The sequence below is a fragment of the Geotrypetes seraphini genome, chromosome 11, assembly GCF_902459505.1.
Source record: "Geotrypetes seraphini chromosome 11, aGeoSer1.1, whole genome shotgun sequence".
In the NCBI taxonomy this organism is placed as follows: Eukaryota; Metazoa; Chordata; class Amphibia; order Gymnophiona; family Dermophiidae; genus Geotrypetes; species Geotrypetes seraphini.
The window spans coordinates 19,685,256-19,947,644 of record NC_047094.1 but is presented as its reverse complement, the minus strand read 5'-3'; the positions used below and the strand labels follow the sequence as shown (position 1 = coordinate 19,947,644).

At 44.4% G+C, this 262,389-nt stretch overlaps 4 protein-coding genes across 25 annotated transcripts; 1 reads left to right on the top strand and 3 right to left on the bottom strand.

The window, feature by feature from the left end:
- Positions 1–29,299: 29,299 nt before the first annotated feature.
- On the bottom strand, positions 29,300–120,268 carry IL21R (interleukin 21 receptor). 12 transcript variants are annotated; one of them, XM_033915025.1, is made up of 12 exons: positions 95,784–96,018; positions 90,717–90,782; positions 83,658–83,714; positions 71,902–71,981; positions 60,690–60,775; positions 57,859–57,973; positions 48,892–49,091; positions 47,715–47,860; positions 43,821–43,992; positions 38,932–39,037; positions 34,970–35,054; positions 29,300–30,649 (listed from the first exon to the last, which is right to left on the bottom strand). In XM_033915025.1, exons 5-12 carry the CDS (start codon positions 60,754–60,756, stop codon positions 29,741–29,743), a joined length of 1,800 nt encoding a protein of 599 aa, XP_033770916.1. In that variant the 5' UTR covers positions 60,757–60,775; positions 71,902–71,981; positions 83,658–83,714; positions 90,717–90,782; positions 95,784–96,018; the 3' UTR covers positions 29,300–29,740. The 12 variants fall into 12 exon arrangements, with proteins under 12 accessions (XP_033770916.1, XP_033770915.1, XP_033770913.1 ...); XM_033915024.1 differs by lacking the exons at positions 83,658–83,714; positions 95,784–96,018 and adding an exon at positions 115,807–116,158; XM_033915022.1 differs by lacking the exon at positions 83,658–83,714.
- A 47-nt stretch (positions 120,269–120,315) lies between these two features.
- Positions 120,316–234,339, top strand: NSMCE1 (NSE1 homolog, SMC5-SMC6 complex component). Of its 10 annotated transcripts, none has more exons than XM_033914930.1 (8): positions 120,316–120,371; positions 196,947–197,087; positions 208,302–208,423; positions 212,115–212,192; positions 214,380–214,526; positions 218,393–218,509; positions 228,325–228,445; positions 233,608–234,339. In XM_033914930.1, the coding sequence occupies exons 1-8, from the start codon at positions 120,335–120,337 to the stop codon at positions 233,727–233,729; spliced, it is 885 nt and encodes a 294-aa protein (XP_033770821.1). In that variant the 5' UTR covers positions 120,316–120,334; the 3' UTR covers positions 233,730–234,339. The 10 variants fall into 10 exon arrangements, with proteins under 10 accessions (XP_033770821.1, XP_033770827.1, XP_033770822.1 ...); XM_033914936.1 differs by lacking the exon at positions 120,316–120,371 and adding an exon at positions 123,464–123,717; XM_033914931.1 differs by lacking the exon at positions 120,316–120,371 and adding an exon at positions 191,481–191,577.
- On the bottom strand, positions 133,257–190,064 carry IL4R (interleukin 4 receptor). The gene is made up of 12 exons (XM_033914928.1): positions 189,892–190,064; positions 186,629–186,689; positions 183,979–184,309; positions 175,223–175,344; positions 166,191–166,335; positions 159,764–159,933; positions 157,744–157,895; positions 154,080–154,233; positions 146,337–146,436; positions 142,770–142,845; positions 136,149–136,234; positions 133,257–135,711 (listed from the first exon to the last, which is right to left on the bottom strand). Exons 4-12 carry the CDS (start codon positions 175,266–175,268, stop codon positions 133,935–133,937), a joined length of 2,706 nt encoding a protein of 901 aa, XP_033770819.1. The 5' UTR covers positions 175,269–175,344; positions 183,979–184,309; positions 186,629–186,689; positions 189,892–190,064; the 3' UTR covers positions 133,257–133,934.
- Positions 233,946–257,896, bottom strand: ZFAND2A (zinc finger AN1-type containing 2A). Of its 2 annotated transcripts, XM_033914940.1 has the most exons (8): positions 257,716–257,879; positions 256,399–256,493; positions 248,392–248,523; positions 244,868–245,019; positions 243,224–243,328; positions 243,074–243,140; positions 239,117–239,191; positions 233,946–234,938 (listed from the first exon to the last, which is right to left on the bottom strand). In XM_033914940.1, the coding sequence occupies exons 1-8, from the start codon at positions 257,768–257,770 to the stop codon at positions 234,891–234,893; spliced, it is 729 nt and encodes a 242-aa protein (XP_033770831.1). In that variant the 5' UTR covers positions 257,771–257,879; the 3' UTR covers positions 233,946–234,890. The 2 variants fall into 2 exon arrangements, with proteins under 2 accessions (XP_033770831.1, XP_033770832.1); XM_033914941.1 differs by lacking the exon at positions 248,392–248,523 and having other exon boundaries at positions 257,716–257,896.
- Between the last annotated feature and the right edge of the window lie 4,493 nt (positions 257,897–262,389).

Below are 262,389 nucleotides of genomic sequence, written 5' to 3'. Positions count from 1 at the left end.
GTTGCTACATTTAGGTTTCGGCCAGGTACTAGTGACCTGGATTGGCCACCTTGAGAACGGGTTACTGGGCTTGATGGACCATTGGTCTGACCCAGTATGGCTATTCTAATATTCATACGTGAACCAAGTATAGGGCAATCAAGCCACTATAACATCACTGATGAGGTTGGCTCTGAGGCACTGTGGAATGAGGCATTATGACATCACAATCTCAGCTCTGGAATGTTGCTCTCAATGGAGTTCCGGAATTTTGCTATTCTTTGAGATGCTGGAATGTTGCTACTCTTTGGGTTTTAGCGAGGTACTAGTGACCTGGATTGGCCACCGTGAGAACAGGTTACTGGGATTGATGGACCATTGGTCTGACCCAGTAGGGCTATTCTTATGTTCGGTTCATAGACAATTGCGCGCAAGACAATCGCGCGCGGACAAAATCGCGCAAACAACCGAGCGCGAGACAATTCAGCGCAAGACAACTCAGCGCAAGACAACTCAGCGCCAGCTTTTGACCTGTCACCCTTATGTTCTTATAGCTTTTCTGGCAAGAACAATATATTTTTGGATTTCTTGCCTGCTGCTTGTTTCATTATTATTGACCCAAGCAGGTTGAAATTGTCTACTATTTTGATTGTTTGCTTATCCAGTTTTCAGAATCTTTGTCTTCTTTATGTTAAAGTGCAGACACAATTTGAGGCTATGTTCTTTGATCTTGATAAACAGATGTTTCATGTCTACTGTTTCAACCAGTAACGTGATGTTGTCAGCACAGCAAAAGTTGTCGATGAGTCTTCCACCAATTTTGCCTCCTTGGATTTCTTCATACAGTCCTTCTTCTATGACGATTTGTTCCACAAAAGTACACCATTTTAGACCTCAGGGCATTCGGCCCAACCATCATTAATGCCCGCCTTATTTGGTTCTTTTATCTCTGTAGTTGATTTTTTTCAAATATCTAGTCTTTACAATAGATAAGCTCTCCTTTATTAATCATGTTTCCTTTGCGGTTTAGAAAGACTTTTTTTTTAAATCTTAGACTGTGTTCTGTTAGATGATATAACCTTTTACACACCGGTTCAGGCCCTTCTTATATCAAGATTGGACTACTGCAACTACAATCAAATGCCTTCAGACTTTGCATAAGACTTCTCTCTCACGCATGATGATTTGATTCTGTGAAACCTTTGTATAACTGTGCCACAGGTTGATGACTCCAGTGATAAAGGAATGCCGCTGGGTTTGAGCAACTTCGCAAGCAGCCTTATGCCATTGGTCTAGAACAGGGGTGTCCAAGTCCCTTCTCCAGAGCCGCAATCCAGTCAGGTTTTCAGGATTTCCCCAATGAATATGCAGGAGATCTATTAGCATACGATGAAAGCAGTGCATACAAATAGATCTCATGCATATTCATTGGGGAAATCCTGAAAACCTGACTGGATTGTGGCCCTTGAAGACTGACGTTGGACAACCCAGCTCTAGCTGAACATTCATGTCTATCATCTCCCCTTCCCTACCTCCTCCACCATGCTGTCCAGAATTTCTTCCCTATTTGCCCCTTGCTTGTGAAAACCAGCCATCTCTATCCTTCCTTATCTCCCCCAACCTTGTGTCCAGCATCTCCCCATCCTTCTACAGCAAGGGTGTCAAAGTCCCTCCTCGAGGACCGCAATCCAGTCGGGTTTTCAGGATTTTCCCCAATGAATATGCATGAGATCTATTAGCATACAATGAAAGCAGTGCATGCAAATAGATCTCCTGGATTGCGGTCCTCGAGGAGGGACTTTGACACCCCGGCCTAGAAGCATCAGTCTTCTAAGCCACCTTCTGATGTTCCTGGGCCAGAGACAAAAGGGCCATTACTATTTCTTCTATCACCAATTAAGTCTCCCATCCCCTGAAGACATCCCCTATCCCCCCAATCAAACCCCCATTCCCTGACATTTCTCACTCTGTTCAAGTCTTCCACCCCTGAAGACATCCCCCACCAGTGGTGTAGTAAGGGGTTTGTGAGGGGTAGGGCAGTTCAGCCCGGGTGCAGTCTTCCTCAGGGTGCTGGCATCCCTCCGCCCCTCCTGTCAGTGCACACACCTGCGCCCCTTCCCCATACCTTTTTAACTTCGGTGCAAGCAGTGGTGAATTTGCTGCCCACGTCAGCGCTTTCTCTGACGTCACTTCTGGGAGGAAGTGATGTCAGAGAGAGCTCCAAAGTCAATGTGGGCAGCAAGTTCTTTGCTGCTCACACTAAATTTGAAATGGTATGGGGAAGGGGTACCCGTGTGCAGCGGGGAGGGAGGAGGGGGAACAGGGAAGAGGGTAGGAGAGGGGTACCACTGCTCATGGTGCTGGTCACCCTTGCTACACCATTGATCCCTACACCTCCTGGTTAAGCAGCCCCTAGTGGTAGTAACATAAGACTACCACTAGAGGCACCCTTTTGTAGACAGTGCCGATAGGGCTGGTACCACTGAAATTGCTTCTGCCTGAAGACCATTGGACTACCAGGGATAGGTATGGTAGGCCTTTCAGGATGTTTGGGGGCCCTTTAGGGATGAGGGTCTTTGTAGAAGGCTTGATTGGGGAAGGTGAAGGAATATTTATGGGGGGCTGGGGGGACTTGATTGGGGGGGGGGGTGGATCTCTTAAAATTAGGCATGATCCCTAGACTTTTGTTAGGGGTACCATTTTGTAGATGGTACCAGCAAGGCAACAATGACTGGGAATCACTTCTCCCTGAAGATCACTGAATCACCAGGGATATATGGTAAGCCTTTCAGGATAGGAGGGGGGAAGGGGAGAAAAGTTAGCTGAACACCACCACACTCACTGCTTTTTCTTCGTTGCATTTAATCCTCCTGAAAGCCGTCCTGCTTTGCCAATAGCTGTATCAAGGGAAGTGGTCGCAGCTCCTCTGTATAGCATATGTTCAGGAAATAATTTCAGAAGTTTTCCTTCAGATCAAAACACCTGATAAAGACCTATGGACTACTATCACTGGTGCCCTGAGCCAGTACCTCACTTGGCCCATAGGTGGAGCCAGCACTGCTCAAATTCCTGATATTGCCTAGAAAAATTATTCTTACTGTTGTCAACTCAGATGAGCCAAAAACGTACTGTTTACATTGCCCCAGTGGCGCACCTAGGGTATGTGGCACCCGGGGCCCATCATTTTTTGACACACCCCCCCCCCTATGTAAAAAAATATTTTTTGTAATGACCATGAAACAGAATAAATGGTCAGAATAGAAACAGGCAGTGAAAAATTTCTTATATTCCAAACATAACATAACATAAATTATGTCTGAATTGTCATGACATCAGAAGTACATATGGAGTAGTTGCAGGTGATGCTTGGGACAGTTCTGATTGTGTTAGTTCGGTTTTATGTGTTTTTTGAATAGAAGGGTTTTTATTTCTTTTTGAAGGTTTTGCAGTCTGTGGTCGATGTCAATTGGTTGTAGAGTTGGGGGTCGAGTGTTGCAGCTCGAATGGCTAGGAGGTTGTCGAACAGTTTTTTTCTTTTGACGTTTTTGGTTGGAGGGTGTGTGAATGGTGCGTGAGTTCTCCTATGTCTGTTTGAAGTGGATTGAATTATTTAGCTGAAGAAATTAGTTACCCCCTCATCCCACACACATTAATTCTCTTCCATTTTTGTTCCCATTATAAAAAACACTGATAAGTTCCCAGAAAAAAAATACATTAAAATAAGAAGTGAAAACAAAGGCCCCTACAGATGAGAACATAACATAAGAATAGCCTAACTGGGTCAGACCAATGGTCCATCATGCCCAGTAGCCCATTCTCATGGTAGCCAATCCAGGACACTAATACCTGGTCAAAACCCAAAGAGTAGCAACATTCCATGCTACCGATCCAGGGCAAGCAGACACTTCCCCCCATGTCTTAATAACAGATTATGGACTTTTCCTCCAGGAATTTGTCCAAATCTTTCTTAAAACCAGCTACACTATCTGCTTTTACCATAACTTCTGGCCACTTCATTTTTAAGTTTAGATCTTTCCTTTCAAACAGAGACCTTGCTAGATGTCAAATACAGCACAAGGTAACTTCACATGGACTTAGCTGTGCAGGAAATGTGAATCTCCTCATACACCCACCATATAGTGCAAAAATGTGCAAAGGTCTGGTTTTTTCTTTCGATCACTACATAGCCTAATGCCACACAAGCAGCGCTGTTACAAACATATTCTGTAGGTCAATGCTAAGGATAACAAAGTTTCCTTCCTTGGACCAGAAGGAGATAAACCACTGGAAGAGATCCCAAAACAACACCCAAAGACCCACTCAGTGTGTGAACCAGTTGAGTGGAGTGGACTAACTGGGGGGTGGAAATGGGCCCGGAGTTTGCTCAGCAGAATTTCCCAGACCACCTCTTCCTCTCAACACATTGACACGCTGCCACCATCACCACTAGGAACACCTCACTGGGTAGGCCAGCTATGCTATAAACTTTATAAAACACATTATTATATTTTCTTATAAAGCACATATTTTAACTGAACTCTCTGACATCCTCAGCCTTTCCATTCATAAAAATAGAAGGAAGAAAAGTTCCCATTTCCTGCTGTCTCATGTCCCCGGCCTATACAATATTTTTTTTCTGCAGACCCTTCATAAGTCTGACCAAATCCTCGTTTCACTTGCATTATAAAGTACTGAGGATGCCATCTCTCCCCAATCCCAGGTCCTAAAGTCTAAGACAGTAGCGCAAACTAATGCTGCCAGATACAGGAAAAAAAATATTTGATTCGATTCAGCCCTATTGAATTGGTTTTTCAATTCGATTTTCCTGCCCAGTTGGGTGATTTTTTCAAAACTCCTGGTGGGTTTTATAGCTTTTTCACCCCCTTTGGCTTCTCCTAACCACACTGGCGCTGTGGTGTAAATAAAATAAAGAAACAAAAAGGACTTTTCCTCTCTCTGTTAAATCCTAGCTCACGTTTGCAGTCCAACACCAGCTCTGGCAGGATACACATTTCAAATCTGACATATTATAATCACAAAACAGAAAATAAAATTAATTTTTCTACCTTTTGTTGTCTGGTTATATTTCAAATCTTGTTGGTCCAAGGCTCTGGTTTTCTTCTGATAACTTGCTTGCCAGGGTCTCCTTCTTTCTGCATGCTAACCATCCATCTGCCAACTCTGTCCTCCCTTTCCATTTCCCTTCCCTTCCCAGGAAGTCTGGTATCTTTCCTTTTTTTCATCTCCCTCCACAGATCCACCTTTTCTTAAATACCCTTTCATCCTGCATCTCTCCCTCCTTCCCCACCACCCCAGAGTCCACCATCTCTCCCTTTCTTTTCCTAATTACCCTCCTATCCAGTGTCTCTATCCCTCCTCCACACCATCCCTTGTGTCCAATTTCTCTCCCTTTCTGTTCCTTCCCTCCCTAAATCCCATGGTCCATCATCTCTCTCCCTCTCCTCTATTTTCAGACCCATTATTTCTTCCCCCCCCCAAAGTTTGGCATATGCACGTCTCTTTGAACACCCCCCTTCCCTCCGTGTACTTCTAAATCATGGTCCCCCCCAAAGGCCTGTTCCCCCTTAAAGGTCTGCCTGTCCCACCTTGAAGGCCTACACCCCCCTTGAAGGCCTGTCCCATCCCCTTGTAGGCCTGTCCTCCCCTTGAAGGCCTGCCTGCCTGTCCCCCCCTTGAAGGTCTGCACCCCCCGAAGGCCTGCACCCCCCCGAAGGCCTGTCCCCCACTTGAAGGCCTGTCCCACCCCCTTGTAGCTTCTCCCCCCCCTTGTAGGCCTGTCCCCCCTTGAAGGCCTGCCTGCCTGCCTTTCCCCCCCTTGAAGGCCTGTCCCCCCCTTGAAGGCCCGCACCCCCTTGAACGCCTGCACCCCCCCGAAGGCCTGCACCCCCCCCGAAGGCCTGCACTCCCTTGAAGGTCTGCACCCCCCCGAAGGCCTGTCCCCCCCCTTGAAGGCCTGTCCCACCCCCTTGTAGGCCTGTCCCCCCCTTGTAGGCATGTCCCCCCTTGAAGGCCTGCCTGCCTGCCTTTCCCCCCCTTGAAGGCCTGTCTCCCTCTTGAAGGCCTGCACCCCTCCTTGAAGGCCTGCATCCTCCCTTGAAGGCCTGCACTCCCTTGAAGGTCTGCACCCCCCCGAAGGCCTGTCCCCCCCTTGAAGGCCTGTCCCACCCCCTTGTAGGCCTGTCCCCCCCTTGTAGGCCTGTCCCCCCCTTGAAGGCCTGCCTGCCTTTCCCCCCTTGAAGGCCTGTCCCCCCCCTTGAAGGCCTGCACCCCCTTGAAGGTCTGCACCCCCCCAAAGGCCTACACCCCCCCCAAAGGCCTGCACCCCCCCCGAAGGGCCTGTCCCCCCCCTTGAAGGCCTGTCCCACCCCCTTGTAGGCCTGTCCCCCCCTTGTAGGCCTGTCCCCCCTTGAAGGCCTGCCTGTCTGCCTTTCCCCCCCTTGAAGGCCTGTCTCCCTCTTGAAGGCCTGCACCCCTCCTTGAAGGCCTGCATCCCCCCTTGAAGGCCTGCACTCCCTTGAAGGTCTGCACCCCCCCGAAGGCCTGTCCCCCCCTTGAAGGCCTGTCCCACCCCCTTGTAGGCCTGTCCCCCCCCTTGTAGGCCTGTCCCCCCTTGAAGGCCTGCCTGCCTGCCTTTCCCCCCCTTGAAGGCCTGTCTCCCTCTTGAAGGCCTGCACCCCTCCTTGAAGGCCTGCATCCCCCCTTGAAGGCTTGCACTCCCTTGAAGGTCTGCACCCCCCCGAAGGCCTGTCCCCCCCTTGAAGGCCTGTCCCACCCCCTTGTAGGCCTGTCCCCCCCTTGTAGGCCTGTCCCCCCCCTTGAAGGCCTGCCTGCCTTTCCCCCCTTGAAGGCCTGTCCCCCCCCCTTGAAGGCCTGCACCCCCTTGAAGGTCTGCACCCCCCCAAAGGCCTACACCCCCCCCCAAAGGCCTGCACCCCAGCTGAAGGCCTGCCTGCCCCCCCTTGAAGGCCTGCACCCCTTGAAGGTCTGCACCCCCCCCGAAGGCCTGTCCCCCCCTTGAAGGCCTGCCTGCCTGTCACCCCCCTCCCCCTTGAAAGCCTGCCTGCCTGCCCGCCCGCCCCACCCTGAAGGCCTGATGCCCCGACCCACCCCGAAGGACCGCTCGCCCCCCTGGCCTCCCCCGCACCACCTATGAAGCAGCCGCAGCAGGATCGCGAAGTCAGCGTCAGCGATCCCTGCGCTGCTTCCTGCGCCATGGTCCCGCCCCTCCTCTGATGTCAGAGGAGGGGCGGGATTGCGGCGCAGGAAGCAGCGCCTAAGCAGCGCAGGGATCGCTGACGCTGACTTCGCGATCCTGCTGCGGGCTGCTTCACAGGTGGTGCAGGAAGGTCAGTGGGGCGAGCGGTCCTTCGGGGGTGGGGGGGACTGAACGGCAAGGCCGGGAGCACCCCCTTAGGGCTGGCACCCAGGGCGCACCGCCCCCCCTGCCCCCCCTTGGTACGCCACTGCATTGCCCTATACACAATTTATTTTATTTATTTAAAAAATTTCTATAGCGTTTAAAACTAAACGGTTTACATGATTTACATACATAATATTATAAAAACATAATAAAGCAGACACACAAACAATCCTCAGAAATCATATTTACATTGAACCGCAAGGTAATGGCGGAATAAAAATCACTAATGTAATGTAATGTAATACCATGGCTTATATCATGAAAATCATGAATAATTCATCAACTATGCCAGAGAAGAGAATTATTGGCTAGAAAAAGGCATCTACAAATAATTGTGTCTTGAGTAATTTTCTAAACAAGCTCTTTTTACGACAATTTCGTATTTGGCCCACAAGGGAGTTCCATATTTTAACTCCTGCACAGCAAAAAGTCATTTTATCAGTTTCCACAAGCCTCAGGTTGGTTAGCATTCATCTTCAGTAAAGCTAAATTCTCAGAACGTAATGACCTATTTGTTATTTAACTAAGCATATTATTTTTAAACAATTCTGGTATGATTCCATACAAGAACTGATGGCAAATCATTACTGCTTTATAATGTATTCTGAAGGCAACTGGTAACCAATGCAAAACAGTGCAACACCCCTTCTAAAGGCCAGAGGTCAGCACTGAGAGAAATATGCCACCTGAGCAGCTCCCATTAGATCACAAGCAACTTGCTTGGCTAATTCTTAGGTTGGCTCGTTAAAAGTATCCCAGGCTGTAGAAGATACGGATTCTTCTGGAACTAACACAGCCATTAGAACTCCATGTACAAAATAGAGGTCTACATGGGAACGGGGATCGCGGGACTCCCACGGGGACCCCCCTCTGGCCCACGGGACTCCCATGGGGACCCCCCACTAGCCAACAGGACTCCCACGGGGATGGAAGGCTTTGGAAGCAGGGTTCGTCCATATAATATAATGGACATGTCAGCCTTAGTAAAAGAGGGGGTTATAAGTTAATTACCTGAACAGAAAACAAAAAAAGGGTTCCAGCAAAGAGATTCCACAAGGAAAACAGCAGCGCAAACACAAAAGAAACTGTGGAATTGATGATCCTGTCAGAAATAATTGCTGCTTTTTATGGGGACGGGCGGGGATGGAGGTAATTCCTTGCGGGGATGGGTGGGGATGGAGAAGATCCTGACGGGGACGGTTGGGGACGGAGAGGATCTTGACGGGGACGGTTGGGGACGGAGAGGATCCTGATGGGGACGGGTGGGGACGGAGAGGATCCTGGTGGGGACGGGCGGAAATGGGTGGGATTTCTGTCCCCGCGCAACTCTCTAGTAGAAAACACGGTTTAACACTCGTAGGTAAGATGTGATTGTTCCCCAGATCAAATAGTGGGCAATGGCGCCATCTACTGGCTAGGTCAGGAAGTCAAATTATTGTTCCTTAAAACTGCATTAGCTCATCACATTTCACAACAAACTGCTCTTTTAAAGTGACAGTTCTTGTTGGCTGAATTTCTTTTGCCTGTCCCTTAGATTTGAAAATTTGAAAGGAGAATGTAGTCACTGGCACAGAGTGGGAGCCAACAGTATGAACATATATATATTTATTTACATTTTTTTTTTTCTATCCTGTTCTCTCCAAAGAACTCAGAACGTTACAGGTTAACAAACATAATAAACTACACAAGTATGGGGAGCAACACTGCAATTACTTGTGTTAAAATGCGCAATTCCAAAAAATTTCTCCACCAGGTGTAATTCTTTATATATATCAAAAAGGACTAAAAGATCAAAGGACTAAAGAAAACATTCAATACGAATGTCACTGCTAAAATGTGCTGAAAAAGTGCTAAATCATATATAGTGCTCAGCCACCAACCAAATAGTGTCATAAAAAATGCCAGCAATGGTTGTAACGAGGGACCATCATAGCACATAGACAGTCCCTCTTACTGCCCTCCAAATAACATAGAATTAAATTCTTAGATGTTTCATAAAGAAAATGTTATTGGATTATGTAAAATCATTACGTATCTGAATCAGACAACCAGATAATGGAGGCAGAAGTTAAACGATTGCACTGGACATGTTGCTATTGGAGTTTCAATCAAGCGTTATAAACCATATACAACCCCGTGTTCATTAGACTACTGGCCTCCCTTCGACTCGAGTTTCGCTAGGCGTTATCAGGAAGGGGGCACTAAACTTAACAGATAAACAGAAAAAAAACATATCAGAAAAGGTCATAAAATCCAATTTAAACTATTTTGTATTTTGTTTTAGTATCTCTTAATATGTAACGCACATTCTATACAATATGCAATATCAACGTTAACCTCGATTAAATAAATAATCATAATATACTAAACTAAACTAAACTAAACCTTAGGTTTATATATCGCATCATCTCCACAATCGTAGAGCTTGGCACGGTTTACAGGAGTTGAGAGAGAAAGGAACTCCATGAAGGTTAAAGGGTATAGAGAAAGGGTGATTGGGGGGCTTACGATGCCAAAGATGGGGTAAGTATTACATTTTTGAAAACAGCCAGGTTTTCAGATGTTTGCGGAAGAGTTGGAGAGAGCTCAGGGTCCGGAGGGGGGAGGTAAGGTTGTTCCAGAGCTCAGTTACAGAGCACGGTTTTTCAATACAAGTAATATCCTAACTTGACACCTACTAGGGATCTAATACCAATATACATAATATGCAGATTACGGGATAAATTTTGACATAGTTACGGTGCAAGATTTATCAATATAAGTTTTTATCCTAACATGACACCTACGGAGGATCTAGTACCAATATGCATTAATATTTCTTTGCAATCTATCGGCTTTAGGCGGGGGAGTTAGGTGAAGGGGTATGTTTTTATTGCTTTCTTAAAGTTGAGGAGTCCTTTAAGGCAGTGGTTCCCAACCCTGTCTTGGAGGATCACCAGCCAGTCAGGTTTTCGGGATAGCCCTAATGAATATGCATGAAAAAGATCTGCATATAATGGAGGTGACAGGCATGCAAATCTGCCCCATGCATATTCATTAGGGCTATTCAGAAAACCTGAGTGGCTGGTGGTCCTCCAGGACAAGGTTGAGAACCACTGCTTCAAGGGGTCTGATCTGTGGGGGCAGTCGATTCCAGCGGCTCGGTATGAAGTGGGAGTAGGGACGTCGTTTGGCAGTTTGCAGTTGAAGTGCACGACCAGTGGGGGTGTTTTGAGGCTTATTTCTTCCTGGGAGCGTAGGGACCTGTTCAGCATGTTCGGAGGAAGCTTAGTTGTTTACGTAGCCCGGCGCCATGAATTAGAAAGCCTTCATTCACTTTTAGGCCCGAAATAAAACTGGTTCCTGTCTGGATCCAGATGTGGGAGAAGGACAACAGGAGTTGCACCTGAAGTCTCGGGTCACCATAGTATATCCACTATCCCAACTGCCTCTCAGCAGGTATGAAATTATCTTGCCCTATTTTTTTGCCTGGGAATATCTCTAGAATTATTAAATGCAAGTGTATTCAGGAATATCCCAGGCCACAAATATTCCAGAATATACTGGCATTAAATAATTCTAGAGATATTCTTAGCCTGTCTATATTCTCAGAGAAAACGTAGGGCCCCTTTTACAAAGGTACGCTACCGTTTTTAGCGCACACACCCGATTAGCACGCACTATAGCGCGCGCTACCTGAAAAACTACCGCCTGCTCAAGAGGAGGTGGTAGCGGCTAGCGCACGTGGCATTTTAGTGCACGCTAAGCGAGCGTTAAAACCGCTAGCGCGCCTTTGTAAAAGGAGCCCTAAGCTGCAGCTCTTGAGATACACCTTTGTAAAAGGGCCCCAAAATGTTTTATGTTTTTGTGAGATTTTATTTTCTCTTTGGGTTTAAAAAAATTTTTAAAATATATATCCTGCTTCAAGCTATAAAGGGTGGAATGGATTGCATTTTGTGCTGTATTTTACAGGATATTATATAGCAAAAAAAAAAAAAAAGACACTTTTGGAGGGTCATTTTCAAAGGCATTTCTTTCTGTAAAGTGCTGATTGACAGGCTTTAAAAAAATTGCACGTCCAATGTGCACGGAAAGTTTTATGCATACTGCCTGTACACATGTCAATTTTACCTGGACACAGTAGAGGTACTGAGGTAATGGATGCTTTCATTGTGTCAGTGAGCATCCCAGGTCACCTGTTTTGTAGAAGAAATGCTACTCCTTTTGAAGCCACAGGGTGGAGCACTTCAATTTTATGCCACTTGACACTGAGTTGTTTTGCAAGATGTATATACAGTATACTGTATATATATTTGTTGAACTTGATATACAGTACTTCCTTTTGAGTTACACATAGCAAAGTTGTTCACAAACTAAAACCAGAAATAAAAAAAGATGCCAACGTTACAGGAAAAAGGGCAGAAAGTTATCATCAAACCGAAGAACAGGTTGAACAAAGGGAGGGCAGCGTGTTTTGTACCCAGCCAGATCTCAATGAGTGACTGCAGTCCACTTGATCTTCAAGTCTCCCAGTGAATAGAAAGGTCTCGGGTGTAGATTTAAATTAGAGAATGACACGGTGACAAAATTCATCACCGTTCCCGTCCCCGTGGATAACCGCGGGAAATAATCCCATGTCATTTTCTAGTGTCTATTTCAACCTCAGTCCTTCTACACCAGCATTCTTCAAAGCAAAGCTTGTGGGTCAGTGGTTTTGGCCATTCATACTCTGATTCTTATGGGAGCCAAGGATAATGAAGCCATTGTGACATCACTGATGTGATTGGCTCTTAGGCACTGGTGGAATGAGGCATTATGACATCACAATATCTGCTCTGGATACCAGAGACTGTCATTCTGTAGTGTCTATTTCAACCAGTCCTTCTACACCAGCATTCTTCAAAGCAAAGCCTGCGGGTCAGTGGTTGTGGCCATTCATACTCTGATTTTTCCCTCTCTCTTTAAAGAATGACATAAAGATGGTTTCCCGCGGTTATCCGCGGGGACGGGAACGGTGATGAATTCTGTCACCATGCCATTCTCTAATTTAAATGTCACAGAGGAGAGTCCTTTGCAAAATAAAAGTGGGAGGGCACTCCAGAGCTGAGGGACCCATGGCCACGCCCCAGGCCTGCCCCCAGCCCCATCCCCTTAACCTGTTCATGTGTCGGGATGGCATACGCATATGCATGGATGCGACGTGATGATGTCACACACATGCATGTGACATCACGCGTTTCATCAGTGCATTCGCGGATGCCGTCCCGACAAAGTGCCGGGTGTTGTAAAGCCATCCGGGGAAATCCGGACATCTGGTAACCCCACCTTTGGGTGCCTATATGAAAGAATGAATGTGGAGTGTTGGGGGTTTAGTAGCTCATTTAATAAGTGTGGAGCCCATTGACTAAATTTGTTACTTTGCAATAATGATCATTTATCGTTTCTTCTCTCTTCTTCTTAGATACCTTTACACATCCAGGGTGGGGGCAGGGAAATAAACCTTGAAGACTAAAACTGTGTAATTTAATATTATCATTGCATGTTAAGTCTTATGTTCTTCATAAATGAATGGAGGGTGGGTGAAAATGATTGTTATATGTATTATCTGTGTAATTAATAGTGCATTGTACGCATTATTTGGTTTTCTCTTGTTTGTAAGGCACTGTCATAGTTTGAAAATCAATAAAGATTATACAAAAAAAAAAAAAAAAAGAATAGCCATACTGGGTCAAACCAATGGTCCATCAAGCTCAGTAGCCCGTTCTCACGGTGGCCAATCCAGGTCACTAGAACCTGGCCAAAATCCAAGGAGTAGAACATTCCATTATCTCAGAGTAAGCAAGATTCCGGAACCCCAAATTGTAGCAACATTCCATACAGAATCCCCCAAGAGTAGCAAGATTCTAGAATCCCAGAAAGTAGCAACATTCCATGCTACCGATCCAAGGCAAGTAGAGGCTTCCCCCATGTCTTTCTCAATAACAGACTATGGACTTTTCCTCCAGGAACTTGCCCAAACCTTTCTTAAAACCAGCTACGCTATCCGCTTTTACCACATCTTCTGGTTGGCCAAAATTAGTATACTTAAGTGAGCAAGGTCTCTCAAGAGGAGAAGGGAACAGAGAATATAGCTCACCCCAACCCAAAGTTTTCAGGTGATAACAGAAAATAATAGTTTGCAAAGATAACATGTGACATGAATAAGATGCTGTTTTCTTATTTCAACTTTTAAGAAAACAAAGCTTTTGTGTAAATTTATAATAAAGCCAAGTGTTTTTCTCACGCAGGAACTATCTAAACACACCCTCTCTAAAGTTGAACATGTTCAGATAAGTATATATTTGTACTATTCTTTCCATGTAATCTAATCTTTTGAGTTAGGAAAATAGAAGTTCTTTAGGAATACGATTCTTTGTGTGCTTTTTTTTTTGTTCTTACAGAAATCCTGTATAGATGTCTTCTTTTTTTTTAAAGTTTTTTATTGATTTTTTTCATTTAACAACAAGTGTCATAAATTTTCATACAATTATCTTAATAATACACTTGATATTTCTATAATGTATTTTATACATAACATTTCTTATCTTATATTTCTTATGATTTTATATATCATATAATTGTAATTATTTTTCTTATAAAATTATACAACATATATATTGTAATGATTTTATCAATTATTTTTAAAATTATTAACCTTTTTCCCCTCCCTTTATTACATTGTTTTCATGTAAGAATACCATCTATTAATAATATTTTATTTATAATTTATAATAAAGAGTATAAATCCCCCTCCCATATCCCCTTCTTTAACTATTTTCTTATTATGGGAAAATGAAATTCAATTATTACAATATTTTGTTAATGGTCCCCAAATCTTTTTGAATTTATCCATATATCCTTTTTGTGTTGCAAATGTATGTTCCATTTTATATATATGGCAAACTGAGTTCCACCAAAAATTATAGTTCAATCTGTCACAATTTTTCCAATTGTGTGTAATTTGTTGTATTGCTATTCCAGTCATTATAAATAAAAGTTTGTTGTTATTTGATGAAATTTGACTTTGAGATCTCATTGCAGTACCAAATGTCTTCTTTTTTTAATATTTATTGATTTTCAAACTTCGACAGTGCAATACAATTAATTGAACATAAAATACTGCTTAAAACGCACTATTAACTAAACAAGTAATACATTAAACAATCATTTTCTCCCATCCTTCTCCCAATTATTAATACAATAAGACATATGATGTATAGATGTCTTCAATTTGACTTCTTTGGACTCCAATACAGGTCAAACAGGTAAGTGTCCGGTCTTCTTGTTTCTCTCTTTTCTTCTGTAGCAGAATAGTTTTGTTGGGTACCAGCGCTCTTCTTCGTGACTTTAAGAACATAAGAAGTTGCCTCCGTTGAGTCAGACCAGAGGTCCATCTTGCCCAGTGGCGCCCATCAGACCTAATTGCCTGAACAATGTCCCTGACTAATTTTGTAATTGGCTCTAATCCTCTAATCCCATCCCTATAATCTACCTCTACTCTTATCTGTACCCCTCAATCCCTTTGTCTTCCAAGTACCTATCCAAAGCTTCTTTGTACCCCTGTAGCGTCTCCTGTTTATCACATCCTCCGGTAGCGCGTTCCATGTATCCACCACCCTCTGTGTGAAAAATAACTTCCTGGCGTTTGTTCTAAACCTCTCCCCTTTCAATTTCTCTGAGTGCTCCCTTGTACTTGTGGTTCCCCGTAATTTGAAAAATCTGTCCCTGTCTATTTTTTCTATGCCCTTCATGATCTTTAAAAAAACCTCAATAAAGCAAAACCTTATGCTTAAGAGCTTCTATGAATGGAAAATACAGTGGTACCTCAGAATCCGAACGCCCCAGAACGCGAACAATTTGGAATCCGAACTTTTTTTTTTCCCCTTCATTTTTGTCCCGGAATCCGAACGCTGCTTTGGAATCCGAACTGCAAGCAGTGCTCAGCCCAAAGCTTCCCCTCTGACGCAGCTTCCTGTTTCCACCCGGGAGGGAAGCTTTGGGCTGAACACCACTTGCAGCTGCCGTTGCCGATCTTGCTGCCTCTGCCGCTGGGAGGTCTCAATCTTGCCGTTTCTGCCAGGTAGGCCCGATCTTGCAGAGTTTGTGGGACCAAGGAACGGATTAATCCAGTTTCTATTCTTTTCAATGGGAAAGACTGTCTTGGAACTCAAACGTTTTGGAACTTGAACGGGGTTCTGGAACGGATTAAGTTCGGTTTCCAAGGTACCACTGTATTATACTATTTTAATTAAAACAGATAATTAGTTTTCCCTAGACTTTATCCCACTCAAGCCTTTCTAAAACTCCTTTATTACTTCTGATTATTTCCTCAACCACCAAAAATATAGTACGAATAAGTAAATAATACTGATCAACAACGACTCTTCTTAGCCAATTTACCCTGACACTTTGCCATTTTTTTACCACACTTAAATTACTTTAGAACCCAAAGTAAAATCCACTTTAAATCAAGCAATAATACCATTACAAATACCAACGGAACCCTTACCAATTCAAAAACTTTCTCCACCAGAAAACCTTAAAAAATGCTTCAAACCATAAGACGACAACTCTCCGTACACCGCTGTCTTCTCACAAAAATCAACCCAAACTGTCCCACCGGCAGCTGTGCAGAATTCTACAGGTGATATGTACAATAGAGAATGACACAGTGACAAAATTCATCACCGTTCCCGTCCCCGCGGATAACCGCGGGAAACCATCTTCATGTCATTCTTTAAGGAGAGAGGGAAGAATCAGAGTATAATTGGGTACAACCACTTTGCTTTGAAGAATGCTGGTGTAGAAGGACTGAGGTTGAAACAGACACTACAGAATGACAGTCTCTGGTATCCAGAGCGGATATTGTGATGTCATAATGCCCCATTCCACCAGTGCCTAAGAGCCAATCACATCAGTGATGTCACAATGGCTTCATTATCCTTGGCTCACATAAAAATCAGAGTATGAATGGCCACAACCACTGACCCACAAGCTTTGCTTTGAAGAATGCTGGTGTAGAAGGACTGAGGTTGAAATAGACACTAGAAAATGACATGGGATTATTTCCCGCTGTTAACTACGGGGACAGGAACGGTGATTAATTTTGTCACTGTGTCATTCTCTAATGTACAACTCAGAATTCTTAAAGCTGCAGAGACACAATTTTTTTTTCTACTTTTAACTCCTGGTTACACTATCCATTGGCAAAAGAGGATCTGGGACGGGGGTGATGCTGGCAAGATGAGAGGGGAAGAAAGAAAATGAAGGGGGGGAAAGGATGTATAAAAGGATGGGAAAGGGAGCGAAGGAGGGGGCTCATTTCCAGATCTCACATCTTCCTGCACTCAACTCCCCTGAGCTATTCACACCCCACCCAGCCACTTGTATATTTGCCGCATTCACACACTCCTTGTATTCACACTGCCCCACCACACACAATCCCTCATCACTTACACATAACCCACCCAGACTGACAACACATACAGCCACACATTTACATCCCTGCCCCCACACCATATGCCTTTTGGCAGTACTTAGAGCATAAACTTTTCATCTGGTTTAATTCTAAGATAAATTCTTCACAAGATCCTTTACATAACCTCCCCCCCCTTTTTAAAAAACCATGAAAGCGAGTTAAAACCAAGGGCTCGCACTGCAGGGAAGGGGGGGCGCAGAGAGCAGGTGAGTTGGCGCCAGTAAAAAAAAGTTAAAAAACAAAACAGACATAAGAACATAAGAACTGCCATCTCCGGATCAGACCTACGGTCCATCGAGTCCGGCGATCCGCACATGCGGAGGCCCAGCCAGGTGTACACCTGGCGTAATTTTAATCACCCATATCCCTCTATGCCTCTCGAGATTATGTATAGAATGTTGCTACTCCTTGGGATTCTAGAATCTTCTTACTCTCTGGGATTCCGGAATCTTGCTATTCATAAGAACATAAGAACTGCCATCTCCAGATCATACCTTCGGTCCATCAAGTCTGGCGATCCGCACACGCTGCCAGCCAGGTATACTCATATCCCTCTATGCCTCTCGTAAGGAGATGTGCATCTAGTTTGCTTTTAAATCCTAGAACGGTGGATTCCACAATAACCTCCTCTGGGAGAGCATTCCAGGTGTCGACGACTCTTTGCGTGAAGCAGAACTTCCTGATATTTGTCCTGGACTTGTCCCCCCCTTAGCTTCAGTCCATGTCCTCTTGTCCGTGTCACTTTGGTCATTCTAAATAACTTTCTTTCCTGCTCTATTTTGTCGATTCCTTTCAGTATTTTGAAAGTCTCGATCATGTCCCCTCGCAGTCTCCTCTTCTCAAGGGAGAACAATCCCAGTCTCTTAAGTCGTTCCTCGTATTCCAAGTTCTCCATGCCCTTTATTAGCTTCGTTGCTCATCTCTGCACTCTCTCCGTTCGTCCCCATTAGAATATTCTGGCTTCAGAATCGATCGGCCCTGCCTGGATCGGACACTGATTGGCCATGATCGGGCAGGTTAGTGAATCAGGCCCTGGGTCTTTTACTAAGGCGTGGTAGCCGACTTAGCGTACGCTAAATGTTAATAGAATATAATAGGCGCGTTAGCATTTACTATGCATTCATATTTAGTGCGTGCTAAGTTGGCTAGCATGCCTTCGTATAAGGACCCCATATTGAATATAGTACTCAGTTCACGGGTTTCTTTTTTCCCCCCCCCATTAAATTCTAACAAAAAAAAGTATGAAACTATTTAACACTAAAACCGGTAAGTACCTAATATTGACATAGGTCAGTTCCATCCTGATTGGGTATGAGAGAAACGGCCGTCGCTAACTAAAAATGCATTTTATTTTTAAAAATTCTAAGGGCTCCTTTTACGAAGCCGCGCTAGCGGGTTTAACGCGCGTGACTTTTCATCATGCGCTAACCCCCCCGCGCTGGCCTAAAAACTACCGCCTGCTGAAGAGGAGGCGGTAGAGGTTAGCACGGCTGGCGGTTTAGCGCGCGTTATTAAGTGCGTTAAACCGCTACCGTGCCTTCGTAAAAGCAGCCCTAAGATTATAGTATCAAAGTAAAATGCCTTTACATATAATAAATTGAAGTCTCAAATGAAAAGACCAAATACAGTAAAACCTTGGTTTGCGGGCATCATTCGTTCCGGAAGCATGCTCGTAATCCAAGGCACTCGTATATCAAAGCGAATTTCCCCATAGGAAAAAATGGAAACTCAGACGATTTGCTCCACAACCCAAAAACTTTAATACAAAATACTGTATATTACATTAGTGATTTCTATTCACCTTGCGGTTCGAGGCGGATTACAATAAGGTTTTCAAGAGGTTACAAGAATTGTGACAAAGCATAAGAGATGTCATAAGAGTTACATAAGAAATTACCAAAGAGTTGTTGAGATCTTAAGGTGATAAATGAGGGTAATTAGAAGCATATTATAATTTGTTAGGTAATTAGAAGCATTTTAAGTGTATAGAGTGGGTAGGTGGGGTTTGGGTAAGAACTGGTCGTGTTAAATAGGTTTTATGTATTTTTTGAAGAGTAGGGTTTTAGTATCTTTCTTGAAGGTTATGTAGTCTGTAATGTATAAAATGGAAATATATACATTAAAACAAATAACCTGCACTTTACTTTTGAATGGAATCGTTGCTGGTGTGAGGGAGACGAGAGAGAGAAGAGGATGAGGGTCAATGTGTTGGACATAACATAAGAACATAAGAAATGCGAAAAACCTGGAGAGGGATCCAAGATGGCTGCCGCTATCTGAATGCTGCCAGATCGTCTGAGAGTGTTTTTTCTCTTACCCTTTAACGATGCCGAAAAGACGGGGCAGAAGCATTGGTGGTGCCTCCCAGCGATTAGTGCCCACAGTTCCTACAATCGAGGACATTTTCAGACGCCTGCAAACGGAGCCAGCTGCTTCGGGGAATCGCTCGTTGAGAGTGCCGGCAGAGAGGAGTGCATCGGCAGAAACCCACGGGCTAGACCTCACTCTGAGCCCCGACGTCAGGACGCCTCCCCTCCAGCCGCTGCCGCTGGGAGCCAGCTCACCGCGAGAGGAGAGTGTGTCCGAAGAGGCAGTATTCTCCCCTCGAGAGGCCAGTGAATCGGAGGGCTCGCTGCAGGAAATGGCTCAAAAGGACTTGCTTCTTTTGGAAAAACCAGCGACCGGATCATCTTCTGCTATGGAGGAACAAGGCACTGGGGAGGTAAACCAATCACCTGAGCCTGCTTATACTACACTAATAGTTCCTTTTGCTCCAGTTAAGCCCCCAGAAGTTACACTAGATTCACTTTGGGAATTAGTATTGGCATTGGGGAATTCCTTGAATCCCCAAATTAAAAATTTAGATAAAGAATTGAAAGACCAGAAAGAAGAAATAAAAACTTTGAAAGAGGATATTAAACTATTGAAATCAGATATGCAAGAAGAAAAGAAGAATATAAAAATGATTGGAAGCCATCATGATCTACTTGTAAAGGATAATTTGATTATAAGGAGAAAATTGGAAGTACTTGAAAACAATAGCCGGATTAATAATTTACGTTTAATTAATTTTCCAAGGGTTCCGTCAATTTCTCCAAGTGAAATGATAAAGCGTTACTTTCTGGAAATACTTAAAATTCCTGAGAACTCTTTACCACCTTTGTCAAGAGTGTATTATCTACCTACAAAGACTCAGGATTCTCAGAAGAAAGAAGGTGTTGGAAAACCTCAGGAACTTTCCCTGGACGTTTCCGCTTTATTGGAACAATCAGATAGAGAGGTGGCTATTTCAGCCACTCTCTTATTGTCTGTGGCTTTGGCTCCAGACAAAGATTGGATCCTTAAACTTTTCTTTAAAAATAGATCCAGAGACTTCCTGGGTTTCCATATTCAAATTTTTCCTGATGTCTCTAGGGAGACTCAAAAGAGAAGAAGGGAATTTCTATTATTGAAACCGGGTGTGACTCAAATTGGTGGTTTATTTTTCCTCAGATATCCTTGTAAATGTGTAGTGAGGTATCGTACTTTAAAATATGTGTTTTTTGAACCGGCTCAGTTGACGGCTTTCCTCTCCAATAAGCGCCTTGAAATGGAATAATATCTAAGTCCGAGTAATAATTTAGCTCTGTTTCAGCATCAGATAGTGAGCTTTCTTGTTAATTATTAGATGGTTCAATCACTCCTATTTCCTAATCTTGGATCCTAATAAATTGAGGACTAGTGTGTGATTAAGTAGAGAAATGATTTCCTATTATAATTTGAATTATTTTTTGGATGGTAATTTCAATACTATGTTATCTTAATTACACTTTCTGTACAAGATGATATGCTTGTTAATTAATGTGAAAATTTATAAATAAAAAAAAAAAAAAAAAAAAGAACATAAGAAATGCCAGCACTGGATCAGACCATGGGTCCATCTAGTCCGGGGATCCGCACACGCGGAGGCCCAGCCAGGTCTACCCTGGCGAATACCTTAGTTACTCAATGTGTTTTTCAAGAAGATATGCATCCAACTTGCCCTTAAATCCTGGAATGGTGGTTTCCTCCACAACCTCTTCCGGGAGAGCGTTCCAGGCATTCACCACTCACTGTGTGAAGCAAAACTTTCTGACATTTGTCCTGTCTCTCCACAGCTTCAGTCGATGACCTCTTGTCCGAGTCACCTTCGACAATGTGAATAATGGAGTTTCCTGTTCTATTTTGTCGAATCCTTTCAGTATTTTAAAAGTCTCGATTTTCAATATAACTAACCGAATCATTGCTCACTGGAATCTGTTTCTTTCTTTCGATATGCGGGTAAGTTGGGCGAGATGTGTGTTTCAAGTTTCAAGTTTATTTAAAATATTTGATAGAATCGCAATATCCAAATCCAATGCGATTTACAAAGATTTAAAAAATAAAAAAAATAAAAACTCCAATAAACAGGACACTAAAAACAATTATAACATAAAGATGCAGTTGAAAGAGACAAAAGGTTAAGGAACGTTACCCACTTAATTTCTACTTAGCAGTGTTCCTTGTCCAGATATATTCCAGAGTGAGGTCATGTGATTTTATTTGGGTCAGTTAAAGGCATTATGCATTTTGTGTGTTATGCGTGCTTGTACTGTGGGCGTTTGTATTATTTTCAGCCACGCTCAGTGTTGTGATCAGCGATGCGACGCAACGTGCGTACATTGTGAGTATTTGACATGATTCACATATATGTGCTCGTACTGCAAGACAACGCTTGTTTATAGAGTTAAAATTGAATAAAATGTTTTGCTCGTCTTGCAAAACACTCGCACACCAAGTTACGGTTTGACTGTACAGGCTTTTTTAGCATGTCAGTGCCCCATCTGTGGATTTCAATAATGTACAATTTACTATCCATCTTATGAAGAGATTTTTTCCCCCCAAGGTGATATACAGCAGATTTAGCTTGACATACATCTTCCATTTCTGTAAACAACATGATATTCACTGTAGAGAATGACATGGTGACATAATTGATCACCATTCCCGTCCCCGCGGATAACCACGGGAAACCATCTTCATGTCATTCTTTAAGGAGAGAGGGAAGAATCAGAGTATGAATGGCCACAACCACTGACCCGCAAGCTTTGCTTTGAAGAATGCTGGTGTAGAAGGACTGAGGTTGAAACAGACACTACAGAATGACAGTCTCTGGTATCCAGAGCAGATATTGTGATGTCATAATGCCTCATTCCACCAGTGCCTAAGAACCAATCACATCAGTGATGTCACAATGGCTCCCATAAGAATCAGAGTATGAATGGCCACAACCACTGACCCACAAGCTTTGCTTTGAAGAATGCTGGTGTAGAAGGACTGAGGTTGAAATAGACACTAGAAAATGACATGGGATTATTTCCCGCGGTTATCCACGGGGACGGGAACGGTGATGAATTTTGTCACCGTGTCATTCTCTAATTCACTGTTCCCTGTGCACATAGAGCTGATATGCTCTAGGTTTTTGGTTTTGGGTTGTTTTTCTTTTGATCAGCCTTACAGTTTTTAGGAGCATGCCCTTTGACTTGATCCTCTGGTCACTATCGTGTGCAAAACACGGGCAGTGCTAAGTGTTGGGCCACTTTAGAACCACTTTTTCCAAAGTCACTTTCTACCAGGTGGCAAACAAGATCCAGAATGGTGAGGTGTAGCATGGAGAAAGATGGTGAGATGGAATCTAAGCTAATGCCTCTTGGCTTCTACCAGTCACTGCACTATTTCCTCACTCCTGCTTTCAATCCACTGTGTGTTATATTGTGCAGAGTCGCTCTAGAAATAGTGCAATCCTTCCTTCTATCGTCTTAAATGCCACATGAATTAGCAGTATATTAACATGGAATATCATCAATGGACTGGCTGGAGCTTTAGAGAATGACACGAGGACAAATTTTTCTCTGTCCCCATGGGAATTAATTTTCCCATCCCTGCCCCATTCCTATAAGCTCTGTCCTCATCTGCACAAGCCTCAAACACTTTGAAATCCTAAGTAGCAACATTCTAGAGCTTAGATTGTGATGTCATAATGCCTCATTCCACCAATGCCTAAGCTCCGTCCTCATCTGCACAAGCCTCAAACACTTTAAAATCATAAGTGTTCGAGGCTTATGTGGTACAGCAGAGTTTAAAGGAATGGGGCAGAGACAGGGACAGCAACAAAACTCATGGGGAAATTGAGTTCCTGCGGGGACGGGGAAAAATTTGTCCCTGTGTCATTCTCTAGCTCTGGCCCTGCTGCATCTAAGAGTGACACTGCCGACCTGATACGCAGCTGTTTGCTAAAGCCTCTGGTGTTTATTTCTTTATCAACATCTGCCTTACTGGCCTCCACCCCTGGTGACATAATCAGGTATGTGGGGGTGAAGAATGGCGCTGTGAGCTGGAGGAGGAGCACCAACTCAGTCTCGCTGACAAAGAACTGTGACTAAGGAGCCCCTTAGGGTGTTTATTTGAGCAATTTTGGGGCAGTGTTTAGACTGTTACATTGCTTTATGTAAAGAGATTTGCTGAACATTATGTGCAAGATCTCTAACATCCCTGGACAAGGGAATTATGGAGACCAACCACCTTGGTGGCTTATGACCGAGGTAACAGAATATTGGTGCCAGTTACATTGCGATCTGAGGTTGGATTACCATATGCTGTATATTTTCAGTTTGGACTCGTAACTCCACATTCTACAAGTAATAAGACCGTATTGGCTTTTGATACTGTCTTACAATATAATTTAGATTTATTTGCCGTTGGATGGAGTACTGGCAATGTGTTGCTGTGAGAATGCCTTTACTTGGAATTGGGCCTTGCGAGGACAACAAAACCAAACTCAACAGAGTAACAGGAGAAGAATTATCTGTCCGTACTTTTTGTTGAAAACAATCATGGGGATGACGCTGGAGGACCTCACCGACTAGCACAAAAGCAATGTCTTTTTAGATCTGTAACTCATCGCTAGGACTCGAGCACGAGACGATGGCACCTAACGCACACAATCCTGCAGGTAGCGTATTCCAAGCGGTAGGTTCTGCTACTGAATAGCTTCTTTTATGAGTAAATTCAAGATGTATACTTTGGAGGAAAGGTGGGAGAGGGGAGATATGATAGAGACGTTTAAATACCTACGTAATGTAAATGTGCATGAGTCGAGTCTCTTTAATATGAAAGGAAACTCTGCAATGAGAGGGCATAGGATGAAGTTAAGAGGTGATAGGCTCCGGAGTAATCTAAGGAAATACATTTTTACAGAAAGGGTGGTAGATGCGTGGAGCAGTCTCCCAGAAGAGGTGGTGGAGGCAGAGACTGTGTCTGAATTCAAGAGGGCCTGGGATAGGCACGTGGGATCTCTCGGAGAGAGAAAGAGATAATGGTTACTGCAGATGGGCAAACTGGATGGGCCATTTGGCCTTTATCTGCCATCATGTTTCTATGTGTGTCCTGAACTGTTGGTATTACCAGCTTACATGAGTCTTAGGGTTCTCCTTGGAACATACCAGTGAGTATGATCGTGCAAACATTGACAAGATTGCTGGGATAGACAATTATGCACCGTCATCAACAATTTGAACTGAATTATGTTCTCAATAGCCAGCCATTTCATAGTCATTCTCAATAGTTTGCCATATGTGTGTGTATCCCGCTGTCTTTCTTTCTGTTTGTCTCTGTCCCTGGCCCCCTTTGTCTATCTGTCTTTCTGTGTATCTCCCTGTCCCTGTGTCTTTCTTCTTTTCTTTCTGTCTCCCTTCCTCCCTCTGTCTGTCTGTCCAAAGCAGCATTCCCTCCCCCCACACCAATTCCCTGTGCAACAGCATTAGCGTTTCCTCTACCCCCCTTTCCCTTCCCGCGGTCCCGACTACGAACCTGGCGATTCCAGCATGTGCAGCAGTCTTCACACACTGCTTCGGGTCCTTCTACTGCCCTGATTTACTCTGGCACGTCCCTGATGAGATCATCAGAGACGCGGCAGAGCAAATCAGGGCAGTAGAAGGGCCCGAAGCAGCGTGTGAAGACTGCTGCATACGCTGCTGGAATCGCCAGGTTTGTAGTCAGGCAAGGGAAGGGGGGGGGGGGGGCGGCAAAGGACTCGGGTCCCGGGCAGCGTGGTCAGTTTAAGAGCCGGGGCGAAAAGTTGCTGGGCTCCTCGGTGGGGGCTCCTCTGAGTCCCCCCCCCCCCCCCCCCGCTGGAGGAATGGAGATCAGTGGCTGGCTGCGGTCCCGGCTTGTGGAGGCGATCGGCGGCTGGTGACGTAGTAAGCACGCATGCGCACTCTTGCGGCCACAGACTTACTGATCATGGAACACACAGATAGGAGTGCGCATGCGCGGCTAGCATTTTATTATATAGGATATATATATATATGCATATACAGTGCCTTGGAATAAGGAGGTTTGTAAATTTTTAATAAACGAAAAAAATAAAATGAAATGAATCCAATGATCCTTATCTTCTGTATTTCTGTGCATCATAAGAAGTCATGTTTCTGCTTCTCTAGAAATCTGCAGTTTGAAATCCCCATTGTGTCAAAAAATTCAAAATATGCAGTATTTACTGGTTGCCCCTCCTTGCTGTGGGTGAGCTTTGCAGATGAAACTCATGACTTCATTGTCGGTAATTCGGAGCTTAAGGCCAGATCTGGAGGCCAACTCAAAAATGTAGAAAACTAATTCAGCAACAACCCCTCCCCCTCCAAAGTCTGGAGAGCAAATATAGAACAGTGGATAGAGCATAGCGGCTGTGTCAGCACTGGCAGCTATCTTGATTCCCCCCCCCTTCTCCCTCTCTTTTCTTCTTCACCCCATTCTTTCCAACTTCTCTATCCTGAGCTGCACAGGACTAGCTTTCGATGCACTTGAACTGTTTGTGTGTTTGTTTTTTTAATTTATAACATTTTATTGAAAGAAATAATATAATACAAAAGATTTCATTTCAAATAAATTCACAATTATAATATTTACATACATATTTCTATCATTCCTTCAAAATATATTTCCATATGATCCAAATCTACCCCCCTACTACCCCACCTCCCTTCCCCCCTTCCCCCTACTTCCACCCTCCCCTTCCCCCCTCCAATTCACATTGTATTGAAGTAATTAATAAAACTATAATATAAAATGAAATTTATCATTCCTTCAATATACATTTCAATATGACCTATTTCATCCTACCCCCACACCCCCTAATCATTTTAATAATTTTACGAGCACTTTGATGATGGTGGTACATTTGAATAAGTAATTAGTGCAGCACGCTGCTGAAAATTTGAATAAATGCAGCATGAAAACCTATGAGATAAGTGCAGTGTTTATTTCTCTTCTGTCAGCACAATAACTGTGAACTGGATTTTGGACGCAGGATGATATGTTTAAAATTGATTCTATCAAGACTGTGGTTTATATTGCAAGTTTGCACAGAAGGAAGAACACTGTTTTGTTTAAACACATTATTTGCACAAAAGAGAGGCCTTGTGATGTTTTGCATAATTGTACCTGACCGGGTTTAATTCAATTCAGCAACTCTGAATAATGGGACTTCCTTTTCGTGAGCTGTGAAAACTGAGGGCTCTCACTCACTAATATTATCCTTATTTATGTCTTTTGACACGGGAGTATATAAATGTTATTTTGAGATTTTGCCTCCTCTGTGACAACTTATTAAGTAGTTTGAAGAGACATGTCAATCATTCTACAGCCTTCTTATTGGAATAATTTTTTGGTTGTTGCCCTCTAAATCAGTGTTTTTAAAACTTTTTACATCTATGAACCAACAGATATAAAAGAATTATTTTGTGGACTGGGCCAGACCCCGCCCATCTCCACCCAATCTCCACCCAAGACCCCGCCCCCATAATAGTACTAATTGTAACATTATTTTTTCCATTCATTTTTCACAGATACACAATATAATCTTATTAACAACACATAATGGTTAATCACAAAATTAAACTACACAAAGCACACTGACAGCAGATGTAAAGTCTCAAAATTGACATAATTCAATCACTAAATTCAAAAATAAAATCATTCCCTCCTACCTTTGTTGTCTCCCTCCCTCCATGATATGCCTTACCTTCTGGCCTGCTCCCGCCTGGCCATTTTATGCCGCCCCCGGTGTTATCTTCAGGCCTGCTCCCTCTTCCTTACTGATGCAGTGCACAAAGCTGCAGGCAGCAGCTCCTTGCATGCCCCGTGCCTCATCTGGAAGCCTTCCCTCTGACGTTGCAACGTCAGAGAGAAGGCTTCCGGTTCAGGCACAGGACGCACATAGGAGCCACTGCCCGTGGCTTTGTGCACTGAATCAGCCAGGAAGAGGGAGCTGGCTCGAAGATAACGGCGCATCGATCGCACCGTGGACCGGCGGTTCAAGAACACTGTTTTGGGCATGATGCACGTGCTGGCCCTGTGGACCGGCAGGAAATTTCTGTGGATTGGGACCGGTCCACGGACCGGTGGTTGAAGAACACTTCTCTAAACTGAGCACACGAGCAATCGCTTATACATTCTAGAAGTGTCACGCATAGATTCTACAAGGTCACTCACAAAAATACGTGCAAATCTGGAAAAAGGTTGGTTTTTAGAACTTGTTGCATACAGAAAAACTTTTTTTTTTTTTTTTAGAACTTGTTGCTCAGGTGAGAAAAATTGTGCCTGCACCCAGCCTGTCCATAGAGGGAGCATTCGGAAAAGTTGGAAGAGGACAGATTCAAAACGAATGCTAGGAAGTTTTTCTTTACCCAGCGTGTGGTGGACACCTGGAATGCGCTTCCAGAGGGCGTAATAAGACAGAGTACGGTACTGGAGTTCAAGAAAGGATTGGACAATTTCCTGCTAGAAAAAGGGATAGAGGGGTATAGATAGAGGGCTACTGCACAGGTCCTGGACCTGTTGGGGCCGCCGCGTGAGCGGACTGCTGGGCACGATGGACCTCAGGTCTGACCCAGTGGAGGCATTGCTTATGTTCTTATGTCATTTTAAAGTGTGCTAGAAACATGACTTTATGTTCACAGGGACTTTGGGCTAGATTCACTAACCTGCCCGATTGTGTCCGATCTGTGTGCGATCCGTGGCAGGCTGACAAATTCTCAATGCGTCCTCATGCAAATGGGGGCAATAGGAGGCATGACCTCCCCCCCCCCACCGACCACACGGATCGCTGGAGAGTGATCCTGAAGCATGCACAGACCATCTTCTTTGCTTGTAGATGGTCTGCGCATGCTCACCGCGAAGGAAGAGCTGAAAACTTAAAAAAATAAATAAAAAAATACAGAGCTGGAAACTTTCGTGAGCCCATGGTTTTAACCTGTGGGTTGAAAGTGGAGCTACACCACAGGTTAAAACCACAGAGTTGGGGCAGAGAGCAGGGCGGCAAGAGCAGAAGAATCGGGGCAGGGAGCAGGAGAATTGGGGCAGAGAGCAGGGCGGCAAGAGCAGAAGAATCGGGGCAGGGAGCAGGAGAATTGGGGCAGAGAGCAGGGCGGCAAGAGCAGAAGAAGCGGGGCAGGGAGCAGGAGAATTGGGGCAGAGAGCAGGGCGGCAAGAGCAGAAGAATCGGGGCAGGGAGCAGGAGAATTGGGGCAGAGAGCAGGGCGGCAAGAGCAGAAGAATCGGGGCAGGGAGCAGGAGAATTGGGGCAGAGAGCAGGGCGGCAAGAGCAGAAGAATCGGGGCAGGGAGCAGGAGAATTGGGGCAGAAAGCAGGGTTTTTGCACAAGCGACTGGTCCTCAGCGGTCGCTTGTTTTTGGATCGGCCAGCCCAGTCGATGTTCCTGAAACTGTTTTGTGAATTGCGTCCTTCCTACTTTGCATGCCTTTCCCCCTCATTTGCATGGGCGGATCAGATCGAAGGATGATCGGCACAGAGGTTAGTGAATTGGGTCGGAGGAAAATCGGGTTGGTACATGACTGCAAACACGATCGGTGGGCTTAGTGAATCTAGCCCTTTATTCCTAATTCAAGCAGGGATTTAAAGTCATACCATTCAGGTATACAGTTGGGTTTGGCAGTGACCTCTTCTCGGCAGAGCACTCCAGTGCAGGCACCGCAACAGATTTAAAAACCTGGCAGGCTAACTGAGATCTTGCAATGCACAAAGGTGCATTGAGTCTTACACTACATTAGTGACTTTTATTCCGCTCGTACCTTGCAGTTCTAGGCGGATTACAGAGAAGCGTACTGTACATTTCCAGAAGATTTGCAAGTTAGCTAGTGGTATACATGGTTGATACTTTGGAGAGAAAAAAATTACAAGGGGGTGAGACTGTTTGGGGGGGGGGGGTTTACAAGGGAGGGGAAAGGACAAGGGGAAGAGTTAGGATGTCTGGATAAATTTTTTGAATAGCAGAGTTTTGATTCCTTTTCGAAATGATTTGAAGTCGCTCGTTGTTGTCAGTAAGTTGGAGATGGAGTGGTCAAGTTTTGCTGCCTGCGTTGCTAGGAGGTTGTCAAACATCTTCTTGTACCGAGTACCTTTGAATGGGGGGTAAGTAAATGGGGTCTGAGTTCTACTTTGCCTAGTAGTAAGATTCTGATTTAGGCGGTTGGTTAGGTAAGGACTTGTGATTCCAATACTGGAAAGTTAACAGTAAACTGAGTAGTTGGGCAGGAGAGCACGATGAAGGCCATATTGCACTGGGGCATTTAATCAACAGAGGGGAGATCACTACCATGCCTGTTGGCATTTTCTTCAAATGGTTGCCAGCCCACAGTCTTCGCACTTCGAGAGTTCTGGAATCATCAGCTCTGTGATAAGACACGTAAGGTTCTTAGTTTAACGTTTGTTTCAATGAATGGAAATCCCAGTGTAAGCGATAGTATTTAAAATCACTCACTCATTTGGGATTCACTGCTAGAGGTGGTAGAAGTGCAAGAAATCCACTGTTTGACGTAACTTCTTGTGCATTGGTTTGCCTCTTGTAGTTGGACAGACCCTGAGCTGTCACTGGAATCAGTCTGGGTAATGTTGTTCTTTTCAAATTCACTTTCGGTGGGGCTGCTACAGTCGGAGTCTACAAACCCACTGTCAATAGTGTCCATATCTAGGCATATTCTTGGGTACCCAACGTGTTCTGCATCAGAATCATAGGAAATACTTTCATCATGTGTAGCCTGATATGATGTTGGACTGTCCAGGTCCCATTCATCATGCTGTACACAGAGAAGATCTAAAATATTCAGGTTGGGTCCCAAAGAACTTCTCAAGAAACCTTGCATTGGTTCACTGATTGACTCAATCTCATGCAGTCTTCTGTAGCTAGCCATGGGAGTAGAGCCTGATGACATGATGTCTTCTTGGGCGCTTGAGTCAGCCATCAGTAACTCACTCTCTATATGATCATTCCTGCTTTTCTTTGTGGAATAGACAATGTCTCCGCTGTCATCGTTATCACCTACATACTGATCATGTTTTTCTCGACTGTTGCAGGGGCACTGTGGACAACAAGGGGTACCTTCAACAGCCACTGTTACTGTGTCAATGGAGACATGGCCGTATGATTTATCTTTTATAGCACTGCCATCTGTCACACAGGAATTCATGGATTTGCTTTGCTCTTTACTGTGAACAGGAAGACAGGATTTACAGCTGGAGAGTTTGTGATGCTTATCCACTTCTTTGAAATCAGCTTTTGAAGACTGTTGTGGAATGTGTTTGTACACCTGCAGAATTTCAGGAAGTACAATGCCACAGTCAAAAAAATCGATCGTCATGGTGTAGGAAGCGCCTAACCAGCTCTGAAAGAACAAGGAAAACATTTTCGATTATTCCACTTTTACTTATCATCACCATCAATTCATGTCTACCCTACCAACTTAGATAAGAGATGAACATGGGTAGGCACAGACTCTTTCATGGTAGGGAACAATGCTAGGATTGTCAATTGCGCATTGATTTTGTAACAGAGAATCCTGCACTGGGTGAACCATCATCTGCTTTTCAAAGAAAGCACTTTTTTTTTTTTACTGAGGTCTGCTGGAAGCCAAATACATAAGGGTAGATAGGATGACCAACTGATTCTAGTTTTCAGGAAAAGAGATTTCATTTCCTTTTGTTTCATATTCTACCTCGTCCTGCAGGAACACTCAAAATGTTATGTTAATCAGGTTTACTATTCAGCCTTTACCTATTCAGTTCAAAATGGATTATAAAATAGATACTTAGAGGGGCATAATCGCAACAGCCAGACGTGCAAAAACCTGCCTAAATCTGCACTTGGACATTCTAATAGCCAGGACGTTCAAGCGCCGATAATCAAAATGGACTTTCTGTACGTCTAGCAAGGTGTTCCAACCGCTGTATGTTCAGAGCATGAGATGGGCATGGTGGAAGCGTGTTATGGATGGGCTTTGGGCAGTCTCAAGGGTGGGTTAGACATGGACATCTTGCAGCGATAATCAAATATCTTGCAAGACATCCTGGATGGACCTTAGATGTTTGGAATTAGACCTGTTTTAGAAGCATAGAAGTGACACAGAGATGAGCGGATGTCTTGCCCTATGAGAGCAGGCAGCAGGGGGGGGGAGGGGAGGGAGGGAGGGAGTTGGAGCGGGATTGGAGGCAGAACTGGGGCGTGATGGGGCAGGGATGGGTGGAACTGGGCAGGCCTGGGAGCGGGTCTAGGGGAGGTCCAGATTTTCCAGATGGAAAATCTGGCAACCCTACTTTTGAATGCATCTTCCTTCAACTTTATTTTATGCCCTGTCGTTCCAGAGCTTCCTTTCAGCTGCAAGAGACCTGTCTCCTGTGCATTTATGCTACAGCGATACTTAAATGTCTCAATCATAACCCCTCTCTCTCACCTTTCCTCCAACAGTATACATATTGAGGTCTATAAGTCTGCCTCTAGTTGCTTTATGATGAAGACCACTGAGCATTTCAGAAGCTGTCCTCTGGACTGACTTTATCTTGGTTATGTCTTTCTGAAGGTGTGATCTTCAGAACACATAGTACTGTAAATGTGGTCTCACTAGAGTAGGGTTGCCAGATTTTATGATTGTAAAATCCGGACACCCTAGACCCGCCCCCCAGGCCCGCCCATCTCTACCCCAGTATTGCCCCCTGCTGCCTGCTTTGGTCGGGCAGGAGGCAATTTGCGCATGTGATTGAGAGGAGGCTTTTCAAAACCTGGATACAGTGCTGGACCCATCAGGACCCCCGGATATACCCCCGACATCTGGTAACCCTACAGCAGAGACTTATACAATGAGGCCCTATCATCTCCTTTTTCCTGCTGACCATTCCTCTCTGTATGCACCAAGGCATCCTTCTGGCTTTGGCCATCACCTTTTCTATCTGTTTGGTTACCTAACAGTAACGACCGACCCCCCCCCCCCCCTCCCCGAGTCTTATTCTTTTTTTGAGCACAGAAGTACTTATCTTCCTAAATCAGTGACCCACAAACATTTTAAAGCTGTGGCACTCTAAACTTGGGGCCGCGGCTGGAGGGCATCCAGAAATGTGCAACCGTGATGACATCACGCTAACATCCACTCATGCGTGGAGGCCCTCCAGATGGGGCCCTGAGCCTGCAATTACTACCCCGGAGGAGGAGAGGCAGCAGTGCCGGCTGACCGCCTACAGGATGTGCCCCTCGCCGCAAGAGGCACATCCTGTAAGCAATCAGACAGCGCCTCTCCTCCTTGCCGGCATCTCGTGGCACACCCGGAATCTCACTGCGGCACTGCCACCTTGGGTTTCTGTAGCCCAAGTGCATGACCTTGCATTTTTTAGCATTAAATCTTAGTTGCCAATTTCTGGACCATTCTTCTAGCTCAGGGGTAGGCAATTCCGGTCCTCGAGAGCCATAGGCAGGTCAGGTTTTCAGGATATCCAGAATAAATATGCATGGGACGCATTTGCATCTCAAGGAGATAGTGCATGCAGATCCGTCTCATATATTTCCAGTTTTTTCATATTGTAGGAAAAACAGCTTACAATAAAACTGGAAACTTGCTGGACCAAGTGCACAGCCCTCAATGGATACTACGTTCAGTGGCGCCGTAAGGGTGAGTGGCGCTCCGCTCCCCCCCGCCGTGCGTGCACGCCCCCCTTCCCTTTCCCCGTACCTTTTTAACTTCTCCGGCGTGATCAGCATGCTTACCAGGGCAGGATTAACCAATAGGCCAAGTAGGCACGTGCCTAGGGCCCAAAATGATCAGGGGGCCCGATGAAGGAGGGCATCAACATTGTTTTTTTCCAAACGGCGATGGGTCCCTCCAGCATCAATTGGCAACGCGGGCCCCCCCAATTGGCAACGCGGGACCCACCCCAATCAGCAACACAAAACCCCCCCCCCCCCAACGACGGAAATTAAGACAAGCAAGCAACGTGGGTAAGAAAGTCAACGGGAACTGTAATTGTGCAAGTGGTGCTGCTTGCCCAAAGCTTTCCTCTGACGCAGCTTCCTGCTTCCGCCTGGGCGCATGGTGGGGTGGGGTGGGGCAGGGGGCCCAGTGTACTTGTGTGCCTAGGACCCTCGACGAATTAATCCTGCCCTGATGCCCACGTCAGTGTTGGCTTGCCCTTTGATGTCACATCCTAGGTGCGGGTCCCAGAAGTGACCTCAGAGAGAGCATCAATGCCAACGTGAGCAGCAACCTCGCGCCCAGGGAAGTAAAAAAAGGAACAGGGGAAGGCAAGGGGTGGCGTGCGTGGGGCAAGGAGAGGAGCGGAGGGGGTGGAGAGGAGGAAGGGTGCCTCGCCTGTAGCAAAACAGCGCCTGGGGCGGACCGCCACCTCGCTCCCTCCCCTTACTACGCCCCTGACTATGGGCTAGATTCACTAAGCCCACCGATCAAGTCCCGACCACTTAGCGACCCTTTTACGACCCGATTTTCCTCCAACCTGATCATCCTCCGATCCGCACATGCAAATGAGGGGGAACGGCATTCAAATGTAGGCAGGCAGTGATTCACTAAAAAAAAAAAATGAACACCGACTGAGCTGACCGATCAAAAATAAGCGACTGCTGAGGACCAGTCGCTCAGGTCCTTTCCGACTGCCCTGCCTTCTCCCGCTCTGCTCTCTGCCCTGCTCTGCTCTCTGCCCTTCCCCACAGTGCAAGCCTGTGGTTTTATCCCGTGGGTTTAAAATGGGTTAAAACCACGAGCTCGAAACTGAAGTTAAAAGAAAAAAAAAAAATCACTGCTTTTGTAAGCATGCGCAGATCATCTACAGGCAAAGAAAATGGTCTGCGCATGCTTCAGGATCGCTCACTAGCGATCCGTGTGGTCGGAGGGAGGCGTTCCTCTGATCGCCCCCATTTAAATACTGACCCGTTGTGGATCAGTCAGCCTGCTGCAGATCGGCCATGGATTGGGGCACGATCGGCAGGTTAGTGAATCTAATCCCGTATTGGTTAACTTACTTTTTTTTACCAAACTTTTCAAACCACCCTTGCAATTTCAGAGGCAAAGCTGTCTGCCTAGTTCTTCATGTAATATTGGCTTTGGAATTTCTAGCTTTGCCATGAGAGTTAGCCGGCTGTCTCCCGTGGTCTGAATATCAAGCAGGCTATGATTTTCGGAGGAGGAAATGAGAGGCAGAGAGAAAAGGGATGGTGGCTGAATATAAAACGAGTTATTTTTGTGACAGCTGTGAGAAGTTATTTTAGACTGGGTTCATGCTATGGCGGCTTTTCTTTCTGGACCCTGAATTTGCTCTCTGTAGTTTCCTGTATGTGGGTCCCCGTCACCCCTGTTCTCACTTCTGTTAGATTAAAAAAAAAAAAAAAAGAAAATACCCCCAACATGCTGGAAACTTTGAAACAGCCCTGCTTTATTGAAAAAGGGTCCGCTGAGCGCTGTTGACTGACTCTTAAAGATAAGTACTTTCCACTGCTTTTATGGTGTAATAAATTTAAAAAAATCCCCCGGGGGCCCAGCAGCTCTGTGACCCACCGTAGGCAAGCCCAGACTGCCTCTGTGGCGAGAGCAAACTCCCACCGTTTCCCCCCTGGCCTGGAAAGTACCAGCCAGCGGAAGTACAAGTAGCTTTTTCGACTCTTAAGCAGAAAGAGGGACTGACTCATTCAAACTCTCGATGTTGTTTATTACCTTAAAATCTCCATTGTGCCCCATGTAAAGAGGTTTAAAGAAGGGTTCAGGATCTGGGGTGAGAGCCCACACTTGCTTCCATATTCTAAAAATAGAAAAAAAGACATCAAACGGACAGAAAGTCACACTGAGTTCTCTATTATTAGGCATCCTACAAAAAAGATTTAAGAAAACAACAGGAAGAGGTCTGACATCGAATTTAGGTGGATGGTTTTGATCACGTTCTTTGTCTATTTACGAGGATGTGGCGAGGCAGGTGACTTTGGGACATGGTTATCACTGTGGGCTTCCGTTAACACGTCATTTTTTTACCACTAACTCATGCAGTTTTACCACAGGTCCCGTTTTATGCAAGGAAACTTAGGGGACAATATTCGAAGCAATTTACATGGCCATGATAGCAGCGGCCTAGCAAAGGATAGGCCTGGGTGGGCCTGAGGCCCACCCATTCTTGACTCAGGTCCACCTTTCTCCCCTCTCTCCCACACCTGGATTTGGCATTTGCCCTCACTTACTGGCCCACAGCCCGGCAACTCCCCCCCCCTCTCTAAACCTTCCCCTTCCCGAACCTCATCAGCTTCGCAGGCAGGAGCAGCGCCACGTATTCTCTTCCTGCGCTGACCCCGCAGATTTCCCTCAGCTGTGATCCGCCCTTGCTGATGTCACTTCCTGTGTTCTTTCTGGCGGGATACGGCAGAGGGAAGCCTGCGGGGTCAGTCCAAGTAGTGGCTACCACTGCTGCTGCAACCCAGAAACTGAGGTACGCCCCTTACAAAGACCATGCCTGGGGCGGACCACCCACCCTCGCACCCCGCAAAATATGTACATATATAGATCATTCAGAACATGGCTGTTCGGTTGATTTTCAACGTGAAAAAAATTTGATCATGCACCTAAATTCTATCAGAAGCTACATCGGCTCCCAATTGAGGCAAGAATATTATTCAAGTTAGGTTGTACCTGTTTCAAGACATTGTTTGGCCGTATACCTGATTATATGATTGATCACGTTAAATTTACTGACAGAAAACGTTTTTCTCGGCATTTTAGACTATTTACATTTCCTACTGTAAAAAGCTGCATATACAAAAGGTATATACTCAGTTATATACCAAAAAGATCTTTGCATTCTGAGAATTTAGCGCTAGACTTGTCGAGACCGGTAAAATGACCTTCTGCGCAGGAGTTTCGTTATGGAACTCCTTGGTGGGTAAGATACAAAATTGCAGTGAAAAGGGGAGCTTTAAAAAATTCATAAAGACGCAGCTATTTGTTGCCTTTTTTTAGGTACTCGTGACAAAGTCGATGAACTAGCCACGATCTGTTTATCTGTTTTATGTTTATTTTATTATGGGCAAACCAAAAAAACTCTGTGGAGTGACGATGTTCCTAAATCAGTGGTCTCAATCATGCGGCCCGGGGGCCACATGCGGCCCGCCAGGTACTATTTTGAGGCCCTCGGCATGTTTATCATAATCACAAGAATAAAATAAAAAACGGTTTCTTGATCATATGTCTCTTCAGCTATAAATGACAATATTATTATTAAGACTTGGCCAAAAGGAAATATTTATAAACTATAAAGAGTTTTACCTCATGCAAATCGTCATTTCTTTAATAAGACATTAACTATTTTTTCTGAGGCCCTCCAAATACCTACAAATCCAAAATGTGGCCCTGCAAAGGATTTGAGTTTGAGACCACTGTCCTAAATGGACTTTATTTGAAAGTATCAAAGTTCCAAATGCAAGCAGTGTCTCACTTCCGGTTCACCACACAATTGTTTCCCACGTACTCACCTTTATAGGACCCCCAGGGACCCCTGAAGAAGACTTTTTGTCAAAACGCGGACCGTGTTGGGTCCTGTATCCCTAGCGGACTAGGTCCTTTAAGGCTCTTATGTGGATGATTTACTTTTATGTGGATGGAATTATTTTATGTGGATGATTTCGGTGTACCTTTGAAACTTTGACACTTTCAAATAAAGTCCATTTGGGAACATCGTCACTCCACAGAGTTTTTTTGGTTTTCTCTGGATTTTCTTCTTTGTGGACATTTAGGGGTCAATTCCTTTTGTTTTTATTTTATTATGGGCTCCTTTTACGAAGCCGCGTTAGTGGCTTTATCGCGTGCACCTTTTTAGCGCTAACCGAAAAACTACCGCCTGCTCAAGAGGAGGCGGTAGCTGCTAGCGTGGCCGGCAAATTAGCGTGCGGTAAACCGCTAACGCGGCTTCGTAAAAGGAGCCCTATATGTTTTTTTTAACTACGCATTTGGTTTTATTCTGTGTTCTTTTTAAATACCGTGTATGTAAATTTTGTAAAAAGTGGAAGTGGATAAATAAATAAGAATGCTCCACTTATATGGACTCAAAGCACTACCTCCAATGGCCTCAGGTATTATTGCGGATCAGGCTCATGACTTTTTTCAGCTTCGGTGTTACGTCCTGGATCATGTGGTACATGACAAGCGAGGAGGGAACAGACAGCTGTTCCTTCAACAGAAGGAGCAGCGCTGGATTTTTGAGCTGGCCTCTGTAACACCTAAGGTTCTCAATATGAACATAGTTTCAAGTTTATCAAGTTTATTAAAAGAATTTTTTAGACCGCTTAATCAAATATCTAAGCGGTTTACAATGTAGTGTTACATAAAAACATATATCGTTATAAAAACAGGGGATACTGGAAGACAATCGGAGTATTAACAGCACAAGACGTACGGACCTACTTCAAACAATAGGAGAGTGGGGAAGAACTACAATTTTTATAGAAAAGGTGCAACATGAAAGGAAAATACGATAGGCTAGGGTAAAAATTAACAATTTACTTTATATTTTAAATTTTGGAATTTTAAAGTTTTAAAATTTTCAAAGTTTTTTTTTTTTTTTTAATATCAAAATATTATAGTATTGAAAGACATTAAAATTTTAAAATATTAAAATATGCCCTTAACAGGACAGTTGTTATCCAAAGGCATCTTGGAACAAGAATGTTTTCAGTTTTGCTTTAAATTCTTTTAAGTCTGGTTCACTACGCAAATGGTTAGGCATCGAATTCCAAAGAGAGGGGGCTGTGACGGCAAAATTATTGGAGCGCAACGTATTAATCAGTTTTAGAGAGGGTATAAGAAGGAAATTTTGAGACGTCGAACGAAGAGATTTTGATGTATTATAAGGAATTCAAAGTCTGTTGATGAAATCGGGTTGATTGTTTGATTTTGTTGTAAATGCTAAAAGTAGAATCAAAGAAACTGTGGTGACCAGTTGAACACAGAATCAATTCCACAGTTTCCCGCGATCCCCGTTCCCGTGCAGACCTCTAGTTATAGTTAAAGTGGAGCATAGGCGGAACTTCCAGTTACACGTGTAACATACGGAATACTGTAAAACCCATCACTTCCGCATTTGCATAGCTACAGTTGCACCAGGTCTACGGCTAGTGTAACTGCTGTGAATTAAGTCAGACCAATTGCAGGTCACATTACTATTCTCTTATGGGCACCCAAATGCTGCGATAGAATACACCGTGATCAGGCGTCATCAAGTCACCCCACTGGAGGTCCCTTGTATAGCATTGTCCTCACAGAGGTTTTGAAGAGCCTTTGTAAATAGGGTTGCCAGATTTTGTCCTCATAAAAGAGGACATGTGGCCCCGCCCCATTCTGCCCCCCACGGTCCCGCCCCAGTCCTGCCCCCCAACCCCGGCCCCTCACAAACCCCCATCTCTTCGGGGGCCACATATAGAAGGCACCTGCGCATGCACGGATGCGATGCAATGACATCACAGGCATGCGCGGCTGCCCTCCGTACACGGCCCCGAGCGCAGTGGTTTTGAAAACCCGGACAAAGTGCCGGGTTTTGAAAAAACATCCGGACGCCTGCACAGTCCTCTAAAAAAAAAAAAAATGGGCATGTCCGGGTAAACCCTATTTGTAAATGACCTCCACTATGTTCTTTGACTCACCTTTTCAGCTTAAAGAATGCAAAGATCACCAAGGGCAGAAGCCCTAAAAGAGACAGGACGACATAAATCCAGGGTTTTGATCCGAGGAATGACTTTCCCTTCCCTTCTGCAGACAAAAAAAAAAGGGGAATTACAATGTTGGAATCAGTTTTAACTTTATGGACAACCACCACACCGAATTCATTGCAGATCACAGTGAGCCAACTTCCTGTTTGACGGGAGGCATCGTAGAGCTTGCTCTGGGGCACAGCGCAAGCAGCGTCCGAGCATCACTGCTGCGTGGCTCAAGCTATTTTCTTGCAGGTCTTGGTGGCGGGGCAAAAAAAATGTTGATTTGATTTAGCCCATCGAACTGATTTTGTCATGCAATTCGATTCACTTTTCCTGTCCAATCGGTCGTTTTTTGGGGTTTTATTTTTTTTTTCAAACATCCTAGCAGGCTGCTGTTTAGGGTGGCACTAAGCATAATTCTATACAATGCGCCTGACTTTTATAGAATCGCGCAGAGTGCCGCGCTAGTTGGTACCAGTTTTTTAGGTAACATATATATAGAATCGGGACCAAAATCATTTTAGTGCATAATTACAGAATACTGATTGGGCGCAGATCCCTGGCGTTCCAGGCATGCAAATGGAACAAATGTCTATCCACTCTCATCTCTAATTCTCCCTCCTACCAAACTTTCAGGAAGTCAATCAAAACTTGTCTCTTTGACAAATATCTCTGACTCCCGCCCTCCTTGTAACTCTACTTTTAACTATGCCTTGTACCTCCCACCTTCCTGCACCTCCCACCTACCTGCCTCCTCCCTACCTGCACCTCCTACCTACCTGCACCCAACTTCCTAAGCCACGCCGATTGACTTGTTTATAACCTCTCTATCTCCTTCTTGCCTGCTCCCGACTCACTAAGCTATATTGATTGATTGACTTATTTGTAAATTTCGCTGTAGATGTACAGTCTCTTGTCATGTAAACCGCTCTGAACTATTCTGGTACTGCGGTATACAAAAATAAAGTTATTATTATTATTACTGTCATTTACATGCTTTCGCGCATAATTATCCGTGTGAATGGCAGCAGTCTGTAAATTTAGTCTTAGTAATAGCATGTAAATTTAGATGACTTGCTATAGAATACGGGGGTAAAATTGTACCCCTACTTTCCAATGACATGTGTAGTTAATATATTGCTATTGAGGCGGGAATTCATCAAAGAGCGCTACTGCGTTAGCTCACATGAATCACGTTAGCGCAAACTAACAATTAGCTTGCGCTAAATGCTATAGATGCCCACAGGCTGTGGCGCAGCAAGGGTGAGAGGCGCCCAGGGCGGTGGCACCCCTCCCCCGCCTTCTTCTCCACCCCTCTGCTCCTTCCTCACCCCCTTCCCACGCGCACCCCTTCCCTACCTGTACCTCTTTTAACGTCCCCGGCGCGAGCAGCGTCACCACCTCACTGCCCGCGTTGGCTCTCCCTCTGATGTAACTTCCTAGGCACGGGACCAGAAAGTGGCGTCACAGGGAGAGCCAATGCTGGCGCGAGCAGCAGGTTGGAGTTGCTGCTCGTGCCAGCGAGGAGATCGAGGTACGAGTGAAAGCGCGCTCGGCAGGGGGAAGAGTGAGAAGGAGCGGGGGAGAGGGGGGGAAGGTGCAGAGAGGAGGAAGACCGGTGCTGGCGCCCTCACTAAGACAGCGCCCCCAGCCCCCCTTACTGCCCAAAGGAATATAATGGGGTCTTTAGCGTTTAGCGCAGTAGCAACCTTTGATGAATTCCCCTTAAGTATCCAAAAATATGAAGGCAACAGGAATCAATCACAAAATGTAAGGGTATTAAAGCCAGTCCTGTTTGTATCCACTAATTCAGTGCTTACCAATCTTTTTGTGACTCTGACCCCATGAATGTGGCCAAATACTATAAGACTGTGTGACCTCACCGGAGGTGCAAAATAATCGGTTCATAGACAACTCGGCGAAAGACAAAAGCGTGCGCTGACAACTGAGCGCAAGACGGAGGTGCGCGCCAAAGAAAATTACAGTTTTTAGGGGCTCCGACAGGGGGTTTTGTTGGGGAGCCCCCCCAGTTTACTTAATAGATATCGCGTCGGCGTTGTGGGGGGTTTGGGGGGTTGTAACCCTCCACATTTTACTGTAAACTTAACTTTTTCCCTAAAAACAGGGAAAAAGTTAAGTTTCAGTAAAATGGGGGGGTTACAACCCCCCCCCAACGCCCCCACAACGTGGCGCGATCTCTATTAAGTAAAGTGGGGGGGTTCCCCCCACGCCCCCCCGTCGGAGCCGTAAAAACAGTAATTTTCTTCAGCGCGCGCCTCCGCGCTGCGCTCAATTGTTGGCGTGCGCCTTTGTCCCGGCGCGCTTTTGACCTGACACCAAATAATCAGGTACCTATGGAAAGCCCACCTAGATCATGACCCTAAAGGCAGTTTTTTGGCCCCATTTAGGAATCTAACCCACGGTGGTGTGAAGCTCTGCATTAATTGCCTTGCATCACCATGATGGGTTCACAAAGACCACAATAATATTTTTTTAAAAACAAAAAAAACCAAAACCCATAAGGATCTCAGTGCTAAATGCCTCTAACCAGAAACTCATCCGTATCTGGTGGCTCTAGTCATTTAATTATAGATCCACTAATTCTAACAAGTGGTAGGGGGAAAAAAAGCCATATAGCAAAAAAAAACAAAAAACCAAAACAAAAAACCACTAAAATATAAAGAGACCACAGGAAAAAGGACTTAAGTCTTCTAAAAATAATTATGGTCTTCCAAGAAATGACTTCTTCATTTGTCACATGTACTTGCCGGTACTGTCCCATAAATAAGTACATATGTGCAATTCTATCTGCAAGAATAGCATTCATTAAGAAGATGTCAAGTCATGCAGTGTTTTGGTTTACCTCACTTAGACTACTGCAATTCACTTTTGTACGGTCTTCCAATGAAATCCCTGAGAGGTGGCAGAGAATGCTGCAGCGAAACAACAGAATTCAGCAAGAGAATTCCATAACAGAATTCACCAAGAGAAGCCAACACAAAGGATAAAAACTGTGGAATCGATGATACAAAACTTTATTCAAAATTCTTTTCTTTACAGACTCGGCAGCTATGCTTGACCAGCAATGCTCTCACATACACAAGACAGAAGCACGTGGGGGAAAAAGTAATTTTTAAAGAGCTCCGACGGGGGGTTTGGGGTGGCAACCCCCCACTTTATTGGTTAGTGTTCGCGCTGCTGTTGGAGGGGGGTTCGGGGGGTTGGAAACCTCCATTATAGCGAAAACGGAACTTTTTCTGATTTTTTTCGGGAAAAGTTCTGTTATCTCTATTATTGTATGCTAACAAATGCAGTCAACGGGCTTCATACTTTATTAAATGCATTACTAAAACCCAAACGTTCCGCATTCATTCTTTCATGTTTATATGTGTTACACACACTTGCCCACCAAAATGTGTAGTTAAGTCTGTCATGACATTTCCAGTTTCTCGTGATCATTTGGATGGCTATTCCTGTCATGATCAATAAAAGACAGCTCTTGTATTTATCCAAAACAGGCTTTACCTGTAACAACGTACCACAAATTATGGTTTCATATCAAAGGAATAGACGATTCAAGAATAATATTTATCTGTCCCCAAATTGACCTCCAGAAATTAAGTATCAGTGGACAAAAATAGCAGTTTCTAGCGCGGGGAGCTGCGCAGAATGTCCCGCGCTGCTCCCGACGCTCATAGGAACTCAATGAGCGTCAGGAGCAGCGCGGGCCGTTCAGCGCGGTTTCACAGAAGAGGGGGTTAGTATGCTATGAGGCAAACAGAATACTGTGTATGTGAGAGCATTGCTGGTCAAGCATAGCTGCTGAGTCCGAAAGAAAAGAATTTTGAATAAAGTTTTGTATCATCGATTCCACAGTTTTTATCCTTTGTGCTGGCTTCTCTTGGTGAATTCTGTTGTGGAATTCTCTTGGTGAATTCTGTTGTTTCGCTGAAGCATTCTCTGCCACCTCTCAGGGATTTCATTGGAAGACCGTACAAAAGCGAATTGCAGTAGTCTAAGTGAGGTAAACCAAAATCTGGCACTTTGTCCGGGTTTTGATAAGCGTCCTTAAATCGCGTCGGGCAGGGAGGAATTCCGCGCATGCGTGACATTATCATGTGCCATCCACGCACGCATGGACTTCCTCCCTGATTTGCGGACAAGAATGGGCAGTGGCGGACAAGAGTAGGCGGTGAGGGTGGGGCTAGGGTGGGACTGTGGGCGGGATTAGGGCAGGGATGGGCGGGACTGGGGGGCGGGTCCAGATTTTCTGATTGGAAAATCTGGCAACCCTAACTAAGGCCTTTCATCACATTTGATAGATAGTTTTAATAAGATTGTTTAATGTGTTTAGGACTGAATATGTATAACTGTTTTTATGTATGTTATATTTGTAACCTGCATGGAACTTGGGACATCCAATCTATTATTCATTTCGAGAAGGGCGCTTGTTTCACCGGAGCTGCGTCAGAGGTTTATCATCTTCATTTGTGAAACCAGTGTTGTGTCTGTGAATTCCATTTTAGTGACACACGGCAATTAGTGGATATAACCAGGATTAGCTTTGGTGCCTTTACGTTTTGTATATAAAAATGTCCTCCTGTCATCTCTGCCTAAAATTTACCAACGCACAGCACAGAATTCCTATGAGCGCCGGAGCAGTTACCCGCGTTACGTGTTCGTAAAAGAGGGGGTTAGTTTCAAGATTCCTTTATATTCCGGCCTCTTCTGGAGCCTTCTGGTTTTTAAGAAACCCGGCTGTATGTTAGCGTCATTCCTGGAAACGCCTTATCATTGCTGCGCTTCCATCTGAGTTTCTGTTGAATAATATACCACACCTTTGGTCTTCCAGGTTAAGCTAGTGCTCCAGTCACTCCACACGCCTTTGTAGTCTGAATTGCTTCTTGGCTTGGCCCGCACCTGGGCGACATACACCGTATTTGCATGGAAGCTGGACTGTAGGAGAAGCACGTTCTTCTCGTCCCTGGTAATAGGGACGCTGTGGTGATTCTGCAAGAACAGGACAGAGCATATGAAGTCAAAAGATTCCGTACAAATGTAAGGAAGTTCTTCTTCGCCCAGAGAGTGGTAGAAACCTGGAACGCTCTTCCGGAGGCTGTTATAGGGGAAACACCATTCAGGGATTCAAGACAAGGTTTGATAAGTTCCTACTGGAACAGAACGTATAAAAGTAAGGCTAGACTCAAATAGTCTTTGATCTAAGGGCCACCGCGTGAGCGGACTGCTGGGCACGATGGACCACTGGTCTGACCCAGCAGCGGCAAATCTTCTGTTCTTTATGAATTCTGTTAACGACACCTACATTTGTAGACATCTAGACGTATCAATCATACATTAGGCATTGTTAACAGAATCTCACCTAGTGACGCCTAAACTATGTTTAGGCGCCGCTTGGCGTCCCTATTTAAGCCAGGGTTTTCTTGGCCTAAATAGAGGTGCTTAATGTAGGCATCTAGTGGTGCCTAAGGGCGCCTAGAAATGCCTAACTTTCAAAAATGCCCCCAATCCACCCATAATCACTCCTAATTGGTGGTAGGTGCCTAGGGTGCCTACCACCCCAATTAAATTTTTTTTCAATTGGAGCCAATTAGGCAAATTTACTAATTAATATAGGTGCCTATAGGATATAGGCGCCTCTTATAGAATTTACTACTACTACTAATCATTTCTATAGCACTACTAGACTTACACAGCGTATACATCAACACAAACGAGAGAGTCCCTGCTCAATAGAGCTTACAATCTAGTCAAGACAGACAAACTGGACAAGAAGGTGCATCATTCACTGTGCTCAGGTGGGGGAATGATAAGACAGATATTGCATATGCATAAAATAAATTTGCATAGGCTGAGTCTCCAGTATATGCAGATTAATTTATGCATATTCATTGTGGATATCCTGAAAGAGATTGAAGTCTACAAAATCCCGAGTGGTGTAGAACCGGATACAAGTGAATCAATTTTTTACTCCCAAAATTACAAAGACTAGCAAATACTCAATGAAGTCACAGGGAAATACTTTTAAAACCAATAGGAAGGAATATTTTTTCGCTCAAAGAATAGTTATGCTCCGGAACTCATCCCCAGAGGATGTAGTAACACCGGTAGGGGGGTTTAAGAAAGGTTTGGACAATTTCTTGAAGGAGAAGTCCATAGTCTATTATTGAGAAAGACATGGGGGAAGCCACTGCTTGCCCTGGATCGGTAGCATGGAATGTTGCTACTCTGGATATTCTAGAATCTTGTTACTCTCTGGGATTCCAGAATCTTGCTATTCTTTGAGATTCTGTATGGAATGTTGCTGCTCTTTGGGGTTCCGGAATCTTTTGTTACTCTTTGGGATTCCAGAATCTTGCTATTCTTTAGGATTCTGAATGGAATGTTGCTACTATTTGGGTTTTTGTCAGGTACTTGTGACCATTATTGGCCACTGTGGAAACAGGATACCGGGCTAGATGGACCATTGGTATGACCCAGTATGGCTATTCTTATGTTCTTTCAATAGCAACGTGGTCACTAAAGAACACAGTAACAGTGTCCACAATTAACAAACATCTTTAAGCTGTGGGGTCACCAAGACACATTTTGAAAAACTCTAGTTTAGAGTATCTGGCACACATTTGAGAAATAAATTGGTTTTCTACCGGCAAAACAGCCTGAATTTGGTCGATGGACTTTAGTTACAACTATTTGGAGTTTTTTTTGCCTCAGTTGTCATCGTGTAAACTGCTTTCCCTTCTGTAACTAGCCATCACAGTGACAGTCCTTCATTGAGTGCCATATACAGTACCAACTTTCAGAACCTGGTATTGAATGCATTCTGGATCCCACCAGTAGGTGTCACTCTTGGGCAATGACTGGAATTTTCTCCCCCATCCCCAACCTCTCAAGGTTATGGAAAGCTGTCGCCACAACATTCTGACCCTCTCTGGCCTAATGTTCAGTAGGTTAAGTCCTGGAATAGAATCTTGGTTTTCTGCTCTGCCACTAAGCCAGTTTGTAGTCTCAACATTAGTTTTAAGAGTAAAATTATGAAGCCACGTGAAGCTCCAAATGCTACAAAACATGGCTGCAAGACTAATTCTCAAAAAGAATCGATACCAGAGGGCAAGTCCACTTTTAGAACAAGTGCATTGGCTACCAATGAACAAGAGAATCCGGAGGTTGTTATAGGTCAGAGCATGCTACAGGGGTTCAAGGAAGGTTTAGATAGGTTCCTAAAGGATAAGGGGATTGAGGGGTACAGATAGAAGTAGAGGTAGGTTATAGGAATAGTCAGGGACCACTTCACAGGTCATAGGCCAGATGGGCCGCCGCGGGAGTGGACCGCTGGGCGCGATGGACCTCTGGTCTGACCCAGTGGAGGCAACTTCTTATGTTCTTATATTAAAAGATAGCCTGCATGGTTCACAAAGTGATCTATGGAGAAAACTCGTAGGGACTAACATTTGACATCAAAGTCTCACATTCCTTCTTCAATTCATGTGTTTATTGCTTATTGAAAGCTTCTATACCACTGCTAATGACTGGGGGAGTCAATTCAGAGTGGTTTATATGAGCTTTACAATGGTGTTACAATTCATGAGCTTCTGTAAAGGTGCTATAATACAGAGTTTGCATTTCCTGGGATGGTTTCAATGCAGACATTATTAAACCCTAATCAATACATGTGCTTTTGTAAAGGTGTTACAAAACATAGGTGTATTACAATGCTTCAAACTACCCCTCCCATTGCCTCAAAAATTACGGTGGAAGAAAATGTTTGAAGCTACCTTCAAATATCATGCTCCCCACATTTGGAACCAACTGCCAATACAACTAAGACAACCCATCACACACCTTGACTTCAGGAAGAAACTGAAGACATAATAATTATTGCAGTTGGGCAGACTGGATGGGCCATTTGGCCTCTAACTGCCCTCATGTTGCTATGTTTTTACCTCTTCTCCCTATAACCACTCTCTTACCTTCATCCCTGTCTCCCAACTACCACCTCCCACTCTAATAATGTAACTTCCAAAACTTGATCTAATTCCTTGCAGAAAATCGCGGTATTGTTCTCTTAACTCCAGTTATTAGTAAGTAGGTCTCATTCTATATAATGGGACCTTTTGTCAAAATAGCACTGATAACGTCCCCCTTTCAATCTGCTAAATTAGAACTGTTTGGATAAAGCTAAGACAGCAAGAGGCTATTCTAACTTTATCTAGGTAGTTATCCAGCTACTGGTCTGAAGACTGCAGATAAAATCTTCAGTGCCAGTGGTGGCTTTATACCTTGTGCATATCACCATTCATGCTCAAAAATTACTAGGGCTCACTCGATGAAGTTACAGGGAAATATTTTTTCACTCAGAGAATAGTTAAGATCTGGATCACATTGCCAGAGGTTGTGGTAAGAGCTGGTTTTAAGAAAGGTTTGGACAATTTCCTGGAGGAAAAGTCCATAGTCTGGTTTTGAGAAAGACATAGGGGAAGCCACTGCTTGCCCTGGATCGGTAGCATGGAATCTTGCTACTCTTTGGGATTCTAGAATCTTGTTACTCTCTGGGATTCCAGAATCTTGCTATTCTTTGAGGTTCTGTATGGAATATTGCTACTTCCTTGGGTTTTGGCCAGGTACTAGTGACCTGGATTGGCCACCATGAGAATGGGCTACTGGGCTTGATGGACCATTGGTCTGACTCAGTATGGCTATTCTTATGTTCTTACCTCCCACGTATCATATTTCTTTTTATACCTCAGCTCATATTCCAGTTCATCTTGAAGTAAATAATTGCTTTCATATGCTGTTTGCCAGCAAATGTTATAGTCCTCTGATAAGGAGATAGTCAAGTTGAAGGGAGGGTATGGTTTAACTGCAGAAGGGAGAAAGAAATATATTTTACGCACAGGTGAAGGGCATCATATTTACATTTTTCAGACTATGTGTGTTTCTTAACAAAATGTGAATACTCCTTATTTCTTCAAGCCCCGCCCACCTACTTCCTGTGCATTCCTTGCAACTGAAATCCAGTGAGAATCTTGTCCAACGGGATTTCCATTGATTTAATTATCATGAAATGAGCAAATCAAGAGCAAAAAAAAAAAAAAATCTCAGTCATAAATATCAGAGCCTAATGAAAATCAAGTTTCACGTTTAATGTTTATTTGCTATATCGCCTATCATAATACTAAGCGATTATACAAAATATTTACAATCAGGAGGTGCACCACAAAAACACATATTATGAGATACAAAGACAGAACGGACTAACATGGCACAGAAGGACTAAGGGTGAACTACAATAAGGTATAGAAAAGAAGGATAGAACACAGGGGAGAGGGGAGGAGTTTGATTCAAGCGGTTGATTATCCGCACGGAATGGAGAGAGAGGAAAGTAGGAGATTAGGTCATTGTTCAAAGGCGTCTCTATATAAAAGAGCCTTAAGAGCTCCTCTTAATTTAGCTAGGCTTGCTTCCTCTCTAATGTAAAGGGGGAGAGCATTCCAAGTGAGGGGAGCAGTTGCGGCGAAACAGGAGTCCCGGCCTGTGCCAAATGTATCAAATCAACTTATCAACATCTTGTAGTACCCATGATTCTTTTGTCAGGCCAAATGATTACAGAGGACATACAAGGGATCCTCAAAAAGTTTCTGCACTTTTATTTTTTTAAGACACTATTTATTAAATATCTCAAAAGCAAATTTATATCACTTTTCCACTTAATCACCCTGTTTGGTGATACATTTTTTTTCCACAGCGTCCCTACTAACTTCTTAATGCCAACAGAAAAGAATGTTTTTTTGGTCGAGTGTGAAAATACTAAAGTGCAGAAATTTTTTGACGACCCCCCTCGTAATATAGTGCTGTGATAAAATTGTGGAGCTGGAAAAGAAATAAACTTACAGTTTTCAATTACAGCAATTTCTGGGCATTCTTTGGAATCTTTATAGTCTTTACCATCTGTTTCCATGATATGGACTGTGAATTTGTCCTCGGACGTGAAATATTTCATGCTTATTGTGCAGGTGAATACTGCATGGCTCCCGTTTCTGGAGAACTGAATGAGATTGCAGGGAGCCATGTCTTCTGGGTTTTCGGTATTCCTTGAAAAACATGAAATTTTTATAAATTATGCTTTTCTAGGGTAGAGGAGGGAGGGACGAGGAAAAATGCAATATAACAGAATGAAACATTGGAGAGTCTAAGTTTCTCACTGGTATGTATATATATTGTCTAAGATGGGGAAATCTCCTGTTCCTTATGGCTTCTAGATCAAATAGAACTGGGGCAGGGCTCTTGTGTCATGAGTCTCCATACAGGGCTGCCTTAGACAGCTGCCTAGGGTGGCAGCTTCTGGGGGACAAAGCAAGAAGAGACCAACAGGGTACGGCAGTGAAAATGCAACGCAAAAAACCAAAACCAAACTGCAGAACATGTTCAAGGTGCAGGAATTTATTCAATTAAAAGTCATAAAAAAAAACATGTATATAAGCATGAATAAAAGTAATAAAAATAATAATTATATCCAAAAGCTGGTTCTTGTTGTAAGGCTTGTTGGACCCGACACGATCCGTGTTTCAAAAAAACACACTTCTTCCTCAGGGGTCCAGAATGTTCAATACAGAAAGTTTGCAAAGAACCAATATGGTGGAAATAATTGTTCAAAATTGCAAAGAAATCAGTCGAGGAACTCTCCTGAATGTAAAGCTGCACTGAGTAACACTGAGTGCTAGAAATAGAACCAGGGCAGGATTCTTGTATCATGAGCCTCCATACAGGGCTGCCTTAGGCAGCTGCCTAGGGTGGCAGCTTCTGGTGGACAGCAAAAGCATTACCATAGATCCTGACAGACACACAAACTTAAAGACCCATCAGTGATTACTTTTACCTACAGTTTTCAAACAACCTATTCACAAGGCTCAATAGATTCTGAAAATTGCCCATGTTATAGACGCAGACAATGAGGGTAAGAGCTGATATTTTAGTCATTAATAATAATATTCAGAAAAGTGATCAATCAAAATGTGACTGTATTCAAATGCAGTCACTAGTGAGGGAGTCTATAGGATGCTACCACTCCCCTTGCTGGATAGTGTAGTTACTTACCTGTAACGTAGGTTCTCCGTGGACAGCAGGATAGTCAGCCACATATGGGTGTTGTCCCAACAGCTCCCAATTTGCAGATAAGCTCTCCAATAGCTCAGAGAGATTTTTTTTTTTCTCTCTCTCTCTCTCTCTGAGCATGTGCAGTGCCCGGGCCCCACTGGGCACGCCCAAACACTACCCATTTCTCTCTGCTTCCCCCTAATCTCCAGGATGTTTCTAGCTGTGGCCGGGTCGGCCGTACGGGGAGGCGGGTGGGTTGTGTGGCTGACTATCATGCTGTCTACGGAGAACCTACGTTACAGGTAAGTAACTACACTTTCTCCTAGGACAAGCAGGATGAGTCAGCCACATATGGGTGACTCCCTACCGAGGGATGTACCGAATGGACCTGCGCCTTAGCGCTCTGTGCATACCTCGCCTGGCTGTGGAGGCCGAGCCGGGCAGGGTAATCAGGCGAAGCAGATGGAGTTGTGGAAACAAGGTTTTTTATAAAGTGCTGTGTTAACTGGGCACTAATTCTCACAGGACAGTGAAACTGTTCAATAACAATCAATGAACAGTGAGAAAACCAACTAGTTAACAGTGACAATTTGTACTTGCATATTCAACATTCAGTCTAGACAGGTAGTACTGGAAGACCTACTTAATATCTATAACACCCTACTTGATCAGTGTTTGTCAAGGCTGTGCTAGTGGTTGCTGTCCCTCCCGGGAGGGAAGGGCCGCTTGCAAGACTGTTCGGCCGAATGCATTCGAGGCTTGGAATGCTATGTCGAGGCCATGGAGCTTGGTGAAGGTGTGCATGGAGGAACAAGAGGTCAGCAAGAGGGTTTTCCAGGCAAGGAATCTGGGATCAGCCTCCCCCAAAGGTTCGAAGGGGTCGAGGGTGAGCTGATGCCGCATCAAGTTGAGGTCCCATCCGGGCGGTGGTGGTCTGATCGGTGGGTGCAGATTGGGCAGTTCCTTCCTGAATTTTGCGATTACTGGGTGCCCCAACACCGCTGTGTAGTCTAAGCCAGTGTGGTTCGCCGCAATCGCACTTAGGTGGACCTTGATGGAAGTGGGTTTTAGGCCCTCCCTGAGATAAGCTTAGTAGGTACTGCAGGATGTCTGTAGTCAGGTATGTCTCGCTGCGTGCCTGTGCACCAGTGGTGGAACCTTCTCCATTTCAACCCCTAGCATTTTCTGGTTGATGGTCTTCTGGCTGCCATAAGAATGTGCTCCACGTCTTGTGGTAGGTTCATCATCTCAACATCCATGCAGTCAGAGCTAGGGAACGCAGGTCGTGGTGGAGAGTAGAGTTCCCGTGTTGTGTTATGAGATCTGCGCTGATCGGGAGACGGAGAGGTGGGTGAACCGCTATCCGTTGCTGGAACAGGAACCATGGCTGCAGGGGCCAGAATGGGGCAATCATGATCACTGTTGCTCTGTCCTGACGGGTCTTCTGCAGGACTTTGGGTAAGAGAGGTGTTGGCGGGTAGGCGTATAAGAGTCCATGGTTCCAACTCAGAGACAGAATGTAGGGGCTGAGATGGCGATGGGTCGGTCTCTTTGAGCAGAAGGTTGTGCCTTTTGAGTTCAGTTCTGTTGCAAACAGGTTGATGCTTGGTGTGCCCCAGGTGCTGAAGATCTTCTTTGTCACCGCAGGGTTGAGGGACCACTCATAGGGATCCAGTCGGCGGCTGAGGCTGTCTGCCAAGTCTTTCTGCTCCTCTGGGAGATAAGTTGCCTGGATGGGGCATTGAATGGAGTTGGCAGAGTAAGGCTGACCCTGTCCCTCCCTGCTTGTTGATGTAGTACATGGCTACCTGGATGGCTGTTTGGATGAGGACTGTCCTGCCTGTCATCCACTGTATGAAGGTTTTGAGGGCATTCCCTATGGCCCCGAGCTCCAGTAGGTTGATATGGAGTGAGGATGCCTGGGCAGATCATGTGTCCCCTGTGAGAGATGGAGAAGGTGTGCCCCCCATCCATGTTTGGAGGCATCCGTGGTGACCACCAGCTGGTGAGGTGGTGGTCTGAATGGTTTCCCCTTCGCTAGGTTAATTCGGGCCATCCACCAGTGAAGTGTCTTGTGTATGGGTTGGCGAATGAGTATCTGGGTATGCTGGTTCCAGTGACGTCTGAGGTGCCATTGCAGGGGTCTCATGTGTAGTCTGGTGTGCTGGACAAAGACCACAGCTTCCATGTGGCCCAGGAGACGCAGGAGGGAGCATGCTGACAAGCTGCTGGCAGAGATGCGCTGGGCGTCAATCCGGCAGTCCGGTAGAAAGGCCTTGGTCTGTGTGGTGTCGATGACTGCCCCGATGAACGATACCCTCTGGGTGGGTATCAGGTGGGATTTTTTGTAGTTAATGAGGAACCCCAGTTCTTGGAGGGGGGTTATGGTGGTTGTCAGGGCTGCCTGGGCCTCCCCTGGTGAGCGGGCCACTATCAGCCAGTCATCGAGATAGGGAAGGATGCATGCTCCCTGCAGGCAAAGATGTGCTGCTGCCACGGCCACACACTTTGTGAACACTCTTGGGGCTGTCGAGAGTCCAAAGGGTAGGGCCTTGTACTGGAAGTGTCTCTCTCGGATCCGGAAGCGAAGATACTTCCTGTGGGCTGGATGGGTAGGGGCCCCAGTGTTCCCTCTAAGCGGGCGGGTGTTGTGAGCAAACTTTTTTCACTGTGAGCTAAAAATATCGGGCGCCAGCAAGTTATGAGCCAAATAAATATGTTGTCAAAGTTGCTGATACATGAGGACGAGGTATTCAAAGGAATTTTAGGCCTACACGCTAAATTAAATAACGTTAAATAATATTTTTAAGAACACAGAAATTGTAGGGATGAAATGATATCTTAATAAATGTTTTACAACAAATGTAGTTATGTCTGTTACATCCATATGTGTAAACTGTAAATTAAAAACAGTCCAGAAGACAATACGTTTGATGCTTTCAATTTCTAGACCAGTGTTTTTCAACCTTTTTTGGGCAAAGGCACACTTGTTTCATGAAAAAAATCACGAGGCACACCACCATTAGAAAATGTTAAAAAATTTAACTCTCTGCCTATATTGACTATATATAAAGTAATTCTCTTGAATAGGAATCAAATAAACACAAAGAAAGTATTTTATAATTACTTTATTATGAAATAAAAATTATAAAAATTATAAAATACTTTATTCAGTGCGAAACCTGGGCCTGTTTGGCTGAACACAAAGCTGATATTCTGGCTGGAATGGAAGAAAGACACACACGTAGCTCTTCGTCAACAGCTCTCAGTCTCTCTCTGTATTTGGTTTTTATAGCATACAAAAATAGACAAATATACCCTCCATCCTTTTTATTAAACCACAATAGCAGTTTTTAGCGCAGGGAGCTGCGCTGAATGCCCAGCACTGCTCTTGACGCTCATAGGCTCCCTGCGCTAAAAACCACTATTGCGGTTTAGTAAAAGGGACCATATTGTAAAATATAGACAGCAGATATAAATTCAGAACTGTGCATAGTAAGTGAAGGGAAGTTTTCATCTCTGGGAATTTACCCAGTTAACTATTAAGTTATTTGGGCAAATTCCTTTGAAAACTGTGGTAATACTGCCTCCACTTTGCTAAATTTAAAATAAAATCATTTTTCCTACCTTGTCTGGTGATTTCTGGTTGCACTTTCTTCTTCTGACTGTGCATCCAATCTTTCTTCCCTTCTATCAGCCTGTATGCTTTCTCTCCTCCACACCTCATTCCCTCCCCCAACTTTTTCTTCCTCTCTCCCTGACCTTTCTTTCTTTTTTTCTGTTTCTCTTCTTTCCTTCTGTTTCCCTGCCTGCCCCCTTTCTTTCTTTCTCCCAGCCTCCTGTCCAGCAGTAACTCTCTTCCCTTCCTCCCCTCCCAGCAGCATCTCTCCGTCTCCCTCTCCAGTAGCAGCTGTCCCTTTTTTTTCCTTGCCCAGCAGCTTCCCAGATTCCTTTCCCTCCTCCCCTCCCAGAAGCATCTCTCCGTCTCCTTCTCCCTCTCCAGTAGCAGCTGTCCCTTTTTTTCCTAGCCCAGCAGCTTCCCAGATTCCTTTCCCTCCTCCCCTCCCAGAAGCATCTCTCCTTCTTCTCCTTATCCAGTAGCAGCTGTCCCTTTTTTTCCTTGCCCAGCAGCTTCCCAGATTCCTTTCCCTCCTCCCCTCCCAGAAGCATCTCTCCTTCTTCTCCCTCTCCAGTAGCAGCTGTCCCTTTTTTTTCCTGGCCCAGCAGCTTCCCAGATTCCTTTCCCTCCTCCCCTCCCAGAAGCATCTCTCCTTCTCCCTTTCCAGTAGCAGCTGTCCCTTTTTTCCCCTGCCCAGCAGCTTCCCAGACTGATAGTGGTTTTCTCCCCTCCCAGCAGCTCTTCTTACTTCCCAGCGCAGCGATTCACGAAGGCAGCCTCGGGTCCTTTGTTGTGTCGCGCCGCCTCTGAGGAAAGAGGAAGTTGCATCATCAGAGGCAGCCGCGACTCAGCAAAAGCCCCGAGGCTGCCTTCGTGAATCGCTGCGCTGGGAAGTAAAGGAGAGCTGCAGAGAGGGGAGAAAGCCACTGTCGGAGGCTCCCCAAGATCTCTCCGGCCCAGCGCACGCTTCCGATGCTGATCTTGCAGAAGTTCAAATGAGTCAATCTTGCCGGTCCTGCGCTGTGACGAGAAACTTGTGCGCTGCGACCTAATATTTTGTGCGCCAGCGCACGCCAGCGCAGCTTAGCGGGAACAGTAGGCACATGGGTCCTGTAGGTCCAGAGAGGCTAGCTAGTCGTTGGGCTGTATCAGGGGCAAGACTGTGCCCCAAGAATGCATCTGGAATCGTTCCTTGTGTATGCACCTGTTGAGCTTGCAGAGATCCAGGATTGAGCGTTTATCCTTGTCCATGGGGACGAGGAAGTTCCTGGAGTAAAAACCCCTTGGTGATCTCCTCTGGTTGGCACCGCCTCTATTGATTCTGCCCGAAGCAGGTCCTCTCCTTTCTGCAGGAAAAACTGAGTCGTCAGATGAAGGGTGACCCGCCAACTCGGGGGGCGGGAGTGGAGACAAATTTGGTATCCCTGCTTGAGGATGCTGAGGACCCACTGGTCGGTGGTGATCCTGGGCCAAGCCTTCGCAGACAATCTGACCCTGCCTCCCCTGGCCCCTGCTGGGCCGGAGGGTGGTCACAGATTCTGTTTTTGTTTTGGGGAGAGGGCTGCCCTTGATTGCCCCTGTCCCTCGGGCGGTGCTTGTTTGCATAGCAGTTATATTGATGTTGCGAGCGCTGAGGCACGGACTGCTGCCAGTGTGGTGTTCTGGGGTATCACATGGGGGCAGTGAGAGACATGCGAGGTTGGTTCCTCTGGTGTCTTCTTGGGTGTGCCCAGCGTTCTAAGCCGTTGGAGGCGAGGGTTTTGAGGGTGGTGCAGTCATCTTTGGTGCCATTGACTGTCTCCGCAACCTTGTCCTTGAACAGGTTAACCTCTGTACATGGTGCATTTTCTAGAGAATCTCCTCAAGGAGCACCCGGGCACAAAGCTAGGCTAAGCGTTGGGCAGGAATGGCTGTTCCCCCAGTGTGGCTGGATGTTTCAAAGAATTCAAAGGCTGTCTTGAAGAAGTGCTTGCTGCATTCTTCTAAATCATGGAGGAGGGAAGAGGGCTTGGTGGCGAGCTGGAGTCCTTGTTCTATTTTATTTATTTATTTTCTCTCTATGGCCTCCTGATAAAGCAGCATCTGGAACTGGAGCGCAGCAATTCGTGCGCTCAGCATTGCGCCCTCGAAGGTCTTTTTTCCCGTGGAATCCAGGGTTTTTCAGGTCCTTCCCTGGCAGGACATTTGGGGGGGATCGTGCTGCCCTGTTTCTCTTGAGCGCTGAGGCTAGGTTGGTTGTCCTGAGGAGGGAGTCTGCCAGATTTTGTATCCGCAGTCCAGGAGGTTCTTGTGGACTGGAATCGCCACCGCCTGCCTGGATTAGTCCAGGCATTGTAGTAATCTGTCTTGGGTACTGGTGGTAAGAAGGACTGTGAGTTGCAGGAGGAAACTGTTTGGTGTTTTTTGTTTTTATTGGGGGGGGGGGTATTATAATTATTTATTTATTTATTTTTGTGGGTGGTAACTCAGGGCGTGGCTGAAGGCTGGTTTTCTGCTTGTTCCTCCGTTACTTGGGTGCATGGCATGCCGCTGGAACGCGCCATGCTGTTGTGCGTGACTTTCTCTAAAAGGGGGACATTGGGGGGAGTGTTGCCCGCTGAGAGATGAGCTGAGTCAGCAGGAGGATTAACTGCTGCTGCTGGTCCAACATAGGGGTCCTTTCACTAAGGCATGCTAACCGCTGTGGTGCGCAGTAAAGATTAACCCGCACTAAATGCTAAGGCGCTCATGCAATATAATGGGTGCCTTAGCATTTAGCGTGCGCTAAATCGGTTAGCACGCCTTAGTAAAAGAAACCGCAACAAGTAACCCCCACTACATCATTCCCTCTTTGAAAAATTTCAAATATAAAACCCCACAAAGGCATTTCAGTCAAAAAGGAACATTTCACAACATTTTGCTCTAGAAAAAAGCTCATCCAAGTAAGTATGATTTTAGCTCACTACGTAGTCTCAAATGACAATCGTGGACCTGCAACTGAAATTGTTGTTCTGTGACCCCTCCACATCCTTTCAATATAGATTTTGCAATCAATTTTTTTTAATTTTAAGTCTTTATTCATTTTTAAAACTTTCAACAAATGTAACATAAGATACAATCATTTTATGCTTTAACATCACTTAATATACCATCAAAGTTGGATTAAATAAGTTGGATAACTCTAACTCTAAGTCTAACAGATGTTGGCACTGTCATCTAGATATAGGTACATTGGATCATTTACTATTTCATTGTCCTAGGATACTGATTTTTTGGAAGTTGATTTGGGGACATATTAATATCATAGAATCTAAAATCCCTTTATCTTATGGAGTAGTTATTTGTGGAACTGTGTTGCATATCAGGGATCCGTTAGATAAATGTAAAGGTCGACTGTTCCTAATTATGACAGGTACTGCTGTACAGTTGATCATGCGTAACTGGAAAAATTGGGACCATCTTAACTTTATATTCTGGTGGGAAAATTTATGCTTGAAATACAGATATGAAAAAATGATTGCAGAATCGTTAGGGAATATAAAAATTTTCAAGCTAATATGGGGTCCATTGACGTCTTTTGTTGATCTATTGTAGATTTGATTTTTATTGATATATTATGTGCACTTCGAGGGGGAGGGAGGGAGGGTGGATTTATTTTTAAATGATTCTCTGAATTCTTGTAAAATTAATGTATTGGATTATTTATTGGTGCTTATTATCTCTTATGGATATGAAATGTATATTATAATAGTTATGGGATAAGGTGGGGGGAGGGATATAGATTGATTTGTTTTGTGAAAGAATATTAAGTGATGTCTTAAATATAAAATGTATTTAATTTGTATTGCACTTATTGAAAATATTGAAAATGAATAAAGAATTTAAAAAAAAAAAAGTTTAACTCACATCAACTATCCCTTCCCCCCCCCGAACATGTATGAATAAAGGGAAAAAAATAATATTCATTCTGTACAATATTTTGTTAATGGCTCCCAAACATCCCTAAATTTCTTAAAATACTCCTGCTGTATGGCTATTACCCGTTCCATTTTAAAGATTTGGCATAACAAATTCTACCAAAAATTATAATTCAGCTGATCCCAATTTTTCATAATTTGCTGTATGGCAACCCCTGTCATGATGAGCAAAAGTTTATAGCCACCTACCAGGTTGTAGTAAGATTGTACAACATCCCATTTGTTCCACGGTGGCCAATTTTATACGTACATGTCAACGTTTCGATGTAGTCTATAAAACAAGTGAGGTCTTCACAACATTTAGCTGCAAGAAAAAGGCAGCCGTTACAAACTGATGAGTCCCGCATAAGATGCATTAACTGTGAAGAATCCACTCTGTGAGGACAGGAGTGGTTGGCCATTGCCTTCTCCTGCACAGTGTACAACTGCCCAACATAGAGCCCCTCAGACCTACAGCACCTGGTATGCCCAGGTGGTCTCGACAAGAAGAGAAGACCCAAATTTCCACAGGAGAAAAGGATAACCCAAACAAACGAAACTGTGGAAATCCAAAGTCCGTGACCCTTCTTTTATTATTCAGTTAATCCTTTAAAATACAATATCCACATTTGTCATGGAGGATCTAACACGGGCCGTGTTTCGGCATAACACGCCTTCCTCAGGGATCCGAGAAAATGAATACGCAACTTTTTGCAAATGTGGGATAGCATAAATGTCTTGACAAACCAGACTGAAAAACGCTGAAGAGGCACAAAACCTGAGCACTGCAGAAGCAAACTCAGTGTCAGTCTGGTTTGTCAAGACGTTTATGTTATCCCACATTTGCAAAAGGTTGCGTCGGGTCCTCCATGACAAATGTGGATATTGAATCTTAAAGGATTAACTGAATAATAAAAGAAGCATCAAAACCAGGGGTGCCCACACTTTTTGGGCTTGCGAGCTACTTTTAAAATGACCAAGTCAAAATGATCTACCAACAATAAAATTTTTAAAAAACACAAAGCACACTATACGCAGACAAAATGTTAATTATCATTCCTATTCCGGGTTTTATTCAAAGAGGTCAAGGCAGATGACACTATGCACTGTCACCTCAGTAACAGCCATACAAAAATAGACAAATATACCCCCCTCCCTTTTTACTAAACCACGATAGCAGTTTTTAGCGCAGGGAGCTGCGCTGAATGCCCCGCGCTACTCTCAACACTCAGGCTCCCTGTGCTAAAAACCGCTATTGCAGTTTAGTAAAAGGGAGCCATAGTGCAAAATATAGACAGCAGATATAAATTCTCAAAACGGACACATTTTGATCACTAAATTGAAATTAAAATCATTTTTCCTACCTTTGTTGAATGGTGATTTCATGAGTCTCTGGTTGCACTTTCTTCTTCTGACTGTGCATCCAATCTTTCTTCCCTTCTTTCAGCCTTTATGCTTTCAGCCTATATGCTTCCTCTCCTCCAGACCTCATTCCCCCCCCTCCAACTTTTTCTTCCTCTCTCCCCTGCCCTTTCTTTCTCCCTGCCTCCCTTTCTTTTTTTCTCTCTTCATGCCCCCTTTCTTTCTTTCTGTTTCCCTTCTTTCCTTCTGTCTCCCTGCCTGCCCCCTTTCTTTCTTTCTCCCTGCCCTCCCCCAAGCCACTGCCGCCACTATCGGGGAACAAGCCCCCAAGCTGCCACCGCCATCGAGGAACAGGTCCCAAAGCCACCGCCGCCCCAAGCTCTCCCTGCTTCCCTGTGTCGGGCCTTAGCGATCTACCGGTCGATCGCGATCGATGTATTGGGCACCCCTGATCAAAAACATTGGATTCTCAGGTGGTCTCTCATCTAGGTACTAGCCAGGCTTGACTTTGCTTAGCTTCTAATGGTGAGAGTGGGCCTACTCAGGGCAGCCAGGGCTGCACAAAGTGCTGGCAAACTCCTTACCATGTATTTCATGGAGAAAGCAAACTTGTCAGCAGATTGACTTTCATACCAGTAATGGTTCTGCCAAGGTTCTTCTAGGATACTTGATAAGCATTTGCGGTGATTGGGAATCTAATCTAGAGACACGCAGTTGACTTTGTTGTCTTTGTAAAACAGATGCAACCCTTACACCCATGTGCATTCTTTCTTAGCACTCTGACATAAAAATTGCCCTAATGCTTACTTTTCTGTGTTTATGTCCTGGAGAAATTCGATAAGCACCCACTCGAATGTGTAAAGCAGTGATCTACACATTCAAGCAACATCTTGCAATACAAGTACATACAGTATACACACATCACAACTGAGCCAATGGTTCTTCTTAGAGAATGACACGGTGACAAAATTCATCACCGTTCCCGTCCCCGTGGATAACCGCGGGAAACCATCTTCGTGTCATTCTTTAAGGAGAGAGGGAAGAATCAGAGTATGAATGGCCACAACCACTGACCCTCAAGCTTTGCTTTGAAGAATGCTGGTGTAGAAGGACTGAGGTTGAAACAGACACTACAGAATGACAGTCTCTGGTATCCAGAGCAGATATTGTGATGTCATAATGCCTCATTCCACCAGTGCCTAAGAGCCAATCACATCAGTGATGTCACAATGGCTTCATTATCCTTGGCTCACATAAGAATCAGAGTATGAATGGGCCCAGCTTTGCTTTGAAGAATGCTGGTGTAGAAGGACCGAGGTTGAAATAGACTCTAGAAAATGACATGGGATTATTTCCTGCGGTTATCCGCGGGGACGGGGACGATGATGAATTTTATCACCGTGTCATTTTCTAGTTCTTCTCTCTCTGACGCTGCAGGAGTGTAGTGACTGTTCTAAATGAGCGAGGTCTTGCAATACAAGTACGTACAGTATTTTGTATTAAAGTTTTTGGGTTGAGGAATGGATCGTCTGAGTTTCCATTATTTCCTCTGGGGAAATTTGCTTTGATATACGAGTGCTTTGGATTATAAGCATGCTTCTGGAACGAATTATGCTCACAAACCAAGGTTTTATTGTAATAACATTTCTTCTACAAGTTCTCTGTATCTGGGAACTTACTGTTTTGAACTACGCCATAAACTAGAAAATATACCAAAACTGCCTTCGGTGCTGGTGCGTTCTTCATGCTGATCTCAAAGGCCAAGCTGCAAAAATGGACCAGAAAAAAGAAAACATTAATCTATGCAACTGATCAAACTAGCCCAGACAGTGGGAAGACTGTTCTCAAAGGGATTTACCCAGGTAGCGCCCGAGTAAAATACTGCCCCTCTCTCTGTCTTGTTAAGTGAATGCACCTTTTACAGTGCACATAGTTTCAGCCACACATGATATGAAGCTGCGGGAATGAACATTAGGAAATGTTTTACGAGAATGGTAATGGAATTCAAAAATGTATGTGATAAACTTGGAGGCTCTTTAAATGTCAAAAGGATAGAAACCAAATGTTGGGAGCTTCACTTCAAATCATCAGTGAACTTAATATTTTGGGCTGTTGTTTTGCATGGTGTGCATGTGTGTGTGTGGACCTGCCCTTGAATGAAGGCATAGACCGCCAGTTAAAACCCAGACTACCTTACTAGGCAGGCTAGATGGGATTACGTGTGTTTAGATTAGAGAGTTGCGCGGGAACAGAAATCCCACCCATCCCCGCCTGTCCCCGCCAGAATCCTCTCCGTCACCACCCCTCCCCGCCAGGATCCTCTCCGTCCCCACCCCTCCCCGTCAGGATCCTTTCCGTCACCACCCGTTCCCGCAAGGAATTACCTCCATCCCCGCCCGTCCCCATCAGGATCCTCTCCGTCCCCAACCGTCCCCGTCAGGATCCTCTCCGTCCCCACCCATCCCCGCAAGGAATTACCTCCATCCCCGCCCGTCCCCATAAAAAGCAGCAATTACTTCTGACAGGATCATCAATTCCACAGTTTCTTTTGTGTTTGCGCTGCTGTTTTCCTTGTGGAATCTCTTTGGTGGAACCCTTTTTTTGTTTTCTGTTCAGGTAATTAACTTATAAACCCCCTCTTTTACTAAGGCTGACGTGTCCATTATATTATATAGATGAACCCTGCTTCCAAAGCCTTCCATCCCTGTGGGAGTCCCGTTGGCTAGACGGGGGTCCCCGTGGGAGTCCCGTGGACCAGAGGGGGGTCCCCGTGGGAGTCCCTGGGGTTATGGGGGATTCCCGCGGAACCCCTGTGGGACCCACGGGATTCCCGCAATCCCCGTTCCCGTGCAGACCTCTAGTTTAGATCTTCATCTGCCATCATCTATTATGCTGCTACGATTAAAAATGACGTTCTCAGAAATATGCATGTCAGCAACAAGAGTTAAAAAGAAAGCGTGCAAAATGATTGGGGGAGGGGGAGGGGGGTGTTGCTAAACTGAATGCAAATGATCTCTCCCTAGATTCAGGGAACACTTTTGCTCAGCACTGGGGGTGACCGAGTATCCTTTGCACCCACAGAGCTATGGCACCATTGGATGCAATACATTTGATTTCCCAAACTACATCGACCGTCTGCGAAAGTTGTAGTGAAAACGGACATGCCACTTTGTGTGCATCTTACTTATTGCCAGTTCACCCAGGGAGCTAAAAGGTGTCTTTATAATAAAATGTGGTGTAAGACTAAATCACAAATAATGGATGAAAACCTCACAAATTTCGAACGCCCAACATTACACAAGGTTTTAGAACGCAACTTCAAAAGCTGCACTTGTAGACAGAGGAAGTGACAAAAAAAATGGTCAGCGCCATTTTTTTTTTTTTTTTAAATGAAAAGTTAACTGTCCGCACGTTTAAAGACCCCTGAAGAAGCCACTGTCCAGTGAAACGGGTCCCCGTTGGGCTAATACAGCTGTGAGCTAATTAAGCTGTTAAACCAAAGGCTCCTTTTACTGAGGTGCACTAGCGTTTTTAGCGCACCGCAGGATATTACCGCGCGCTACGCAGCTAAAACTAACGCCAGCTCAATGCTGGCATTAAGATCTAGTGTGCGTGGTAATATAAAGCGCACTATTCTGCTTTCTATCGTGAAAGCACTACCAGCCTTAAAAAGATAAGTGCGTTTTTTTTTTCACTTTGTGTTCACATATTAAATGTGGTGTGAGTTATCATATAGTTTTCTTTTTTTTTTAATTCTTTATTAATTTTCAAGCTTTGACAGTGTATTACAATTAATATAACTTTAACAGATTGCATAAAATACACCATATTACACACATTATTAAAGAAAACATCCATTTCTCCCCTCCTCCCAATCATTAATATATTAAATCATATTATTTATTATAATATTATATTTAAATATTTTTAAACTCTTCCAAATACTTTCCCCTCCCCCCACCCTGGATGTGTCAGGAAATCTAAAAAATAAAAGATATGTCTCTATTATCGTATGCTAACAAATGCAGTCAACGGGCTCCATACTTTATTAAATGCATTACTAAAACCCAAACATTCTGCATTCATTCTTTCATATTTATATGTATTACACACATTTGCCCACCAGAATATGTAAAGTCTGTCATAACATTTCCTGTTCCTTGTGATCATTTGGATGGCTATTCCTGTCATGATCAATATAAGACGGCTCTTTTATTTATCCAAAACAGGCTTTACCTATAACAACGTACCACAAATTATAGTTTCATAAGATAAAGGAATAGATGATTCAAGAATAATATTCATCTGTCCCCAAACTGACCTCCAAAAATTAAGTATCAGTGGACAAAAAAATAACATAATCAAGAGTCCCTATATTAATATGACAATGCCAGCATCTATTAGACTTAGAATTATATATTTTTTGTAATCGAACTGGGGTCCAAAAAAATCCTATTTAATAAAAATAACCATGTTTGTCTCATAGATGCTGACGCTGTACATTTCAACCTCCAAGTCCAAATTCGTGGTCATTGAGATACAGAAATGTACTGTTTTATCTCGATGCTCCAAATGTCTCTAAGACTATTTTTTTGGGTTTTTTTTTCAAGAATTGAGAAATTAATTTGAGGACATGAAGGCTGCCAATCAAGTGGAGCAAGCTTCATCCAAAGCAAGACAAGTCATAGGTTGCATACGCAGAGGCTTCGTCAGCCGAAAGCCGGAAGTCATTATGCCATTGTATAGATCCATGGTGAGGCCCCACCTGGAATACTGTGTGCAATTCTGGAGACCGCATTATCGCAAGGATGTGCTGAGACTGGAGTCGGTTCAGAGAATGGCCACTCGGATGGTCTCAGGACTCAAGGATCTCCCATACGAGGAACGGTTAAACAAATTGCAGCTATACTCACTCGAGGAGCGCAGAGAGAGGGGGGACATGATCGAGACGTTCAAGTATCTCTCGGGCCGCATAGAGACGGAGGAAGATATCTTCCTCTTCAAGGGTCCCACGACAACAAGAGGGCATCCGTGGAAAATTAGGGGAGGGAAACTACGAGCTGACACCAGGAAATTCTTTTTCACAGAAAGGGTGATTGATCGCTGGAATAGTCTTCCACTACATGTGATCGAAGCCAGCAGCGTGCCTGATTTTAAGGCCAGATGGGATCGTCACGTGGGATCTATTCACAGGGCAAAGGAAGAGGAGGGATCTATTCACAGGGCAATGGTAGGGGAGGGACATTAGGGTGGGCAGACTGGATGGGCCTTGGCCCTTATCTGCCGTCTATTTCTATGTTTCTATGTTTCTATGTTTCACTGGGCAGCCTGATGTCCTACTAGATCTGTAATAATATTTTACGTTTTTCTATTCAGGGAACCCACTCTGGATGGCCTGCTTCAGCTGCAACCCCCTATATTGTTGAGGTTTTAAAATGCCAAATAATTGCTGCAGCCGTGAAAAATCAAGCAATTTCCCATATTTCCCATATTGTTTCCATGCAACAAAAAAAGTATGAGTTACAATTTAGAAAAAGAGAGGTTTGATTGACGTGCATCAGTGCAGGCAGTCTGAGATCTCTTCCTCTGTCGACAAGTGCAGCTTTTGAAGTTGTGTTCTAAAACCTTGTGTATTGTTCATTTATAATAAAATGGTAACACCTTCCTAGCGTTTGAAAGGGGATAGGTTTAGAACAAACGCTAGGAAGTTCTTTTTCACTCAGAGGGTGGTGAATACATGGAACACGCTTCCAGAGGCTGTGGTAGACAGGAGCATGTTACAGGGCTTCAAAGAAGGTTTGGATAGGTTCCTAGAAGACAAAGGGATTGAGGGGTATAGATAGGTATAGGGGTAGGTATAGGGATAGGAGTAGAGGTATGTATAGGGATAGGAGTAGAGATAGGTTATAGAGTTAGTCAGGGACCACTACTCAGGCAATGGGCTTGATGTGCCGCCGCAGGAGCGGACCACTGGGCGAGATGGACCTCTGGTCTGCCTCAGCGGAGGCAACTTCTTATGTTCTTATGTTACTCCTTGAAATTAAGAAATCGATACAACCTAGCCTGCTTCAGGCACTGAATTGCTGTTTTAATTGTACCTTACAAACACGACTGGCACCAGTTCTGAAGGCAGTGTTTTCTTTTTTTTTTAACATGAAACTTTATTGAAAATTTTGTCAAAATACAAAGAAAAATAGAATAATCCGATATAACAATTTGGATGGAGAAGCAATAATTCAAAGGAACAACACCAAAAGTACAAGAAATAAACTCTCCAAGCCACTCCATAAAAAAGTGCTCAGAATAAACCATGAGGGAAAATGGAGGGGGGGGAGAGAGAAAAAGAAAAGAGAGGAGTAAAAGAAAGGTATGAAATACATGAGAAAACAGAGGGGGGGGGAGGAGAAAGAAGTGGGAGTCCCTCAGAGGCCAAATAGAGAAAGGAAAAAGAGAAGAGAGTGTGCATGAAAGGTATGTAGTGGTTAATATGGCTAAAAAGAAATAGGGCTGTCCAAGTCCGGTCCTCGAGATCTACTGGCAGGCCAGGTTTTCAGGATATCCACAATGAATATGCATGAGAAAGATTTGCCTGCACTGCCTTCTTGGTATGCAAATCTCTCTCATGCATGTTCATTGTGGATATCCTGAAAACCTGGCCTGCCGGTAGATCTCGAGGACCGGACATGGGCAGCCCCTGCTGTAGCGTTTAGGTAGGTTTCAACAGCGGCCCATTTCCGAGCTGTTTTATTAGACAGAGGCAAAAACTTAGAAACCAGTGTTTAAGTTGTAAAAGCACCGATTACCACCCCGAGTGAACATTTAGGGCTCCTTTTATTAAGCCGCGTTAGGGCTTTCATGCGTGGAATGGCGCGCGCTAGACCTTAACACCAGCATTGAGCCGGCATTCGTTCTAGAAGCGTAGCGCAGGGTAATTTCCTGCGTGCGCTAAAAATGCTAGCGCTAAAAGGAGCCCTAAGTGAGTCAAAAGATTTCCAGTTAGAAAGTAGCAGTCTCAATGCAATTACAGTGGTGCCTCGCATAACGAACGCCTCGCACAGCGAACGCTGCGCACAACGAACTTCATGTCTTGCTTCCCACAACGAACTTCGTTTCACACAACGAAGTCGCCCGAGCTGCATCCTTCCGCGCAGGCACCGCGCTTAACTGCCCTCTCTCCGCCTGGCTCCCTGTGAAACAAGCCCTGGCGCTACAGCCGACACCCCGCCGAGAAGAGAAAGTGATGTCGGCAGGGAAAGAAGCACGGTATCAAGCAGCTGTGGGTCCTGCACCGCCGATGCGGCTGCATCCACTGAGAGAGCCAGCGAAACTGAATGCACATCATTCGGGCGGGAAAATGCCAACTCAACCGGCGCCATGACTACATCTTCCCCCCGAAGCGTCCACATACCCTGCAGCGCATAACCCCGATGGTGTTTGCCGCTTCCCACACCGGAAACAACTTTTAACCACCTCTGCTGCCATGTTACTGCACCGAAAAAGAGAAAAAACTAACACCACAGAACATGAAAACCACCAGGCCAACCAAAAATAAGCCAAGAAAAAAAAAATGAACAGTTAAGTCCCAGTTTTTGCCGCTGAGACTCTGCCCTCTCTCACTGTAAAATTAGACTCTACTTAGTCTGTCTTTAAATTTAAAAAATGTGTGTTGTTTTAAAAAACAATTATGTTTTTAGATGTATCTAAATAAAAATAATAACCAAAAATTTATCTTTTTTTATGTCATCTTAGCATATTTTATGCTACAGAACGAATTATTTTTTTTAACATGTATTTTTATGGGAAAACGCGTTTCACATAACGAACTTTTCGCATAACAAACTTGCTCCTGGAACCAATTAAGTTCGTTGTGTGAGGCACCACTTGTATTAAGAAGATGTTGAGAGTCAGGGATCGTAATAGAAGGAGCCTCTGATTTAAGTATTACTACAGCAGTCGTCTCAAACTCAAACCCTTAGTGGGGCCACATTTTGGATTTGTAGGTACTTGGAGGGCCTCAGAAAAAATAGTTAATGACAATTTTGCATGAGGTAAAACTCTTTATAGTTTATAAATCTTTCCTTTAACTATTAAAGGAAAGATTTATAAACTATAAAGAGTTTTACCTCATGCAAAATTGTCATTAACTATTTTTTCTGCGGCCCTCCAAGTACCCTATTTTTTTTGGAGCCCTCACATTTAAAGTTTAATATCTTTCCTTTCTCAAAACTGACACATTTCAATCACTATATTGAAAATAAAATCATTTTCCCTATCTTTGTTGGCTGGTGACTTTGTTTTTCTGTGCTTTTAACTATGTTTCCAGGGCCTTCTTGTCCTTTGACAGTGATTGGCTGGGCCGGAACTTCCTCCCCGACATTAGAATTGATGTCGGGTGGCGAGAATTGGTCGGCTCCGAGCTGGGGAAGATAAGCAGGGAGAGCTAAGACCTTGGCGCTGGCTTGTTCCCTGATTGCGGTGGCTTGAGGGAGGGCAGTGAGAAGGGAAGGGAAGCAGATTGGGAACCCCTGCTTTAGGCGAGCCACAGTCACAGTCTGTACGCGATTGTCCTCTCCACAATTGGAAAACTTGTGAAGTGGAAAGGACAGATTGTGGGCCGCAAAGTAGTCCCTGGGGGGCGTGTTTGAGACAGCTGTACTACAGTGATAGAGAAATCATTTTGTAGGCCAAAAATGGAACACATAACAGACCAAATGTCAGCCCAATAAGAGTGTAGACATTTCATGATTGCTAGAAGTAACATAGTAACATAGTAGATGACGGCAGATAAAGACCCGAATGGTCCATCCAGTCTGCCCAACCTGATTCAATTTAAAATTTTTTTTTTTTTTTTTTCTTCTTAGCTATTTCTGGGCGAGAATCCAAAGCTTTACCCGGTACTGTGCTTGGGTTCCAACTGCCGAAATCTCTGTTAAGACTTACTCCAGCCCATCTACACCCTCCCAGCCATTGAAGCCCTCCCCAGCCCATCCTCCTCCAAACGGCCATACACAGACACAGACCGTTCAAGTCTGCCCAGTAACTGGCCTAGTTCAATCTTTAATATTATTAAAGGAAGAGGGAATGTAGAAGTCTGTTAGCATACGTTAATTGGAATGGTAAAAATCCAGTCACTGCTCAACCGGAATAAATTAATTTCAATTTACTATGGATGATCTAACACCATACTGTATTTCTCATTGACTAATAAACAGGCCTGGGTTATATATAGAATGTTGAACTCAATGAAAAGCTATTATTAATTAACACCCCCCTTTTACAAAACTGCAGAAATGGTTTTTAGTGCAGGCCAGCACGCTGAGTGCTCTGCGCTGCTCCTGATACTCATAGACCTCCTTTTACGAAACTGCGATAGCAGTTTCTAGTGCGAGGAGCTGCGCTGAATGGCCCCCGCTGCTCCTGACGCTCATAGGCCTCCTTTTACGAAACTGCGATAGCAGTTTCTAGTGTGGGGAGCTGCGCTGAATGGCCCGCGCTGCTCCCGACGCTCATAGGCCTCCTTTTACGAAACTGCGATAGCAGTTTCTAGTGCGGGGAGCTGCGCTGAATGGCCCGCGCTGCTCCTGACGCTCACAGGCCTCCTTTTACGAAACTGCGATAGCAGTTTCTAGTGCGGGGAGCTGCGCTGAATGGCCCGCGCTGCTCCTGACGCTCATAGACCTCCTTTTACGAAACTGCGATAGCAGTTTCTAGTGCGGGGAGCTGCGCTGAATGGCCCGCGCTGCTCCTGACGCTCACAGGCCTCCTTTTACGAAACTGCGATAGCAGTTTCTAGTGCGGGGAGCTGCGCTGAATGGCCCGCGCTGCTCCTGACGCTCATAGACCTCCTTTTACGAAACTGCGATAGCAGTTTCTAGTGCGGGGAGCTGCGCTGAATGGCCCCCGCTGCTCCTGACGCTCATAGGCCTCCTTTTACGAAACTGCGATAGCAGTTTCTAGTGCGGGGAGCTGCGCTGAATGGCCCGCGCTGCTCCTGACGCTCACAGGCCTCCTTTTACGAAACTGCGATAGCAGTTTCTAGTGCGGGGAGCTGCGCTGAATGGCCCGCGCTGCTCCTGACGCTCATAGGCCTCCTTTTACGAAACTGCGATAGCAGTTTCTAGTGCGGGGAGCTGCGCTGAATGGCCCGCGCTGCTCCTGACGCTCACAGGCCTCCTTTTACGAAACTGCGATAGCAGTTTCTAGTGCGGGGAGCTGCGCTGAATGGCCCGCGCTGCTCCTGACGCTCATAGACCTCCTTTTACGAAACTGCGATAGCAGTTTCTAGTGCGGGGAGCTGCGCTGAATGGCCCCCGCTGCTCCTGACGCTCATAGGCCTCCTTTTACGAAACTGCGATAGCAGTTTCTAGTGCGGGGAGCTGCGCTGAATGGCCCGCGCTGCTCCTGACGCTCACAGGCCTCCTTTTACGAAACTGCGATAGCAGTTTCTAGTGCGGGGAGCTGCGCTGAATGGCCCGCGCTGCTCCTGACGCTCATAGACCTCCTTTTACGAAACTGCGATAGCAGTTTCTAGTGCGGGGAGCTGCGCCGAATGGCCCGCGCTGCTCCCGACGCTCATAGACCTCCTTTTACGAAACTGCGATAGCAGTTTCTAGTGCGGGGAGCTGCGCTGAATGGCCCGCGCTGCTCCTGACGCTCACAGGCCTCCTTTTACGAAACTGCGATAGCAGTTTCTAGTGCGGGGAGCTGCGCTGAATGGCCCGCGCTGCTCCTGACGCTCATAGACCTCCTTTTACGAAACTGCGATAGCAGTTTCTAGTGCGGGGAGCTGCGCTGAATGGCCCCCGCTGCTCCTGACGCTCATAGGCCTCCTTTTACGAAACTGCGATAGCAGTTTCTAGTGCGGGGAGCTGCGCTGAATGGCCCGCGCTGCTCCTGACGCTCATAGACCTCCTTTTACGAAACTGCGATAGCAGTTTCTAGTGCGGGGAGCTGCGCCGAATGGCCCGCGCTGCTCCCGACGCTCATAGACCTCCTTTTACGAAACTGCGATAGCAGTTTCTAGTGCGGGGAGCTGCGCTGAATGGCCCGCGCTGCTCCTGACGCTCACAGGCCTCCTTTTACGAAACTGCGATAGCAGTTTCTAGTGCGGGGAGCTGCGCTGAATGGCCCGCGCTGCTCCTGACGCTCATAGACCTCCTTTTACGAAACTGCGATAGCAGTTTCTAGTGCGGGGAGCTGCGCTGAATGGCCCCCGCTGCTCCTGACGCTCATAGGCCTCCTTTTACGAAACTGCGATAGCAGTTTCTAGTGCGGGGAGCTGCGCTGAATGGCCCGCGCTGCTCCTGACGCTCATAGACCTCCTTTTACGAAACTGCGATAGCAGTTTCTAGTGCGGGGAGCTGCGCCGAATGGCCCGCGCTGCTCCCGACGCTCATAGGAACTCAATGAGCATCGAGAGCAGCACGGGCCATTCAGCGCGGCTCCCCGCACTAGAAACTGCTATTGCATTTTCGTAAAAGAGGGGCATATAGTTTCTATGTGCGTCAGGAGCAGCGCAGAGCATTCAGCACGCCAGCCTGCACTAAAGAACGCTTCCGCTGTTTTATAAAAAGGGGGGCGGGGGGTGTAATATGCATTACACTACTATTTGTATGACTCTTGCAATGTTAGTGCCTTTCATTCGGGGAGTTTGTTTCAGTCATCCCTCAGAAACGGCTGGTTACTCAGGGTCTAGTTTTGTTCTCACTCTTCTATAATGCAAAACCAGAAAAGAGGAACAAAGCCATCGTCTGTGCTCTAAAAACAAGAAAGCCATACTGAGTTCTTGGCTGGACGGTTGGTTAGGTCCACAGATGGAAGCGCTGCACACAAGCTGCAAGAATTATTTCCCAAAGAAGCTTCAAACATTTTCCAGCAAAGCTCAATGAGCTTCTGCCAAAGAACAAGCACGAGGTGGACTGAACACAGTTCAGAGTAGGGTGAAATGGTTTAGCCCAATCGTCTATGGAATGAGACTTCTGGGAAATCCGTACGGCACAGAAAGCTCAGGAGTTGGTGCTCTTGACAGCCTTTCAGTAGGAAATGCAAGTTTTGCTTGTCAACAGTCTAATGAAAGAATCGATCTTTAGTACTCTACTACCCCGAGGGGGGGGGGGGTGTTGAAAAGTTCTCAGCCCAACCGAGAAGAGGAGGACGTGGATATGGTTCAAATCAATGATCCGAAACAACGTCAGAAAACACAGAATTTTGTGTCTGCCAGTTGGCACCTAACGAAACGAGCCAACGCTCTTTTCAGCTGCAGTGGCAAAATCACGCTCGGAAATGAGGAAGTCGGTAGGTTGGGCTGAGAACTTTTCAGCACCCTTCTCGTACTCCTCTAAAATGATAACGTGAATTAGAATTTGCAACGTACTGACCCCAAACACGTCATTGCTTTATCCTATCTTAAATGAAAACCTCTAGATAGATTTAAGGTGCTTAAGGTAAGACATTTTTGGTTCTGTTAGTGGGTGAATATGTTTAATGTGACTATTACTCTTGTCTATAAAACTGATATAAATATGGTATACGGCTCCCACACAGTTATATATTTTCTTTATGGTGTAAATATTTAATATTTTTCCCCTCAGGATGCAGCAAGGATCTAGAGAAGATCACACTTTTACCTTAATCCAGCTTGTTTCCTCTCTCCCCCTCCCCTGACATATCAAGCCAACCCCAAATCACAATTTTTAACAACTTTTTCTCATTTTTGTGCCTCATCTGAGGCTGTCCTGCCCCAAAGCCTACTTTGCATTCGCTTTCATATCTTCTCTGATCCATCACTGGATTCTTGCAAACAGCTTCGGAAACCACTGTTCTCTGAGACCAGGATCCATCCATAACTCTGCAGCCAGAGAAGAATCTGAGTAAATCAGGGAATTTCTGTACCTTGTCCCTTCTCTTCAGTGGTCCATGTTATCTGCACAGAATAATCCACTAGTCTGGTCATTGAGACGGAAGCAGCACCACTGGGGGGGGGAAAAAAAGTGGGAAAGCAGTGTCATGAAAGGGTGTCTGGTGGCGCTCAGAAGGAACAGGAAAAGTTAAATTCAAAAGTGCAAAATGATTGCAACCCATAAAAAGATCAAGTTTTAGAAGAGTGTGATGATGGCAAACTGACGTAATTTCTGTATTACTTGCAGGGCTGATCAAAAGGATGTGGTATTGGGTGCCTGACAGAACTATGGCGAATAAAGCCTTCGCACACCCACACCGCCAGCTCATGCCATGAGGCTCTTCGCTGTCTATGTAAATGAGAGAGCGATGGGAAACGGCAGTGGAAGAATCCCTTTGTGAGCAATAGTTTGAGCCTGACAGATTTATGGTTTCTGAGAGACATAAATGCCATATTGGTCACAAAGGGGTCTGGAGCCAACACGATTACATCTCGTAACATTATTTCAGCGCATGTCTAGCTAGAGGGAGTGGACTGGAAGCATTTGCTTAATTACCTGGGAATAATTCCTGATTTTTGTGTGGTTCAGATGTTGGCGTTACCTCAACTCGATTACTGTAATTCTTTATATTTAAACTTAACATCACAACAGATCAAAAAAATTTGCGGTTGCTCCAGGTGAGATTATTGATTCCTTAGACCTCTTCTAGATTACTTAGATCTACTGACCAACATCTCTTGATTGTTCCCTCTCTTAAAACCATAAATACACGGGCGGCAATCTATTTTCTCCGTCACTGCACCCCAAATATGGAATTTACTCCCAATTCAAGTACGTGAAGAACATAATTTAGATAGATTTAAGAGCAAGTTAAAATGCTTTCTTTTTAAAGATGCATTTGACAACTAAAAAAAACTAGATTACATTACATTACATTACAGACTTCTATTCCGCCTGTACCTTGCAGTTCTAAGCGGATTACAATTGAAGATTGCTGGACATTTCCAGGAAGTTACAAGATAGGGTTAGATTAGGTGCATAAACCAGAAAATTAGACCAGGTGCTTCAACTGAGCCCTGGTTCTCAAACTCTTTGAAGCTGACTGCCTTCCCCTTTCCTATTGTTTTTTCCTCTTCTCGTTTTCTTTACTATTTTGAACTTGTATTTCTTTTAAGAACATAAGAACATAAGAAGTTGCCTCCACTGGGTCAGACCAGAGGTCCATCGCGCCCAGTGGTCCGCTCCCGCGGCGGCCCATCAGGTCCATGACCTGTGAAGTGGTTCCTGACCATTTCTATAACCTACCTCTACTTCTATCTGTACCCCTCAATCCCCTTATCCTTTAAGAACCTATCCAAACCTTCCTTGAACCCCTGTAATGTGCTCTCCCATTCCTTTCCTTTTGTATCATATGTTTTGTCTCGTCCATCATATTTAAATAGTCCGTTTCCCTTTGATTATTGTAATTCTATATTTTAATATTTTGTACATCGCTTAGAATTTTGAATAAGCGATTGATTAATCAAATCCATAATAAACTTGGAAACTTGGAAATCAGCTTGCGTAGTTCATCGTATATTACAGTCTGACTTCAGATAATCTGATTTTGCTCTTTTCTCATTTACATTATTCTTCCACCAGATTATGTGGTACTTTATTACTACATTTTCCACAGATTAGATGAGTTTGGTATAAACGACAGCTCGACTCCTCTCTTGCTTACGCTGCCATTACAATTTGGAATAATCTTCCTGTTTACATTAGGACGAATATCAATTACTTAAGGTTTCAAAATAATGTGAAAAGTTTTTTTTAAATGATATGTCGTAATACTCATGGTATGATGATATTTTAATTCTTGATTGCTTTTGCAATATCCCGTAGATTTTACAGCCTCTTTGGATGCAAATCGCCGTGAACTTTTTTGGTATAGTGCGATTAATAAGTTGTATATTAGATTAGATAAACTGTCCTGAATCAGAGGTAACAGCATGAAAAGAACCATAATGAGCATCATTTAGAGATGGAATGATCTGATATATGGAGGGGCGGCCTATAATGAGGTCAACTGAGGCAGTGGCACTGTTGAGAGAGCAGCACCTTGCTGCCGGCTGGCCTACCTGCTGGTCGCCTTCCCAGCATCTAATGCTTTCACCCTTCTCCCCCACCCCAAACAATGGTGTAGTGAGGGGGAGGGGAGGTCTGCCTGGGTGCCATCTTGGTGGGGGCAATGGCACCCATCCTCCTCTCCACCCCCCTCTCCACCTCTACCAAGCATGTGCACCTCTTCCCTTCTACGTCTTTAATGTTTGCGGCACGAGCAGGAACCCCAACCTGCTGCTCATGCCAGCGTTGGCTGTTGCTATGATGTCACTTCCTGGACCCGCGCCGAGGAAGTGACATCAGAGGATGAGCTGATTCTGGCATGAGCAGCAGGATGGGGTTGCTGCTCACACTGTGAACTTTGAAGAGGTACGGGGGAACTGGCGCGCACGCGTGGCAGGAGGGGGCGGAGAAGAGGGTGGTGGAGGAGCGCCTCCACCCTGGACACCTCTCACTCTCGCTACGCCACTACCACCAATAGGCATTTTTCCCATTCCACACACCCCCTCCCCCCACATCTACCTTCAGTGTGTCATAAAAGTTGCCAGATGGTGGTAGCAATTCACAGTTACCCTGCTGTCAGTCCCAGCGTCTTCTCTCCATTGTGGCCCGCCTCAGCAGAAACAGGAAGTTGTCAGAGAGGATGGACCACAGTGGAGATAAGACGCCAAGACCGGCAGCAGGGTAGCTCTATGAATCGCTACTGACGCCTGGCAACTTTTACAACAAATTGAAGGTAGATGTGTGTGTGGGGAGGGGCAGGGAATGGGAAAAATGCTGATTGGTGGGGGAGAAGGGTGAAAGCGGAAAGCCTAATAGTTGGGGCAGCCCTTGTCCCACTGCCATTCTTGAAGCTCGGGGGGGGGGGGGGGATCATCCCGCCTCACCTCAGGCAGCAGATTGCCTTGGGTATATGGATCACTTTTAGAATGCAATCCATAGGAACAGAGCTGAATTCATATGTGTGGGACTTAGGGTTTACAATTTACATTATAGTAAGAGACCCTTTTACAAAGCCATGGTAGCGGTGCTGATACGGTAAACGCCCTGCAGTTCATTCAGTTCCTGAGGATCATAATTGGAAAAAAAGATTGTAATAAAAGTTAAAAAAAAAAAAAAATCCAGTTAAAACCTGAGTCCATGGATTTTAAATAAAAGAAGCCAAAAATTGTGCACATTCTTTTTAATATTTTTGTAAGTGATATTGCTGAAAGGCTTTCTGCAAAGTTTTCCTCTTTGCAGATGATATGATTAACATGAAAAAGGACCTGGCAAAGCTTGAAGAATGGAATTTGGCAGCTAAGATGTAATGCTAAGAAATGCAGGGTCATGCATTTAGGCTTCAAAACCCCAATGGAACAGTCCAGTGTAGGAGGCGAAGAAGTTTTGTGCACGAAGGAGGAGCAGGACTTGGGTGCGATTGTATGTGATGATCTTAAAGTGGCCAAACAGGTTGAAAAGGCAACGATGAAAGCTAGAAGGATGCTAGGGTACATAGGGAGAGGAATGGCCAGTAGGAAAAGGAGTTATAAGACTCTGGTGAGGCCTCATTTAGAATATTGTGTACAATTCTGGAGACCTTCAAAAAAATATAAAAAGGAAGGCTACTAAAATGGTCTTGTGGTCTTCGTCATAAGGCCTATGGGGACAGACTTAAAGATCTAAGAACATAAGAAGTTGCCTCCGATGGGTCAGACCAAAAGGTCCATCGCGCCCAACAGTCCGCTCCCGTGGCGGCCCATCAGGTCCATGACCTGTAAGGTGATTCTTGTCTAAACTCTTCACTCCCCTTTCATAACCTATCTCTACCTCTATCTGTATCTCTCAATCCTCGTATCTTTCAGGAATTTGTCCAATCCTTCTTTGAAACCCCGTATTGTACTCTGTCCTATCACATCCTCTGGAAGCACATTCCAGGTGTCCACCACCCTCTGAGTGAAAAAGAATTTCCTAGCATTGGTTCTAAACCTGTCCCCTTTCAATTTCTCCGAGTGTCCCCTCGTTCTTGTGGTTCCACCTTCTCTATGCCCTTCATGATCTTGAAAGTCTCTATCATGTCTCCTCTGAGTCTCCGCTTTTCCAGGGAGAATAGCCCCAGCTTTTCTAACCTGTCAGCGTATGAAAGGTTTTCCATACCTTTTACCAATCTGTATACTTTGGAAGAAAGGTGGGAGAGGGGAAATATCACAGGAAGTAAGTTTCTTTCAATTGAAAGGAAGCTCTGGAATGACGGGTCATAAGATGAAGGTGAAAGAGGACAGATTCAGAGGAATCCTGATGAAATACTTCTTCACAGGAAGGGTGGTGAATTCATAGAACAGCTTCTCACTGAAGGTGGGAGAGACAAAAACTGTAACTGAATTTAAGAAAGCTTGGGACGGGTCTATAGGATCTCTAGGGGAGAGGAAGGGATAGCATACAGCAGGGGTAGGCAATTCCGGTCCTCGAGAGCCACGGGCAGGTGCGGTTTTCAGGATATCCACAATAAATATGCACGAGACAGATTTGCATCTCAAGGAGGCAGTGCAGGCAAATCCATCCCGTACATGTTCATTGTGGATATCCTGAAAACCTGACCTGGCTCTGGCTCTCGAGGACCGGAATTTCCTAGCCCTGGCATACAGCATAGTTGGGCAGACTGGATAGCTCATTTGGTCTTTATCTGCCTTCAGTTTTCTGCATTATTGAAGTGGGATATAGTTGACTGAGTGAGGTGAGGGAGGGGTGTTATCAATTTAGACTTCCATTAAGACGTGTTATTTTACTATTAATCCCAGTTGTTAGTAACTGTCTCTAAACTAAACTAAACTAAGCCTTAAGTTTATATACCACATCATCTCCATGGAAGCGGAGCTCGACACGGTTTACAAAGCTTAAAAATATAGGAAGAGAGAGGAGAAAGATTTACAAGAGCATATGAATAGAGGGGATGTAAACAGGAGAAGAAATGTTATATGTTAGAGAAAAGCCAGGTTTTCAGTTGTTTTCGGAATAGTTGGAGGGAGCCCAGGTTCCGCAGCGGGATAGTGAGATCGTTCCAAAGGCCCGTGATTTTGGAGAGGAGGGATCTTCCCAGTTTGCCTGCGTGGAGGATGCCATGTAGAGAGGGGAAGGATAGCTTATGTCTGTGGGTGGATCTGGTGGTAGCAGGCGTCAGGGCGAGGAAGGATAGAGGGATTAGGGGCGGAAGGATGCCATGAATGATCTTGAAAGCCAGGCAGGAGCATTTGAAATGAATTCTGGAAAGTACTGGGAGCCAGTGAAGATTGGTAAGTAGTGGGGAGAGGTGATCAAATTTGCGTTTAGCAAAAATCAGCTTGGCATTTCATAAAATAGGACCTGAGATAAAATAAAATGTCCCATGTGAACCAAAAAGAAATTGCAGACTGAAGGGTACAAACAATACGCCCTACAATCCAAAAAAATACCCAACCAAAAGAAAATCGTTAATTACTTATTATTACTGAGTTTTGATCCTGTTCACGACGAGCTTCTGTAAATGCCACTTGTGAAAACATCTCATATATCTTTTTTTTCATTAATACAGTATATCTTTTTTTTATGGTTTTATTTTTACTTCTGTATTTCTCAATTCACTGTGGCATATTAAGTCACTTAACCTGCTGCTAAGAAGAGGAAAAGCCTCAGGCTCCGACCCGTTGTAAACAGTTTTTATGCAGGTGGGTCATAGCGCAGGGAGAACCCTCGCTGGCAGAAAAACCTCCTCCTTAAGCAACCAGTGTCCCGAAATCTTCTTCCCCAAAACGTATGGGAATATCATTGTTCCAAGTCACTCACTCGCTTGTCAAAAGTAAGGATGGCCCACGTTGTTAACCATGCCCTTGAATGTTACTTTATCGGGAACATGATGAGGCTCTGTAAGCCCTCTGGGACAGGAACTTATTTACAGAACTTGAGGTGTGACCCATTATGAGCATGGCCTTACAATGATGAGTAATTAAACCCAAAGTATCCTCAGTTCCATTAAAGAAAATTACAATCCACTGTCTATCAGTAATGTTTAAAACGCTAATTGTAGATGGCAAAAAAATCATGACAAACCTTGCAGAATATTAACTGTCTGGAATGGACACAGTATCATATTATGGCTTCTTCAAATATACATTATATAACCTCTCAACTATCACCACCATCAATCTGATCTCAGTTCCATGATAGCAAAACTTCCTGAATGATCTAACCACAGTCTGTACAACACAAAAGAATGGTTAGTTCCAAGATATTAGGTATGAAATCATTATTGACCCACTTATGGACTAGACTGACTAGACTGACTTATGGACAAGAAGACCGGGGCAAATCCATAGTAGGTGAGAACAGACTCCGTCCTTTCTGCCTTGCTGCGCAGTATACTTGGAACAAGCTGACCGAATCCCTACGGCGGGCTCCGTCTCTGGCAGTGTTCAAAGCCCAGTTAAAAGCCCACCTCTTCGAGAGTGCTTTCGACTCCTAACTCCTCTCACCTTGGGTTCTACATCCCCAAACCCTATATGCCATGTCTGTCTATCCAAGCTAGATTGTAAGCTCTTCTGAGCAGGGACCGTCTATACATGTGAGCCCACCTCTTTGAGAGTGCTTTTGACTGCTAACTCCTCTCACCTTGGGTTCTGCATTCCCAGCCCTATATGTCACATCAATCTGGCCAAGCTAGATTGTAAGCTCTTCTGAGAAGGGACTATCTATACATGTGAGCCCACCCCTTTGAGAATGCTTTCGACTCCTAACTCCTCTCACCTTGGGTTCTGCATCCCCAACCCTATATGTCACATCTGTCTATCCAAGCTAGATTGTAAGCTCTTCTGTGCAGGGACTATCTATACATGTGAGCCCACCTCTTTGAGAGTGCTTTTGACTGCTAACTCCTCTCACCTTGGGTTCTGCATCCCCAGCCCTATATGTCACGTCAATCTGTCCAAGCTAGATTGTAAGCTCTTCCGAGTAGGGACCGTCTATACATGTGAGCCCACCTCTTTGAGAGTGCTTTTGACTGCTAACTCCTTTCACCTTGGGTTCTGCATCCCCAGCCCTATATGTCACATCAATCTGTCCAAGATAGATTGTAAGCTCTTCTGAGCAGGGACTATCTATACATGTGAGCCCACCTCTTTGAGAGTGCTTTTGACTGCTAACTCCTCTCACCTTGAGTTCTGCATCCCCAACCCTATATGCCATGTCTGTCTGTCCAAGCTAGATTGTAAGCTCTTCTGAGCAGGGACCGTCTATACATGTGAGCCCACCTCTTTGAGAGTGCTTTTGACTGCTAACTCCTCTCACCTTGGGTTCTGCATCCCCAGCCCTATATGTCACGTCTGTCTGTCCAAGCTAGATTGTAAGCTCTTCTGAACAGGGACCGTCTATAAATGACAAAATGTACAGCACTGCTTACGCCTTTCAGCGCTATATAAGTGATAAGTAGCGGTGGTAATAGTAGTAGATCCTAAATGAGGCATCTATGGGGTATACGGTACGCCCCACCCAAAAAAAAATTCACGGGGGTTCCGTTCCAGGAACACCCACGAATTTCAAAAAACCATGAATATGTTTTTTTGCCTGTCAGAAGGCAGGGCAGCTGGGGCGCCGGCGGGCACAGAAAATCACTCGTGGTCTGCTCCGACCGCCCCTATTTATTACTAAAGTCAGGCTACACCAATCAGGAGCTGCTAAAGAGAGAAGATAATATGAACCCAGCATGTGTAAATGATGTTATCAAGCAATGGCATATTCATTGTTCATTGCCACTTAGGAGGAAATTATCAGTGTGGGATACCATTAAGACTACAGCAGAACCTCAATATGCGCGGGGATTAGGGGCAGAGCCAGCCCGCGAATATTGAAAAATCGCGGATAATTTTTAGGGCTGGCTCTGACCCACCCCCGCCTCCCGGACCTTCCCCAGACCTTCCCTGGTAGTCTAGCAGTGACGCGGGACAGGATCGATCGTCCTATGCTCCTGCCCTGTGCAAAGTCGTCATCAAAATGGCTGCCATGAGCCCCGTCCAGTTCCACCCCAGCCCTGCCCAGTTCCACCTTCGGATCCGCCCCATTCTGCCCCAGCCCCGCCTCCACAAACCTCCTCTCTTCCTCCCCAACAAGCTCCAGCCACGTCCGGAGGGAATCCACAATGAAGGAACAAGTGGATTCCCTATTCAGAAAAGGTTTCCTTACTCTCTGGAAACTCAGAACCATTAAATCATACTTCGATACGTCAACATTCAGAATCCTAGTGCAATCCCTCATACTGAGTCAGCTTGACTACTGCAACATCGCCTATCTAGCAATCTCACAAAAGAATATGAGACTTCTCCAAATAATGCAAAATGCTGCGGTCAGACTTATCTTCGGGCTGAAGAAATTCGACCATGTGACACCCTACTATCGGCAGCTGCACTGGCTACCAACGGAAGCCCGAGTAAGGTTTAAATTTGCCTGCCTCTGCTTCAAAGTACTATACGGCCTGATCCCCAAGTACATAACGGACCTTTTCGCATTTTCTAATAGCAAACTCAAGAGAAACACACACCCAAAACTCATTTCCCCTCCAGTTAGAGGCTGCAAAATGAAAAAACACCACGAACACCTTCTCTCTCACCAAGCAGTCCTATGGGGCAAAGACCTAGACCAACTGCTTTCGCCCACTACATGCGGGGAATTCAGGAAACGCCTAAAAACATACCTGTTCCAGAAATACCTAAACAATTGACCCGCTCTCCCTCTCCTTCCCCCCTCCCTATTCCACCTGAACTTACAGCACTGTTATAAATATAATCTGCTCTCTTCATCTTATCGTAACTTTACGTTGCTATTTATCCTCAACAGGTCCTGTCGGACATCACCTACTAAAATGTACATATTACATTTTCGCTCAGCAAATTGTATTTCTATACTATTGCCTCCTGAGGTCTCTGATCTCTGTATTTCCTCTGAATATCTACTTATTGTATTTCGCTGAATGTCCAGCACTCTTGATTGTAAACCGCCTAGAAGTCGCAAGATTGTGGCGGTATAGAAGAATAAAATTATTATTGTTATTAATTATTAGTATGTGTGGATGTGTGCCACGTCATTCACGCATGCTCAGATGTCCTCAAGATGCGGCCAGAGCTTCATGGGGCTTTCCAAAACCCTGACAAACCGTTGTGGTTTTGGAAAGTCCGTCCAGGACCCCGGACAGTCCTCTAAAAAGAGGTTGTGTCCCCTCCCCCCTTAATTGTCTGCAAACTAGCTTAACCAGAGCAGTAGGTCACACCATGCTCCATAATGTTATCATTTATTTATGTTAAACATTTATACACCGTTTTAAACCAAAACAGTTTACAAAATAGTTACATACATAAAATTTTATACAGATTATGACTATTGTTAGGTGCAAATGAAACAAACAAAAACAGAAGAATTCAAGCCTATCTGGGAATCAGCAGGCAGAAAATCAATTACTTAGAGGAACGCATTAACAAGTTTTCCTTTCCTCTTTTCCTCTTAATTTGTTATAATGGGTCATGCGTTAGGCACAAGTGAGAGTAGACGGAGGTTAGGTGTGTAATTACGCTTAGGGGCATTCTGTAAGTTAGCACCTAAGTACTTTAGCGCTTAACGGACCTGGTGAAAAGTCAGCACTGAAGCAGAGAGAAATTCTGGAAACATGAATCAAGCTCAGGGCAGGGTACTTCTTGAACGGAGAAACTTTAACTAGGACTTCAGCAGAACGAGATTTAGGAGTAATCATCAGTGCAGACATGAAAACTGCCAATCAAGTGGAGAAGGCTTCATCTAAGGCAAGGCAGATATTGGGTTGTATCAATAGAGGTTTCGTCAGCCGAAAGCCTGAACTCATAACGCCGTTGTACAGGGCCATGGTGAGACCTCATCTGGAGTACTGTGTGCAATTCTGGAGGCCACATTACAGTAAAGATGTGCGCAGAATTGAATCGGTTCAGCGGACGTCCACCAGGATGATCTCGGGGCTCAAGGGTCTCTCGTACGAAGAGAGACTGAACAAATTGCAGCTCTACACTCTCGAGGAACGTAGGGAGAGGGGGAGACATGATCGAAAGATTTAAGTACCTCACGGGACGTGTCGAAGTGGAAGATGATATTTTCTTTCTCAAGGGACCCTCGGCCACAAGAGGGCACCCGCTCAAACTCAGGGGCGGAAAATTTCATGGCGACACCAGAAAGTATTTCTTCACAGAGAGAGTGGTTGATCATTGGAACAAGCTTCCAGTGCAGGTAATCGAGGCAGACAGCGTGCCAGACTTTAAGAATAAATGGGATACCCATGTGGGATCCCTACGAGGGTCAAGATAAGGAAATTGGATCATTAGGGCATAGACAGGGGGTGGGTAAGCAGAGTGGACAGACTTGATGGGCTGTAGCCCTTTTCTGCCGTCATCTTCTATGTTTCTATGATTAACCAATAGGCCAAGTAGGCACGTGCCTAGGGCCCGAAATGGTCAGGGGGGCCCAATGAAGGAGGGCGTCAACATTGTTTTTTCCAAATGGCGATGGGCCCCTCCAGCATTGATCGGCAACGTGGCCCCCCCCCGATCGGCAACGCGGCCCCCCCCCATCAACGGAAAGTAAGACAAGCAAGCAACGCGAGTAAGAAAGGCAACGGGAACTGTAATTTTGCAAGCGGTGCTGCTTGCCCAAAGCTTCCCTCTGACGCAGCTTCCTGTTTCCGCCTGCGCGCATGGTGGGGCAGGGTAGGGGGCCCAGCGTATTTGTGTGTCTAGGGGCCCTCGACGAATTAATCCTGCCCTGATCAAGCTGGCTATATTTTTGAGAAGATGCTATAAATTTACTTTTTAATATGGGGCCAATTATTATATCTTTTTAGAATCCATATTCAGAGATGGTTCTCTAATGGTGCGATGTTTGATACGAAGGTCCTACTCTATATATTTGAATGGCTATGATAAGAAATATTTGGAGCTGTTTTTTCTGTTTTCAAATTCTATATCTAAGCTTTTAATGATACAAGGATAGAAGGGCACCGGATGGCAACTCTTATGTTCTTATGACATTTTGAATGCATACGTTCAAATCAGTCCATTTGCAAAGAGTGGAGATTAAACCAGCTTTCCAGTTTGAAACTCCCGAACTGCTGCAAGGTGAGACTTCAGCTTATCTGATGCTTTGTTGAATTAATAAGAAGCTCAAACTGAGATAATGTTCTTGTTCATATCTTGCCACCAGAAAAAAACAAAAACCCAAGCAAAAATGCAGGTGTTACATGAAGCCACTTCAAAGAAGCAATGGAAAACTTGCAGACACTTAGAAAGTGCATGAGATCATAAAAATAATTTAGCAGAAGATGGAGGTGTTAGTCAGCAAAGCAGCACGTAAGCAAGCACAGTTACTCCAACTAACATTTTACTTCTTTTAAAATGCATATCATTTCCTTATTGCAAACACAAAAATAAAATACAAGTTTTAAATAAGGCAATGCATTGCATAAAGATAGTAACGTGAAGGGGATTTTCATCGGCTTTATAGAACAGTAGGAGCTTTAGTTCAATTTTAGCTTTGACTCTAGAATATTCCAAAGCATCTCTGGGCTAGATTCACTAAGCAAACCAATCGTGTACTGATCGAGCAAATTTCCCTCCGGCCTGATTCACTTACCTCTCCTGCAGTGGCGTACCTAGCAGGGGCCCATCATTTTTTGACACCTCCCCCCATCTGTATGAAAAATATGATTTTTAGTAACAATCTACATATCTCACAACAAGAGTGTACCTAGGAAAAGGCAGCATCTTAAACACTGCAGTGAGCACTAGAACACCAACACATACATTGTAAAACTAAACAAACCAGATCCTGCACAGTCAATTGATCCTGTACAGTCGATGCTATCAGAAAGCCATGTCCCTTTCATACACACAGACAGATACACCCTCGCCCAATATGGAATAATCACAAACTAAAAATAGAAATATGTAGACAAAAGTTAAACTGAACCGCCAAGAAACCAGACTCTGCATACAATGTAACACCATAACACCACAAAAACAATAATACATGTCCTCTAATACTGTGCAAAATATAAAGACAGTAGATGTAAATTTGATAAAACTGATACATAACAATCACCACTTTACAAATTAACAAATAAAAATAAAACAAATAATGAGAAATAAGAAAATACCATTTTATTGGACTAATCCCCGTAAGCTTGGTCCTCATCCCCACCAACCACTTGATTCCATCCACACAAGCCTTGAATTGTTTTATATTGAACTTATTATATTAAAGTATAAAAAGAAACAATATTCTGTACAATTGTCAATTTATAAATCAGTGTCTTCTCCCCACTCTCTCTTCCCCATTTCCCTTCAGCGTCCTCAGCCCACTCTCTCTCCACTTTCCTTCAGCGCACGCACATAAAAACAAGCAAGTAATTTTATATAATTTTCATTCTATTCATTCATAGAAATTAAAGTCTAAATAATGCCAGTCACATAACAAAACATGATTTTACAAAAATAATTCCCTGCACAGTCAAGCCTGCAAGGATTACTAGATGTCTTTCAGCAGCTCCCCTCCCTCCCTCCCCATTACCTTCGTGGCCAAGTCAAAATGATCTACCAACAGTGAAATTTTAAAAACACAAAGCACACTGTATGCAGAGAAAATGTTAATTATCATTTATATTCCGCGGGTTTTCAAAGAGGTCAAGGCAGATGACTTTATGCAATGTCACCTCAGTAACAACTATACAAAAATAGACAAATTCAACAAATATACCCCCTCCCTTTTTACTAAACCGCGATAGCGTTTTTTGTGCAGGGAGCTGCGCTGAATGCCCCACGCTGCTCTCAACGCTCATAGGCTCCCTGCACTAAAAACTGCTATTGCAGTTTAGTAAAAGGGGGCCATAGTGCAAAATAGAGACAGCATATATAAATTCTCAAAACGGACACATTTTGATCACTAAATTGAAAATAAAATCATTTTTCCTACCTTTGTTTGGTAATTTTATCAGTCTCTGGTTGCACTTTATTCTTCTGACTGTGCATCCAATATTTCTTCCCTTCTTTCAGCCTCCTGTATGCTTCTTCTCCTCCAGACCTCATTCCGTCCCCCAACTTTTTCTTTGTTTCATCCTGTCCCCTTCTTTCTTTCTCTCTCCATGCCCCCTTTCATTCTGTATGTCTGTCTTTCTCTCTTTCTCTCTCCGTGCCTCATTTCTTTCACCCTGCCCCCTTCTTTCTTTCTCTCTCCCCATGCCCCCTTTCTTTCTCTATGTTTTTCTTTCTCTCTCTCTCTCCATGCACCTTTTCTTTCTCTGTCTGTCTTTCTCTCTCTCTCCGTGTCCCATTTCTTTCTTTCTTTCACCCTGCCCCCCTTCTTTCTTTCTCTCTCCATGCCCCCTTTCTTTCTCTATGTCTGTGTCTGTCTCTCCGTGCCCCATTTCTTTCTTTCTTTCTTTCACCCTGCCCCCTTCTTTCTCTCTCCATGCCCCCTTTCTTTCTCTGTCTGTCTGTCTTTCTCTCTCTCTCCGTGCTCCATTTCTTTCTTTATTTCATCCTACCCCCTTCTTTCTTTCTCTCTCCCCAAGCCCCCTTTCTTTCTGTTTGTTTTTCTCTCTCTCTCGCTCCGTGCCCCATTTTTTTCTTTCTTTCACTCTGCCCCCTTCTTTCTTTCTCTCTCCATGCCCCCTTTCTTTCTCTATGTCTGTCTTTCTCTCTCTCTCCCCATGCCCCATTTTTTTTCTTTCTTTCACCCTGCCCTCTTTCTTTCTGACTCCCTGTCTCACCCCCTTTCTTTCTCCCTGCCCTCCCCCATGCCACCACCATTGGGAAACATGCTGCTGCCACCGCTGCCGGGGAAAGGCTGCACTGGCCATCAGAAACAGGCCGGCGCCGAGTTCACCCTGCTTCTCTTCCCCAAGGGCCGACCAACTCTAGCTGCCCGACGTCAATTCTAATGTCGGAGAGGACGTTCCGGGCCAGCCAGGCAACGATTGGCTGGCCCAGAATGTCCTCTCCGATGTCAGAATTGAGAGCAGGAGAGCCAGGGAGGCAGAGAGAGCATCGGGGAGGCAGAGAGAGAGTCAGGGAGGCAGAGAGCAGGTTTATTTCAGGGCTGCAGAGCTGGCAGGACAATCGGAAAAGATGTGAGTGACTGGTTTCCAGCAGTCGCTTCTTGTTGATCAACCAACCCAGTCGGTGTTCAAGATTTATGTTTAGTGAATCGCTGCCTGCCTATTTTGCATGCCGTTTCCCCTCATTTGCATGCACGGATCGGAATCGGATCGGCACAGAGGTTAGTGAATCGGGTCAGAGGAAAATCGGGTCGCAAAGGGGTACACGATCGGTTTGCTTAGTGAATCTAGCCCAAAGTCATCTGACCAAGTAACCAGACTGAGACTGTTTTATGCCAATAAACATCCCTATTGGTTGATCATAGATAGAGATACCAGACGTCTGGATTTCCCTATCTGTGATCAACCAATAGAAAAGCCTCCTCCCAATTGTGTTGGGCAGGAGGCAATCCATGCATGCGTGGGTGTCACACGATGATGTCACGCACACATGCACGTGACGTCATTGCGTGATACCCGTGGATTGTCTCCTGCCCAATCAAAGCAAGCAGCGGGGGCCGGAGATGGGCGGGACTGTGGGGTGGATCTAGGAGTCTGAGCAAATCAGGGCCTTCCAGATATCCACTTATGTAAGAGGTTCCCTTCCCATAATCATATGTAAACCTTAGCCTAACACTAGATAGCAAGTGAATGTTTTAAGTGTGGTGGTGGTGGTGGTGGTGGGGGGGTTGTCCCCCACCCCCTTTCAAAAAACACAAAATAGTATCCATTGTCGGGGCGCATTTGACAGGTCACCACCTATCTTTGGCCTCTATTAACTGGTTCATAGACAAAACCACCGAAGACAAAGGCGCACGCCGACAACTGAGCGCAAGACGGAAGCAAGCACCAAAGAAAAAGAGTGTTTTTAGGGGCTCCGACGGGGGTTTTTGTTGGGGAAGCAGTCAACTGAGAGCAATGTGGAGGCGCGCGCCAAAGAAAATGACTGTTTTAAAGGGCTCCGACGGGGGGTGTGGGGGAAACCCCCCCACTTTACTTAATACAGATCGCGGCGGCGTTGTGGGGGGCTTGGGGGGGGTTGTAACCGTCCTCATTATACTGGAAACTTAATTGTTTCGCTGTTTTGTAGGGAAAAAGTGAAGTTTTCAGTAAAATGTGGGGGGTTACAATCCCCCAAACCCCCCACAATGCGGCGCGATCTGTATAAAGTAAAGTGGGGGGGTTTCCCCCACACCCCCCGTCGGAGCCCTTTAAAACAGTCATTTTCTTTGGCGCGCGCCTCCACATTGCTCTCAGTTGTCTGCGTGCGCCTTTGTCCCGGCGCGCTTTTCACCCGACACCCTATTAACTTAACCAGCCAGTACTGAATAGTGAAATGACTGGTTAAGTTCACAGTGGCCAAACCTCCCCCTCCCCCCACCAACATTCAGTGTCGGTCACCTGAAATGGCCCAGATTTGAATATCTGGACTCACCGACGACTGCAGGGTGTAGCTGGGCTGCCTCTTGAAGTCTGAAGATCGGCACCTAAATGTGGTGACCCGTCAAATGTGCACAAGACAATTGCGTGCCGAAAACTGCGTGCATGGACAAATGCGCGCAATGAATGGAAGGTGACCCGACAGGATACTATTTTGTCTTTTTGAGGGGGGGAACCCCCCACTACACTCAAAACATTCACTTCCTAGCTAGTGTTAGATGTAGGTTTTAATCATGATTATGGGAACCCTTTTAGTGCATATCTGGAAGGCCCTGATTTGCTCAGACTCCTCAGGCCCCGTCCCTTGGGAGGGGCTTGAGGTGCCTCAGGTACCTCCCAAAGGATGGAGCCTGAGGAGTCTGAGCAAATCAGGGCCTTCCAGATATTCTTCACTGGCCACGCGTGGCTGTGCGCGCAATTGCCGGGGTGTATTTGTTGGAGCAGAATTGTCCTGCGCGGACCCCTAAATGTTGGTGCAAAAATGCCCATTTATGCTCGCAATCTATAACAGCAATTATGCAGGTATTTGCCGATATAGAATTTGCACTTAGCGCAGCATCCTAGCACCTAAAAGTTTGGTAGCCTTTTCAAAATTCCTCCCCCCCCCCCCACCTCCCCCAGGTGCTTAAGGAAGCCAAGGCCATCCGACTGCAGTTCCAAGGTCATCGTCCCTGAAAGTACCATAGACAAGACTTAGATACCTAGGTACAAGCTTAGATTACAAGCCCTCTGAGGATAGGGAAATACGCAGGGCCGCTGAAAAGTTCTCAGCCCAACCAAGAAGAGAATGATGTGGAGCCATGAAACTTACAAGTTATTCCACGCTTTTCTTGACACTTTTTGTTTCAATGAGGCAAATGCATCCAGCAAATAGGCACAAGTATAGAGAAACCAAGCCATTGTGACATCACCGATGAGATTGGCTCTTAGGCATTGGTGGAATGAGGCATTATGACATCACAATGCGAGGGTCGCTGAAAAGTTCTCAGCCCAACCAAGAAGAGAATGAAGTGAAACCATGAAACTTACAAGTTATTCCACCCTTTTTTTTTTTTTTTTAACACTTTTCGTTTCATTTCATATCATTGAAACAAATAGTGTCAAGAAAAGTGTGGAATAACTTGTAAGTTTCATGGTTTCACTTCATTCTCTTCTTGGTTGGGCTGAGAACTTTTCAGCGACCCTCGTATTGTGATGTCATAATGCCTCATTCCACCTGAGAGCCATCCTCATCAGTGATGTCACAATGGCTTGTGATCCTACACTTGTGCCCATTTACAGTACTAGATGTATTTGCCTCATAGAAACGAAAAGTGTCAAAAAAAGTGTGGAATAACTTGTAAGTTTCATGGCTTCACATCATTCTCTTCTTGGTTGCGATGAGAACATAAGAACATAAGAATAGCCTTACTGGGTCAGACCAATGGGCCATCAAGCCCAGTAGCCTGTTCTCACAGAGGTCAATCCAGGTTACTAGTACCTGGCAAAAATCCAAATACTGTAGTAGCAATATTCCATTCAGAATCCTAAAGAATAGCAAGATTCTGGAATCCCAAAGAGTAATGAAAGATTCCGGAACCCCAAAGAGCAGCAACATTCCATACTACTGATCCAGGGCAACCAGTGGCTTCCCCCATGTCTTTCTCAATAACAGACTATGGACTTTTCCTCCAGGAACTTGTCCAAAACTTTCTTAAAACCAGCTACGCTATCCGCTCTTACCACAACCTCTGGCAATGCGTTCCAGAGCTTAACTATTCTGAGTGAAAAAATATTTCCTCCTATTGGTTTTAAAAGTATTTCCCTGTAACTTCATCGAGTGTCCCCTATTCTTTGTCAATTTTAACGGTGTGAAAAATTGATCCACTTGTACCCGTTCTATTCCACTCAGGATTTTGTAGACTTCAATCTTATCTCCCCTCAGCCGTCTCTTTTCCAAGTTGAAGAGCCCTAACCTTTTTAGTCTTTCCTCATACGAGAGGAGTTCCATCCCCTTTTCAGCAGCCCCTTAATTTAACTAGCTTTGAGTTACTACAAAAAGACACGAGTTATATACAAAATACTGTACTACATCTTGAAGCTGATCCTGCATGGTAAGTTTTAAAACTTCAGTCTTTTTTTTTTTTTAACATCTGATTATTAGGTGGGAAATTACAGAACAAATATCTAAGAAAAGAAATCAAACATCTTCACAGGATACCATTGCAAAGAAACTCAGCATAAGCTGTGATAGTCATATAAATTCGTATAAATCCATATAAATTAGTATAAACCAGCATTGGTCACTGTACCTTAAGAAGGATATGGCGATACTTGAGAGGGTTCAGAGAAGAGCGATGAAAATGATAAAAGGTATGGAAAACCTTTCATACGCAGACAGGTAGGAAAGACTGGGGCTCTTCTCCCTGGAAAAGCGGAGACTCAGAGGAGACATGATAGAGACTTACAAGATCATAAAGGGCATCGAGAAGGTGGAGAGGGACGGATTCTTCAACCTATCGGGAACCACAAGAACAAGGGGGCACTCGGAGAAATTGAAAGGGGACAGATTTAGAACCAATGCTAGGAAGTTCTTTTTCACTCAGAGGGTGGTGGGCACCTGGAATGTGCTTCCGGAGGTTGTGATAGGACAGAGTACGTTACGGGGTTTCAAAGAAGGATTGGATAAATTCCTAATGGATGCGGGGATTGAGGGATACAGATAGAGGTAGAGATAGGATTATGTAAGGGTATAGATAGAGGGATAAAGGGGACTGAAGGGTTTTAGGCAAAGGATCACCTTACAGGTCATGGACCTGATGGGCCGCCGCGGGAGCGGACTGCTGGGCGAGATGGACCTATGGTCTGACCCAGCGGAGGCAACTTCTTATGTTCTTAAAGCTGTGATATTCGCACAAGTCCGCAAAATAAACAAAGCTGCATCACTGAGAAAGATATACTAATAGTAGGTATATGACACCTTATAATTTTAAAATAAATTCCAACTATAAAGAACCAAAGCAGGCAGAAATTCAGCCCTTTAGAAGTGCAGAGTCTGTGCACCTTTCAGCTAGCTTTTAGTAATAAACCACCTCTTTCAGTGTTCAGAGCTACATAAATAACCTTTTCAATTAGAGCATGGGTAAAATCTCCTTTGAATAGATGGAATGAGGACTCACCATAAAAAGTCCTTCTCTTTTTAGGGTCCAGTAAGAAGTGATCCTGTCATCTCTGTTCACGAAACCCTTGTGTAAACAAGTCACACATCAGCAAACAGAAAACAGAATTAATCAAGTTAGTCAACCTGTTCCCGTATGAGCCATCAGTTCCTCCTCCTTAAGACACCCTACAAAAAAAAACAAAAAACCCAAACCCCTGAAATACTGTGAAACAGTTCTCTCAGCGGGGATTTATATGCTCACTGAAGAATGACTTGTACTAGAAATATAAGATCATCTGAGGCTTTTGGGATTGAATTCGCCATTGGAATGCCCCCGTATAGGAGGTCGTGTTTAAGCTGGGCACTGCGAAAAGCTTTCCAGTCTCAAGGCGGCATCTCTGCGGAAAGGGGGGTGTCTCAGCCAACTGTCTGTCAGGGTGCTGAAATAGCACAAGAGTGTGGTGCGGTGGTTAAAGCTATAACCAAATCCCGCACTGCTCCCTGTGACCCTGAGGTTGTGGGTTCAAATCCCGCCCCATTGCCCCAGGTACATTAGATAGAGTGTAAGCCCACTGGGATGGATAGGGAAAAATGCTTAAGTACTTGAATAGAAACCACTTATCCTATATAATAAAACCCTAAGCGCGCGTGCGCACTTAGGGTTTCGTGTTCCCTGCCGCCGTGTTTTCTGATCCGTGGCCGGATTCTATTTTAGAATGCGGCAGCAGGGAACACTCTGGCCACTCCCCTCCTCCTGCCCTCACTCACCAACCGCTGGAGAAGCGCAGGCAAGCTCTCTCCCTGCATGCGTCCTGGCCGCCCTGATTGCCCTCTGTGGCTGTATTCGGTGGCGCGGGAGGCGGCTCTCAGTCCTTCCTGCCAGGCATTGCCGGAGGAGCATCTCTAATCTTCCCGCAGCGGACCCGGGGAGGGGGGGCTGACATTGCGCCTTAGAGCCCGGGCACGAGCCAGGTACGGAGCGCGGCCCCCTTTGCTTCTCGCCTCGCTGTGAGGAGGGGGTAGCCGCGGGCCTTTAAATGCTCTGGGTTTGGAGCTGGGGCTGAAAATTTGGGGACATGTGAGGGAAGGAGGCTTTACTAGCACCCGTTAATGTAACGGGCTTAAACACTAGTGCTTAAATAAACAAGACTTCAACACTGGCTACTGTCCATTTGGCTTTTTTTTCCATAAAAATTCAAAGGTCAATATTCAAAGAGATTTGACTGGCCAGATGTGGTTCCTTGCTGGTTATATCACTTACTTGGGGGTATCTGCTGATACTCGTCAGTATTTAATTGATCAATGCCGCTGAATATAGGGTTACCATATGGCTCCAGAAAAAGGACGGATTGAGACATCTGGGTTTTACTTCCGTTGAAAGCAACAGAAGTAAACTCCAGATGTCTCAATCTTCCCCCCCCCCCTTACTTCAATTGTTTTAAATGAAAGTAAAACCCGCCTATGCAAATCGAGCTTGTGCATATTCCCTGTGGATATCCTGAAAACCTGACTGGCAAGGAGGTACTCCAGGACCGTGTTTTGGCAAAATAGAATGCCTTCCTCAGGGGTTTTATAGGGTACTTGGCTGTCTTAAATATACTGTATAAAACAGGGGTGTCCAACCTGCGGCCCCGTGAAGTATTTTGTGCGGCCCCAGTCGAGGGCAATGCAGTGTTTTCCTCTGCTGCCCCTGGGTGTTTACCGTCTTGCCGCAGTGTTTGCGCGGCCCCAGAAAATTTTTTTGGGGCCAATGCGACCCAGGGAAGCCAAAAGGTTGGACTATAAAGCATAAAAGTCACAAGCAAACAACACGGCAATCTTTTAGTTGTTTTGCTGTTTCATTGCAATTTAGATTTTGTTTTAAATTTAGGCATGACCACTGGTGCCATCTCTTTAGCTGATAGAAATACACGTATCTAAAGATTGTCCCTTATGCGTACAATTTACACTATTCTGTAATTTTCATGCATACGTGTACATCTGCCGAAGACCAATCCAGGCCCCTCCCACACTGATGCCCTCTTTGCAGAAGAGAGGCACAAAGGAGTCGATATTCAAAAGCGATTTAACTGGGCAGAGAGGCTCGTGCGAGGCTATCCATGTAACGGATTGATGCCACTGAAAATCTGCACCCAAATCCACTGTGGTTGGTCTGGGGCACATAACCACCTAAATTAACCAGACAAATTGGACTCCATATAACACAGACCTGTCTTGGTCTGGTTTAAGTTTTGAGGTCAAGTGCTAGGGTTATGAGGTTAAGTGCATGTCCTCTTTTTAGGCACTTTGTCCGAGTTTTCAAAATCTTCTTCTGTGGGACCGACGGATGAGAACAGGTTAAGGGGATGGGGCTGAGGGTGACGGGTCAAAGGCGTGCGAGGACAAAGGCGCGCCGACAACCGAGCACAGACAACAGCGCAGGGCTTAATCGCGCCGAAGAAAAACCATATTTTAAAGGGCTCTGACAGGGGGTGTGGGAGGGGGGAACCCCCCACTCTACTTAATAGGGATCGCGCTGCCTCACGCTGCCATGTTGGGGGGAGGGTGTAACCCCCCATTATACTAAAAACTTAAATTTTTCCCAAAAAACAGGGAAAAAGTTAAGTTTCCAGTATAATGAGGGGAGTTACACCCCCCCAACCCCCCACAATGCCAGCGCAATCTCTATTAAGTAAAGTGGGGGGGTTCCCCACCAACACCCCCCGTCGGAGCCCTTTAAAATACGGTTTTTCTTCAGCGTGATTAAGTCCTGCTCTCAGTTGTCCGTGCTCGGTTGTCGGCACGCCTTTGTCCTCGCGCGCTTTAGACTATGAAACGGGGCTGGGGGGGTGTGTGACATGGGCATGATGGGGCAAATCTGGGCGAGTCTGGGCCGGGGCTATGGGTCCAGATTTTATTGAACTAAAATCTGGCAACCCTATTAAGTGCTGAATATTGTACTCTTCTGGTTGGGCAGACTGGATGGACCGTGCAGGTCTTTTTCTGCCAACATTTACTATGTTTCTTTGGGGGTCTTTTACTAAGACGCGCTAGCACGCCCATTATATCCTATGAATGCGTTATCATTTAGCGCACGCATAATCAACCAGCACGCTTTAGTAAAAGACCCCCTGAGTGTCAATTTACTGCCAATTATCTAATTAGGTTACATGCATAACTGGTGCTATTTTAAAAGTGGGTGCCCAATCGACTGCCTACCTGTGTGCACCCTATATAGAATGAGAGGGTGTGGCTACATTTATTTTTAAAGCACTAGCAGATGTTTACAATGGGATGGTTAACAAGACTAAGAATGTTGTAATGCCCCTGTAGTGCTCCATGGTGCGACCTCATCTGGAGTATTGCGTTCAGTTCTGGTCTCCTTATCTCAAGAAAGATTTAGCGGCGTTAGAAAAGGTTCAAAGAAGAGCGACCAAGATGGTAAAGGGGACGGAACTCCTCTCGTATGAGGAAAGACTAAAACGGCTAGGGCTCTTCAGCTTGGAAAAGAGACGGCTGAGGGAAGCCTACAAAATCCTGAGTGGAGTAGAACGGGTACAAGTGGATCGATTTTTCAATCCGTCAAAAATGACAAAGACTAGGGGACACTCAGTGAGGTTACAGGGAAACACTTTTAAAACCAATTTGGAGGAAATTTTTCTTCACTCAGAGAATAGTTAAGCTCTGGAACGCGTTGCCAGAGGATGTGGTAAGAGCAGATAGCGTAGCTGGTTTTAAGAAAGGTTTGGACAAGTTCCTGGAGGAAAAGTCCATAGTCTGTTATTGAGAAAGACATGGGTGAAGCCACTGTTTGCCCTGTACCGGTGGCATGGAATGTTGCTACTCTTTGGGTTTTGGTCAGGTACTAGTGACCTGGATTGGCCACTGTGAGAATAGGCTATTGGACTTGACGGACCATTGGTCTGACCCAGTATGGCTATTCTTATGTTCTTATGCCCCCTCTCCCCGTATTTATCATCAACTAGCTGATGCCCCGGCGTTGCACGGGTATTTAATTATAGCAATAACACTGTAAATGGATTCAAATAAAGATACTTTATAGTGGTGAATGAAATTATTTTTTTACAGCTTAATAAAAAGTACAATATTCAAATTATAATGTGAAATATTTGACAAAATGAATACAATACAACTAACGCAAAACGTGATTATAAACAACATTTTTAGTTTCACCTCCTGGAGCAAGAACATATAAATTCTTGGGTGAACCCACCCTTGAGCAAGCAACATAGAGTTGTGAGCCGCAAGACACCCAGAACATATCACCCCAGGTAGTGAGGGATCTGCATACCAAGTTTCGTTCAAATCGGTCAAGCCGTTTTTGAATTACTGTGAGAATGGCAGCTTTTTACATTTTTTCCATTGACATGAATGGGTGAAATCTGATTTTCTGTTTGTAGGTCCGCCCACGTGTGCAGGTGGGATGCGAGACCCCCAGAACATATCACCCCAAGAAGTGAGGGATCTGCATACCAAGTTTCGTTCAAATCAGTCAAGCCGTTTTTGAATTACTGTGAGAATGGCAGCTTTTTACATTTTTTCCATTGACATGAATGGGTGAAATCTAATTTTCTGTTTGTAGCTCCGCCCACGTGTGCAGGTGGGCCGCGAGACCCCCAGAACATATCAACCCAGGTAGTGAGGGATCTGCATACCAAGTTTCGTTCAAATCGGTCAAGCCGTTTTTGAATTACTGTGAGAATGGCAGCTTTTTACATTTTTTCCATTGACATGAATGGGTGAAATCTGATTTTCTGTTTGTAGGTCCGCCCACGTGTGCAGGTGGGATGCGAGACCCCCAGAACATATCACCCCAAGAAGTGAGGGATCTGCATACCAAGTTTCGTTCAAATCAGTCAAGCCGTTTTTGAATTACTGTGAGAATGGCAGCTTTTTACATTTTTTCCATTGACATGAATGGGTGAAATCTGATTTTATGTTTGTAGCTCCGCCCACGTGTGCAGGTGGGCCGCGAGACCCCCAGAACATATCACCCCAGGTAGTGAGGGATCTGCATACCAAGTTTCGTTTAAATCGGTCAAGCCGTTTTTGCGTGATCGCGGCACATACACACACACATACATACCTCCGATTTTATATATATAGATTAGGACGTTGTATACGTTTTTAATTTTCTGTCGTGGCATGATGATCTTGCTTGTCCATTTTTTGCACTGCATGAAGAGTCTGACTTCTCGCCGTTTCCATTTCAGATTTCTGTTTGCACGTCTCTATTTTTAACCTGTGGTCATTTATTCAGTGTGTGGTGATGGTCTGTTCGGAGCATGACAGAAGTCAGGTGTTCTGCTAGCATGCAGGGTGTGTATGGATCTAGAGAGGTCCAGCCTGTTCTGTTTTCTCAGTGGGAGGTGTTTTAGAGCCTGTAGTTTGCATTTACGGTGGACGGTTTTAAGCGCAGGCTGCTACGAGGAATGCTTTAAGCTGCTTCCAACATTCACAGAGTTCCTACGAGCACCGGAAGCATCGCAGAACATTCAGCATGCCAGCCAGCACTAAAAAAATGCTTTCACGGGGGTGGGGTTAGTACCATTCTGGTATGGCAGATCCTGAGTAAGAGGGTTTTTTTTCCACAGTTTTCCGTAATTGTCCTGGTTGGTACCACAGCAGTGCGTGAAAATGCAAAGGATAATTTTATAAAAAAGCTTCTTAATTTTTGCAGCAGGTAGGCACATAAGCTGCACCAATTTTAAAAGGGAAGTATGTGACCACAGGAAATAAATACAGTCAAACCTGCTGTGAGACATATACAGGTGTGCATGCATGATATGTAAAAAGAAACCTATCCAAATCAAGAGCAAACACCACTCAATACATTATTTTATTTATCTTCTTTGATCTCAGTGACACACCTCAGTAACGTTCAGAGTTTCATTCCCGTCAGAATACTGCGTCAAACTGTCAACGACCCATTTATATTTCATTCGTTAGTGTATATATATTTTAACACCCCCCCCCCCCCCCCCCGAGCATAAGCACATACAATAAGAGAGTTGAAACACCACCCAAACCTTTTCCCCATAAATGCCTTGGACCAAGTCAAACTTATATGCATACAGGATAGACACATATACAGAGACGCCAAGCTATCCAATTCCAGGCTGGAAGCAGTGTGAGATTTATAGTAGAGAATGACACGGTGACAAAATTCATCACCGTTCCCGTCCCCGTGGATAACCGCGGGAAACCATCTTCATGTCATTCTTTAAGGAGAGAGGGAAGAATCAGAGTATGAATGGCCACAACCACTGACCCGCAAGCTTTGCTTTGAAGAATGCTGGTGTAGAAGGACTGAGGTTGAAACAGACACTACAGAATGACAGTCTCTGGTATCCAGAGCAGATATTGTGATGTCATAATGCCTCATTCGACCAGTGCCTAAGAGCCAATCACATTAGTGATGTCACAATGGCTTCATTATTCTTGGCTCCCATAAGAATCAGAGTATGAATGGCCACAACCACTGACCCGCAAGCTTTGCTTTGAAGAATGCTGGTGTAGAAGGACTGAGGTTGAAACAGACACTACAGAATGACAGCCTCTGGTATCCAGAGCAGATATTGTGATGTCATAATGCCTCATTCGACCAGTGCCTAAGAGCCAATCACATCAGTGATGTCACAATGGCTTCATTATCCTTGGCTCCCATAAGAATCAGAGTATGAATGGCCACAACCACTGACCCGCAAGCTTTGCTTTGAAGAATGATGGTGTAGAAGGACCGAGTTCGAAATAGACACTAGAAAATGACATGAGATTATTTCCCGCGGTTATCCGCGGGGACGGGAACGGTGATGAATTTTGTCACCGTGTCATTCTCTAATTTATAGTGTCTGATGTTGCCCACTGAAATCGGGGAGTAAGTCCCATAATACACCAGGATGGGGGTCAAGGGCTATCCCAAAATCTCCAGCCTGGAATTAGTAACTTGGCATCTCCGCAAATATCCTGGGCCTTTTTAGAAGAGATCCTTTATTTCGGTGTTTCTCAACTCGGTCCTGGAGCGCCACTCTGGTTTTCAGGATACCCACAATGAATATGGACGAAAGAAATTTGCATATAACGGAGGCAATGTATACAAATCAAGTTTACGCATAGTCTGATCGAATCTATTCTGTGATTTCTGAGTCGCTCTATGCCTAATGAGAACATCAGAACATGTGCATATAAGTAGGATGATGGATTATTGGCATAACCATGCCCGTATTAATAACTCTGTAACACCACCACAGAGCTCTGTCTATTTCAGTATAGAGCCCATAGCTTTGTAACACCTCACAACTCCTTATGGTAACATCTCTACAGAAGCTCATGCATTATAACACCTTTACAGAAGCTCATGTAGACCACTCTGAATTGACTTCCCCATCATTAGTAGCGGTATCGAAGCTCTCAATAACCATACTCAGAAGTGCAATAACTGACCCTAGATGGGTGTCTAATCTAATCTAATCTTCAATTTATATACCAGATCATCTCCCTAAGGAGCTCGACTCGGTTTACAGTTCGTTAAAAAGAAGAGTAACAAGCTAATAGACCATGAGATAAGAATGCTATTAGTTAAGATTAGATGGCTTCCAATAGAAGCAAGAGTGAACTTCAAATTCTACTGCTTACTTTACAAGGCTATCAACGGAGAAAGCCCAACTTACTGGAATAACAGACTAAATCAATCCTCTTCAATCAGACACAGAAGAACCCATTCACTATTCTATTGCCCACCATCCAAAAATGTCAAATGAAAAAAAATCTACGACAACTTAATAGCCTCCAAAGCAGCTAAGTTGGACAAACAACTCACCACTCTGTTATCTTCATCCACAGATTACAAAACCTTCAAGAAAGAAATTAAAACCATACTCTTCAAAAAACACAACAATCCCAACCCAACATCCAACACTCTATAAACCCTTAGTACTCTCTAATTTTTTCTAATTACCAAACATTATCTAAAACCCATAATTATCCCTTAAAATTTTATCTCATCGTTTATTCTATTACTTCAAAGTTGAAATGTAATTCTTGTTTTTAGTTTGGATGTAATCCGCCTTGAACCGCAAGGTAATGGCGGAATAGAAATCACTAATGTACCATAATCTAATGTTAAGAGGAAAGAGTACTAAATTACTTACATTACTATTTATCAACTGAAAATTTGGGTGACTATTGTGAAAACAACCAGGTTTTTAAACTTTTCCAGAATTGATTTAATTGATCTAACAGCCTTAAGGAGTCTGGGAGCCCATTCCAAATTCCCACCAATTTAGATTATGATAGATTTATAAAGCTTCCCAGTACATTTAACTTCTTTCAAAGAAGGGAATGCTAATTTTTAAATTGTTCTGATCCTTGAATAACAAGATCTAGAAGAATTCCAACTAAGAGGAATCAAAGGATCAAAGACCACACATGCACCCTTAAATTGTATCCTATAACGGACCGGAAGCCAATGAAGTTTTTTTCAACAGCGGAGTTACATGATCATATTTTCTCTTTCCAAAAATAAGTTTGGCTGTCGTGTTCTGTATCAACTGGAGATGATCCAGACTGCCCTGTTTAATACCCAAATAAACAGAGTTACAATAGTCCAACTGAGCGAGCACGGTGGACTGCACCAATCCTATATAATAAAACCCTAAGGGTTTTGTGTTCCCTGCCGCCATGTTGTGTGATCCGTGGCTGTGTTCCATTTTAGAACCCGGCGGCAGGGAACACTCTGGCCACTCCCCTCCTCCCGCCCTCACTCACCAACTGCTGCTGCTGGAGGAAGCTGCAGGCAAGCTCTCTCCCAGCAGCACAAGAGCCGCATCATCGCCGCCCAGTACCGCTGCCGACGCTGCTCTTCAAAGGAGCCTGGTGAGAATAGCGGCCGCCTGTAACAAACTTCGCAGGCCGCTCAGCACCTCAGTAGCACGTTTCCTCTGATGTACGCGATCGCATCAGAAGGAACTTGCTTCTGAGGTGCATAGCGGCCTGCGAGGTTCGCTACACCAGGCTGCAAACGAACATGCTGGACAGGGGGAGCAGGTAAGGGACACTGATGGGCCGGGGAGCAGGGAAGAGGGACAGGGGGAGCACGGAAGAGGTGCTGATGGGCCGGGGAGCAGGGAAGAGGGACAGGGGGAGTACGGGAGAGGTGCTGATGAACGGGGGAACAGGAAAGAGGCTGCAAATGAACATGCTGGACAGGGGGAGCAGGTAAGGGGCGCTGATGGACTGGGGAGCAGGGAAGAGGGACAGGGGGAGCACGGAAGAGGTGCTGATGGACCGGGGGGAAGGGAAGAGGGACAGGGGGGAGCACAAAAGAGGTGCTAATGGACTGGGGAGCAGGGAAGAGGGACAGGGGGAGCACGGAAGAGGTGCTGATGGACTGGGGAGCAGGGAAGAGGGACGGGGGAGCACAAAAGAGGTGCTGCTGGACACGGGGGACATAAAAGGAAGGGAGAAGGGCTACTGCTGGACAGGGGGAGCTGGCAAGGGGTGGTGATGGACAGCGGAGGAAAAAGAAACAGAAAGAAAGAAAGACAGACAGAAAGCAGCCAAGGAGAGAGAGAGAGAGAGAGAGAGAGAGAGAGAGAGAGAGAAAGATACATCTATTCTAGCACTCGTTAATGTAACGGGCTTAAAGACTAGTAGCAAATAATCTTGATAAAACAGTGACCTAACTTTCCTCAGCATAGGCAAACTGAAGAAACATTTCTTTGCCAAGGAGTTTATCTGATCGTTAAAAGTAAGGGAGGAATCCAGAATAATTCCTTATCTAAATTCTGTCCTGCAGGGCAGCTTTTAGCAATTGTTTTTAAAGATGTTTTTGCCTGGGGGGAGGGGGGAGGGATGTTCTTGCATATATATACACTGTAACTTTAGAGCCTTTTTCAACTCTGCCCTGTCTCTCAACAAGTGCTGCTTGAGCTAGAAAAGCCGCAGAATGACTGCAATGTTTTAACTCTGCATATTTGATTGTGGTGAGCTCCTTCCATCCTTTTGCAAGGCCCTGACGTCATGGCCATGTAGATTTTATGAAGCCCCTGAAGCAGGTGTTGTGCCAGAACATGTTGAGCATCTGATATTTGATGAACATACCGTAATTGTGATGGATTAACGGTGGACAATGATTGCATCACTGCTGACATTTTTATGTCCTTAGGTAGCCCACAAGATTATATTGTATGTGTTTTTACAGTATGTGTAATTTATCAGTGAATTTAATTAAATAAGAACATAAGAATAGTCTTACTGGATCAGACCAATGGTCCGTCTAGCCCAGTATTCCATCTTCACGGAGGCCAATCCAAGTGACAAATACCTGGCAAAACCGCAAATAGTAGCAGCATTCCAGAACCCCAAACAGTATCAAGATTCTGTGCAGAATCTCAAAGTGTAGCAAGATTCCAAAACCCCAAATAATATCAGCATTCCGTAACCCCAAAGACTACCAAGATTTTGTGCAGAATCTCAAAGTGTAGCAAGATTCCAAAACCCAAATAGTAACAGCATTCCGGAACCCCAAACAGTATCAAGATTCCGTGCAGAATCTCAAAGTGTAGCAAGATTCCAAAACCCCAAATAATAGCAGCATTCCAAAACCCCAAATAATAGCAGCATTCCGGAACCCCAAAGAGTATCAAGATTCCGTGCAGAATCTCAAAGTGTTACAAGATTCCAAAATCCCAAATAGAAGCAGCATTCCGGAACCCCAAAGACTACCAAGATTCCGTGCAGAATCTCAAAGTGTAGCAAGATTCCAAAACCCCAAATAATAGCAGCATTCCGGAACCCCAAACAGTATCAAGATTCCATGCAGAATCTCAAAGTGTAGCAAGATTCCAAAACCCCAAATAGTAGCAGCATTCTATGCCACCAATCCAGGGCAAGTAGTAGCTTTTCCCATGTCTGTCTCAACAGCAGTTTATGGCCTTCTCCTCCAGGAACTTTTCCAAACCTTTCTTAAAACCAGCTACATTAACCGCTCTTACCACATCCTCTGGCAATGCATTCTAGAGCTTAATTAATCTCTGAGTGAAAAAAATATTTCCTGCTATTGGTTTTAAACATGTGTTTTAACAACTTTGACAAGTTTAGTGTCATCTGCAAATTTAATCACCTCACTCGTTCCAATTTGAATACTTTTTATCCTGATTAATTTGTCTTGTGTGTGTTCGTTACTTCTTTGCATTTGGGCACCCCTTCTTATATGTTCCCCCCCAGCCCCCGCAAGAGGAAAGCTGCTTGCCTCCTGCTGTCTTGCCCATCTCTATCAAACTGGCACCAGCTCAGCAGTGATTCACATTTGGGATCTTGCTACACTTTGAGATTCTGCACGGAATCTTGGTAGTCTTTGGGGTTCCGGAATGCTGCTTCTATTTAGGATTTTGGAATCTTGCTACACTTTGAGATTCTGCACGGAATCTTGATACTCTTTGGGGTTCCGGAATGCTGCTATTATTTGGGGTTTTGGAAAATCTGGACCCCTAGACCCGCCCCCCTGGCCCGTCCAGTTCCGCCTAGCCCCACCCCCGCTGCCTGCTCTTGTCCGCAAATCGCGTCGAGCAGGGAGGAAGTGTGCGCATGCGCAGATGGCATGCGATGACATCCGCACATGCGCGGACTTACCTCCCTGTCCAACGCGATTTGAGGAGGCTTTTCAAAACCCGGATAAAGTGGCAGGTTTTGAAAAGCTGTCCGGACCCTCGGACATGTCCTCAAAACCTTACCCCTCTCATTTCCCCAGGACCCACTGGAGTTTCCCTAATGGCCCGATGGCACCTGGGCAGCAGCTGAGTCTCTCTACTGTTACCTGGGACAGTGCTGGGATCCAAAATGGACACCATGACCCTTAGCAGACATCATGCAGTACTGCAAATATATGGCTCTATCTACTCATGTATTTTATAAAACATAGACTATTGGGTAGACTGGATGGACTGTTCAGGTCTTTACTATATTACTATGTAGAAAAATGAAGGCAGAAAAAGACCTATGCCTAGGGTTATCAGACGCTGGGGAGTGGAACGGGCCGTGCCACAGGCGGAATGGAGTGGAACTGGGCGGGCCTGGGAGCGTGGCCATGGGTCCAGATTTTCCTTCGGGAAAATCTGGTAACCTTAGTATGGCCTATGTAGTCTGCCCTTCTATGCCATCTACTGCTATCCCTTCCTCTCCCTTAGTAAGGTTACCAGACGTCTGGGAATACCTGTCCAGAGTCCCAGGCGGACTTTCCAAAACCCTTCTTTCCCAGTGGTCTGGCATCTCTTCCTCCCCCTCCTTGGCCTGGCATCTCCTTTCCTTCTCCACAGTCTATCTTTCTTTTGTCTCCTCTCCCTTCCTCTCCCCAATTGGGTGCAGCATTTCTCTCCCCCTCCCTCTCTCTCTATGCCACCCTCTAGTGACACATTTACAATTTGCTGCTTTTGTCAGCATCGGGTCTTCCTCTTTGCCGGGTCCCACCTACTTCCTGTTTTCACAAAGGCAGGACCCGGCAGAGAGGAAGACCCGATGCCGACAAGAGCAGCAAATTGTGAATGCTGCTGCTGCTGCCAGGAAGAAGTTCTTTTTGCCAGCGCTGACCCTCAGTGGAGTCATCGGAGCCCCCCCCTGCCTTGCCACAAGCCCCGGAGTCTTTTCTGCAGTGTCTTGCCCCTGAGGAAGAAGGAAGTGACATCAGATAGGGAGGGACACAGTGGCAGGGCAGTGTTTATATACTGCTGCTGCCACCGGCAACTTTTAGGAGACCGGTGAAGATAGATTCAGGGGAAAGGGGAATAGCAGGCAAATTATGAGAGTTGTCAGTACGGGGAGAGAAGAGGGATGGAAGGAGAAGAGCCTCTCCATGGATAGTGCTGCCTGAGGCCACCGTCTCTGTCTCATTATAGGGCCGCCCCTGCTCTGAAATAACACTTTACAAGGCCCTGACAGAAATACAATATCTGCAGTATCAAAAGGAAAGTGAAAACATTATCAAAGACTGCCAGAGCAGGGAGCATCGGACTCATCTCATGCTCATCTCCTCTTCCCTTTTCTTGTTCACCAGCCATTAGTGAATGTATAACTGGCCTACCAATGTAATTTCAAATAGTTTATATGGAGGGAAATTCCTGTGTTAACTGAATCTTTCAAAGTGCAGGAATTCAACAAGCAGGCCTCCGATGTCATGGCATCAGGGAAATTATCTGTACATTTTATAGCCTCCTCCCAAAATGCAGAGATTCTTTTTCCAGCCTGAGATCAGTGAAAAGGGAAAGACAGAAAACAGTGTGTGTGAGAAGGGAAGTGAGCAGTTTCGAGTAGGGAGAAGCAGCTTGTGTCTCTCTGGTTAATAGCCAAGCAAACTCAGAAAATCCTCATACTTCAGACTTAAATATGTTAACATACGGATCTGGAATGGCCAAATTGTCGCCCCTCATACCCTATATCCCAAAGCCCTTCACTGTACTTGCTTACCAAAGTTCATATATTCACAACAATAATGTGGACAATAAATAAACCACAGATACCTGGACCATGCCTCCCACGAACCCCAAGCGGAAACCCCCCTGACAGACAGAAACAGGTAAGGGCTTACCCAAAAGTTGCCTCCGAGGGACTGGGAAACACACTGTTCCTCGGAGGCTTGAAGATTATATATCCCCCCCCCCATCATGCCCTGCTTCCCCTCTCCCATCCAATCACTCTCCAGCCCTCTGGCGGGAAATCACATCCCTCCTCACCTGCTGCTTCTTTCCCGCTTTTCCCTACTACCTCCCTACCAGCCTTCAAGGAGTCTCACTACGGGCAACCAACTTGGGCCATCCAGCCCACTGTTATAGTCGCCCGTCGAGACTAGCTCTCGGGCTCTTTTATACTTTTGAGGAAAGGCGGGAGAGGGGTGATATGACACAGTTAAATACCTATTTGTGCATGAGTCAAGTCTCTTTCATTTGAAAAGAAGCTCTGGAATGAGAGGGCCTGGGATGAAGTTAAGAGGTGATAGGCTCCGGAGTAATCTAAGGAAATGCCTTTTTTACAGAAAGGATGGTAGATGCGTGGAACAGTCTCCCGGAAGAAGTGGTGGAGACAGAGACTGTGTCTGAATTCAAGAAGGCCTGGGATAGGCACATGGGATCTCTTAGAGAGAGGAAGAGATAATGGTTACTGCGAATGCGCAGACTGGATGAGCCATTAGGCCTTTATCTGCCATCATGTTTCTATGTTTATTTCGTATAATCGTGCATACATTTTTAGGTCTAAGAACAGATAGATATATGAATAGAACAAAGTACATTTTTCAAGCTCTCACCTTTGTCATAATAAATTTATTTTAAAAATTTTGTCTCCGCTTAAAACTAAGCGGATATCAATAAAACATACATATTTAGATACATACAAACATAACACAACAGTATTTGTGTTGAAGAAAGCAGAAGTAAAGGTCAAGAAATAAATTGTGATCTGACTCTTGTTGAAGGAAGAGTTGCAACGGACAAAAGGGAACTGGAATTTAAATTCAGCCTATGACAACCTCATTTTCCTCCTACTCTTGTTTACTTTCCATACAATATCTTACCAATACCTCCTTTCAGTTTTGCACTTCTTTTTTTTCTATGTACTTCCTATGTTACGATGCTTCTAATGACTTACTGAGGTATTCTCTCATCTTGACAAAGTTAGTTTACCTAACGTGTAAGATCCCCACTTTTGGAAGAAATATCACTATCTGTGCATTAATACTGAACCACATCAAGAAGTAATCATTGGATCCCAGGTGATCACCCACGAGAACATCAGAAATGCTCTCCATGCTCATAAGCACCAGGTCCTGTATTGCCCACATCCCATCTGAGTTCCTTTGGCTTTTGGAAAACAAATGAAAGGGACGACCCAGTTGCTCCACAGTAAGAAAAAAAGGTCCAAAGAATGAAAACAAAGGAGATTGTGGAGGACGATGCTCTTGATGCTTATGTATTGGCATATTGCACACAAAAAAATCATACAATCAAAATGATAGTCCACATACGTTCTGGTGAGACAGGACCCAACAGCAACTTGTCCATTGAACGAAGGTTCTGCTTCTGCTGATATAAATGTAACAATAATCACAACAACTTCGGACTATCATTATGCAAAAGTTTGAAGATTATACACAAAACTTTAAAGTCATTATGGGAGTTAATAGGAAGACAATGGGACTGGAGAGGTGCTCAAAACGCGAAATATGGGCAATCACACATGCAGCAGCGTACTGAGCAAGTAGAGCCTTCAAAACATACTTAGGCAAGCCCGAATATAAACCATTGCAGTAGTCAAATACTGGAGCCAACATCATCACTATTGTAGTCTTGAAATTATCGGCAGTCAAGAAATCTCTCAATCTGCGCAGTAACCTCAACTTAAAGAATGCTCGCGACCCCACAGATTTTATTTGTGGCTTCAGTGATAATGTCAAGTTCAGTATGATACCTAGATACCTACACTGATGAAGTACCGGTGCCTCCACATTGTCCAAAACTATCACAAAGGGGAATGCCTCTAATTGCTTCTCCCGGCCTATGCACAGAATCTCTGTTTTCACCACATTTAACTTCAACTGATTTACACACATCCAATCCTGAATGACCCGGATACACTTATATAAACACTGTACTGCCTCAGCCAATTGAATTATATCATATATATATATATATATATATATACATATATATATATATACTAGACTTATAGCCCATTACATTAATGGGTGCTAGAATATATGTGTGTGTGTCTGTCTTTATTTCTTTCTCTCTCTCTCTCCTTAGCTGCTTTCTGTCTTTCTTTTTCCTTGGCTTTCCACCACCACCCCTTGCCTGCTTCCCCTGTCCTTTCTCCCTTCCTTTTACCTCTCCTGTGTCCACCACCACCCCTTCACTGCTCCCTTTATCCAGCAGCAGCCCTTCTCCCTTAGTTTTACCTCCCCCCTGTCCAGCAGCACCTCTTTCCTGCTCCCCTTGTCCAGCAGTAGGCCTCCCTTCCTTTTTCTGCCCCCCCTGTCCATCAGCACCTCTTTCCTGCTCCCCCTGTCCAGCAGTAGGCCTCCCTTCCTTTTTCTGCCCCCCTGTCCATCAGCACCTCTTCCCCTGTCCAGCAGCACTCCTTACCTCCGTTCACATCTGCCTTCTGCCGACAGCCGCCTCAAGCTGCCATGGCCTGCAGGCGCCAACAGCTGCTGCGTGCGCCTGAAGCCGCAAGCCGCCTCGGTAACATTTCCACCATTCCTGCCACTGCTGCTGCTTGAGAGGCCCGCAGGACCAAAGGCGGTCAGCATGTCTGGGGCTTGGGAGGAGGAGTCCTGGTGTCCGCCGACCACTGACCTACAGATCAGGGATCAGGGAACATGCAGTAAGAGTGCGCATGCGCGCTTAGCATTTTATTATATATATATATATATATATATATATATATCCATCCTCAGCATCTTTCCAGCAAAAGTGTCCCCTGAGGAAGGCGTTTCCTTTACGCCGAAACAAGGATCTTTATTGGGACCACTGTTTTAAAATAAAGACTTTATCATTGGTTGAAAAGACACCTCCCATTTCTGTTTGAAGGTTTATATGGAGAAAAGCTAGCTGTTACTAAATCCCTGAGGCAGTCGGTTAACGGTGAAACAAGGCTCTTGTTGGAGGTGAGCGAAGAATGTGTGGTGAATTCAAGCGGCAAGGCTCGTGCTCTTTTTGAACAACTTCAACGCTGGTGGACGACGCAACCATTTTTCCTCTTCAGCTAAGTTAGATTTTTCTTTTCCATCCATGCACGGTGGTGGGTGGTTGCCTGTTTTGAGATAAAATATGTAATTGGGTGGAGTTTTTATGCCAATGACAAGCATTGTGGCAGCTTGAAGTTCTTTTGGACTGCTGTCCGTATATTTGATACTAGCTGATGCCCCGGCGTTGCACGGGTATTTAATTATAGCAATAACACTGTAAATGGATTCAAATAAAGATACTTTATAGTGGTGAATGAACAGCTTAATAAAAAGTACAATATTCAAATTATAAAGTGAAATATTTGACAAAATGAATACAATACAACTAACGCAAAATGTGATTATAAACAACAATTTTAGTTTCACCTCCTGGAGCAAGAACATATAAATTCATGGGTGAACCCACCCTTGAGCAAGCAAAATAGAGTTGTGGGCCATGAGACCCCCAGAACATATCACCCCAGGTAATGAGGGATCTGCATACCAAGTTTCGTCCAAATCGGTCAAGCCGTTTTTGAATTACAGTGAGAATGGCAGCTTTTTACATATTTTCCATTGACATGAATGGGTGAAATCTGATTTTCTGTTTGTAGCTCCGCCCACGTGTGCAGAAGGGCCGCGAGACCCCCAGAACATATCAACCCAGGTAGTGAGGGATCTGCATACCAAGTTTCGTTCAAATCGGTCAAGCCGGTTTTGAATTACTGTGAGAATGGCAGCTTTTTACATTTTTTCCATCGACATGAATGGGTGAAATGTTTTTCTGTTTGTAGCTCCGCCCACGTGTGCAGGAGGGCCGCGAGACCCCAGAACATATCAACCCAGGTAGTGAGGGATCTGCATACCAAGTTTCGTTCAAATCGGTCAAGCCGTTTGTGAATTACTGTGAGAATGGCAGCTTTTTACATTTTTTCCATTGACATGAATGGGTGAAATCTGATTTTCTGTTTGTAGCTCCGCCCACGTGTACAGGTGGGCCGCGAGACCCCCAGAACATATCATCCCAGGTAGTGAGGGATCTGCATACCAAGTTTCGTTCAAATCGGTCAAGTCGTTTTTGCGTGATCGCGGCACATACACACACACATACATACACACATACATACCTCCGATTTTATATATATAGATTTGAGGCTTTTTCTCCACTTTTGTATTAATTGTTATCTCTCCAGACCAGCCTACCTCTGGCCGATAGCATTTTTTGTGAATTTTTTTTTTTTTTTGCTATTACTTTGATGGTGATTGTGAGGTTTATGTTAATTACTGCATATAGGATTTTTGTCAATTTGAAACTAAGTCCCAATCAACATTTGGCAAATTGAAATCACTTAGCAATGGCACTTCCGTTAGATCTGGTATACCATGGCAACAAATGTAAGTGAGAAACAAATCTCCATCTCTGCCCTGCCAGTGTTAAGCAGCTGCAAATGACCAAGCTACATCGTAGCTGCATCCACCGTGCATCAGTTTATGAAATATATGAAACAATTTAGCAGAACAACAAGTGAAACCGACCATTCTTTCAGCCACATCAAACTGATTCACATATGCCCCAGGGCATCAGCTACTCAGGCATGAAGTGAAATTAAAAATGCTGTAAGAAAGCTTTACAAGCTGAGAGAAAGTTTGTACTGATGACCCCGTACACCATTAATCCTTCAAGGAATGCCCACATCCAGAATTCAGAAGACATTCTTTACAGATCCCAGTAACATAGCAACTTAGGACCCAATATTCAAAGGAGTTTAACTGGGCAGGAGCCTTAAACCCTGCTGAGATGGTCCTCTGGCAATAATCAGCAGTATTTAATAACAGCTGGATATCAGCTCTGACTGCCATGGCACTGTCTGGGGGTGGAGCTTGTGTGGTATCGGTACTTAACCAGTTAGCAGTGATATTCAGTCCAACTGACGGAGAAGCGGATTAAGTTAGGAGAGCAAAAAAGGCTGTCCTATCTGACAAGCTAATGACGTTCCCTTTGAATATCAGCCCATGCGCAATTAGCTTCTGGTGGACCGTTGTAACCCAGGCATTCAGCGCTGGTGCTTAGACATGGCCTAGCATCGAATATTCATGCTCAGTACAGCCCGTGGTTAGAAGTGGTTTAAAAAAATGCTGAGCGCCATGGGCTGAATATCGACCACTTAGTGAACGATAGCAGATGAAGACCACAATGGTCCATACAATCTGCCCAGTTGAAACTTGGCAGTTGTGTAGATGTGAACATAAAGCACAGTACCAGGTAAAGCTTTGGATTCTCGCCCAGAAATAGCTAAGAAGAAAAAAAAAAAATTTAAATTGAATCAGGTTGGGCAGACTGGATGGACCATTCGGGTCTTTATCTGCCGTCATCTACTATGTTACTATGTAACTCCCACATGCATCCAAGCCCAAATTTTCTCTTTACATCTGCTACCTGATATTTCATTCTCTCATCCACTGCTCTATATCCTTGCCAGCATGTCCCAAATGTGCTTCCGTAATGGTCTCCTCCAGCCCTACTGATAAGGTCATGACACTTCATAGAAGTAAACCCAGGAAGAAGGAGAAAACAAACCACTCAGCAACAATCAGGGTGAACAGAAAAGCAGAGGGAATGACCAACACAAATGGACCAGGAGAAGTGAAAACATGACCTTTATTAAACCCCTTGGCCTCAGCTGGAAAAAATATCTTGATTGAAGGTAGAGCCAAAGCCGTACAATTGTGAGACAATCAACACTTGATTGAGGCTACCCTAGATCTGTGTCATGAGGCTGTTCCTGCAAGGCATCACTGTGAAGCGCTTATCTGAATATCATTTGGAGCACTGGTCTTGACCTTGGGGCCGCCACGTGACCGGACTGCTGAGCAGGATGGACCATTGGTCTAACCCAGCAATGGCAATTCTTATGTTCTTATCATGTAATGTAACAGAACATCTGATGAAGGCTAAGTAGCCGAAACATGGGTCCACCTCAATTAAGTGTTGCTTCTCTTGCAATTGTATGCCTTTGGATCTACCTTTAATCAACTGAGAGCAAGTAGGTTTAATAAAGGTCATGTTTTCTCTTCTCCTGGTCCATTTGTGTTGGTCATTTCCACTGGTTTTGTGTACATCATGGAATTATACAGACTCGAAGGAAGAAAAAGAGAAGGGCACAATCTCCACAAATTGGAGGAAGGGGTGCGAGATCAAATCCCGGTGCTGCTCCTCGTGACCCTGGGCAAGTCATTTAATCCTCCAGCGCTAACCGCTTTGAATGCCAGCTTTGAAATGCCAAAGCCACAAAAAGGCCGTATACATGTCCCCGTTCCCTTTCATCAAGTATCCTGTTTCCAACAGTGGCCAACCCAGGTCAAAAGTATCTGGCAGAAACTGAAAGAGTAGCAATATTCCATAGCTGAGATTGTGACATCATAATGCCTCATTCCACCAATGCCTAAGAGCCAAACTCATCAGTGATGTCACAATGGCTTGACTGTCCTATACTCAGCTCACTTAAGAACATAAGAATTGCCATGCTAGGACAGACTGAGGTGCAACTCACTTGTAAAATTGCTGCCTCTGCACCCAGAGGTTGTGAGATCAAATCCCGGTGCTGCTCCTTGTGACCCTGGGCAAGTCACTTAATCCTCCAGTGCCCACCGCTTTGAAATGCCAAAGCCACAAAAGGCGGCGTACAAGTCCCTATTCCCTTTCATCAAGCCCAACTCAGGTCCCAAGTACCAGGCAGAAGCTTGAAGAGTAGCAGCATTCCAGAGCTGAGACTGTGATGTCATAATGCCTCAGTCCACCAGTGCCTAAGAGCCAGCCTCATCAGTGATGTCACAATGGCTTGATTGTCCTATTCTCAGCTCACATAAGAATTGCCATGCTAGGACAGACTGAAAGTGTGGCTCACTGGTAGAGCTGCTGCCTCTGCACCCAGAGCTTGTGAGATCAAACCCCGGTGCTGCTCCTTGTGACCCTGGGCAAGTCACTTAATCCTCCAGTGCCCACTGCCTTGAATGTCAAAGCCACAAAAAGGCGATATACAAGTCCCCCTTTCCCTTTCCCCTTCCCCAAATCAAAATGAAGTAACAAAAACATTGGGAATGATCAAAGAACCAGTGTGTAGTCAAGGGTTAGGGTCCTTTAGTGACAACAGATCACACAGACATACATGGAGAAGTACATGAACTGCTTAAAAAAACCTATCCTAAACAGTTGTGCAGTCAGAAAAGCAGCACTTATCCACAAAAAGATCAGAAGATAGTTTTTATTACCATTAAGGGGAAAGTGTATTTTTATTCCCCTATAGACGAATATTTAGACTACTGATACAGGCTGTATAGCGGAATCATGGCCCGTGTCAAGTCCCTTTAGCAGTTTAAGCACTTTTTGTGATCTGTTGTCGATAAAGGACTTTTTCTGAGACACCGTTGGCTACACACTGGTTCTTTGGTTATCTCTATTTTCGTAGCTGCATTATATAGATTCAGACATGCAGTAATATACGAGGGTCATTTCATAAATAATGCACACTATTTTTTTTTTTTAAATGTACATGTTTTATTTTTTTTCAAGTATTTCTTTACAGTCCTTCAATATAGTCCCCCTGCTTTGCAATGACCGAGTCCCAAGGTCCGGGAAGCTTCATTATTCCATCCAAGACACCGTTTTTGTTCAGTTGCCGAATAGCTCGGGTAACGGCGCAAAAAAAGCTCTTCCAGATATGCAAAACGATGTCCACGCATAGGTTGTTTCAACTTTGGAAAAAGGTCAAAGTCTGGTGGAATCATATCTGGACTGTAGGGAGCTTGAGGTAACACCTCCCAGCCGTATTCGCGTAGTTTTTCAATGACGACATTCCCTATGTGCGGGCGAACATTGTCATGAAGAATGAGTGGCCCAGCCAAGAGCAACTGAGGTCGGGGTTTGTGCATTTTTTGCAAAAAATCACGATAATAAACTGCTGTGACACTTCTTCCACATGGAACTTTGTCTGTGATGATGATGCCTTCATGATCATAAGCAAAAATAATCATTTGGTTTTCTTTTGATTGAGCTCATTGAAATTTTTTTGGTCGCAGGGAAGATGGAGCTCTCCACTCCGCATTGAAAAACTAAGCAAATGCGACTGGGAGGTGTTACCTCATGCTCCCTACAGTCTAGACATGAGTCCACCAGACTTCAACCTTTTTCCAAAGTTGAAACAACCTATGTGTGGACATCGTTTTGCATCTCTGGAAGAGCTTTCTTTCGCCGGTACCCGAGTCATTCGGCAACTGAACTAAAACAGTATCTTGGATGGAATAATGAAGATTCCCGGACGTTGGGACTCGGTCATTGCAAAGCAGGGAGACTATATTGAAGGATTGTAAAGAAATACTTGAAAAACAAATAAACGTTAAAAAAAAAAATAGTGTGCATTATTTATAAAATGACCCTCGTATATTTTAGTACATACTGTAGTTTTTGAAGCAGACAAAATGACTTCATTTATTATGGAACACTCACAAGCTTTGTGGTTCCCAGTGTTTATCTGGGGTCTTCCAACTCACGTACAAGTAAAATGTCACATCATTCACAGGGTCCTGGAGATGATGGCAAGGTAAATCTGTGGTGTGAGTAGCTCAGTAGTATCATTGTAATCATTTAACTCACTTCAGATTAAAACCATTTTTAGGAAGGCGGAACTGGCCTCAAGATTTCAGCAATGTGAACTTAACCCATCTCAGAATACCTTGCTCTGAAAAGATAAACTCCTTTCTTGTAGAACCCAAACTGGAAGAGTAGAAGAATCCTTAGGAATCCCAGATAAGAAGTACATATGATGAAGGGTTACATTCTCCTTTTCCTCTTTCCATTTCTCTGAATTTGTATTTTATGAAGCTACTTTACTTCTTTAAAAGACTTCTGTCCTGCATTCTCTAAACATCTAAGCAGATTATATTCTTATATATATATATACATACAAATAATAAACATAACATGAAAATAGTGAGTAGCCAATAAGTGAAATTCCACAAGATAAAATAATTTGCTATAAGGATAATTAATAAGTGTTCTCCAGCAGTACTTCCTATCAATCTCATGAATTTAACCAGGGCCTCTACAAAGAGGGGAAAGCTTCCGTAAACATATGGGCTTTCAGTTTCTTCATGAACTTTGCCAGTTGCTTAATCAGCCTCAGTTCTAATGACAATGAATTCAAACACACCAGATTAACCACAGAAAAACACTCAAGAATGAGTTTCTCCTAATCTCATTTGCTGAGTGGAAGAAACATCCAACAAGATGATCGAGAAAGGTGATGCAAGGAGGCAGAAGTGCGTTCAGGCAGGTCATTATACAAAGCTAATAGAACTTAATGCTAACATTTTGACTTGAACAAACAGGGAGCCAATGTAGTCTCATTAAAACAGGAACAAGAGACTTAACTTAAGACAAGTGGAGCAGCATTTTGAATCGATAGTAATGACTATAGCAAAGACTTTGACTTCTTAGTTCATATATGATAGGATATACCAGGGGTAGGCTAATTCCGGTCCTCGAGAGCCACGGGCAGGGCAGGGCAGGGCAGGTTTTCAGGTTATCCACTAGGAACATGTATGAGATGGATTTGCATGCACTGCCTCCTTGAGATGCAAATTTAGCTCATGCATATTTATTGTGGATATCCTGAAAACCTGACCTGCCAGTGGTTCTTGAGGACCGGAATTGCCTACCCCTGAGATATAAAAAGGAAATTTAAATGATGATACATTTAAAAGACAACTATAAGGTTAATGATATAAATAAGTATAATGATTGGATATAGGATTATTGTATTATTAATTGTTGAGTCAATCAAATTAAGGTAAATGATTTGTATGTGTATATCTATAATGGACATTTCAGAAACAATTTACACTTCTCCCTCCAAATCCACGGTTTCAGCATCTGCAGATTCGGTTATTCGAAATTTTTTTTTTTTTAAATTAAAGCAGTATTTCGGATCTTCCCTGCCTCCCTTCCGCTTTCTCGAGAGACTATGGGAGCTCATGGCAGCCATTTCCTATGATTGATCTGCAAGGGGCAGGAGCGTAGGAAGAAAGCTCCTGCCCCAAAGCCCGCTAGACCACCAGGTAAGGCTTAAGGGATTCCAGGGGAAAGTGGGAGGGAAGGGGGGAAGGTCCGGAATACTGCTTTAATTCCGGGGGAAAGCAGGGGTGGGTCAGAACTGGCCCAAATATTATTCGCAGCTTTTTAATATTCACGGGCTGGCTCTGCCCCTAACCCCCGCGAATATTGAGGGAGAAGTGTAATTCTATATGTAACATCATTACTAAGCTCTTTTGTCATAACTCCACCAATGCAGTGTTATTACCCCTTGTCTATAGTTCATGTACTGTACCATCATTACTGAAGTTAATGTTCATATGTCCATCATAGCTGCTCATGTAAACCGCTCCGAATTGACTTCATAGGCATTAGTTAGGGTGACAGGTCAAAAGCGCGCAAGACAGTCGCGCGCAGACAAAATCGCGCAGACAACTCAGCACTAAGACATTGGCGCTCAAAGACAATTGCGTGCCACTATATCTCCGCGCAAGACAATTGAGCGCAGCAACAACTCAGTGCCAGACAATTTAGCGCAAGATAACTCAGCGCAATGACAATTCAGCACATTCAGCGCGCCACTAGAGGCTGCTTGCCGATCGAAGGACACGCGCACGTACAGCACGTTAACACGTCATGTTACATGTGATCACGTCAACGCGTGTTCAGTATGATTCCCTTGACTCTTTGCGTTTTCAATATAAGTCACGTGAATGCATTTTCGTTACTATGGTTACGTTACCTCATTATATATATTCTCCGAACAGCCCGCCTTCCTTTCACTGCCTGACCGTGTCCGTTATAGGTAAAGATCTGGTTTTGCTAGTATTTGATCTATAACGAATATTTGTCTCGCGCGGATTTTTCTCGCCTCTGGTGAGAGCGAACGTCCTTCCACATTTCTTCATTTACAGGTATGTTTATATTTCCGGTTCACGCGCAAGAAAAGCGAGGGTATGATCATAAAACTCAGCGCAATTGATTATGAAGTTTATATAGGGGATGTTGATATTTACATTTCCGGTTCTCACGCGCGCGCGCCGACCGTGTTTGTAAATGTTGCTGCCTTTGCAAGCGATACCAGATGCGTGCTACACAATCGCAACAAAAGCGGTATAAAAAAGCTTTAAGTAAACAATAATCCTAGATACAATGTGTTACATTCATGTAGATGTGAACAAGATTCTGCACTACCCCTGTTTTTTTTGAGATGGAGAACTATTTCTTTTTTTCTTTCTTTGACCTTTTTATTCACCCACAATCGTTTAGCATTCTCACTCATGTGCTTCACCCCATTTGGCTGTATCTTACCTGCTCATACAAGTCCTTCTGCTGTGGGTGCTTAACAAGAAGTGAATTGCTGCAAAAATTCCCTCCAGAGAGGGATGGCCAACGGCTGCACGTGGGAAACCCCCCAGGACAGTTACTGTACATTTGAATCATTTCATATTCCACATACGATACACGTCTGAGAGTCAGACTTCAGAGCAGAAAGGGCTTCTGTTTGAATCTGTTCAAGGGCTCGACGGTCGCCAGTGTCCAATTCTCTCCATGCCAGCACATACTACAGGGTGGTCCAAAAGCAGGTATACAATACATAGTAACATAGTAGATGACGGCAGATAAAGACCCGAATGGTCCATCCAGTCTGCCCAACCTGATTCAATTTAAAATTTTTTTTTTTTTTTTTTTCTTCTTAGCTATTTCTGGGCGAGAATCCAAAGCTTTACCCGGTACTGTGCTTGGGTTCCAACTGCCGAAATCTCTGTTAAGACTTACTCCAGCCCATCTACACCCTCCCAGCCATTGAAGCCCTCCCCTGCCCATCCTCCTCCAAACGGCCATACACAGACACAGACCGTACAAGTCTGCCCAGTAACTGGCCTAGTTCAATCTTTAATATTATTTTCTGATTCTAAATCTTCTGTGTTCATCCCACGCTTCTTTGAACTCAGTCACAGTTTTACTCTCCACCACCTCTCCCGGGAGCGCATTCCAGGCATCCACCACCCTCTCCGTAAAGTAGAATTTCCTAACATTGCCCCTGAATCTACCACCCCTCAACCTCAAATTATGTCCTCTGGTTTTACCATTTTCCTTTCTCTGGAAAAGATTTTGTTCTACGTTAATACCCTTTAAGTATTTGAACGTCTGAATCATATCTCCCCTGTCTCTCCTTTCCTCTAGGGTATACATATTCAGGGCTTCCAGTCTCTCCTCATATGTCTTCTGGTGCAAGCCTCCTATCATTTTCGTCGCCCTCCTCTGGACCGCCTCAAGTCTTCTTACGTCTTTCGCCAGATACGGTCTCCAAAACTGAACACAATACTCCAAGTGGGGCCTCACCAATGACCTGTACAGGGGCATCAACACCTTCTTTCTTCTACTGACTACGCCTCTCTTTATACAGCCCAGAATCCTTCTGGCAGCAGCCACTGCCTTGTCACACTGTTTTTTCGCCTTTAGATCTTCGGACACTATCACCCCGAGGTCCCTCTCCCCGTCCGTGCATATCAGCTTCTCTCCTCCCAGCATATACGGTTCCTTCCTATTATTAATCCCCAAATGCATTACTCTGCATTTCTTTGCATTGAATTTTAGTTGCCAGGCATTAGACCATTCCTCTAACTTTTGCAGATCCTTTTTCATATTTTCCACCCCCTCTTCGGTGTCTACTCTGTTACAAATCTTGGTATCATCTGCAAAAAGGCACACTTTTCCTTCTAACCCTTCAGCAATGTCACTTACATACATATTGAACAGGATTGGCCCCAGCACCGAACCCTGAGGGACTCCACTAGTCACCTTTCCTTCCTTCGAGCGACTTCCATTAACCACCACCCTCTGGCGTCTGTCCGACAGCCAGTTTCTGACCCAGTTCACCACTTTGGGTCCTAACTTTAGCCCTTCAAGTTTGTTCAACAGCCTCCTATGAGGAACTGTATCAAAGGCTTTGCTGAAATCCAAATAAATTACATCTAGCATATGTCCTCGATCCAGCTCTCTGGTCACCCAATCAAAAAATTCAATCAGGTTCGTTTGGCACGATTTACCTTTTGTAAAGCCATGTTGCCTCGGATCCTGTAACCCATTAGATTCAAGGAAGTACACTATCCTTTCTTTCAGCAACACTTCCATTATTTTTCCAACAACTGAAGTGAGGCTCACCGGCCTGTAGTTTCCTGCTTCATCCCTGTGACCACTTTTATGAATAGGGACCACATCCGCTCTCCTCCAATCCCCAGGAATCACTCCCGTCTCCAGAGATTTGTTGAACAAGTCTTTAATAGGACTCGCCAGAACCTCTCTGAGTTCCCTTAGTATCCTGGGATGGATCCCGTCTGGTCCCATCGCTTTGTCCACCTTCAGTTTTTCAAGTTGCTCATAAACACCCTCCTCCGTGAACGGCGCAGAATCTACTCCATTGTTTTTTTTTTATTCATTATTTCATCTTATTGCACAGGCATTGAATAAGTATAATACGCTACTGAGTGATAATCAAGTAAATGTGAAATGACGTAATTGATTTAAAAACTTCACACAAATGTTATTTATGACACCTGTAAAAATGAAAAGAAATAAAGAATAAATACTGTAAGCCTACTTTCGGCCCACTTTGTATGGACATGTACTGTATGAAATAACTACCTGGATAACTCCAGTAACTCTCCATACATTTGTTTCCATACAGCTTGGAAGGGTGCATGATCCTATAACTTCTGGACTACTGCAATATCGTTTATCTAGGTATCCCAAAGAAAACAGTACAAAAATTAAGAATAGTGCAAGACACTGCAGTTCACTTGATCTTCGGATTGAGGAAAAACGACCACATTAGCCCTTACTACAAAAGGTTGCACTGGTTGCCCATGGAGGCGCGAATGCTATTCAAGTTTGCCTGTATTTGTTTCATTAAACTTATTTATCTTGTTGAACTTATAGACCTCAGTGGTACCGCCTGTATGCCACTATACTTTTAGATCATACAGTATTCAGGCACCCCTAGTCGTCATCGGTCTCAATAAATACATACTTTAGATATTTTAAATCATTTATATTAAATAATTAAAATAAATAGAAATACTCATCTTCATCTACGTGGGTGGGGGTAGGCTCTCTGACATAGATCTATGTTTCGCGCAAAGGGCTTTATCAAGGAAATCCCCCTTAAATCAAACGGCTCATGTTCCCCGCGTTTGTAGATTTAACCACGCGGGGAACATGAGCCGTTTGATTTAAGGGGGATTTCCATGATAAAGCCCTTTAGGCGAAACATAGATCTATATCGGAGTGCCTCCCTCCACCCGCGTAGATGAAGACGAGTATTTCTATTTATTTAATTATTTAATATAAATGATTTAAATTATCTAAAGTATGTATTTATTGAGACCGATGACGACTAGGGGTGCCTGAATACTGTATGATCTAAAAGTATAGTGGCATACAGGTGGTACCACTGAGGTCTATAAGTTCAACAAGATAAATAAGTTTAATGAGACTCCACATGCGATTTATGGTTATATTTTGAAGTGGAATCTTGAAAATAGAAACTGAGCTGGTTGCTTGATTTGTATTTGTTTCAAGCAGGTCTGAGGACTAGCACCTTCTTACCTACTGCCACATTTCATACTTCACAACCCCACACGACCAAACAGAAACCATAACATATTTACATACCCAAAGATCACAGGCTGCAAATACAAATCCTTTTTGGACAGGTCCTTCATGTTCCAAGCAAGCAAACAGCAGTCCTGGCTGGGAAATTACATTAATGGAACCAGGCTGACCTACGGCGCATTCCGGAAAGCAATTAAAACCACACTATTTGACAAATTCATCTCCTAAACTGAAACCTCACCTCTTATTAAGTTATATTTTTCTTTTGTCAATCTCGGTGTAATATGCTAACCTTTTATCTATTTCTTATGTAATAAGTTGTATCCTCACTTCTTGCATTCTGTAATTTGCCGATTGTCCAGCCTTCTTCGATGTGAACCTCCTAGAAGTCATTCAACTGTGGCGGTATAGAAGAATAAAGTTATTATTATTTAATGGAGGGTACCAGGATTGCCAACTTTTTGAAAGAGAAACCTTCTGGCCTGCCTCCAACAAATAACCATAGTGAAAGCTAGGGTGACCATTTTTAGTGATGTAAAATCCAGGATGCACGGTCCCACCCCATTCTTCCCCCAGCCCCAGCCCTACCCCCACAAAGCCTCGTCTCTTCTGTCTCAACCTCTGGACCGCATCTGGAGAGGCCTCAGAGCATGCGCGGATGCGTGTGACGTCATCCGCGCATGCTCAGAGGCCCTCTAGATGCAGCTAGAGCTCAAGGCTTTTCAAAACCCAGACTAACTGCTGGGTTTTGGAAAGTCCGTCCAGGCACTTGGACAGTCCTCCATAAAGAGGACATGTCCAGGCTTTCCTGGACATCTGGTAACCTTAGTGAAAGCAGTGCAGCATTCAGCTTCTGCAAGCCACATCACCAACGTGACATCTCTCTCCTTCCCTTTCCCCCTTCCTGTGGTCGGGCATCTTTATCTACCCCTTCCCTCCCCTGGAGGTCTGGCATCTTTCCTTCCCTTTTCTCCCCATCCCCGCAGTCCAGCATCTCTCTTACCTCCCCGTACTTCCTGCCCCCTTCCCCCAGGATCCAGTGCTTGCTTACCCGGCGGTGCTGTAACTCTTTGGGCCATCGGCAGTGTGCCTGAAGTAAACACGCTTCTTTCGGAGACCCGGAAGCTTTCTTTCTGCTGCTGCTTTCCACCTATGCGGGAACAGGAAGCAGTAGCAGAGGAGGAGCTTCCGGGTCGCAGAAGACAGCGTGTTTACATCAGTTATGCTGCTGATGGCCCAGAGGGTTACAGCAACGCTGGGTGAGTGAGCGCCAGTCCCACGAGGTAGGGGTGGGGGGAGAACTCCGGATAGGTGCCCAAGTTGCTGTAGGGTTAATAGATGTCCAGTTTCACTGGACAAAAATTGCAAAATTAAAAAGCCACCCAGATTCCCGAAAAAGTTGTCCAAAAGAGGACATGTCCGGGGAAGTCCAGACATCTGGTAACCCTAACTATAGCTCCTATCCCTGCAGACGGCAACATAGCAACAATGGCTTCACTCTAGCATCTATCAAAATTCAATGTCTAAATCCAAGCCTACAAAATGCTATTGTTTTAAGATATTTTCTTGCAGCTGGAAAATAGATGACCTTAGAGTCATCGCAAGATGACTCATTTCTCTCCCTCCCTCCTACACACACGAATAGTCCGGCTCCCCTCTTGGTAATACATGAGGGTAAACAAGAAGCACTAAGGGTGTTTATTGCAGAGATATTACTCAGAGACCAAATTCTGGCTCCCTTGGCACGTGGTCTTGGTTTGCAAAGGGACCTGACTCATAATGTGAATGCTGGACTATACACAATACCCTGTAACACCAGTGCCACCAGGTGGTCAATGAAGTTAACTACTGTCTGAAACTATTTCATCCCTAAAGAAATTGTGCCACAGTTTCACAGTGGTGTAAATAAATCTCATTCATTGTGTGCACTCTTAACTCTCTTTGCCTGTTTTCTGTAGGGAAACAGCAAAGATCATGCTTAAGGCAACAAATTATTCGATGCCTTTTCCTCAGTTACAAATATTTAATATGACACTGCTATTATTAGACTAAGGGCCAGATTCTCACAACAAAACCTGCTCGCTAAATAGGTTCCAGCTGATTTAGCAAGCATGTATTTTAGCGGCGGATTACCAAAACGGCGTACCCAGGTCTTTTGCGAGCTATCTAGCAGTCTCCTATACTGCTATGCAAATGGGCTCTTCGATATTTAAACAAGCACCCTGGTGGATTCTTAAAAATTGCCAAGCCATTCTCCAAGAGCAGAGTTGGCTGTTGGTGACAAAAATCAGCGACTGGTCTGGAGGTGCTGGTACAAAGCCAGCACTGTGAAAAACACATCTCCGGTGTGTGTTTTGTTATGCAATTAAATTATTATTATTTTTTTTATCCATAATTGAAGTGAGGGTACAATATATTTAAAGGAAATATTGAAAAGTTATCAACCCAGTAGAAAGTTAAGATAATCACAACCTCTCCTCGGCAAGGATAGAACATTCTATTCCTTTTGATTTAAGGAAAGCAGACCACCAGCCAATATTCAGGCGGGCGCGGTCACTATTTTATAAAATGCTGATCGTCCGCTAAATTAGCCCTGAATACATTCCCGATGCTCAGGGGATGCCAACTCAAAATATTCCTTGACAGGACATTATCCTTCAAAGCAGGTAATTGGAACAACACCCTTAAGTGACCTTCTCATGAACTCCCTATTAGAGAATGACACGGTGACAAAATTCATCACCGTCCCCGTCCCCATGGATAACCGCGGGAAATAATCCCATGTCATTTTCTAGTGTCTATTTCAACTTCGGTCCTTCTACACCATCATTTTTCAAAGCAAAGCTTGCGGGTCAGTGGTTGTGCCCAATTATACTCTGATTCTTTTCTCTCTCCTTAAAGAATGGCATGAAGATGGTTTCCCGCGGTTATCCGCGGGGACGGGAACGGTGATGAATTTTGTCACCGTGTCATTCTCTACTCCCTATCATACCACTCATTTTGAAAAGCACTAAAAACACACCAATTCAACAAATTCGTTTAATCTTCCAAGCCCTGACCAACTCCACCTCTTACATACCCCCCAATCCCATCACCTATGTAACTCTCCACCCATCTGCTTGTATGCTCCTACTCTAAACCAATGTTATGATCTCTCTGCATATCCCAATACTCACTGTAATTTCAATGCACTCCTGTATCACTGTATACTGTATTGAACTGAAGAGGTATGACGGGATATAAATAAAGCTATTATTATTATTATATTCAGTGCTGGACCATGTCAAGGCACTGGCACTGGATATATGGGGCTAATTGTGGTTTTCTTGGCCACCAGAGCTTATGTAGGTCTTGGCCGATATCCAGACAGGGTCTGCATAACTTTTGAAACTGTGTTCAGCCCCTCTGATCTACCCCTCCTGCCAAAATGTCCTCTTCTTAAAATTAGAGAGTTGCGCGGGGACAGAAATCCCACCCATCCCCGCCTGTCCCCCTCAGGATCCTCTCCGTCCCCACCCGTCCCCGCAAGGAATTACCTCCATCCCTGCCCGTCCCCATAAAAAGCAGCAATTACTTCTGACAGGATCATCAATTCCACAGTTTCTTTTGCTGTTTTCCTTGTGGAATCTCTTTGGTGGAACCCTTTTTTTGTTCTCTGTTCAGGTAATTAACTTATAAACCCCCTCTTTTACTAAGGCTGATGTGTCCATTATATTATATGGACGAACCCTTCTTCCAAAGCCTTCCATCCCCATGGGAGTCCCGTTGGCTAGAGGGGAGTCCCCTTGGGAATCCCGTGGGTTATGGGGGGATTTCTGTGGGACCCCTACGGTACCCACGGGATTCCCGTGATCCCCGTTCCCGTGCAGACCTCTACTTACAATCCCCCTCCTCAGAGGTTACTTGAATCCAGCAAAACCCGCACAAGTCCTCTTTTTGGAGGACTATCCAGGTGCCCGGAGGGATTTTCAAAACCCGGCAGTTTGTTTGGGTTTTGGAAGTCCCCCAAGCTCGGGGCCATGTTTGGAGGCCCTCTGCGCACATGCGAATGTTGACATGATGACAACGTGTGCATGCGTGTGATGTCATAATGTTGACATCTGCGCATGCGAAGAAGTCCTCCAGATGTGGCCCTGAGCTTGGGGAAGGAAAACAAAGGTTCATAAGGGGGTGGGACTGGGACAGAATGGGGTGGAGCTGGAGGTGGAATGAGGTAGAAAAGGATGACCCGCCGCAATTTACCGTGCCTGATCCTTTGTTTCCTCCGGCGGGCATGCTGTCTCCTCCATTTCAGCTCTCCATCGCCGCGTTGCCGCATTGACTCTGCCCCCTTTTAATGTGCTGGCTCCTGATTAGTCACCTCTTCCTGCTCAAGCAGTGAAGGGACCGATCGCTACTGCCACACATGATTTGAAAACCCCATTTAATGGGTTGTAGTGGCACAGCAGTAGCGATTGGGATTTTGGAAAGGAGCTGCGAGGACTGGAGTCTCTGGAGTCGCTGCTGTCTGCTTGGACTGGAGTCGCTGGAGTCACTGCTGCCTGCTTGGACCGAAGTCACCGCGTACTTGGAGCTGAAACTTCATTTTAGAACTCGTTGTAAGAGGTAAGTTCCTTCTGCTTGCCTGCCCAGAGTTCCCGAGGGGAGGGGAGGGGTTCGATTCGGTTCGATTGAGCTGCTCTTGCAGCATGGAGCTGGTTCTTTTTTTTTAAAATCTACTAGTTGTTTTTTTTTTTTTAAATCTGCTGGTTATTGAACACATGCTGCAAGACTGGAGGAATTCAATCCAGGACCAGCACGTGTTCAGTAACCCATGGAAATGGCCCACACTTTCCTTCTGTTTGCCTGCCCAGGGTTCCCGAGGGGGGGGGGGGTCCGGTTGAGCTGCTTTTGCAGCACGGAGCTGTTTCTTTTCTTTTTTTTTTTTTTTTAATCTGCTAGTTTAAATCTGCTAGTACAGGTTGTGTTTTGTTTTTGTATAGTTAAGTAAGTTGTAAAGTTGTAAAGAATGTTTTCTTTATACATTAACATAAGTATATAAAATCATACCTGTTTGAGGCTTATATGGATGCTGCGGTGACGGTGAATGGGATGGCAGTGGCAGTGACGGGGCGGTGAAAGGGGTGGCGGTGACGGTGACGGTGCGGTGAAAGGAATGGCGGTGACGGGGCGGTGCAGAGGATGATGGGCTGGGGATGGTGCAGTGACGGGGAAAGATTTTTTCCCCGTGTCATTCTCTAATGGAAGATACACAAAGCCACTTGTACCCGTTCTACTCCGCTCAGGATTTTGAAGACTTCAATCCTATCTCCCCCTCAGCTGCCTCTTTTCCAAGCTGAAGAGCCCTAACCGTTTTAGTCTTTCCTCATACGAGAGGAGTTTCATCCCCTTTATCATCTTGGTCTCTCTGCTTTGAACCCTTTCTAGTGCTGCTATATCTTTTTTGAGATAGGGAGACCAGAGTTGAATGCAACATTGAAGGGCCAGGATTCTCAAAACATCCACATTAAAAATCGACGGTCTGCTAATGCAGCCATTGTGATAGTGAATCAACAAAAGCGAGACATTCTCAAAATTTCACACATGCAAATGAGGTCAGCGGATAGCAGTGAAGATTCGCTAAATTTGCATGTGTCCATCGCATTGATAGTAATGGGCACATGCACAGAAAAAATGCAAAAAAAACCCCCCCAAACCCAAAAACAGTGGGAAAAATGTTCAATCTCTCCTGCTGCCAACAAGCCACCCCCCTCCCCCCCCCACAGCGGGATTCTGTCCTGCTGCCAACCAACAACCCCTCCCTGCAGTGGCAGCAACCCCCCCTTTGCAGCAGGAGAGATGCCGATTCTCTCCCACTGCTAAGTGAAACCACCGCCAAGCCACACCCCCCCCCCCCCCCCGCAGCAGGAGAGATGCCTACTCTCTCGAACTGTTAAGACACCACCACCGCTGCACGGCCACAAACCTGCTGCCATACAAACCCCCCCCAGTCTCCAATGCCTCCCCTTACCTCCATGTAGATCTATGACCTAAGGGACATGGATTCTCTCTACCCTGCATCTTCCAAAATGGGCCTTCCCATCCCCAGTACATCCGGGGATGCACTGGGGAGGTGCTTGAGGCTCTGATTGGCCTAAGTTGTTTAAGGCTCTTCCCATGGGAGGGGCCTTATACAACATGGGCCAATCAGAGCCTCAGGCTCTGATTGGCCCAAGCGCTCCATAGGAGGGGCTTTAGGTGTCCGGACCAATCAGAGCCATAAGCCCCTTCCCGGTGCATCTAATTGGCCCAGGGAGGGGCCTTAAACAACTTGGGCCAATCAGAGCCTCAGGCCCCTCCCCAGTGTATCCCAAGATGCACCAGGGAGGGAAAGGCCCATTTTGGAAAATGCAGGCCAGCTGGGTGGAGGGAATCCGTGCCCCTCAGATCACACATCTACATGGAGATAAGGGGGCATCGGAGGTGGGGGTGTTGTATGGCAGCGGAGGAAAGTAGGCATTTCTCCCACTGCAGGGGTGTCACTTGGCAGCGGGGGGAGTGGGCATCTCTTCTGCTGCGGGGCGGGGGTTGTTTGCGGCGGGAGAGAATCAGCATCTCTCCTGCTGCAAAGGGGGTTGCCGCCGCTGCAGGAGGGGGGAGTTATTTGTGGTGGGAGAGATTGGTAATCTCTTCCGCTGCAGAGGGGAGTTGTTGGTTGGCAGTGAGAATCGGCCTCTCTCCCGCTGCATCACAATATGGCTTTTTAGCAGTCTCTGACACTGCCATGCCGGGGATTAAAACAGTGCAGCCACTGTACCGGCACCTCTGAACCAGCTATTTTTGTAGCTAAAAGATGACAATGCTTTTAGAAAACGGCTCGGCAAGTTTTAAGAATCCACCAGAGGGCTCATTTTAATGTCGAAGAGCCCATTTGACTGCTAAAAATCTCGCTAACAACAGAGATAATCCGTTCTAATAATCCGCCCGCTAAATACGTGCAGGTTAAACCGTCGGAAAACAGTTTAGCAACGGCGTTAAAGTTTTGAGAATCTGGGTCAAGGTGAGGTCGCCTCATTGAGCGATACAGAGGCACTAAAGCATTCTTAGTCTTATTCCTAGCATTTTGTTCACTTTATTCATCCAAATATCTTAACCCCTCCTCTTTTACCTCCAGAAGATTCACCTACCTTCAGATAACCTTCCCCCAAATGACCCACCTTAACACCTTCCAATTAAACAAATACCATCAATAGATTGTAACCTACCCTCTCTAACTGCATTCCATATGTATTTTTCATACAGTTCTTCACTGTCAGTTTAATTTCCATCCTATAAGTTCACATAGAATTTTTCTTTTTTCAACCATCTTTATTTTCTCTTCTTTATTAATTTCCAGGTACTTTAGTTAGATTGTGAGCCTTCGGGACAGTAAGGGAATTTTTTAAGTACCTTCTTACTTCTCATTTATAATCTTAATGTATATTTTCTTCAAACCGCTTAGAACCTAACGGATGTAGTGGTATATAAGAAATAAATTACATTACATTTATTGGCCGCTGTGGGACAGTAGTAGTATTAATAAACATCCCTGAGGATCTGAACTCCAATACTATCCTATTGCAGTTTTAAATTACTTATAGTATTTAAAAATATGCAGTAAAGCAGAAATCTAACAGGTTTTTCTGGTCTGCAAGCAAGGACTGCAGTCTTCTCAGCACACGGCTAGATCACACCAGAAATCACTGATTTCTTCAGAATCAGTGATTCACATGAAAGAATTTGCATAGGCAAAACCAAAAGGGCTTATAATCAAACAAAACAGCTAAAGCTTAAAAAAAAACAAACCCCTAACCTTTAGAGTAGGAGTGGAGGGGTGGCCTCGTGGTAAGGGCTGCAGAAACCCAGCAGTGCGCTTTGTGACCCCGAGCAAATCATTCAATACTAGGGTTACTGGATGTCTGAGAAAGCCCGGAAGGCTCCCAACTCGGGGCTGTGTCCGGAGGGCCTCTGCCAATGTGATGATGACACACGCATGCAAGCGACATAACCGCGCCAACATCTGTGCGTGCGAAGAGGCCCTGCAGATAGGGCCCCAAGCTCAGGGAAGGAGACACGAGGTTTGTGTAGGGATGGGGCTGGAACAGAGAGGGGCCAGGTGTCCTCTTTTTTTCTAAAGAGGAAATCTGGTAACCCTACTTAATACTCCATTGCTCCCAGGCATGAGTCCACTGTGACAGACAGGGAGAAATACTTGAGTACTAGGACAAGACCAGGTGGACTTTACAGCCTATGACCCAGAAATATCAAAGAAGAGACAAGTTAATTTAATCATGTATTTTTAATGGGAATAACTAACGGGCAGACTGGATGGACCGTTCAGGTCTTTATCTGCCGTCATTTACCATGTTACTATGTTGCCTGGCAGAAACCCAAAGAATAGCAACATTCCAGAGCTGAGATTGTGATGTCATAATGCCTCATTCCACCAATGCCTAAGAGCCAACCTCAGCAGTGATGTCACAATGGCTTGATTAAATGGCAACTTCAGCAGTTGGAACCTAAGACAATACCAGGTGGACTTTACAGTCTATGACCCAGAATTATCAAAGAAGAAACAAGTTAATTTAATCATTAATTTTGAATGAGTATAACTAATGGGCAGACTGGATGGACCGTTCAGGTCTTTATCTGCCGTCATTTACTGTTACCGGGATATAAATCACTTAGACTATAAGCTGTCTATAAATACTAAAATAAATAAATGAGTGAGCCTGAAAGAGTTTAATATATGATGGGAATAGCTCTGTGCACTGTTCCCTCTGCAGGAGTCCTCCAAATGCACTGCTGCCAGTAGGGGGTGGTGTTTACAATTGTTAGGGACAAGCAGGTTCCCTGAAATCCTGCAAAACTTGCCTGTCCCTCACTATTGAAAATGTGATAGTGAAACAGCAATCCTCCCCCCCCCCCCCCCCCGGAAAGTCCTTGGCTGGCTTATGTGTCTAGTATGGAAGTGAAAGATTCCACAGCGTTGAAAGCAGAAGCCACCTAATTCTATAATCTTAGCACCTAAATGTGTCATTTGTGTGCTAAACGATGTAAGTCACAGGTATATTCTATAGTGTAACCGTGAAGGTCACATAGGGCTCCTTCTACTAAGTTGTGCTAAGTGCTATAGGGTTACCAGATGTCTGGGGAAAGCAGGATATGTCCAATTTTTAGAGGACTGTTCAGGTGCCCGGATGGATTTCCAAACGCAACAGTTTGTCTGGGTTTTGGAAGACCCCAAGCTTGGGGGCCGCATCTTGAGAGCCACTGAGCATGCGTAGATGCGACATTACATCACACACATGAGTGTGACATCATCACATCCGCACATGCTTGAAGGCCCTCCAGACACAACCCAGATTTGGGGAAGAAGAGAGAAGGTTTGCGTGGGGGTGGAGATGGCAGCAGAATGGGGCGGGGCCACGTGTCCTCTTTTTTTTTTTGCACAAATCTGGTAACCCTAACTGTAGGTTGTGCTGAGGTATCCCACGGTAAGATGTGTGCATTCAAACCATGCAATAAGGGGGAGTATTTGGCAGGCTGAGAGAGAGTGTGACAGCGTGAGTCAGTCGATGGGGCCACATTACCACACAGGATCAGCACGTGAACCCTTACTGCCTAGAAAATAGATTGTGGTAAAGGCCCGTGCACTAATTTTGGGTAATGATTGCACCGTGATATTGCCATTAGAGCATGGCCATAAATATAAAATCAGCCATTTTCCAGCTGTGATAAAAAGGGCCTTAGTTTGTGAGAAAACCCACATAAGGACATGTTAAGGCTACTTTGGACTGCAGCTTTGTAAAAGTATCCTACAAGGTGTGAAGGTTGTAGTGTGGCTGTTCCTTAGGCAACAGCAGAGACCAGAAACATGCCACTTCCTATAGGCCCGGCGTTCCTCCCCAAGATGGAGGAAGAACCCTGCTTAGGTGAATTTTCCAAGTTTTGGTATAAATCAAACAGCACAAAACGGTAAAGCAAGACAGATGTTTATTTCACACTGTGGTCCAAAGAAACAAAATATGCTCAAAAGATTTTCTCAACAAAAACGTTCAGAATGGCTTCTTAACGATAGTTCCAGAATCCTGGCCTAGCAGGGCCTCAAGGCTTCACTCTCCATGTCGTTTATGTCTCCTACTGGTAGCAGTGAGGCCTAAACACACTCGGTTCAAGTGTCAGCTTCTTTACAGTAGAACACCCCCCCCCCCCCAAAGAAACAAACAGGTCCTCAAATCAGCCCAAATAAAGCACAAAACTGCACCAGGAAAATGTGACTCCTCTACTCAAGGAAGCGCATTGGCTTCCGGTTGTTCACCGAATATCGTACAAATTAAGTTTACTGACTTTAAAATCCCTTCTTTATAAAACACCTGCTTTCATTCATAGATTATTACCGTAATTCCCTACACATCCTCTAGATTACTCAGATCTATTGACCAACATCTCTTGACTGTTCCTTCTCTTAAAATTATAAACACACGGCGGCAATCTATTTTTTTCCGTTACTGCTCCCCAAATGTGGAACTTACTTCCAATTCATGTGCGAGAAGAGCTTAATTTGGATAGATTCAAGAGCAAGCTAAAATGCTTTCTTTTTAAAGATGCATTCGACAACTAATAAAATTAAATTTGGCCTACAAACCTGAAATTTGGATTAGATCAGGCGCTTCAATTGTACCCTGGCTCTTAAACTCTCTGATGTGCACTGCTCTCCTCTTCCCTATTGTTTCTTCCTTACATGTCTTCTTTACTATTTTTAAATTTGTATTTCCTTCCCATCCCATTCCTTCTGTATTTCGTTTGTCGTGTTAGTCACATTTATATAGTTTGTTTCCCTTCGATTACTGTAATTTAATATTTTGTACATCACTTGGAATAAGCGATTAATCAAATACTTAATAAACTTGGAACGAGGTGGGGGGAAGGTAAGGGGAACACGTGCATATCTCGCACAGCAGGGGGGGGTTGGGAAGGAGCGGGAGAATGGAGAGGAGGACGGGTGCCAACGTCCCCACCTGAGGCGGACCGCTCCCCCCCTTACTGTACCATTGCTCAATGAGACACTCCTTTTTAACCCAAATGTTCCAAGATGGTGCCCGAGGCGGACCGCTCTCCCCCTTACTGTACCATTGCTCAATGAGACACTCCTTTTTAACCCAAATGTTCCAAGATGGTGCCCGAGGCGGACCGCTCTCCCCCTTACTGTACCATTGCTCATGGAGAGACTCCCTTTTAACCCAAATGTTCCTTAGTTCTTAACAAATCTACGAGGCAGTTAGAAGATCTTTTACCAAGGCTTCAGTACACTTCTCCCTCCGTATTCGCGCTTTCTGCACTCGCAATTTTGATTATTCGCGGTTTTTAGATTTCTGGCTCCTCCCCCCCCCCCCCCGAATTACGTCATTCATGGTTGCAGAGAAAAATTTTGGCGCGTTTTTCCAAGCACTGATTCCCAGCGTACACAGACAAAATCGCCGATTCCCAGGTTGCACAGCCTCACCATGTACACTGCCCCTTCCGAATCCGCGGATTCGGTTATTTGCAGTTTTAAACCCAAAAACCCATTTAAATTTTTCAGGCTATTTTAAGCCCTGTAAGCCCCCCTTAAGCCTTACCCGGTGGTCTAGCGGGTTTTTGAGGCAGGGGCGATCTTCCCACGCTCCTGCCCCATGCAGATCGCTCACAGGAAATGGCTCAAGAGACTATGGGAGCTCAACGCAGCCATTTCCTGTGAGCGATCTGCATGGGGCAGGAGCGATCTTCCCACGCTAGACCACCAGGTAAGGCTTAAGGGGGGGGGGCTTACAGGGCTTAAAATAGCCAGGGGAAGCGGGGGTTAGGGACAGAACCGGTCTGAATATTATTCACATTTTTTAAAATATCCGTGGGCCGGCTCTGCCCCTAACCCGCGTGGGTACGGAGGGAGAAGTGTATTCCCTGTCCTTCAGGAACAGGCCAGGTCTCCCACCATGGCTACAAAGCGTAAGACTTCAAGGGTACAACAATGTGCTTTTCACAAACTGCAACAAATATTTGTAAAATGTTTTCAAATGAAATCGCGACTGTTGTCTTTTTTTTTTTGTTGTTGTTCGCGGTTTCTCCACATTCACGAAGGTTTTTAATAGAAAACTGCGAACAACATATGAAAAAGTTATATGCGGTTTTTCTGTATTCGCGGGTCTGTTAATCTCCTATCACCGCCAATACGGAGGGAGAAGCGTTGGCATTAAAATGTGCTTATTGCAGCTTAAAGTGGCACACTATCGAGTGTGCTGAGGCTTTCAATTCAATTTCCAATATTGTTACATCATAAAGAAACATACGCCCGGATTCTAGAAACAGCGTCCTGAAATTAGGCAGCGGTAGGTGTCCTACTGCCATCCAAGTAACCAATCTGGATGCACGTTTAAAAAAAAAAAAAAAAATCAATGCGACGAACGTCTACATTGAACGCGCCATGTGCACACCTACGGAAGTAGCTAGGCACACCTAAGGATTCCTGAGGCCGGTGTGCACTTGGCTTACACTGGAAGTGGCCTTAGGTGACCCTAAGCGCTTCTGTAGGTGCAAAACAGGCGCCTTAAACGTAGGCCTGTTTCTGTTTGGGTGGACCACAGCAGAGGAATAGTGCTGAGGAGGCCATGGGCAGCGCTGGAGAATCACTGCCACACTGGTGACCTCCTTGCTTTTTTTTTTTTAACAGTTGACGGGAGCTTTGGAACTGGGTGGGGAGAAGGGAAAAACATTCTGCCCCCATCTGGAGCAGCTGATTTAAAATGAAGGGAGGGATGCTGGATAGGAGGGCGTTTGATAGACCTGGGGATGGTGAGGAGGGAAGGAAGAAGAAGGCAGAGTTGCTGGATAGGAGGGTATTTGGTGGGTAGGAAAATCAGAAGAAGGGAGGGGGTGGGGAGGAGAAAAATTGGGGGAGCTTCCTCCTTAATTTCTGCCCAAACACTAGGGGTCACACGAAGAAATTGAAAGGGGACAGGTTTAGAACAAATGCTAGGAAGTTCTTTTTTACCCAGAGGGTGGTGGACACATGGAACGCACTTCCAGAGGATGTGATAGGCCAGAACTCTGTACAAGGGTTCAAGGAGGGTTTGGATAGGTTCCTGGAGGATAAGGGGATAGAGGGGTACAGATAGAACTTGAGGTAGGTTGTAGAGGTGTTCAGAAACCACTTCACAGGTCGTGGACCTGATGGGCCGCCGCGGGTGCGGACCGCTGGGCGAGATGGACCTCTGGTCTGACCCAGTGGAGGCAACTTCTTATGTTCTTATGTTCTAACACCGGTTCTGCGTTCCTGGATATTCATTGCTGGTGCCTGGACACGGCCTGGTATTAAATACCCCGTGATTAAATCTGGCAGTGGCTAAAAAAACCACTCACTGCCACCAGCTGAAAATTGGCCCCAATGTCTTTAACCAGTTATCAATCTGCATTAGAATATTTTCTCCAGGTCCACAGCCTTTTAATTTCATAAACAGATTTTCATGAAGTATCCTATGAAATGTCCTCCGAAAACACAGATTCATTATTATTGAAATTCCCGTTAGATTTGAAACTTTTTATGAAATGGTACAAACAAGCTACTGTCCTACAAAAAAACAATACAAAGGTCCAGAGAGCCGAAAGTGCCAGTGATGAAGAAAGAAGAAAGGATACTGAGACAGAATATGGATAGGGACACAGAGATGGAGAGGGACATGATTTAATGCAGTGGTTCCCAAACCCTGTCCTTGGGGACCCCCAGCCAGTCGGATTTTCAAGATATCCCTAACGAATATGCATGAGAGAGATTTGCATATCATGGAAGTGACAAGTATGCAAATCTCTCTCATGCATATTCATTAGGGATATCTTGAAAACCCGACTGGGTAGGGGTCCCCCAGGACAAGGTTTGGGAACCACTGATTTAATGAAAGGAGTGCTAGGGTTTGTTATTATTGCTTTGGTGCAGCAGTCTCAAACTCAAACCCTTTGCAGGGCCACATTTTGGATTTGTAGGTACTTGGAGGGCTTCAGAAAAAAGAGTTAATGTCTTATTAAAGGAAATGACAACTTTGCATGAGGTAAAACTTGTTATAGTTTATAAATCTTTCCTTAATTGCTTCTGATAATTTCAGCTATGCACAGCTGATAGCAGTGCAACATGCAGAAAGTGAAAAACTATCAAAGTATCAACTGCAAGAGGCAAAATTTTGGACCAACTATTTTGAGGCTCTCGGTATTATAAAGAACGATTCTTTATGAAAAACTTGTAGCTTAAGTGTCCGGCGGTCGGGTCCGCAACTGCCTTCAGCTCTCACCTCCTCCAGCACTGGACACACGCACAAGCTGCACTGCCTTACGTTACCTTACGTTCTGGAACGTTGCCTGCCTCCCTGCTGTAACCTCACGCACTTCTGGAACTGTGCATTGTCTATATATAGCTTCTTTAAAAACATTTAAACATTTTTAAAAAACCAATATGAAATGTAACATGTTCATGACAGGGTTAATGTCACTCATGGCTAGCATTAAGGGGGTGCAAAAGGGGCAACTGTCCTGGACCCCTTGCCACAGAGGGATCAAAACCTGCCTGACGTTGAAGAAGGCACAGCTTTGGGGGTGCCTCCCTGTGCCTCAGCATGTTATAATTGGGCCTGTCACCTCACATATATTGGATAGTTCTATAACAGAGGAAGGCTTCAGGTTAACAACCAAAAGAAAGAATCGACACATTTGACTAGGACATCATCTGCCAACCCAAAATATTTTTCCGTGATTGCTCCTGTGCTAATGTCTTAATCACGCTAGTGGATGCTTTCTCTTGGTTTCACAGAGTCCAGCTGTTGCAGATCCATCTGGGTGGTCACTTCCATGTAAAAATTGTCTTCCCCGTCTTCATCTCCCTTGAGCCCCATCAAATAGTGCTTAGCACAACCGCCGCCATCCAACGGAGGGACTTTGTCGTGTCTGAAGCCCAGCATCTTTTCAGCACTGCAGGGTTGAATGAAATACGAAATATTCTCAAATTTGGTCTGGCAGTTCAGAAACTGGAACTGACGCTTCTTCAAAGGAGGAAAGTCCACAGAAGGGGCACACAGGCCGCAGTTCAACGTCATCATGACTTGCTCTGTCATCACAGCTTCCAAGCTTTTCTTTTGCAGTAAAAGGGGCAATCTGGCTACGCAATGTGGACTATCTCCTACCTTACCTGGACAGTCCAGGGTATTGCCTTCCTTGTTAAGTAATAGGCCATCTGTACTGGAGTTTCCAAAATTCTTCAAATGGTCACATATATCAAATGTCAAAGCATAAACCATATTACTGTTTCTGTCTAGTGATCTCCTGTTTTGGGCGTTGCTTATGGATCCAGTGTTATTACAATGTTGACTTCCACTGTTTATAGAACCAGATTGACTATCTCCAATTTCATCACTTTTCTCATTGTTTTCATAAGTCTTATTAAAATACAGAGGGAACAGGCTGTCAGAACAGTCACATTCACGATCCCTTACTGGGTACAAATCAGGGGTGCCAATACCCCTTTCTATATAAGTACTTTGTACAGATGCACAGTCAAAAGGTTTATACCCAGATTCTTCTGGAATAGTTCTATTTGGTGCCCCATAATTAACTGTTTGGTCATCCTGCATTTTGTCTTGTTTAACCGCATTATCAAAACTCTGGTAACCAGACATATTCAATATGTTGGAGTTATCTGATGACATGCTGTTGCTAACTTTTGGACGTGCTATTTCATACAGTTCTCTGGCTGGCATTAAGAAAGAAAGTTCTTCATCTTGTGAAGAAATAAGGTCAAAATCCATGTTCGTTGGGCAACATTCAACATGATTGGTTTGATCTTCACACTTGGAGACGGTACTGTCAAAGCTATGGTAGTCAGCATCAAAAAACACGTTTGATTCATGCGTAAATCCCCCCAACCCGTCACTGAAGGCTTCAAGATGAGGCAGGCCTTGGGAGTCTAGCATTAACTTGAGAAGGTCTTCCTGCTTTTCACGTTTACAACCGTGACTAGAAGTAGGTTTTACTGACTGCACAAAATTATTTCTGTAGTTTTGCTCAAGTGAACAGTCCTCCATGGGAAAAGAAGAAGGTTTAGACCAAAAATGCTGACCCGAGGCTCTGTAAATTTCTTGATTTGCATTTTCTATTTCATGGCTATTACATAATTTATATTTATCTTCAAAAAAGTCTGAGTTTGTCTGCCAGGTATTGTTTTCTATAATGTTTAGGAATAAGTTTTGTATACCGGAATCAAAAAGAATTATGCTATCGACTTTGACTTCTTCTGTATCTTTGTCTTCTGATGTTTCACAGTCGTCTTCAAAGAGAAGTGCTGGGTCAGCAGCTTCTAATAGACAGATCTCTATTCTTTCAACTAAGGCTTGCTCCGGTATCAGTATTCTTCCTGCCTCCTCTGAAATCGCAGCTCTTTCACCTTCTGCTTTATGCTTGTCTTGACAGTGGTCGGCTCCGCACTTGTCTGCGTCATGGGTGTAATCTTCATGGAAACAGTTTTCACCCAGTGATAAAGGAACAGATTTGGCAAGCCAGTTCCTACTATTGAGGATAAAAAGAAAGCATATTTAGTGTGGACATAGTGGCGAAATCTTTAAAACAGTGATGACTTTCCGGAAAACACTGAAGACCCATCTGTTCAATTAAACAGTGCTAACGGACAACTTCCTCCAAGGTTCCCTTCCTTTCTCCTCCTACTCTCCTGTTCCCTGCTTCCCTTCCTTTAACTCCTTGCTCCCCTACTGCTCCCCCTCCTCTTCCCTCCTCCCTTCCCACGCTCCCCCTCTCCTTCTCTCTCTACGTCTTCTCACCTGTCTCTTCTTTGAATGCCTATAGTTTAATTGTCCTGTAACTTTATTATGAATGTCAATTGTAACCCGTTCTGAGCTCCCGGGAGAATGGGATAGAAATCTAAAGAAAGAAAGAAAGAAAGAAAGAAAAAGTTGAAATGTGTGGTTTCATAAAATGTAGGTACTTACAAATTATTTTTCATGCGCTTTAGTATTGTGTCAGGAGAAGATGTCTTCTGGTCACAAACACATTGCTCTTTTCTTAATGCTGAAAACTAAAACAAAACGAAGAAATTAGTGACAACAGTCAATAAAAATCAATTATAAAGTTAATACATAAATTATATTATAGCAATAGACTAACCCCCCCCCCTTTTATAAAACCTTAGCAGTTTTTAGCGCCAGCCGTGGCAGTAACAGCTCCGACGCTCATAGGAATTCTATGAGCGTCGCGCTGTTAATGACATGGCTGGTGCTAAAAACTGCTAAGGTTTTATAAAAGGAGGAATAAGGCTGATTTTAGCATCTAACTTCAGTGAAAAGATATTTGGAGTTTTCTGCATACTAAATTATAAATAACAATAATCTGTTTTGTTGAGGATAGAAGGCTCATCCTGTAGAAAATCATAAGTTAAATTAGGGGATTTTATTCTTTCATAAGTGGAGAGTTCCCAGAAGTGATGACAGATGCTTTAATGTGTAGGCGAATCTAAAATAATCTGGAAATTCTAAAAATTTGGAGATTCTGAACATGCTACTTTAATAATAATAATAATTTTATTTTTGTATACCGCCATACCCAGGGAGTTCTAGGCGGTTCACATAGTACAATAAACAGTGTTAAGTCCAATAAGATTGTTCCTGAAGAAGCTCTGGTCACTCGTAGCAGGGAGCGAAACGGAGATCTTCCGTCGAGATATAGAGATATGATTGGACAGTAAAACTTCGTTCAGTTAAGTACAATCATAATAACAATTATGTGAGATGATTATTATGATGATTTTAGAAAAATAGAGATAAAAAGAAGATGAAAAAAAAACAAATAAAAAAGAACTTGATAAGAATAAAGAGTGTAAAGGACCGATGATAGCTCACAAGTATGTTACACGCCGGGACTTGTTCTAGTGGCAGTGTAACAGTGAGCGCTTGAGATCCATTACTAATCTCTTTCGTTCAACTTCATGTAAGAAGTGTGGCTTAAGCAACAGAGCAATAAAACAAAGAGAAAAGGGAGGTCCCAACCTAAACTGCAGTAAAAAACCAACCGAGAGCAAACAAAACAAAACTGCAGATCTGTACAAGATGTAGGCAAAATTTATTGTGACAAAATAATTATATGCAAACCCTTTTACCAATCAGGGGACCCGACATGGTCCGTGTTTCGGACAAACCTTCGTCAGGGGTCCAATTAAGCACAAATATAATATAAAATTTATTATTAAAATTATAAACAACAAATATACACATAATAAAAAAATAATTAAAAAAATTTTTGTAAACATGATGATATTTAAACGACGCTATCCAAAATTGTGATAAATTCAACAAGAAGACAAGTGTACATATTTAAGAAAATAAAATAAATTGAAATAAGAATAGAATAAAAGGCATGCAATTTCGATGGACTGCATGCAGAACAGAATAGTCCATCTATATTTTTGGTGATAAAGTGTTGAGCACTATTTTTTGAAGGAGTGATCTTTATTTTAAGTCCAGTTTCTGAAAGTTTCGAAAGTACAGTTCATTCATTGAAAATCAACATCGTTCAGGCAGAACTGGATGAAAAATGATTTCCTTAAACAAGCAAAAAGATCCAAGATGGCCATCAGTGAGAAGCTGATCTCCGCACCCCCCCATTTTGAGGAATGGGGAAGAAATGTAAAGGAAAGCAGAGAGACTCTCTCTCAGAGTCTCAACTCACCCCTTACTGGCAAGTCGCTATCACTGAAGCCTTCTCGGCTGTGAAGACGATGATCCCTCCTGTTCAGTCGTGTGAAGCAGTGACTATGGGAGACGCTGAGATCAGCCCGAGCCCAATTCAGCAGCAAGTGCCTCCCCCTCCAGGGTTGGAGCCCTGCACAGGGTCAGAGCTACAGCAGTCAAGGTGGCAGGTCGGCGTTTCTGCTGGAGAGCGCTCAGCTTCCAGACTATCTGCGCATAGGGGAGCTACTCCAGATCATCAATCTTGGGTCTTCTCAAATATATAGCCAGGTTCTGGCGTTTTGCCTCAGACTTTGCTTCTTGAATCACTTCTTGAATATTTGAGGAACCCACAGCCGTGAAATTGGACAAGATTACAGTGGAGTTGGTATGGGAAGGTTTGTCTTCTCTGCATGACACGGTTTCCTCATTAACTAACGTTAGATTTTACAAAGCAGCAATAGAGGTTTCTACCATGGGACGGTCAGGTAAATTCTCCGACACTCAAAGAATTCCTATGAAAGTTGGAGCATTTACCTTGCCAGACCATGATAGAAACCTCTACTGCAGCTTTGCAAAAAGAGCCCTAAGGTACTGTGGTGGTGAAAAATGAGAATAACTTAATGTCTTTACAAAATCAAGTTCACGACTCTCAGAAGGTGCAATCTGCCTTGGAGAAGGATAAGACAGTTTCTAATAGGTGTATCAAGAACTTGGAAAATGCCATGAGTTTTGTAAATAGTAACATAGTAGATGACGGCAGATAAAGACCCGAATGGTCCATCCAGTCTGCCCAACCTGATTCAATTTAAATTTTTTTTTTCTTAGCTATTTCTGGGCAAGAATCCAAAGCTTTACCCTGTACTGTGCTTGGGTTCCAATTGCTGAAATCTCCGTCAAAACCTACTCCAGCCCATTTACACCCTCCCAGCCATTGAAGCCCATTCTCCCCCAAACAGCCATATACAGACACAGACCGTGCAAGTCTGCCCAATACTGGCCTTAGTTCAATATTTAATATTATTTTCTGATTCTAGGAGCAATTTCAGAATTGATTCTGCAATTCTTGAATTTTCCTAAACATCCTATTTTATTCTCTAATCAGCTCTTGAGAAGCTATTCTGAGGAAGTTTTGTCTTTACCAAAGGAAGCCATTCCACCAACTTCTAAGATGTATTATATTCCTTTTAGATCTAAAGTTTCTATTGCTCAGGAAAAATCTCCTGGAGCAGCCCAAGTTCTAGAATTAGAAGAAACATCAGAAGACAGTCTAGATTTGACTGCATTTCTTGAAAAATCAGACACAGATACAGTGGCTCGAGGATCTCTTGATTTCTTTTGTGTTTCCGCAAGATAGAGATCATATATTGAGACTGAACTTCCAAAAAGCAAAACGCTTGTGGAGAGTTGATGTCCAAGATGATGGCTTTATTAAGGCAAATAAATAATCCACATAAAAACATCTAGGGCCAGAACCATACAGCAACTGCAGCTTAGGCTCGAAAACCACATCTCCCCTCGGTTTATTCCTTCCGGAGGGGAGAGATGGTTTTCGAGCCTTAGCTGCAGTTGCTGTGTGATTAACAAACAGGATTATAGAGAAAAATACAGTGAAAACCTGAAGTGGCTTCAGCTCCTGAGGAGGCCTGAGTGGCGAAACACAAGATTGTGTTTGGCTGGCTTGAACATTCTGTCAGTTGTTATTCAAGAGTGAACAAGATAAGAACATAAGAAGTTGCCTCCACTGGGTCAGACCAGAGGTCCATCGCACCCAGCGGTCCGTTCCCGCGGTGGCCCATCAGGCCTATGACCTGTGAAGTGGTCCCTGACTATTCCTATAACCTACCTCTACTTCTATCTGTACCCCTCAATCCCCTTATCCTTTAGGAACCTATCTAAACCTTCCTTGATCATAAATGATCTAGAAACAGGCACGAAGTGTGAGATAATAAAATTTGCGGACGATACAAAACTATTTAGTGGAGCTGGGACTAAAGAGGAATGCGAAGAATTGCAAAGGGACTTGAACAAATTGGGGGAATGGGCGGCGAGATGGCAGATGAAGTTCAACGTTGAGAAATGTAAAATATTGCATGTTGGAAACAGAAACCCGAGGTACAATTATACGATGGGAGGGATATTATTAAATGAGAGCAACCAAGAAAGGGACTTGGGGGTAATGGTGGACATGACAATGAAGCCGACGGCACAGTGCGCAACAGCCGCTAAGAAAGCAAATAGAATGCTAGGCATAATCAAGAAGGGTATTACAACAAGGACAAAAGAAGTTATCCTGCCATTGTATCGGGCGATGGTGCGCCCATATCTGGAATACTGCGTCCAATATTGGTCTCGGTACCTTAGGAAGGATATGGCGTTACTCGAGAGGGTTCAGAGGAGAGCGACACGCTTGATAAAAGGGATGGAAAACCTCTCATACGCTGAGAGATTGGAGAAACTGGGTCTCTTTTCCCTGGAGAAGAGGAGACTTAGAGGGGATATGATAGAGACTTATAAGATCATGAAGGGCATAGAGAGAGTAGAGAAGGACAGATTCTTCAAACTTTCGAAAAATAAAAGAACAAGAGGACACTTGGAAAAGTTGAAAGGGGACAGATTTAAAACGAATGCTAGGAAGTTCTTCTTTACCCAACGAGTGGTGGACTACTGGAATGCGCTTCCAGAGGGCGTAATAGGGCAGAGTACAGTGCAGGGGTTTAAGAAAGGATTGGACAATTTCCTGCTGGAAAAGGGGATAGAGGGGTATAAATAGAGGATTACTGCACAGGTCCTGGACCTGTTGGGCCGCCGCGTGAGCGGACTGCTGGGCATGATGGACCTCAGGTCTGACCCAGCAGAGGCATTGCTTATGTTCTTAACCCCTGTAGCGTGCTCTGGCCTATCACAACCTCCGGAAGCGCGTTCCATGTGTCCACCACCCTCTGGGTAAAAAAAGAACTTCCTAGCGTTTGTTCTAAACCTGTCCCCTTTCAATTTCTCCGAATGCCCCCTTGAACTTGTGGTTCCCCACAGTCTGAAGAATCATGAAAAGCAGGAGTTTAATCCATGAAGCACCAGTTTGGCCAAGGACATTTTAAATAAAACATTGGACAATGTGGAACTGATTATCCAGGTTTTCGGGGCAACAAGGGCATTTGCTTGGGTTGTCTGTTGAAATAGGTGTTTGTTATAAGTTGGTGGGTGGTATATTCAATATATTTATAATATTTATGAAAAAAGTAAGGTTGGTTGAATAAATTTTTAATGGTGTGTGTATACATGTATTAGTTTTTCTCTACTTCTAAATGTATGTTATGTTAGTAAAAGAAGGAGTATATTCACTTTATTTACCCTAGTTTTAGAGTCTGAATTTTCTTTATTGGATCTCCATTTTGTGGTCTGTTAAGCACTTTATGATTTCTTCGTTTAAAACTTACTTCTTTACTGTATTATTACTAAAAGGTGCTTTTCCTTTTCAAGCATTGCCTTTGCTTGTTATTTTCATATACTGTAATCATAACTGAAATATAGTTTAAAAAAATTAAACTAACAAAAAAATTAATTAAGCAAATTTTATGCTGCCATAAAGCATGCGATAGATTATCAGGATTTTTCCAATTAGTGAATATGAGTTTCAACGCAATCATAATTAAACATCTAAGCAATTTAGCTTTTGGGCCTGTAATAATATCTGTTAACCCATAAGTACCATAAATCACCACAGCCAGGGTCAATTGTTCATTGATGTCAAGTATCTCGGTTATGGTTTTCCAGATTCGTAACCAGAAAGTATGAATTGGGGGACAATGAAAGATCATATGATCTAATTTGCCAACTTCAGATTTACAGGACCAACAGCAATTAACCTCCGAATTGGGTAACTTAGATAGCTTATATGGAGTCCAGAATGCCCGGTGCATCAAAAAGAACATGGATTGAGTAATGGATGCAGAATGTAACGTTAAGTGGGTGTCCTTCCATAGCTTTGACCAGTTTTTCATCGTAAGAGTGACACCAGTGTCTTGTGCCCATATATCACATAACACTAAAGCATTATTAAACTTGAGGTTAATAAGTAATGTGTACCAAGCAGCTGCGTGACCTCTCTGTTTAAGTTTCATCAACTCATAGAGCCTCCTTTGCTATTAAACACGATAGTGTCCCTAAGCATGATAATATATGGCACCCTCTGTTAGACTATTGTGAAAATATGCTTAAAAGCACATGATTTCTGCTGATATAAGTTCTGATGTGTTTGCAATGTATACATTATTGGAAAATTGTTTGACTCAATTTTCTTAAGCTTGATTGTCATCTCTTGTTCACCTTTATTCTTTTATTCCTTCTTTATTATGGCTCATTACATTTTTACAGTCTCTGCAAATATTTGTATTACTGTTTATTCACAAAACCAATAAAAAACATTGAACTTAAAAAAAAAAAAAAAAAACTAACTAAAAAAAACCAAACCTAAAATAGCTTGGTTTGGAGATTTCAATGCTTTGCCTAAGAAGGAAAAAGTATTGGATACAGGTGAAATGTTATCAATACGAATAAAGGATAAATTGGATGTGTTGGGAATACGAGGGGCCGCTGAAAAGTTCTCAGCCCAGCTAAGAAGAGAATGATGTGGAGCCATGAAACTTTCAAGTTATTCCACGCTTTGGATTTCCAGCTGCAACCACCTTTCCCCCTCTTCTATTAAACTGCGCTAACCGTTTTTAGCGCAGAGAGCCGCGCTGAATGGCCCGCGCTGCTCCTGACGCTCATAGGAACTCTATGAGCGTCGGGAGCAGCGCAGGCCCATTCAGCGCGGCTCTCCGGCTAGCGCAGTTTAATAGAAGAGGCCCTTAAAGTGTTAGCTGAAAATATTTCAGACTGCTCTCATACCTGTAACTTATAAAAAATATTCACAGCAGAAGTACTTTTGGCTGGATCTGGAATATTGTTCCACCATTCGATATACCTGCGAATACGAAAGAAGAAGAAAACCTAATAGCATTCCTTTAATTTGCATATTCTTTGGTTCTGCAGCCAGCTCTGTCTCTTTCCGTACAACAATTCACAAATTAGCCTTTCCTTCTCTGAAAGGTATTAAATGCACCGGGAAGCTTAGTAAATCTTTTACATTGAAATTGGTGAGAATTTGGAATGGACTTCCAGATTCTCTAAGACTGGTAGATCAATTATTTCAATTTCGAAAAAGTTTAAAAACCTGGTTGTTTTCACAATAGTTACCGTATTTTCACGCATATAACGCGCATACGTGTATAACACGCATACGCGTATAGCGCGCGGGCCCAAAACATGTCTGTAAAAAATTTTTTATATAGCATGCACACGCGTATACTGCTATAACCTCCTCCCACTCCCGCTTACTCTTCTGTTCTGCGAACCGGCATCCTCCCCCCCCCCCGCTCGCGTCAACCTCCTCCCCCGCGATCCTACATCCCCCCCAGCACCGCAAAACATCTCTTACCCGATTGGGCACCGGCACCAGCACCAATGCACAGGACGTGCCAGTGCCAGTGCCCGAAGATCTTCCCTTGTTGGGCTGGGCTGGGCTGAGCGGTGCGAGGGAGATCCTCCTTCTTCCCTGTGCCGGGCTAGACTGGGCTTTGAGCATTTGCGCATGCTCAAAGCCTTCTGGTCTCGCTCTCTCCGAGATTCTCAAAGCCCAGTCCAGCCCGGCACAGGGAAGAAGGAGGATCTCCCTCGCACCGCCCAGCTCAGCCCAGCCCAGCCCAGCCCAATGAGGGAGGATCTTCAGGCACTGGCACTGGCACTGGCACTGGCACATCCTGTGCATTGGTGCTGGTGCCGGTGCCCAATTGGGTAAGAGATGTTTTGCGGTGCTGGGGGGGATGTAGGATCGCGGGGGAGGATGCCGGTTCGCAGGGGGGATGCCGGATCAGAATGAAAAAAAAAATTTGTACAACGCGCTCACACGTATAACGCGCATGGTTATGCGCGGTTTGTAAAATCGTGTATAACGCGCGCGTTATATGCGTGAAAATACGGTAATTTGATTTTAACTGTCGCATAGTAATTGTAAACAATTCAACATACTTTTTCCTAACTTTTTCCATCCATCTAATCTAACCAATTTCTGTTTTTATCCCACAGTTTTTTACTTGTTATGTTTCACTTTTTAACGAACTGTAAACCGAGTCGAGCTCCTTAGGGAGTAGATTCGGTGTATAAAATGAATATTAGATCAGATACAGAAAACCCATTCATGCTTTCTACACATTTTGTGAAGCTATAAATACCACAAAAGGCCGCAAAGTGAGACCGGGGTTATAATCACGGTGCATTTTCCTAAGGAAGATGCCCACTTTGTGGGAGATTCACCGCTTTAATAATGCTAGCAGAAGCAAAGAGAGATCGGGTTCAGTTAAAGTTATTAATACATGGCGGCACTTTATCTTCTCTGTTACAGCTCCTCAAACTTGGAACTCCCTCCCTATTTATCTCAGAGAAGAAAAAAACTTAGATAAATTTAAAAGTAAACTTAAGAGCTTTCTTTTCAAAGACGCTTATGATATTTTGGAGTCGCAGCCTATTTTTGCTTATTTTCATAAAGCTACTTCTTTTATTTCCCTCCTATTGTTTTTTACCATAATCGTCCTTCTTTCTATCATTATTATTGTATTTCATTACCCTGCCTTTCCCTTTGTTTTCCTTTTCTGTTTATTCTGTTAGTCGTTAATTTAATATGTTTTGTTCAGTGTCCATCTGTCTTTTATAACCCCTGTATTATCTGTAAATTGAATGTTTTGGCAATTGCTTAGATATTTGAGTAAGCAATTAATCAAATACTTAATAAACTTGAAACTCGAAACTTCAGTCATCTACGTGTAAGCTAGGCCTTGGTGTTATCCTGGTATTCTCGGCACTAACTGGGTTGGTGCTGTTTTGAATACAGGACAGACATCATTATCTTTATTATTATCATGATTTTGCATAGCGCTTTGCAACAAAGATGCAGCCTATAATTAACCGCTAGACTCTGTTGCTGGAGAACATGGTTAAGGAAATGAAAAAAGCAGGGATCAAAATGGTTTAGACAAATTCCTGGAGGAAAAATCCATAACCAAATTCAGGAATGCCATTGCTTAGTAGTATGAAATTGAACTATTTTGGGGGTTGTCCGGACCCTGCTTAAGTATTGCGTTCAATTCTGCTCTCTGTATCCCACAAAAGACACACGAGAATTAGACAAGGTTCAGAGAAGACTGACCAAGATGAAAAAGGGGATGGAACTCCTCTTGTACGAGAAAAGAGGTTAGGGCTCTTCAGCTTGGAAAAGAGACAGCTGAAGGGAGCACTTTTTGTTTTGGTTTTTTGTGTGCTGATTTTTTAGGGGCAAAATATAGAATTTAATCCAAAGTGCAGAATTCTGTATGGAAGGGCAATTCTGTGTAAATTCTGCATTCAGGGGAATAGTAAGGGAGGAGCGGGGGGGGGGGGGGTGTAGGTGTGGGCACTGGCACCTCTTTGCCCTGTCCTGCCACACCATGCCATGCTCATGCCATCCCTCCCCCCCACCCCGTATCTCTGTAGATATTCGCTAGCGCGAGCAACTTCTCCTGCAGGTTGCTTGCGCCAGCCTGGTTCCCCTCTGAATCACTTCTGGGTCAAGGGGCCAGGAAGTGGTGTCAGAGGGAAATCCAATGCTGGCCCGAAGAGCATGCTGCAGAAGCCAGTCGCGCTGGCAAAAAATTTAGAGGTACAGGGAAGAAGGGAGAGAATGAGTGTAGAGTGGGGGGTGGGAAGGAGTGGGGTTGTGGAGCGGAGGGTGCAGGGGGCGCCAGCTTCCTATCCTTACTACGCCACTATCTGCACTGCACAATTCCCCAGGAAAAAGAATTGTTTTGCAAGCTGAATTTGTGAATGGTGCATGCACAAATTATATATGCCAGTTTTCCAAGTCACCTGGACCCCACCAAACATATGATTCTAATGCAGGTCAATGACATTACAACCCTGCTGCTAGGCAACAGATCAATTTCCATTGTTGCAAATGGAATCTATGAATGCTTTAACACAGTATATCGCAAACTGTGCCACTGCACACCAGTGTGCTCCTTGAGATTTCAGGTGTGCCGCGATACACTGGCAAGGAGGAGAGTTGTCCACGCCGGCTGACTGCCTACAGGGCATGCCTCTCGCGGCGAGAGGCACGTCCTGCGGGAAGTCAGCTGGCGCAGAAGACTCTCTTCCTGGCTGGCGTCTCTCCTCTCCCCCGTACCTCCCGGATCCCTCCAGCGAAGCAGGCCACGGCCAGACGGGTCTCTGCGCACATGCGTGGCGTCCTCATGTCGACGTCCGGGCACTGGATTTAGTGTGCCGCCGGCCAGAAAGTTTGTGAGACACTGCTTTAACAGTTCAAACTAGGGCCCCACTAACTACCTTTTCCTCTGCTACCTAAGTTATTAGAAGTGGAAAACTTACTTGTCATGGTACAAATAACAAATTATGATCACAGCCATTATCACTATGGAGAATATAGGCACATTTATCCAAAGAAGAATGGACTGCGAAAATTCATATTCTAAAGAATGAAAAAACAAACAAACAGGTAACATTGGACCATCTGCTCAATTTAATATGTAACATTTTTATATAAATATCTGACAGTTCTAAATGGCATTTAGGGGCACAGTTATTAACATGGACTACCATTAAGATGTTATTTTACCACTAACATGCAATTTTAGCATATGTCCAATTTTATGTCATGAGGCCTAGTTACTAAACCTGGGGCTAACAGTTAAATCTCAAAGATAAGAAAAAGAAATCCCTAAAGAGTATACACCACAGAAAAATACTATAATATCAGAGCAATGTACTCAAATTACAAAGTTAGAAATATTGTACATATTTATTAATTTAAAATTTGCAAAAATGTCACAAAATTTTCATAGAATAGCATACACAGAACACCATACAAACACTACCAACAAACCAGACAAGATTTAACAACATATAACATATAACAAGCACTATCAAACCAAGCTGGAAAAGGCCACACAAAAGATCATACAATGATATATAAATATATCTGTGTTCAAAGGTTCATAAATCACTTAGCTTGAAAGTTCAAAGTCTTCCTGGAACAATGTCCACGAGGAATAAAGCAAGCAAGATGATTGTGGGCCACCCAGAAAGGAAAAAAAATCAAAAAACCAACATCCCAGGCAGATTAGAGTTCGAATCCAACCTCCATATCACAAAGTGCAGGTGCAAGTGCAAACGTGCTATCAGTAAATAGTATAATAAGTTAGATAATCAAAAAAGTCTCAAACCAAGAGGACAGAGAGCATTTTCAAAGTCTTCACAAGCAGAGGTGAAATGCCATAACAGGCAACCAATCTTCTAACATCTCCTCACACTTCCTCATCTATGTTGATAACTTCTACTCTTAATTAAAGAAAAACCAAATGTCTCTAGAAATCAAAATCACTGCTATATATAATAAAAGTGAGCCAAGTATAGGGCAGTCAAGCTATTGTGACATCACTGATGAGGTGTAGGGTTAACCGACGGCTGGATTTTCCCGGACGGCTTGTCAAAACCCAGCACTTTGTCCAGGTTTTGAAAAGCTTCTGGCAACGAGCGATGTCAGGACGGCATTCGTGCATGCGTGGATGCAACACGGTGACATGTGATGTCATTACAATTTAACCAGCACATGCGCAAATACGGTAGGGGGGGCGGGGTATGGGGTGAGCCTGGAAGTGGGATGGGGCGTCACCGGCCAGAACAGGGCAGACCTGGTGGCAGGATAACGGGTTCGGATAATCTGTTTGGAAAATCTGGTACCCTACGGGGGTCCAGACGGCTTTTCAAAATCCGGCACTTTGTCCGGGTTTTGAAAAGCTGGTGTGATTGGTGCCGGGGCTGGAGTGCATCTGAGGAATGGGCGTGGCCACCCGTCCTCTTTTACCAGATGGAAAATCTGAACATAAGAACATAAGCAGTGCCTCTGCTGGGTCAGACCAGAGGTCCATCATGTCCAGCAGTCCGCTCACGCGGCAGCCCATCAGGTCCAGGACCTGTATAGTAATCCTCTATCTATACCCTTCTATTCCCTTTTCCTTCAGGAAATCATCTAATCCCTTCTTGAACCCCAATACCGTACTCTGTCCTATCACACCCTCTGGAAGTGCATTCCAGGTGTCCACCACCCTATGGATGAAGAAGAACTTCCTAGCATTGGTTGTGAATCTGTCCCCTCTTAATTTTTCCGAATGCCCTCTCGTTCTTGTAGTTTTCGAACGTTTGAAGAAGCTGTCCCTCTCCACTTTCTCTATGCCCTTCATGATCTTGTAAGTCTCTATCATGTCCCCTCTAAGCCTCCGCTTTTCCAGGGAAAAGAGCCCCAGTTTCTATAATCTTTCAGCATATGAAAGGTTTTCCATACCTTTTATCAATCACGTCGCTCTTTTCTGAACCCTCTCGAGTATCGCCATATCTTTCTTAAGGTACGGCGACCAATATTGGACGCAGTACTCCAGATGCGGGCGCACCATCGCCCGATACAACGGTAGGATAACTTCTTTCGTTCTGGTTGTAATACCTTTCTTGATAATACCTAGCACTCTATTCGCCTTCTTAGAGGCCGCTGCGCACCGTGCTGACGGCTTCATTGTCTTGTCCACTATTACCCCCAAGTCCTTTTCTAGGGTACTTTCACCCATTACCAGCCCTCCCATCGTATAACTGTACTTCGGGTTTCTGTTTCCTACATGCAAGACTTTACATTTCTCTACATTAAACTTCATCTGCCATCTCGTCGCCCACTCTTCTAGTTTGTTCAGGTCCCTTTGTAAACCCTAATGAGGTGGGTTCTTATGCTTTGGTGGAATGAGGCCTTATGACATCACAATATCAGTTCTGTGTTACCAGAGACTGAAACTCTTTATAATAGGGGCACGGGGAAGGGAAGAGGGGTGCGGCAGGAGGGTCGGGGAAGGAGCGGGCTCTAACTCCACACAAATTTGCTTCTGACATGTAATTCACATTCAACTACTACTAAAAAAAAAAAAAAACCCCATGAGATAAATACAAACCCATCTATCCATATACAAAGAGACCAATTAAATTTGCCAGTGAGACATGCCAAAAATATCTTCAGATCACCATCCAAACCCCACTATTATTACCTCATAATATTTTGTTTGTTGTCTCTTTATTTGCATTTGGTTCACACTTTTTTTCAAAAATGGCTCAAGGTGAATTATATTTGCAATTTGGAAAATGAGGCCAGGGCTGGGTAGACTTTCACGGTCTCTGTGTCCCGCCAATGACAAGGCGATTTGGATTTGCTAGCAAGGGTAGGGGGCGCCCAGGGTGGAGTTGCACTTCTGTACCCCCTCCCACTGTGCGCGCTCCCTCCTGCCTTGAAGAGCTGCCTCTTCAAAATGGCCGCCCTTCCCCCTAGGGGGTGGAGGGTTCTCGAGCTGGGGGGGGCCCTGATCAAAAGAATATGTGAGAGGGGTTGGGGAGATTGGAAGGCGGGGGGGTGTGGTTGGTGTCTGGGGTGTCAGAGGGAAGGCGCATGTGTCAAGGACTCGGAGAGGTGATGGCGCCTGGGGTGGACCGCCCCCCCGCTTACTACGCCACTGATTGGATAGTAAGCTTTGATGGCAACTCCAGTAGCTGGGACCTAAGGACGGTACTGGGAGGACTTCCGCGGTCTATGGCCCACAAATACCAAAGAAAAAAAAAGACAATTTAATCACAAATTTATAATGTGTGCAGACTGTTTGGCAGAATGGATGAACTGCTCAGGTCTTTATCTGCTATCATTCACTATGTAAAGTAAATTGGATATTTTCCGCTACAAACTAAGGCAGCAGCTGCAATCAGAAGCAAAATCTGTTAAGAGTGAACTCGCAATGCACTCGGGCATAAACTAGACACGCTTTGGGGCTTCTCACAAAGGTGTTTTACAAAATCATCCCAATGAGGGCAATTTCTAAAAATCATTTCCCTAAAATTGGCCCTTCCTCCGTCTTGGTTAAAGCAACCACAGAAGCTTCTTGGAGTCTGTGTGGGGCTGCCCAGACATTATTTCACTTTGACTGCAGCTACTCTTTGCCACCATTTAGAAGTTGCTATACTGCCTTATTAAGATTCAAAGCGGTTTTACATAATATAAAAACACAGTATAATAAGAACGTACATTAGAAACAAATAACGCTACAAACAGTCAAAAGCACTGACAAATATTAACTTACCGATACAGGAAGGAAATGGGCAGAAATACAATTTAAATAAAGAGAAAGAGAGGGGAAGAAGGACCAAAACAGAATAATAATAATAATAACTTTATTCTTCTATACCGCCACAATCTTGCGACTTCTAGGCGGTTTACAGTCAAGAGAGCTGGACATTCAGTGAGTTACAATATGCAGATAGTCAGAGGAAATACAGAGAACAGAAACTTAGCGAAAGCGAAAAATAAAATATACAGTTTGCTAAGAAATTTCCAAGAGGACCTGTTTGAGAGAGGTCGCGAATTACAAAAAATACAGCGAATATTACAAAAAAATACAAATATTACAAAAAAAATTACAAAAAAAATACAAAAAAATACAGCGAATATTACAAAGTACAGTTTGTTAAGAATTTTCGGAGGGGATATTTTAGATGAAAGGTCCAGAAATTACAAAATACAGTTTGATTAGGATTTCAGAGGGGGCATATTAGGAAGACGAGAAAAGAAAAAAGAGTTTGGTGCAGATTCTGTTTAGGTGATATATCTATCGAATAAGGCAGTTTTTATGAGTTTTCTAAAAGCGTTGTAGGTCAGTCTAGCTTTGTTAATGTACCGTATTTTCTCGCATATAACGCGCGCGTTATACGTGGTTTTTACGTACCGCGCATACCCTTGCACGTTATACGCGTGAGCGCGTTGTACAAAATTTTTTTTACATAGTTCCCCCCCCCCCCGACGTCCGATTCACCCCCCCCCCCGCAGGACCACTCGCACCCCCACCCCGAAGGACCGCTCGCATGCACCCGCACCCCCACCCCGAATAGGACCGGGAGCCTTAGGTCCCTCCTGGGGGCGGGGCCTGAGGCACATGGGCCCAACCCGACCATGTGCCCAAGGCCCTGCCCCCAGGAGGGACCTAAGGCTCCCAGTCCTATTCTGATTGGCCCAGGCGCCTTAGGCCCCACCAGTAGGTGGAGCTTTGGGACGGATGGGCCAATCCGGCCTCATTCCGTCGTTGGCTGCCTGCCAGACAGGCGAGATTGGCTCCCGTCTGTCCGGCCAACTACACTAAGGTACGGGGAAGGGGGGTGGGGGTGTCGTGGGGGTCGGCCAGGGGGGTCGCGGGTCGGCTGGGGGGCAGTTGGAGGTTCTTGGGGGGGCAGTCGTTGGGGGGAGGGGGGTTTGCATCGAGGGCAGGAGGGCCTGGGATCCCTCCTGCCCGTAATGTAGTGCGGGGTGGGGGTAGGGGGTCGCCATGGCCAGGAGGGTTTGGGCTCCCTCCTGGCCTGAGCAACTAGCGGGGGGGGGGGGGGTCGCCAGGGCCCGGAGGACTTGGGCTCCCTCCTGGCCCGATATTGTCGGAGAGTTGGGGAGTCGGCGGGGCAAGAGGGCTTGGGCTCCCTTTTGCCCCGATCGTGTCGGGGAGTCGAGGGGGCAAGAGGGCTTGAGCTCCCTCTTGCCCCGATCGTGTCGGGGGTGCTGCGGTTGGCTGGGGCAAGAGGACTTGAGCTCCCTCTTGCCCCGATCGTGTCGGGGAGTCGGGACCGCCAAGAGGAAGCAGCAGGACACCAGTAGGAGCTTCTACATGATGGGGGGGTCGGGAAGCTGTGGGGGTGCGAGCGGTCCTTTAGGGTGGGGTGCGGGTGCGTGCGAGCGGTCCTTCGGAGTGGGGGTGCGAGCGGTCCTGCGGGGGGGGGGGGGTGAATCGGAAGTCAGGGGGGCATCAGGCTTTCAGGGTGGGGACAGGACTTCAAGAGGGAGAGGAGAGTCGGGGTGAGTGAAAGGAGAGTCGGGGTGGGCGAAAGGAGAGTCGGGCAGCATGCGCGGTATATGGGTGTGCGCGGTATATAAAAATTTCTGTACATAAATTTGTGTTTTTCGCATACTATACCCGTGTGCGCGTTTTACACGGGTGCGTGTTATCTATGTGAAAATACGGTAGTTGTCTAGCCAATGTTGTTGCTTGTTTGCTTGGTACGCGAAGGTTCTATCCATTACCGTCCTTAGAAGGACTATTATACACCGAATGCATCTTTAAAAAGAAAGGCCCTCAAGTTACTTTTAAATTTGTCAAGGGATATAATTTCTCTTATATAATTTGGTGCTGAATTCCAGATGGTAGGGGGCCGTAACAGAAAAGATGCTAGTGCGCTTAGTGTTAATGGAGGGGATGGATAGCAAGTTTTGATTAGATGAACGTAATGTACGATGGGGGGTATGGGGGATTAGTAGCCTGTTAATAAAATCAGGTTGGACGGAAGTTTTGGTCTTGTAAGTCAGCAACATTATTTTATAGGTAATTCGATGGTCTATAGGAAGCCAGTGAGCATTGATCAAAAGAGGTGTGACATGATTGTATTTACGTGCTTTTGCAATCATTTTAATGGCAGTATTTTGAATAATTTGAAGACGTTTTATTTCTTTCTTAGTGATTCCTTTGTATCGTGCATTACTGTAATCCAAGCATGAAATAATGAGCAAATGAATAAAATATTTAATGATGATCGATCTGATAATATGACACACGACCTACTGCTGCTGGAACAATGGTCAAGTACTTGGCAGCTAGGCTTCAATGCTAAAAAATGCAAGATAATGCACTTGGGCAAGAGAAACCCGCGTAGAACTTATGTACTAAATGGTGAGACCTTGGTTAGGACCACGGAGGAACGCGATCTAGGAGTGATCATTAGTGAAGACATGAAAGTTGCCAATCAAGTGGAGAAGGCTTCCTCCAGGGCAAGACAAATATTGGGGTGTATCCGCAGAAGTTTCGTCAGCAGGAGACCTGAAGTTATGATGCCGTTGTACAGAGCCTTGGTGAGGCCACACTTGGAGTACTGTGTTCAGTTTTGGAGACCACACTACCGAAAGGACGTGCTGAGGATCGAGTCAGTTCAGCGAACGGCCACCAGGATGGTCATGGGGCTCAAGGATCTCCCGTATGAAGAAAGACTAAAGAAGTTGCGACTGTACTCACTCGAGGAAAGAAGAGAACGGGGAGATATGATTGAAACGTATAAATACATCACAGGATGCATCGAGTCAGAAGATGATATCTTCTGGCTCATGGGACCCTCGACCACCGCTGAAAATCAGGGGAGGGAAGTTTCATGGCGATTCCAGGAAGTACTTCTTCACCGAAAGAGTGGTGGATCATTGGAACAGACTCCCACTCCAGGTGATAAAGGCCAGCAGCGTGACGGATTTTAAGAAAAAATGGGATACTCTTGTGGGATCTTTAAGGGAGTAAATTCAGGGGGGGGGGATACTTGGAATGGGCAGACTTGGTGGGCTATAGCCCTTTTCTGCCGCTTTTTCTATGTTTCTATGATCTAATAGAGTGGCAAGAGATCGAATCATTCTAAGACGGTAGAAACATTTCTTAACTACTGAGCTTATTTGTTCATGGAAAGAGAGTTTTCCGTCGAAAGTAACACCGAGAAGTTTAATAGATGCGACTATCTGAACAGAGACTGATTTTATTGTTATAGGGCAGGGAAGGGTAAGGCCTTCCTTGATTGGGAAAATCATTACTTTGGTTTTGCTGATGTTGAGAGCTAGCATATTTGTGTTCAACCAATGGCCGATCTGTTCCAGTTTCAAATTAATGGGCGAGATATCTGCAGGGTTGTCCAGATCAACAGGGTGGGTAAGTTGAATATCATCCTCGTAGGCGAAGATAGAGAACCCAATGGATTGCCCTAATGTGATAAGTGGAGCGAGGAAGATATTAAACAGCATAGGGGAGAGAATGGAACCTTGTGGGATCCCATTGTCATTAGAGAAAGTGTCAGAGGTAGAACCAATAAACTGGACTTTCGAGGAATGATCTTTAAAATATGATTTAAACTAGTCTAACACTTGATCAGAGATCCCTATGTCACAAAGCCTATGGATTAACAATTGATGATCTATAGTATCGAAGTTCCCTGGATATTGCGATATTGAGTGCTGGTCCTATAACTTACCTTTACGCCATTCAACCACAGAACTCCATTCACTCCACTGCCCTCCAGTTTTTGTTGGATGGGACCGGACTTTGGCAACATAGTCACCTGGATCCAACTCTTTTGTCAGGATTTTGTAGGATGTCTCAAGACTACTGAGCCTTGCGGTATGACTCTAAAAAGAGGTTGGAATGCAAAAGCTGTTTAATCTGGAAAAACCACCCGCCTTGTATGGGGGTAAAAGCGCCCACTTCAATAGTAGACATGTTTTTTTAAACACATTTTCGTGGAGCTATTTCTGGAACAAAGATTAGGCCAGGGGACATCAGAAAGCACGTATGGGGTAATTCTAGTAGTAAAACTGAAAACCTTGTAACCATTATCTATGAATGCAATATTGTAACTTTATGAACCTAAGTGTATGTTAACATGGCAATTTGATTGTTATAATGTTTCACAGAAATAGTCCTATGTATCAAGGTTACCAGATTTTTGGTCCAGAAAAAGAGGATGTGTAGCCCTGCCCTGTTCTGCCTGGCCCCGCCCCCAGCCTCGCCTCATTCTGCCCCTCAACCTTGTCTCTTTGGGGCCTCGTCTGGAGGGCATCTGCGCATAGGGAGTATCAGGGAAGGAGAGGGGGGGGCAGAGATGAGGGCAGGGGAAAGGCATCACTGCCCCGGGTGCATCTCACTGTTGACCACTGATAGCTTGAGGTGAGAAAACTTCTTAAACATGCAGTCTCTATGTATACCATCAGAAATTAACCCTTTGGGCTCTTTTTGAGGCTAATGCAGAGAACCAAGCGTGGATGGCTGAGCATGTGGCTTTCTACCATAAAACTAGTGAAAAAAAAAATATACAGTGGTGTTGCAATAATCAATGAGCATGCAAATTATTGCTGCATTGAAACTGCAGGAGCAATCAGCAGCTCATTGTGAAATGTTCCCACTGGTTACCAATCTCACGTAGAATAATTTATAAAATTGCACTGATAACCTTTAAAATCCAACAAACCAACGCACCAATATTTCTGGATCGTTTCCTGATACCGTATTCTCCAGCGAGGACACTTAAGTTTCAAGTTTCAAGTTCAAGTTTCAAGTTTACCTTTATTTGATGAATCGCTTATCACAATACCTAAGCGATGTACAATTAAAAACCATCAGAGTGTGGCAATACATTTAGTTAATAAAAATCAATTAAGATACATTTAGTTAATAAAAATCAATTAAAAGACAGACATACATTTAGTTGACAAAAATCACTTAAGAAACTGACAAAGATTGACGAACATGAAGGGGTGGGAAGCAAGGGAAGAAGTTACAATTTTGTTATCTATTAAAGTTTAACATCCAAGGGTAAAAACACATTGGGTGAAGATGGGTTAAGATGAAAAAGAAGGGTATGAAAACCTAAAAAAGACTATGTTTTATAGGTCAAATGCGTCCTGGAATAAATATGTTTTTAAAATTTTCTTAAACGCAACAAGGTCTTTTTCGTTTTTAATAAAATTTGGAAGGGAGTTCCACAGTGTGGGCGCTTTTACAGAGAATATATCATTGCGTCTTGTGCCTATGATTCTTAATGAAGGGACTGATAACAAATTTAATGAAGAGGATCTTAGTGAACGAGCAGATTTGTGTGGGACAATCATTTTTGCAATAAATTGGGGTTCATTGAAGCTTAATGTTTTGAAAACCAAAAATAATATTTTAAAGGTAATTCGGTGGGTTATAGGAAGCCAGTGTGATTTAATTAGTAAGGGGGTCACTTAGATCAACAGAACAGCATTTGCTGACTATCCCTTCTTTACAAGTAATAGGTACTAGAAGATCTCAACATTTTTTCGGTTATAGCACCCCAGCTTTGGAACAATTTACCAATTTACTTGGTTGATAGACAAAACCGCCGAAGACAAAGGCGTGCGCCGACAACTGAGCGCAAGACGGAAGCGCGCGCCGAAGAAAAAGAGTGTTTTTTAGGGGCTCAGACGGGGGGTTTTGTTAGGGAACCCCCCACTTTACTTAATACAGATCGTGGCAGTGTTGGGAGGGGGGGTTTGGGGGGTTGTAACCGCCCTCATTATACTGGGAACTTAACTGTTTCCCTGTTTTTTAGGGAAAAAGTGAAGTTTTCAGTAAAATGTGGGGGTTACAACCCCCCAAACCCCCCCACAATGCCCCAACAATGCGGCGCGATCTGTATAAAGTAAAGTGGGGGGGTTCCCCCCACATCCCCCGTCGGAGCCCTTTAAAACAGTCTTCTTCAGCGTGCACCTCCGCGTTGCGCAGCGCCTTTGTCCCGGCGCGCTTTTGACCTGACACCATTTACTTATTTGGTGAATCCTCATTAGAAAAATTTTAAAGTTCATTAAAATGTCACTTGTACGAAGATGCATTTGAGACATAGGTAGAATAATCCATCTCTTATTAATCCTTATGCTCAAATACCTAATCTTAATTAGACCTTATGTATAGGTCACAATCTCCCCTACCCTCTCCTTTAGGCTTAGCCACATTTTAAAAATTATTCTTCATTACCTTCCCGATGTTTTTTCCCTAAATGTATCTTTATCTTCTTTAAAAGATTGTAGTTCACCCCTCTTTCCTTTTGTATCGATAATTATTTGTATGTATAAAGTGTACGTTTATTTGTATAAAATTGTTTTATTTTTGTCTCCCAATTTTAAATTGTCATACGCATTGAAGTACTTGACATTGTGTGTACAACAAACTTTTAATAAACTTGATGTTCCCCTTTCTGTGATAAGTGATTGGCTCATGCACTGACTGAAAAGGTGCTAGGTATGAGATAAACGGACCCTACACGGTCTGTGTTTCGGCAATGAATTGCTTTCCTCAGGGGTCCTTAGCACAGTAGGCTGGAGGTAAAACAGCCATAAGAACATAAGCAATGCCTCTGCTGGGTCAGACCTAAGGTCCATCGTGCCCAGCAGTCCACTCATGCGGCAGCCCAACAGGTCCGGGACCATCATGGGATGTACTCTTGTGCGAATCTTCTGACTGCACAATGTTGGCTAAATGTTGGCATCGGTCAGATTTTTATAATATGTTTCTATAATATATTCCATGACATTGTATTTTATATATTTTTTAGTTAACACCAATAAACATTGATATTTTAGCTCCTCCAAGTCCAGGACTTGGTTCCACCTTTTGTTTTCCCTACTGTTGTCTTTTGTGGTACCAAGGTCCTTTGCTGTGAGGAGTTGGACCGCCTTTTTTGGCGTTGACCACCCCACAAATGTTTATTGGTAGGCCACCAGACCACCAGAGGGGGGGGCAGGGTACTGAGTCTAGCAGGGAGGGGGGACAGGATGCAGAGCCTGGCAGGGAGAATTTGGTTCAGAATGGTTTTTTTCTTGTTTTCCTCCTTTAAATCTAGGGTACATCTTATGGTCAGGTACGTCTTATGGAGCGAAAAATACGGTAATGCTTAGAATTGAGTTCCTGCCCACCTGAAAGCTCATAGGTGACCTTTACCAGGTTCTAGGAAGATGATGAGAAGGCAGGCAGGCAGGGAGCACCCAGGAAATTGCAAGATGGTCTCTAGCTCCTTTGCCCGTTACTTGCACAAAGATTGCCTGAACTGTATCACCTGACAGTGCTACCACTTTATTCAATTACAAGGGATCCAGAGCTTCCAACATAAAATTCTAAATTACCTTTTCAGGGTTCTGCTTGTTGTAATAAGTAGCTTCAAAATCAAGCATGTCATAAAGGATGCTGAATTTGTTGTAGGATTTATCCCAGCGTAAGATGAAATTGCCATTCTCATTCTTTGTAACTGTGAGATTTTGGGGTGGTATTGGCTTAACTTTGTTTTTGAAAGAAACAATGAGAAAAATATATTATAATTTTTTAAGTTTATCAGAAGGTATAGAAGCAAGTTAAAGATTTCCAGGAAGAACACACCCTTCATTGCAAATGTGTTTGCTATGCATTTCTTACTAGGTAATATAAATTGAATTAATCTGGCGAAATCGGATTGCCTGTCTTTCTCTCAAAGAACAAGGCAGGTCACAATAAAGCTTTAGAACAGAAAATGTTAACTAAGGCAGTGGTTCTTAAGCCTGTCCTGGTGGACCACCAGCCACTCAAGTTTTTGGGATATTCCTAATTAATATGAATGATGCAGATTTGTATACAATGGAGGCTAAAGGCATGCAAATGTGCCTCATGCATATTCATAATCAATACTACTAACGGACGTTATCAAATACAAATCTTTCTCTATTTTTTCTTTAATCACATAACATACATTTAGAAGAAGAGAAAAACGAATACATGTAAACACACAACATTAATTTATTCAATCAACCTTACTTTTTTCATAAATATTATAAATATATTGAATATACCACCCACTAACTTATAACAAACACCTATTTCAACAGACAACCCAAGCAAATGCCCTTGTTGCCATGAAAACCTGGATAATCAGTTCCACATTGTCCAATGTTTTATTTAAAATGCCCTTGGCCAAACTGGTGTTTCGTGGATTAAACCCCTGCTTTCATGATAAGATCTCATTCACTCTTGAATAACAACTGACAGAATATTCAAGCCAGCCAGAGTGAATGAGATCTTATCATGAAAAGCAGGAATTTAATCCATGAAGCACCAGTTTGGCCAAGGACATTTTAAATAAAACATTGGACAATGTGGAACTGATTATCCAGGTTTTCGGGGCAACAAGGGCATTTGCTTGGGTTGTCTGTTGAAATAGGTATTTGTTATAAGTTAGTGGGTGGTATATTCAATATATTTATAACATTTATGAAAAAAGTAAGGTTGATTGAATAAATTATTAATGGGGTGTGTATACATGTATTAGTTTTTCTCTTCTTCTAAATGCATGTTATGCATATTCATAAGGGATATCCAGAAAAGGATTGTCTTCTTTTTCCTGGCAAAATAAGTGCCATCAAAACATGGTGTGCACTTTTCCACCAGTCAACGTTCTACAAGAGGTTATTATCATTTATGTCAGTGCTTTGCAAACTGTGCGCCGCGGCACACTGGTGCGAAACAAAGAGATTCCGGGCGTGCTGCGAGAGATTCCAGAATTGATTTTCAAAATCCCCTTCATACAAAATCATTCATAAAATAAATATACACTAGAATAGATGAAGCGCACATTGCGTACGCAAGAGTCTGTCACCACCAGTGCCGGCGCCTCTCCTCCTCCCCGCCCCCCGGCGCACCCCTGTAAATGTATGCCAGCAAGAGCGGCATCTTCCACTTGCTGCGTTCTCCAGCCTTGGCTCCCTTCTGACGTTGCTTCCTGCCACGGGACTTGGACGTGACCTCGGGAGGGAGCCGAGGACAGCGCGAGCAGCAGGTGGAAGATGCTGCCCGTGCCGGTGAACATTTACAGAGCTATAATTTCAAATATGATGTGTCACAAAAAACATTTCCTCCATTTACCCCCTCTTCTACGATACCGCGCTAGCGGTGTTTAGCGCAAAGAGCCACGCTGAATGGCCCGCACTGCTCCCGATGCTCATGGAGTTCCTATGAGCATCGGGAGCAGCGCGGGCCATTCAGCATGGCTCCCCGTGCTAAAAAACGCTAGTGCGGTTTCGTAGAAGAGGGGGTTAGTGTGCTGGAGCTAAAAAAAAAAAAAGGCTTATGAGACACAACGATGAAAGTTTAAATAATGATTCCTTAGATATATCTTACCAATCGACAAAGGAGTGACTGTGTCATTCAGCACCACTTTCTTGTTATATAGAATCTCTATATTATAATCATCGGAAACGAAGAAGTAAGGAAAAAAGATTGTGCAGGAACACTTGGAAAATAAAATGTCATCTCCCACTTTCATGTTTTCTGGAATACACGTGTTACTCCTGAAAGAGAACAGAAAACTTAAAACGATGACTGCATGCTAAATATCTAATCTAATCTTTGATTTGTTTTTTTACACTGATTCATCCCAACAGGAGGGCGCAACTCAGTTAACAAAATACAGTGGTACCTTGGATTACGAGCATAATCAGTTCCAGGAGCATGATCGTAATCCAAAATGCTCGTTTATCAAAACAAAGTTCCCCATTGGGGATAATGGAAACTCAGATGATTCGTTCTAGAACCCAGGGTCTATACCTGTCGGGGCCGGGTGCTGCAGCGCCATCTCCTCCGTTCGTCATCAGAAGATGAACCCGACAGTGCCGCTTCAGGGGGGATGCCAGCCGCCAGAGAACCCCACAGTGCCGCTTCGGGAGGGGGGGGGAGGGATGCCAGCCGCCGGAGAACCTCGCAGTGCCTTCAGAGGGATGCCTCCTCCATCCGCCAGCCAGCCCTCCACGTTGGATGCCCCTCGGATGCTGGAGAGCCCCCACCCGCACGCCGCACACAACACGCACAACGCCGATGATTGATGCTGTGCGCGTCACACGCAACGCACAGGAGGGACAGCACCCGGCCGCGCAGGCCCAGACAGAGGTCCTCCAACCTGCGGAAGGCACCCGATGTAGAAGGCTGGCCGGAAGACGGAAGAGGAATTCCCTGTAAGTGCTCGTTGATCGGGGCAGTGCTCGGTTTGCGAGTCAAAAGTCTGCTGAGTGTTTTGCTCGTCTTGCAAAACACTCGCAAACCGAGGTACCACTGTATTAATAAAATTATTCAAGAGATTAGAACATAGACTATGGGCTCCTTTTACAAACGCGCACTAACCACGCATTGAATGCTAACGTGTGCATGTTAGTTTATGGACGCGCTAGCGGTTAGAGCAACAGGGGGGTATATCTTTTAGGCCAAAATTTTTATCTTTTATGATTGATTTCTGAAATAAATATGTCTTCAGTACTTGACGAAAAGTGGGTAGATGAGGGAGAACTCTAATTATAGGAGGAAGGCCATTCCAAAGTTTTACGAATAAAAAGGAAAATGATTGACAAAAATTGACCATAGTATTCCTTTAAGAGTGGGAAAGCCAAGTTTATGGGCTCCTTTTACAAAGGTGTGTTAGGGCCTTAACTCGCGCTAAAATGCCGCACACGCTTGCCGCTGCTGTAGTTTTTAGAGTAAACATAGAAACATAGAGTACGACGGCAGAAAAGGGCCGACGGCCCAACAAGTCTGCCCACTCAAGAACCCTCCCTCCTCCCTCCCTCCTTCAGGAATCCACCTTTTAAGCATTCCTCTGGAGCGACCCCACCTGTCTGTCCCATCGTCCCTTGAAGTTGAGCGTGGTTCTGACCTCGACTACCTGACGTGGAAGACCATTCCATCGATCAATTACCCTTTCGGTGAAGAAGTACTTCCTGGTGTTCCCATGAAATCTTCCCCCCCTGAGTTTCAGCGGATGCCCTCTTGTCGCCGTGGGACCCATAAGACAAAATATTTCTTCCTCCACATCAATACGGCCCATGATGTATTTGAATGTTTCTATTGGTTCACAGACAAAACCACCAAAGACAAAGGTGCGCGCCGACAACTGAGTGCAAGACGGAAGCACGCGCCGAAGAAAAAGAGTGTTTTTAGGGGCTCCGAGGGGGTTTTTTGTTGGGGAACCCCCCCACTTTACTTAATACAGATTGCGGTGGCGTTGTGAGGGGTTTGGGGGGTTGTAACCCCCCTCATTATACTGGAAACTTAACTGTTTCCCTGTTTTTTAGGGAAAAAGTGAAGTTTTCAGTACAACCCCCCAAACCCCCCACAACACCCCCACAACGTGGTGCGATCTGTATAAAGTAAAGTGTGGGGGGGTTCCCCCACACCCCCTGTCGGAGCCCTTTAAAACAGTCATTTTCTTCGGTGCGCAGCTCTGCGTTGCGCTCAGTTGTCTGCGCGCACTTTTGTCCTGGCGCGCTTTTGACCTGACACCGTTTCTATCATGTCCCCCCTTTCCCTGCGTTCTTCGAGAGAATATAAGCGCAGCCTGCTCAAACGTTCATATGGGAGTAGCGCGCTAATCCAGTTCGTGCGCTAAAAACGCTAGCGCGCCTTTGTAAAAGGAGCCCGACCTTTCCGAGAGCTCCTAGAATTAGAGGTTTCTTGTGAATTAAATGAGACAGGAACCAAAGGAGAAAAATACCATATAGGATTTTGAAAATTACAGCTGCACATTTAAGTTGGATCCTCCAGTAAATGGAGAGTCATGTTTATCCCACACTGCACCTTGACCAGTGTCCTGTGGCATGACGGCAATTGTAACAGAGGTTTTCACAAGAGCTTGTAGACTGCCATCGTAGGAAGGGTGAGTCACGATCTTATGTACTTTTAATTGCCCAGATACTGAGGAAGAACTGAAGGGGGAAATGTTATATTGACACTCTACAGCTTAAAATTTTGCACTCCACTCTTTACTCCTGGCCAAAACAAGTGCTGACACCCCCTTAAGCCACTGCTGATGGCATCTGATAAACCCACCCACCCTTCCTCCATCTGCTGGTGCCTCCTGCCTCGAGTTACCATATTTTTCTCAGCGAAATCCCGGATGTCTGGCCCCGCCCCATCAGAAGAGAGGGAATGTGTGTCTGTCTGAAAAGTGAGAGTATTTGCCTGTGGATATATGTGCCTGATGAGATTGTATCTGTGTTTCTGAAGTGCAAGAGTACAGTGTGCATATGTGTGTGTATATTGTTATGTGGTATGTTTTTAATGTAGTGTTTATTGTCTGTATATTTTTATAATTATATATGTTACACTGGAGCACTCCAAGAGAGGCTTTGCTTGGATTGGCATACAAGAAATAATTTCAAATAAAAGAAAACCCAAATGAAATTAAAATATATATATATATATATTCAGCTTATATGTTTTGAGCCTTGTCTCTTGGATGTGGGTGTTTCTCCAGTGAGATCTGCCAAGACAGACGCATTCAGTCAGTTTGTTTTCTTATTCTTAAGGTGCCCTTTGTACTCATAAAGCGGGCAGTAATTAAACCCTGCACAGTATTTTCCAGGCTGGTAGATGCAAATTACCTGTGGGTTTGCAAACTAAATTTCCTGCAGTTTCATTTTTAATATCTGCGAAGGCCGGAAGCTGGATACTTTGTAGTAAGCAAGATAGCAGGTAGGAAAGGGTCCAAGGGAGAGTACGTACAGAGCTTCCTGTATACTTTACTGTCCAAGACCAACCCACAACCCTTCCCCCACTCCATCCCCAAATGTAGGGTTACTAGACATCCGGATTTCCTCGGACATGTCCAGGGGACCGGACGGCTTTTCGTCCGGGTTTTGAAAAAAGGACACATGGCCCCGCCCCATTCCATCCCAGCCCTGCCCCCACATAAACCTCTTCTCCTCTCCTTCCCTGAGCTCGGGACCGCATCTGGACGGCCTACGAGCATGCATGGCTGTGATGTGATAACATCGCATGAATATGCGCATGCATGGATGCCCTCCAGTCGTGGCCCCCCGAGTAAAACCCAGATGTCTCAATCCGTCCTCCTTTTTCTGGAGTCATATGGCAACCCTAAGGCAGCAGTGCATGCAACTTTATCTCATGAATATTTGTTGAGACTATCTTGAAAAACCGGTTCATAGACAAAATCGCGCGAGACAACGGCACGCCGACAACTGAGCGCAAGGTTGACGGCGCGCCGAAGAAAAGCAGTATTTTAAAGGGTTCCGACGGGGGGTGTTGGTGGGGAACCCCCTTATTTTACTTAACAGACATCGCGCTGGCGTTGTGGGGGGTTTGGGGGGTTGTAACCCCCCACATTATACTTGAAACCGAACTTTTTGCCTGTTTTTTAGGGAAAAAGTTCAGTTTTAAGTATAATGAGGGGGGTTACAACCCCCCAAACCCCCCCCACAACGCCAGCGCAATGTCTGTTAAGTAAAGTGGGGGAGTTCCCCCCCCACACACCCCCCGTCGGAGCCCTTTAAAATAGTGCTTTTCTTCGTCGCGCCGTCAACCTTGCACTCAGTTGTCTACGCTCAGTTGTCAGTGCGCTGTTGTCTCGCGCAATTTAGTCCCGTCACCGAAAAACCTCATTAACTGGGTGTGTCCCAAGGACTGGTTTGAGAATCTGCCTTTGCAGTACCCAGCGTTGCACCAGCTGTAGCCATTCCCAATCCCAATCCAGTTTTCTCCAAGACTAGGGTTGCCAGATTTTGTCCTAAAAAAAAAAATCGAGGCCATGTGGCCCCGTCTCGTTCCACTCCCCCAACCCCGGCTCCACACAAACCCCGTTTCTTTGGGGCCACATCTAGAGAGCATCTGTGCATGTGCAGATGCAACACAATGATGTCACAGATGCCTTCCAGATGTGGGCCCGAGCTCAATGGTTTTCAAATCCCGGACAAAGTGCCGGGTTTTGAAAACCCATCCGGATGCCTGGACAGTCCTCTAAAAAGAGGACATGCTCGGGTAAATCCAGATGTTTGTTAAGCCTATCCAAGACAAATATGAGGAGTTTCTTGATCTGGACTCGCTTTATGTTGATGATGTTCAGGTCAAACGACTAGCTGAGAATGTGTGGTTCTGTTGCCTCAGAACCTCTGAGAAGCTCTTGGGACTCTGGCTTCATAACTAAATAGAAGCATTGGTGGTGGATCTTTGTAGAGGTTGTGTGCTACTGAAGATTTCTTAAGAAGGGCCAAGACATTCCAAATAAAACTGTATCATATGACAATGCCACATGATTTTCCATAAAGAGGTTAACTTGATCCCATATTGATAACCAAAATGCCTGAATATATGGACAATAAAATAAAAGATGATCCAGAGTTCCAACTTCAATTTTACAATGCCAGTAAGACTATTCTGATGTTCTTATGACTTTAACTCCTGTGTATTCTCATGAGCGAACACACCAATCACCGCACTGCTTTCTGCAAAAGTCAAAAGCTGTGGGAAAGTCAGGTGGTGTTTGCACCCGTCAGTACTGACAGAATGAGAATGACAGGATGAGACAGGGAAACAGTCTATCATTCAGATATAATAAAAGGTTAGCGGCACATGCGCTTTTAAAAAAGCGTGATTACTGTCGCTGTGGTGTGTGATCCGTGGCCGTGTTCCATTTTAGAACCCGGCCAATGATCACTCTGGCCACTCCCCTCCTCCCGCCCTCACTCACCCTGGAGCCAGGCAAGCTCTCTTCCTGCCCGCGTCCTCGGCAGGGAACACACCTGGCCCTCATTCGCCGCCGCCGCTGCTGCTGAACCTCCTGTAAAGAGCAGCCTGCGATGGTGGCTGGCTTTAGGGAACCTCGCAGGCCGCTCTCCAACTTGATAGCACGTTCCCTCTGACGCGATCCCGTGCGTCAGAGGGAACGTGCTACCGAGGCTGGAGAGCGGCCTGCGAGGTTCGCTAAAGCCGGCCACCATCGCAGGCTGCTCTTCAGGAGGATCAGCAGCGTAAGAGGAGCCGCCACCGGCACTTTTAAAACTAACCTTCGGCCGCAGCAGGCCAGCCCATGGGAAGGGAAGGGGGAGGGGCCGAACGGAGCAGGTCAAATCGTATTAAGAGAAGGGAGGGGCCGAACGGAGCAGGACAGCTCACGTAAGAGAAGGGAATTGCTTCACAGGGACCTGGAGGGGAAGGGAAATACCGCTGCTGCTTCTGCAAAGGAAAATGTATGTGTGTATGTGGGGGGGCTTCACAGGGACCTGGAGGGGAACGGAAATACCGCTGCTCCTTCTGCAAAGGAAAGTGGGGGGGGGGGGGCTTCACAGGGACCTGGAGGGGAACGGAAATACCGCTGCTGCTTCTGCAAAGGAAAGTGTGTGTGTGTGTGGGGGGGGGGGCTTCACAGGGACCTGGAGGGGAATGGAAATACCGCTGCTGCTTCTGCAAAGGAAAGTGGGGGGGGGGGGGGGGAGGAGAGACAGAAAGAAATACAGACAGACAAAGGAGGCCAGGGAGAGACAGACAGAAATAAAGACAGACAGACAGACAAAGGGTGCCAGGGAGAGAGAGAAAAATAGTAGGAGGGAGAGAGACAGAAAGGAAGGAAGAAAGAGACAGGAACAGGGAGAGAGACATAAATAAAGAAAGACAGACAGGCATATATTCTAGCACCCGTTAATGTAACGGGCTTAAATACTAGTTCAGATATAAAAGAGAACTAGATCTTTACAGAACTGGTTGGTTATTTCCTTTACAATAGTCGGTCAATGATAAAGGAATGCAACAGACACTGTACTGTACTTACGGAGAGGGGTAGTTCAAATGTTCATATTTTAGCAAATACTGGTCTCTGCAGCTCCTTGTCAAAATTTCCACTTCCCACATGCAAACCATCTCATGTTCATAATCATTGTAGCACTCCAGGTTCTTCGCCTGACCATCTGTGATTACTAGACAGAAATGGAAACAACTGATTAAAAACATAGCATATCAGAGGCCATCTGCACAATTTCACTACACCACTGACACTATGCAACTTACAGACCCCCCCCCCTTAGCTGGTTTGGTACCCCTTAAGCTCATAAGTGTACATTTACCCACAAACACGCAGATATTGGCACTTAAATGTGGGCACCCAGTTATAGAACTGGCAAGGTTAGATGCTGGGCACACCTTCTGCATTTACCAGACAGGTTTTGCCCTCACCACACCTTAAGTTTTGCAGTTGAGATTTGGTAAGTGTAAAAAACTTACCAGTTTAGTAAAAAGGCTTCCACAGGCCACCTAGATAATAATAATAACTTCATTTTTCTATACCGCCAACACCCAAAAAGTTCTAGGCGGTTCACAGATTAAAAAGGACTGGACATCCAGTGATGATACAAAGCACACAGAAAAGCAGTGCAATATTCCAATAGTGAAAAATACAATAAGAAACGGTGTCAGGTCAAAAGCGCGCCGGGACAAAGGCGCACCCAGACAATTGAGCGCAGCGCGCGCTGCTGCGCCGCTCTAAATTACTGTTTTTAGCACTCCGACGGGGGGGGGGGCGTGGGCCCACTTTACTTAATAGACATCGCGCTGCGTTGTGGGGGGTGTGGGGGGTTGTAACCCCCCACATTTTACTGAAAACTTCACTTTTTCCCTGTTTTTAGGGAAAAAGTTCAGTTTACAGTAAAATGTGGAGGGTTACAACCCCCCAAACCCCCCCATAACGCCGGCGCGATGTCTATTAAGTAAACTGGGGGGGTTCCCCAACAAAACCCCCCGTCAGAGCCCCTAAAAACTGTAATTTAGAGCGGTGCGGCGGCGCGCGCTTTTGTCTTTCGCGCCGTTGTCTATGAACCTAAGAAACTATGACGTAGTCATCAATCAAGTAACAAATTTTTTGAACAAATAGGTCTTAACCAGTTTTCTAAAGGTGCAATAAGATGCAGATTGTTGAATCAGGTCGTCCAACCATACTTGAACTTTACCTACTTGATAAGCCAAGGATCGATCAAAATACTTTTTATAGCGGCAATTTTTGGGATTAGGAAAAGAGAATAGACCACTACGCCGAGTAGACCTAGTCGAACAGTACAATTCAAAATGAGAGAAGAGATATAACTGAGCTAATCCAAATAACGTCTTATAGCAAATACAAGCAAATTTGAAAAGTACTCTTGCTTCCATTGGCAACCAGTGCAGATGACGATATGAAGGGCTGACTTATTCCTGTATTTTTAATCCGAAAATTAAACGGACCGCTGTATTTTGGATGAGCCTTAATCTTCCTAAGACAGTTTTATAAGCTCCCAAATAGAAATGTTACTTACCGTAACAGTTGTTATCCAGGGACAGCAGGCAGCTATTCTCACTAGTGGGTGATGTCATCAGACAGAGCCCCGGTACGGACGTCTCACAAGCACGTGTTGCTTGTAGAAACTTAAAGTTTCTAGATGCCCGCACCGCGCATGCGCCGGTGCCTTCCTACCCGGAGATCCGGGCGTGTCTCCTCAGTTCAGGTAGCTAGCCTGAGAAGCCAACCCAGGGGAGGTGGGTGGGACGTGAGAATAGCTGCCTGCTGTCCCTGGATAACAACTGTTACGGTAAGTAACATTGCTTTATCCCAGGACAAGCAGGCAGGTATTCTCACTAGTGGGTGACCTCCAAGTTAACCTCAGTGGGATGGAGGGGGAGTTGGCGACTTAAGAGAATAAATTTTTCAATACTGTTTGGCCAAACTGTCCATCCCGTCTGGAGAGGGTATCCAGACAATAATGTGAGGTGAATGTGTGAACCGAGGACCAGGTGGCAGCCTTGCAAATTTCCTCGATTGGTGTTGATCTGAGGAATGCTACTGAGGCTGCCATTGCTCTGACCTTATGGGCTGTGACCTTACAAGGAAGTGATAATCCAGCCTGGGCATAGCAGAAAGAGATACAAGCCGCCATCCAATTAGAGATGGTGCGCTTTGATACGGGTCTTCCCAACTTGTTAGGATCGAAGGAGACAAAAAGTTGAGGAGTGGTTCTGTGTGGCTTGGTGCGATCCAGGTAGAAAGCCAAGGCACGTTTACAGTCTAGAGTGTGAAGGGCCGATTCTCCGTGGTGAGAATGAGGCTTAGAGAAGAATACTGGAAGTACAATGGATTGGTTGAGATGAAATTCGGAGACCACCTTAGGCAGGAATTTCGGGTGAGTGCGGAGGACCACCTTGTCATGGTGGAATACTGTGAATGGTGGGTCCGCCATCAATGCCTGGAGTTCGCTGACTCTGCGAGCGGACGTAAGGGCTACAAGGAAAAGCACTTTCCAGGTGAGATACTTCAGAGGGGCCCTGTTGAGTGGTTCAAACGGGGGCTTCATGAGGTGGGAAAGGACTACATTGAGGTCCCAAACTACTGGGGGTGGTTTGAGAGGAGGGTTAACATGGAAGAGTCCTTTCATAAATCTGGCGACCACCGGATGGGCCGAGAGGGGTTTCCCTTGTAGAGGCTGGTGGAACGCCGCAATAGCGCTCAGGTGGACTCATATGGATGTGGACTTGAGCCCAGATTGAGAAAGGTGTAGGAGATAGTCCAGCACGGAGGATAAGGAAGCTCGCTGAGGTTCCTTTGACTTAGAAACACACCATGAGGAGAATCTGGTCCATTTCTGGGAGTAGCATTGTCGAGTGGCGGGCTTCCTGGAAGCTTCCAAGACCTCCCTCACTTCTTGTGAGAATTGGTGAGGGGTTACGTTGAGAGGAACCAAGCTGTCAGGTGGAGAGACTGCAGGTTGGGATGAAGTAGTGATCCTTGATGTTGAGTAAGTAGTGAAGGAAACACTGGAAGTGGTACTGGTTCCCTGCTGCTGAGTTGAAGTAGGAGGGAGAACCAAGGTTGTCTGGGCCACCGAGGAGCTATTAGAATCATGGTGGCCCGTTCGAGTTTCAGCTTGACCAGAGTCTTCTGGATCAGCGGGAATGGTGGGAACGCATATAGAAATCGTTTCCCCCAGTTCAGTAGAAAAGCATCTGCCTCGAGGCGATGAGGAGTGTAGATCCTGGAGCAAAACTGAGGCAGTTTGGCGTTGTGGGGAGCCGCAAAGAGGTCTATCTGAGGCGTCCCCCATTGCGTGAAGATTTGGTGAAGGGGGTTGGAATGGAGAGTCCATTCGTGCGGTTGTAGCAGACGGCTTAGTTTGTCTGCTAAGACGTTGTTCTCCCCCTGGATGTATACTGCTCTGAGTAGGGCGTTGTGGCGCACCGCCCAGTCCCAGACTCGTAGAGCTTCCTGGCAAAGGAGGGCCGAGCCCGTGCCTCCTTGCTTGTTGATATAATACATGGCGGCCTGATTGTCTGTGCGAATGAGGATTACCATGTCGTGGAGTCGGTGTTGGAAAGCTTGGAGCGCATTGAAGATGGCTCTGAGTTCCAATAGATTGATTTGGTGTAGTCTTTCCGCACTGGTCCAGAATCCTTGGGTGCGGAGACCCTCCAGGTGGGCCCCCCATGCGTAATTCGACGAATCGGTTGTGAGAACTTTCTGATGGGGGGGAGAGTGCATCAGCAAACCTCTGGATAGATTCGAAGAGGTCATCCACCAAAGTAGAGACTGCCGAAGAGCAGGTGTGACTACGATGCGTTTGGACAGTGGATCGGATGTCTGATTCCACTGTGATGCCAGGGTCCACTGGGGGATCCTGAGGTGGAGTCTGGCAAAGGGTGTCACGTGTACTGTGGAGGCCATATGGCCCAGGAGCACCATCAGTTGTCTCGCCGGTAGGGTTTGGCGAGTAGCCACCGACTGGCAGAGATGAAGAAGAGACTCCATGCGTTGCCGGGGCAGGAATGCTCGGAGTCGTGTGGTGTCCAGGACCGCTCCGATGAAGGGGAGGGACTGGGTGGGTTGTAGATGAGACTTGGAGAAGTTGATCTCGAAGCCCAAATTCTGGAGGAAGTAGGTTGTAGCCAAGGCCGCCGAAGTGACCTCTGGGGCTGACGGGGCCTTGATGAGCCAGTCGTCGAGGTATGGAAACACCTGTAGACCCCTGTCCCGGAGTGCTGCGGCCACTACCACCAGGCACTTTGTGAAGACTCTGGGGGACGAAGATAGGCCGAATGGTAGCACTCGATACTGTAGGTGCAGATTTCCCACCCGAAATCTGAGGAACTTTCGGGAGGCCGGGTGAATGGGGATGTGAGTGTAGGCCTCCTTGAGATCCAGGGAGCATAACCAGTCGTTCTGCTCGAGGAGGGGGTATAGAGAAGCCAGAGTCAACATGCGAAACTTCTCTTTGACCAGGAACTTGTTGAGGGCCCGAAGGTCTAAAATGGGTCGCAGGTCGCCCGTTTTCTTCGGGACGAGGAAGTACCGGGAGTAAAACCCTCGGTTCAATTGGTCTGACGGGACCGGCTCGACAGCCCGAAGCTGAAGTAAGGTTTGGACTTCCTGAAGAAGAAGGGCGGTCTGCGTCGAGCTTGAAGGATACTCTCTTGGAGGATGGTCCGGGGGGGCCCGGTGGAATTGAAGAGAGTATCCTTCTCTTATGATGGAGAGGACCCATAGGTCCGTGGTTATAGCCTCCCATCGGTGGTAAAAAAGATGGAGGCGGCCCCCTATGGGAGAGGCCGAGGTTATGCTCCCGGGAGGGGCGTCAAAAGGGCTGGGGAGCCTTAGGTACAGCCGGTGGCTGAAGTTTTTGCTGAGACTTCTGGGGAGGTTGTCTCTTTGCAGGCTGTCTCGCAGCAGGCGTTTGTCTGGGCATGTAACGCCGCTGGTAAATCAGGGGTGGCCTGGAAGGTCGAGACTGTTGAGGTTTGGGTTTGGGCCGTAGGATGGATTGAAAGGATTTTTCATGATCCGACAGCTTCTTGGTAACAGTTTCGATAGACTCATCGAACAGGTCAGCTCCAGCGCATGGTACGTTGGCGAGTCTGTCCTGTAGGTTGGGATCCATATCGATAGTACGGAGCCATGCCAGGCGACGCATGGCTACCGCGCTTGCGGCGGCGCGTGCCGAGAGTTCGAATGCATCGAAGGAGGATTGCATCAGCTGGAGGCGTAATTGGGAGAGGGAGGCTACCACTTCCTCGAACTCGAATCGAGCTTGGTTGTCTATGAACGGAGTGAACTTGCGGAGCACCGGCAAGAAGAACTCCAGATAGGAAGAGAAAAAGAAGTTGTAGTTTAGCACCCGTGACGCCATCATGGAGTTTTGGTAGAATTTTCTACCAAATTTGTCCATCGTTCTCCCCTCTCGGCCCGGCGGTACAGAGGCGTAGACCTGGGAGGGATGAGAGCGTTTAAGGGAGGACTCGACCAGTAGGGATTGGTGGGAGAGTTGAGGGCCCTCGAACCCTTTATGGTGCACGATGCGGTATCGAGCATCGAGTTTGCTGGGGATCGCCAGTATGGAATACGGCGTTTCGAAGCACTGCATGAAGGTCTGGTCCAGTAATTTATGCAGGGGGAGCCGAAGCGACTCCGTTGGAGGGTTAGGTAAATGCATGGTGTCCAGATACTCTTTGGAGTATCTGGAGCCCGTGTCAAGGGTCACATCCAGATCATCCGCCATTTGTCGGAGGAATGATGAGAAGGACAATTGTTCCGCCAGCGTCGGCCTGTGGGACGGGCTGGAGGAGGATGAGGCCTCCAGGTCCGTGGACATCGGGGAGTGACAAGGAGAATCGGGCACCGGTGTCTCCTCGTACTCCGGGCCCCTCGGAGGGGACACCTCTGATGAGGAGTATCCCCTACGTTGCAGTTTTTTCTGCGGTGACACCTCCGAATGGCGTGAGGAGTGCCAGGATGAGTGTCTCGATCGGTGCCCGTCTCGGTGGCGGGACGGGGATCGGGATCGTCTGTGCATCGCCTGGTCTCCCGAGGCCCCCAAGTGGATAGGGCTGGAAGCGGTGGATCGTAACTGGGTTTGCGATGCGGGTTCTTGCGATGCTACCCAAGTCTGGTAAGGAGTACGGAAGAACTCTTCCTGACTATGCCCAGGGCTTCGAGTATCGATCGGAGGTCTGGTCCCATGTTGGCGCGGAGGCGTAATGGGTTCTAATGGCGGCATATCGGTAAGCGAGGCTTGCCGCGTGGGCATCGCCGCCCTCCCCCGTTCGTCCTCGTCGGTTGTCGAGGTCGAACGGTGTGGGGGAGGGGGAGGGGGCGGACCGCCCCTTTGGATCGGTACCGGGAGGTCACCCTGTATGGCAGCGATGAGCCCGGGTCCGATGGTCTGCATGAGCTCAACGAATTGAGCTTCCAGCACGGACCGTAGCGAAGCCGATAAGGAGGGATCCGCACCGAAAGGGGGTCCTCCTGCACGGACATCGCGTTCCTTCGAGGCCGAGTGCTTCTGCTTAGTAGCTTTCGGCACTTTGATGACCATTGGTGGCACTGTGGAAGGAAGAGGTACCTGAACCGAGGAGACCGGGGCAGGCACCGACGTCGAGCTCGTGGATGGTGTCGGGGCGAGCGATGCCGGTTTCACCACGCTCGATGCAGGAGGGGTCGATGCCGGTTTTGCCCGAACCGGGGAGGTATCGGATGAAGTGGAGGCTGAGGGGTCCTTAGCTGCGTCCATCTTGAACATCGATTCCCACAATAGGCAACGCCGTTTGAATGAGCGTGCCGTAAGGGTAGAGCAAGGCCTGCACGATTTCGGAATGTGGTCAGGGCCCAAACACTACAAACAGCGCCAGTGAGGGTCCGTGAGTGAAATCGCGCGTTGGCACTTGCTGCACTTTTTAAACCCGGTGATTGGCCGGGACATAGGCCGGAAAATCTCCGCCGCGAGGTCGAAGCCAGTGGGCCTGAGCCACGTGGCCGGCCCGTTCGACCCGCCGGAGGAAATAATCTTCTTTTTTTTTTTTTTTTTACCGAAAAGAAAAGAACTGTTAACTGTAATTAAAAGAAAGCGAAAACGCGGACATGGAAGGCAAATTTAACTGAATTCAGCTAGCGCATGAAGAAGTTGAACTTCTCAGCTCCGCGGAAAAGAAAGAACTGAGGAGACACGCCCGGATCTCCGGGTAGGAAGGCACCGGCGCATGCGCGGTGCGGGCATCTAGAAACTTTAAGTTTCTACAAGCAACACGTGCTTGTGAGACGTCCGTACCGGGGCTCTGTCTGATGACATCACCCACTAGTGAGAATACCTGCCTGCTTGTCCTGGGATAAAGATTATATTGCAGTAGTCAAGAATAGATAAAGTTAATGCTTGAACTAATAATCTAAAAAAGGTAGGGTCAAATAATTTTTTTAATGGAACGCAATTTCCATGGTGCAAAGAAACATTTCTTAACAAGCATATCAGTATGTTCCCCCAAGATCAAATATAACTCCTATAATTTTAAGAGACGAGACTATTGGATATTCTTGTCCTCTTAAATAAAGAGTTTTATCCGTAATTTTATCATTGGGACTAGATATCTTTATAAAATAAGCAAAACTAACTCCACTAAGCAAAAAGCTGCACACGATACTAAATAGAAACCAAATAGAAACTTTGTTTTTCATCTATGGACCATGCCTGCAAGCTAAGTTTTCCTTTTTGATTCTGGGAGTCAGCTGGGGGGGGATCTTCAAAGTATTTTTCTCTGTTTCAGCACTGTGAATATGTGATTTATTATTATCACTATCGAATTTCACTTTATTTCACCCTATTTTTGATTTGGTTGGTGGGTGCACACAGGAGGGATTCGATGATGGTGTGCAGGTGGAGGTTATTAGACTTTCACCTTAGCATGTGAGTGCTGGAGATGTTTTTCTCCTTTCGCTGGTCCTTCACACTGAGACTCCCTCCTTTTTTCAATTACAGTGGTACCTTGGATTACGAGCATAATCCGTTCCAGGAGCATGCTCGTAATCCAAAATGCTTGTTTATCAAAGCGAGTTTCCCCATAGGAAATAATGGAAACTCGCTTTGATATGTTCCCATCCCCCCCCACCCCCGATAACCGGCATCGCTCCCCCCCCGCTCGCAAAGGCCCCCTTGCTCCAACCGGCACCCCTCCACCGCGCGAATCGCCCCCCCCCACCCCGCCAGTACAACTTAAATTTACCCACCTCCCCGACTACCACTGGCACCGGCACGCAGGCACAGCTCATGTGCCTAGAAAATTTTCTGGCTTCCGGCTTCGGTTCATAGACAAAGCGCGCCTTTGTCCCGGCGCGCTTTTGACCTGCCACCTTCGGCTTCTGCCTGCCTGCCTTGAGCATGCATCTGCGCATGCTCAAGGACTTCTATTCTCGGCGAGAGGGAGAATTAGAAGTCCTTGAGCATGCGCAGATGCATGCTCAAGGCAGGCAGGCAGAAGCCGGAGGTGTCAGGTCAAAAGCGCGCCGGGACAAAGGCACGCTTTGTCTATGAACCGAAGCTGGAAGCCGGAAGATCTTCTAGGCACACGAGCTGTGCCTGCGTGCCGGTGCTAGACGGGGAGGTGGGTAAATTTAAGTTGTACTGGCGAGGGGGCCGGTTCGCGCGGTGGGGGGGGGGTGCCGGTTGGAGCGAGGGGGCCTTTGCGAGCGGGGGGGAAGCGATGCTGGTTATCGGGGAGGGGGGGTGCTCGCAAATCGAGTCAACACTCGGTTTGCGAGTCAAAAGTTTGCTGAGTGTTTTGCTCGTCTTGCAAAACACTCGCAAACAGGGTTACTCGCAAACCGAGACTTGACTGTATATTATTTATATGGCATATGATTGGTAGTCCAGTGCTCGAGACAGAAGTTAGTTACTTTGAAGGTCCATCAGGCCTTTTTTGCTGCCGTTTGTGGTTTTTATAAAATAAGCAGCAAACACGTACAATGCTGGAACCTCTCAGTCTATAATAAAATGACCCCTGACATGTCTAAGTGTCACCAGACCTTACCGTGCAGGAGCCCACAGGAAAGAAGCAGCAGCCAAAACAGAATCATCCTAGCAAGCTGACATCTGCCTTTTAGACAATCCACCGGTTGCTTTGTTCTTCTTGCATGAAGAGATATTAACCATCTCAAAAGCCAAAAACAAAATACAAACAACTTTAATGTCAGTGAATACAATTTGGCATGGCCAATAGTTTAATTATTACATTAGATTAAACTGAACCCTGTGTGACACGCCCCCAGCACCCCACCCCACTCACTGTTCTATGGACACCACATGGAGACAATGGATGGGGGGGGGGGGTGATTTTTGTATACCCATCTCCCTTGCACATGGCCCTCGGGATGGCCCTGATATTAAATACATTGAAGCAAGGGTTCTCAATCAAGTCCTCAGGCAAACATTAAAAAGTAACTAAAAATAACATATTGCTTTCATTAAACAAGTAACTACTAACTACAATACATTATTTTTTTTCCTTGCAGAAACTATGTCTAATATATGTCTACGAAGTAATTTGCCCAACTCAGGTCAGAAAAATTGCATTAGCATATATGCATTTTAGATCTTGGTATTTTGTTGTCCTCCTTTCCTTTCCCTGTGCTTCGGTCCTTATTTTCTTCTCTTTTGCTGTAAACATTGTAACTTCTTCTTCTGGGTTAGTCGACTCCTGCATTTTAGTCATTGTATCTTCCCAGCCATTTTTCCCCTCAGTATCTTCACAAGATACCGTCTTCCAAATCGTCGACCCTAGGTCAACTGTCAGCTTTCCCCTTCCTCTTAGTTTAAAGCCAGTTCTATTCCTCTCTTGATGTTGTTTGCTAGGAGTCTAGTTCCCGCTGCGCTCAGGTGAAGTCCATCTTTCCTGTAGAGCTTGCTCTTGCCCCAGTTCCTCACGAAGTGGAATCCTTCTTCCTCGCACCATCTTCTCATCCACGCATTTATTGATTGTAGTTCCTCCTGCCTTTTCACATCTGCCCTCAGTACTGGTAGGATCTCTGAGAACATTATCTTCTGGGCCTTCATCCTCAGCTTCCTTCCCAGAATCTTGAACTGTTCTAATAGCGTGTTTCTTTTGTAGTCTCTCCTGCTGACATCATTCGTCCCAATGTGGATCACTATAGCGGTCTCTTCTGTCTCCGCCCCTTCCAGTATCATTTCAATTTTGTCCACGATGTCCTTGGTTCTTGCTCCTGGAAGGCAGGTCACCCTCCCTCCCTGTTTGGAGCTTTAGTTGGTTCCCGGGTTGGGAGCTCGAGAGTTGCGGGCGGGGTTAGAGCTACCAAAAGATAGGGCTCATCTGGAGATGAGCGGCAGAAGGGAAGCTGGTTCGGTAGCAAGTCCCAGGTGGGCTGGTGACCCGGCCGATGGGGCAGGGCGGCACCTGCCACCCCCTTGACCCTTGCTGACAGGGGCGGGGTCACGGGGCCAAAAAGCTGTTTTCTTGTTAATGTGTGGTAGCTTGATGGTTGTATAATTGGTTATTTGTTGTTATAATAAACAGAGCTGCAACTTGTTTTTTCCAAAACTGTTGTTATGTGATTTATTCAAGGGGATATATATATAAGGTGGGTTCTGGGGTGGGGGGGGATAGGAGACCGAGGGGCCTTTCCAGATCCAGTTGTTACTGCAGGACTTTGCATTCATCAAAGTTAACTAGCCAATAAGTGAGCAGTACTTCCTCCTACAAACCATCTCCAGCCCCCCCTCCCCCCACCAGCTGACCTGAGAGGAAAGAAGATCTGACCTGGGAATCAAATCCAGATCCTCAATACAACAGTGCCAGCATTACAAATGAGATACCAAACTGACCTAAGAGGGCTCTATATTTTTAGGAGGGACTTTCTCTCTTCCCCACCCCCAACTTCTTCTTTATACAGAACTGCAAACATGGCTGTTTTATTTTAGCTTAATTTGCACTTAGAGATTGAATTCTGGTTTTTAACGCGGAAGGCAGATTCTAGAGAAAAGGAGGAAAAGAGTCAACAGTAAGTCTATTTTACATATTGCTAACAACGAATAACTGAAACAATCCTTAATCACCCTGTTTAACTTACTGAACTCACTATAAGCCAAAATCTTTCATTGAACAGTTCCTCAGTATGCCACACTCATACTATATTTTCAATTTGAAGATGGTGTGGTAGCCATCTTCATTGGAACGTTGTGAATGATTTTTTTTAATATATATTTTTCTTATACAAAATGTCCCACTTCAGTGTCCTGATTCTTACTAAAGTGCCATAAGAACATAAGAAATGGCTTTGCCAGATCAGACCCTAGGTCCATCCAATCCGGCAACCCGCACTCGCGGAGGCCAAGCCAGGTGTTCCCTGTTGAGAAACCTTGTTTACTCGTATCCCTCAATGTGATTTGCGAGAAGGTGTGCATCCAACTTGCCCTTGAATCCTGGAATGGTGGTCTCCAACATGACCTTTTCAGTCACGGCCCCCCAAACTTGGAATTCTCTCCCTAGCCACTTAAGGGAAGAATCCAATATGGAAAAATTCAAGGGTAAACTAAAGAGCTTTCTCTTTAAAGATGCCTTTGTAAATTAATCATTTAGTCTTCTATCTAATTTTATTTTTTCTCTATAATTTTATTGAAGTAATTTTTATCTTCCCTCTCCTTATGTATCTCCCTTATTTGTTTCTATAACTTTTAAACAAACTCTTATCCTTCTCCTCCCTTATGTTCCTAGTTTCGTTAAATTTGTCAATAGTCTCGTTAGTCTTAGTTTTGTTATTTACTGTATTATTCCCCTTATTTTGTAATTTTTATTATTATGTACATCGCTTAGAATTTAGATTAAGCGATTAATCAAATTATTATTAAACTTGACCTCCTCCGGGAGTGCGTTCCAAGCGTCCACCACTCGTTGTGTGAAGCAGAATTTCCCGATATTTGTCTGCTTCACACAACGAGTGGTGGACGCTTGGAACGCACTGGCACCTAAGAGGTCTTCTTTCCTCTCAGGTGCCAGTGCTTGTATCAAAAATAATAACGTTTAATCAAATGCTACTTAGCTTCACATGGCATGGAACAAACTGTATCAAGCCCCTCCGACGCGTTTCACTCCTTCCTCAGGGTCGGGGATGATAAATACAGTGCTGGCACTTTAGTAAGAATCAGGACACTGAAGTGGGACATTTTGTATAAGAAAAATATATATTTAAAAAAAAAAAAAAATCATTCACAATGTTCCAATGAAGATGGCTACCACACCAACTTCAAATTGAAAATATAGTATGAGTGTGGCATACTGAGGAACTGTTCAATGAAAGATTTTGGCTTATAGTGAGTTCAGTAAGTTAAACAGGGTGATTAAGGATTGTTTCAGACATTCAATAGTTTCCAGTTTTGTGCATAGTTTGGGACTGTGAATTAACAACGAATAAAACATTGTATGTAAACATATGAGGCAAACTCAAGTTTATTTGGTGACGATATGGTCTACTGCAGTGGTCTCCAATAGAGAATGACACGGTGACAAAATTCATCACCGTTCCCGTCCCCACGGATAAACTCGGGAAACCATCTTCATGTCATTCTTTAAGGAGAGAAGGAAGAATCAGAGTATGAATGGACACAACCACTGACCCGCAAGCTTTGCTTTGAAGAATGATGGTGTAGAAGGACCGAGGTTGAAATAGACACTAGACAATGACATGGGATTATTTCCCGCGGTTATCCGCGGGGACGGGAACGGTGATGAATTTTGTTACCGTGTCATTCTCTATTACCTATCCCTCTTCTCATCATCAGTGTTCCCTTTAAGTTGGTTGTGTGTTCACTCACAGATCCTAAAACCTCTGCACACACATGAAAATATAACACTGCAACATGTTAATTAGCTGCAGTATAAAGCATCACAAAGAAGCCAAAATATTTGCATCTGCCTGAGCATAGCTTGTTTTGCATTTTGACTATTATTTCAGTTTGAAGCTACCCACACAGTGCCGTAGCGAGGGTGAGAGGCACCCCTCACCCACCTGCTTCTCCATCCCCATCTGCTCCTTTCCTGCCCACTCATACCACTCACATGCGGCCCTTCCCTTCCCCCGTACCTTTGCAACGTTCCCGGAATGAGCAGCGACCCCCCCAACCTGCTGCTCGTGCCAGCGTCGGCTTTTCCTCCAATGTCACTTCCTAGGCACGGGCCAAGGAAGTGCCGATGCTGGCGCGAGCAGCAAGTAGGGGTTGCTGCTCACGCCGGGAACGCTACAAAGGTATGGGGGAAGGGAAGGGGCATGTGGGGGGAGGGGGTGGGGAAGGAGCGGTGGGGGTGGAGAGGAGGACGGGTGCCGCCCCCCCCACCAAGATGGTGCCCAGAGCAGACTGCCCACCTACCCCCCCTTACCATGCCACCGTACCCACATATTTTCTTTACTATATAATTATGTTTATGCACATCTATAAAAATATGAACTTTAATTTGATATTTAATTACTGAAACAAATGATATGCTAAAACAACTTAGGAGTTATAAGCACCTCCTATGTAAATAGCAGGATGTACATGTGTAGATTAGATCACACCTGGATTAAATATTAAGCAAAACAAGTAGAGCACCAAGGGAAGGGGGCACCGCAGACCTTTATCCTCTAACCCTCATGCCCTTAACTCTTTCACTGCCAATTTTGCCACATCCATTATCCAGCATGGATTTCAGGGTTTTTCTAATTATGATACAGTTGCAAATCCTAATTGAAGCCAATTAACTGCAATAATCGGTTGTTAGCCCCTAATTATTGCTCATTCATGGTTGCACGCCCAAATTTGGGTGCACAATTTTGTGGGCCATATGGAGAATCCTGGGTAAGGGAGTAATTCTCCTTAATTCTCTGTTTATTCCCACCTCCAAAATGAAGAAAAATAACAATTGTGGCCTCACTGCTCAAATGGCGACACTTGTACATCTAGGTTTGTAAAATGGAGCAGCTAGAGATGGAAGTGGTGAGAAATCACGTAGAAAGTGCTGGATTTATATTACCTTTTTTTTTTCTTTGTGCCTTTTTGCACCCACAATGCATGCTGGCAAAAAGACACAAGTGTACCTGCATGTCCTCCTAGGTATTTTACAAAAGGTTCCATGTTCATCAGAGCCTTTTGTAAAATACCACTGGGACTGAGCACATCCCAGCCTAGATGTCTGAATTCCAATCTCAATGTTCTACGTTGAATGGGCCATCCGTAGAATTACTGTCACTAAAACAGTTACTTACAAAACATGTTGACGGTTCTTAGTATCCTAATTATTGATGCTTAACAGCTAAGGGCTCCTTTTATGAAGCAGTGCTAGCGGGATTAACGTGCGTGACTTTTCATCACATGCTAACCCCCGCGCTGGCCGAAAAACTACCGCCTGCTCAAGAGGTGGTAGCAGCTAGTGCGCCTGGCGGTTTAGCGCACGTTAAACTGCTACCACGCCTTCGTAAAAGGAGCCCTAAGTTTCTAAGTTTTATTAAAATTTTCTATCCCACACCAAGGGTCATAGCCTTCTGGGCGGTGACGGGTCTTAGGCGCGCAAGACAGACGCGCGCCGACAAACGAGCGCCAACAATTCAGCGCAGGACTTCATGGCGCCGAAGAAAAACCTTCTTTTAAAGAGCACTGAAAGGGGTGTGGGGGGAACCCCCCCACTCTACTTAATAGGGATCGTGCTGGTGTTGGGGGGGGGTGTAACCCCCACATTATAATGAAAACTTAACTTTTTCCCTAGAGAAAAAGTTGAGTTTACAGTATAATGTGGGGTTACAACCCCCCCAACGCCAGCACGATCACTATTAAGTAAAGTGGAGGGGTTCTCCCCCCATCGTCGGAGCCCTTTAAAAGAAGGTTTTTCTTCGGCGCCATGAAATCCTGCACTGAATTGTTGTCGCTCGTTTGTCAGTGCGCATCTGTCTCGTGCGCTTAAGACTATGAACCTGGAAAACTTGGGAACTTGGCAGCTCATAAGTTATGTGTGCATCTTGGAAGGGTGCCCAAATATGAGTGCCATATATTGAATCCCCCCTAACCCTGAAAAGATGGCTCAGGGGGGATATGATGGAAGCCTAGAAAATCCTGCGTAGAACAAGTGAATTGATTTTCACTGTCAAAAAAGACGAAGACTAGGGGACACTAAATGAAATGATATGGAAATACTGTACTTTTAAAACAAATAGGAGGAAACTTTCTTTTTCTACCCAAAGAATAGTTAAGCTCTGGAACTTGATGCCAGAGGATGTGGTAACAGCTGTTACCAATGTGCTTTTATATTCTGCAAAATTACATTAAGTTCTATGCAGAAAACAATTTTACAAAGCGAACCAGACAATCACTGGAGAAAAACATCAGTCAATAAGAAAATAACATTCAAATCATTCTCAATTCAATTAAGTATTTATATCTGTCTGGGTTAAAAAAAAAAAAAGGTTTGGTCAAGTTCCTGGAGGAAAAGTCCATGGTTTGCCATAGAGATAGACATTGGGGAAGCCTCTGCTTGCCCTGGGATCGGTAGCATGGAATGTTGCTATTCTTTGGGATTCCAGAATCTTGTTAATCTTTGGGATTCCGGAATGCTGCTACTATTTAAATTTCTGCCAGGTCCTTGTGACCTGGATTGGAACCTATTGGAAACACAGGGTTAGACTGACCATTGATCTGACCCAGTATGTATATTCTTATGTTCGTCTGGCATTCATGAGAATGAACATCTGCAGTTCTACAGCTGTTTATCATTTGTATAAGATTATTCTGGGAAGTGGTAAAACACGGACCTTAGGGACCTCGCAGATCTGAAAACCGCAAGTCCTTAAAAATCTGAGGTCCGTGCATTGACAAGTCCACCTTTTAGCCTTTTCCACCGCTTTCCCTGCACGCTCAGCTCAGGCCCCCGGCTCTGCCTTCCCTAATGGCTAAGGAGGGAGGAGGCACACCGTGGCTTTTGCTAATTAGCCCGATCGTCCCTTCCTTCAGATCTCTCCCTCCGCGCTAATTCCGAGAGCCCCCCGCAATATGACACTGGATGGCACATAGCTGGGTTTTGGGGGGGAAGGGGTTAAAAAATATGTGCAAAGGAATGCAGTGCATCTGACCTCGCGGACCTCACAGATCTGACCTGCACATCCTTAAAAATCTGAGGTCTGCGCCACTTTTAGTCTCTGGCTCTGACAGACCTCTATGACATTTTAGTCGCTGACGGATCCTAATGCTTTTCCCTCCCTATGCTGAGACCAAAAGTGGCACAGACCTCAGGGCAAAAGTTTTGCGGTTAGTCTCAACATAGGGAGGGAAAAGCATTAGGATCCGTCAGAGCTAAATTGTCATAGAGGTCTGTCAGAGCCAGAAACTACAAGTGGCACGGACCTCAGATTTGGGAAGGGGTAAAACACGGACCTCACGGATCTAAACCCGTACGGCCTTAAAAATCTGAGGTCCGTGTCCGTGGCGCTTGTAGTTTCTGTCGCTGTCAGACCTTGATGAGATTTTAGCGCTGACGGATCCGTCTCAGCATAGGGAGGGAAAAGTGTTAGGATCCGTCAGAGCTAAATTGTCATAGAGGTCTGTCAGAGCCAGAAACTACAAGTGGCACGGACCTCAGATTTGGGAAGGGGTAAAACGCAGACCTCACGGACCTGACGGACCTCGCGGATCTAAACCCTTACGGCCTTAAAAATCTGAGGTCCGTGTCGGTCCGTGTCCGTGGCGCTTGTAGTTTCTGTCGCTGACAGACCTTGATGAGATTTTAGCGCTGACGGATCCGTCTCAGCATCGGGAGGGAAAAGTGTTAGGATCAGTCAGCGCTAAAAATCTCTTCGAGGTCTGTCAGAGCCAGAGACTCGTGCTGGAGTTTGGAGACTTCTTTTCCATAATGCACGTCCAAAACCTATGTCCCCGCTCTCTTGGCTTCTGCTCTGCCGCTCCAGCACGAGTCTTTGGCTCTGACAGACCTCGAAGAGATTTTTAGCGCTGACGGATCCTAACACTTTTCCCTCCCTATGCTGAGACGGATCCGTCAGCGTTAAAATCTCATCAAGGTCTGTCAGCGACAGAAACTACAAGCGCCACGGACACGGACCTCAAGATTTTTAAGGCCGTATGGGTTTAGATCCGCGAGGTCCGTCAGGTCCACGTTTTACCCCTACCCCTCAGATTTTTAAGGACGTAGTTTTAGATCCACGAGGTCCGTGTTTTACCCCTTCCAGAATCTCAGGAACTGGAACTGTGCATTCCAGATTCCCAGAGATCTCAGTCTTCTTGGGAAAGCCAGCCAATTTTCAGCTAAGCCTGGTGATCCAGGCTTTTGAAGAAGTCCACATCCTTCAGGGTTCATTTGACTTCTGCATAACCCCTCACCACCCTCTCTCTACCCCCGCAAAATTTCACTTATTCGTAACTGAATGGAAAAGATCCGCCTGCACAATTTCCTTTACAGCGTACGTGCTATAGTGGGTGTCTGAAAAATCTCTTAAACGGATTTCCTTCCCCTTCATAAAGAAGGAAGAGGTATTTCAAGTGAAGAACTGGAGGGGGAGGGGGGGTGGGGAAGGCTAGATCTTTATATTATTGAAATGCATCAACAGAAAATCACACCTAGGCTTAAAAAGAGGAGGAAACTGGAAGTTAATTGTCCCTTTCACGGACGGATTCGAGCTCCGATTCAGGGCTGAGTTACGCGGAGAAAGTTGGGTTACGCGGAGAAAACGGATAAGAGATCCACGCGCCCTCCAAGCGCAGCAGAAGCCGGCTCTTAAGCGAACGAATGGAGCAACTCACCCGATGAAAGCTTCCTCGGTCGGACGGCGGCTGTCTGCCTCGTCTCCGGCTTCTCTCCTCGGCCGCGCGGACTTCCCCGTCGGAAGCCAGACCCCGCCCACAAGATCTTGTGGGGCGAATGAGCTGCGCCTTCCTGGACAGCCCCGATCACAAGGGTTCCCAGACGTTGCACTGAATCAACGTGATAAACTGCACATTTGCTGCCTCGCCAGCTCCTGCTTTCTCTTGGATCCAGTCCAGGCAGGCGAGAGGGAGAAATGAAGAGCCATTTACTGGACTTGGCGAGTCGAGTCGGGCTCGGAAAGAATTACAGTGACATTTTTCGGTTCTCCTTTAAAAAAAAAAAAAAAAAGATTTGAATTGGGTGGGTGGGTGGGGAGGGGGAGGGAAATGTATTCTGATTACTAAAATTACTTAATTATAATATTGTAATTCCATAATATGTCTTCATCTATTAGTTATGGGGGGGGGAATGATTGTTTTATGTATTAATTGTGTATTTAAAGTGCCTTCTTTGAAGTGTTTATGTTTAAATTAATTGTATCACAACAAAGGAAAATGGGGAGACCCAATGATCCACCGATGAAAACAAAAACAAAAACTGTGGATACAGCAGTGTTCTTTGCTCACATGTTTAAAGACAATAGACTGTTTTCAGTCCAATTCTTTATATGTAAGTTTGCAAACTCATAGTAATAATAGTAGTAGTGTGAAGAGTTTCAGTCTTTGGGAAGCAGAGCTGAGATAGTGATGTCATAATGCCTCATTCCACCAATAAGAGTCAACCTCGTCAGTGACATCACAATGGCTTGATTGTCCTGTACTCCCCTCTGCCCTCCAACCCAGCCAGCTGATTAACCCTTCCCCTTAACTGTATCCATGACATCCTGTTTATCTGTCTTGTCTGTTTAGATCAGTGTCCCACAAATTTAGTCGGCCCGGCGGCACACTACCAGTGCCCTGGCCGGAAGGCACCCAGTAGAGCATGGTTGTTGATGTGATGAGGTCACGCACATGCGTGATGTCATCACGTCGATGTCCGCACGTGCGCAAAGGCCCTCCGGCTGCAACCCTGAACCTGTCACTTCACCGGTGGGGGATCCAGGAGGAGGGGAGGTATGGAGAGAGGAGGAGAGACGCCAGTGAGGAGGAGAGTCGGTGCCGGCTGACCGCCTACAGGACGTGCCTTTGGTCATGAGAGGCACAGCCTAGACATAGCCGGCGCCTCTGCTCCTTTCTGGCGTCTCGGCAGGACACACCTGGAATCTGCTGCGGCCCACGGTTTGCGATACACTGGTTTAGATTGTAAGCTCTTTTGAGCAGGGACTGTCTTCTTCTTTGTGATTGTGTACAGCGATGCCTACGTATGGTAGTGCTATCGAAATGGTAGTAATAGCATAGTAACATAGTAGATGACGGCAGATAAAGACCTGAATGGTCCATCCAGTCTGCCCAACCTGATTCAATTTAAATTTTTTAGCAATAGTAAAAGGAGCTCTATTTTGATAGGGTAAGTGATTTTAGTGACCAGTGCTAAGAAGGGAAGAGACAGAGTTGAAGACAGAAGATTGAAGAGACTGGGGGTGGAAGAGAAGAGGATGGGGAGAAATGGGGGACAAAAAGAAAAATAGCTGGAGCTCCTGGATCAAAGAGGGGAAGATCTAAGATCAGGAGAGAGTTTTAGATTTAGAATTAAAAAAGACAAGTTCAAAGACATGTTGCAAGCAAGTACAGCAATTGGTGCCCTGCCCCAGAGAGATCCTTTCCTAAACTGTGATAACAGTGGCACTCAGGAAGTTGCCATCATTAGCTAAAGGGAAATGACACATGGAAGTTGTCATTATCACATAGAAACATGATGGTAGATAAAGGGCAAATGGCCCATCCGCAGTAACCATTATCTCTTTCTCTCTCTGAGATCCCACGTGCCTATCCCACTTCTTCTTCAGACACAGTCTTCATCACCGTCACTACCGGGAGACTATTCCACGCATCTACCACCCTTTCTGTAAAAAAGGATTTCCTTTGATTACTCCGGAGCCTGTCACCTCTTCATTCTATGCCAGGGGTAGGGAACTCCGGTCTCGAGAGCCATATTCCAGTCGGGTTTTCAGGATTTCCCCAATGAATATGCATGAGATCTATTTGCATGCACGGCTTTCAATGCATATTCATTGGGGAAATCCTGAAAACCCGACTGGAATACGGCTCTCGAGGACCGGAGTTCCCTACCCCTGTTCTATGCCCTCTCATTCCAGAGCTTCCTTTCAATTAACTCATGCACATTTACACCACATAGCTATTTAAACATCTCTCAATACAAATCATAAATAGTAGCAAACCAATCAAAAAATCACTACAAGCCAGAAGTGGGCTGGCCAAACGAGATATGTTTCTCAACATGGTGGAGTTTTTTTTGCCAATGACAAAAAGTGTGGCAGCTTGTAGTCCGTTTGGTCTGTTTAATATTTGAGGTCTTTTTGTGTGAATGAGTATCTCGTTTGGCCAGCCCACCTCTGGCTTGTAGTATTTTTTGTTATTTTTTTATTTAAATATCTCTATCATATCTCCCCTCTCCAGCCTTTACTCTAAATATACTGTACATATTGAGATCTTTAAGTCTGTCCCTATATGCCTTATGATGACATACCATTTTAGTAACCTTCCTCTGGACTGACTCCATCCTTTTTATATCTTTTTGAAGGTGCAGCCTAGAATATATAAAAACAACATTATTTTTCGTTCAACTTGGGTGATGTTAAAATTTATAGATGCTTTAACTCCTATTCTGATACAGCAAACCAAATGTCAATCCCTATGGTTGAACTCCAAGATAGAAATCGGCAAGCCTAAAATCCTCTGGAAACATTGGTTGCAGGCAGGCATTCGTACTCTAAATAATGTAATTCTGAATAGGAAAATGGTAAATTTATTACAATTACAACAAACATTTGGAATATCAAAGTCTCAAGGTTATACATGGCTACAGTTGAAGCAGGTCACTCAGAAAGGGTTCCCTGACTGGCGCAACTTAAAAAATCAGTACAGCTTGTTGGGTCTATGTTTCCAGACAGATTTCCAAGGGCATATTAAGAAGGGTATCACAACCAGAATGAAGGAAGTCATCATGCCGCTGTATCATGCGATGGTGTGCCCGCATCTGGAGTACTGTGTCCAATATTGGTCACCGTACCTAAAGAAGGACATGGCAATACTTGAGAGGGTTCAGATATGAGCGACAAAAATGATAAAAGGTATGGAAAATCTTCTATATGCAGATAGGTTAGAAAGGTTGGGGCTCTTCTCCCTGGAGAAGCAGAGACTCAGAGGAGACATACAAGATCATGAAAGGCATAGAGAAGGTGGGGAGGGACAGATTCTTCAGCCTATTGGGAACCACAAGAACAAGGGGGCACTCGGAGAAATTGAAAGGGGACAGGTTCAGAACTAATGCTAGGAAATTCTTTTTCACCCAGACACCTGGAATGCGCTTCCGGAGGTTGTGATAGGACAGAGTACATTACGGGATTTCAAAAAGGGATTGGATAAATTCCTGAAGGATTCGGGGTTTGAGGGATACAGATAGAGGTAGAGATAGGACTATGAAAGGTTAATAGATAGAAGGAAAAAAGGGAATGAAGGGTTTCAGACAAAGGATCACTTTATAGGTCATGGATCTGATGGGACGCCGCGGGAGCGGGCTGCTGGGCGCGATGGACCTCTGGTCTGACCCAGCGGAGGCAACATCTTATATTCTTATGTTGTCTGGTTTCTGCTTTCCTCATCTTCTCAATTCCTTCCATCCACTGTCTGTCTTCTCTCAGCAACTTCCATTTGCTCTGTTACTGTGCCTCTCCCTTCACCCCCCACCCCAATTGGTCTGACACCCATCTTCTTCCCTCCGCTCCCCCCATAGTCTGGCATCTCTGTCTTCTCCCCACTCTGTCTTCCCCATTTCCCTTCCAACGTCTTCTGTCCACTCTTATCTTCCCATTTCACTTCCAGCGTCTCCTGCCCACTCTTGTCTTCCCTATTTCCCTTTCAGAGCCTTCTCCCCCCCATCACCCTTCCCTCTCGCCACTTCACATCCCTTCAGCACCCCCATGCGCGGCCCGAGAATCCCCCTCCCCCTTACCTTCGCGGCACGATATTAAAGTAAGTTGTACACACACACGCGACTGCAGGCAGACTCGGCCGGCTTGAGCAACTTACTTTACTAACGCGCCATGAAGGTAAAGGGGAGGGAAGGAGATAGATTTAGTAGGTAGGAAGGAGGGTGACCGCGCGTGTTCCCTCCCTTAACTGCGGGGACAAGGCCATTCATCGCTCCACGGGGCTGTGGATAGCTTTGTCCCCATGCCCACAGTGAGCAGTTCCCCCCCCACCACCACTGTTTCGGCGGGTTACCCGCAGCTAGTCATTCCCTAGTTAACATTTAAGTCCTTACAAAAAATTTCTTAGCATTATATTTTAGCTGTCAAATTTCAGACCATTCCTTATGCTTCACTAGTATTCACCCGACTCCCCACCATGAACCATAGTTAGATTGTGAGATTGCTGGGCAGAGAATGACATGGTGACAAAATTCATCACCATTCCCGTCCCCTCGGATAACAGCAGGAAACCATCCCATGCCATTCTTTAGTGTCTATCTCAACCTCAGTCCTTGTCCACCAGCATTCTTCAATGCAAGGCTTGAGGGTCAGTGGCTGTGCCCATTCATACTCTGATTCTTTCCTCTCTCCCTAAAAAATGACATGGGGATGGTTTCCCACGGTTATTTGTGGGGACGGGAACAGTGATGAACGGTGTCATTCTCTAATGGGATAGATAGGGAAACTACTTAAAGTACCTGATTACTATTCAATGTATTGTATGCTTTGATATCTGTGGAGGAAAAGCAGTACAGTATCAAATAAAGATAACCACCCAGCCCGACAGTACCAGCCCAGACCTCCACTGCAGCCAACAACTGGGCATGTTCAACTAAGAAAATAAAAGCTGCCTGCCCTCATCTTGAGTAAACATTTACGGCTCCTTTTACGAAGCCGCATTAGCGGTTTTAGCGCACGCAGCTTTTTGGCGCGCGGTAAACCCGCGCTACGCGGCTACAACTAACGCCAGCTCAATGCTGGCGTTAGCATCTAGCGCACGCTATTATGCGCGTTAAACCGCTAACACGGCTTCGTAAAAGGAGCCCTTAATGCCAGTGCTTGCCTTCATGAGAGTGAGATATTATTCAGTCTGTTTCCACAATAATGCGTAACAGAAGAGTGTTGGATAATTTTTAATAGGTGACTGTACAATCACAGAATTTCTGTCTACAGTACTTTTCAAGTGGACAAGTCTTTTCTTAGCTATATTAAGTAATCCATTTTCAATTTGGGCACTGGAAATAATACCTAGGAATCAGAAGCAGGAAGAACTTTTCACTCTCCTTTATAGAAAATGTAAATCAAATCTATATAAATTCATCATCATTTGAAAAATGATTTCACAATGTAGCAGAGTATTCTATCTACACCTCTACCAAAAGAAAGCAGAGTCCATCGTCTCCAAAGGTTATCGTGCTATCACTTGTAAGAAGGGGGGACGGGGAGGGGGGGGGAACACATGGAGAGATCCTTGGTGTTTATGGAATTGACACCACTTTCCTCTGGAAAGCATGTGTACCTCCAGAGCGATTGGCAGCTGCATCATAGTCCTTGCCGATGTGGACTGCTCCTCCTGGTGAAGCCATGAGTCCCACAACTCCAAAAGGGGAGAATGCTGCAGGAAACTCTTGAGGACCAAAGGGGAGAGTGCCAAAAGATAGCTCTGTGATGGGAGGAAGGGCTCCAGAACAGTAGTATGGAGATGCCATAGTCTAGATGGCAGAAGAATTTGGTGTTGGTTGAGGAGCAACTCCTTTACCATTTATTTCTCCTTTGAAGAGTCCTCCTGTTGTCAGCTTAGAATCTATTTGGATGGCAATTCAGAATCTACAACAGTCCCTTTCAGGCCAGTTTTTGTACAATTGACAGAATTAGAAGCTTGTATTAAATCGTCCCAATTTCAGATGTATTCAATTTGATATACTGCAATCTAAGAACTCCATATACTAGAAAGACCCCATCAAAAGCCCACCCAACTTTTATACTACTACTACTATTTATCATTTTTATAGCACTGAAAGGCATACGTAGTGCTGTACATTTAACATTGAATATACGGTCCCTGCTCGGAAGAGCTTACAATCTAATTTGGACATCTCAGGGTTGGGGAGATTCTGGTAGAAGGAATGATATAATGTGTATATGTATCTGACAGTGAGTGGGAGTTAAAAGTTGAAAGCAGCATCAAAAAAGTGGGCTTTTAGCTTGGATTTGAATACTACTAGAGACGGAGCACGACACATTGACTCTGGTAGCCTGTTCCAGGCATACAGCAGGGCAAAAAAGAAGGAACATAGTCTGAAGTTGGCAGTGGAGGAAAAGGGTACACATAAGAGAGACTTACATGATGAATAGAGTTCATGGGGGAGGGGGGGGTCATAGGGGGGAGATAAGTGAGGAGAGATATTGAGGGGCTACAGAATAAATGCATTTGTAAGTCAGTAAGAGGAGACTGAACTGTATTCGGAAACACAAAATGGGGAGGCAATGAAGTGGCTTGAGAAGTAATGTGAGCATTTTATTTATTTTGGGTGAACACTGTGACATTAAATAGTACTTTTGGGTGCACAGGTCACAAGAGAGAACTTTAATGATGTAACAAAAGTACAAGCTATTCGGGGGGGGGGGGGGTTTCCCTGGCATGTAGCCTTTTTGAGCCGTTTGGACTGCCAAAGTTACTGAAGTTCTCTCTCTTCACAATTCTTACATTGTGTGGTTTATTGTACACAGATTTTATAGGTGCTTGGTTTGAGCATAGTGTAAGGGCTCCTTTTACGAAGGTGCGTTAGCGGTTTAATAGCACACGCTAAACTGCCGGCCGCGCTAGACTCTACCACTTCCTCTTGAGCAGGCCTAGTTTTTGGGCTAGCGCGGGGGGGGGGGGGGGGTTAATGCATGATGAAAAGTCACACGCGCTAACGCGGCTTCGTAAAAAGAGCCCTAAGTTTTGAGAAACATTAAAAAAGTTTACCACATGAGCACTTACTGCCACCCATTTTGTAGGCGGTAAGGGCTAATGTGGTAATGTAGCTGCACTAAACTGATTAGTGCAGAAAGGCAAACAAAAAACCCCCCCCAAAAAAATATTAGCGCGCGTTAATCTGCTATTTAAGGTCACTTTAAAAAGGCGCTAAACGCGCGGGTAGCCAGGACAAAGCCGAGGAAATAAGACATCGACCACGGACTCCGCCTCCCCTCCCTTGAATCCAAATCCCCCCCCACCCCCGGTCTAGCATCGCTTCCTCTCTACTCCCCCATCCCCGTCCTATTTGCCAAACTTGTCTCGCGCACGCCAGCCGCAGACTCTACTGCCCAAACCCGGAAGTCGCTTTCTCCGGCGTCCTGCCCTACCGGAAACAGGAAGTTCGCGGCAGAGGGAGGCCGGAGAAGGCGATTTCCGGGTTTGGGAAAGTAGCCCCGCGGCTGGCGCGAGCCAGGTTGGAGGGTAGGACGGCGGTGGGCACAGTAGGAGAGAGAGAGAGGGGAAGATGCCGGACGGAGGGGGGTTGGGGTCCTGGCCCCTCTGTTTTCAATTGAGCAGCAGTTGGGGGGTCGCAGTAAAGCTGCTGGAGTGATCAGGGTTGGGCTTAGGTACCTTTCCACCTCCCCCTTGAATGCATTTCCTAAACTAAATACAGCATTGTTAACCTGAGACGCCAGGAGGACGGCAAGGTTGGGGTGGGGTTTTGTTTTTGTTTTTTTTTTGGGGGGGAGGGACATATTTCAGGGCATGAGAACAAAGTATTCTCCCCCCACCCAATACCTGACTTTTCCTGTTGTCCTGTACTTCCATTTAAATCAGAGCCAGGGCCGGCACCTTCGTTTGCAATGGCCCTGAAATTTGTTTCCTCCTTTTTTAAATATTCTCCTGTCCCCAGAACATAGGGCTCCTTTTACTAAGGTGCCTTAATGTGCTGAATAGCGTGCGCTAGACCTTAACGCCAGCATTGAGCTGCAAGGAGCCCTTAGTTTGCTTATTATTTTGATGTTTTTGAGCCCGTGATTTTTTCAGAATGTCACAGTCGTTGGTCCTGGATATATATTAATCATTAGTTACAACTTGGTTTAAAAAGGATATAGACAAGTTTGGAGGCAAAGTCAATAAACTTTAATTAGCCAGGTAGACTTGAGAAAGCCACTTCTGTCGCTCAGGTGTTATGTAATAATTTATTCTTCAGCTTTTTTGACCGTAGGAGCCAAATTTTCTGTTATTGTGGGTGCTAAACCCAATAGAAATGACCTCTTGTTGGAAACAATGAGTTTGTTCGGTATTGGGGGTGCTCAAGCATCTACAGCACCCAGAGAGTTGGTTCCTATGCTTTTGACCTAAACAGACCACTGTTGGAAACAAGGTGTTGGGCTTCATGGACCTTTCATATTATGCTTTCTATCTGTCTATAGGGCTATCACCAAAGGAGATAATTTTATAAAAGTCACCTAAATGAGAAGTCCCTATTTAATAAAGTCATCTAATAAAGTCACCTAAATGAGAAGTCCCTATTTAATAAAGGTGCTTCTGTATCTTTATAAAATAGTAGAGGCAAAGCAGAAGAAATTGTGCCTAGCTTAAAGGTGTGAAAATGCAAGAATAACACCTTCCCAATGGTCAAGTCCAGTGCAATAAATCTAAATAAAAAATACATGACTATCAATATTAAGGCTACAATGCTAGTTCAGCCATATAAATGCCCAGTATATATTTCATCATTGATAACAATGACGTGAAATAGAACTTATCTTATGGAACAAAGAAAGCATATTTATGCTAATTTGGCATTTAAAACCTTTTAAAGCTGCAGTAGCGCTTCCTACAGCTTAGTAAAAGGATTCCTCCCAAGTGTGATGTTAAACGTCTATTTCTTCCACTTTGTCTCTCACACCCTTTTGTTTTTGATCAGTTTTTAATTATGAAAAATCAGATAGATGCAGTGGTTCAGAAGAGTTATTATACCTTATGGAAACTCTGTTACCATCAGATCCTACTTTGATGCTCCCACCTTTACACTCTTAGTTCAGACATTCCTTTTGAGTATTTTAGATTACTGTAATATTGTATATTTGACAAGTACTAAGAAAAATTTGGCTAGGCTGACCTTGGTTCAAAATACAGCTGTAAGAATGATTTATGGCCTGAAGAAGTACGATCTTGTAACTCCTTATTATCGTGAGTTGCATTGGCTCCCAGTGGAGGCCTGGGTGATTTTCAAGTTGGGATGCTTTTATTATAAAGTTGCTTTTGCTGTTGACCCATCATATCTTGTTGATAGATTTGTTATCGTGACACATGAGAGGAGTAGAATATCTCATGCCCTATTTCTGTTTCCTTCAGCAAAGGGCTGTAAAAGTAAGAAACATCATGGGCATTGTCTTTCCTATCAAGCTGCTTCTTATGCTAAAGATTTCCGTCCATTACTGATTAGATCTGTATCTTATAAACATTACAGTTGGAACAGTGGTCATCAACTTGGCAGCTAAGCTTCAATGCTAAAAAATGTAAGGTAATGCACCTAGGCAAAAAAAATCCACACAGAACTTACACACTAAATGGTGAAACCTTGTCCAGGACCACAATAGAACGGGATTTAGGAGTGATCATTAGCGATGATATGAAGGCTGCCAATCAGGTGGAGAAGGCTTCGTCCAGGGCAAGACAAATGATGGGCTGCATCCGTAGGGGTTTTGTCAGCAGAAAACCTGAAGTCATAATGCCACTGTACAGATCCATGGTGAGACCTCATCTCGAGTATTGTGTTCAATTCTGGAGACCACACTACCGGAAAGATGTGTTGAGAATTGAATCGGTTCAGCGAATGGCTACCAAGATGGTCTTGGGGCTCAGGGATCTCACGTATGAAGAAAGACTAAAAAAACTGCGGATGTACTCACTGGAGGAGTGAAGAGAGAGGGGGGACATGATTGAGACCTTTAAGTATATCACGGGGCGTATAGAGATGAAAGATGATATCTTCAGTCTTACAGGGCCCTCGATTACCAGAGGACACTCGCTGAAAATCAGGGGAGGGAAATTTCAAGGTGATGCTAGAAAGTACTTCTTCACCGAAAGGGTGGTCGATCATTGGAACGAGCTGCCTCAGCAGGTGATTGAGGCCAACAGCGTGTCAGATTTTAAGAGAAAATGGGATATTCACATGGGATCAATAGGGGAGTAAAAGTCAGGGTCATTGGCATGGGCAGACTCGATGGGCTATGGCCCTTTTCTGCCGTCAGTTTCTATGTTACAGAAAACTTTTGAAGACTTTTCTTTTCTCCAAATTTTTGGCTAGCTAAGGGCTCCTTTTACGAAGGCGCGCAGGCGGTTTAATGCACGTAATACCGCATGCTAAACCGCCGGCCGTGCTAGCCGCTACTGCCTCCTCTTGAGCAGGCGGTAGTTTTAGGCCAGCATGGGTGTTAACATGTGATGAAATGTCGCGTGCGTTAACCTCGCTAGCGTGCCTTCGTAAAAGAAGCCCTAAATTTATTAAAAAAAAAAAAAAATCTTTATTCATTTTCAAAAATTACAACAAGTGTACAACATTCATTCAGAAATACCTTAAAAATTTCTGTGCATCATATTATCTGTATTTTTCCATAGCATAATCTTTTGTTAACCGCATTGAACTAAAGGTTATGCGGTCTAGAAATTTGCTATTATGTTATGTAACCCCCTTTTTTACTAATGCGTAGCACGGGTTTTAGCACCAGCAATGGCGGTAACTGCTCCAACACTCATAGAATTCCTCTGCGTATCGGAGCAGTTGCTGCTGGGGCTAAAATCCACAGTACGCTTTAGTAAAAGAGGGGATAAGATAAGATCTACTGTACGACCAATGACGAAACAGGCATTTTATTACAACTTGATTTCACCTCTAGAGTGTTGGGTATTATTCTGGATTCTTCCCTTACTAAAAATGACCAGATAAACTCTTTGGCAAAGAAATGTTTCTTCAGTTTGTGCATGTTGAGAAAAGTTAGGTCATTATTCTATCATGAACACTACTCATTATTGGTACAGTCTACTGTGCTTGCTCAGTTGGACTGTTGTAACTATTTATTTGTGAATTAAACAGGGTAGTCTAGATCGATTACAGTTGATACAAAATACAGCGGCTAAACTTATCTTTGGTAAGAGAAAGTATGACCATGTATCCCCATTATTGAGGAAGCTTCATTGGCTTCCGGTCTACCATAAGATACAGTTCAAGTGTGCGTGTGTTGTCTTTAAATTCCTCTGTGGAATATTCGATCCTTCAATTCCTCTATGTTGGAACGCTATTAGATTCTGTCACTCAAGGATTACAACAATTTATAAATTATTATTTCCATCCTCTAGAGCAGGGATCTTCAAAGTCCCTCCTTGAGGGCCGCAATCCAGTCGGGTTTTCAGGATTTCCCCAATGAATATGCATTGAAAGCAGTGCATGCACATAGATCTCATGCATTGAGGAAATCCTGAAAATCCGACTGGATTGCGGCCCTCAAGGAGGGACTTTGAGACCCCTGCTCTAGAGGACTTCAATGTGCTTGGAAGCTTAGTAAATCTATGGCATTTAAACTGTGGAAATTTGGAATAAACTCCCAGATTCTTTAAGACTCTTGGGTCAGTTACATCAATTTCGGAAAGATTTAAAAACATGACTGTTTACGCAATAGTTTCCAAGATTACCAGCTGACGAACTGTAATAAAGTATATTTTATTTTTCAGCTTTCTAAATATCTATCTAATCTTAACTAATAATATTTTCTCCATATGGCCTATTACTATGTCATTCTATTTCTTTAATGAACTGTAAACCGAATCGAGCTCCTTCGGGAAATGATCTGGTATATAAACTGATGATTAGATTAGATGTATTTGACTGATGGCCTTATATGGAAAATTATTTAGATTTATTGTACTTGACTATTGGGAAGTTGTTATTTTTGTATAGTTTGTATCTCCCATACCTAGTTTGGATGCTTCTGCATATTGGCGGATTGAAGGTTGTAAAGAGATGTGGGAAAAGAGGTATAATGGATTAATATCATGGCTGGTCTACATGAAATTAATCTATTATACCTCTTTTCCCACATCTCTTAAACTCTGGGAATTTATTGCCGAAGAATGTAGTGAAATCAGTTAACTTAGCGGTGTTTAAAAAAGGTTTGAATAATTTCCTAAAAGAGAAGTCCATAGTTCATTATTGAGATGGTTTGGGGAAATCCACTGCTTATTCCTTGGATAAGCAGCATAAAATCTGTTTTATTACATGGGATCTAGCTAGGTAGTTGGTACCTGGGTTGGCTACTGTTGGAAACAGGATACTGGCTTGATGAACCTTTGGTCTGTCCTAGTATGACAATTCTTAAGTTCTTATGACATTTTCACCTGTTTAGGAGCAGGAATACTGTAAATGTTAAACAGACATGTAAATTATGACTCAGTCCAAAATCTACTTCTGAATGAACCCACACAGGGTTGCATAAAGTATGCATCTACTCATAGCACATATTTTTTACATGCAAATATCTGAGGTAATTTTATAAAAGCCTTTATATGCACGTAAACAGGTTTTTATGGGTGAAAAATCCTTCTTAAATTTACCCCATTAAGACCAGAACTCCCCTTTGTAGCATCCTCAGTTGACCTTTCAGTGAATTTACCAGGTCAATCCTGCAAATATATATCGTGAATGGATACACTTTTCATCCTTTTACACTTGTTTAATCCCTTTTCCCCAACTTTTATAGATAAATCAGGTACTATTTTTAAGATTGTTTTACATTTTTGCTGGTTATTTATTACAAATTCTTTTTTCTGTTTTTTTTTTCCAGTTTTGATACAAAATATTAAGAAAATGGGGACACAAATGACGGACAGTCATAGACGATTTCTGCAGGTATTGATGTCTCATGGAATATTGGAAGGTTCAGCAGTGAGAGCATTACACAGACACTGTTGTGAAGAGCATAAAGGTTTGTATTGCATATTAACAATGCACTAAAATTAAATACTCCATTAAAGGAGGATTGTAAAAAAAATTGCAAGAGGACCTTGGGAGACAGGGAGACTGGGCATAAAAATGGCAGATGACATTTAATGTGAGCAAGGGCAATGTGATGCATGTGGGAAAGAGGAATCTGAATTTTAGCTACATGATGCAGGGTTTTACACTAGGAGATAGACACACATCTGAAAAATGGCCATTTTTGAAAAAAAACAAGATAAACGTTTTGCAGTTTTGAAAATGGTCATATTTGCTCTTGGATTTTCGTGCGTGTTCTGCAAAATGTCCAAACTCAGATTTGGACATCATATCGAAAATGCTCCGCCAACACGTCCCAAATGCAAAATCGCTTTTGCTGCCTATTAAGATGTTTCATTGGTATTGTTCTGATATTGTTCATATCATATTTCTGTCATGGGGCAGCATCTCCAAATGGGTTAGTTTTGCGCCTGTTTTACAAAGTCGCATGACAACAGCCCCAGAGCCCTTTAAATCTTTATGGGCTTCATGTGCGTTACCGCGCAGCAGCCGTTAGCGCGGCTTTAAAACAGGCCCTAAGTTTAATGCCAGGGTATGTGATGTATGATCTATTCTTGATCTCTTAAATATACTGTAGTAGTTTCATGATGCCAAAGAGAGCTTACCAGATCAATACAGTTACCCAATTAAAGATTTTTGATGTCTTGATACTTTTCTTGGTGCTTGAGGATTTTCTCCCTCTCTATACAGTTCACACAAAAATCATATGACACTGATCATCTCTATCATCAATAATTTTTGTGTTTTTCTCCTTTATCACTATGCCCAGTTTTCATGGATCTTTTTATCTGTGGAAATAACAATGTCTCAGATGATCACAACATCTTCACTATGTTACCTGAGCATTCTAATACACAACTTATTAATCACACTATAGAAAAAGAGTTCAAGGCGATTTACATTCAAAGAGGCTGTAAAATCTAAGGGAAAATAGAAAAGCAAAATAATTAAAATATCATCATAATATGAATATTACAAGTCATAAAAAAGTTTAAAAATATTTATGAAACCTTAAGTAATTGATATCAGTCCTAATGTAAACAGGTAGATTATTCCAAATTGTAATTGCAGCATAAGCAAAAGAGGTTGTTTTAATACTTATGATACTGTATCATATTACTGTTATTATAATTGAATTTGCTTGTTCCCAAGTTTACCTCACTGTCTGAATGTATTTTTGGGTTGACATCATTAGCTTACCAATTGCTTTTTCAAACCAAATTTAAAATCTATTTTTTATGTTGCAGCCTTTACATATGATAGCTCTATCTAATCTAATCTAATCTAATCCTTAGGTTTGTATACCGCATCATCTCCACGTTCGTAGAGCTCGACGCGGTTTACAGTAGGAGAAATAGGAAGGAACTATAACAGAGGGTTAGAGGTAGAAGTGTGAAGAAAATTTAGAGGACTTGGGATGCCAAGATATAAGAGTTTCCTTGATTCCTAAGTTGGAGGGAGACTTACATTTTTTTGAGAAAAGCCAGGTTTTCAGATGTTTGCGGAAAACTTGGAGAGAGCTCAAGTTCCGAAGAGGGGAGGTAAGGTTGTTCCAGAGCTCAGTGATTTTGAAGTGGAGGGAGGTCCCTAGCTTTCCTGTGTGGGAAATGCCTTTTAGCAAGGGGAAGGATAGTTTTAATTTGTGGGAGGATCTGGTGGTATTAGGATTTGCTTTTGTACAATGTACCCTCATGTTGGTTGTTTGATTTAATATACAGTACTCAACCGCAAATTCGTGATTCGGAGTTCGCGGCTTCAGTCATTTGTGTGTGGGGGGGTTTCTTAGTCCTCCTGCTGCTTTCACCATTAATTATTAGTAGCGCGGCCGCTGCCAGGGAGATTGGGGAGGGGGAGAGAGAAAGGGGAGATTGGTGGCAGTTGCAGCAGTAGAGCACGCACATGCGATGGAGCCTTCCAGCCGACGTCACTGTGGCAATGAGAGGCCAAAAACGGAGTGGGGAGGTGGGCCCTAAAAGAAATCAGGCATGTTTGGACTACATCCATTTTTCGCGGATTTTCACAATTCGCGGGGACTCCTGGAACGTAACCCCCGTGAATTTTGGGGGAGTACTGTATATGGCTATTGTTTTTCTTGGCTCAAATTTATCTAGTGTTTACTGGATGGTCCACTACTGGATATTTAGCACCTGTCCTATGTAGTTTGTTGCCTTTGGAACTAAAGATGGAGACTATGCATTTTAAAACTAAACTGAATGCCTGTTCCCTTCCCCCCCCCCAATCTCCCACCAAGCCTTTAATCCTTAAGGCAGTGCTTCCCAAACCAGTCAAGTTTTCAGAATTACCATCTTGAATATGCTTGAGACAGATTGATTTACTTAAGAAATTTCTTGTCCATTTAATATTAAGCGGCTTACAAAATACAATCGAAAATATGATACAAGTATAACAAATACATAACCAGATAGTATAAGAACATAAGAACATAAGTAGTGCCTCTGCTGGGTCAGACCACAGGCCCATCACGCCCAGCAGTCCGCTCCCGCGGCGGCCCAACAGGTCATGACCTGTCTGAATCACCCCTTGGTTTCTCCTCGAAGTCCTATCTTCCCATCCAATTCTTGACCCTTTGTCCCCGCACCCCTTTCAGTACCCTACGATCCCTTTGTCCCTCAGGACTCCGTCCAATCCCTGTTTGAATCCTTGTACTGTATTCTGCCTGATCACTTCCTCCGGGAGCGCATTCCATGTGTCCACGACCCTTTGGGTGAAGAAAAACTTCCTTGCATTTGTCTTGAACCTATCCCCCTTCAGTTTCTCCGAGTGCCCCCTCGTACCCGTTGTCCCTCTCAGTCTGAAGAACCTGTCCCTATCCACCCTCTCTATGCCTCTCAAGATTTTGAAGGTCTCTATCATATCTCCCCTGAGCCTCCTCTTTTCCAGAGAGAAGAGACCCAGCTTATCCAGCCTCTCGGCGTATGGGCAGTTTTCCAGCCCTCTTACCAGCTTCGTTGCTCTCCTTTGGACTCTCTCAAGTACCGCCATGTCCTTCTTGAGGTGCGGCGACCAATACTGAACGCAGTATTCCAGATGCGGGCGCACCATCGCCTGATACAGTGGCATGATGACTTCCCGCGTCCTGGTTGTGATACCCTTCTTTATGATGCCCAGCATCCTGTTGGCTTTTTTCGCTGCTGCTGCACACTGTGCGGATGGCTTCATTGATGCATCCACTAGCACACCCAAGTCTCTCTCAAGTCCGCTGTCTCCCAGCAGTGCCCCCCCCATTTTGTAGTTGAACAACGGGTTCTTATTTCCTATATGCATGACCTTGCATTTCTCAACGTTAAAGCGCATTTGCCATTTGTTTGCCCAGTCTTCCAGCTTGTACAGGTCCCTTTGCAGGTCCTCACACTCCTCCCTGGTCCTAACTCTGCCGCAGAGTTTGGTATCGTCCGCAAATTTTATAACCTCGCATTTTGCCTCCGTTTCCAGGTCATTGATAAATATGTTGGAGAGTAGCGGCCCCAGCACCGATCCCTACGGCACACCGCTCGTGACTCCCCGCCAGTCAGAAAATTGGCCCTTCACTCCGACCCTCTGCAGTCTACCCGACAGCCAGTGCTTGATCCATCTGTGTACATCCCCGCCCACCCCGTGGTTCCACAGCTTCTTAAGCAGCCTTTCATGTGGCACCTTGTCAAAAGCCTTTTGAAAATCGAGGTAAATGATGTCCATGGGTTTCCCTTTGTCCACCTGACTGCTTATTCCCTCAAAGAAGTACAGTAGGTTCATAAGGCATGACCTTCCCTTACAGAATCCGTGCTGGCTTGTTCGCAGTAAGTCATTTTTCTCGATGTGTTTGCAAATGTTGTCCTTGATAATCGCTTCCACCATCTTCCCTATAACTGAAGTCAGGCTCACCGGCCTGTAGTTACAGCATTCTCCAAAAATGTCACTACTTATTCACTACTTGTTCAGTGGAAGGCTTCCATAAATAAAGTTGCCTTGAGTGACTTTACTTTTGAATATTCAAAAATTTATCTTAAGGATCCTTTCAGATGGGTCCACAAAAATGCCCATGCTATTGAGATCACGATCACAATGGGTCTTTTGGAGAAGAAAACGGTGACGGAGTTCAAAGAAGCATTGGATGAACACACAGGATCTAGAATCAGAAAATAATAGTAAATATTGAACTAAGGCCTGTATTGGGCAGACTTGCACCGTCTGTGTCTGTATATGGCCTTTTGGAGGAGGATGGGCTGGAGAGGGCTTCAATGGCTGGGAGAGTTTAGATGGGCTGGAGTAGGTTTTGACGGAGAGTTCGGCAGTTGGAACCCAAGCACAGTACCGGGTAGAGCTTTGGATTCTTGCCCAGAAATAGCTAAGAAGAAGAAAAAAAAAATTAAATTGAATCAGGTTGGGCAGACTGGATGGACCATTTGGGTCTTTATCTACCGTCATCTACTATGTTGCTATGTTTATTGAAGATTTATGTCATGCATATTCATAGTGGTAATCCTGAAAATCTGACTGGCTTAGAGTGTCTCCAGGAAAGGGTTGGGAAGCACTGCCTTAAGGAGTCTGTCAGTGGGGAAGGAAGAATTGGCTTTGGTGTTATGTAGAATGTTATTGCAATCCTGGATGGGGTTGAGATAAGTAGGATTTAAAAAAAATTGTTACCTTCAGCATATTTTTCTGGTTTTGTTATATTGATATTGATATTTGAGTCAGATTAGTGTATCTTGCGTATATTCTTTCATTCAACCTATAGTTAAACTCTCTGGAGTATGCTGCTGGAGAATGTGGTAGAAAGCAGTTAGCATAGCTGGATTTAAAAAGGGTTCAGACCAATTCCTGGAGGTAAAATCTAGAGACCAATAGTAAAGGAATTTTTGTCAAATTTTTTACTTTTATAGTATATAATAAATAGACAAAAAAGTCACTACTCTGTGAACCGTCACTGTATATAACAACTTAATCAAAACGAGCCTCAGACACACTGACTGAATATATAATTAGAAGTCAGGTACTTTTAGCCAATAAAGCAACATGTCCTTAATCATTGGTTAAGTGGGAAATTGTTAGGTGGGAAATTCAGTAAAAAACTCAGACATAGTCTGAGAAAAACCTGAACCCCCCATCCAACTGTAGAGTAAGGTATAATTACCAGTGTACAGTCACACAGCAGTGTGCCACAAAGTTAAACAAAAAAGTGCACAAAACAAAACACAAAAACATAAAAAAACAAAAAAGCCAAGTACTTAGCTGGAAAAAAAATTAGTAGAGGGTTCTCCAGGTCGGTTCAGGAACTATCTCAGCTCCAGTTGCACACACTCCAGTCTCTCAATGGCTGGCAGCGCACAGCAAGTCCAGAAAAAGATAGCCGTGCTTGTACGCAGTCTTACACAGAGTTCTTACAGGAGCCAACTTCAGTGACAGTTCACAGAGTAGTGACTTTTATATACGGTAAAATCTAGAGACCATTATTAGGGTAACCTGAGGAAAACCATTGCTTATCCCTGAGGGACTTTTCCAGTAGCCCATTTAAAATACATTTTTGTTGATGTAGAGTTTATGCTTTTTTAAATATAACATGTATTGTGTACATTCTAGAAATTGATGTATCTTTTTGAACTGTATATTCGCTGGATGTTTAGCCTTATCTGCTGTGAACCGCCTAGAACCATTCGTGGTCTGGCGGTATATAAGAATCTTCATACTTTTTGGGATCCTGCCAAATAGTTGTGAGCTGGAGGAAATGGCATACTGGGCTAGAGAAACCTTGGGTTCTGACCCAGTATGGCAACACTTATGTTCTATTCAGTTTGAAGGGCAGTCACTTTAGCTGCACCTGTTGTATACTGCTTTGGGTTAAGCTCTTCATAAAGATGAATAACACATCTCAATAAATAAGTACATCTTTTAGCAGTACTTAAAACTGAAAAGCTACACATATATAATAATAATAATAATTTATTCTTATATACCGCCAGACCACGAATGGTTCTAGGCGGTTCACAGCAGATAAGGCTAAACATCCAGCGAATATACTGTTCAAAAAGATACATCAATTTCTAGAATGTACACAATACATGTTATATTTAAAAAAGCATAAACTCTACATCAACAAAAATGTATTTTAAATGGGCTACTGGAAAAGTGTTAAGGTTGAGTACTAAATATTAGTCATATTCAGAGTACATGCAAATTTCTCTTCTACATGGAAATCATAACTTTTAAAAACAAGAGGGCAAAGTTTCCAAAATATTCAGTGGCTTCGGTTGTAAATGTTTAAGACCGATCATTGTGTGACTCAAGACTGGTTCTTAAGAAACTGTGTATTTTGAAGGTGCAATGGAGTGTGTTTGACTAATATAAGGCTAGATTCAAGCTACTAATACTTACCATAATATGTCTGGTAGGTTATATGTAACAGCCCCGTGAAGTATTTTGTGCGGCCCCGGTCGAGGGCGATGCAGTGTTTTCCTCTGCTGCCCCCTGGTGTTTACCATCTTGCCAGCTCCCTCCTCTGTCTTGCTGCAGCGTTTGCGCGGCCCCAGAAACATTTTTTTCAGCCAATGCGGCCCATGGAAGCCAAAAGGTTGGACACCCCTGCTTTACACCCTTCCTTCTGTAGCCCAAATATTATTGCACTAGTCATTGGCCAGGTACCATTGACATTGGTTCCCTTCAGAACTTGGTACCCTGGGCAAGGCCAGTATGTGATCACAGTGTTCAGAACTGAACTAACGTAAATGCCAAGGAGTTTCAGCATGAAAACAGAACTAAACCACACAGACGTTAAGAAATCACTTTGATGATCTTAGGGCTTCCTAATGATGAAAACTATTAGCCAGTGGATGTCTACCACACTCTGGTCTCTCTTCTCTACAGAGTAAACTGTTACAGTTAGAAGGTTATTATGAAAGGGAATTATACTAGCAAAAGGGGTGATAATGATAACACTGCTTTACTTAGTCACCCATCCACAATCTACAAATCTCTTTATATATAAAATGACCACACTGTATAATATGTGCTTAATAGTGAACGCTCAGACCCACAACTATAACCCAGTGAAATATCATGGAGAAGCTGTGTAAAGAGACCATCATTGCTAGTTCACAGTCTCTCCCACCATTACTAAATAACATTAGTACTTAACAACATCCACAGCTCCTAAAATAGGAACAAAGACTACTTATCTTAGTAAGGTGGTACTGTGGTCTTAACAGCTACTCCGGGTACATCCTTCATCACCACAACTGCACAGTGCTCTGAAAGTACTCAGTGGTATGGTGGTTTTGGTCTGACTATAGAAACTCCTTTTTAAAGTAGCAATTCTCAGTTGTGCCAAATTTATAATGTTCAGTAAGCAAGAGAGTGGCTTTAGTTGGAGTAAGCCAAGAGAACTGCTGGGATATTTTTTTCCTAAAAATGTTTTTTTTTTTTCCCCCAAAACTAAAGTACTTCAGAATAAAGTATTTGGTGAAAAAATGACCAGCAGGTCCCAGATCTCTTTATTTTTTTTTTACCCCCATTTCCTAATTTTCATGCCCCGTTGCCCCAGGTATTGGGAAAGTGACACTCAATTTGGTGTTTAGGTGGAGGAAGAAACCAGTGGCCATTTTCTGAGCTGTCCCTTTGACTCAGTTTAAAAACATATTTTTGTCCAGTGCTTATTTTTTTATAGTCTGGAAAAGAATACTTGTCAGAAGGCAGCTGTGTTTTCATAATTGTAAGTGGATCACTGAACATATCTAAAAATAGGTCTTCCTATAAACACACGGTTTGGGATAATGGCAATGAAGTTATGCAGCAGACTTATAATTTTTTTACTATCTTGATAGAGCTTTTCCAGATCTGTTCTTGGAGTTTATACAGGCAGTCCCCTGAGTTACAAACTCCTGACTTAAGTATGACTCATACTTAAGAACAGCTTCATTAGATTCATTAGACATAGACTCCTATACTTCTGCAGCAGATTCAGGAATGATGCAAGGCCACATTAAGAACAGTGTGTGTTTGTGCATGCTGTATCTTGGAGGGAATACTGGTACGGACAGATGGCCCTTTTGTCAGCTGGGAGCAGAGGTAAGTAGCAAGAATCTTAAAATCTATAAGTTCTGAGTTACATACAAATCCAGCTTAGGAACAGCTTTAAAAACGTAACTCTTTCTTAACCTGGGGACTGCTTGTATAGTCAGACGGAAACCACATACCACTGAGTACTTTCGGAGCACATAGATGATGTCAAATCCTGATCAGTACATGTTGGATCCTGTGGATGAAAATTCCATCATTTCAGCAGTAACTCTGTTAGTCTCAGCTTTCAAATGTACAGAATCTATATTGGAGAGTTCAGAAAAAGATCACAACTAGTTCTAAATAAATAGATTCCCTCCACCCCATAATTGTTTAGTTGGAAAAGAACATTGTTTATACTGTAATAGTTACTATGTGGGTTAAACTAAGACAAGGAACACATTCAGCCCTGAAATACTGTTAAGTTAGTAATTCCAGATAGATCATTATCACACTTTAGCATATGGAGAATAGAGGAAAGGGATGTTAGTTCCTGAAAACTAGTCAATATGAGAAAGTTTATCTCTCTCTCTCTCTCTCTATATATATATATATATAATGTTATCTAAAACCACATAATTCACTCCATTCTTATCTCCTAAAGACTTCTACTTCCAGTTGGTAACTCTTTACCCAATGTTTTTTTTTTTTATTACCTTAAAAATTTTATATCATCGCTTATTCTATTCTTTCAAATTTTGAATGTAATTCTTGTTTTTAGTTTAAATGTAATCCGCCTTGAACCGCAAGGTAATGGCGGAATAGAAATCACTAATGTAATGTACCTACTTTATACAAATGGGATTGCTTGCTGCATATTCTTTTATATATATATATAAGAATATGCAGCAAGCAATCCCATTTGTATAAAGTAGGTACTCTGGGGATGCAGGTTTGGAGTTTGCATGCAAATGTGCATAACTTGGCAGATATGCATGTGTGTATTTATGTCTACTCTGGAGCAGGGGTAAAATATATGTGCAAACAGCAGCAACAGGCACATGTGTAGGCATACTGGAAATGTCCAAGATGCCTTAGCGCCTACACCAGGGATGTCACTGGAAAAATTCAGTGTCTCTACCTCTGTCTGCTAGTGGGAAAGGGACATGACCTATTCATGTGGACTGATCAAGCAGGATTCAAGGAAATAAAATTAACAGGTATGAATAAGGTTACCTTTCACATCTAAAACTACTACATTTCATACACACATACATCTGCTTATCTTTACTGAACCAATTTTAGAATCAACTATATACCACCTTGCTTTTTTATTTTTATTTATTAATTTTTGCCTCTGGGCATTTAAGTGGTCTACGGCTTTGGCGGTATATAAGAAATAAATTATTATTATTATTACTTCTTCCATTGAACCGCAAGGTAATGGCGGAATAGAAATCCCTAATGTAATGTAATGTAATGTAATATATAAGATTGGATAGATGTCTTTGAATTGTTGATGACCTCTTCGCTGATTGTCCAGCGCTTTTTGTTGTAAACCGCCTCATGGCTTTGGCAGTATATAAAAATAAATTATTATTATTATTAATATGGCAACCATGCATTGGACATTAACTGATCAGTATTTTCTGACTGGGATTGTTTTGGGGATTAAATATAATTACCATAGATTTCTGAAAAATCCCAACTTTAAGTGACAAATCATACTTATTTGTCTTTGTATATTATACTATAGTTTTTGTGTATGTGTTTTCCTTATAATTTTAGAATGATTGCCCCTAGCTTATCCAAAACAAGCATGGAGCTTAGGTCTATGGTGAAACATTAGTTTTGCTTTTCAAATCTGGGGAATGCAGTGGGGAGGGACAGAATTGTGTTATTTGCAATAGGAAATGCATTGATACTTGAACTGGGACTAGTTCAAATGTTCCTCTCTCTCCTTCAAATAATGCCAGTGCTGTGGAGTGGTAAGAAGACTCCAATTCCCGGGCATTTATTGGTTGCAGCTTTGGTGCCCAAGTGAACAATTCAAAGTTTTGTAGCCTGGGACTGATTATTTCTCTTGTAGACTGAGTGATGTATCTTGAACACTTACTCCCCTAGCCTGGTAATATGTTAAATCAGTGGCATGTATTTCTGAAAGTAAGGAGGGAGCGGGTATGAGACTCGTGTGGTTCATCATGTTTGATATGAAATCATTTTCAGCAGTGCTTGCCAGATGCACTTGGGCGTCTTTCTCTAGAAGCCACCTTACCGTTGTGGTGTTGTGTGACTGCTACTGTTGAAGGAAGGGAGGAAATTGTAAGATGGAACGAGGCTTCAATCCAGAGGCTGTCACACATTGGTCTTTACACTGCTTTCAGTGAGTTGTTTTTTTTTTGTTTTTTTTGCTAGACTGTCCTCAACAATACAATGTAAACTTATATGTGTGGGTCAGTACTGTGCTGTGTGACCCTGTCACTGTTCCTCTCCTCCACCCCCTAGCAGATGATTCAGGGGAGGTTAGGCCTGCCTGGCCTGTAGTGCCCAAGTCACTGCTATTCTGAATGGTATTCTCCCTTTCCTTGATATCATCAAGGCCCAACAAGTTGAGGCTATGCAATGTGGCAGTGGGTCACTACCAGAGGAGTTGCCTCTTTTTTGCCCATGGTGATTAGGGTTTTGGAAGATTATTTTTTTAATCAATTTTAGATATGGATTTTATGAGGTATTGTTTTGAGTGTATTTCTTTTGTTTACTGTAACAAAACACACTTCAGGTAGTACAATAGAACTTTTAACGCTACCTGGGCATATCAATCAGCAAAACTTTGGAAAACATTACCAACTAATATTAATCAGCAATTTAATTTTAAATGTTTCAAAAAAGACCCGAAGACCTATCTATTTCAAGAATTTATTATTATTAATTCCTAAAATTGTAATACTACTTAATAATTTGTATCACCATAATTATTTATGTAAACCGCTGTGAACTTCATGGAGATATTGGCGGAATACAAATAAAGATTGTATTGTATTATATATACCAAGTAAAAGAATGTTTTCCTCCAATTAAGTTGGTGAAAGGAAACATGTCAACATAATGAGCCAATTTTAAGAGTTTATCGGTCCTTTTTTTTTTCTTTTTCTAGTGCACTATTCTCATGACAAACTGGATGACTTTGTCAGTGTCATTAATGTCCAGCTGCAGTCGCTGTTTATGCAGATCAGGAAGGGAGTGTCGGAAGATGATGGGAGACAATACTATGCACTGGTAAGTCTGGCAGACACTAGGAATCCTTGCAGGATGCTCAGTGAAAAGCGGAGAAGCTTGTCCACAATCAAAACCCAACACAAAATGAATGCAAATGCTTGACTTAAAATCTGTAAATCAATTTACTGAACCCCCTCCCCTGCCTTTTACAAAACCACGGAAGGGGCATCAGAGCAGCGCCAGAGCATTCAGCATGCCTGCCAACACTAAAAACCTCCTGTGCCAGTTTTGTAAAAGGAGGGGGAGAGAGGTGTCAAAAATAATCTTGTGCAGGGTAATTTACATGTAAATGAAAAAATAAACCCAGCAACAACCCATAGAGGGATTTCTCAAAATTCTCCAAATTTCAATGTTAAAACATCTAGCATCAATTAAATATATAGCTGCTGAGCCAAATATCTGCTGCGAACAATAAGCTTCTGATGATTCTTACGGGTGTGGCGATCCAACAGATAACATATAACTGGAAAAACTGCTCTAGATTGAATTATAGTTTTGGTGGAATTCAATATGTCAAATATATAAGATGGAAAGACTGCTTGCAATACAAAATGGTTATTTTAATAAGTTCAAGGATGTGTGGAGGCCAGTAATAAGATATTATAATGATTAATATTTTTTGTTTATTCTTTTTCCTTATGTGATAAATTTGGAAATAAGGGTGGGTGGGAGGGGTATGATAATTTAAGTATATATAAGTATTATAAAAATGTTAATTCACATATGATATATATTAAGTGTATTTGATTATGGGAGGGGGGTAGAGATTAAATTTTTCTTGGAAAATTGCTACTGAAGAATTTTCAAGTGATGATGTAATATAATTACTTGTTTTTATTGTACACTTGATGTAAATTATAAAATGAATAAAGATTTAAAAAAAAAAAAAAAATTAAATATATACAGTAGCTCCAAACTAGTATTTTTCAAACAGATTGTATTATGTAGGAAGTTGTTAAATTATTAAATAATTTTTTAGGAACATCAGATTGTATGAGTAATCCAATCCAATCATGTGACGTTCTGGATCCAGTACCTCCTCATAGGTCCAGTATCTCTTAACTCATATAACTCATGCAGTGTACTTATCTCAATGTATTGCAGAGTCCAGCTAGTCATTTATAAAGCTTCCGACAAAACGTTATGCTCCGTCACTATGGCTGCTTCAGGGAAGCTCACTATTTTTCACTTCAGTATTCATTAGTATTCACTATTCATTCATCTGATCTTCTGCATACTCTGTTGCATCTCCTAGCAAAGTCTTGAAGAATGGTCTCAATTTTGGCAGCTAAGATTTAATGTTAAGAAATGCAAGGTCATGCATTTTAGGCTAGAGAACGGTACAGTTTAGGGAGTGAAGAACTTTTGTGCACGAAAGAGGAGCGGAACTTGGGTGTGATATATGTGAAGATCTAAAGGTGGCCAAGGTTGAAAAGGCAACAGCGAAAGCTAGAAGGGAGAGATATGGCCAGTAGAAAAAAGGAGGTATTGATGCCTCTCTATAAGACTCTGGTGAGACCTCATTTAGAATATTATGTACAATTCTGGAGACCACACCTTAAAAAAGATATAAAAAGGATGGAGTCGGTCCAGAGGAAGGCTACTTACAGTGGTCGGTGGTCCTCATTATAAGATATATAGAGACAGACTTAAAGATCTCAGTGTATATACTTTGGAGGAAAGGTGGGACAGGGGAGATATGATAGAAATATTTAAATACCTATGTGACATAGATGTGCATGAGGCAAATCTCTTTCATTTGAGAGGAAACTCTGGAATGAGAAGGCATTGGAAGAAGTTAAGAGGTGATAGGCTCAGGAATAATCTAAGGAAGTTTTTTTTTTACAGAAAGGGTTGTAGATGTGTGGCATAGTCTCATGGTAGAGGTGGTGGAGGCAAAAACTGCATCTTGAGTTCAAGAAAGTATGGGACAGGCACATGGGATCTCTTAGGGAGAGGAGGAGATAGTGGATGGGAAAATAGGATGAACCATCTGGCCTTTTATCTGCTTTTATGTTTCTATCAGCAAATTTAATTATCTCACTAGTTATTCCCTAACCTGTGAAGCTATATAGTACTGCACCAGATTTGGAACCCTCAACCCTTCTGTACTTTCTACATTCTTCACTCTTCATGGTGTGTGTGTGCTATCAGCTTGTTTGAGTGCATCTACCAGGGAACCAAAACATATAACAATCCAGGTAAAAAATTCATCTTCATAGCTGCTATTCTCTTAAGCCGTGATATAGACAGGGCAACCAGCAGTGAATATTGGCTGGCATTAGCATAATATGAAATGGTGTCCTCTTCTCCTCTGATTTCCCTCCCCCCTTCATTATTGCACTGGTTTCTGTTCTCTAAATCTTGCATGTTAGCCCTGTTTGATACTACTTTCTCCAAATTTTCAATTTGTGGTAGTGAGTCTACCAGTGCCCCCACCTGCTCTTCTGCTGATTCAACTCAGTACTTGTTTCATTGACCGTGGAAACTATTTCAGCAATTTTATCCATCACTGTATCTAAGTGCAAGTCAAAACTGGTGTGAATTTTAGCAAACAACTGATTTCTCATCACTATGATCGGGCATGAGAGGAGGGATGCATCCATAATCTTGGTGTCCTCTGTTGCCGTTTTCCCCTCTGAGCAGTGATCTTGCAACTTCATCTCTTTAGTTTCTCCACACATTCAAGTCACATAATGGGGTAGAGTTATTGGAGCAATCTTTGGACCTATTTTATACACACAGTAACACAGTAAATGACTGCAGAAAAAGACCCTCACGGTCCATCCAGTTTGTCCAACAAGGTGACCAGAGCCCCAGATAATTTTTAAAAAAAATTTATTTATTATAGGTATCTGTATACCGCCTATATAAGCGGTTTACATTCAGGTATTTAGCATTTTCCCTATCTGTCCTGGCGGGCTCACAATCTATCTGATCTACCTGGGGCAATGGAGGATTGAGTGACTTGCCCAGGGTCACAAGGCGTCTACTTGGCTAGTAGACTCACTAAACAGAGGGGAATTCCCCACAGGAAGAGGCCACACCATCATCAAACCCATCATAAAAGACAAGAAAAAAAAACTGCCTCTCAGCCTGACAGCTACTGACCCATTGCATTAACCTCTCCCTTCATAAAACATATGGAAGGGATAGTTCAAATTCAGCTAATGAACCACCTAGAACAATTTCAACTATTACATGATACCCAATTAGGCTTCAGACCGTCGTTCAACACTGAGACGGTAATTGCCTCCTTCCTCAACGAGCTTTACAGCCTACTGAGCAAGGGGCTAAACGCACTTATACTCCAACTGGACCTTTAGCAGAGCCTTCAGCCTAGTGGACCATGACTTGCTACTATTCTGTCTGGACTCTTTCAGACTATCAGGAAATGTCCTCAGGTGGTTCCAAGGCTTCCTGAAATCTTGCAGCTACCAAGTTCAATTTGAGGAGACTCTATCTGACAAATGGGCCAGCAACTTTGGCGTTCCACCAGGTTCCCCATTGTCGCCTCTTCTCTTCAACCTCGCTAGGAGGTTGTCTAAGCAGTCTAAACATCTCCCTTATAGCTACGCTGATGACATCACTATTATCTTCCCTATTACCTACCTGACACCCACAGAGATAACTTTTGGGACTTACTGTGTATAAAATATGTTTTAATAAAAACATATTTTTATTTTTGCAGGTGAATCTTGCAGAAACAGAAATAACCAAAATGGCATCAGATTATGCAGAAAATGAATTGGAATTGTTTAGAAAAACGGTAAGTACAAAACAGGAAAATGTTAGAGGAAAAGCTTTTGCCCTAATGCAGAAAATCAGCTGGTAGGTATTTCCCAGCTGCCCACCATAGAAGCTGGATTACTTGTAAGGTAATGGATTGGATTTATTTGACTTGATATACTGCCATTTACATAAGTACTGTGTACAAAACTACACAAAATGTGCAATGATCTCTGATTGAATTATACAATAATAATTGTTGAAAAAAATTTAAAATGTGATACAAAACATAACAACCCCCTAATACAATTATCACAGCAGTCTAAAAATTTGCATAATGTTCCTGGAATAACACACTCTTAACCAGTTTCCGAAAAGTAAATTAGGAGGAATTGGACTGAAACTTGTCCAACCAAGCATTCTAGGTCTTTGGTCCTGCATAAGAGAGAGCCTTTTCCCTAGTTGATGTAAGTTTTATTACCTGCTTATCTGAGTCTGGTTTTGCTATCTTCCTAAACCTGGGTAGATGTGTATACAAATTTCATACTTCAAGAATGAGTTCCTCCCACTCCTAGTGTCTTAAATATCAAGGATTTTTTTTTTTTTTATAATGGTGTAAATCAGGGGTCCCCATATACAGTGGTGCCTCGCATAACGAACGCCTCACACAACGAACGCTGCACACAACGAACTTCATGTCTTGATTCATACAACGAACTTCGTTTCACACAACGAACTTCACACAACGAACTTCGTTTCACACAACGAACTTCGTTTCACACAACGAACTTCACACAACGAACTTCGTTTCACACAACGAACTTCGTTTCACACAACGAACTTCGTTTCACACAACGAAGTCGCCCGAGCTGCCGATGTATTGCATCCTTCCGCGCAGGCACTGCAGGCAGTCGTTAGTCACTGCGCTTAACTGCCCTCTCTCACTGTATACAGTCGTCCTTTTAAGATAAACTCAATATTTTTTATATATCATGGCTTCTAAAAAAAGCAGGAAGGTGATTTCTGTTGAAATGAAACGGGAAATAATTAGAAGGAGTGAATGTGGGGTAAAACAGTGTGACCTCGTCAAAGAGTTTGGCCTCAGCAAGACCACCATTTTCACCATTTTGACAAATTTATCTTTTTTTATGTCATCTTAGCATATTTTATGCTGCAGAACGAATTATTTTTTTTAACATGTATTGTTATGGGAAAACGCGTTTCACATAACAAACTTTTCGCATAACAAACTTGCTCCTGGAACGAATTAAGTTCGTTGTGTGAGGCACCACTGTACTGTTCTGAAGGACCACAATCTAGTTGGGTTTTGGGGATTTCCACACAAAATGTGCATGGCTTAAGGTGAGGTCAAGATGACATGTAAGTCAGCTTCATGCATATGCAGTTTAGAAAGCCTAAAGACCTCAATGGACAGCAGCCTTCAAGACTGAATTTTGTAGGTCCCTGATCTAAATAGTTACCAAAACTAATGAGGCTGGTGGTTGGTTTATAAATAGTTAACCCCCCACTTTACAAAACTGTGATAGTGTTTTTTAGCACTGAATGCTCTGCACTGCTCCCGACGCTTATGGGAATTCTATGAGCGTCAGGAGCAGCGCGCAGCATTCAACGCACCGGCCAGTACTAAAAACTGTTAGTTTTGTTAAAAGGAGGGGGAGGTAAAGGAGGCATGAGGCAGAGACTAGAGGCTGTACCTAATACTGGAGTGCAGTCGGGTCCATATTATGGAGTAATTTTTCCCTGAAGGGTCTTCATGGATTAGCTCCAGAATAAATTTGACATGGATTGCCTGTCTTTTTATTCTTTGAGATGTTTGATGGATCTTGGTCTGAGTCATTCTGGCTTTTCTTATGTTCTTAAGAGTTTTAGGGTGTTTTATACTCCTTTCCAAGGGCTAGATGTACTAAAGTCAGGCGGGATGCCCACTCCCTTCTGCCACTGGATGCTCCCCTGAATCCCTCCTCCCCCAGTCAAAAATGGCGTGCCTTCCCCTCCCCGCTGCATCATGTGATGCACAGGGAGGGGCCTAAGCTCCTGATTGGCTCAGATGCCTAAGGCACCTCCCAAGGGATCCAGTCATTTTTATTAATTTTTTTTTTTTTTTTTTTTTTTGAGGGATATGGAGCAAGTATTTTTCTTTTCCGTTCTGTTGATACAGTGATGTCTGTTACACACCTCACAAGAAGTTTTGTCCATTTTTATATAGATGGATCTTATTATACAATCAGATAATGGGTTTGCATCTTCCACAAGCATTTTGAACCTTTCTGACCAACTACAGAGCAAGAAAATGAAGAAAAAAGAAGCAGAGCAAGTGTTGCAGAACTTTGTGCAGGACAAATGGCTTTCAGAAGTAAGTGTTTTGGAGCATGGGCTTGCGTTTTCTTGAGCTGTTATGCACAACAGTGTCCATGATGGGTTCCACGTCAACGGAAGGCTGAAATAAACCTGGGTAGGGAAGACTTGGTTGGGGGGGGGTGATTCTCTCAGGTTGCCAGAATTTAAGCAAAGGGATGGTAAATGGTGCTTAAAAATTGGTGATGGAAAAAAACAACGATCAGTGCTATTCTATAAAGGGCACTCAAAGATGCGATTTTGGTGCCCAAATTTGAACGCCAGGACAGACACCTGCTGAAACCAGGAGTAAGTCCTGGTCTTCACACTGCACAATTTGGGCGTATATCCCCAGTATTCCAAAACACGGCACACAAAGTTTAGGAATGCCCCTCCAATGACCACGCCCCCGTTTGAGTGGTGCGCTATGGGATTGGGATGTCCGTTGTTACTGAATAGCGTGTAGCAAGATGTGTGCGCAAATCCAAATTGTCACCAGTTAATGCCTATTGGCAACTAATTGGTTCGATAATCAGTTTAGTTGGGTGCATATCTCGGATCAGTGTCCAAAAATCAGCACCTATTTTGAGTGTCATATATAGAATCCAGGGGTAAGTGCGTAATTGCTGTTAGGGAATAGTGACATAGTAAATGACAGCAGATAAAGACCTGAATGGTCCATCCAGTCTGCCCTGTAATTGCATGCATTACAATTTCATGATTAAATTAAAATGAATTTTTTTTCCTTTGTTATTTCTGGGCCATAGACCTTAGAAGTCCACCTGGTATTGCCCTTAGGTTCTAACTACTGAGATTGCCGTTGAAGCTCACTGCAGCCTATCCAAACCATCTCCTTTGCGGGATTCGGACCGTGAAAGTTTGCCCATTTATATTCTAATTAGAGATCATCTGGGTTCAAACCACGCCTTTTTGAATTCGTCACCATTTCTTTCGGGAGAGCGTTCCAGGCATAAACCACCCTCTCAGTGAAAAACAATTACTCTTAAGTCTTACCACCCCTCAACCTCAATTTATGTCCTCGAGTTTTACATAAATCTGCAGCTACATGCCCAGTTTTAGACATGAGCGCTTACACTAGCTCAATAACTGGTATACACTTGTCCCTCCATATTTGCGGGGGTTAGGTGCAGAGCCGGTCCGCAAATAGGGAAAAATCGTGAATATTTTTGGGGCCAGGGAGGAGCCTGAGGCGCCTCAGCCAATCAGTGCCTTAGGCCCCTCCCCATGCATCAGATGATGCGCCGGGGCGGGGCCTAAGGCCGCTATTGTGCAGCGACGACCCGGGGAGCAGGAGGAAAGTTCTGCTCCCGAAAACCGGCATAGGAGCAGGAGGGTCCGGGCACCCTTCCTGCTCCCGAAGATGGGAGGATTGTCGGAAGGAGCAGGAGGGACTGGGTACCCCTCCTGCTCCCAACTGTTTTCAAGGTACCGGGGTGGGTGGGCTGGGCCGACCAGGGGTGGGCCGGGGGGTGGGAGGCCTAGGAGCAGGAGGGACTGAGCACCCCTCGTGCTCCCAACTTTTAACGTGGTGTTGGGTTGGGCCGTTCCGTGTCTGGGGTGGGCTGTGCCGTGCCAGGGGGGAGTCAGTTGGTGGCAGGAGGGAGTGGGCATCTCTCCTGCTATATGTGGGTCGCTGGGGGGGCCCTCGCGTTTGTCAGGGGGGGCCATCGGTCTTTTTTGGACAGGTCTGCTTGTCTTTTCATTTTTTTATGGGACAGATATCTTGCGTGTGTAACACACGCAAAATATCTGTGCCATGGAAAAAAATGAATAAAAAAAGACAGACAGGCCTATCAAAAAACCTGCAGACCTGACGGTAACTCAGTTACCGACAGGTCTGAGCACTCGGGTTTGTCAGTAGTAAAACCTGACTCAAAATAGCCAAGCAATTGTTAGTGAATCAGTCGCTTGGCTATTTTGCATGGGGTTTTGCTAATTTGCATGGGAGGATCGGGATCGGATCGCTACTGCCTTTAGTGAATGGGGTTGGAGGGAAATTTGGTCGCAAAAGGCTCGCAAACCGATCGGTACACAGTCGGTTTGCTTAGTGAATTTGGGCCCAAGTCGGCTACCGATTCATGGCAACACAGGCAGTGATGTTTCACGGAAGAGTACAGGAGTGGTTTATCATTGCTTTCTTCTGTGTGACTCCACTATGTCGCTGCTGCCCCTCAGCATCTGATATTCCCAGGCGGTCCAAACACACACAAGAGGCAAGTGAGAAGTCTAAATCCAACCAATGAAGCTACATTTATTAGTCCATAATAAAGTCCAAAAAAAGAGAAACGCTCACTTCTGTTGTGGCCGGGTATACTAGACAACATACACCTTTTAAAAACTGCACAGGTGCCGACCGGAACACAATCTGACCTTTGTACTCCACCCTATCAGAGTTTATTGTCTAGTATACACACCTAAGAAGTATCTCACTAGTCCCCTAAGGAAGGCATTTGCCAAAACCGGGATCCTAATTGGGACCACAACAGAAGAGAGAGCTCATTTCTCTTTTTTTGGACTTTATTATGGACTAATAAATGCAGCTTCATTGGTTGGATTTAGACTTCTCACTTGCCTCTTTTGTGTGTGCTTGCTTTGCTATTTTTCTCGAGGCAAGTTTTGTGCTTTTCTCGCTTTTATATATTCCCAGGTGGTCCCCCATCCAGATACTAGCCAGGCCTGACCCTGCTTAGCTTCCAATAGTAAGAGCGGGCCTCCTCAGGGCAGCCAGGGCATAGGCAAAACATGATTCTATAACTTGTGTATACAACTTTGTGCACACGAGTTTAGCAAGGGGGATACTGTTTTATAAAGGCAACATAGGCACCCGTGTCCCTTCTACAAAATAGTTTCCCTGAAAGCTCCTGCACAAAGTTACACCTGCTTTGGGCAGAAGTATCTTGGTGCATGGCATGCGCCAGTAAGAACCAGCACTTGTGCATATCTTTTATATGATACATGCATAAATGTCCATTCTCTGTCCCTGGGAACGCCATAAAAGAAGGCGCTGTATTTTCCTAGCATATATGTCAGGGGAGCATTTTCATAAGCACCTCCTTAAGTTGCTTATAAAATTATCCCCAAAGTAGAGAATGACACTGGAACAGATTTTTCCCCCGTCCTTGCAGGAACTTGGTTTCCTCGTCCCGACCCCGTGAGTTTTGTCGCTGTTCCTGTCCCATTCCTGTAAGCTCTGCTTTAGCTGCACAAGCCTCGAACACTTTATGACTTTAAAGTGTTTGAGGCTTGTGCAGATGAGGACGAAGCTTAGGCATTGGTGGAATGAAGCATTATGACATCACAAGCTGAGCTCTAGAATGTTGCTACTTATGATTTGAAAGTGTTTGAGGCTTGTGCAGATGAGGACGGAGCTTAGGCATTGGTGGAATGAGGCATTATGACATCACAATCTGAGCTCTAGAATGTTGCTACTTATGATTTTAAAGCCTTTGAGGCTTGTGCAGATGAGGACGGAGCTTAGGCATTGGTGGAATGAAGCATTATGACATCACAATCTGAGCTCTAGAATGTTGCTACTTATGATTTTAAAGCCTTTGAGGCTTGTGCAGATGAGGACGGAGCTTAGGCATTGGTGGAATGAGGCGTTATGACATCACAATCTGAGCTCTAGAATGTTGCTACTTATGATTTTAAAGTGTCTGAGGCTTGTGCAGATGAGGACGGAGCTTGCAGGAATGGGGCAGGGACAGGAAAAGAATTCGCCAAGATGGGAAAATGAGTTCCTGTGGGGACGGGGAAAAATTTGTTCCTGTGTCATTCTCTACCCCAAAGTATCTAGCAAATGTAATCAATGGTAAATGAAATAATTCATCTGTCAGAATATGTCTGATCTATTGTTTCTGATAGAAAGATGGAGAGTATACCTTGAGTACTCGCTGCATTATGGAGATGGAGAACTACATTTGTAATACATACCAAGACATGGTCAATAAGTGTAACCTTTGTGGCACCCTAACTATTCAGGTAAGGATTTTTTTGCTTGGGTGAATTCTTGGCCAGTTCAAATGCTGTATTACAGTGTGGATTAACATGGGGGATAAAACCAACTGGCCTATCCATCCTTTCCAACCCATTTATGGCCCCCACTCTCTGTAACTCAGTTCCCCTACATCTTCACATTGAAAGTTATTTTCTAATAGTCAAAGCTCAATTAAAAGCTTATTATTTTTCAGAATAGAAGTTATAGGTCACAATGTCTCAAGAAATTGCAGGGACTATACCAATTAATACCAAATCAACAACCAATCCTCTCGTATGAGGAAAGACTAAAAAGGTTAGGGCTCTTTAGCTTGGAAAAGAGATGGCTGAGGGGAGATAGGATTGAAGTCTACAGAATCCTGTATAGAGTAGAACAGGTACAAGTGAATCAATTTTTCACTCCATCAAAAATTACAAAGACTATGGGACATTTGATGAAGTTACAGGGGAAATACTTTTAAAACCAATAGGAGGAAGTATTTTTTCACTTAGAGAATAGTCAAGCTCTGGAATGCATTGCCAGAGGTTGTGGTAACAGCGGATAGCTTAGCTGGTTTTGAGAAGGGTTTAGACAGTTTTCTGGAGGAAAAGTCTATAGTCTGTTATTGAGAAAGATATGAGGGAAGCCACTGCTTGCCCTGGATTGGTAGCATGGAATGTTGCTACTCCTTAGGGTGACCTGGATTGGCCACTGTGAGAATGGGATACTGGGCTTGATGGAACATTGTAAGGCTATTTTTTTGTTCTTATTAATATTTAATATGCTGTTTATATGGCTCCTCAGAAGTGGCCGTTGTCAGCTAACTTTTCACACTGGCAACACCTAATTTAAATCCCATGCTAAGCGAAGTATTATCTATACACAGTAGATCTGCAGGCTGACCCATGGTTTTCCAAGGCTGGGGCTTTAACACCAGGCCTATCTTGTACGGCAGCTAGCCTTAATGAGGATTTTATGCCTGTTTCATTTCCTTTTTGTGAGCATGAAGGACCTACAACTTTTTTTTTTCTGTTTTGTTGAGGTGGGTCAAAAAAAGAAGGATTAGGTTCTTACCTCAATAATCCTCTTTCCTGTAGAACAGTATATAATTCTTTAGGATAGGATGTGTACCCCAGCTCGTGAGTTGGATTGTAGAAGGCATCAATCATTTTTCTCAGCTCTGACGCCTTGTCTCCCTGGGCAGTGCCCTCTCCAGTATGTACCAAAGCAAGTGATCATCCCTGAAAGAGGAAATGATAACAAGGAGGGGTTCGGGGGACTCCCCGATAATGTTAACTTTGCTCTGCTTTGCAATAGGAACAAAAAAAACAGTAAACCTTGCAATTGCAAAACTTAAGGTGGAACCAACTTGCCACCTACCTGTGTACAACCAGCATAAAGGATATTCTTTAGCACTCTCCAGACCAGTAGAGGTTAACTTTACGAATGGGTATATATCTAATCATGACCAGCAGGTGGAGACTGAAAACAAAACTTTGGGACAGTATATTCTAGCCCCTCCTCTCTATTTCCCTCAGTCTTCTTTCAGTCTCCAGCAGGTGTTGATGTGATCTGTACCCATCTCCCTTGGTAGGGCTGTTGGAATTTGTTTATGGGGTTTATTGTCCCTGTTTTTGGCCGGACGGAGCTTGGGCGGACTCTGTTTGGGGGTTCGTCCGACCTCGGGGGTGTCAAACCCGGCGGGTCACGAGCGGGGTCCCTCCCCCCACTTCCTCCACCTCCCCACATTTTTTTAGAGGAGCCTCAGCAGTAAGCCTTGCCCCCTAAATCAAGCAAGGCATATTGCTTCGAGAGCCTGTGGAGTCTGTTCTGTAAAAAAAAAAAAAAAAAAAAAATCCTGAGGTAGTGCTGGTCTGAAGGGTTGTTTCCCTTTAAGAAAACTGTATTTTACTGTATTTTTTCATGTAACCGGCACTTTTTTCTAGCTAGGTCGCGTATGGAGCAATTGTGCCCTTCTCCGGGGGAGTAGGACACAAATTTAGTCCAGCCGCGAGGCACTCGCGGCCGGCCTGAACTCGGCGGTTTGGGTCGGTGAGGTGGTGGAGCTCCGTCGGCAGCGGCTGCAGGCGCCCATAGCTCCCCGCCGATGGTGCCTCGCGAGTCGGCAGGGAATGGTGGGGAAGCCCGGTCTTCTCTGTCCGCCCACGGAGGGAATCCCCGAGCCGCCGACGGTCGGGTTTTAGAGGATTCCCTCTCAGCTGATTTTTTGACAGCTGATGCCGGCTTGCCTGCTTTAGCGGCTGAGACTATTCAGGTTTCTCAGCCGCTTCAGGCTATGGAGGGAGCTTTTTTGGCGGGAAAACCGCCATCTTCTCTGTCTGGCCCCTCCATTTTGTCTTCCACCTCAGGTGACCTTCCCCCTGTTTTGAATATGCAGGGGCAAGGTTCTGCTGGGTCCCCTGCTGTGGCAGGGAGTCCCTTGGGACCCTCGGGGGGTTTTTCCCCTGAATTTTTCTTTTCTTTATGCAGAGCCTATTTTCAGGCGGCTGGGGGTCCCGGTTGCGCCCAGGGGGTTTCGGGGGGTGGGGTTTCCTCCGCGCTCCCTGCGGCTTTGCCTCTCTCGTCTGACGTGACGTCCCCTCCGCCGCCTCCCTTGTCCAAGCGTCCGCGGGTGTAGTGGGACGAGAATTTGTGGTCGGAGGAACGTGTCGGTCTGGAGGAGGACCTGGACCCTTCGGAGGAATTCCAGGACCCTCTGGAGGGGACGGAAGCTGGCGGCGGGTTGTCGGATTTCCCGTTCTCCAGTGACGAGGCGTCCGTTGTGCGCCTTTTTCAGAAAGATGAGCTGCCTGACCTTATTCAGCAGGTTTCTTCGGTTTGGCGTTTTGAGGACGCGCCGCCGGGGACTCCGCGTGTGGGGGACCCCCTGTTACGGGGGATCCGTTCCGTTTCCCGCTCTTTTCCTATGCATCAGGATATTCGGGATATTATTCTGGAGCAGTGGAAAACGCCGGAGACGCCGTTTCGGCTGGCGCGCAGCATGGCTCGCCTGTATCCCATTCCTGAAGGGGATCGGGCTACGTTAGCTTCGCCAGTCGTGGATGCGGTGGTCTCGGCAATTTCCAAGCGGCATACCGTGCCTGTTGAGGGCGGTTCTGCCTTGCGGGACTCTGAGGAGCGCAAATTGGAGAACATCCTTAAGCAAAATTTTCAGGTCTCTGCCTTTGGGGTCCAGGCGGCTATTTGTGGGGGACTGGTCGCTCGCGCCGTGTTTCGGTGGGCGGAGCGGGTCTTGGATCGAGAGTCTGACGACTGGTCTCTGGTGGATCAGGAGGTAGCGAAGATTGAGATGGCGGCCTCATTCCTCTCAGATGCTCTCTATGACTTGGTGCGGATCTCGGCTAAGTCTATGGCTTTTGGCGTGGCCGCAAGGCGTGTGTGGTGGCTGCGCGCTTGGGCGGCGGATGCTGCGTCCTAAACTAAGCTTACTAAATTTCCCTTTCGGGGGTCGTTTTTATTTGGAGAGGACTTGGATAAGTTGATTCAGACTCTGTCGGACTCGAAAGTTCCCCGTCTGCCGGAGGACCGTGCCCGCCCGGCGTCTCGGGGGGGTGCGGCCCGGGGGCGTTTGCGGGAATTTCGCAAGTATCGCCCTGGGCGTGGGGGCTGCTTCTTTCCAGTCTCCGGGGTTTTCCCGGGGTCGGTTCTTCCAGCGCATGCAGCCCTTTCGGGGGGCCCGTCGGGGGGCAGGGAATCCCTCCGCCGGTTCCCCCGCTTCCCGTCCTGCGCAATGACTCCTTGCCGGCGCCCCCTTTGGTTCCGGTGGGGGGGCCCGGCTGCGCAAATTTTTCCCCAAATGGGCCGAGATCACGTCCGATCAGTGGGTCCTTGAGGTGGTGCGGGACGGTTACGCTCTGGAGTTCACCCGCTCTCTGCCGGACCTTTTTCTCGCTTCTCCATGTCAGACTCCATGGAAGACGCAGGCTTTTCGTCAGACCCTTTGTGGTGGCCATAAAGGAGGGGACCTTTCGGCCCATCCTGGATTTGAAAGGGATCAACAGAGCTCTCAAGATTCCGTCTTTCCGCATGGAAACGCTGCGGTCGGTCATTCTGGCGGTTCAGCCGGGGGAGTTTCTTACGTCTCTCGAGCTGACGGAGGCCTACTTGCAGGTTCCAATTCGGGCCTCTCATCAGCGCTTCCTTCGCTTTGCGATCTTGGGGCGGCACTTTCAGTTCTGTGCGCTTCCCTTTGGTCTGGCCACGGCTCCTCGGACGTTCACCAAGGTAATGGTGGTCGTCGCGGCAGCCTTGCGGTCGGTGGGCATCCTGGTTCACCCCTACCTGGACGACTGGTTGATTCGGGCAAAGTCGTTGCAGGAGAGCTCCCGGGTTACGGCTCGGGTGGTGGAGTTTCTCCGGTCGCTGGGCTGGGTGGTCAACCTTTCCAAGAGTCGGTTGGTCCCGGCTCAGCGTCTGGAGTGCCTTGGGGTTATGTTCGACACCTCCTTGGGGTAGGTCTTCCTTCCAGAGGCCCGGGTGAGCAAATTGCAATCTCAGATTCGCCTGCTTTTGGCGTCCCGGGGTCCTCGGGCGCAGGATTTCCTCCAAGTCCTGGGGTCAATGGCGGCGTCCCTGGACGTGGTGAGGTGGGCGCGGGCCCACATGCGTCCTCTTCAGTATGCTCTGCTCCGGAGGTGGTCTCCCCGGAGGCAAGATTTGGATGTTCCGGTTCCCCTGCGAGGCTTGGCGCGCTGCAGTCTGCGCTGGTGGCTCCGGACCCCTCACCTGGTTCAGGGGGTGGGTCTGGATCTCCCGCGGTGGACGGTGCTCCTTACGGATGCGAGTCTCCTCGGTTGGGGGGGCTCAGTTTATGGGCCACTCAGCTCGGGGCACCTGGTCCGCGGAGGAGGCCTCCTGGTCGATCAACGTGTTGGAGACCAGAGCGGTCAGGCTGGCGCTGTTAGCTTTCCACTCCCTTTTGCTGGGCAAGTCGGTCAGAGTCCTGTCGGACAATGCCACGGCGGTGGCTTATGTCAATCGTCAGGGGGGCACCAAGAGCACTCCTGTGGCGCAGGAGGCGGCTCGGCTCATGGTTTGGGCGGAGTCCCCTCTGCTGGACCTCTCGGCCTCTCATATAGCCGGAGTAGAAAATGTTCAGGCAGACTTCCTCAGTCGGCACTTTCTAGATCCAGGAGAGTGGTGTCTCGGCGCCGAGGCGTTTCAGTTGATAGTGCAGGCTTGGGGGCAGCCCCTGATGGACCTGATGGCCACGGGTGGCAATGCCAAAGTGCCCCGCTTCTTCAGTCGTCGCGGGGACGGTCTGGCCGAGGGTCTGGATGCTCTGGTCCAGCAGTGGCCAACGGAGGGGCTGTTGTATGTGTTCCCTCCTTGGCCGCTGGTGGGCAGAGTACTTCTTCGCATTGTTCACCATCCGAGTTTGGTGGTGCTGGTGGCGCCGGATTGGCCTCGCCGTCCATGGTATGCGGATCTGGTGAGGCACCTGGTGACGGATCCTCTTCCTCTGCCTCTCTTGGACGACCTTCTGATGCAGGGTCCCATTCCCATGTTCGACCCGTCTCCCTTCTGTCTTACGGCGTGGCTCTTGAAAGAGGTCGCCTTAGCAAGAAGGGATATTCAGACAAGGTGATCTCTACACTGTTGGGGTCCCGGAGGCTTTCTACCTCTCGGGCTTATGTGCGGGTTTGGCGTCTATTTGAGGAATGGTGTCGGGCGCGGGGAGTGACCTCTTTTCGCGCTTCTCTGCCTATCATTCTAGAGTTCTTGCAGGATGGCCTGGATAGAGGCCTGGCTTGGTCTTCTCTCCGGGTTCACCTTGCGGCCCTGTTGGCCTTTCGAGGGTTGGTGTCAGGTCAGCGTTTATCGGCTCTTCCTGATGTGATTCGATTTTTGCGGGCGGCCAAGTTGCTTAGGCCTCCCCTACGGCCCTCAGTTCCCTCTTGGGATCTTAATCTGGTTCTCTCTGTTTTGGTGCGTCCGCCTTTCGAGCCCTTGGACGTCTGTTCTTTGAAGGACCTTACTTTGAAGGCGGTCTTTTTGGTGGCCATTACGTCTGCTAGGCATGTTTCTGAGCTACAGGCTTTCTCTTGTAGGGCTCCCTTCTTGGAGTTTTCTAGGGAGCGGGTCGTCTTGCGGCCTGTTCCTTCCTTTCTGCCGAAGGTTGTTTCTCCTTTTCATGTCTATCAATCGGTGGTTCTCCCGGTCTTGGGTGGTCGGGAGGGCTCTTCTGAGCAACGTCAGCTGCGCAAGTTGGATGTCGGTCGGGTCCTTCGCTCTTATGTGCAGCGGACCCAGGAATTCCGGAAGTCCGATCATCTCTTTGTCCTCCTGGCTGGTCCTCGTCGGGGAGCTGGCGCTTCTAAGGCTACTATTGCGCGCTGGATCAAGGAGACGATTGCTTCCGCTTATCTTCTGAAACAGCAGCCTGTTCCGGAGTTTCTCAAGGCTCATTCCACTCGGGGTCAGGCGGCTTCTTGGGCTGAGTCGTCGCTCGTGCCTCCAGTGGATATTTGTAAGGCTGCGGTTTGGTCCTCCTTGCATTCCTTTGTTCGTCATTATCGGGTTGATGTGCAGGCGCGTCAGGACGCGGTGTTCGGTGAGCGTGTACTGGTATCGGCCCTTCGGGGGTCCCGCCCGTGAGAGGGACTGCTTTGGTACGTCCCATTCGTAAAGTTAACCTCTACTGGTCTGGAGAGTGCTAAAGAAGGAGAAATTAGGTTCTTACCTGCTAATTTACTTTCTTTTAGCTTCTCCAGACCAGTAGAGGTCCCCACCCTGTCTGTTGTTGTTGTTGTTGGGGCTGTTGCGCGGGCAGTTTTTGGTTTTTGCTGCGGGTTCTAGTATTTTTCTAGGGCCGGGGAGAATTGAAGAACAGCGGCTGTGGCTCGGCTGGCTTAGCTGGCGAGCTGTGGGGACATTCTTCCTTCGGGAATTTCTCCTCTGCATTTTCCAACAGCATTTTTGGGTATGTTATTTGTTACTCCTTTCGGAGTATTGTTTTTTCTCTCTGTTGTTTTCCAGTTCTTGGTTCTGCTTGGCTATTCGGCAGACTGAGGGAAATAGAGAGGAGGGGCTAGAATATACTGTCCCAAAGTTTTGTTTTCAGTCTCCACCTGCTGGTCATGATTAGATATATACCCATTCGTAAAGTTAACCTCTACTGGTCTGGAGAAGCTAAAAGAAAGTAAATTAGCAGGTAAGAACCTAATTTCTCCTTTGCTTGGAGAGCAATAGCATAGTTTCTGACCCCAAATCATCCCAGTCCTTTTCTGACTGGACCTCTTATTCCTGCAGCTCTACAGACTGTGAAGTGTCCTCTCTGCTGACACCCTGTAGGTGTTTGTTTATATTTTTGATAAGCTGCATACATCAGCGTCACAAAATCAGGGTCCTCCGGGGACCTCTGCCGGTCTGAAATTTGCCTCCTTTCAGGGTCAGGCACTTCCACACAGCATTGCATCGCCAGTGACATGTAGTTGCGGTTTAGGGGCTCTGTGTTTTGAAACCCAGCTCTCGTGCTTTCTGCGACTCATGACCCATAGAGGGACCACAAGGGGCTAAGGCCATGGTTCCTGCCCGCGGCACATGGATTCTTCTCAGGCACCCATCCAGAACACACATGGCATGATACAGGGGTAAAACCACATGAGGAGTCCATTACAATCAATTTAAACCAAAATTGAGATGTTTTGGAGGTAGATGGAGGCTTTTAAAATAAAATTGTGAAATCCAAGATGGCCGGTTTTGGTGCTAAAAGGAGCCTGTGGGAGCAAAACTAAAAGTTCAAAAATGCTGAAAATAGGATTTTAGAGGTGGGGAACCCTTGGGAGACCCCTAGAAACCTTAGTTTTGCCCATTTTTAACCCACCACGATTTTCCCTTAGTAATGAGCTGTATTTACAGAACTGCCATGTGCTGTGCCTGTATCAGCTTCTCACTGCAGCTGGAAATGGAGAAGGAATTTCTGCCTCAGCCAAGCAAGGGTGGCTCCAGTAGCTTGTCTCTTTGGGCTGTCTTTTATTCAGGTTCTAAATCCTGAAACCCTCGACCCTTTATACTATTCTTCGGGGATGAGGGTGTGTGCAGCCGACCTCTGCCAAGCCTTCGGACAGTCACGGGGTCTAACCAGCCTGCACTCAAGCACCTGACTCCGCAGGGGCAAGCACCACTCTCATGGAACCTATTCCAAGTGGTAGAGTAGGCCGTCCAAGAAGGTGCTCTTTTAAAAGTTTGGTCCTCCTGGCTTCAGAAACCAACATCTGACTCTTTTCCCAGGCAGAGCAGTCCCAGGACTACTGGAAAACTTTTACAAAAAGGTCAGATTAATACCTGAAAATAGAGCAGAGGAAAAGACGCCTCCTCAACTTAAGAATGAAGAGAGAGGGCACTGCCCAGGGAGACAAGGTGATGGAGCTGAGAAAAATCATCGATGCCTTAGTTGGAATATAGTACATCTTTAAGGAATCGTATGCTGTTTGCGCAGGAAAGGTACTATGACTAGTACTTACAGAAGTGTCATGACTACAAAATAAACATAAAGTGATGGACTGCAGGCATGCAATATTCAATATACAGTACATACAATATTCAATGCCATACAATATTTAGACTTAGTATAGCATTCCTGCACATGCAGCTCCGAGTGCCAACATTTTCTGTATGCAAAATATGAATATTGCTACTTGTATACAGCTATCTGTACATGCTGTCCAATGTTTGCACAGTTTTTGCCTGCAACTTATTGGCATAGTATTTGATTACTGCATTAGGTGCAAAATAACTGGCTTAAAATTGTGTGCTTAGCTTCAGGGCATGGCTCTAATGCAGTTTACCACATTGGGCCTTGAGTGGGGACAGGTGGAAAGGGATACAGCTGCAGGACCAAGGGTCTCTGTGCTTCTAGGACTTAGCATCTGGAAAGGACAAAGAGGTGAATAAATGGGTGAGACAGAAGGGGGTAAATACTTAGGGATGTGGCATGAGGAAGACACTAAAGTGGAAAAGGGGGTTGATAGCAAAGGAGGTGAAATGGGCCGAGAAGGCAGCGTGTGTTGAGGGGAGGAGAGGACATACCCCCAAACCACCACTTCATTTTGCTTTCTTCCTCCCCCTGCTGGTAGTTTGTTGCAGAGGCTGAACCAGGAGGTAAAAGTGCTACACTTCTGCCATCTGCTGGCAGGAGAGAGAATTGTATTGTGACTGGGTGCTGTAGTGGCACTAATCTTTTCTTGTAGTAACTGGTTTAGAGTTAGTTGCTCTTTGGCATATTAACAAAGCTTAGCTTTAAAACACATTTAGTTGCATTGCACTGGCTTCTCTTGACAGTAGAGGTTAAGTTTAAAATTTTATGTTTGGAATATCAGGCATTTTATGCAGCTTATTTACAAGATAAAATACAAAAATATGAGCTGATGTGAAATTTGAGATTGCTGAGTACTTAATATGACATTTCCAGGAGACTGAGGGTTTAAAGAGGGCTCAGGATAGAATATTTTCAGAGTGGTTCTTGGACTGTGGAATAGATTACCCTGGGAAATAAAAGGCGATACTAATGGGAGGAAATGGATAAGAGATGCGAAGTTTCATATGTATGTTCATGAACTGGTGGAAGAGTGGTAAGTGAATTGTGGGGGTGGGGTTACAATTTAAGGTGGTGATCCATTTGTAGTTTTATTAGATTTATGCTTTGACATTTGTATTGCAAACTGCCTTGCATTAGCCTTAAAAGTGAAAAGGCAGAAGATAACTGTTTGGCTTTTTCATAGCTCTTAGATTTGGCAAAGATGCATGGAGCTAAATAAAATAAAGCAGAGGGTCAAACTATCAACTTTTTTATTTCTAGGGTCAAGTTTGTGATACCTGTGGCATCCAGATACACTTACCCTGTGTTGCAAGATACTTCAAAGGTCATACTGAACCACACTGTCCTAACTGTAATGATTTTTGGTCTCATGAGATACCAGGTGAGTCACTCTTTAATGCTTCATTGACTTATCATATTACACAGTAAAAAAAAACATAATGTAGATGGACGTCATGTTGCTAATTCATATACACAAGATAAAAGCGAATGGGAGATTATTCACCTTTCATCTTTGGACTGCAGTTTTGTGCATTGCTATGTCCCTCAAGACCATTTAATCATCCTATATAAAAACTATACTATGAAGCCCACCTTAGTCATATTTGTTTTCAGACATTGCTTATCACCGCTGTAAGACCATCTGGTTCCCACTCTGATGTAATTCCACGGCTTCTCCAGCATTGCTGTTTTACATTACAGTATGCCCTGATCTCCTAGACTTGATCAATACTGGTTTTAATTAGAGCATAGTTCCTCACCTATGGAAGCTACCTATCATTAGGCTAGTCCTAAATGAAGGACATGCAGATTTGTCATCCATATGTACAGAACTTTTATCCTCAACACTCTTCTGCTGAAATGTATGGAGAAAATCATCTTAACGGCTATCCTGCTTCTGGAATTCAAATACCTAAGACAGTCTGGCTTTAGACAGGGCTACAGCTCTGCGGCTACCTTAGTAGCATTGTTACTGTCACCTGGAAGACATCCTACTGATTCAGCAAGATCTGAGTGCTGCCTTTGATGCAATAGATCATATACTTCTCCTGACCTGGCTCCAGGAGATTGGCCTCAATGGAACTGCTTTAGCCCCTAAATATATAATTGATCTCTTCTCCTTCTCAACCAATAGACATAAGAGAAGCTCACACCTGAAGTTCGTCTCCCCACCGGTTAGAGGATGTGAATTTAAAAGACACCATCAATATCTTTTCTCTTATCAAGCAGCATTAAGGGGCAAAGACATGGAAAAATTACTTATGCATGCAAATAACTATGGAGAATTTAGCAAACACATCTGTTCTTGAAGTACCAAGGTAGCTGATCTGTACAATCTCTCCCACAACTGATCTCTTAAACTGTTAGTCACTAATCTCCAACCATGTAAGTTCTACTCAATTTGTAGAATTTTTTCAATTGTAAACCGCATAGAACTTTACGGTCCTGCGGTATATAAACTGTTATTATTATTTAACTGGTTAGGGTCCTACATATATCTTTGCACCTTTCAGGTTTCACATGGTGAAACACTATCCTACCCCCATCCCTCTCACCGTGTCCATTCTTGAAGGACATTATAAGGTGGTTTACAATTAAAGTAACATTCCTGAAGGTCATTTATGGGGGTGGGTTTCGTGACTTAGCATAACTACTCTTTCATGTGTTCATAGTTCCCTTAGCTTTTTTTTTTTTAATCATTTTTATTAGCAAGGGTTCAACATGAGAACAACCCAGATACCAAAACACAAGTACACAGAATAATAACAACAACAACAGTACATTCTCCACCAACAGCTGCAAAAAGATGCAGGAAAGACAGAGCAGTAAACAGAGTCCAGTAAATCTCGTCAACCCTATGCCATGATGCCACCGTAACACCATGGCAAGAGATAGCTGGCCCCCAGAACAAGTAAAATATAAAAATAGTGAACATTCCTAATATACACAGATGCGGAGAGTGGGCAAGAGGGTCATCCCAATGTACTCAGTTGACCCCTCAGTTTCATTTTAGGTGAAGAAAAGAAATCCTATCCTAAACAACTCCCCATTTAGGGGAATTCTCCAAGCTCACAACACAAGCCAATCTGACCAACATACACACCACAGAAGTACACCCCAGTCAATCTCCCCCCTTTCCCCCATTGCGACGGGTGACTAGTATTAACTGCAAAAACACCTGCCATAGTGCCGTGTAGGCCAGCACTTCAGGGTTTAAAGACTGCTTGTAATAACAGAGCTTGAAACGGGCCAGTTCAGACATCTGACCCAACCAGCTCTCGAGAGGTATAGCCCCTTCTTGTATCCAGTGCTGTACACAATATAGTCATGTATATAAATCACCTCTGGGGCACAGTGAGGTCCTGAGCTTCCAGCATCATCTGGTCACCTAATAGCAGCGTCTTATAATCCCATTCCAGGTCCTTCTGCGTTCCCTTAGCAACCCTCATCCTGGTTTCCCTGTTAACCATGGGGATTTCTTTTAAGATCCTATGCTTAATTTATAAAGTGCATCATACACTTATCCAGACTCTTCCTACATGATCACCCTTACAAAATCAGTTGTTAATGCCATCATTTGGGGTTATTACTTTTGATACTGTACAGACTAGGCTCTTCTTATGGAATGCAATGCCTCGATACTGAAGCATGGAGGCATTATTGCAGATATTTTGCTTAAGTTTCAAGTTTAATGGTTTTTTGATTAATCGCTTTATCATATTTCTAAGCGATTACAATTAATGGGAGACAATACAATACAAAACTATATATAATGACATTAGGGATTAAAAGTTTAACTTAAACTCATACACAAGGGAAGAGGGGAGGTGAAATACAAAATCAATATAGAAAAGTAGAACAAAAAGAGAAACAATAAAAAACATAATATGATACAATAAAAATTTGACCTAAGGACTGTTTAGTTAATTACCAAAGGCATCTCTAAAAAGAAATGTTTTTAAATTACTTTTGAATTTCTCCAGATTCTGCTCTTCTCTTAAATAAATTGGAAGGGCATTCCAAGTCTGAGGTGCGGTAACAGATAACAGAGAAAATAAATTGCCGTCTTGTATTAATAACCTTAAGAGACGGAATAGTTAGTAAATTCTGTTCGTTGGATCTTAGAGTTCTATTTGGAGAATAAGGAATTAATAATTGATATATAAATGCTGGGGGTTTTATTGAGGAGAGATTTGAAAGTGAGTATGCATAGTTTGTATGTTATCCGGTGGGTAACTGGAAGCCAGTGCGCATTTTTTAGAAGGGGTGTTACATGATCAAACTTCCTAGTTTTAGTTATAAGCTTAATGGAAGCATTTTGAATGATTTGTAAACGTTTTCTCCTTCAAGATGATTTTGAAACAAAACTTTTTATCTTACTTGTGCTCTCAATTTTTTAGTGGCTCATATGCTGCTCTATTTTTAGATTGTCTGATTCTTTTATTTTTTCTGTCCTATCCGATACGGCATTCCTATCAAATTTTTCATTGTAAACTGCTTATCTATAGGCTGATGACATCCTGTTCTTGATCACTCATGATAGCTGGGGCAAGCCATTCAAGGTGCTGGTGCAATCAGTTTTCATAAAATAGCACAGCAACTGTGTGGACTGGGCAGGAAATCCCATGGGCCCCTAAGCACCTTCCTTTAAAAAAAATCACCACCATTTCACATTTTCAAATTAGAGAGTTACACAGGAACAGCGTTGGTGGGGATCCTGTGGGAATGTACGAGCCTCTTGGTGACACATCTACTCTAAGACAACCAAGTACCGCCTCCTCCTACCTTCAGTAAATAATTTAGTTCAGCTGCACTTGGCTCTCTGCCCAAAGGGTGATGGGCAGTGGTTCTTAGATGCTGCTGCGAAGATTTACAAACTAGGGGAGTGGGCAACAAGATGGCAGATGAAGTTCAATGTAGAGAAATGTAAAGTCTTACACGTAGGAAACAGACACCTGAGGTACAGCTACACAATGGGAGGGCTGTTATTGAGTGAGAGTTCCCAAGAAAGGGACTTGGGGGTAATAGTGGACTTGACATTGAAGCCGTCCATTACCTTTCTTAGCAGCCACAATGCACAGTGGCTGCTAAGAAAGCGAATAGGATGCTAGGAATAATCAAGAAAGGTATTACAAGCAGAACGAAAGAAGTTTTCCTGCTGTTGTATCAGGCAATGGTGCGCCCAATATTGGTCGCTGTACCTAAATAAGGATATGGCGATACTCGAGAGGAAAACCTTTCATACGCTGAAAGATTAGAGAGACTGGGGCTTTTTTTGCTGGAAAAGCGGAGACTTAAGAGGGGATATAATAGACTTACAAGATCACGAAGGGCATAGAGAAAGTAGAGAGGGACAGATTCTTTAAACTTTTGACAACTACAAGAACGAGAGGGCATTCGGAAAAATTAAAAGGGGACAGATTCAGAACCAATGCTAGTAAGTTCTTCTTCACCCAACGGATGGTGGACACCTGGAACGCGCTTCCAGAGGGAGTGATAGGACAGGGTACGGTATAGGAGTTCAAGAAGGGATTGGACAATTTTCTGAAGGAAAAGAGGATAGAAGGGTATAGAGGGCTACTATAAAGGTCCTGGACCTGATGGGCCACCGCATGAGCAGACTTCTGGGCATGATGGACCTCAGGTCTGACCGAGCAGAGGCAAGGCTTATGTTCTTATGGTGACAGACCTGGAAGCCTTCCTTCTGACATGTTCTGCCCGAATGCTGCTGGTTGCATCTAAGAACTGGCCTTTTGAAGGGAGACCTGAGAAATCTTATTTTCCAAGCCCACTGTTGTGCTACTCCAATTGGTGAATTTTGACTTTAGCATGTAGGACATAGGAAAACAGCTTTACAATTTGATTTTCCAGTGCCTAGGAACAAAGTGCCATTCATGTTTCTGAAATAACATTTACAGTGTCATCCTTTTTCCAAAAAATTATATAGTTGATGCAATACTGTAACCTGTTCTGGGCTCTTTTGGGAGGATGAGCTAAAAAAAAAAAAATCAAATGTACAAAAATTATTTCAAAGAAACTCTACAGTATATTCAATTAAATATACCTACATTTTATTACAACTTTCTTGTAGTCTAATTTCCACTCCTTAACATCTTAGATGAGGGGGGGGGGACCCTGCTGTTCTATTTACACCACTGCTCCTTTTCAAACTTGCATTAATTTAATTTCTTTTCCTGTGTTTCTTAACAGTTCTCTGTACTTCAGCTCTTATCTCTCATGTGTGTTGCAGAAATCATTGTATATCCTAAGCAAAGTTAGTTCTCTAAACCCTACCTCACGGCTGGAGCTCTGCAAACCTTGTTATTTCTTTTCCTTTGCTATGGTCAAGGTGTTTTGGTTTTTTTTAACGATGTTTCACAGCTGGGTTCAGAACTGTGGTCTTTAAAAGTGATATGAACCCTGCCACTACCTGATCCCTGGTTTGAGAGGGAAGAAAATTAAAAAGTCTTAAAAGCTTTCTAACAAGTTCATCGACTGCCTTGTTATAGGAACCTGACTTTTTTTTTGTCAACTCCCATGCAGCACTTCATCAAGCTGATTCTCCACACTTGCCATCTACTGCACCAAAAGAAGCAGCCCCTGCAGCAAGAGAAAAGAGAAGAGCCGTTCCCTCAACCTCTGGGAGAAGGCCTAGCAGAAGCTAGAAGACATCATTAATGTCCGATAGCTTAAATAACAAAAAGTCAAAGCTGCCTGTTGAACTTCTGTTTGTAAGCAGCAGCAGAAAGGGATTTTGGCTTTGTTAGAATCTGAGTAGAGAGCAACCATCTTAACATAAATGACAACAACCTTTAGTGAATGGACAGTTATTTTACTTCATTTAACTGATCTTGGTTAACAGAAGCTGAAACTTAAATATCAAAGTTTAAAAAAATTTTTTTTATTATTTATAATTTTCAATATACATGTCAAGTACAGAAAGCAAAAGATAAGCAATTTTGTTATACATAAGAAAGAAATTCAAAAGGCAGAGCATACCTTTTAATTCTGTAAATATCAAAGTTTTATTAAAGTATTATAAATATATACTGTTTTTGGTCCGAGTCTAGGAGCCTTACACCCCCCCCCCCCCTTAATCACTAGAGCAAATATATTTTCTGGCATCTTCCATCATTCAGATGCTATCACATTGAAGCACAATTTTAAGAAATACTAGAGTAGAAAATTTAACAGGATTTTTTTTTTTTTTTACAGTGGTTGATGTGAAATACAGTTCAGTAATGGGAGGTTCACTTTCTCCGAAAATAGTGGCAGCTTCATAGTTGAAAAATTGCTGTAGATGGACTATTTTCTAAGGAATGAAACCAGTCACAATGCTCCAGGGCTTAAGTTTCTGAGGCATAAAATAGTCCCACAGCCCCAGGAAAGATACCCATGGCAAAATATGAAGCCATTTCTCTCATCACTCTGGATACATCACTAATGTTTATTTCATTTTCCCCAAATTAACATTTACCTTGTACTAAATACATGTTTTTGAGTCTTTAGCCTAGGCACATTCCCTCAAGGAAGAAAATTTGCATATAAATATACCTATGCTGTAAAGGGGATCCTGCTACCCAATGTACCAGCCAATGAAAGGATATGCAATATCTCCCTCCTCCCTGTCACACAGATTATGAGCTCCAGTGCACATCTAGACATTGCATTGCCAACTAATGCTAGTTTAAGTCATAGACCTTTAAATAAAGAGCTAGTAATGAGAATATTTCATGTAGAAGGTTCTAGACCAGTACTAAAGAAGAATCTTCAAGCCTCCATTGAGCTCTTAAGTCATGGCAGTCTTCCTTGGCAACTGCAGAAGGCTAGGTTTTGACTACATCTTCAGTGAACACCAGCTCTTTTCCTAGGGGCTAAAGATATCTTTTATTAGAATCAGTTTTAAATACCTTCATTGAAGAGTGCCTGATGTTTGACAGAAAACAAGGGCAAGTATGTACAACATGGCTGCCTACCAGCCTCCAGGAGAAAAAGAAAATGTGCCTTTCAGAACTACAGCTGAACTAGGGCCACACAGAAAAACATCAGCCCATTTCTTTTTCAGACTAGGGAGAGGGAAGAGCTCAGACATCTCCATTGCCATCTGGCCCAGTTTTGAACTTGGTATGTGTCGCACCCTGTTCTTCTCAGAAAACTACAGTGGAACCTTGGTTTGCGAGCATAATTTGTCCCAGAAGCATGCTCGTAAACCAAAGTGCTCGTACAAAGCGAGTTTCCCCATAGAAAGTAAGGGAAACTCAGAAGATTCATTCCACATCCCAAAAAGACCCCCCCCTTACCTTGAGCGGACACCGGCACGCAGCGCCAATCCACAGGATGTGCCACTGATCTCTGCTCATGCTAAAGGCCTTCTGGCTCCCACTCTCTCCGAGATTCTCATGAGATTCTTGGAGAGAGTGGGAGCTAGAAGGCCTTGAGCATGCGCAGATACTTAAAGCCCAGCAAAGACCAGTGGCACATCCTGTGGGTTGGCGCTGCGTGCCGGTGTCCGCTCAAGGTAAGGGTTCTTAAGTCATAAGAACATAAGCAGTGCCTCCGCTGGGTCAGACCATAGGTCCATCCTGCCCAGCAATCCGCTCCCGCGGCGGCCCAAACAGGTCACGACTTGTCTGAATCACCAGAAGGGGCCCCCTTGGTTTCTCATTGAAGTTCTATCTTCCCATCGAAGTCCTAACCCTCCGTTTTTTAGGTTTTAAGTTTTTTATTGATTTTTTCACATATCAACAAGTGTTATAAATTTTCCATACATTTATCTTAACAATACACTTGATATTTCTATAATGTATTTTATATACCCGGAAACAACTTACATTCCCCAGACCAACACGACCTCCCTTACATGTGCCTATGTTAACATCAGATCTCTAGGACCCAAAACAGAAAACATAAAAAATTGGATAAAAACAGAAAAACTTGACTGCCTATTCCTCACTGAAACCTGGTTAACCTCAGACACAGACCCTAGAATAAAAGAAGTATGCCCGCCAGGATACAAAATAACAGTAACCTGCAGAGAGAAAAAAAGAGGAGGAGGACTAGCAATAATATTCAAGAACTCCCTAACTCTAAACATACTTGAGAAAACATCCACTCCACAAATGGATTTCCTAGCGTGTCAACTCACAAACCCAACACTAAAAAACTCTCTAAACTGCTTGCTCTGCTACATAACACCAGGAAACTGGACCACAGTGAGACCTGAATTTGAAAACTTCATCTACCAAAACTCACTAACAGCTGAATATAACCTCATCCTAGGAGACCTAAACCTACACCTAGAAGACACAACCTCCACACCAGCAAATAACTGTCTATCCTTCCTCAATGCCTTATCCTTCCAGATCCTAAACCCACAAACCACTCATGAAAAAGGTCATCAACTGGACATTGCTGCATTCATGTCTCACCAACCATCCAATCCAGCAATCCAAACGCCTAACGGAACATGGTCCCCATCCCTATGGTCAGACCACTACATTTATAACTTCAACATCAATTGGACCAAGACCAAACACACACCTCAATCAAAAAAAACCACATATACCTCACGCAAACATATCGACCCAACCATTTTCTGGTCAAATGTAGACGAAACTATCCAAGATTGCAACCCAAAAAACTTCATCTCCCACTGGAAAAATGTATCCACCAACATCCTTGATGATCTGGCACCTCTACAAACCAAAACCAGAACCAGCAGGAAATCAGACCAATGGTTTGATAATGAATTACTCCAACTCAAAAGACAGTGTAGAAGATTAGAAAGAAAATGGAGAAAAAAGAACCAAGATCAAACAAAAACCGACTGGAAAAAAATCAACAAACAATACAAAAATCTACTAAAAGATAAGAGGAAAAGCTACTATACTAATCTCATAGGCACGGAAACCCAAGATTCCAAAAAAATATTCCAAATCCTGAAAGAATTAACAGACACCAAATCATACACTACCACCACTAACACACCTCCACCATCACCCACCCTCTTAGCAGAACACTTCAAGAACAAAATCACCAACACCAGAGCCACACTCATCCTTAACCCATCCCATCAAAATCCAATCACAATCCACCCTACAGGAAAAGAGGCAATCGCAGCAGACAGAATCTGGACTCAATTCCCTAACATACAATGGTCAGAATTCAACAAATTCTACAAAAAATACAGCCATGCCTCCTGTGACCTCAACCATTGCCCCTCCTATCTCCTTACCACCTCTAGTGTAAAATTCCGCACCACAACTCTACAATGGATCCAATTCACGCTCACAGAAGGCACATTCCCTGCAGACCTCAGCGAAATTGTCATCACCCCTATCCAGAAAGACCCAAAAGCACCACAAAACCTCCCATCTAACTTTAGACCTATAGCCTCAATTCCGCTATATGTCAAAATTATAGAAGGCCTAGTAGCCAAACTCCTCACCAATTACATAGAGGACCATAACCTACTCCACCCCATGCAATCAGGCTTCAGAACAAACTTCAGCACAGAGACACTACTAGGCTCCCTTATGGATACCGTCAGACAACAACTTAGTACAGGAAAAAAAATGCTACTCATACAACTGGACCTATCGGCGGCATTCGACCTAGTAGACCACAACATCCTTCTACAGATCTTAGATGCAATAGGCATCTCAGATAAAGTATACTCCTGGTTTGAAGGATTCCTAAAACTCAGAACCTACAGTGTAAAATCAAACAAAGAAAAGTCAGAATCCTGGTCAAACCCCTGCGGCGTACCACAAGGATCTCCACTATCCCCTACCCTCTTCAATCTCTACACTGCTTCTCTAGGAACGCATCTGGATAATCTAGGCATAACCTCCTATAGTTATGCGGATGACATCACCATCCTCATCCCATACGATCATTCTAAACCTACCATGACAGACAAACTTCACCAAACACTTGAAGCAGTCACAACCTGGATGGAAAATCACAAACTTAAACTCAACCAAGACAAAACCAAATTCATCCTCCTAGAAAATGACAAGATCCAAACCACAACCATCCTAGACATAAACACAACCAAATATCCCATCCAAACCACCATAAAACTACTAGGCATGACCATAGACAGATGCTGCACAATGCAACCGCAAATAAATAAAACAATTCAAAAATCATTCGCAATCATGAGAAACCTGAGACAAGTCCGAAAATTCTTTGAAAGAACACAATTCCAACTTATAGTACAATCCCTAATACTAGGTATATTGGACTACTGTAACATACTCTTCCTTCCATGTCCTGCAACTACGATAAGACAACTCCAAACAATCCAAAATACAGCTTTGAGACTCATCTACTCATTGAAAAAACATGACCACATCACTGAAGCCTTCATCAACTCACACTGGCTCCCAATCCAAGAAAGAATCCAATTCAAATTCTACTGCATATTATTTAAAACCCTACACGGAGACAGCCCATCATACCTGAACAATCGCCTCATCCAAGCACCCAGTACCAGACACAGAAAAACGCACTCCCCATTCATACCCCCCCCAATCAAAGAAGTAAAAAGAACTAAACTACACGACGGCCTCCTAGCCACTCAAGCCGCAAGACTGGACAACCAGATCTCCAACCTTCTGATGACCACCCCAGACTATAGGACGTTCAGAAAAGAAATAAAAACCACACTTTTCAAGAAATTCCTGAAACAGCAATAACAACACGACCTCTAAATGCTCTTAAGATCTACAACTTACCTCTCTAGCTAATCATTGTAATTCTATCTTTTTAAATTAACCTTTTGTAATCCGCCTTGAACCGCAAGGTAATGGCGGAATAGAAATCCCTAATGTAATGTAATGTAATGTAATAAACCATATTTTATATTATTTTTCTTATGAATTTATATAACATATATATTGTAATGATTTTATCATCTTGCAAAATACTCACAAACCGAGGTTTGACTGTACTTTGTAACTAGGTGTTGAATGGCTGAGGACAATTTGTTTCCAAATGGAATTAAAGTAAAACACAAAAAAACCACCACTTCCTTTCTAGTGCATACCTGAGTGATAGAACAATTTCTCATCCACTCCTCCAAGGATAGCTCCAGGGCTCGTTGTAGTGCTGCATCTTCAGTCTAAAAGTTAAAGTAGTATGTGAGCAGCCAGTTCCTCTCAGCACCTTGAAAATAGACATCTAAGATACCGGTTTTCAATTCCTTCCTTACAGTCAGATTTTCAGGATTTCCCCAATGAATATGCATGAGCTCTATTAGCATACAATAGATCTCGTGCTTATTCATTGGGGGAAATCCTGAAAACCCGACTGAATAACGGCCCTCGAGGAGGGACTTTGAAACCCCTGTCTTAGGCCATACAAGTCCCAGTAGTTTGTACGATTGTAGCCCCATTTGGCTTTTCCAGTACTGCCTCTTTAAATAAAGTAAAGAGTGATGGACCGTGAATGGTTTTTATTTCTTTGTATGAAAGTAGTGTACTTTCCTATATTTAATAGTGTTTTTTCTATTTTTTTCATGTATTTTATTGTAAACCACCTTGAATTGTACTGCAACTAAGGCGGCATATCAAGTTTTAATAAGCGATAAACTATCTTTAGTATATAGATTGCGCCCTAAGAGTTGCTACTGTTAGACAGCAAACTTTCCATACTGTATCTTAGGTGAAGCGTTTTGAGATGCTTCAGAAAACAAAAAACAGTGCAACCAGGCTTTGAATAATTTTTGGCAAGCTGTGGATGGGGAAGGGCCCCCTCCCCACATCCTAAGCTGCCTTTGTATATAGGCTCTAGTAGTCAACGCTGAATCTGTTGACCCAGTTTTTCAAGTTAGAGTCTGAATGGTAGCACATCTATATAATTTATAGCTTTAACTTAAAGTACATTTTGCTTTGCCTCACTTGATCATGGTGTCTAGTACGTCACAACAGCAAGAAAAGTGCAGGACTAGAGGACAGGTAGACTGAAGGGTTGCAACATGTACTTTAAGCATGTAACTAAATGTGCTTGACAACAACAAAATGGTATAATATCTAAAGTGGATCTGGATCTAAGAAAGGTACTAATCTAAAGTTTGGCTAAAAATGGATTTGTATGTGTAATGTGCAATTTATTATCTTTATTGGCACTTGCTACACAGCTAATTGGCCTCAGGTATGTAAGAACATAAGAATTGTCGCTGCTGGGTCAGACCAGTGGTCCATCTTGTCCAGCAGTCTGCTCACGCGGTGGTCCCCAGGTCAAAGACCAGTGCTCTAAATGAGTCCAGCCTTAACTGCATACATTCCAGTTTAGCAGAAACTTGTTCAACTTTGCCTTAAATCCCTGGAGGGTGTTTTCCCCTATAACAGACTCCGGAAGAGTGTTCCAGTTTTCTACCACTCTCTGGGTGAAAAAGAACTTCCTTACGTTTGTACTGAATCTATCCCCTTTCAACTTTAGAGAGTGCCCTCTTGTTATCCCTACCTTGGAGAGGGTGAACAATATGTCTTATCTGCTAAGTCTATTCCCTTCAGTATTTTGAATGTTTCGATCATGTCTCCTCTTTTCAAGGGAGAACAGGCCCAGTTTCTCTAATCTCACTGTACGGCAACTCCTCCAGCCCCTTAATCATTTTAGTCGCTCTTCTCTGGACCCTTTCGAGTAGTACCGTGTCCTTCTTCATGTACGGCAACCAGTGCTGGACGCAGTATTCCAGGTGAGGGCGTACTATGGCCCAGTACAGCAGCATGATAACCTCTGATCTGTTCATGATCCCCTTCTTAATCATTCCCAGTATTCTGTTCGCTTTTTTTGCCGCCGCCGTGCATTGCGTGGACAGCTTCATTGACTTGTCAATCAGAACTCCCAAGTCTCTTTCCTGGAGGTCTCTCCAAGTACTGCCCCGGACATCCTGTATTCGTGCATGAGATTTTTGTTACCTACATGCATCACTTTACACTTATCCACGTTGAACCTCATCTGCCATGCTGATGCCCATTCTTCGAGCCTGATTATGTCACGTTGCAGATCTTCACAATCCTCCTGCGTCTTCACTACTCTGAATAACTTTGTATTGTCTGTAAATTTAATCACCTCACTCATCGTACTAATTTCCAGGTTGTTTATAAATATGTTGAAGAGCACAGGTCCAAGCACCGAACCCTGCAGCACTCCACTCGTGACGCTTTTCCAGTCCGAGTATTGTCCATTTACCCCCAATCTGTTTCCTATCCGCCAACCAGTTTTTAATCCACATGAGTATTTCACCCTTAATTCCATGGCTCGCAATTTTTCGAAGTAGTCGTTCATGTGGGATCTTGTCAAACGCCTTCTGAAAATCCAGATATACAATGTCGACCAGTTCTCCCTTGTCTATCTGCCTGTTTACTTCCTTGAAGAAGTGCAGCAAGTTCATTAAGCAAGATCTCCCCTTGCTGAAGCCGTGCTGGCTGGTCCTCATCAGATTGTGTCCATCAAGGTGATCAATGATGCAGTCCTTTATAAGCACCTTTACCATCTTTCCCAGTACCAAGGTCAGACTCACTGCTCTGTAGTTTCTTGTATCTCACCTCAAACCTTTCTTGAAGATCGGCGTGACATTCGCCACTTTCCAGTCTTCCGGAATCCTTCCTGACTTGATCGACAGATTGGCTATTAGTTGAAGCAGTTCAGCTGTAACCCCTTTCAGTTCCTTGATTACCCTCTGATGGATGCCGTCCAGTCCCAGGGATTTATCGTTTTTGAGCCTATCAATGTGCCTCCATACCTCTTCTAGACTGACCGTCAATTTTGTGCTAAAGGATGGAATTCAGGGGCTTTTAGAAAGCTCCATGGTATAAATGCAAAGGATGTACACTTCTTTTTAAAATTAAGAGAGCTGGAGTTTGGGGGGAGGATGATGAAGTGAAGTATAGGCCAGCATTTCCAAACAAATCTTTAGGACTCCTCATAGACATAGAACTGGGTTGTCCCCTCCCTCTGGGCCTACATTGTGACTTTTAGCCAGTAGTGGCAGTCAATTTTTTTTACAGGCTTTGCTCCCTCCTCCTATGTAAGCATCCTAGATGAAGTAAATTAGAGAGGGGTGTGGTAAGGGCTGCTATTTGTTTTCATCAGGTCATAAAGATTAAGTTTTAAAATGGGATCATATAGGTGAAAAGTTTAGAGTACAGGGGTATTAGGTATACTCAGCAGTACCCTAAGGAAATTTCTGTACAAAGTGCGATATATGAGCAATCTCCCACTGGAGGTGGTATGAATAAGTATCTATAATAATAAAACGCTAAGCGCGCATGCGCACTCCTACCTGCGTGATCTGTATGTCCGTGGCAGGCAGGAGTGCGCATGTGCGCTACTGGCAGAGCAATTGTGAAGCGTGGACCTCCCTGCTCTCCAGCTCCTTCAGGCATCGAGCGGCAGTCCTCCATCCAGTCCACTGAAGCAGCTCTTCTGTCTGCCCTCCTCTTCTAAAAAGCCTACTGGAGGATAGCGGCCGGCAGTAGTGAACCTCGCAGGCCGCTCTGCACCTCAGTATCACGTTCCCTCTGATGCATCGGATCGCGTCAAGGGGGAACGTGCTACTGAGGTGCATAGCACATGCGAGGTTCGCTACAGCCGGCTGCGATCCTCAGCAGGCTTTTTTAAAGAGTAGGGCAGACACGAATGCAGAGGAAAAGCAGGTAAGGAGTGCTGCTGGACAGGGTAAACAGGGAAGAGGTGTTGCTAGACGGGGGGAGGTAAAAGGAAGGGAGAAGGGCTACTGCTGAACAGGGGGAGCAGGTAAGGGGTTGTGGTGGACAGCCGAGGAAAGAGAGAGACAAAGAAAGAAAGACACAAACTTCTATTCTAGCACCCGTTAATGTAACAGGCTTAAATACTAGTCAGTTCATAAAAGTGTAGGAGATGTAGAGGCTCCGAGGATGAGGAAAGGATTGTAGAGCTTAGTTTTCATAAGTAGGCCAACTGGATGTGCTGTAGCAGTTTTCATTTTGTTAAGCTCATGGAAAACTAGCAGTTTACCTACCAGCTCATTCTGTAAGGAGTCAACCTGAAAAATATCACCAAACATCTTCTTCAACCATGATGCATTCCTGTAACGAGAGGACAGAGGAAATGTTCAATCATGCTATTCATGTCTTTTAAAAGATTAAAGAAAAGAAGCCCGTTAACTTACGCATTTTGCTGTGTTTGTGGATTTGAAGAACCTTCCATTGTAGGTTCTGAAACCACTTTGCTGGAAGTTTTCAAAGAGTCCTGGGCTCTCATTATAGCAGCACATCTAGAATAAAGCACAAAAACTAAAATGAATTCTAAATTCTAATCCCAGCACCAATGTACCGTATTTTTCACTCCATAAGATGCACTTTTCCCCCCTCCCCCAAAAGTGGGTGGAAATAAGGGTGTGTCTCATGGAGCGAATATCCCCCTTATGCCCCCTCACACCTTTTTTTAACCCCCCCCCCCCCGCACCTTTCTTTAATTGCCAGCAGTCCAGTGCTCCTTATGGAGCGAATACCCCACCCACCCCACCTTTAATTGCCAGCAATCCAGTGCCCATCTCTACCCCTTCTTTCTCAGCGGCGAGCTGTGATGGTGTCCTGCCTTCCGATTGGTGGAGGGCAGATGGAGGGGGCGTGTTCGTAGGCACACAGGTGCTATGGAAATTAAGTGGCACAAACACGTGTTTTCTGCGGTGCTTTGTTTTCCTTGCAGGCTCTGCTCTGGACTTGCTGTTTGCACTGGGGGAAGCGGTAGGGCTCTGAGCAGCACAATCAGCCCTGGTTGAGGCCGAGAAGACTCGGTGGCCGTGGCTCCCCCCAAGCTGACTTCATCTCTCAACTGCTGCTACTACGTGTGCACAGCATTGCACATGAACTCGCAGGAGACAGAGTCCACGACAGACACACAGGACAGGAGATTGCAGAGGCCCTTAAGAGAAGAGGACCCGGAGGCGCTGGACCGCTGGCAATTAAAAAAAGGTACTGGGGTGTGTGTGCGTGCTGCAGGCTGCCTACCACCAGACGCACCTAAATTTAGAGGAGGAAAAACACATAGGTGTGTCTTAGAGTGAAAAATACGGTATTTAATCTGCACAGAAAGATTTACTTGTATAGTCTGACCTGATGATGCAGTAGGACTAAAAATACTCAAGTTCTGCAGAGCTGCTGGCATTAAGGCATCTTTGCTAAAGCATGATGGTAACAAACTGGCTAGACTTGGTGACAAAGTCTTAGCCAGTAGTTAGACCCCAGAGCCCATTCTACACAAATATGATAGGCTGGCTACTGAGACGTTTGAAGATAGAAGTAATTCTTGCATAGGTCATGCTTGAAGTGCTTTTCACATAACTGAGGCCCCTTACAAAAGTAGCTGAGAGAACCATGATACATCTAGTGCGACTGTAAGTAGTAGTAAAAAAATAAAAATTCAAAAATTCACTCACTCGTAGTTTAAAAAAAAAACATGAGGAGAAATTTTATTTAACAGTTTGGGGTTTTATTTTGGCCAGGTGGGAAATATCATTCTGCTCGTGAAACTTGATATGGGGAATTTTTTTACATCTTCCTTCACAATCTTGTCTGTTCAGTATAGCAAACCTTTTGCCTTAGTAAGCAGGCTAAAAGTGGTCATATGCATTTATGTCCCTAGTAACTTTGGGGGGGGGGAGGAGCAGAAATGCTGATGGGGTGGGTTTTTTGGGCTTAAAAAATACAGCTATACATCTTCTGAAAAGTAGGCTCCTTAGTTCTAAGTGATGCTCCCTGTACATTCATCCTACTCTGCAGACCCCTACCCCTGAGTGAAAGGCTTTCCTTACCCTGCTTTGGAAAGTCGATGACCATTGCTGCTGCATTCATGGTCCAGAGGATGCCGATGCTTTATACAGAAGTTGCCCTGGCATTGATCACACATCATCTTGATTAGCTCTCTTTTTTTGCATCCAGGGTTTAGGCACTTGTTTGTGAAAATCTATATTAGAAAAGAGAAAAAAAAAATATGGACTCCTTAGCTATCTTTCTAGATTATTCTTGAACTGGATGGTCTGCGTAACTTCAAGTCACAGGTTTTACTGCTCAACATTTGGGAATTGCTGCAGTTTTTGATATGACACAGACCACTCTGTACTAGTCTTAAAAAGGGGGAAAAATCTAGCTACACTAAGAGGGAAGAAAGCCAATCTTTCTTGGACTTGTTCATCAAAACTTATACCCCGGTCTAAAGGGCTATTGTTTCTCCATCTTTTCTTCTGGAACATTTAGGTTAAAACAAACCTCAAATACTTCTCAGAAATTCTCAAAGACTTGTATCTTTGAAAGACCATCTTCCAAAAGCATTAAAATGCAAGACATGACATCGAACTCAACTCTTCTTAAAGTGAAACTAGATGCCAACTGAGTTTCTCTTATGCCACCATGCTGGTTCTGCTCTCCAACTGGCTGCCAAATCTCACAACACTGCTGCAAGAGATCACAAGCAGCTAATTTCAGAGTAGAGCCGACATGGGCAAGAGCAACTAGGGACCACTCCTGTCCTGAATGTACCACATGGGATTGTAAGGTGGGGGGAGCAGTAAGTGTTAAGTACTGAAGTTACAATATTGCATAGTAGTTTACACATCTCCCTCCGTTTTTGCGGGGGATGTGGGTGGACCATACAGCTATTTCTAGGCAGGCAAGCAAGCAGCGATTTTGGGGTCTCTCTCTCTCTCTCTTATTATTTAATGTATGATCTTTCATTCTATCTATCTATATATCGATAGAGAGATATATAGACAGGTGTGAGTTTCAGCACATTATTTAATGTATGATCTTTCATTCTATCTATCTATATATTGATAGAGAGATATATAGACAGGTGTGAGTTTCAGCACATTATTTAATGTATGATCTTTCATTCTATCTATCTATCTACAGTCAAACCTCGGTTTGCGAGTAACCCAGTTTGCGAGTGTTTTGCAAGACGAGCAAAATATTCTCACAAAATGTGTTTCGCAAACCGAGTGTTGACTCGATTTGCGAGCACCCCCCGATAACCGGCATCGCTCCCCCCGCTCGCAAAGGGCCCCCTCCCGCTCGAATCGGCACCCCCCCCCCCCCACGAGAACAGGAACCCCCCGCCCGACCAACTTTAACTCACCCCCCCTTTGGCACCGGCACGCAGCCCACAAGTGCCAGTGCCGCTTGAAGATCTTCTTCCCAGTCTCTGCCGGCTTTGAGCATGCATCTACGCATGCACAAGCCCTTCTAATTGGGTGCGTCTTATGGAGCAAATACACCTCTCCCCCCGGTATCTTTTTAAAAGTTGCGGTGCGTTTCCTGTCGGGTCCTGCGATGCTCAGTGATTGGCTGAGGTCAGTTCTCACTGAGCGGCGCGGGACCCGACAGGAAGCGCAAAGGTCGCACCACTCTGCATTGCTTCCAAAGACAGCCCAGGAGAGCACAACTTTAAAAAGGTACCGGGGCAGCTTCGGGCAGGCTTCTTTGAGGCGACAGCTTCTGACTGGGTTGCAGGTGGGAGGCTTCACATGCGGGCGTCGTCAGGTGGGCTCCTTCGCTGCAGGTGGCTGCGAGCAGGCTGCTTAGCACCAGACGCACCCCCCCTGTAGAGGAGGAAATTTTTTTCCTTGATTTTTCCTCCTCTACAGGGGGTGCATCTTATAGACCGAAAAATACGGTATTAAAATTCAATGTTTATATATGGAGGAGCCATGGAAGCTTCATGGCTACACATCATTCTCTTCTTGGTTGGGCTGAGAACATTTGCGAAGCCCCTCGTATTCTTATTTCTGACTTACTATACCACCTTCAACTGCTGCATATAAACAGATTGTAGTGTACAATCTAGAAGTTTCATGTGGGGGGGGGAAGGAAATGAAAAGACAGCATCATTTATACCAGCACACAACATAAGGGGGAGGGGCTGGGTTGGGTTTGGGAACTGGAAACATAGTAAAAAGAAACCACCTGGATTAGCCGGTCAAAAGCTTGTTTGAACAGTTGAGTCTTTAAAAATTGCACTTTAAGTTTCTGAGAATTCACACCAATGGATAGTGGGAGTGAATTCCAGAGAGCAGGAGCCATGAGGGGGGGGAGTGAAGTGTCCTCCACCTGCCACTGCAAATGAGCTAATCAGAAAGATGTATTGCAAGGACAACACAACACCCACAACATTTGATAATGTATTTGTCGTATATAAAGTTCATTGCGGTTTACAATTAGACAGTATTCAGAATTACAAAAAGTAAAAGCTGCATAAAATTCACTACTCCTTTAATATATGTTCACTGACAAATGAGTTTTCAAAGCCCTTTTAAAAAACTTGATAAATTACTCTGAAGTTACATGATCTGGTGAATTTTTCCACAATTTCACAGCTTGATATACGACTGTGGAAGGAAACAAGTCTAATAGTGGCATGCTGGCTTCTACTAGAAGCCAATGGAGAATTTGCTTTTGTCAGATATGGTGGTATTCTGTCTCGACTCCTTTTTCTAATTCAGGAAGCAGCTGAAGTGCAGTACAGTCAAACCTCGATTTGCGAGTACCGCGATTTGCGAGTCCCACCCGCCTGCGAACACCCCCCCCCTCCTATGGGTTGGTGCTGCGTGCTGGTGCCAGATGGGAGTAAGGCTTCAGTTTGGGTGGGCAGGCGGGGGGGGGAAGGGGAGGTGGCGTTTGCGAGGGGAGGAGGTGGAACGAATTATGCTCGTAAACCAAGGTTCCACTGTATTTTGTAAAGTTTGCAATTTATGTAACTTTGCTTCGTGATTACATTCAGTGACAAATGTGCATCAGGCTGGTATAGTGTCTGCCGTGTACACTCCTTTATCCTATACTTGACCTTAATCAGTTTTATTAACTAAATACAAAATGAGAAACGTCTCAGTGCTACTTGTGCACAGTGTGGGTAAGCATAAAAAGCTGGTAATCAGGATTTTTTTTTATTTTTAAATTTGACCACACACTGTATTCTCCGAGGATATTTAACTACACCTGGTTGAGAAACTTTGACAGGCTGAGGAAGTCCTTGTTAACATGGCTCTCCCACCTATCAACTGTGCTTCCAGTTTCTAGGACAGGAGGGTAATAGCCTGTAGATTTAGCAGAGGGCTACAAGACTGCAAGCTCTGACAATCCCCAGCAGGACTCATTGGTTCACATAACCATCTTTAGTTTACTGTTTTGATTTCAGCCAAAACCAAGCAATACGTTTTGGGAAGCAGATGAGGAGCTGATGAAGTGACTAAGAGGGGTAACGGGAGAATACTGGCTCTCAAGGAATATGCTCAACAGTTTCTCATTTACAGTGATCACCTAATACCCCACACTAGAAACGGAGTACCTTCTGTTTGTGCTGGGAAGGATTGTATTTACATTTCTGGTCTATGTGTTCACCGACTGCTTTATCTGGCACTTCTCCCTTCCTCACTGCTATTGGGGTGTTGCACAATGGACACACAGGAACTTGCACATCCTGAAAACCAAATATGAAAACTTGACATTAGTTCAGACATGCAAAACTAGAATCTATTGGGTGGAAGAGGTTTACAATAAGTCTACTTGACCAGTTTTTCTTCACACCTTTTGAAGTGAAATGATGACAGGTGTTTAACAGAACAGAATGCACAAAGGTCTAAGGGCTAGATGCACTAAAGATACTGACGATCACTGTTGGACGATTCTCCAGCAGCGATCGATGCGCTGTCAAGTTTGCGTGCAAATGATTTGCATGCAAACGCAACTGATCAATTGCTCAGTGGGTGAATGACACATGCGCAGAGCCCTAACAGCAGTGACAGGGGAAGCAGCCTCCTGTCACTGCTGTTAGGGCTTTTCTTTTATGGCACAGAACACAACATCTATCCCATTAAAAGAGCCCACCCCTGCGCCAGGCATGCCCCAGCCACCGCTCCCCAATGGTAGGAGGGCTGCCAACTCCCTCCTGCCTTCCCTGTACCTTTTTAAAATGTTGGAAGCAGGAAGCCTGCTCTCTGGCTCCTGCTTCAGGCCCACCTGTCTAAATGACGGGTCTTCCCTCCCTGGTGCATCATGTGATGCACGAGGAGGGGCAAAAGGCCCAACTGGTTCAGACGCCTAGTGACACTTAAAGTAGACTTGGGTACCAGTAGGTGTCCTAATCTTAGGCACACCTTATTTATCCCAGGGTTTTCTTGGCCTAAATACTGGTTCTGTAAAAATATCCTTGCACCAAACCAATAGCTTGGGATGTCAATGAGAGCAAAAAGTCAAATTTCATCAAATAACAAGCTTTTATTAGGAGTCGCCATACAACATATTACCAACAATTGGAAAAATTACAATAGGCTTAGCTACACATTTTGGTGGAATTCATTATGTCATATTTATAAAATGGAAAGATCAATTGCCATACAAAAAGGGAATTATAATAATTTTAAAAAGATTTAGGGGCCATTAACAAATTATTGCAATGAATAGACATTTTCCTAATGAAAGTACATTTACATGTAGGGGGAGGGTAAATAGTTCTTTTAAAGGTCTGATTAATAGATTGAAATATAATATATAAATGATATTTTGAATTAAATTACTTGTGGGAAGTGTGGATTGGGGGGGGGAATAAATTCATGTATGCAAAATCATAATTGTATGAATATCAAGTGATATGTAAAAGTTAATGTAGAATTGTGCACTTCTTGTAAGATGGAAAAATGAATAAAGAATTAAAAAAAAAAAAAAAAATCATCCCTGCACCCTGCTTTTGGAAGCTTGAGGATTTGCTGCGCCATGAACCATCTTTTCTGAACAAAGACATCTTGGATCCTGCCTGCTATTATAAAACAAGCTGTTTGTTCATGGCCAAGATCAGCCATCTACGGTGGTCCCCAGACTAGTTCCTGAGAAGCTGTGTAGGAACGAGCTTCATTGCAATGAAGTTCATCTTGGCAAGACATTCTGCACCAGTCCTGAAAGAAGGGTCCATCTAGAAGCCCATTCACCTCCTTGTGTGACTGGCCATAACCTGCTGGACAGGTCCCAACTGGCCTATATTACATGACTGGAGAGATCTGCACCAGGCTGAACTCAAGTTTATTTTATTTATTTCATTTTTGATGAATCGCCTATTTCAAATTACTAGGCGATGTACATAATATAGTAAAGAAACTTTAACAAAATAACAATAAAATCTAATAATAACTAACATGAGAGATAGGTAAGGGGGTAAAGTTACAATGAGGGTATAGGAAAAAAAGGGAAGAACAAAAGGTAGGGTAAAAATTTGCAAGGCATACTTCATAAATATTAATTAAAACAGAATAGAAGATTTTAGAAGTTTTAAAGGTCAAAAGCATCCTTAAACAAATAAGTTTTTAAAAAAATTTTAAATGATGAAACATCACGTTCCATTCTAATGTACTGGGGAAGGGAATTCCACCATTGTGGACCTGCAACAGTGAACATATCTGCTCTTCTCGTTCCAATGATTTTTAAAGAAGGCACAATTAATAACTCAGTTTGAATTTGGGTTTGAGAAGGAAGGAGGAAAGATTTTCTGGTGGGTGTGGGCATCGCTGTGAAGAGGATTAAATTGTCTGAAGCTTTATGTGCCAAGAACTGCACCAGGAAGAATTCTGCTGGCTTTTCATTAGACCGAGAATCCTACTGCTGTGGCATTTCAAGGACTTGGACTTGACTTTACTTATGCTGGAACCAAGGGACATGCTGCAAAGCTTGTAGCTCCGAAGAGGAATATTTTGTTACCATCGGACATTGGCCCAGCTGAAGAAGGGTGAGAATGTGATGCCTTGTAGAGTTCCAGGGGAGCTAGTAGTCACATGCCCTTTGCCAACTAGAGGTTATCCTGGTACACTTGATAATTAGCCTAATCTAGTTACTGCGAGTGTTAGGACAGTTCTACACCTACGTATATTTGAGTAATCACTAGTATATTTTTGTAATTGGTATCATCTAATAAATAAGAGTATGTTCCCACATTGGAATTCTTCTTATTAGGCAGCAATTGTAGGATCGCAGGGATACATTAGGTGCTTTCGTATTCCTAGCACATGAGTTCAAAGAAGAGCGAACATGAATAAGGGGATGGAACTCCTCTCGTATGAGGAAAGACTAAAGAGGTTAGGGCTGAGGGGAGATAGGATTGAAGTCTACAAAATCCTGAATGGAGTAGAACGGGTACAAGTGGATCGATTTTTCACTCCGTCAAAAATGACAAAGACTGGGGAACACTCAATGAAGTTACTGGGAAATACTTTTAAAACCAATAGGAGGAAATATTTTTTCACTCAGAGAATAGTTAAGCTCTGAGCGTGTTGCCAGAGGATATAGTAAGAGCAGTTAATGTAGTCGCTAGGACTCGAACATGAGTCAGTGGTACCAATAATAATAATAATAATAACAGCTTATATACCGCAATACCGTTAAGTTCTATGCGGTTTACCAATGGAGATCGAGTTTTAGGTAGGAATTTAAAGACTTCCAGTTAAAACTAGAGTCAAGGGAGGAGTGGACAGGGTTTATGGGCTGAGTGAGGAGTAGTGCGAATCATGCTGCTTTAAAAATGTGAATTGGTTAGCTAGAACCAGTTTACCTGTTGTCTCTTGGCCCCTACATCCTGGTCAGTGATTCCTATAAGGAGTCTGAATTATACTTTGTCGGGGACAGGGGGAGGGGCAGCAATATTTAGCACTTATTTGCCTAAGTTTAGCAGCCACATCAGACTGAGTAAAAGTCAGTCCCATTTTTATGTGGTTTAACTTATCCAATTAAGTGTTGAATATCGCAGCTAAACACATAAGAGATAGCATTGAATATCAACCCCTAAGGACTAGATTCTCAAATCTTCGCAGTAAAAACTGATGGGCCGTCCCTCCCTGTTTGTTGACATAATACATGGCGACTTGGTTGTCCGTGCGGACGAGGACTACTGTGTCGTGAAGGAGATGTTGAAAAGCATGGAGAGCTTTGAGGATCGCTCTGAATTCCAGCTGATTGATATGACACTGACAATCCGTACTGGTTCAGAGGCCTTGAGTACAGAGACCATCGAAATCAGCGCCCCAAGCGTAGGTCGACGAGTCTGTCGTGAGGACCTTCTGATGAGGGGGCGTTTGAAAAAGCAAGCCTCTGGAAAGATTGGAAGAGAGCATCCACCAACGGAGAGACTTCTTCAAAGAAGGAGTGACTGTAATGTGTCGAGAAAGAGGTTCGCAAGCCTGCGTCCACTGAGATGCCAGGCTCCATTGAGGAATTCTGAGGTGAAGTCTGGCAAAAGGAGTCACGTGTACTGTGGAGGCCATGTGACCCAGAAGCACCATCATGTCTCGCTGAGATAGAAGAGCGGGAAGACACAATGTGACAAGAGTTGAAGAAGAGCTTCCAGGCGTTGTTGTGGAAGGAATGCTCTGAGTTGGATAGTGTCCAGAACAGCTCCAATGAACTGTAGATTCTGAGAGGGCTGAAGTTGAGATTTGGGAAAGTTGATTTTGAATCCCAAACTTTGTAGGAACCAGGTAGTCCGTTGGATCGCTACAATAACCCCTTGAGATGTGGAATCTTTGATGAGCCAGTCGTCGAGGTAGGGAAATACCTGAAGACCATGATTCAGTAGAGCTGCTGCTACTACTATCAGGCACTTGGTGAACACTCTGGGAGACGAGGCCAGGCCGAAGGGTAGAACTCTGTATTGGTAGTGCAGATTCCCCACCCGAAATCTGAGGTATTGACGGGAGGCCTGATGGATGGGAATATGAGTGTAGGCCTCCTTGAGATTCAGAGAGCATAACCAGTCGTTCTGCTCGAGAAGGGGATAAAGGGATGCCAGGGACAACATTCAAAATTTTTCTTTGACTAGAAATTTGTTGAGCCCTGAGATCCAGAATGGGTCGCAGAATGCCCGTTTTCTTCGGAACAAGGAAGTAACGGGAGTAAAACCCCCTGTTCTGCTGGTCCAAAGGAACTGGTTCGATGGCCTGGAGACGAAACAGAGCTTGAGCTTCCTGAAGAAGAAGGGCGGTCTGGATGGATTGGAAGGATACTCTCTTGGAGAAAGCTCCGGTGGAACCTGAGTGAAATGAAGAGAATATCCTTCTCTGATGATGGTAAGTACCCAGAGGTCTGATGTAATTAAGGTCCATCTGGTGTAAAAATGATGGAGACGATCTCCTATAGGGGGAAAAGGAGACAGAGACAGAACGGTGGAGGTTATGCTCTGTTTTAAACAGTCAAAAAGGCTGAGAAGCCTTAGGTGCAGCAGAAGGTTGGGATTTCTGTTGCTTCTGAGGTGGCTTGATTTTTCAGAGGAGGGCGAGTGTAAGGAGCTGGCTTTGGAGCAAAACGCCTTTGATAGATAACAGCCGGACGTGTAGGCTTGGCAGGTGTTGGCTTCGGTTTAGGTCTGACAATTGAAGCAAATGACTTTTCATGGTCAGATAATTTTTTAGTGGCTGCCTCGATGGACTCGTCAAAGAGGTTGTTGCCTTGACAAGGGATATTAGCCAGGCGGTCTTGAAGATTAGGGTCCATGTCAATGGTACGAAGCCATGCAAAATGATGCATGGCCACAGAGCAAGCAGCCTCTCGGGCAGATAACTCAAAGGCATCATAAGATGATTGCAGGAGATGGAGATGCAACTGAGAAAAAGAAGCAATGACTTCTTGAAACTCAAAATGCATGTGATTATCCATGTAAGTCAAAAATTTTGGCAGTAGAGAAAGAAGAAATTCAAAATAAGTAATGAAATAAAAGTTATAATTGAGGACATCATAGCATTCTGGTAGATGAGATGTCCAAATTTGTCCATAGTTTTCCCCTCCCTTCCAAGGAGGTCTGTAGCATAGACCTTGGAAGGATGGGATCTCTTCAAGGAAGATTCAACTAGTAGGGATTGATGAGATAACTGTGAGTTGTCAAATCCCTTGTGATGCACCGTTTTATACCTCGAGTCCAATTTTCCAGGAACTGCTGGTATGGAAAATGGAGTCTCCATGCATCAAGTAAAAGTCTGGTCCAAAAGCTTGTGAAGTAGAAGCTTGAGACTCTGCCGGAGGCTGAGGAAGACGCATGACTTCAAGATATTCCTTAGAATATTTGGAGCCAGTATCCAATTTAACATCCAAATCTACAGCCATCTGTCATAGGAAAGATGAAAAAGACAGCTGATCCGGCAATGCCTTGTCTCGAGAAGGACTCGAGGACGTCGAGGCAGCATATGTCGAAGAAGAAACTTCGGCATGGAAAAAAGTCTCATAGGAACCTGGTGACTTGGTCGAGGCAATCGAGGCTGGGATATCCTCGAGGTCCGGCATCGGAGAACTTGAACGAGTAGAACGGAGTAGAACGAGGCTTCGAGGAAGATGGAATATTCTGCGAGGAACGATGCCGGGAAGAATGCCTCGATGAAGGTCTCGAACGATGGTGAGAACTGTGTCTAGAACCATACCTCGAGGATCGAGGAGATTTTGCCTCGGAGACGGAAGCAGTCGATACCAATGTATGAATAGGTCTAGAGGCTGTAGAACGAAGCTCCAGAGGCTTGGAGGAGGAACCTCGATGCACTCGCAAAGACTCTGCTCCTTGCTGAGAGTGTGAGGAATCCTGTCGATGCACTCACAAAGAATCTACTCTTTGCCTTTCGTGCTTAGGTGACAGACCAGACACTCGCAGAGACTCTGCTCCCTGCAAAGAGTGTGATTCCAACAGGGGCATAGGAAGCGGCTCGACCTCGCGGGAGTCTGCTAAATGCCCAGGCAGGATAATAGGAAGCAGTTTAGGACCCATAATGGTAAGGTACTGAAGAAACTGCTTCTCTAAAATGGTCTGGAAAGAAGCTGGCAAGGTGGGATCCGCGTCTGAAACCTGACCACCTGACTTGGCTGGAGGTTCCTTCGAGGCAGTGTGAGTGTGCTTCGACTTAGTAGTCTTAGACACTTTAATCACCACTGGCGAAACCGACTGCTGAGCTATCTGACCTGAGGAAACAGGGGAAGATACAGCAGATGACGTCGAAGCAAGAGCTGCTGCAAACGAGGAAGGCTTGATGAGGCTCGAGGTAGAAGCAGGAGGCGCGGAAGGAGGCTCAATGGAAATCGAAGCCGAAGACGCCTTCAAAGTCGAGGGATCAGTCGAAGACTCCATCTCGAAGAGCTTGTCTACTTGAATGCAACGACACTTAAAAGCACGAGGCAAGGCAGGCACGATGTGGGATGATGTTTAGGCCCAAGACACTTGATGCAGCATCTATGAGGGTCCGTGAGAGAGATCGCGCGCCAACACTTGCTACACTTCTGTAGCAGGCCTGGACATAGGCTGAAAAACAGCCTCTGCAAGGTCGAAGCTCGTGGGCTGCGGCCGAGCGGCCCGTCCCGGAGAACGGACAGAAGACAAAACTTTTTTTTTTAACTAGATAAAAACAAATAAAACAAAATAAAACAGCGATTTGTGAATAAAGAACACCAACCGCGGTTGAGAGAAGGCAAAAGAGAACAAAGTTGAACACAGAGAGTCAAAGACAGACTTCTCGGCTCCGCGGAAAACTAAGAACTGAGGAGACGCACCCTGTGCACTGGGCGGGAAGGCACTCGCACATGCGCAGTGCGGGCGACTCGAAACTTCTAGTTTCTTCAAGCAAGTCTACTTGTGAGGCGTCCGCATCGGGGCTCCGTCGGATGATGTCACCCATATGTGAGAATACCTGCCTGCTTGTCCTGGGATAACAGGTGTTATCCTGAGACAGAAGGCAGATATTCTCACATCCTACCCACCTCCCCTGGTTGGCTTCTTAGCTTGCTTATGGAACTGAGGTACTGCGAGCTCTCAGATGGGAAGACATTTGTGCATGTGTGCTGCAGGCAAACAAAGCTTTTAAGCTCTTAAGGTGCCAGTGCACTTTTTACTGTCCGTACTGGGCTCCATGGATGATGTCTCCCACATGTGAGAATATGCTGCTTGCTTGTCTAAGGATAAAAATCAATTCAATACGCCAAATAAAAACAAAAAATTTTTCCCTGAATCGGGCAGCATAGTATGGAGGATGTGGCGAAGTACCGACACGCCCCCATGTGAAGACGACACCCAGGGCAGTCCGCCCCCCTCCTTACAATGTCACTAACTGTGTCCACTATGTAGTTTGATTGCAATTACATTATTTTTACTCCTTTTGTACAGAGTGAAAATCTGATCCTTACTCTACTGCATTTAAATGCTTCTCCCAAGTTATCCATCAAATTGAGTTATTTTATATTGGGCTCTAACACAAAGTCCATAAGTTCAAGCAGCTTGTCTGACAATGGCTAGGCTGATTATATGAACCCAGCAGATCCCAAAACTTAAAGCAGAATTTCTATACATTACCTTCTTGTATGCAGATGCACATTTATGCTGAGAATAAGTAATGTGATCTTTGCAGAATACCTGTTCACATGCTTTACATTTTAGAGGAAGGAAATCTGTAACAAAAAGAGATCATGAAAAATAAATATGCAGTCTCATCCTACATGTCTAACTTACCAGAAATAGATAGCTGTTACATGCAGCAACTGGGAAGACACACAGTATGACTAAGCTGCAATAAAAACACTGCCGAGTTCTATAACAAAGCTCAATAAATGGAAGCTCTTTCAACCAGACATATCCATTGGGAAACTAATCAGGGCTGTCATCTAGGCTAGGGCATAAGGGAAGGAGGGAGCTAGGCCACAAATAACCCATTTAACTATATTATTTTGGTAAGAGAGGTAGAGGGGCCAGGAATCCAGGAAGCTAATGGGGGAGGAGAGGGGGGGGGGGGGGCGTTCTTCATACTGATCATCAACAGGGCTGGTGCAAGAGTAGATTTAACCAGAAACCTTTTGAATGAAAAATACAATGTTCAACATTTCATGATCGTGAAGTGTTGACTATTGTATTTTTAATGCTGAATATTGTATTTTTCCTTCACCTTTATATTGGGAATACTTTTTTTCTGTATCATTCTCCTGAAAGTTCATTGTTCACTATTATGTTATGTTAGAGGTCTCTTCCTATCTTGATTTTAGAAAATTGTTAAAGACTCAACAACTCTTTACTAGGCTGGTATCTTAATGCATTCTGCTTCATTTTTTTCAATCAAGTTCCTTATATTCAACTTGATGTATTTGATTTGTTCTATGTATTACTTCTTTCCCTGCCATTGTAAATACTTTCTGTCTTCATCTGTTTAAGTCCATTATTCTAATTTGTATTTTATCTGTATCCCATGTATTAGCTCACCTTGTTGTGAACCGCCTAGAACTTTTCCGGTATGGCGGTATATAAGAATAAAATTCTAAAGTTATTAAATTATTATTATTATAATATTGTTATTGTATCTTTTTCCCTTTTGTATTTTTGAAAAATGTCAATAAATTTTCATGGAAAAAAAAAAAGAAGAAACCTTTTGAATGGCCTTTATATTTTTGGGGAAAGTAGATAATACAATTTCCCTTAATCACACAAGAAACTATAGCATGAAGTGACAGTCTTTGAAGTCACCTGATAAGAGTCAAAACTATTCTCACAACCAAACAGCAGCAAAAATCGACTGGCAAGGAGGGGTTCTCGCAGAAGAGTCTCTTACTTGAAATAAGAGTCATTGATCCGTTTCCAAAATACCTTCTTAAACTAAAAAACAAACGAAAATCCGTTCCTCACCGAGCTGTTTGCAGGTCCTTTCAGAGCAGTGCTTCCCCAAGTCGGGCAATTCCATGATCAGACCCTTCCCCGGGAGGATTTCCGCTCAGACCCGCCGCTGCAATTCCTTTGCTTTCTCTCCCGGAACGCGTAGCGCGGCGCTTCCGCGCCAATTTTATAGCCGGCACCTGCTGAGTCACGCTCCCGGTCTCCATAGCAACATCCCGCTCCACCCCAGTCGCACTTGGTGACGTCTTCCTTCCCATAGCCGGCGGATGGAATCGGCTGAGTTGGCAGAACGTTCTGGATCCCTGCCGACTCACTGCTGCGCACGCTGATGACGTCCTCGTGTCAGGCGCTTCTCTCCCCCCGGAGCGCCTGGGAAGTGCTGCGTCATGGGAGCTCAAGTGGTTGTTGTTTTGCTTATGGTTTTTTTTGGTTTTTTTTAAAAAAAAATAATACAGGATGTATCAGATAAAACAATAACAATTAAACAAAGGAACATAACCTACATCTGAGCTGTATAATATAAAGAAAAATTGGGATCATTTTCACATAAGACAGAAAGAAGATTGACTCATTTGAGCTTTGGTGCTGGACAAGGATTTTAGGCATGCCGTGGACTTCCAGAAGAACGAACAAATCGATTCTGAAAGAGATCAGACCGGCTGTGTCACTCAGAGCCCAAATGATGAAGTTACGGCTGTCTTATTTTGGTCACACCATCAGAAGAGAGAGATCACTGGAGAGGGACATCATCATGTTTGGGAAGATCAAAGGAACCAGGCGAAGAGGGCGACCTACAATCAGATGGCTGAACACGTTGAAAACAATCATGGAGATGACGCTGCAGGACCTTTCCAGACTAGCACAAAGCCGATTTCTTTTTAGATCCGCAATTCATTAAGTCGCTAGGACTCGAACATGAGTCAGTGGTACCAATAATAATAATAATAATAACAGCTTATATACCGCAATACCGTTAAGTTCTATGCGGTTTACCAATGGAGATCGAGTTTTAGTTAGGTAGGAATTTAAAGACTTCCAGTTAAAACTAGAGTCAAGGGAGGAGTGGACGGGGTTTATGGGCTGAGTGAGGAGTAGTGCGAATCATGCTGCTTTAAAAATGTGAATTGGTTAGCTAGAACCAGTTTACCTGTTGTCTCTTGGCCCCTACATCCTGGTCAGTGATTCCTATAAGGAGTCCGAATTATACTTTGTCGGGGACAGGGGGAGGGGCAGCAATATTTAGCACTTATTTGCCTAAGTTTAGCAGCCACATCAGACTGAGTAAAAGTCAGTCCCATTTTTATGTGGTTTAACTTATCCAATTAAGTGTTGAATATCGCAGCTAACCACATAAGAGATAGCATTGAATATCAACCCCTAAGGACTAGATTCTCAAATCTTCGCAGTAAAAACTGATGGGCCGTCGTCACAGCCGTTATTGTAGCTATTTCAAAAAGGCGAGTCATTGTAAAAAACAAACAAACCCGTGCATGCAAATGAGGTTGGTTCACTAAATTTTCATGAGATGAGTCGCTGGTGAGAGTGATCAGCACATGCGCAGAATACACCATGAAAGAGGCGTAAAAGTGTGCATGTGCTGGGAAAAGCAGTGCCGTAAGCCGTGTGTCAATCATAGGTGTGCCACAGCTATTGGATAAAGGGAAGGGAGGGAAGATGCAATATCGGCTTTCAACAAGCGTGTATAATTCATGCCATTTCTCCCCCCAAAAAAACTATTATGTAAATCTTGTCATTTGTTTTTAATGCCAGATTTTATTATGAACCACATAAGACATGACTATAATACACGTGCTCAAGAAGCGTGCTTTTGTCCACCCCCTCCCCCCCAAAAGACTATAATTTATTTGAATCATGTAATTTTATTTCCCCATGAGCCACAGTCAAAACACATGCCAGAGATGCGCTTTTCACAGTACCGGCATCCCCGGACCAGTCACTGATTTATGGGCGCCAAAAGCCAATGCCACGCTTGGCAAATCACTCAACGATGATGAAGAATAGACCGGAGTGCTCGTTTAAATATTGAGCCCTTTGGCAGAATTGGAGACTGCTAGGACGCTCGAAAAAGACCACGGTAAGCCGTTTTGATAATCCACCGCTAAAATACATTCACACTAAACCAGCTGGAACCGGTTTAGCAACTGCGTTAGAGGCAACATTAAGTTTTGAGAATCTGACCCTAAGTGTTTAAACTACAAAGTAGACTAGTACTGACACTGTGCATCAGAGAAGTTAAAAAAGAGTACAGTACTCCCCTGAAATTCATGGGGGTTCTGTTCCAGGAACACCCGCGAATTTTGAAAAACCGTGAATGTGGTTTTGAGTCTGTAAAAAGGCAGGAGAGGGCAGCTGGGAGGAGGAATCGGCTGTGCAGAAGGCTGATTGGCTTACCGGGGGAAAGAAGGGGGAATTGGATGTGCAGAAGGCAGATTGGCTGACCGGGGGGGCGGGGGGGGGGGGGAGAGGAGGAAGAATCGGCTGTGCAGAAGGCTGATTGGCTGACCGGGGGGGGGGGGGGAGGGAGGAGAGAGGAGGAGGAATTGGCTGTGCAGAAGGCTGATTCGTGGACTCATTTCCTGTATTTTCTGACCGGAATAGGCAGTCAGAAAATTCTGCGAATAACTGAGTCCGTGAATTTGCAGGGGAACACTGTATTCATATTTTATTTGTATCGTTGAGAAAAGCAGTGTGACTTGCTTGGTAGTGCACCTGGCAAATGTAGTGTACCTCAAAAGTGTTCTGTCCATAAGTGAGAGGATAATCAAATCCAAGCAATGGCGTAATAAGGGGGGGAGGGGCAAACTGCCCCAGGCGCAGCCTTCCTACGGGCGCGGCACCCCTCCTCCTCTCCTTCCCCCCGGTCCTCTCCTTGCCGTTCGCTTGTGCTCCTTGCCTTCCCCCGTACCTTTTTTACTTCCCCGGCACGAGGTTGCTGTCCGCGTCGGCATCAGCGATCTCTCTGATGTCACTTCCGGGACCCGCGCCTAGGAAATGACCTCAAAGGGTGGGCCGACATGGGCATGATGCTCACGCCGGAGAAATTAAAAAGGCACAGGAAAAGGGAAGAAGGCATGTGCGTAGCAGGGGGGAGGGGCGGGTGACAGGCACCAGGCGCCGCTAACCCTTACTACGCCACTGAATCCGAGGTATTGTCTCCCTAAGGTAACACAAACAGCTTGTAGAAGAATTTTATTTATTTATTCAGTTTTCTATACAATTCTCCCAGGGGAGCTCAGAACGGTTTACATGAATTTATTCAGATGTTCAAGCATTTTTCCCTGTCTCTCCTGGGGGGCTCACAATCTATCTAATGTTACTTGGGGCAATGGAGGGATTAAGTGACTTGCCCGTGGTCACAAGGAGCAGCGTGGGTTTTGAACTCATAACCTCAGGGTGCTGAGGCTGTAGCTACAACCACTGCACCACACTTTCCCGCAATCAGTTACTAATGTGATGTGTGATAATGGCACGATTGTGTGTTATCTGCAGAAATCTGATTGCATAACATACACTTTGCAACAGATAATGCCCAATAACACTATTATTACACATGAAGCATTAGTAAATGGATCTCAGATGCAGGAAATGAGGGTTTACAAGCTGTTTGTTAGTGAAACCTTGTTATTTAATAACTCAATTTGCATTTTCTGCTGATGTGATGATGGGAGAATAAGTTTCAAAAGCTAAAAAATAAAGGTTAATAATAATAAAAAAATTTCCTGAGTATCGGGTAATTTGGTGCTTTAATTTAATACATTTCTTGATGAGCTTTTGGCAGCTAATATCCATTTCACTAAATATTTTCCATAGAAAAGGTCTCACATTCAGCTGTTTGTAAGACTTGGGTGTAGATCAGTTACATGTGCCAATTAACACTTGTTAAGATTAGTTACTGATACGAGGAAACATTGTAACCTGATGGCAGATAAAGGCCATATGGCCCATCCAGTGTGCCCATCCCAACGTCCACTATCTCCAGTCTTTGTCTCTACCACCCCTGTCGGGAGACTGTTCCATACATCTACCACCCTTTTTGTGAAAAAAAGTATTTCATTAGCTTATACCTGAGCCTATCAACTCTTAACTTCATCCTATGCCCTCTCATTCTGGGGCTTTTCTTCATTTGAAAAGGCTCACCTCCTGTACATGAATTCCACGGAGATATTTAAACATTTCTATCGTATCCCCTCTGTCTTGCCTTTCTTCTAGAGTATACATATTGAGGTCTATAAGTCTGTCCCCATCTGCTTTATGACAAAGACCACTAACCAATTTTGTAACAGCCCGTTAGACTGACTCCATCCTATTTATATATTTTTGAAGGAACAGTCTCCAGAATTGCAAGTGTTCTAAATGAGGCCTCACCAGAGACTTATACAGTGGCACAATTAAGCATCAGTTAATCATCAATTGATCCAATTAGTCTACATGCATAACTGATCCTATTCTATAACTGCCACACTTAATTGCATATATTTTCTCATATTATATACAAACATATCATATTCCACCATATGTAATCCAATTTAGAAAAATCCTTCCAATTAGATACGATTGTTTTAATTGTTATCCATTGTTAAGTTCTTCAATAATTGATGTTTAATGAAGATTTAAGACCATACCTCCCTAAAACAATTATCAAATAAGTTAATGATTCTGTTATAG

Coding starts and splice junctions, on each gene's coding strand:
- ZFAND2A (XM_033914940.1), bottom strand. CDS start 257,770: ATGGAATTGCCCGACTTGGGGAAGCACTGCTCTGAAAGGACCTGCAAA. Junction 243,329..244,867: donor CATCGACTTTCCAAAGCAGG/GTAAGGAAAGCC, acceptor GCTTTATTCTAG/ATGTGCTGCTATAATGAGAG. Junction 243,141..243,223: donor CCACAAACACAGCAAAATGC/GTAAGTTAACGG, acceptor CTCTCGTTACAG/GAATGCATCATGGTTGAAGA.
- IL4R (XM_033914928.1), bottom strand. CDS start 175,268: ATGATTCTGTTTTGGCTGCTGCTTCTTTCCTGTGGGCTCCTGCACG. Junction 159,934..166,190: donor CATTTGAACTACCCCTCTCC/GTAAGTACAGTA, acceptor GTTCTCTTTCAG/GAGTAACACGTGTATTCCAG. Junction 136,235..142,769: donor ATATTTTTTATAAGTTACAG/GTATGAGAGCAG, acceptor GTTTTGTTTTAG/TTTTCAGCATTAAGAAAAGA.
- IL21R (XM_033915020.1), bottom strand. CDS start 118,172: ATGTATGGAGAGTTACTGGAGTTATCCAG. Junction 60,776..118,143: donor GAGTTACTGGAGTTATCCAG/GTAGTTATTTCA, acceptor CCATTTTTGCAG/CTTGGCCTTTGAGATCAGCA. Junction 57,974..60,689: donor TTATGGCGTAGTTCAAAACA/GTAAGTTCCCAG, acceptor TTTTTCTTGCAG/CTAAATGTTGTGAAGACCTC.
- NSMCE1 (XM_033914929.1), top strand. CDS start 200,804: ATGTGGCACCTTGTCAAAAGCCTTTTGAAAATCGAG. Junction 200,840..207,373: donor AAAGCCTTTTGAAAATCGAG/GTAAATGATGTC, acceptor AATCATTTTCAG/CAGTGCTTGCCAGATGCACT. Junction 228,446..233,607: donor TTGGTCTCATGAGATACCAG/GTGAGTCACTCT, acceptor ACTCCCATGCAG/CACTTCATCAAGCTGATTCT.